The sequence below is a fragment of the Neolamprologus brichardi genome, chromosome 17 (assembly GCF_056152115.1).
Source record: "Neolamprologus brichardi isolate AB-2024 chromosome 17, ASM5615211v1, whole genome shotgun sequence".
Taxonomy (NCBI): domain Eukaryota; kingdom Metazoa; phylum Chordata; class Actinopteri; order Cichliformes; family Cichlidae; genus Neolamprologus; species Neolamprologus brichardi.
This window is the reverse complement of record NC_142120.1, coordinates 24944861-25185959: the sequence shown is the minus strand read 5'-3', so window position 1 is coordinate 25185959 and position 241099 is coordinate 24944861. Positions and strand designations below refer to the sequence as shown.

The 241099-nt window shown below is 39.1% G+C and overlaps 1 protein-coding gene across 3 annotated transcripts; it reads left to right on the top strand.

Annotated features, from left to right (window-relative positions):
• Positions 1–72735: 72735 nt before the first annotated feature.
• Positions 72736–240674, top strand: pik3r3b (phosphoinositide-3-kinase, regulatory subunit 3b (gamma)). 3 transcript variants are annotated; one of them, XM_087830272.1, is made up of 14 exons: positions 72736–73250; positions 122102–122176; positions 122965–123039; positions 146191–146322; positions 154074–154266; positions 155798–155883; positions 232512–232647; positions 233705–233803; positions 236093–236273; positions 236764–236889; positions 237006–237325; positions 237882–237956; positions 238091–238261; positions 239556–240674. In XM_087830272.1, exons 1-14 carry the CDS (start codon positions 72899–72901, stop codon positions 239752–239754), a joined length of 2220 nt encoding a protein of 739 aa, XP_087686398.1. In that variant the 5' UTR covers positions 72736–72898; the 3' UTR covers positions 239755–240674. The 3 variants fall into 3 exon arrangements, with proteins under 3 accessions (XP_087686398.1, XP_087686399.1, XP_087686400.1); XM_087830273.1 differs by lacking the exons at positions 72736–73250; positions 122102–122176; positions 122965–123039; ... (1 more) ...; positions 154074–154266; positions 155798–155883 and adding an exon at positions 223233–223764; XM_087830274.1 differs by lacking the exons at positions 72736–73250; positions 122102–122176; positions 122965–123039; ... (1 more) ...; positions 154074–154266; positions 155798–155883 and adding an exon at positions 226881–227036.
• The last annotated feature ends 425 nt before the right edge of the window (positions 240675–241099 follow it).

Below are 241099 nucleotides of genomic sequence, written 5' to 3'. Positions count from 1 at the left end.
CTAGAAATAAATTATTACACTAAATTGCAGGGCCATACCTATAATTTGTTGGCGAGACATAAAAATATGCTTTACCTGTAAGTTTTAGGGAAATGTATTTTTTGGCCCTGACGGTTTCATTGTATGTTGCAAAACAACATATTTGATTACAAAGATTAGTTAATAACTTTAATGTCAACCATGGAAATACTGGGAGAAGTATTTATGGTTGGTGTCTTTTACAGGAGTCACTTTGTGTTAAAGAGTGATTATCATTGTGGGAAAAAAATCCATAACAGCTCAGCAAAGGCTATCACAAAGACAGTATGAAAATTCTCAAGCTAAAATGCAAAACACTCACTGCACCTGACTGAACACCCATAGGCATCCTGATCACATCAGCAACATTACGTCAGTCGAATAATGACAGTGTAACATTCAGTCTAAAAAGCAGCACTGTTTGTTTATCAAACCATTATTGTTACAGTATTACATTTTAATGCCCTGAAAACCAGCCTCAGCCTGAAAGCATGTCTTCCCCTGGGGTTGATCTCAGCCATTCAGAAGAGGCTTGGTCATACGGGGGAGTAGAGGCGCTTAGTTCCTCACATGGAAATGAGCTAGGTGAGCTGATATGGGCAAACGACTCTAACCCCTTGAACATCTACAGAATAGCTAGCTGTTGTCTCTTAGCTGCCTTGAGCATGCATTGCTACACCACTGAATGAGGTGACTGGGGTCTGCACATCTGTGCTTCTCTAGAAAAAAGAAAGTTGGATGGATGCATGGATGACTCACCTAAAAGATGAAAACAAAAGAAAAGAATAATTTTGATGGAATATTGTTACAAATTTTGGCCTCCTACAAATAAACCTTTCTCAAAGCATATTCCTGTTATTATTATACATTTCTTGGCACACGCTATTTTTTAGAACTACCATGAGTGTGCTCCAACTTTTGACTGTTACTATGTTACTGCATTATTATATTACCATTTTTGATATGCACACTGACCATCCACAGGATTAAAATCTTGCACCTAATATTATGCCCCCCAAAACAGCTGTTAGGACTGTTAGGACATGAAGGCGGGATCTCTGAGCAGCTCCTGTAGTGTCTGAAACAGAGAAATTGGCAGCAGATCCATTAAATTCTAGGGTGGAGCCTCAGTGGATTGGGCTTGTTCAAGCACATGCCACAGATGCTTGATCGAATTGGGATCTGGGGAATTTCCCCGGCTGGGTCAATGCCTTGGGCTTTTTGTCATGTTACTCGAGCTGTTCTTCTGTGAAAGGCCCCTACTGCTGGAAAGCACTATTGCCATGGGATGGGGGGTGGGGGGTGGGGGTGGGGGGGGGTGCTTGTCTGCTGCAGTTATGTTGGGTGAGATATGTCAAGCTAAAATATAAATGAATTTAATCTGACACCGAATGAGTGATAAATCATCAAATGTCTCTGTGCTGTGTAGAAAAATCTCCAAGATCTTTTCCCCTTTCTAAAAGGAGGAAAATGTTTGTTCCAAAAAAGCGAGCATTGGCATTGTGAAGATGAAAAGTTTCCACCTGACAGTGATGATATGCTGTCAGTGTGTGTGGGCAGAAAGGGACTAACAGGCCCCCTTTCAGACAGTGTGAAATCTGGCCTTCAGAGTTCATGACCCTGCTGTAAACCACCAACACAGGGCCTCTTGATTTGTATTGGAGCAAATAGCCTCCGGTCATAGCGTGTGAATTACAAAAATCAGATGATGATGATGATAAGGGTGATGATTGTGATGTATACTAGCACCTATCCTGACCTCTCCTTCCTGCTACCCCAAGGCAGGCTGTGCTGTTAATCTCTGAACTCAGCAACAAAGAGGATGAAAATATGAGCCGATGAATCATCTCTGCAGCCCGGTGATGCCCTTTGTTCGCACAAATAACAATTGCAGGTTTCACTCATTATGAAAGGACTAATTATTTCCACATGCTAATGATATTGAGAGACTTTAAACAAGCACTCCAGTCACTCCATTATTGTTCATAATCTATTATGTCAGGATTACAGGCAGATTTTTTTTTCAAGAGGGGGACCGACCAGCACCAATTTAAACACAGTCAGTATAGCAAGTGATACCTCTGTGACCTCTATTGTGTCTCCTGGTCCTTAATTTATCTCCCTGTCTTACACACACATGCACACACACAAAAGCATTGCATATTAAATTCACAGCCATCCATTAGGCCATAGGCGGCCCATGCTCTATAAATCAAAACTAAAGGGCTGGCTAATTGACTCACACACAAAGGAACAGGATCGCTAGATCGGGAGATATACGAAGGGGGAGAAGGGATGAAGACGAAGGGATGAGGAGGAAAGGGTTAATAGAAAAGGAAATGTATTGGGGGGGGGGGGGGGGGGGGGAGACAGGGACAGAAATGAAGAGGAGTGGAGCAGCAAAATGCAGGAGTGTATTGCTGCCTTTGACCTGGGTGCCTCCTTTGTTCTATGACTGATGGTGTTCGCCAATGACACACATTGCTTATGAGCCCCCGTGGCCACAGAGTTGATCTCAGCACCTATAGGGCCATGGTGCAGCAGGGGTAATTCTCAAAGGGCCCTTAGCAGCACTGCTAATTAGTTAAAAGGGGTCATTTTTATGCAGTCTCTCTGTCTCTTTATCTTCAACTCTCATGCTCTCTCTGCCTCCCTCTATATTTCTCTCAGCTATCACTCCATTTCCCTCACACCCCTCTTGCACTTTGTCACTGCCACTATAATTGTATCTGGTCTAATAACTAGTGTGATTTAGGTCTAACATGCTGGTCGTTAGCTCTTGATTTGAGTTTAGAAACTTTAACTAATCTGTTGAATATAGGAACCAGAGTGACATTATTCTTTCTACAAGTAAGAACTCTATAATTAATGAATGGAGATTGAAAAGGCCCAGTGAGTTACAGGTCACCAGGGTCTGATGACTAATCCAGGACTTGAACTGGGCAGAATTATAATTATATCTGACTATAGTTGGAGAAATCTACTGTCCAAAAGATCATATTTCTCTGTAAAATTTTGAAATGTTAGTGATTTGTGATGTTTAACAAAATTATCAATGGTGGTGTTCTATAGACATTTAGGCCTAATATGTACAGTGCATACAGAAAGTATTCACAGCGCTTCATTTATTTCACATTTTATCATATTACAGCCTTTTTCCAAAAATGTCCAATATCATTTTTCACCACAAAATTCTGCACACAATATGCTATGAAGATAAAGTAGAGAACATTTTTGTGTATTTATTAAAAATAAAAAACAAAGTGTACATAAGTATTCACAACCTTTGTTCAATACTTCCACATGCTCTGTAGCATCTGACCTGGTGCTCTTATAGTGTACCTTTAATAAAATGCATTAAAGGTACACAACAGGGTTATTGACTGCACTTCTATATTGCAATCAAGTTACACAGTAACATATTTTCACAACTTTTCAAATCCTCAATTTTTGTTCACTTTGCTACATTTTCTACCCTTTTTACCATCTCTATATAAAGAAAAGTAAACAACTTTTTCAGAAGTTTTTCTATTTTTCTTTTCTAAAAGCATAGTTGAGCGTTTCAGATCCAGCTGCCCTCACATGACATCTAGAAGTTTGTCACTAGGCTTGACAAAAACCTTAGCACAGCATATAAAGATTTATTGTTCCACATTTCCTCAATTTTATCGAAATATTAAACTAGTCCAGCCTTGAATCTTTAGTCAGAACTGTAGCCTGTACAAGAAGGCTGGACTGCTGTCATGTCGGTTTTTTTGAAACAAGAAGTAACTTTTATTTAAATATGGTTACTTTAGGTTTAGTGCTTAGTTATCAGCTAACACAAACAAGCTCCACTTAAAACTGTATGAATGAACATTGCTAATTAGTGAAAATGAAGCATCTTGGTAATTTTCAAAAAAATATTACCAGATTAAGTATTTTAAGTTTTGATTTCAGGTAACTAATTGAATCATAAATGTTATGCTTTCATTTGTAAATCATTTGCATAAAGACAGTGTCAGACAGTGTGTCAGCCCCAGATTTGCTTTGTGGTCTCTTTATGCCACTCAACAAGTGATGATGATAAGAGATGATAAGATAGCCTTTATTTGTCAGTTGCAGTTGCCCACAACCGAGATGACAGACAGTGTTGGGAAGGTTACTTTTAAAATGTATTCCATTACAGAATACAGAATACATGCCTCAAAATGTATTCTGTAACGTATTCCGTTACGTTACTCAATGAGAGTAACGTATTCTGAATACTTTGGATTACTTAATATATTATCATGCTGTTTACAACTACATGAATGTACTATTGCTGTGATTTATTACTGTTACTGAAGGTTCGCGGCTCCGAACCATAGTAAAGGGACCTCTGGCTAATACAGTGGGTTCTGTGTCGGCTAGTAGCCGAAAAATAGCTTTACTTTGTTGTCTGTGTCAACTTTGCTAGCGAGAGACAGAGAGAGGCGTTGAAAGGCTGCTCCAACGGAACTTATTGTTTTTGGAGGAAAACACCGTGTACAGTCGAGTCTTAATAGCTTACTTACAACTGGGCTCGTCAGGCACTCTTCTTGGCTGCAGTGGTTATTATTATATTTACATGCTTCCAGCTCCCGTTTTTGCTCGATGACAGCTCGTACTTTTCCTTTTTCTCCCTCCCTCGCTCACAGACACATAACGGGTACAGCAGTCCATTCTCCCTGCCGCGGACTACGCTGCCTATGATGCTACATTCTTTAGAGCTATATCTGTAGCATTCTGCCTATTAGCTTAGCACAACAACAACAGGCGCTCTCTCACCCAGGAAACACGCAGAGAGAGAGCGTAACCCTGTAACCATGGCAACCGTAACGCTGCCGCCTGGAACAACAGAACATAGCTGTCAAACAAAACCCAAACAGTCCTGACCCGCCACAATATGAAACAGGGAAGTACCGCCGTGTAATCCATTTATTTCAACAAAGTAACTGTATTCTAAATACCACCTTTTTAAACGGTAACTGTAACGGAATACAGTTACTCATATTTTGTATTTTAGATACGTAACGGCGGTACATGTATTCCGTTACTCCCCAACACTGATGACAGACCTTGCCAACCGTACATACACACAAACATCACATTGGGGAGGCTAGGTAGCAAGGGGGAGAAAAAACATCGAAATGTGTAACACAAAAGGATAATACAGAAAAATTCCTCTGCACAGAAGCACATAAATGTCCACAGCACAACATTATGGAGCATGTGACAAGCAACTGGGGTGGGTAGGGGGTGAGGAGTAATCCCAAGCAAACACAGCAGCCATCCTGCCCTGCAGCTATTTTTCCAGCGCTGGGCCCAGACCCGCCGTGTTCTCCAGGAGGGAACAAGCATCGAAGGCGTTTGGGAAGTGAAACAATGCTAATCAGATAGGTTTGAGAGAGATACAGATCTTCTTATTGAGGCTACAAGATGCTTCAAAGAAGAAAACAAAAACAGATGACCACGTGGCACAGATGAAGCTAACACAGATAAACAGCATGCCAGATGTTTTAGAGATCTTTTGTATCCGTTTGCATTGTGCCTGCACCGCGCAGGTCATTCTGCTGCCCTCTGTGAAGGTCACATCTGCACACTCGTCTCTACTCAGTGCACACGTCCTGGGCCAATCGATGCATGAAGCCATTTCTGGGATGTTGAGCATGTAGCTCGTTGACTAATGACATAGCTCTATCACGCATGAGAGTAGCAAAAGGAGTTGCCATAGCAACAGAGTCTGTTTATCTAAACCCGCAAGATTAATAGCTTGAAAATGAGTCTTCTCTATAGGGGAATATTTTAAGAGTTGGTGGCATAGGGACAGTCGTGGCTCAAGAGTTGGCAGTTTGTCTTGTAATTGGAAGGTTGCCGGTTTGAGCCCCGGCTCGGTCAGTCTCGGTTGTTGTGTCCTTGGGCAAGACACTTCACCTACTGGTGATAGCCAGAGGGGCCGATGGCACGATATGGCAGCCTTGCTTCTTTCAGCCTTCCCCAGGGCAGCTGTGGCTACAACTGTAGCTTGCCTCCACCAGTGTGTGAATGTGAGAGTGAATGAATAGTGGAACTGGTCTCGAAAAGCGCTATATAAATGCAATCCATTATTATTATAGGTAAGAAGGTCCCAAGATGGCATTATCCTGACATTTTTAACCAAAGGGGCCACAACATGCTACACTTGTAGGACAAGTCAAACACTGGGAGCTAAAGATTTTATAAAGGGAAAGGTGCCGTCGAACAGTTTGGTAGTTCTACTGTTAAAGGAGGGAACAGGCTCAGGAATTCTAAAATTCTTTAGCCTTGTTGATGTCTCATGAGCCTCAGTAAAAATGGGACTAACTCTTTGTTTTGCTCTATTTCGTCAGATGCATATTGTATCAGACCTCATTATCCTCCGGTCAGTTTCTGACGATAACTCACTAACCTCACGCCCCTCTGTGGGTCTCTCCATGTGAACTGTGGTTTGTGCTTATTTTCTGTTTCTGGGATGTTCTTCCTTTCCTTTCTCCTTTTTTCTTGCTAAGATGTACCAATACACACAGTGTCTCTGCTTCATTCCCTCTTCTGTCATTTCCCACCTTTTGAAGGAGATTGATGGAGATATGGGAGGCTGTCATGCAGTAAATAGCATGGACATCGGCACCCCGCCATAAAATTGTAATAAAGCCCTCTTCGTCTCCTCTTAACACATTCCCTTTACTATAAGCTTCCAGTGTTCCTCTCCTTTTCCTCTCACACTGCCTCCTCACCTAAAAGTACAGACCATGGAGGGCAGCATCACCAAGCCTCCCTACCCTCCCTCAATCTCATGCATCAGCCAATCTGTTATCCCAAGCAAAAGATTTTCCACCAAATCACTCTTTTTTTTCCTCTTCCTCTACCTCATTTAATCTGCCTTCTTTGAACTCCTTCCTCTCCATTGCTTTGTCTTGTCTCCTGAATGCATTATTTCCCTGCATCATTTCATCAGGCATACAAACTGTTTCTTGGCAGCACCATGGACAATGAGTCCCCGTGGCTCGTGAAAGGTTAATGCTTTGTGGTGTGTGAATGTAAACTGTTTGGCTATTTTAAAGAGCTGTGAAAATGAATAACTCAACCATAGAATTTGATCTGCTGCTTTCCCTCTCTTCGTCCTCCAACTCTCATCTGCAGCACCCGTCATTTCCTTCAGTCATTCTAATTTTCCTTCATCTCTCGATCTTTGGTGCCCTTATTTTCTCTCTCCACACACACATTTTCTCATTCAATTTGGCATTCGCTGTGACTTTGTCCCATATAAGGGTAGGATTTTATGAAAACTGCTGCTCTATACTTTCATCAACATCCCTTTTACATCAAGGGACAACAATTTGAAATCACTTTGGTTGGTCTAAGCAGAGCAGAATGACTCGTATGTTCTTGCATGGATGTGATTAGTCTCAGCTTCAATATGCCTTGCTGCATGAAACAGTGACCTCTCAATTCTTTGAACAACAAATGCTGGCGTCTAGGGCTGAGGCATGTTTTGATTTTCCATCACATATGGAGGCAACTTAAACAACAAACCTGGTCATTCAACTTGTCCTCTCAAAATGCTGGACATTTTCAGATGCTGTGTTTTTTGTGAAGACAACAGTTGTGATTTCCAAAGTTAAACATCAGCTAAGAAAGAAAGAAAGAAAGAAAGAAAGAAAGAAAGAAAGAAAGAAAGAAAGACTACTTCTCTATACATGTCAAGATTAATAGAAAATCTGCCCCTTGTTAGATAAACATGTCTAATGTTATATTCAGTGAAATCACAAGAGTCGATGTGTTCTTTTTTATTTTATCATATAGATAGTAACTCTAATCCTACCCGTACTCTACCCACAGGCTTTTTCAGAAAAAAAATATGAATTATTTTTTAGCTTTGTCAGTTGAAATAACCTGCTTTATTTAACTCCCTGGTGTGTGTCTTCAAAAAAAGAAAAAAAGAAGTCAAAAGACTAGTTTATCCTGCCTGGTATAAGAGACTAGTTTATCCTGCCTGGTATGAGGGGCTAATGGGAGAACACCTGGTGGTCAGGTTTTAGGCCATGGACTGCAGTCAGTCGCAGCCCAAAGAGGTGACATGGACTCAGGAAGGAACCACCACCCACAGAAAGACCCGTAGGCGTCGGGTTGGGCTCATCTTAATGCAGCATAGAAAAAAGTACTTATATGAATGACTGAATGAGGCAAGTTGTATAAAAATGCTTTGAGTGCTGATTAACCATTTACAATATTAAGCACCTTGAGGTGACTGCTGTTATATAAATGGTAAATGGTAAATGGACTGGTTCTTATATAGAGCTTTTCTATTCTGTCCCAGCACTCAAAGCGCTTTATACAGCTAATTCATTCACCCAATTACATCCATTCACACAAGCACTTCTAAGCTTAAGTGCTAAGTATCTAACATTCATACACATTCACACTCCGATGGATGCATCGGAGAGCAACATGGGGTTAGTATCTTGCCCAAGGATATTTGGCATGCAGACTGGAGCAGCCAGGGAGTAACGGATCAACCACCGACCTTCTGGTTAGTGGCTGATCCGCTCTGCCACCCGAGATACAGCTCAGGGCTCAGGTGAACTGAACTGAATTGAATGAATTTCCACTATTGGATTGCAACAGCAGTGACAATTACCAGTCTTTCACTGATTAGGTGTTTTGGTGATAGTGGTGGACAGCACTATCATCAACATGTTAGTCAAAATTTCCCATAGGTAACTTGAGATGTCATAATTGGAAGTCCATAGCATATGATTTCCACCAGTTACCTCTTTGTTAAACCTTTCAGTCGGTGATAAAGACAAATTTTATCAGGACGGAAACGTTCCATTACAGGGGAAAGATACAGTAACACCCCCAACCCTCACTAATGGGACCCATGATAAACCACAAATACAATAACAGGATTTGGTCACCTGCTTGTAGGGGTCAAGGGGTCAAGCCTCCCCCTTTTCACTCTTCCCATATCACCCATCTTTGAAAGGGATAGAAAAGCAGAGTTATTCAGTCTCATTTGTCCAAGCAGCAGCAAAAGACAGAAAGGAGTAATGAAGTAAAAAGTTCAAGGAGAGAGACAACAAGCAGCAGAAGATAGGCTGCCTGAAAGATGTACTATGAGAGAAGTTAGGAAAGGAGCTTGTTACCAGCAATAGACAGATGTGTGTCAGAGAGGGCTGGGAGTGAGACATTTCATGGGTAAATGACAGGAGAAGGCAAAGAAAAGAAGAACAAAGAGGAGGACAAAGAGAAGGTGTGCGAGCACAGAGGGAGATAATGAATCCATCAAGGTCGGCTCATGTGATATGACGTATCAGAAAGAAATTGCCTCCTATGTCCTTCACTCATCTGTGATGGCACTGCAATGTTTTAATACCACACTTTTGGCACTTGAATACATATATCGGGTCTGATGAGAGCTATTCATTAAGAGGAGGGGGGCTTTTCATATGGGGTGCCACTACCTTGCAATCACCTCCACGGCATTCCCATTACCTCCAGTCTAATTGATGTTAGATTTATTAAAGTTAATGAGCCAACTGGCCATCTGTTGAGCAGCTGAGGCAGCACGAGGGACGACTGGCAATGTGAGGGCAGAAGACAGACGATGGAAAAGCTACAAGGGCAGATCTGGTTCGCATGGGGAAGGAGAGAAAACTGAGTGGAGACAGACAAAGAGCTTCACTGCCAACTCCTCCCTCCTCCCCTTCCTCTTCTGTCCTGTAATCAAAGACAAGCTCTCACATCAGTCTCTGTTTTTTCCATACTCCCATATGTCTTGCATCCGTTTTATGGGATTCATATTTAAACTATATGGCTCTCTATATATCCAGTACATATACATACATATACATACATATATATATATATATATATATATATATATATATATATATATATATATATATATACATACATATACATAAAAAACACCCAGCACGCCCCTGCGGGCGGTTTATCCTTCAAGCTCGGGTCCTCTACCAGAGGCCTGGGAGCTTGAGGGTCCTGCGCAGTATCTTAGCTGTTCCCAGGACTGTGCTCTTCTGGACAGAGATCTCCGATGTTATTCCCGGGATCTGCTGGAGCCACTCACCTAGCTTGGGAGTCACCGCACCTAGTGCTCCGATTACCACGGGGACCACCGTTACCCTCCACATCCTCTCGAGCTCTTCTCTGAGCCCTTGGTATGTGTGTGTGTATATATATATATATATATATATATATATATACAGTGGGGCAAAAAAGTATTTAGTCAGCCACCGATTGTGCAAGTTCCCCCACTTAAAATGATGACAGAGGTCAGTAATTTGCACCAGAGGTACACTTCAACTGTGAGAGACAGAATGTGAAAAAAAAATCCATGAATTCACATGGTAGGATTTGTAAAGAATTTATTCGTAAATCAGGGTGGAAAATAAGTATTTGGTCAATAACAAAAATACAACTCAATACTTTGTAACATAACCTTTGTTGGCAATAACAGAGGTCAAACGTTTACTATAGGTCTTTACCAGGTTTGCACACACAGTAGCTGGTATTTTGGCCCATTCCTCCATGCAGATCTTCTCAAGAGCAGTGATGTTTTGGGGCTGTCGCAGAGCAACACGGACTTTCAACTCCCGCCACAGATTTTCTATGGGGTTGAGGTCTGGAGACTGGCTAGGCCACTCCAGGACTTTCAAATGCTTCTTACGGAGCCACTCCTTTGTTGCCCGGGCGGTGTGTTTTGGATCATTGTCATGTTGGAAGACCCAGCCTCGTTTCATCTTCAAAGTTCTCACTGATGGAAGGAGGTTTTGGCTCAAAATCTTACGATACTTGGCCCCATTCATTCTGTCCTTAACACGGATCAGTCGTTCTGTCCCCTTGGCAGAAAAACAGCCCCATAGCATGATGTTTCCACCCCCATGCTTCACAGTAGGTATGGTGTTCTTGGGATGCAACTCAGTATTCTTCTTCCTCCAAACACGACGAGTTGAGTTTATACCAAAAAGTTCTACTTTGGTTTCATCTGACCACATGACATTCTCCCAATCCTCTGCTGTATCATCCATGTGCTCTCTGGCAAACTTCAGACGGGCCTGGACATGCACTGGCTTCAGCAGCGGAACACGTCTGGCACTGCGGGATTTGATTCCCTGCCGTTGTAGTGTGTTACTGATGGTGACCTTTGTTACTCTGGTCCCAGCTCTCTGCAGGTCATTCACCAGGTCCCCCCGTGTGGTTCTGGGATCTTTGCTCACCGTTCTCATGATCATTTTGACCCCACGGGATGAGATCTTGCGTGGAGCCCCAGATCGAGGGAGATTATCAGTGGTCTTGTATGTCTTCCATTTTCTGATGATTGCTCCCACGGTTGATTTTTTCACAGCAAGCTGCTTGCCTATTGTAGATTCACTCTTCCCAGTCTGGTGCAGGTCTACAATTCTTTTCCTGGTGTCTTTCGAAAGCTCTTTGGTCTTGGCCATGGCGGAGTTTGGAGTCTGACTGGTTGAGGCTGTGGACAGGTGTCTTTTATACAGATGATGAGGTCAAACATCATCATCTGTATAAAGTCCCCCACTCATACAGGTAACGAGTGGGGGACAGAAAAGCTTCTTACAGAAGACGTTACAGGTCTGTGAGAGCCAGGGATTTTCCTTGTTTGAGGTGACCAAATACTTATTTTCCACCCTGATTTACGAATAAATTCTTTACAAATCCTACCATGTGAATTCATGGATTTTTTTTTCACATTCTGTCTCTCACAGTTGAAGTGTACCTCTGGTGCAAATTACTGACCTCTGTCATCATTTTAAGTGGGGGAACTTGCACAATCGGTGGCTGACTAAATACTTTTTTGCCCCACTGTATATAAATATATATATATGGCATTTGATTAATGACCCTCAACTGACCCAATATGCCCAATGAATCTTAAATACATATACTTTGCAGACTTCTTTGAAATGGAGATAAAACTTTAATTTGTGATATCAGTGATGCTTGCTGGCCAGTATGTAGGAACTGCAAAAAGTAGGTATTTTGCAGCCCAGGGCACTGTGTTACATTGTGTTCACTGTGAATTAACAAATAAGTAACTGAAATAACTGAGACAACTTCTTTACACTAAAAGAATGGGGAACTCTCTTCATGACAACACAGACAGAGGTCGGTTCTTTGAAATGGCCGTTTATTACTTCGGCTTTCTCTCCTCCTTAGCTTCACCATTGCCAGTACGCCAATACGCCAATACGCTGTGAGAACTGGTTACGAGTGAACAGTACAATCCAATTAGCAAAGTTACAGTACACATATTAAGTCCAAACACAAATAAAAAAAATTCTCAAATGACAAATACCTCGTTGACTGCTTGTCCTGAAAATAAGTCCTTAAGTCCTTGTGTTACTAAAAGGTTTTCTTTTAGTAAACCTTTCGCTTAACACGCTTCATGAGAGACATCTGCTCCCTCACAGTCCATGAAAAGTCTCGTGTACTCTCGTTAAGGGTATTCTCACGAGACACTAGCTCTTACACTTTACACATGTACATTTCAAATAAAGACATTTTAACACAAACTATATATATTCATGAAATTGTTTAAGTAATTATAAATCAATCATGCACATCATAAACTCTACACAGAACATTTTTAACAGCATTTACAGGTTGATGAATGAACACCACCATTATTTTGGAAAATACATTTCAAAACCAAAGAGATTTTCTGAGATTTATTGAAAGAAATCTTTGCACCAGGATCAATAGCTTAACAGTCTTTGCACCAGCATTGATACCAAAAGGAAAAATAACAGCTCATTTATACTTATTGGTGAATAAAATCTTTGTCTATTCACACTGTGGGGAGATTTCTTCCCACTGCCACAGTCACCCGTCTGATAGCAAAGACACACAAAGTGCGCCATGACCTTGAACACAGCTTACAATTAGTTGACTTCTATGTTAGCACACACATTCTTTTCATACAAGGGAATAACTTTTTAGAAGAAAGTCATAGAGGTTGAAAGATGAAACACAAATATTCCACTAGTACATTACACTGCTGATGATTTTCCTTTGTTATCCTGCTGCAGCATTATGTGTCTCTGTGTGTTGCAGCCATAGTGTTTCCAGATTCGGCTAGCTAACAAGCCTTCCTCCACGCTTGTTTTAGAGATCATGAATTAAAAACTAAACAGGGGAGAGTCCAGAAACATATGGGTGACATTAGAGTGGCTACCTCTATTTTTTTTCCATTCTCTGGTTTTCCCTGTAATTTGTCACCATTTCTGCTTCAGTTCTCACTATGTCACAATCAGGTTTTTACTGCAAAGTTATCTCAAATCTTTTCACAAAAACAATGTTTTTGTTTAACTTTTAGTCAAAATCATTTTTAACATTTTAATTGTGGTATTTCATGGATCACAAGATTTTACACAAGGCAATTTGAACCAGGTGAGTGCAGCGTTGTTATTAGAATATAATTAGATCAACAAAGTTTCTAAATCATCTTGAAACATTAAAAAAAAAGAAAAAGGCGGGTTAATTCAGTTTTGTCCCCAGTCAGGCAAATATTAGCTGTGGAAAGCCTTCCGTTTAACTGTCACAGGTGTCTGCTGATTCAGCTAATCGATACTATGTGTTTTCTCCAAGAAGCAGATGCATCTGCCAACCTGCCAGGGTAGGACATAAATGCAGAAAAATTGCATGTTAAATTTAAATGCCAACAAAACATATGCCTCATTATAACTGCTCCAGTTTGGAGCCCAACTAGTCCCAAGGTAAGGAGCTAAACCAAGTGTATCATATGGCAGCAGCTGATCTCAGCTCTGTGGGTTTCATCATCAAGTCCACAGAATTAGTTGGTTTGCAGAACAAAGCACATCTGCTGAGCTGCTGTAGTGAGAGAATGAACTAGATTTCTATTGGCTCTGTGAGAAAAGAACCCTAAATTGTTTGAGCTAATTAAAAGTAGAAAAAGACATCCCCTCGTCACAGGATTCAAGCCCATGCAATACCTGAAGTCAACACTGGCTTTGAGTGTACTCCTAGTGCTGTTGTCAAGGCTGAATAAATTTAAAGGCTTGTATCTGGAAGGGCATCCAGTGTATAATCTGGGCGAAGTCAGGCATGTAGATCATACAGAATGACATTTCCATTCGTTGAGACCAGGGTTGAGTTCCATTCAGTTCAATTTTATTTATTTAGCACCAAATCACAACAACAGTTGCCTGAAAGCTGAAGGCTCTGCCTCCCACTTCTAAATACTCTAGGAACCACAAGTAAGCCTGCAGTCTGAGAGCAAAGTCCTCTAATGGGATTATATGGTATTATAAGGTCATTAAGATAAGATGGGGCCTAATTATTCAAGAACTTGTTTGTAAGGAGCAGGAATTTAAATTCAATTCTGGAATTAACAGGGAGCCGATGAAGAGAAGTGAATATAGGAGAAATATGCTCTCTCTTTCTATTCACTGTCAGCAGTGTTGGTCAAGTTACTTGAAAAAAGTAATCAGTAACTAACTACTGATTACTTCCCCCCAAAAGTAATCCCGTTACTTTACTGATTACTTATTTTCAAAAGTAATTAATTACTTAGTTACTTAGTTACTTTTTAAAAACACGAATTACAACCTGAATAGGTGATAAAGCGATAGATCTTTCAGCCCAATTCTACTTTTTCTGCATAATCCATCATACAAAATGTAATCAAATGGAAAAGTCTCTTTTAAAAACTTGTTTTATTCGTTTGAACCTTTTAACTTTATGCATCAAGCAAAAATTTAATTATATGCAACATTCACTGACTGGAAGAAATTTGTTTAATATTTAAACCTATTTTCTGCACATTCCAGCACATAAAATATTTTTTTTGTGTGTGTTTACACTCAGTCTTTCAAATAGATGCAAGTAAAACACAGCAGAAAATAAATAAAGTCAAGGACTAGCGGTCCTGTTGCTCTATTTTCACCTGTAAAGCAGGAGTAGGGTAGGCGGAGGTTTATTCTGGTGCAGGTGTGCCGCAGCGGTCAGTGGAAGAATCCGTGAGTTTCCCATTACATGGTAGCGCACTCGGTGCTTGTTTAGGGGTTTTTTTCGCTGTAAAAAATTTTCTTCCCACACAGTGAACAACGGACACTAATGTTTTTGTCACTTTTTATGGAATCAAACTCAAAGTAAGGTCAGTACTTGCACGCTTTAAACGCTGCACGCTCATACTCTCTCCCGCACTCGATATATTATCCATTGTTGATCTGCACACAGCTGTTGTCACGAACAAATCACGGTTTTAGTAACGCAGTAATGCAGCGTTCCTACGGGAAAGTAACGGTAATCTAATTACCGTTTTTGCAATAGTAATCCCTTACTTTACTCGTTACTTGGAAAAAGTAATCGGATTACAGTAACGCGTTACTGCCCATCTCTGCCTGTCAGTACTCTTGCTGCAGAAAAGGTGGGATAGTCAAGGAGATGAAAAAGTAAACCAAAGAGATCAAGCTGGAAAGGATGTGCTTTGAAGAGGATGATGAGTAGGAAGGTGGTTTGTCCAGATCACATACCTGTGAAGGAATGAAGATGTCTAAGAGAGAGGATAGAAGACCAGATTGTTTAAAACAATCTTGAGTCATACCATCAAGATATGGGAAAGAACTGTTAATGCTAAGTTAAGAAGAGAGCTGAGTATCAGTGAGTAGAAGTACTCCTACATGCTGAGAAAGAGCACTACAGATGTGATGTTTGCTTTGAGCATTAATGGAGATGTATAGAGAAGGTTAGAAGGAGTTACGCTGTGTTTTTGTGGATCTAGTGAAAGCATATGATAGGATGCCAAGAGAGAAACTGTGATGCTGCATGAGGAAGGAGTAGCAGAGAAGTATGTGAGGGTGGTGGAGGACATATATAATGACAGTGTGACAGTTGTAAGATGTGCAGTAGGAGTGACAGATGGGTTCAAAGTGAACCTCTTCCTGTTTGTGGTGGTGATAGACAGGTTGACCGACGAGGTCAGGCAGGAGTCCCTGTGAACCATGATGTTTACAGACTATATTGTTTTGCACTACATCCTAGTAAGAGCAGGGAGCAGGTGGAAGAGAGCCTGCAGGGATGGAGGTATTCTCTGAAGTGAAGAGGAATGAAAGTCAACAAGGTAAAGCACGACAGAATACATGTGTGAGTAAGAGGGAAAGGTGAATATGCAAAGCGTAGAGATAGTGAAGGTTGACAAGTTTAAAAAAAACAGGGTTCAACTATTCAAAAGTAGCGCAAGAGAGTGGAAATAAGTGCAGGCAGAGTGGAGTAGGCGGAGATAAGTGTCATGGGTGATTTGTGAAAGGAAAGGATTACAAGATGGAAGTGAGAACAGAGTGGCCGATTCACTTATTTGCAGCCATTGTGGAGAAGGCTGCTACACTATTACTGGCAGTTGGATACAATATTCTTAATTCTGGTGCTGCTACCAGCTATAGCCTCTGTTCCGGTAATTGTGATATGATTGTCATATTTTTCTGTTTTTACAGTTTTCTGTAAAAATAAATATGTTGCACAGGAGATGAGTTGGCCCATCAGTTCAGCGGTGTAACATATGTGTGATTTTCTTCTGTCACGGTCCTCAGCTACTGGTAAGTCCAGTTCAATATATGGTGGGTTTATTGAATTTAGGACACTACTACAGGATAGGATGTGCCACAGTCAACTTTTATCATGCATTATTCTTTTTCTTTCTTTTTTTGGTTTTAACAAATGCAATTATTAAAGGTATATTAATACTGGAGCCAATCTCCCTCAGTAGTGTATACTCAAACCTGTGTAATCTTTTCTGGTTGGTTTAAAAAGACTCATTATATTTCCTAGGGGTGACATTCTCCTAGGTGGTGTTGTCACATTTTAGTCATAACCCCTCAGACCACCTCGACACACAATCAAAACCACTGTTCCAGGAAGTTGATATCATTAAAATTCTAATTGTAAAAATACATTTTATGCACTTATCTTCATTCTGCCCCTTTGTCTTTTGATCACTGTGTATTAAATACATCTTGAAATTTTAAGCAGGGAACTGAATTTATTTAAGCAGGGTTTTCTCAGAATACACTTCATGCAGGGTTATTTAAAATGACATGGCCCTGAATTATTTATAACAGCAGCTGAGCACAGTGTAGTCAGCACAGGTTAATTTCCTCACAATTATTATCTCTTTTACTCCCAGGTTACACCAGACATCTGTAAAATGAATACCTGAAGTCATGTCCCCCCTTTGGGCTGCATTTTCAATGTCACCCTTTGATCCTCTTAAGGCTTACTGCATTCATGAATCTTGCTGCTGTAATGTAAAAACACACATATCTGCTAATAAATGCTAAATGATCAATTCTAAGTACACTATAAACCGAAAGGCTAAAATTACTTACATAAATTAAGTAATGAAAACTTAATTTTTCCTAATTTTTAAAAAAAAATTCCTAATAAGTCAAATAGCTTAAATTTATCTACCATTTTCTTCCATTTGAGTTCAACTTATTTTTGATAAACTTCAAGTATTTTGCATATTATATGTAACATACCTTCTACTTAAAAAAATACTATTTAAGTATCATGAATTTATGTCAATTATACTCAGTGTTGGGAAGGTTACTTTTAAAATGTATTCCATTACAGATTACAGAATACATGCCCCAAAATGTATTCTGTAACGTATTCCGTTACGTTACTCAATGAGAGTAACGTATTCTGAATACTTTGGATTACTTAATATATTATCATGCTGTTTACAACTACGTGAATGTACTATTTCTGTGATTTATTACTGTTACTGAAGGTCTGCGGCTCCGAACCGTAGTAAAGGGACCTCTGGCTAACACGGCAGGTTCTGTGTCGGGCTCATAGCCGAAAACTAGCTTTACTTTGTTGTCTGGGTCAACTTTGCTTGGGAGAGACAGAAAGAGGCGTTGAAAGGCTGCTCCAACGGAACTTATTGTTTTTGGAGGAAAACACGAACACGGTGTACAGTCGAGTCTTAATAACTTACTTACAACTGGGCTCGTCAGGCACTCTTCTTGGCTGCAGTGGTTATTATTATATTTACATGCTTCCAGCTCCCGTTTTTGCTCGATGACAGCTCGTACTTTTCCTTTTTCTCCCTCCTCTTGCTCACAGACACATAACGGGTATGGCAATCCATTCTTCCTGCAGCACGGACTACACTGCCTATGATGCTACATTCTTTAGAGCTATACCTGTAGCATTCTGACTATTAGCTTAGCACAACAACAACAACAAAAAGGTGCTCTCTCACCCAGGAAACAGGCAGAGAGAGAGCGTCACCCTGTAACCATGGCAACCGTAACGCTGCCGCCTGGAACGACAGAACATAGCTGTCAAACAAAACCGAAACAGGCCTGACCCGCCATAATATGAAACAGGGAAGTACTGCCTTGTAATCCATTTATTTCAACAAAGTAACTGTATTCTAAATACCACCTTTTTAAACGGTAACTGTAACGGAATACAGTTACTCATATTTTGTATTTTAAATACGTAACGGCAGTACATGTATTCCGTTACTCCCCAACACTGATTATACTGCAGACAATTGGAGGGTTGTGATTTCTTGGCTCCTTTTCCTGATGTTTTCTGTAATTTTTTTTTTTACTCCTGCCTTTCAGGTTAATCTTCAGCATCCTTGGTGTGAATCTGTGTACAGGGAGGGATAGTGGGTATAGTGGAAAATCTGAGGCCTTCCCACTCTATTGGCCACTTGGGTTTGGTGGCCTCAGAGTTGATTACTCTCTAGAACACAGATCATCTGTTTTTTCCATATGTAGTTCTCAAAACAATACAAAAATACAGAGATGTAACTAAAATAATAGCTTCTAAATATAACTCCAACACATCAAAAGTTGCTGGGTGATGCTTAAAGACATAAAAGTATGATGACTTGCAGAATCTACCAACTAGTGTAAACCACCTTTTTGATGAAGATGATGAATCACAAAGGCAATTTTTCATAAAAATCTTTGGGTTTGCAGTATAGTGTCACCCGTCAAACTGAAGAACAAACAATTACATTGTTTGTAGATGCTTCTAAATTACGCAAGTAATGACATTTCTGGAATGAGTGATATACACCAGATCCAGAAAACTGTCTCAGATTAAAAACAAAAAACAAAAACTGAAAGAGGGCTCCCAGCCACGTTATTGTCAGCTGCAGATAAAAGTGAAAAGCTCAGTTTTAGAAATAATTTCTTCATGTAAATTTCTATTCACCTGCAGAAAAAAAACTTTTAAAGTTTATGATGTTGTCTGTGCTGGAAAAACTCAAAGTGATTTTGCATTCGATCAAAGTCCCTTTGATAAAACCACATGCTGTTTTCAGTTGAAGCCTGCACATGTGGGGTGGTGGTGGTGTGTGTGTGTGTGTGTGTGTGGGGGGGGGGGGGTCATTTGCTCAGAGACAGAGGATTTTCCTAAGCCTTCCGTTGGGTCCTATAACCTGCTCTGAATCTCAGTAACCTCTCATCTGTCTTTAAAGTCTTGCCACGGATATACCTTTGTTTCCTGAGAGTGCAGCTGGTGAGATGCGTCTTCTTGTCTTTATGTAGATATCAGGGTTGGTCCCTCTAGACTAGTGAACATGAGGATAATATGAGGGGTTATGTTAGCTGAGCATGAGGTTGAGAAGGAGAAGAGAAGGACTGGAGATGATAGGCACTAACAAGGGACTACCCAGGGTCACCCTGATTTTATTAGGCAGCTTGAAATGGAATCAAGGTGGCAGGAGTCGCTATGTATGTTCAATAAACTTTAATGGCTCCTATGGACAGCAGAACAGTAGAAGCTCTGCCTGCCTACATTACTGTAGCTCCTATTACAGAAGCTTCCATAACTGCTAGGTTATGGGTAAGTTCTCTCATTCATCAGAGTCCATGAAATCTGTTTAAAATATTCCCAAGCCTAAAATGCAACAAAGACAAAAGATGATTACTCTTAAAATTTGGCAATCCATTATCATGGTGTCATAACCAGAGATAGGCAGTAATGTGTTACAAGTAACACGCTACTGTAATCTGATTACTTTTTTCAAGTAACGAGTAAAGTAAGGGATTATTGTTGCTAAAACGGTAATTAGACTACTGTTACTTTCCCATAAGCACGCTGCGTTACTAAAACCGTGATTTTTTTGCGAGAGTGTCTCATGACAATGATGTAAGCGAGTGCGACGTTCCTGGCAACAGCTGTGTGCAGATCAACAATGGATAATATATCGAGTGTGGGAGAGAGTATGAGTGTGCAGCATTTAAAGCTTGGAAGTACTGACCTTACTTTGAGTTTGATTCCGTAAAAAGTGACAAAAACATTAACGTCCACTGTTCCCTGTGTAACTGTCCCTGAGACAGTTAAAATAAAGTTGGTTATTTCATGTTTCTGTGATAGATTCATGCTTAATTTAGTTCATTTATTTACAAGATAAGATGATAAAAGTGTAACATTAATTAAAAAACATGTCTAAAATATGTGATTACAAAATATGTAAAGTTCTGTAAAGTTTGTATGAGGTAAAGTTTGTAATTGTCACATGACCAGAGTTTGGTTGAGAGCACAACCATGGCATCGTGGAGCTAGCATGGATACATGGCTACAGATGCATCTACAGCCTCAGCGTTAATGTTATTCTGCATGTGGTCCAAGAGGCGCACACGGTATGGTTTCATGTATATTGTTTGTATAATGTTGCATACGTGTTCTACACTGGTAATGAGAGGACATTTTTGTTATATCCATTATTGTGCATTTTTTCTGTTCTGCTTGCACAAGACTGTTTATGGACACTGATATGAGAGACTGATAAGCTCAAAACATTTATGTTGTAAACTTTGTGTTTCTTCAGTTTTCACGGTGTCTGAAGACAATAAGAGTGAGAGAGAAATAAATTTCCGAAGACATCAGTATGATGCGTGGCCATTCCTTGTTGGACCCCTGTAGTTACACCTTGCGTGGGAAGAAAACTTATTTTTACAGCGAAAAAACCCTTAACTTCCCCTAAACCCTTGCCTTGCTTCGTGAATTATCAACATTACACTTCAGACAACAAGAAGAAAAACACTTAGAATAATATGAAAACATGTTTTTAACAAAAGATGCTGACATATTACTAAAATTAACATCTGAAAATGTGCCGTGCATTATGAATGATGCATGCTGTTTGAAAAACCTTGCATCCGTCCATTGTACCAACCATTTCCTTTAGTACAAATCCTCTCAGCTCTTTTTTTAGTAACAAGGAAGAAATTATTTTCTTCCTTGTTACTAAAACCGATTCTAAAGTACAATTTCAATAGCCCAGAGGTACACAGCTGTTATACCATCTGATTAGATACCAGGTACAGTAACCACAGTTTTATCTGAAGTTAGAAGAAGGAAATTAGAGGTCTGCCAGGTTGTAATGTTTTTAAGACACTTATGCAGTTTAATCAAATTGGTGCGAGTTATCTGGCTTCATGGACAGGTAAAACATCATCTGCATTGTAATAAAAATATATGCTATGCCTTCCAATGATACGGTCTAGGGAAAGCATGTATATTGTAAATAGAATTGGTCCTAGCCCAGAGCCCTGTCAATTTTGGGGTAAAGAAAAAATGCCATGTCGATGCCAAGGTCACAGTGGAGTGTCCAAATCAATTGTTACATCTGAGGCATGTAGAAGAGCATCACTGATAACACATCATATTGAACCTTGAAGCTGATGGCCAACAACAGCAGAAGACCACACTCAGTGCACCTACTATCAGCTATAAACAGAAACTGAGGCTCATCAAAATTAGACAATGGAAGACTGTAAAAATCCTTTTCTGGTCTGATGAGTTTCAATTTCTGCTGAGACAATCAAATGCTAGGGTCAGAATTTATTTAAACAGCATGAGAGCTTTTTACATAAAATGAATAACCATGTTTATCCTTTTATAAGGACAGTGCAACCATGTTCTCGGGGCTGCTTTCAACATGATAGCATGCCAAGTTACAATATTCAAATCATGTCAAACGGCTTTCTTGAATATAAGTTCACTGTACTTACAGGACCTCCACAGTTACCAGATTATCAATCCAATAGGGAACTTATTGTCAAAGAATGGGAGAGTTGCATCATAGATATGCAGCCAACAAATCTGAAAAATCTGAAATTTTATATTCATTTACTGTCATACTCTATTACTTACTTACTCTATTACCCTGTGTTAAAAAAAAGAAAAAAGAAGAAGACTTGCTCCATGTTTAGTTTGTGGTGAAAGAAATCACAAGCAGAGCTATCGAGCACATTTGATTATCGTGACAATAATAGTGTCTCCCCCTTCTTGTGCACTGCCATTCCCCAGAACAGGGGTCTCCAACTCCAGTCTTCGAGAGCTACTGTCCTGCAGCTTTTAGATGCGTCCCTGTTCCAACACACCTGAATTAAATAAATGGCTTGTTCTTCTCTGTTGAGAAGACAAAAAGTTTTTTTTTTTTTTTGAAAACAACTTTTTTTTCTTTCTTTTTTTTTTTTAAATAAAGCTCTGACTTGTATTGTGAGTATGAGTATGTGGTCTGGGAGAGAGTCTGTAACTCTTTGTCTGCAATATACAGTATATAATGACCAATATTGGGCAATTAATTATATAGTTACTTCTTCAAAAAAGTAACTGAGTTTTGCAAACAAAGTTTTTTGCAGCTTTTTACCTAAAAATGCAGCCAAGGCGTTTTTTTAAAATAAACATTTCAAACTATTTACAGAACAATCAGCTGTTCTGCATCAAATCTGATGCCACACAAATTATTTGTGCCACTCCAAAAAATAATTTCGGTCCACTATGAGATAAAGGAGAACAACAGCCTGATACCTGCAGGCCTGACAACAGGAGATGTATCACTCCTGTTCTTCTCTTCTTCTTCTTTGTGTTTAACGGCGGTTGGCAACCAACGTAAAGGAGCATTGCCGCCTCCTACTCGAATGGCTTGTTACCAGGCCAAACATGAGGGCATGCTGAAGAGGTAATTCAACCATTTGATTCAGCTGTGTTGGAATAAGGATGCATCCAAAAGCTGCAGGATGGAGCTCTTGAGAACTGTTGAAGAACCTTGCCCTAGAGTGAAAAACTCTAGGGCAAGGTTCAAAACCATTCATCATGTTGATTGTGGTAGAGCTGCAGCATATCCCAGCTGTGATAGCTCAACACAGCAGGGTACACCCTGGACAGGTTGCCAATCTGTTGCAGGGCTAAAACACGCATATAAACAGCCTCACACCTGTGGTCAATTTAGAATCACCAATTACCTAACCCCATGCCCATACATGTCTTTAGGCTGTGTGAGGAAGCCGGAGTGCCCGGAAACTCCTCAACCCTGGGGAAAATATGTAAACTTCACACAGAAAGGCCCCTGATTGGCTTCAAACCAGTCTGGTGAGTTAATTTGTCTTAATTATTTTGCCATTATCTTCCACGTATCTGATTCAGGTCACAGTGAGGCTGAGTCTATCCCAGGTGGATGGGGCCATTTAAATTGAGTTCCTCTAACGACTTCCACTGGGAGGCAAGAGCATCTTTACAAAACTTCACGGCAGTTGTTCATCAGCAATGACCTGCATTCCCAAGAAATTAAGTTAATAAACAATAATTTTAATGATAACCAGAACTACAATGCAGATCAGTTAAATATTAAAGAATAGGATACATCTTCTCTAAACCACAAAGGTTTATAAATAATGAGATGCAGAAACATTTAACTAAATCAGAGAACACCTATTAAGTTATTTTTTTCTGAAGACAATATTATATATGGTGCAGTTCAATGTTCCCTCTAATTTTTCATGTGTCTGAGCAAAAACACAAACTCCCTGAGCGGTCCCTTGGACCACTGTGAGCAACAGCAGGCGTGTGCACTGTGGTCACGCCAGCATCGAATCCATCCAAGTTACATGGTTTATTAAAATAAGCAAATTACAGCATTTACATTTATGTTAGACTACTTTTAATTAACTGCTTTAGCCTACTTACAATGAAAATTTAAATAAATCTTGTTCATGACCTGTGTAGTATGTTAACACTATTGGAAGTAAAAATAACTTGAACTCCAATTTTGAAAACAACTTTTTTTTTTTTTCTTGTATTGTGAGTATGAGTCTGTGGTCTGGGAGAGAGTCTGTAACTCTTTGTCTGCAATATACAGTATATAATGACCAATATTGGGCAATTAATTATATAGTTACTTCTTCAAAAAAGTAACTGAGTTTTGCAAACAACAAAGTTTTTTGCAGCTTTTTACCTAAAAATGCAGCCAAGGCATTTTTTTTAAATAAACATTTCAAACTATTTACAGAACAATCAGCTGTTCTGCATCAAATCTGATGCCACACAAATTATTTGTGCCACTCCAAAAAATAATTTCGGTCCACTATGAGATAAAGGAGAACAACAGCCTGATACCTGCAGGCCTGACAACAGGAGATGTATCACTCCTGTAACACCTGTAACATTCATTGTTCTGACACACACAACAAAACTATTGACTACACTACACACTAACTACACAAGATTTGTGCTAAACGTGGCAAATCTCTCACATCTCAAAACTGCCATCACTCCTAAAACTCCTCCCTTCCTAAACAACTAAATGCCATGTTTTGATTGGTCGACATGGTACATTTTTCGACCAATAGGAAAGGGTGGGGGGTTTTTGGCGTCGTTTTTGCTCACAGGCGGAGAGTGCTTTTGAGCATTTTCCTTATAAAACGCAGTTTTTACCATTTCTTCCTGCAGTAAATATAAACAACGATAGTATTCAGGAAGAAAACCAAACATTGCATATTTTTATCATAACTCTGGTTTTACGTGGCCTATCAACACAATTTAAAAACTGGTATAAAGTCCACACTTTTTCCGTCAATTGTTCCGTCTGTCCTGCTCACATCTCCAGTGGTTGTACACGTTGTCATTAACGTGGCTTCGCCCCACATCAGCCACGCCGCTTTGTTAGCTAAAACACCGGTGTCGTCACATAAGGATGCTGTCATAGCCTGTCAACGACGTTGATTAGCTGAGTACATACGAATGTGAATCGCATCATCGGCTGGACTATGGGATAAGGTGGCATCATTCTAATCCCATACGGGAGCAGCCAGTCACTTACTGACTAACACTGCAAAACAGAATTGTTAAAGTTTTAATTTCAATTCAGGTTAGATTTTCTTTCTGTGCGCAACACAGATTTTCTGTGTGCAGAGACCGTGCCAGCAGTGCGCAATTGCGCACGCGCACAGCTTAGAGGGAACATTGCTGCAGTTTCTTTTCATAATATTCTATAGTTATATAGTTCAAGCCACCAAAGTAGTGGGTCCCAATACAGTATTGATATTTTCATCCAAACAGTGACATAGAATGATGAATAAAAATCAAGAGAATAGTCAATAGTAAAAATATCCACTGGCAACCCTCACAGTTCATAAATTGGATGATTGGTGTTGGAAGAAATTGCACCCGTGTAACCAGATAAGCCTGTGTAATTTCTTGTATTGTATTATATCATATTTTAAATGTAATATAAGATCATATCTGCCTCCCCTGTGCACACACAGGGAGATATTAAACGCCTTCACTGGTGTCTTCTCCCAGTTGTCTGATCTGCAGCAGGACTTCCACCTCGCTCAGCTTTGCCTCCAGGTTTTTGCGCTCACAAATGCACAACTTCAGCCCAATTTTGACTCAGAAATTACCATTGTTGTTTGGTCATAAAATTGCATCAGGTATAGTATTGTTTCCCTCACAGGCATGTGGACCCCAGTCCAGTTTTCTGTCATTATCCTGCAAAGACAACGTTTTTTACTGCCCACCTGTGTTGTGTATCTCTTGTTTATTCAGTGGGTGCCAGATTGGATGGGGGATTTCATTTGATGCAGAAACCTCAGTGGAGATAGAAAATGCCACTAAACTGCAGAGGGAGTAAATCAGGAAGACCGAGATGAAAGGAGAGTAGAAATAGAGAAAGGTAGCATCTGTTTGGCAGGTGGACCGTGGTTTGTCTCCTGAGAAAGAAACATGTGACATGGATAATAAATGTAAGCCTTCATATTGTTCTTTGTTTCAGCTGATATTGCCATGCAAACAAATTTAAACTGATCATATAGATAAAGTACCCACATCATATGACGTCACTGCCACAAAGGCAAAAACACTTAATTTAAAGTGGACCTGCTGTGCAGAAATAGAAAACACGGACCTCTGGATGCTGTTTGTTCAGAAGGAAAAGGTGAAAATGTGGATTCAATAACAGAAAAATGAAGACCTTATTTACAGTCACTTCCCTTTGGATTTATATTTATGATTTATTTTTTTTATTATTATTATGTGTAGTTGTGTTTTTAGATTGTTTGAGGGTATTTTTTGTTTGTTTCTCTGTTGGTTGTATTTGAGTGAGTAAGTTTTCATCTTATCCTGTCTCCCATGTGTTCCACATGTCTTGTTAAAGGCCTTTTATGTGTTTCAGAACCGGAACAACCACCCAACGTTTTCATACAAGATGATTTTAAACATCACCAGCGAAGGGCAGAATAATGAACAGCATCCAAGAGTGCATTCATAGACGGGCTGATAAATCAGATCTGTGATTATAACCAGATCTTCATTCACCCAAATACCAATTTACTTAAATTCTATAACTCTCAGTCTGAAGTTCAGTTTTTTCTTGATTGATTTAGTTACATTTTCTTTTTACTGTGGCGATGAACTGAGGCAGTATTTGGGCATTGCAATTTCTTTTCTAAGCTTTTCTATCCGAGTCCCCAAAATAGGCAAAAAATATTTTAAAAGGGTTTGAAGTTAACTGAACCTTACCACTACCTGTAACCCTAAATAGGTTGCCAATGACCTGGTGGATTACACGAGGTTAATTTTCAAACTCATCCTGTTTTCCCCTCTCAAAGATTTCTATCAGATTAAAGTAAACTCCTTTCTAACTTTGAGTTCAAGTGCTCAATTTATAAAAATGTTGATTCCCTACTTTTCAAAGTTTTCTTCAAAAACATATCCCCATTTATCAAAAATTGTTCTCACATTCCAAAATTCACTCATTCAGATTCTCAAATTAGTCCCCACAAAGGCACAGATGGACACATGGGTACATATAGCATACCTCTTCTCATCTGCATGCTGGTGAAACAATCGGTATGTTTCACCACAGACTCATTAACATGGATAGATTGTGAGCGTAAACAATTTGAATATGATTGTGAGATGTAAGGAGCCCCAGGGTGTGTGCAAGTGTGTTTGCTGATTGAGTTCTGGATGGTTGACCTATCAAGAGGATGTACCAGTTATACTGCTGTGCATGAGTGTGTGTGCGTGTGTGTGCGTGTGTTACTCACTGTTAATGCATACCACCAGAGACACCCCCTCCTGCCTCTCTGTCCCCTCTCAGAAATACAACCTGCCTATTTGCATGCTCACTGACTGTAAAATTGCCAAATCCTACTGAATAAACTCTTAACCAAACACATCTAATGACTTCATATTAGCATCTGAGTGTTGGGGCCCTTTTCATCTTCTGCACAGTTTAGTTTAGGGTTCTGGGGCTTCAGGAGGAAGTAAAGTGTGTATTTATGTTTATGTGCATGTATGTAATTATGAGACACAAAGAGAGAAAGACCTACAATAGGTGACAGATGGAGCTTTGTGTGTGGGTATGGCTTTGTTGTTGTGTGTTAATGTTTCATGCAGAGACATTTGGGATATTTTAAGAGCCTGAAGCAGGGAAGAAAATACTGTGAATCGCTTGCCCTCTCCAGAGTCCTTTTGCTTCTTTTGGTCTTGTTCTGATGGAAAATATTTATCTGATGCTTAAAAGCAGGTTTAACTGCAGTGCAGCAGCTCAAACACATAGACAGGTTCCCTTGAGCAGATTTGAATGGGGGTATATTTCTCCAAATTGTCTCTAGGGGGCACTATTAGTCATATTTTTCAGCACACAAAGGATTAAAAGCTCAGAGAGGTATAGTATAGCATCTATAGGATGCAGCGAGAGAACAAAAGAAAAGCAGAGCAGAGGCACTCATATTCTTTTCTTTCCTCTCAATCCACAGCATATTACATGTTTTTGTTGAACTTCCGTAAGACCTCAAAGTTCATTATCAAGGGTTGTCACACAAAAGAACAACCTTGTCCCTGTGCTTTATGTACAGAAATAGCATAAATGCTTTCAAAATATATATCGACATACTTCTACCATTCTCGGCTTCTTCTTTGGTCTTTTGGAATTTCTCTGCTCTTATGTGAATATTGTGGGTGGTTCACTTTGGAGACAGTAATTTGAAGTGGTTGAATTCCACTTTTTCTTGAAATATTATTTTTATGGTGTTTAAGAAATAAATCTGTGGGAAAACACAAGAAGAAAACCTACCTTGATGGTAAAAGAAGAGGAAAAAAGCATGCATTTAAAGAAACAGGATCTTCTTCCAGCATGTATTTGAGTGCTTGTGGTAGCAGGATAAAGAGCACTGCAGTGTTCTGAAATATCACTACAACTCTATTGCATTTGGTGACTGTGCTATTTAATTCTGTGGCAACACTTTCTTGTCACATACCCACCCAAGTGCTAACCCAGAGTCAACAGGTAGGTGGTAAAAACTGCTAAATTTCCTAAGTACCAATGAAAGTCATTATCCCCAGACACCAATGTAAAATAATTCACAGCATTAAAAAGTATAGACTGGATCAATACACTCTTTAATTATATGGATATAGGTAACATGCATGCCTTCTTAACAATTCTTTAAAGAAAAAAGCCACCTGGCTTCTTGAATGGGAGCATGGCTGCACTGATATATAGTTGTCCTCACACCTGTTTGACACAAGTATGAGCCTAAACAAGCTCATACTTGTGTGAGTGAGGTCATGTTATGTATCAGTCAATTCCTTCAAAAATGTTTCAGAAGGTAGCTATTTTTATGGTTTTATTACAAGAAGGTTTTTTTTTCTATGCAGTTGTGTCTGTGCATGTTCTCTCAGTGCATACATAGATTTTCTTATTAAGTGGTGATTACAATTGGATGAAAAGGAAAATGATTAAATCTGTTGTTTCAGCCTAAAATAGTGTTTGTGCAACATACTATACCCTAGAAATCTACTCCAATATGTTATTTAGGTACACTTGCAGTTATAACTATACAGTAGTCCTTACAATCTACACAAATGTACCTCAAGGGACAATTATTGCACCACAAGGTAATGTGTAATTTTTCAGGGGCCATAAAGCTACATGCATGGTACCAAATAGTTATAAGTACATATTTTCACAGTTTTTCCTACATTTTAACGTATACTATCAGGAGGCAATGTCTTATATGTCAATGCTTTTTAAGTCAACTGAAAAGAATTAAATGTAATTATTAAATAATTAAATAATATCTCTCTCTCTCTCTCTCTCTCTCTCTCTCTCTCTCTCTCTCTCTCTCTCTCTCTCAATTCATGCATTAATGGGTACTTCAATATGGTTTAGGTTTAGGACTTTTTCTTCCTGGAGCTGGCTTTGTGTACAGCCAAGGCCAGCATCGTACTGGACAAGGTTAAATCATGCAGTATTATTGTCATAAGTTCTTGCACTGCAACAACTTTGGATTCAAAAAAAGAAAAAATCATACCACAGCAGAAGCTGCAATCACACATGAACAGTTCCTTTACATGTCTGTCATTGACTTCAGCTGAAGCCTATAAGACTGTATAATAAGCAGGATCCTGAGCTTCTGCTTATCAGAGAATGCGGCATTAGTCACTTTCCTCCTCATCTGTCCTTTTCAACCAAAGCAAGGTCTTAACCATGCACTATGTTGTGATTGTATTCTAGAGTTGATTGGTGACTAGTTGTTGTCACATACATTATGAATATGTGTGTATATTATGGCAGACCAAAAGGTTGAAAAAACTGTTTGCATGTGCCAGATAAAGTTGTGAAGCTCACAAATCAGCCCTGGCTCTGCTGCCAGATGCATGAGAAGATAGCACTGCATCGGTGTAAACTCTCGGATGCATGTATAAATGCATGTATATACAGAATTTATGTTTTCATATTTATGCTTTCATTTTGAATAATACATCCAAGTGTAACAGTTAAATATTTTTATGATCTCAAATCTAGTTGATCTGTCAAACTCTGTGGAGCTGACACACTGCTGAGTACACAGGGATGTCATCTAGCGCTCTTTTTTTATTTCAAACAGTAAATCGTTCCATATCTTTAATGATAGCACTATATATTCAAGGAGTTTCTACATAGCTGGACTGACAACAAGATGTCTAGCAACACACAGAACAAAATATAGCACTTAGATTTCCTTTGACATTGTTAATCTAAGCCATTAAGAGGCAAAGAAACTCCTGTATGTTTGTGATAAATGCGAACAGTGCAATTTAATGCCAAAATGAAAACTAAAATTACCTTGTGATGTGAAATCTGCATAAACACAGCCTCTTAGTGCCTACTATTCCATCATATATGTGCAAATGTGTTTCTGATGTGGAGTTACATTGCATTTTTGTATTTCTGCTATTGGTTCATATATTGCTATTTTAGGGCCACTGTTCATATTAAAAAATGGAGACCTGGAAGGATTTCTGGCATGTGGCAGAATCTGAGGAGTAATGTAAGAGACGGCAAAGACAAAACTCAGAAACTTAAAAGAAAAAAGGTGAGAGCAAAAGGTAGAAAAAATATATTTTTTCTGAAAAAATAAATCACATAACTTATGTCTTCCCTCTAAAGTCCAACCAAAAGCTAGAATCATTAATTACATAGTTCCATATTCACAAGCTTCTATGATTTCACTTCCACAGAAACAAAGAAGTTGAATCAACTCCCTCCAGCTTTTTCTACCTTTCTGATTCTCTGTAACATTAAGAGACTTGAGTGTCTTTGATACTTTCATACTTTGAACAATTTTGACTGTAAAATTACAATTCTATTTTTCTACAATGATCACTATTATACAGTTTAGTCTATTGGGCGATCGTGGCTCAAGAGGTGGCAGTTGGAACCAGAAGGTTGCCGGTTCGAGTCCCGGCTCGGACAGTCTCGGCCGTTGTGTTCTTGGGCAAGACACTTCACCTACCGCCTACTGGTGATGGCCAGAGGGGCCGATGGCGCGATATGGCAGCCTCGCTTCTGTCAGTCTGCCCCAGGGCAGCTGTGGCTACAACTGTAGCTTGCCTCCACCAGTGTGTGAATGAGAGAGTGAATGAATAGTGGAATTGTAAAGCGTTTTGGGTGCCTTGAAAAGCGCTATATAAATGCAATCCATTATTATTATTATTATTATAACTCATCAAGAATTGACCGAGCCTTGCTTAAAACCCTCAAATTCTAGAGTGTTAACCTAAAGTGGTGCCTGCCACTTTGCATCACACCTTTGCAATACCCTTAGGTTTTTAACATAAAGGAAGCAATACCGGCTGATAAAAGCTTCAATAAAGCAGGAGTAAAACATTCTCATAAAAGTGCAATTAGCACTGAAATAGAACAGTTTGGTGGGCTTTTTCTTTTTAACTATTTACACACTGTATCAACACAACATTCAGATTCACATGTCACTGTGAAGAATGGACCCAACACAAACAGTCTTTCCATGCTCAAGCAGGTTTTATTTAACACTCAGCAGCTGATTCTGTTGCTTTGGTACAGAGCACTCAGGAAACAGGCACTCCTTAGCTGCTACAACCAACTCCTCCTCCAACTCCGCTGTCACTAAAAGCACAGAGAGAGGAAAAAGATCATTAGGCTGAGCACACGCACCTGCCTCTCTTGGCACACCTTCGCGTTGCCCTCACAGCTCCCTGTGCCCCCCCTCCCCTTGTAACGTCGGGTTGTGTTCAGTGGTTAAGAGGAGGAGGTAGAAACCTTAGCTGGATAATAGGAAGAATACACGATCACACTGGTACTGGGAATTCCACTGCGTATCCTTTAATGCACATTTTCTTCATCAACCATACAAAGCCCGATTGAACGGCAGCTGCTTATCAAACATGACAGACAGTGTTCATACAACCTGTAACGTTGCAAAGGTTTCTGGAGGGGTAAAACATATAAAGTCCGTCTTTCTCCATGTACTCACGTGCAAGCATGTTGTTCCCATAAATCACAGAGAGGGCAGTGGTGCACACTAATGACCTCATAACCCCTTGACTTATGTTACATTAAAGAGACACCACACCATTGTGACTGTTACACCCTGCAGCAGGACAGAGCGTGGGGTGTCATCACGAGGTCTACTAGGTAAATTAGAGTCTAACTTCCATGTTTTTCACTTTGTGAATGTTAGTACTTCCCTTTCAGCTGATTTCAAGACTGTATGTTGTTGTTTACCTGACCTCGCTGTAAATGAGATGGAGAGTTCTGTTTCAGAGCAAGTCATGGGCAAAATTATGCCTGATGTGTTGGAGTCCATTTATAATAAACCAAAGTGTGGTGTTTCTAAGCCAGGAGACAGTAATGGAGTTTTGTGCACAGCCTGATAATGAGACAGGTCGAAGAATATGAAGAGAAAGGTTGAGACATGGTTCTGCTGGAGGTTTCTGTTAGAATTGAGTTTTTCCTCCCTCCTCAACGGAACACAAGTGTTTGCTCATTGGGGTTTTTTTCATTGTTAAGATTTTCTCTGTTGTATTTTAGTAGTCACTTCACATCATAAATCTTGAGGCAACTGATCTTGTAATTTAGCACCATGTACATAAAATTAAATTGAAACTGGACTGAAATGGGTCAACAAAGAAACAGCAATGAAAAACAACAACTAACCAGACTCAACAGAGAAACAACAGCAACATTAATAAAAGTTAACATGAAAACATTCAGATGTTCCAGCAAGAAGGTCCTGAGTTCAAATCCAGCACCTGGTTTGAGGACTTATGGTGTGGAGTTTGCATGTTCTCCCAGTGTTTGCGTGGGTTTCTCACTAAGTACTCCAGCTTCCTCCCACAGTCCAAAGACATGCAATTTGTTGTAAAATGTATTCTGCAGCAGGACAACAACTCCAAACATACAGCCAAAGTCATTAAGAACCATCTTCAGTGTGAAGAAGAACAAGAATTACTGGAAGTGATGGTATGGCCCCCACAGAGCCCTGATCTCATCATCATCGAGTGTGTCTGGGATTAATGAAGAGACAGATGGATGTAAGGAAGCCTACATCCACAAAAGATCTGTTTGAAACAACCTACCAGCTGAGTTGATGCTGTTTTGAAGGCAAAGGGTGGTCACACCAAATATTGATTTGATTTAGATTTCCTTTTTGTTCATTCACTGAATTTTGTTGACTGATGAAAATAAATAATTAACACTTCCATTCTTGAAAGCATTCTTTCTTTATAGGATTTGTTCTCACCTGCCTAAAAATTTTCCACAGTATATATACTTTTTTTCTACAGCTGCGTGAAGGTGCGCGAAGGTAGAGAATGGGGCAGTAGCATTAAGAGATTTGATTGGGTGATCCAATGTAAATAAATACCTGGTATACCAGAATACCAGCCATGCCTTGCATACGACTGAAAAGCTTGTAGAACCACACTTCTGTATGTCTCACACTGTTTTAGAGGAGTGTTAACCCAATATACAACATTGCTTCAGTTCAGTGACAATTATAAGCATTCATTTATGCACAGCTCTCTTAAGGTCTCACCACAGCATTTTAAACCAGTTGAGATCTGGACTTCACTTCTTTTTCTAATAAAGTGATGGCTAAAATGTGACATGTAGTCTAAAGCACTTTGAGCTCTCAGTATGTCTGGAAAAGTGCTGTATAAATCTCAGTACTTTACACTGATTGATTGATCAACGGATGGAGAATTAATAAACTAAAGAAGAAAAGAAATTCGAACTTGAATTTGAGTTGAGTAAAGTTGCACCCAAATTCACCATATACCAGGATAGAGACAGACTGATAGAACAGATAGAAAAGCTTAAGCTAATGAAGGAGCAATTCCAATAATTCAGCAGGGCTTATAGCAAGATGATGTTACTTCTGAGATCCACATTGGATGTTCTAAACCCTTTGTGATGTTTGTGCATCCACCAAGAGCCAGCCAGAACCTGTAAAATCCTCTTGATAATAGTAAACTATTAATAAAAGAACACACTCCTTCGGCAAGTTTTTAATTGGCTGTGAAGCAGCTCCTCAAATTTACATGCAAATTACTACTTCAGTGAGGCGAAAAAAATATTCAGTGAGTTGATAAATATCACCTGTTCAAATGCAAAGGGGATTTTTCTCCTCAACGGAACACAAGTCAAATGGCGCGTTTATTCCTCCGTTTCCCAGTCTGACTGCCTGAAGCCAGCATTGTTAGCTGCTGTCATTGATAGTGGCTGTTGGTACCCACTGCTAGAGAGAAGAAGACCTGGGGTCATAGATGAATATTTAAAACTGCTCCCATATCAAATTAGATGTGACCTTGCAATACAAAAGACTTGTGCCTCGTTATTCTTAAAAAGAGCCTAATTTGCTTTCAAAGCTCCACTCTGTTATAAATATGCCTGGGAGGAATGAGAGTAAAAATGCCACCACAAAAGATTTTCTTTCTTTCTGTTTTCTTCTCTCGCTACATTCCACAATGCGCAGAAGTAGAACAAAAGAATATGAAGAGAATGCTGGAGACAAAAGACTGTTACGCTGTGTATGGGAAATGGTATTATTATTTCACAAACAACAAGCAGATTTAATCAACTGCTGCACTGAAATATTAAAGCATTATGGATTACTATTACTTCTACATACTGGCAATCATGTATGGCAATAGTACAGAAGAAAACCAAAATGCACCACTGAACGACACAGGAAATCCTTCCTGCCTCTGGCTATCTCTCTGTACAACTCCTCAATCTAATGCACAGTACACGCTGCAATAGTTACACCCTTTTGCACATGCTCTACAGTAAAGTAACAAATGACAAAGTTTTACAGGAGAGAATTAAATGTCAGTCATATATATTTGTATATATATTAGAGCTATTTCTTAGACTTGTAAAATTTGTATTGTTGTGTATAATTAGTTTAGTCTGTTACTGTTAAATTTTCTTGGAGCAGCTGTAACCCACATAATTTCCTTGGGGATCATTAAAGTATTCTGATTCTGAAAATGGGAGCCAATCTTTGCACATCTTGTTATATGCAAAATCGTTAAAGAAGCACCTTTAACCTCCTAGGACCCGCCGTCCACATATGTGGACATCACATTTTCGGCTGTCTAGGCCAAATACTAAATTTCGATCTACAAGGGCCTGATATCCACTTACGAGGACATTATGCTGCCACTGTTCTACCGAAATTTAAAGCAAATGTCCTCATATGTGGATCTCATTTTTCTCAGAAACAAAAATCACATAAATAAAAATCTCATTGCAAAGAGAAATTAAAAATGCATGCCATGAAATAGTTCGGGTCTTAGGATGTTAAGGCTCCTTGTACAAAACAAAGAGAAAGTTATGTGAGTAAAAGAGCGGTCTTTAATAAAACCTACTTCTTGGCCAGATTTTGCCAGGAGTGGCTGAGGTAAAATGAGGTTGCAGGATATAGCTGAGAAGTGTGCCTGTGTTGGTACACTTGTCAGTAAAAAGCAGAGATGCCTCAAGTTTTAAGCCTCATTAGTATCCATATGGATGAGGAATAAAAAATTCACCCACTTTTATGAAGGATCCAAAACGATGTTTTTTACCTGGCCCTTAAAAAGGAGGGATTATGTCTCAACAAGATAAACAACAACTTCTGGATGTGGTGGAGGGAGGCACTGGACCATGGACCCAACTAATGTGTAGAAGATTGCTCTGTGTGTGTTATAAAGGGTGTGAGGGTGATGCTTTTTTTACTTACTTTTTTTTTTACTTACTCTTTCCCTACATTTGTCTTCTTAACGGCCTTGCCTCAGGCCACGGTTGCAGAATAGATTGTACATTCTGACAGAATCCATTCTTTGTTGTATGTGTTTCACTATGTGGGTGTGCGAGTATAACGTACATTTGGGCTGTCTTCCTCCATCTTTACTGTTTGTGTATGTATATGCACACTTTATATGTGGATTTTAATACAGTCATGCCCTGTGGCAAGGTTTTATTTCGCTTGCCTTCACGGGCTCTCAAATAAACTTTGATGCTTTGTGTGTTTGTAAATGTGCATTATTTCTCTTGATAATGGTTTCATGGCTGTATCTAAACTCACAAGGCCTCACAATTACTTCTAGGCTCAACTACTGTAATTTATTATTATCAGGGTGTTCTAAAAACTCCCTGAAAAGCCTTCAGTTAAATCAAAATGCTGCAGCAAGAGTACTGACAGGGACTAGAAAGAGAGAGCACATTTATATTGGCTTCTTTTCATTGGCTCCCTGTTAAATCCAGAATTGAATTCAAAATCCTGCTTGTCACATACAAGGTCTTACATAATCAGGCCCCATCTTATCTTAATGACCTTATAGTACCATATCACCCCATTAGAGCACTTCTCTCTGGCACTGCAGGCTTACTTTTGGTCCTAGAGTATTTAATGGGAGGCAGAGACTTCCCAGTTTGGATTCGGGAGACAGACACCATCCCTACTTTTAAGATTAGGCTTAAATCAGGTGACCCTGAATCCTCCCTTACTTATGCAGCAATAGGTATAGGCTGCTGGGAGATTCCCACTGATGCACTGAGTATTTTTGTTTCAGTCACCTTTCTCGCTCACTATGTGTTAATAAACCTCTCTGCAGTGAGTCATACTTGTTATTAATCTCTGCCTCTCTGGTCAATCTCTGGTTCTACAGCATATCTTTTATCCTGTCTTCCTTCTCTGTCTCTCTATAATTAAAACTGAATTGAATTTTAGTACAAATCTACTTAATTCCACTTAGTTTGTGTGCATTTTTGAGTGAATAGTCGCCAATCAAAACAATAAAGTCAAAATGGCTCACATACATCTAAATCCTCAACTGAAATTAAAACTGACAAAGTTTCTGGGCCTGGAAAGTGAAGCCAATGTTAAAGTGCCTTAACCTTGCATCTTCTAATGGCCAGGAATTGGCAAGCTCTTTGACATAACATGATGTTCATTTAGTATATATGGTCCCAGTTAAGCAGTGTCCCCAGGTTTCTCTGTCAGAGCCGCATTCAGCCATCACCTCCAGTTTCACCAACACCAATAGACGGTAATGGCCAAAAGGATGTGGCTACATCCATAAACCAGGAGTCAAAATACAATTGTAAAACTGGTTTTGTAATTACAACCCACATTTTTGATTATATCAACTGTAATATCATTTTTAGATGTAACTTTTCTACAGAAACTACAAATAGCCAAGCAGCTGTTATATTTTGTCTGCAGTGTTTTAAGACAGTAATTTCTACGTTTCATCATTACTTCAAATGTTCATGAGCTCACAAAGCCCAATCAAACCATAATATTTTTTTGTCCGCGATGACCCCTGAGCTGTCATCGCAGTTCATAAGCTATAAGTCAACAGGCAGGAAACACCACCCTATAGCTACACAAATGCTTCTTCCTGCTTTTCTCTTTTCACTCCCCTTTCCTACTAATAGACAAGACTACATAAAACAATTAATGCTGGTTTAATCGGCATATCCAGTTTTTAAAATTTATTTCCTTTGTTTTGTTTTGATTTTCTTGGTGTTATTATTGTTGATTTTAGGTCACTCAAAAATGTTGCATAAAACTAAACTTACGGTTGAATGTTCTTCCTTTGACAACTCATCATTGTCATCATAGGTCAGACTTCTGCTTTGACAGTCCTATCTTGATGTTGAACCAATTCACAGTCCACAGCTCTATTAATGTCATAAAAAAATAAAATCTCCTCCTGTCACTCCCCTCCAGATTTTGTAGACTTTTCAATTGAAAACTGCCAAAAACTTCTCAATAATAGCAATAATATCTCAATAAAACTGAACTGAATTAATTTTCCTTGCAGATTTAACTTTGTGATCTAATGGGAGAAATGGCCAATTTCCAAATGAAGTGCACCTTTTAAACTATAGACTAAAACCATGATTAAGACAGGATGTGCCGAGTCTCTGGTTTTGATCATTAAATTGGATAAATAAGAAGCATTTGTTCAAGCATACAAATAACTTCAATTAGATACTCTTTTCCTCTGTTCTTCCAAAATGTCTTTGGTAGATCTCAGTGCTTAAAAAGCACATATTTGTACTTGCATGGATGATAGCATATTTGATAAGCACCATTTCATTACAAATAAAGAGCCACAGTTTTAAATTTGAGTCAGTCACATGCAAAGCCATTCTGATAGCTGAACCTCCACCAGCACCAAGTACAATTTCATATCAACATGGATGATGGTACATGTGATAAGCACTAGCATCATTTAGCAACAACTTAATTGAACTGTATCCTGAAAGCCCTCTGACCACAACTAACTCCTGACTGACAGCCTTACATGCTGTATGGGGTTTTTTCTTTGTGTGCATGTGTGTTGGTGTTCCTGTGCGGAGGTGAATGAGTATTTTCAGAAATCACCAAATGCTCATTAGCACCAATGCCCCAGGAGAGATCCACTCAGATAACTCACTCACCTCAGCTACTTTAAATAGACACACCACAGTGATACTGTCAGTCAGACTAAGCTCTGCTTTCAGAACGTGTGAGACAGAAAGAGAGTGGGATGGGTTGAGGGTTCAGGAACAAGTGATACGTAATAAGTAACAAGAAATTAGTGTAGCCTCAGAGGGCAAAAACAGGAAATTGGAGTGCTGAGGTAAAAATGATTAAGTCTTGACCTTGGCTTGAGGGGTAGAAAAGAGTCTTGATCTCATTTTAATTGTGTGTGTGTGTGTGTGTGTGTGTGTGTGTGTGTGTGTGTGGATACACAAGCTTCTTTATATTCATTGTGTGGATACAAATGTCTCTGATCAGTTGTGAGGAGCTTTCTTTGAACAGTCCTATAGACACTTGCTTGACACAGAGACAGTGCCTCATGGCCTTAAATTTGTCTTCCGTCTTCACTCCGGCACACACACAGACACACACACACACACACGCACACACACACACAAAGCATTTTAAATTCACAACGTATATCCTATGCTAAATGCAAGGAAATTGCCTTTTCTCGACCACCATTTTCAACCACCTGTCCTCCACTAAATATTATGTCTATCTTTGACAGACTCCCAGAGAATTACCGATGCAAAAATGCTTTTCCAGGTTTGTCTTGACCTTGCTCCAGTAGCCTTTTTAAGAGCATATTTAATAATCTGTTATAAATTCATTGTTGAATTTGACAGTTTTCCTTAAGACTCTAACTGTGAAATTTTAACATAAATACAAAACCAGAGACACTTCACAGAATTGTATACCTGATTTTTTAATATAGTTTATCGTCAACATTTAGTTCTAAAAAAAAATGTAAAAAAATTATTGGCCTTTTCTGGCTTTATTGGACATGTGTACAGGTGAAGAGTGACAGGAAAGCAAAGGGCCGCAGGGTTGACTCAAACCTGGGCAGTCCACTCTCAGGTGTATGGCATATGGGTGCCTGCTCATTTCACTGAGCTAAACCGGCACCCAGCATTTACGATTTTTAATAATTTCATAGAAATCATATAGTGCTGTGGAAATCATTTGCCTTCCACAGCACTATATTCTCCTGTGGGGAAGGAGGACCCAGGCGCGAAGCAGTGCGTTTATTTACTGTGCGAAAACAGACAATAAATCTCCGTCTTCTCCCTTCACTCCCGTGTCGTGTCTTCTCTGAAAAGTCTGTGTCTTTGTGCTCTCTGCTCCCGTGTCTCAGCACTCCCCGTGCTGGGTGCTGTCTGGCGTTACACACTTCTCCTGGGGAAACCATAGAAGCAGCCATTAGGACACTTTACAACTGCGGGCATACACACACTAACTTAACTGAACTGAAGGCTAATGTGGAGTCTCACGCAATGATCCCGCGTCGGTGGGATCATTGCGTGAGACTCACCACACCATTAAGTAGCTCCCTCCGCTGACGCTGATCCACTGCAGGTGTGTGGCATTCTCCTCGGGCGTGGCCAATCATCCACAGGCCTGACGATGCCTGTAGCCCGGCCTCCTGGCTACAGCCACAACCACGCACACACACACACACCTCCCTATACATATAATAAGTGGAACACCGAACGGTAGCATAGAATCACAAATACATATCACAATATAATTTATAACTGCTCAGGGACACTGGACCATGACAAAGTGGGTGACAAGGATAAAGATGTATTTATTTATACACTGTCACAGCTGCAGCAGCAGACTTGTAGAGTGTGTGAGGGAGGACCCAAATGCTATTTCTGCCTTGGATGTGAGTGAGCTTTATTTACACGGTGAGGATACAAACAGAAGTGGTGACGACATGTGCAGAACCTAAAGGAAACCTAAACTGGAGAAGCTAGTAAAACAGACTGGAAACCTTAAACCAGAGGAAACAGAGAGACTCAGGGAGACAACACAGACAGACCAGCGATGAGCACGAGAGGACACACACTATAAATACACAGAGGGAAACGAGGAAACTCCACACAGGAGGGAGACACGGCTGAACCTAATTAACATGACGAAACAAGGAGGATATGAAACTGAACACACTGACATCAGACACGGACCTTTAAAGTAAAACAGGAAATACACAGACTGGACTCAGAGACACGGTACAGACAAAGAACAGAGGAAACACAGAGGCAGGGATGACTAAACCCTTGACCGAGGAAGAACAGAACCCGAAACCAAAGAACTAGAAAACCACAACCAGAATACATAACAATAATAACGAACACAAAATGCTGGGTCAAATGACCCAGGACCATGACATATTCTTTCTCTCCAATTGATCCTTTTGAGTTAACTTAAATAATAACTTCCTCCAAACCATCAGTGTGTGTCTTGTCATTCTGCAAGGATACTAAAAGAAGTCCTACGATTAATTAATGCTTAATCTTAAATGTGATCAATCAATCTCTATTAATGAGCTATGTAAAACAGGCCTTTAAGGTGACAGTAAGTAATCTACTACTTATCCATCACTTGACCCAGCTGTCTTACCTAATTATAGCCCAATCTCCAACCTTATTGCAAAAATTCTTGAAAGAATAGTTGTAAAACAGCTAACAGATCATCTGCAGAGGAATGTTTTATTTGAAGACTTTGAAGAATTTTTTTTTACTCTGTGTTTCATTTCATCTGTGCAAACAATTGAAAAAGGCCTGGGTGCTTAGGAAAACCTAAATACACATGTGTAAACTGAATACTAGTTTTACTGCTATCATCATCATTAATATTATTATTATTATTATTATTATTATTATTATTATTATTATTAGTAGTAGTAGTAGTAGTAGTAGTTGTTGTAATACATTGGGTTGATATATCGTGTGTGTGTGTGTGTGTGTGTGTGTTCATAAATGAAATATTCTGACATCAGTGTCGTCACTCAAGCTGTTTTACTTTTGGTTTCCCCACTATTGTTTCAGTTTCCTCAGTCTGACTGTGTGCTGCTTCTTTGTCTTTCTCACTACAAAAACACATAATTATGCATAAGGACCTTATTCGAAAAGCAATTTAAGCCATATTTTATAAAGCTTTGAACTGGATGACCATCTTTGCTGTACCATGCACGTTCACTTGACAAGTGGTATTCCATAGTAAATGTAGCTATATCACCATATCATTTCTTTATCTCATTTATGCAAGTGAAAAATACATATCGATTTAGCCATCAACCCAACCACACTTTCACTTTTCTTCTCTCCACAACTGCAGTTTACTAATGCCATCTCCTCATTATCTTTCATCAGTGAGCCAAGCTGGTTGACATTTTGGGGATGGCCTTTGGAGTTCTCTTCTCCTCCACTGGCTCACTTTAAACACATACATCATATCAGTTTCAGCCTTTGCCCAGTCACACAAGATGCAATTATAGTTTCATTTGCTCAATTATTTACTTTATGTATGATAGATGAATCTTATAATTTATGTATAGGCTCAAACCAGAAATTTCTGCATTAAAAATGCAGTGAGTTAAACAACATTGTCAAGCTGTCTCTGTCATCCATCCTAACATCACATTTTTATTCATGAGGTGTGGCAGCTGAGTTTGAAAATGATTTATGAATTAGAGAGCGTGCATTTCAAGACCTTTTTGTTCATTTTAACACTTAAAAATTGCAATAAATGAAAGATATGGCTATATAAACAAAAATAAGTAATCGCCAAAAGATATGTAGATGCATGAAAAGCTGCATGAATAAAAGCTCAGAGATTGCTTGGCGTGTAACATGTGCATGGATGCGCATAAGAAGGCTCAGAATACTATCTCTACTTAGAGCTTAGTTATGTGGGCTTGATGAGTTCATTTGATGTGTGAAATGTGTGAGCGTAGTTCACATAAAAATCTCCTGCAGTTGCTCTTCATTCATAATTGGAGAAGAGTGAAACTCAAAGAGAGTACTTTCTGTTTGATTTAATTCCCGGAGAGGACAGTGTTTTACATAACCACACATGCAAGATTTGTGTGGAATGTTTCGAAATTGAAACTGGAGCTTTCCCAGCTTAGTAGCCATCTGACATGTCAAGTCATTTCCCTCTGTTGTTATTGTTAGCTTCTCTACAGTTCCACGGTATGCTATTAGAGCTACCAAGGAACACATGTAATGAATCCCTGACCCATACATCTTTTTCAGCCATTTCATTCTAACTGGTTCTAAAACATTAATGAGTTAAAATGGCCACAGACTCACCTAAACCCTTTAAAATTCATCTAAATCAAGAGGCTAAAAAGAGGTAATTTCTCGAGGTGAGAGTAAGGAGTAAGGATTTTCTTTATTACTAAATCATTTGACAAATTGAATGCATTTCTTAAGCATTGCTCTGCTAATACTCGACAATCACATGTATGTTCAGATCTCACAATGTTTTTAGATTTGAGAAATGTTTTATGTTTAAGTTTTGTTCCATGTTTTATTCCTCTGGAAAGTTAATATTTTCGCTGGTCACACTTTATAAGAATGTCACTCTATTAAGCATTAGTAAAGAATTGTATCGTATTGTTTGGTATTGTCTCTACAGGTTTGTGCTGTAGAGATTTGTGCTAGAATAATGATGAGTGAGGCTGGGTGGTTTTTTTTCTCCGTGTTTGTTATCTGATCTGCAAGCTGTGTTTATCCTTTGACACCCAGGCTTAAGGTGGAGTGTAGATCCTGATCAGAATGAATGAAGATAATTCCCTGAAGCAAATACATTTTCTTGGTGTTGGTGACCCTATACACAACATGAGAAAAATAAAACCTCTAAACACATTTTATCTAATGTTGTATATATAGATATATATGTTGTTATCATTTATTTTCTACCCTCATTATTCAAGTCTGATCTTCATTTGTATATTCAATTGTTAAGTCTTCAGTTATTGTTAATTTCAGTTACTGGGGCTGATGGGTTTTCTTTAGTTAGATCTCTTTTGTATGTCTATCTTCTGATCTGTCTATCATGTCTCCATTTGTGCTTTTGTCTTTCAGTGTTCCCCTGTGCAGTCCATCTGCCTTGCCGTATGTCAAGTAAATCTCTGCTGAGTTGTCTTCCCCTTTTATTGCTGTAATGGCAATTGTCTTTGCCCAAGCTGATAGTGACAAAACAGTACTTGTAGCATGTATGCCTTTAGGAACGTTCAGTTACAAAAATGCCAAAAAGTCTTCTTCACACACGGTGTGAGTTAATTACAAGGTTAATTATGGAGTTGCACAGGGTTCTGTCCTGGGGCCAATTCAATGTGCATGCTTCCCTAGGGCAGTATCTTTAAAAGGGATATGCATTTTCATTCCTGTGCAGAAAATACCTAACTTTATCTATCTATGAAGCCAGATGGCACACATCAAACTTTAGTTTAAGTCATAATTTAGGCATATAAGTTCTTTTAGTTGATTCAGTTGAGAGTTGCTTTCTTGACATCAAGTGCTACGTGTCTTCATATTGTTAATCTTCTTTTCCTCCCAAGAGTTGGCATTTTATGAGAAACAGGAACGACAGGAGGCTCACCCTTCCCACCCTGTTTGTTGAGAGTAGAACTTGCACATCTATGCGTCTAAACATACTGAACCAAGACATTACTTCTGATTACATTAATTTCAAACGTGTCCGCCTTCTACACAACTTAATACATTCTGACTGGATCTCATGTCTTCAGAACATTTTTAGCTTGTTGACATGTCAATACATTTCATCATTTTTTCCCCTCTTTCATTAGTATTTATTTAGTTATTGTCTTTTTTTAATTGTCAGTTGAATTTGTTCACCTGAACCTAGCATTTTCAGTGGGAGAAACATTTCGTCACTCATCCAAATGACTTCTTCAGTCTCACCTGACTGCAGGTTTCTCCAACCTAATAAGCACTACATTTGCATAATTACTGAAACTAGGACCACTAGACTTTGGTACTGTCAGCTTTGGCTGCAGTAATGGGGCAAATCTAGCGCTAAGTTGCTAACGGAGATTTGCTGTGTTAATGCGGTTATGGCGTTAACCTCATTTTAACGAGATTAACGCTGACAGGACTAATATAAAAATAACTGAATCAAGCTAAATATGGGCATTCTGTAATAAGGTGGTCAATCATGGAGGGGCTCACATGAGAGATATATTACCAATCACCTTCATGCGATTGCTTTTATGACTCACAGCCTTGGCCAGTCCCTTGAAATGTATACCGGAGAGACAGAATGCAGGAGAATAAAGCAGCATAGGCCTGAAGCCTCTCATTGAGATAATTGACTTGATTGGCTACAGATATGGAGCCACGTCCTCTACATGGCTGGGGTCTACCAGATGAGGGCTGTATCCCAATTCAGGGTCTGCAGCCTTAAAGGCTGCATTTTAAGGCCGATTACGTCACCGCGACGTGACGAAGGCCGTCCCAATTCGAAGGCTGCTCGAAATGTGGCCCTCAAATGCGTCCTTAATTTCCCTGAATTTTAAGGATGTGGCGGTGTAGACTTCGTGGCCCAACATATCCCAGAATGCATAGCGCGGCGGTGGGTGTGGATAATTTTGCCGAAAAAAAACAGCGAATGAGGGGCGCCCGAAGAGTAAACTTTAAGTAAGTACTGAATATTATGTCACTTATTTATGTGCAAATGTTTAATAACGAAGAACATTAAAACATTACTGTTGGCCACATGTCGGCAAAGTTATGTGACATTAGTGACGTTTGTACTAACTTGGTTTTAAAGCCTTTACTTCAAAATATACGCAGTTCAATAGCTGACCTTAATCTTACAGAGAATGATCAGAGCTCAAGAAACAAACAAACAAATGAACAAAAGATTTTCTCCTTCATTTCTGTCAAACAAAGCTGTATGAAATGTTTCCAGCTGTTAGTATCATGGTTGCTAGGCAACCTGGGCAGCGCAACGGAGGCTAGACGTCCCATTTCACAAGCCTCGCACTTCTGGCCTTAGCGGTCTTTAAGTATGCGGCCCTTGAGGATCGTTGAGGCTGCGTACTTTAAGGCTGCAGACCCTGAATTGGGAGACAGCCGAGGAAAGTTCTCAGGTGCAGCCTTTGCAAAGCTGCCCCTGATAAAACCCAGCACATAACAGCAGGGTATAAAATGCTAGCAGGCAGGGCTTATAGAAAGTCATAATCAAGTGGCTTGCAGTGTACACAGAAACATCTGTGCTGATTATAGCCTGAAAACCCTGCAGATTAATTAATTATGTGACATGAGCCAAGTTGTGAATAAAGGCATGGGTCATTATCACCAGATTTCAGGTGAAACCACTGTGGGATCTTGCCCCATCTCATTCTGTTACTAATTTTGGTCACCTGACGCAAGATGTGAGTGGGTGTTGAGGTGCCAGATAATGGATGGCGCAGTTGTCTGGGTTCTCCTGGATCCTTCTCCGTCTGCCTCTGGCTCCTGGGGAGTGTTATTGCTGCTCCCCCTCGTTATCAAGTACATTTGTGTACGATCAAGTACACACAAGAAGACTGTTGATTCATGTTTCTGTGCATTTATTAATTTTTGTGTTCCAGGTGTTTTATGTTTGCTTTTTCTGACAGGTGCAGAAGTTGGCAACACAGTTTGCTTTTCTAGTTGTGCTCATTTGTATGTATTATTGTAGGGTCTACCTTACAATGTAATGCGCCTTGAGGCGACTGTTGTTGTGATTTGGCGCTATATAAATTCAATTCAATTGAACTGAATTATCATTTTATTATATTTTTGTCATGGCTGGGGCAGCAGTCGTGTGGAGGTAGAAGGAGGATCCAAATAGCAGACAGCGGCAGAGGTGAGTGAGTTTATTTACAGTAAAAAATAACCAAGGCGAGGGCAGTACTGAACATAAACCTAAACTGGGAAAAACTAATAATAACAAAACACAAAACCATAACTCACGAAGGTACACAGGAAAGACACGGAGAAAGCAGGGCAGAGAAACACACAGTAATGCAGACGACATGGCAAGGCACACACTATAAATACACACAAGGTAATGAGGGAATGACACACAGGAGGGGAACACAGCTGAACCTAATTAGACACTAGTGATGGGATTTCCGGCTCTTTTTAGAGATCCGGCTCTTTCGGCTCGGCTCACTAAAAAGAGCCCGCTCTTCCGGCTCCGAACCGGCTCTTCAGGTTGTTTTGTTGCTTTAATTATTTAATCATTAACAATAATATAAATTTATGCAGAAAAGGAATTACTAATGTAAAAAAAGTGGTTTTATTTATATATGTTTATATATGGCCCCTAGAGACAAAGCACGTACAAACTCTAAAGCATATACAAACTCCAAAAAGTACGTACAAACTCCAAAACACATTTCTAGCGTTTACTGAACTTCCAAAGCAGAGCTACCCAGATCACTTAAATTACACAATTGAAAGCATGTGTATATTGTTTGTGTATTTATAGACAAGCACTCATATTTATTCAAATAATTAAAAAAAAAAGTTCATTTACCTGTTACTACCACACACCAAATCCGGTCGTTGGTACTTGCTGGCTTGTGTAGCCACTAGGTAACAAAAGCTCAACACTGCGCCCGAGCATCCTGGAGCACTTCTGTTGTCTTTTGTACTTGATTCTGAGTTTTTACGTGTTTTGGAGTTTGTACATGCTCAGGAATTTGTACGTGTTTTGGAGTTTGTACGTGCTTTGTCTCTAAGGGCCACCGTAAATATACTTTATTTATTCACTCCACATAAAATGTAATAAATAAATCATATAATACAAAAAACAACTATTTACATTTTAAACGTTTAACTATTTAAATTTTAAGCTTTTTCCTTTTAAACAAATTTAATGTGAAACAACACAAAACACTGCAAACCACAACACAATTAAATATAAATTAAAATATTAAAACAAAAAGAAGATGCACATTCTCTGTCATATGGGCCTGCATGATTTCTGAATCCTTTATCATCTGCAACTGAAAATAGTGGATGATTACTATACCTTTCTAATGTGACGTTGTTGTCCCTCGCTCACTTTCTCTCTGGCTCTGTTCCTGTGCTACTGCGAGTGTAACTAACGCCCCTCCCCCCTCTGCCCAGCGCAAAAAAAAGCGGAAAAAAGGGCGAGAGAGAGAGTGAGAGAAAGAAAAAAAAAACCTCACGGCTCCCAATAAGGAGCCGGCTCGCGTCGTTCACTTCAAAGATCCGGATCTAAGAGCCATTTCGTTCGCGAACGACCCATCACTATTAGACACAACAAGACACAAACCGAGACACAACCTTCAAAGTAAAACAGCAAACAGCCAGACTGTTTTACAACACAAACTCGGGGACACGAACAGAGCACAGAGGAAAGACACAGGTAGGGCTGATAAAACACTAAAGCACTAAACACAAGAACCAAACCCTAAGAACTAATACAAAATAAGAATTAATGAACACAAAACGCTGGGTCAACGAGCCAGGATCATGACAATTTTCCACTATTTTTTCTTTTCCCCCCGTCTGTCCTGCATTAGCCATTTACCACATATAATGTAACAACTGAAATAAAACAAATTTAAATGAATAATAGAATGGAATATCAGTTTATTGTTATTGTACATGTATAATAAAATTATGGTTGCTCCACACCAGCTCTGCAAGAATAAAATCTAAATAATCAGACAGCAGGAATAAATAAAAAATATGTGCATTCAAGTGGAATATATACAAACTAGAAGAATATATATAAAGGAAGAGAAAGGCACACAATAGAAAAGGCACAAATTGAAGAACAAAGTGTTTGGAAGTAGTGCAAGAAATAAACAGAAAAAAGATTCACATGAACAAGAGGAGCCTATAGAGATTTTATATATTTGTTCTTGGAAAAGCAAAATGTGTTTGGCACCACAATGCATTCAGATGACAATTGTAATTGCTAAAACTGACAGAAAGGACAGGATTTTAAAAAAAAAAAAAAGGAAAGGAAATATGCAACCGTGTGAGAACAATATAGGAGAAATATTTTTGTTAGAGACATATTTATATAATTGTTACAGTGTGTAGATCTTTGTGTCGAGCTGTTGCTAATATGTTGCTGATATTTGCTGTTATGTTGTCTGCTGCCGAGACTCAATATTAGGGTTTGTAGTTATATTGGGATGTTTCTCATCATATTCTTTGATGATAGTAAAGATTTTCTTTTTCTAGGATTTGATGACAAAGGATGCAGCTGGAAAGAAAAGTTATGATCTGATGTTTCTTCAAACTGTATTTCAAGCAGCTGGTAAATTGACTGCAATAACTGAGCTCTCAAAGTGCTGTATACAACTTGCCCCATTCACACAAGCACTTTTTTAATGCTTTTCCTAAACAAGTGCTTTCTATGAGATTTGGTGTGTGCTCATCTTTGAGTATTTGTGTAGGCATGTCTGTGTGTTAAAAGTGCATGTAAAGAGTGAGATTGTGTCGGTAAGCCTTTAGAGAACTATGTGAAGAAGAAAAACTATGAGGCAAATTTAATATATTGAATTTCATTCTACACCCATTTGGACAATAAGTTGTGTTGTTAGTCAGAGACCTCAGATACAGGTATGGCCAATCAACACAACTTAGCCAGTTTTGTGAAATTAGAAAAATGATTATTAATGGCTCTTTTTACTCAATATTGTCATTTTTGAATTAAAAAAAAATCTAATTTATAGTATATATGGTTTCATATAGACACTGACAGGGAAGACACAGTAATCAAAAATTATTTATTTATTTAGTGGCTTATATTTAATATTTAGATCGTATTTTGATTGATACTGCAGCAAATCTCCAGAAGAGTTGTACAGCATGTGTTGCTGTTTGAGGAAATACTCATGTCTATGTTTAATCACCACTGAGGATAGCTGATGATATCAGGTTAAGGTTGATAGGACATGAATTGAGTTCTGATGGCAAAGGAGATGCCTTTGACTTCTCCTCCACCAGTTTTTCAACCACTTTCCCCCTCTCCTATTCACTCTGGTTGATGTACAGCCATAGCCAAAATGTTTCCCTGTGGCATGAATGCCAAAATTGAATTTTCATTTCTGTGCCACTAAAGGTTTTTGAAACATATGAAATACTTGTGATTATTTGTTGCTATACAGATACAGTCTGTTGGAAGATATGAGATGTTTTAGGTGTAATTGGCTTGTATTTGGTAGACTTGGAATTACTAGTGTGGGCAGGAACCAAATACATTTGCTGCTCAGTTTAGAAGATCATAGCACCATTACATCTTACAATTTGTTCAAAAGACACCTTGGATTACAGTATGGTATGTATCATGACGGATTAGATGAGTTTTAAATGCCACTGTTAAAGTACACACACACACACACACACACACACAAATCCTATTTATATAAATTAATACCTTTGTAACATTTAGTGCTTTAGTCGTTTAATTTTCAAAATAAACACAAAAATGAGCACTTAGTAATCAGGATTAGTTGGGAACACTGCCATGGTTGCAATGACAAATTAGAGTATGAGGAAGAAATGTACTGATGTGTAGTGGAATTATTTTTTGATACACACAAAGCAGGTTTATCTATTTAGGTACGCTAGAAGGTGGAAAACATGTTCCATCCATTGTTGTCAGCCATGCATACAGTTACTTGGGGGGCATACAGACTACTCAGTACAATTCTGAGGTGCTGCAAACGTCAGAAAAATGGACTAGCCCACCACATAATTTTTTCACTTTTATTTTCAAAGTGTCTTTGAATTCAACTTTTGTAGGTTGATCATTTTCATTTTATTCAAACAATATGACATCCTTTTGTTCACACATTACCCTGTCCATATCAGTACAGATAGCCTGCATGATTTTTCCTATTGAGATCTGATGTGTTTTCAAAGTGTTCCTTTAATTTTTTTTCTATCTATCGATCTATCTATCTATACACACACACACACACATATATATATATATTAGGGGTGCAACGATACACAAAATTCACGGTTCGGTTCGATACTTTGGTGTCATGGTTCGATATTTTTTTGATACAAAAAAATGTTCATGCCTTTTTAATTTGTCATTTATTAAAATTATACATTTATATTTTAACTCAAAAGTACAGTTTTTAAATTTAATGTTGCTGAAACAACAAAGTAATAAAAAAATAAATCTATCTGATCGAGGAATCACTCATCTTTGGAAAAGAGAGTTTATTACAGAGAAATGGCTCTTTCCAAAATAAAAGCTATACTATACGCTTCTTCTGGGCTATATTCTCAGCAGCATATTAAACATATCAGGTCCCCATAAGGAGAATCATGTGCTAACGGCTGTCTAAATGACTCGGGTAAAGTTTGTAGCATGCGTGCTTGTTGTTTTTTTCTGCTTCCACTTGTCTTTGCACTAGGATGATGTCGCCATAAATGTGCAGTCATATTCGTTGTGTTCCCACTAGTGCTGTCAGCGTTAATCTCGCTGAAATGACGTTAACGCCACAACACGGCAAATGTCCATTAACAAGCTACCGCGGATCGCTCCGTGCGTGAGGCTGGACAGTGACAACACGTTAACGAGCAAACTGCGCTAACGCACTAGTTCCCACCAATGTAATTTAGCATTGCGTGGCACATCCGACATACTGTTTTACTTTTGTCCATGACGCGCTTACCTTCAGGGTTCTGCTTCACATGAAGACCAAAATAGTTCCAAACGCCAGATCTGAATGAGGGTGGGGGAGGTTCAATTTCGGGTAGCGTTGAGGCAGTTGCCATGTTGCAACGAGCTTAGCTTCTGTCTCGCTAGCTTGCGCTGCGCTCAGTGGATCTGCACTCGACAGTGCAGCCTAGGCGGATAAGTCGAACGCTTTTTCTTGGATAAAGTAAATCAGATTTCACCATTATTATTTCACCGGGTGTCCAAATTCAGAGGCTGCATCCACATGAGGACCCGGCCTTTGCGATCTAAGTGGGCCGGGTCCTCCGAAAGCCGGGTAGGCCGGAAGTGAGCGACTGTGAAATTGGACGGTCTAGCCTTCAGAATTACGTCATGAGCTCTCTTGGTGGAGTGAAACTCTGCCGTCTGCTCCTTGCTATCTAAAGTATAACCGGACGCTGGCGTAAATTCTTGACCATCTCACACTTCTGTTTAATCAGTTCTCTGTTTGACGTTTATTCAGCTGTGTGAAAACCCCGGAGGAACCCTCCCGAGGGATTAATAAAGTTTTATTTAATCTAATTGAATCTAATAACTTTAATCTCAGCCAAACTGATGTACTCACGAACAAATAAAACACTGAAAAAAGCCAAACAATAACATTTTTAGGTTATCTAAGTGCTTATCCCACATAACCTCTCCACTCTATTTTAAATTTGTCTTATGCTTTTATGATTGTGTAAACTGTTTGCTTTTATGTTGCTTTTATTATTCTACCTTGTACAGTGTCCTTGAGTGTTCTGAAAGGCGCTTTAAAATAAAATGTATTATTATTATTATTATTATTTTTATTATTATTATGTTTAACCTGAGTAGCAAAAGACAGCGGGGGTTTGAGAACGATGTGCCGGGAGTTTGCTGTTCTCGCCGGCTCAGATATTTGAAGTTTACACAGCTACATTCTTGCCTTAAAATATGTTAAACGTTTATTTTACAACTCAGAATGAGTAATAAGAGTAATATTAAAACTAAGTAGCTGCATCAGTAGTAGCCATTGTTGGAAACTGGAATTGGCTGGGCCGCGCTATGAGTTCTGGGATATTGTTTTTCAATTTTGTTGTTCAGGTGGAAAATCAGGAGAAATTTTGGAGAATGGTGGCTCCGGAAGATTTTCGGGAGGGGCACTGAAATTCAGGATTCTCACGGAAAAATCAGGAGGATTCACATGTATGCAACCTAGTCTTGCAGTCTTGGCTGATTGCTCGGTCTACCAGTAGCTGGTGTTTTGCGCCTCTAGCATTCTTGCACCTTCTTTGTCGCACCTTTCTGCAGCTGTGATAGTTGGCTAACCTCCCTCCGTGCTACCTTGATCTTGGCCTCTAGTCTTGTTCACTGCATATAACAAATAAACAAACAAAAAGGAAGAAAACATGCTCCAGTGGCTGAATCAAATTGTTAATTTATTGTTTGGGGAAAAAATCTGATGCATTTTCTCTCAGCGTTTCACCTCTGGGGTTCCACCTGTGATCTCTATTTTTTAATGTATTAGGGGGCTCTGCTTTCAACTAGAGAAAAACAACAACATGAAAATAAACATTTAGGTCAATGTTACCAGCTTTTTGTGTGTTAACGAGATTTATTGTTATTTACATCAACTCTAACACATTTCTTTTTATTTCAAGATTAATCTCTGTCTCTCTCCTCTTCTCTGTTCCTCTTGGTAAATTACTATATGAGCCAATTTCAGTCAGTGTTTAATTATTTTCACCCCCTCACCCTAATGTTCAGATGATGTTATCTCTTTGTTGGGTGTAAAGGAGTGTGTTATTCATCCATATAGGATTCATATAAAGAACTGAATGTATAAGTCTGATGGTGCATGAATAATGTAAAATTTACACATTCATTATTGATTGCATGTTGCATCATTTTAGGCTTAAAGGCAGGGAGGGGGCAGCTGAAATGGGAGGCTGGTGAAAGGACCATGCAGTCCAGTTTTATTACATGTTTTTTCATGTGCAGCCTACTCTTCTTTAATCAATCCCTCCATACTGAGCTCCACTTTCATTTGATCTTTTTCCCTTGACCTCCTACTGTGCTCTCGCCTTGCCTCTCCTCCCTCCTCTCTCCATCTATTCAGCCTTTCATTGCCTCATCTTTCTAGCCTTGCTCTATACCATCTAACTGGGTGAAGATGGAGGGGGTAAAGGGGAATGAGAGAAGCGATGGAGAATGTTTCTCAGTTGAGTGACTTGTCTGTCACATAAAATAGCTGAGATAAGTAGTGACCATATACACATATACGCAAACCCACAACAGCAGTAGTAGTAAACATTAGTTGGCTTGGTGTGTGTGTGTGTGTGTGTGTGTGTGTGTGTGTGAGAGAGAGAGAGAGAGAGCGTGTGTGAGAGAATATATTTTAAAATGAAAAGATGAGGTCTTTCTTTTACAGACAACAGACATTGTATTACAGGAGCCCCTGTTCATAATCAGAAGTGTTAACACTTACAGCCTAGCCAATTGTGTCTCATGCATAAGGTGTCTTAAAACCTGGTCCTTTATCGGGTCAAGGACCACCTTGCCAAACAAAAGAACCATCAGTATATTACTTATAATTTATGCACAGGTTCAGACAGTGGACTCTGGACTTTGTTGACTGGTGTCAGCGGAACCACCTGCTGATCAACGCCGGGAAAACGAAGGAGTTGGTGGTGGACTTCCGGAGACGCAGACCCACCACACAGACAACGGTGAACATCCAGGGAGTGGACATTGAGATAGTGGACTCTTATAGGTACCTGGGTGTTCACCTGAATAATAAACTGGACTGGAGCCACAACACTGATGCTCTTTACAGGAAGGGTCAGAGCAGACTCTACCTGCTGAGGCGGCTGAGGTCATTTGGAGTCCAGGGAGCGCTTTTAAAGACCTTTTATGACTCCGTGGTGGCATCTGTCATTTTTTACAGTGTGGTATGTTGGAGCAGCAGTTTATCGGCAGCTGAGAGGAAGAGGTTGGATAAACTCATCAGGAAGGCCAGCTCTGTTCTGGGATGCACCCTGGACCCAGTACAGGTGGTGGGAGACAAAAGGACTCTGGCCAAAATAACATCTCTGATGGACAGAGTCTCCCACCCCATGCATGTAGATGTTGCTGAACTGCAGAGCTCCTTCAGTGACAGACTGCTGCATCCTAGATGCATGAAGGAGCGTTTCCGCAGGTCCTTCCTCCCTGCAGCTGTCAGACTGTACAATCTGAACTGCTCCCAACAAACATAGATGTTTACATCAATTCTGTAACTGCAATAAGTTAGTTAATTAACCAATTCCCACTACAACCTGGTTTGCCTCTTACCTGTAATTATTTTTATTTAATTTAATAACTGTACAGTACTCTCTGTTTATAGTAACCATTGTCCTTAATGTAAATATGTAAGAAAAATTGTGTATGTTTCTGTTCTGTGTCCTGTGTACTGTTTGTTTGTATATTTGTCTTTTTGGCTGCTGTTACAACCAAATTTCCCCTTGTGGGACAATTAAAGGATTATTCTATTCTATTCTATTCTAGGTTCAGTGAGGAAGAAATGTCATCACTCATCTGCCTGTTTTCCTGAATGCTAGGCAGCTTTTTCCTTCTTTACATCACTACCACTTTCCAGTTTCAGTACTGACATCATTACCATAGTACAATCAGCTTCCTGCAAGCCTCCTTTGAGCCAATAAGCCTCCACTTTACTTGGTTTAAATCTGTGCTCTGTGTCATTCTGCCTTTTAGACTCTCATTTGTGATACCCCCCTCCTCCCCTTCATATCCACCTGAGTCAGAGCTCCCTCTAACCCTGGGTCTTCATCTTCACCAACACAAATGTCTGGACTCCACATGACTCTGTCCTAAATCCCCCAAGGCTGGGATTCCATTCTGCCATGATGGGTCATCAGAGTCTAATTGCCAAATACATTATTTCTCTATATAAATCATGTTCAAGTGACCTCTCTTTATTGGATTGTCTGACAGTCTCAAAGAAAAGGCATGAAGCTACACAACAGGCAGCACTGCATATTTTATTTGGCAAGATTTACATCAGAAGCCCTTCCAGACACAAACCAAAAGAAAATTTGTACCTTCTTGGAATTTAATCAGCTACCTTTCACTTGCTAAGTGACCATGTAAACCATTACACTATGGAGTAATTTAAATAAGATGTAAAAATCTTAAAAGTTCAGTCAGGTCACACAGATGTACCATAAACCTGGCTGAACTATCAGTCAGCTCGTACCTTTACATGCGTCCAGTTGCGAAACAGTTGCTGAACATCTGCCCGCCACACAGCCTTTCATGCTGTGTCTGACTAAACCAATATCAGCTGTCTTATCACTGTTCTCCCAGCCGCCCATTTTCCATTTATGTATTCACTTGAAAACGTTAGGAACCGAGCCAAACTGCCAAATATAAATGACTGAAAATATAAACATGATCTTTTTTTTTAAAAATCTTCTTTTGACTATAGTGTTCCTGGCAAAACTGCAGATGTCCCTTTATGTTCACTAGACAAGCACTACCAGCACAGCCTGGTAAAAATAAATACATTTTTTCTCTTCTTTTATAAATACCAATCCATTGTCGTAATTGTATATGTGACGAATAAAGCTTGTTTGTTTGTTTTTGTTTGTTTGTAGCCACATAATTTGGTAACATGCAGTACATAGATTGCAGCACTAGGGGATTGTCCAGCGACACTGAAAATGTGAGCCCTTTGTCACACAGTTCACAAAGATTTCATTCAGAACTTTAATGATTACATGGAGATCACATGGTTGAAATGAGCACAATCTCCTCTTAACATTTGACTTCAAGATCAGGACATGCCTACAAGAAACCTACTAGAAAGCAGCTGTTCAAGTTACTTATTTGATTTTCAAAATGGTGCTCAATGAACATTTTGTTCCATCAATCTCTTGCATATTATATTAAAAAGCCTTAATTTGCAAAATACAATAGTATAAAGCAATCCCACTGGGGGGAATGTAGACAAGGATTTTGTTAACTAATGATAAGGTACTCTAAATGGCAGCATGAAAGGTCAAAAACTTCATATTTATGGGTATTACCATGTAGGTCTATAGAGACTCGTGTGTTTCAAATGAGATTTAATTCATGCTTGACTTGTAATCTAAATGTCAAGCTCACATTTTACACTGCCATCCACTAGGCTGGAAACTCATGAATCGCTATTTCTTAACATCTACTGATGTATGCATTTTTAGACTAAGATCTGGGCCAGCCTTGATTTGAATTGACACGCTCCACATTTGAAGGGAGAGGGAAAAAGGCAGGGGGGAAAAGTGATGAGATATTCACTGAAAACCCCTTCACTTTTTTACCAGTTTTGGAGTCATGTGATTGAGTCCCGCACCTAACAATTCATGACAGTATCTAAGTTTCATGAGGTTGTTGGGGACTATTTGTAAATATAAAATAATAATTTCAAATCTTTTCCCAGAAAACCATGTAAGCAAGAGACAATCCACATGGACAGCAAAGGGAGAAAGCATTTTCTTAAATGCTGAGTCTAATTCAAGAGATGGAATTTTTTTTAAAGGGAAGATAACTGACTGACTAATAGTATTTTTATAAATGTGACAGTGAAGTATGTTGAAGTGAAATACATTGTGAAGTCAGTGCTGCTGCTGAACTTTAGGCTCACAGTCAGTTTTCATTTGAACAACCTCTGCTCTGCCATCATCACAGTGTCTGTCCCTGAAACACCCTGCAGGACACAGCTATTCATCGCAACTGACACAGACACATGCTCAGAGAGAGGGAGAGAGAGAAATGCACACAAAGACTTCAGTCTCTCAGTCACATGACTACCAGCCTGGTACGGGATCAGTCTGTTACCACAGCCTCTTCTTCAATCTCCTGTTCACTGGCAGCTTTATTTTCTTAGGCATGCTTGTTTTCTCAGTAGTTTTAGTGAACCTGAACATGTTTCTGTGTTTAAACAGTAGCAGCATGGCCTCATAGAAATATGTTTACCACTTTGTTCCAGACTGAATATTTCCACAACAACTGGACTGACTGCCTTACTAGTTTGTTTTAAGAAACATGTGTTTTCTTGATGATCAGTACCTTTCAAATCAATTCAGTTGTATTTATACAGCACCAAATCACAACAACAGTCGCCTCAAGGCTCTTTATATTGTAAGGTAGACCCTACAATAATACATACAGAGGAAAAAAAACAACAATCATATCGCCCCCGATGAGCAAGCACTTTGGCGACAGTGCGAAGGAAAAACTCCCTTCTAACAGGAAGAAACCTCCAGCAGAACCAAGCTCAAGGACGGGCGGCCGGTTGGGGTGAGAGAAAAGACATCCTGTGGAAGAGAGCCCAAGATTACTCTGGTGGACTCTGGAGCTCTTCTGTCTAGGGCCATCAGCTGAATTCACACTCATCCAGTGAAACGTTTCAGTACTTTCTTGATGCTTAATGATTGCAGATTTTACTTCAAGCATGCGTGGTCCCACGAAATGAAAGCTGTTGATTTTAATAAATCATGTTCAGGGTAGAAGTTAATCAGGGAATTGCTATGAAATTTCAAAAGCACTCAACTTTTAACACTACACTCTTTTGGCATGTTATGAACTACAACTTGATGATGCAGTGTGAGAATGTTGCAAATCTTGATATATTCTACTATTTAATTCCCTACATTATTTTTCCATGTTCCATGTTCACCTGGTCAGAAAGGTGTTCTTTCAGTTTTCAGGTTTCCTTGATTGATGTGACCCATCTAACAGACTGTTTCCACCACCAGGTTCAATTGTGAGCTCTGAGGAGGTTTTTCAAGTATAATTGGAGATTAAGTATTGGAATTTCAGGAGCGGGACCACGCCTCCAAACACTTAACTTCTTCACTTCTGTTTGGTACAAGGGCATCTGCTAGGCGCGGGTGCCGCCACCAGTCTCCTTCGAGGCCTTCCCCAAACCACAGCTCAATTCACGTCCAAGCCTTTCACCTATATGTACTAATCCACTAGCTGGGCCCACACCCTAATTTTATGTTTGACAGCGTTTTAGTAGGTAAAGGTGAATGGCTTGGACATTAATTGAGCTGCGGTTTGAGGAAAGCCTCGAATGGGACTGGCGGCGGCTCCCAGGCCTTGCAGATCCCCATGTACTAAATAGAAGTGAAGAAGTTAAAGAATTGAAAAGGGGAGGTAAGGTGGGGCACGTAAACGAGAATGAACAGCTTGTAGGGCTGGGGGAACCTGTATAGATGAGAACCAGAAAGAGCATGTATGGAGGCGTGGTCCCTCTCCTGAAATTCCAATATTTAATCTCCAAAACGCTGCCAAACATAAAATGAGGACTTGGGCCCAGCTAGTGAAAAATGCTTCTTGGATTAAACATTTACTCACAATATAAAGTCAAAACACCGAACAACACTTAATAAAAGGTACTGTAAGTTATCTGGACCCTGTGAGGCCCCTATGGAACGGACTTGCTATTGAAAATCTTTTGGATACCTAATAAGACTGGAATCGCAGGTGTGTGGAATCTGAGCTGTAGCTCTTTGTCATGTTGCTTAAACTGGTCATGAGCAGTTTTTGCAGAGTGGTGTGCTACACTGCACTGCTGGTAGAGTGCTTGCCTGACTAAAAATGGGTAAACTGTGGGTAACTTCGAGCTTCAATTCATGCTGACTTGAGAGACATCGGTTATAAAGTTTCTTTTAAAGCCATTAAGGGTATTTTATAATTAAGTATTTAAAACTGGTAGATTCTTCAATAACTGTGGCGGGGCGTGGTTTGTAGCGAGACTGTGGGGGAGGCTGACACACCTGAGCTCGATCAGCTCATCACACCTCCCCTATATTAAACATGCTGGGTCCTGAGGTTGATGTTGTTGTGTGTAGGACACAGCTGAAAATCTAATGCCATCTCTAAGAAGTCATCGTCTATCTTTCCATGTTAGCCCTGCGATGGACTAGAGACCTTTCCAGGGTGTTCCCTGTCCCATGCCTGTCTATGTCTTAAGTTGGAAGCAAGTAAGAAAATAGATGGATGTTCAGTGAGCGATATAGATGCACTTAACATGATATTGATGTGGATGCTTTTAATGCTGTATCAGGAACATCATTTATACAGGCTTAAGTGGTTCTGTTATTATTTTTTACTGTATGCTGTAACTTTACAGTTGTTGCCCAGATTAGCTCTCCCCCTGAAACTGAGATGCACTAACACCCCCCACTACATGTACTGGATATACATCTGTATATGTAAACACATCCTTTCATTATGACTATACAATATTAATTGATTCACAGTACTAAACAAAATATATAATCACACAACTGTCTGGAAGGATCTATGCAGCACTGCAGCTGCTGTGTTCTTTGCCATATTGAATGAAGATATGTAATGAAATCCAACACTGCAAATCAGTATCTTGTTTGAGAAGTTTGAAGTTTGCCTTCAAAGTAAAAAGGTTTTTGGAAGCGTGTTGATAAATTGGTTGGTAAATTTATGGAGAGCTTTATCGAATACATAAACCAAAAGCCTAAACATTTGACAAACTTCGTCTTTCCTCCGTATTTTTCCTCTTCTCAAATTTAGTGTCATTCTAATCTTTCCATTTATCTCAATTTAGTGTACCTAAGGCCATCTTCACTTTATTTATGGCTGTATTCACTGAAGTTATCACTCAGCTTCCTCACACAATAACACAAAAGGGGCAAACAGCAACATGTGGTCTCTGATTTAATTTCTGTGCAGTGTAATGTGATTTAAGAGCTTTTTGAGGTGATACTTCTAATGCAAATGAAACAATAAAGCACAGCATGCAGATACTGAATGAAGTAGAGTGTTTTCTTGCAATAATGTACCTCTGTGATGATTGCAGCATCACAGTGCAGTGATCCACTGATCCATAGTGATGTCACTCCTCATCTTTTTCTTTCGTCTGCAGGTTTAATTTTTCTTTTGCTAGGGAGATTTGTGGCACAGACTGGGGAAAGTGCTTGAATGATAAATGGGGGAGAGTAAAGGATAAAGAGAGAAAAAATATTCTGGAAAATATTAGGCCAGCCTCTGTACTCAGCAACACTGTACCAGCACTACACCTGTGCTCTATGACATCGACCTCCCTCTCCTCTCCTGGTTGTCCTGTCATTAATTTCTCATGACTCTCACATCCTAAAAGCATGTTGAACATGTAGTACATGTAGGCATTCCAGTGTCACCTCTCATTTCGTATTTTAAATCAAGGTTGGTGCCATTAAAAAGAAAGAACATTGTGAAATGTGGATGGTGTTTATGTACTAAATGTGCATTCCTTTCACTAATTGCATGGAATACATGGCTTTCTTCACCAAGCCCACGAGCACTTTTCAAGTTCCTTTAGCATTTTCCTGTCAGAGATAAGAGCATCAGCATTGCCGCTTCACTGCATACATCCTTGTTATCAGTCTGTTCCATATGTACGTGTGTATGCGTTTATTGTGCATCGCATGTGTCTTGAATGGAAAATATCTTTTGCTTTTACTGTGAAATATTCCTCACATCCAAATTCTTCTCCATAGGAGGATATATTTTGTGTCTGTGTATGTGTGTGTGATAGGAAGAGTTGCTGTCTCGTTAATTTGAAAATGCTAAATGATGAAAAAAAAAGATAAAAAATAAAGAAACAAAAACTGAGTGAAGAATAACTGAGGAAAGCTTAAATAAAGAAAGACAGATGGGAACGAGAGATGAGTAAAAACAGAGACAAGGTAACAAAGCAGCTTTTTTACATTTAAAAAAAGCTTCTCTCAGTATCCATGTGAGTCTGTTCTCAAACCACCACTCTCTCACTCAAATGAAAGAACTGGGCTCATTAGTTTTGCATTATGTTAATAATTTACTGGTTAATGTTTTTTGTTTTTGTTTTGTTGTAAAGTGGTCTTTCCTATTCTGAAAAGCATCTTAGAACAGCAAACCTTCTGGCATTATGAAGTGCATTTCCTTTCTCGTATCTATATATGTATATAATTATAAAGCAGTTAGGACTATGGTGTCGAGGAAGTCAAAGCCTAAGATGAGGAATACTGGAGGAGTATTTGTCATGCAGTCACCAGGGATTAGAGTCTCAAAAATTGGTCATAATGAGCATACATACAAGAATTTGTGTATGTGTGTTTCTTCTTTTCTTCTCTTGTGTCAGTTATTGTTTTGTTCTATAAAAATACTAATTTGATTTAAAAAAAAATCCTAGTTTAGTGGAGCTGTCCAAGATTTCCCTTTCATCCCATGATCCCTGTGATAGGCTGCAAGGATAAGTTGGATAAATTGGATGGTTGAAAATTGGATGGTAAAAAAAAGAGAGGGGGTAGGGGGGTGGGGGGGGGGGGTGTTACAAACAAATGTGTTACTACAAAATGTTAAAAACTAGGAATATAGATAAAGATATAAACAGATTACTGACTACAAACTTAAGATGAAACTATAAACTATAAACTAAAGGTAAGCCAACACTGAGACTGTCACGGGCTGCGACAGCAGACCGTGGAGTTGCAGTGAAAGTAGGGCCCAAACGCGAGACTTTTAGTGAAGGGCAGTGGATTTATTGACAGGGGGTGGAAATCACACAACTATATACAAAATCCAGGCACTGTGGTCCTGTGGCGATTCTCCCTGAATCCCACACAGTGCAGATGTCCGTGAAAGGTGAAAAGTGCCGACTCCAAAAAACTCCTATTCCCACACCGTGACTTCAAAACACACTCCGCTCCAGATTCCTGGTAACACAAACACATTAAGGTTAGCAGGAAATCTGTTATCTCGAAGGTTTATACAAAAGTCCAGCATCGGCCTCAGCTCAGCTGCAGTCTTAAATAACGCCCCCTTGATGAGCGTAATCTGCTGCAGCTGGCAGAGGAGGACGAGCGGCAGGTGTGGCTGTCTCTAGTGCAGAAACACTTCCGAGTCCGCAGTATCCTCAGCGAACCAAAACATCCGGAAGCTCACATGGAGAAACCAGGAGAAAAGAGGAGAGAAAACCAAAACACCACATGGAAAATATAAACATAAACATACACTAAAATATATGAGCCCTGGGTCCCTAGAACCAGGCCATGACAAAGACAAAGACTGAAAATACAGAAACCCAAACAAACCAGACACAGGTACACAACTGGAGAAACAGACATGGACGGACTTGGGCGGACTGAAGGTAAACAGACACAAAGATGCTGAAGACAGAACATGGAGATGAGACTAATTAACAAACTCAGAGGCACTGAAAAAATAATATACTCAGGATCTAGATCATAAATTATTTCATAATATTTATGTGAGTCTGTGTGTTAAGAAACCTTGGATTAAGCTGGACCACCTGGTCTGCACTCACAGCCTTCAGCAAAACTCACACACAATCCCACAAATTAAACCATGTAATCCTCGATGGTTCATCTCAAATTGAACCAAAGCTTAGCCTGAGGTTTGCTACTAAGCCCATTGTTTCTATATATTTACATTCTTCCTGCTCCTGCCTTTAACTTTCTGCAAATTCAATGCACGTGTTTGCTTGTGATAAGGAAACCAAACGTTCCCTGCAGCAATATGAGGAATAATTGGATTGACAAAGGAGTCTCCAAGCGTAGCAGAGGATGGATGTGCTGAGCAAATATGTGTGGTAAATGTTCCTGGCCTGCCAATGAGCTCTTGACCTGTATTGCTCACAGAAGCATATCCTAACATATGGCACAGAAAGGACTTGTATAAATTAGATATGTGTGCATGTGGCTTGAAGGGTCTGCCTGGAATTGCAGTGCCTGTTAAGGCATCTCATTACATTTACAAACGTGTGCTATGGCAAAGTCACAATGTGCGTTAACATTCACTTGTGAGGACACAATTCCAAATTCAGATCACAAGAATCACTGCAAGGGTCACGGCTAAGAAGCAAAGGCCACCTAACACATCAGTTGTCACACACACAATGAGTCTGTGTGAGTGAACTCTGACCCTGTCACATTGCTTTGGCAACAAAGGTTTAAACCCTGCTGCAGTTTTTACTAAGCTAATTGTTGAGGTACTCATTATGTTTTTGAGGCAGTGTTGATGAAGGAAGCAATGGAGCAGCGAAGTGATGTGAGTCACAACAACCTTTCACTAAAATTAGCATGATATCTTTTTCTGCCATGCAGTTGTGAAAACTGTTTTTCATTCTTTATCATTTTCTTTTTGACAGAGGATATCTCAGTATATTACAGTTTCTTTAACCAATATGAAACATCATATGCTGTAATATAGTGTCCCTTTATATAACATGTCATTTTTTTCTTTCCTTTTGCAATATTTTGTCCACGTCAACAAAATTAGTCTAGAAATTCTCTTACAAAGACTAATAAAAAAAAAGTCACACAAGTTTTAGATCATTAACCAAATTTTTATTTTAGACAAAGATAACCCAAATAAATACTAAATGTTGTTTTATATCCAAAAGCTGTCTCAACCTACCTGTCCCTGTGTGAAAAGGTAATTACACAATAATTAATTTAACTGGCATTGCCACAGCATCATATGTGACAGTGATAAATATGCAAAAAACTAACAGATTTTTACAGTACTTTTTGGGCAGGAGATATACTTATATTCACTGTTTGTGGAGCACTGAAAAAAGTGACCCTGACACCAGTCAGGATCTGTGGGTAGTGCCAGTTAATTTACTATAGACCAGAAGAAGAATTCTTATTTTATTTTTATGTCAGATTGCCTTCTTCAACACATGTTCAGTTAAATACTATTTCTGGAATTATGTCACAAATTCAGCAAAGGCTATTGTTCTGAACAAGCCATGCAATGTGAGAATTACTGAATGTCAGTACACTATATACTATATATGTCACACAGTGGAAAATTGTGTTTTTATATTTTGTTTAGTGTCGATTTTATTTGCATGTTTTTATTGTAATAGTGATATTGCATGTTTTTATTGATATTTTTATTGCATGATTTTATCCCCATATTTATAGTGCGTGTTTGGTGTTGTTGTGTAGTATTTTTTCCACTGTGTATTAAGCGGACAATTGTAGGCACCTGTGATGTGGGGGCGTTTCCCGAGGTGGCCTATCAGCCACCAAACGGACTTAAGGGAGATGGTGAGCACAAAGAGGAGAGAGGAGAGACACACGAGAAGCGAGGAGCAGGAAACAAAACGTGTGCAGCCCAGCACCTGTGAAGAAAGACCGGCCTGCCTGTGGGACGTCACGAGATATCCGACGATCGGCCAGCATAACCCGGCGATCCAGTCCAGACGAACGAAATAGCAACAGTGGGAGGCAACGCGTGAAATCCACAGTAGGGCAGGGGGACGCCTCTGCCTGCATTTGTGAGTATCGCTTTCCCACTGTTGGGCGCTAGGCGTAGCTTTGCCGGGGGAGGATAACAGCGGCTGCGCCGACAACGTTGCTGGCCCGTGTCTGTTGTTTCAGGGAGGGGCTGCGAGGGAAGCCGTGTGCAGGTGCGGAGAGCGGCTGGACTACACGGCCGCGTACCGTCAGGCGGAGATAGGAGCCTCCTCCCTGGTCGGCTGCTGGCGAGTTTTACCATCCCGGAAGAGGAGTTCCTCTCCTGTCTCTTCTCCATCTAAGGAACATTTGCCCGCATGTGTGTGGCTGGACAAGAGGGAATATAGGACTCTGGGGGGAAGTTTTTATCATACAAAAAAAACATTTATTTAGTTTTGGTTTTTAGTGTATAGTTATTCCTGCCGGCAGGGCTTTTAGCGGGTTGCGAACATTATTTTTATTGTGTAGCGAGGATTTTAGCCTGTATTTGGGGGTTCTGACTGTGTTTTACCCTAAAAATAAATGGTGTGTTTAAAGCTGGCTTAGCTTCTGTTCTCCGAGCGCTGACCCACTCACTCCCTTTTCCGCTTGTATATATACGGACGTGGTGGTTAAGATTTAGGTCCACCAGTTTAGCGGCTACATATACACTTCCAATCAAAAGTTTAACACCACTTGAAAAATGGCAAAAAAAAAAAAAAAAAATCCTATTTTGCATGGTTTGATTTTAAGACGGTCCTAAATAGAGCTTCAACATGCAACAAGAGGAAATGGGAGTGAGAGAAAACATTTTTTGAGCATGCAATTTTTTTTTATGTCTTCTACTCGCCACTGTGGAGGGGGCGCCATAATTGTCTGGGGTGCTTTTTCCTTCAATGGAACAATGGAGCATCAGGAGGTGCAGGGGCATCAAATGGCCACTGGCTATGTCCAGATGTTGCAGAGAGCATCACTCACGACTGAGGGCCCTCGTCCATGTGGTAACAACTGCGTTTTTCAATAGAACAACACTACAACACATAATGCCCACAGGACAAGGGACTTCTTCCAGGAGAATAACATCACTTGTCTGGACCATCCTGCGTGTTCCCCTGATCTGAATCCAATTGAGAACCTTTAGGGATGGATGGCAGGGGAAGTTTACAAAAATGGATAACAGTTCCAGACAGTAGATGCCCTTCATGTGGCCGTCTTCACCACTTGGAGAAATGTTTCCACTCACCTCATGGAAATGCTTGCATCAAGCATGCTGCAACAAATTTTTGAAGTGATCAACAATAATGTTGGAGCTACGTTGGAGTTGACTGTGCTGTGATTTTGATCTGGTCAGTTAAGCAGCAGAGGGGGTTGTTAATCAATTTTATCTGCTTTTGTGTTAAAGAAATTAACACTAGGTGCACTAAAGGGGCAACAACAAGACAACCCCAAAATAGGTTTTTATATGTGGAGGCCATAGATATTTTTTTCTCCTCCTCATCTTTTCAAAATACTTGTTCCCACTGGTTTTGCATTTGGCAAGGGTCCACGTCACTACTCATAGTATGAGGTGATACCCAGACCACACAAAACTTGCAACGCTAGTCCAACGCCTCCTGAATGGTACATTAACACCATGGCCAGAAGATTTTCTGTGTCTCCCAGTACAGTTTCAAGAGCATGGAGGAGATTCCAAGACATAGACAGTACGACTAGGAGAGTTGGACAGGGCTTTAGTAGATCCAAAAGCAGATACTGGTCCTGGTATCTGGACCAGTATCTGTTTTTTTATGTAAGGAAGAACAAAATAACCACTAGATACTGTAATTCAACAATTCCCACTTGACAGGATTTGGTTTTCTTTTACTCAATAATTAAATGTTGTAGCTCTGGTTTTCTTCAGCAAATAAATCATTTGTGTTGGTTTGTTCATAACCCTTCTAAAAAATGCCTCAGGGCGAAGGTGGTGCTGTGATTTTTCTCTAATGTTTATTTATTGTTTCAAATCAAAGAATTTTACAACATTACTGAGTCTGCTGTCCACCATCCAGATGTTGTATGACCACAGAAAGAGCCAGATGGTAAGGATAAATTGATCGGTCTAGTATTGTCATTAGCTCATCACCCTGATCTGCTTAGAAAAATTTAGGGGAGCTCAAACTGCAGTTATTTTGTAACTCATTTGGATGATTTGTTTTAAAGCCATAACATAATGCTTAGGATACTTCTGCCAAGCAATCCTCAGCAGATGGATAGTGGTGATTTTGATGTTGTTTACAGTTTTCTCAAAGAGCTCTTCAGCATAATTCACTTCTGCAGGTCTGGGTGCATTCTGTAAATCACATGGAGGTGGAGTCTCGAATAACAGTGCCAGAGAGGCGGGCTTGGGAGGAAATAAAGCTAAGTGTTCCATCTGCCCTGATTGCAAAATGAACCATACACCCACAATTTTTGAAGCATGCTGTTGTCTATCTCTCCACTCAGTAGTCAGAGTGTTTAATGATTTCCGGCCTACACATGGCAGAAGGCAAGTCTTCACATCACAAATGAAATTGTCAAAAGCAAGATATTTTCCGATTCTCTCGTTACATTGTCAACCTTGCTAAACAAGCATTGCATTACCCTCCAGCCTGCCCACTGAATAAGTTCTTAAACCTAGAAACATGTTTATCAAGGGTGAGAGATCATGGGTTTAACTCCATTTTTCAAGACCTTTGACTGCAATTACACTTTCCCTGTCTTTACACAGACTCAAAAACAAATTAATCACCAGACCAGTTAAAATAATCATCCTTCACTCAGTACAGCTCAGCCGCCAATGGGCAAAAATTACATAAGCATGTAATATCATGCTTATATAATCTGTCAAATTTAATCCAGGGCAACTAGCCACTATCTTCACTCGGGGAATCCGGCTTTGTTCTCATAAAGATTATCTTCCTACTGATTGGCTTGTGTGCATGAGAAAGAAGAAAAAGAAGAAGGGATACGCTTAACAGCCACAAAAAGACCCTCATCCAAGCACTGAGATATAAGAGATTAAATGCTTGTATAATCTTGGGTTTTTCTCTGTGAGGGTATTAATCAGTTCTGTCGTTTTCCATTTTTAGGTCTGAATAAATGTCACAAATATGAATGAGATGATGCCATAAAATGAGTTTTCATGTTTTTATGAGTTTTGAATTAAGTCTTGATAGTCATCTGTCAATATGATGCATGTAACCCATCTGAAGGTATAACAGACACATTTATGTATACATTGAGTGTGTGTGTATATGGAGAGACGAGAACTGTCAAGATAGACAACCACTTCTGTAGCCCTCCTCCGATCAGGCCTGTATATTAGAGTGACCAGAGAGAAGACACTCCTCAGTAAAAGGCAAAACGGCCCACCTGGAGTTTGTCAGCAGGGATTTTGCTGGAGATGCTTCAAGGACAGAAGAACCATGACAAAAGAAACCATGTGTAAACATTAGGGATTAGAATTCCATTAACAATAATGCTTATCATTTCAATACTCTTACTGATTGTCATTGGGTTCTCATTGGCTCCGTTTTGAGAGAATTTATTGCCAAGCAGCAATAAATAAATTACATTCATGCAAATTAATTGCATGCTGTGGGTCAAATGTTTTTGCATGTTTGTTGATATTTGTTGATATTTACCCTCTTATTTGTAAACAGTGTTGAAGTTGTTACTCAAAAAGTCATTATTGAACATATTACAGAGAACATTTTTCTCAAAAGTAATGCAGTACATTACTTAATTACTCACAGGAAAAGTAATTTGTTACACTACTCGTTAAATTACTTTTATGTTACTCTGTAAAATAGCTGAAACACTGTCTCATAACCACCTTTTAACAATACTCCACACACCAACACAAATCTCTAGTGAGGGCATGCATTTCAAAGGTCTTTCTCTTAGTAGAATACAAAGCTGACCATGCAAAGTAAAGTTGAAAACTACACTCCACACACACACACACACACACACCTACACACACACACACACACACACACACACACACACACACAAAGATTGCCACAGTAATTCTACTTGAACAGGTAGAATCTGCTTGTTACCTGTTGAAGTTCAGAGTCTGGCTGCTGGGCGGCAACTCAGCCACTCGGTATTTACTCGGCGTTCACTCTGGGTTCTTGGCTAGCTTAGTGTTAGCATGCTTTTTGGGCTGATGCTTGCAAAGACCCGAAGTTGTGTTAGCAGCATAATGCGATTGTTTCTGTCCTGGAAGCAGTTTTCCACTTTGCCATTTAACTCATCCTTTTGTGCAATACACATAAGGCTAACAATTCCAAGAAATTGGATTACTTGGTAGTCCAGTAGTCCGGTAGATTCCCATTCCTAGTGAACATGAGCCATCTTCTATTGGCCAAAGCTCATTTAAATTGTAATCACAGAGGAAAGGAAGCATAGAGGAGGAGATGTTATGGTATAGGAGTGGTCACTTAATTAGCATATACCTATGCAGCAACATTTCATTCCATCTTTCTACATGGCAATAAAACAAAAGCCACCTCCAGGGTTTTTAATGAATGTTATTGCCATATAATTCTGTTTGTCCTGGGGCTTTTTTTTTTTTTGTTTGCTCGCCAGCACTTTCTGCTTGGAACGCTTCATCCACTTTAGACAACAGTATACAGGAAAAACCATGGCGCAAATTATTTATTTCTCTAGTTTTACTTGGCATAGTTTCAAGTCCGCACTTTAGAGTTGAAGTGAAGACTCATTGCTGCTACATCATCTTAAATCTGTCACGGACACGCTGGCCTGTCTGACGACTCCAGAAGGTTAAAGATATAAAGACCTGGATAACCCCTGATTTCCTGTGTCTAAATTTAGATAAAACTGTGGTTATTATTTTTAGCCTTAAAAATCTTAGCAGTATGGTCTAACCAGATGCTTACTCAAGATTTTTTTAATATATATTTTTATATTGTATTTATATAGAGTCATTTTTGACCAGGATATGTACTTCAATGTGCATATTAAATAAATATGTAGTTTGGCTATGCCATGGAACAAGACTTTTGGACTGCCTCACATTCTCATTCTTATTCTGAATCTGGAAAACTATCAGGTGAATAAGTAGGGAAAGGCAGTGGTGCACTCACTGATTGGACACGGTGAGACATACTCGGTAGTGGAAGGAATACTTCAAGGATCTCCTTTACCCCACTGACAAGCATATCCTTGACCTGTCTTCCTCATCCACAATTGGCCGCCCCTCTCTGAGGCCAGATGCTTCTTCTTGTTAAAAGGGAGTTTTTCCTTCCCATTGTCATCAAAGTGCTTTTGCATATGGGGTCATCTGATCGTTGGGCTTTTCTCTGTATTATTGTAGGGTCTTTACCTTACAACATAAAGCAACTTGAGGCAACTGCTGTTATCATTTGCCTATATGGTTATATAAATAAGCCATATGTGAGTTAAAATGAATTTCCAAATCATGAGAACTGCCATTAAAAAAGCATGGTTTTCTCTGAATGATGAATATAATTAAATGATCATGCAACAAACCATGGCTGCCACATCTTTTCCGTTTTGTTTTTGTGTTCCTAATGTTTGTTTTCCTCTAAATGTATTTAAATATAGTTTTCAAAACTCTTTGAGATTGATTGGTCTGTTTATACAGCACATTTGTTTAGTGAAAGTTGTTAGTAGTTAAACAGAATGTGACATAGTAAGAAAAGGATTTTTTTTTTAAATCTTGAAGCCCAGATAAGAATCTCATAAAGCATTTGAATATATCCCATTGCCCCTGAACATCTCAAAGTATTCATTTAATGGAGTAACAGTTGAAACCAATCAGGGTTAATGATAGAGTTCTAATACTAATATGTTTATTAACTTACATTTACATTCTCCATCACACATGCCTCACACAACCAATATTTTGGCATGTTTCCTTCCTTCTTTATTACTGTGGGGCTTTTCCAGTATTACTGATGAAACTAAATAAAGTACACACACACACACACACACACACTGCTAAATAATTTTAAACCCTTATTTATTGTGCAGTGCTTGTGTTGTTACAGGCACTTATGCCACTGATTTCTCTGCAGAAGCTGTGCTGCTTTCAGACTGTGTTATGTATTTAAACCAGTAGCTGGTCATATGGGGCCAACACTACCCATTTCATGTAAATCAGTTTGAGAAATTAGCTAGACTGATAAATTCTGAGTTGACTTATCAAGCTGATAAGTGACAATGTGTCACACTGTGTGTGTGTGTGTGTGTGTGTGTGTGTGTGTGTGCGTGTGCGTGTGTTTGGGGTAAAAGGGAGCCACTGCTGAAGAAAAAGGCCCACCTATGGTATATGGTAAAAGCATAGAACTCTCAATACAAGTAATTTTGTTCATTTGCACTCTAAATATTAGGGGAGAGGGGCATGTTCCGCCTCATGGTTAAAGAATAGATTTACGGTACTTTATATCTCCTTTTAAACATTGTCTCAGAACGGGATAGAGGCAAGTAGAATATATCAAATGCACTATCCCATCCAAAACCAAACCCCAAGAACAAAGCAGGTAAAATGGCAAAACTAAACCAGTTTTTAAAATCAACCATACATATGTGCACATGTGTTTGCATGTGTGCATAACATACACATACACACACACACGCACTTTTCTATCGTCCTATTTTGCTGACCTCTGCAGGAATAATCTGTCCTCTTGCAGTATGGAGTGCTCTCCATCTCTACACTGGAAATGTGCGCACCTGATGACGCAGCAATCTCTGGCTCTCTGTTGCTGCGTCATTTGTGCATCAGACTACAAACAAAGCTGCGCTGCCGTTCTCCATCACGCATGCCTCTATCTTCTGTTCTACTTATTCATTCATTCCTAAAATGCGAACTCGGCATTCGGACACCTGCAGACTCGCACTGGAGGTCCCACAGTTGTTACATAATTCATGCTTTTTGGCATCTTCACAATTCCCATCTAATCTTAACTCTCAGTAACATTATAATGACAGACGCAAAAAAATAAAAATAAATAAAAAATAAAACCTATATGGGATTCATTATTTTGCTGCAGCTGCTGCGTCTGTGCGCCGCACCGACCCGTCCCGTCTCGGCCGCTCACTGGTATATTTTACAAGGCGGAGGAGGGCTTTACTGACATCAGCACTGCCGCTCTCTACGACACAGAGCAGGCTGCCTGTCTTCTAACCAGCCAACGCCATCAACTTATCCTCCAGTCGGGGCTTTGATTATTTGGGTCGCTCTGTGGGTTTTCAGGTACTGGCGAAGCTTAACAGTTCGCGCACCGAGCCATCAGTGGAAGGGGAGAGTTCCTCTGTGCAGTTTCAGTGGTGAGTTTGGGGCGTGTTTGTGGGAAGCCGACAGCAGGGCAGACTAGAGCATGGCGAACTTCATATTCGCCTAGTCATGCTTCTTGTAACTGGTAATATTTAGGGTCCATCAGCTTGCAAACAGAATGGTGTGAGATATGCGTTTTATTTAAAATATTATTACATTTTGATTATTTTTTATTTATTCAAACTGACCCTCAGGCAGATATTGTAATATTTTTTTTTATTATTTCTCTAGTGCAAAAAACATGCGTCATTATATTCTTGGTTTAAGATTCTAACAGGCTGGATTAAAGACAGTACATTTGTTGACAATCTAACTCCATTTTAAGTTTGTAGGAGTGTCAGTCTGCGTCAGATGGTTACGCAGACAAGAAAGTAGAGGCAGCAGGATCTTATATAGAAGAGTGCACACAGAGGCACTCTGTAAAGAAAGCCAAATTCTGCAGTGCAGTGGATTTCCTCAGGTGTGTGTGTATGTGTGTGAGTGTGTATATGTGTGTGGCTTCCAAGTAGACTGATTACCATCAGGAGAAAATATCTACACTCTGGGATTTCATCTAAAGGTCCGGCAAAAGTTGGACACCCTTCAGTTTCCAGACTGCCTGGTGTCCCGAAACAATCTTGTCTTTTGTCTTTTCAAATCACAGGCACTGTGTGTTGGGTAATCTGCCTTTTTGAATATTTGGATTGTAAAAGCACACAAGCCTCAGACTGGGTCCCTGTGACTGACAGGTGAATTACTGTGGATTTTTAAGGAACTGTGTGGATATCCAAATCAGGAAAGACCAGCCGACTGTTCAGTTCACCACAATTGAGGAAGTTTTGGATAAAGAACTTTGGACCTTTTCTTTAAGGGGTTATGGGTCCAATTGCACCTCAGGGATAGGATTTTTAACAGATGTATTTCAATTGGTTCATCTCAGTGAGCATGGCAGGTCAAATCTCAGGTGGCAGCCCATGATTCCCAGGTTTAGAGCGAGAACCAGTTTCACCTCAGGTATTCTGAATTAACTGAGTTTTCATTTAGTACTATTTAATTTCACTTTTAATACAAAAAATCTCAGGTGACATCAATAGGTTTAGCTTTGTACCTTCCTGTGAACTCTTGTTGCTATGGCATCTCACAGCTTCCAGTACCGGGCGCTTTTTGAATATGAGCGTGAGCATGGGGATGATATCAGTCTCCAGCCAGGCGACCTGCTCACTGTTCTGAAGGCCACACTGATGGCAGCAGTGGGGCTGGAGTACCAGGAGGGGGATGAGCGGAGTCCCAAAGGTTGGTTGCATGGGATTAATGAGAGGACCAAGGAGAAGGGAAACTTTCCAGGGACATTTGTAGAGTATGTTGGGGTGGTCACAGTTGGCCCTGCTGTGGATAAATCCTGGTCCCGACCTGTACCCCCAACTCCAGGGGGGCAACAGACAATGGTGGGACCTCAGCCTCCTGGAGGAACTGCTGCTTTTGGTAAGTTCAGTTTGAGTTTGCATCGATGACATCAACTTGATCCTTGGGTTTTCTGTTGAAATCTTTTTATTGGCTTATTAGTTGGAACGTAATATAACAGAGCTCAAGCAACAGAAGAAAACCAGACCACTTTCTCAGTTTTATTAACAAGGTTGCCAATGATAGCACCACACATGGGTAGTGTTTGGATTTGGTTGACACTACAAGACCCAAAAGGTGCTAACCAGGGGTGAAAGTGGAGAGAGTGATCATTTATAGAAAAACATCAAGAGGGTTTTTGTTTGCTGCAGCTTGGTATTGCTTTAGGAGAAAATGTGAAAACCAACGTATACTTTAAAACTCTACAGATATCGTTTATCCTGCTCATTCTTGTCCAGTTACAGCCTAGGTAGCATCTGCTTTTTTGTAGAATTCAACTGGCTAAATTGATAAAGATAAGTCAAACTCAAAGCCACAGGAACAGTACAGGCCAGCTGATTATAGCCTGTCTTGTTTTTGATTGAGTCATTTCAACCCTCTGCATCACTGGACCACACCAAATCCCACTTTAACCTGTAGCGCTAAATTGGCAATGAGGTTTTGGCAAACATTTTTAAAGAACAAATAAAGAAGAAAAATGTGGTACGAAATACTAGATGTTGGACTGGTAAAGTATGTTTGGCATACTGAAATTAGATGCCACAGTACAAACAAGACAAAATATACAAAATCAAATACTACTGCAGCCATCAAAGTCTTGTGTTAAAGTCCTTCAAAAAAATAAACCAAAAGAACATCTATTTAAAACTCTGCATAGATTGGAAGACAATTTACAGTTGGGGATGATCTGAAAGTAATGTTGATTAAAATGCCTATCCTTTGTTTGGACTCATGTTCTTGATAATCCCTTGAGTAGGGAAAACTGGGTAGTTTTAGGTTCCTCCTGGTTCAATTTGAGGCCAGAAAAGCAATTGAAGTACAAATTACTGAAACTGAAAAATTCAACCATCAAATGGGAAGGTTACTTTCAGTTTTCACATCTTGTGTTTCTAAGGCTCAGGGTGAGAGGTTGCTAGTGGGTCATATATGATTCTTGAACAGTTTTACAAAACACTAAAACTTTCGTCCAGATAATTATAGTTGCATGATGTTACTGATGTTATTTGTTACTACTGCAAGCATGCGTCCTGCATGCATGCACATATAAGAATCGTGTAAGACCTAAACATTTATCAGCAGTTTGCAAAAAAACAGTCATTTGTTAAGTGCTACTGTGTGTAAGCTTGCAAATCATTTGTTTGTAATGAACTGTAAAAATGGCATTGATCAAGTGTAGGTCCAGACTGCATAGTGCAGTGGTGTTAATAACCTCTATTATTTCACAATGCATTGGATATGAGCAGGAAAATATATTTTGTATTTTTGTTAGCAGTAACCTCATTTTCAACTAATTCTATATATTCATTCCATTAGACTGGGTTGCATTTGTTCAGATTTTTTGCTGAGCTTGGTCCTTCAGCTGTAGTCCAGCTAGACTTGTCTTAAACCTGTTCTGTGTAAATTCTACCAGACCCAAGTAGCTTCTCTTTCTCTGTCAGCTATGTCAATACTTGATAAAATGTGTTAGTCGTGATGGAATGCATTTTCTGGAAGCTAATATGATTTCATTGACGTTTTCTGCATCTTTTATTTTGTTAGATAACTGATTAATTCCTATGAACACATTTTGGACAGTTCTAACTGTTTTTAGTTTTCCATTAGTTGAGGCCTTATTTTAATGGTCATGCTATGTTATGCTACCTATGATTAATTATGATTACTTCTCCATCCTACATTCATCATTGAATACATGCACTACTTTGCATTTGGTGATTCATTCCCTGACTCTGATTCCAGATAGAAGACTGACTTAATACTTAGAACTAATGTGCGTGCTATGTGTATCCAGTGTAAGTGGATTTTTTTTTTGATGGTTTATTTAGGATTGAGCACAAACATGCAATAATGAGGACTACAGGGACTTGAGCCTAAAATCTGAAAAGCACTGGGAAACAGACCTGCCCTACATAAAAAAAGCTATTATGAGCCCTGCAGGCGTTGTTTTATAGAGGGTTGGGTGGTTAGCTCCATTTTAGTCATGGCTGTCTGATGCATAGTTTGTTCAGATCTGCTGTGTTTATGGCTTTTTATTTGCTAAACAGGTCAGATGCAAAACAATGGTTTCTCCTTGTCTTCCTCTGCTGACTCCTGGCTGCTTTTAATTGTCTGCTTGCTGATTCTTTTATGAGAATGGGTTCAGTTAGTCTTAAAAAAGTAACATTCATGTTGTTCTCGTCTTGAACAGTGTTGGGAGAAGGTTACTTTTAAAATGTATTCCATTACAGAATACATGCCCTAAAATGTATTCTGTAACGTATTCCGTTACGTTACTCAGTGAGAGTAACGTATTCTGAATACTTTGGATTACTTAACATATTATCATGCATTTTACAACTACGTGAATGTACTATTGCTGTGTGATTTATTACTATTACTGAAGGTCCGCGGCTCCGAACCGTAGTAAAGGGACCTCTGACTAATACGGCGGGGTCCGTGTCGGGCTCGTAGCCGAAAAATAGCTTTACTTTGTTGTCTGGGTCAACTCTGCTTGCAAGAGACAGAGAGAGGGGTTGAAAGGCTGCTCCAACGGAACTTATTGTTTTTGGAGGAAAACACGAACACGGTGTACAGTCGAGTCTTAATAGCTTACTTACAACTGGGCTCGTCAGGCACTCTTCTTGGCTGCAGTGGTTATTATTATATTTACATGCTTCCAGCTCCCGTTTTTGCTCGATGACAACTCGTACTTTTCTACTCTCCTTTTTCTCCCACCTCGCGCTCACAGACGCATAACGAGTATGGCAGTCCATTCTCCCTGCAGCACGGACTACACTGCCCATGATGCTACTTTCTGCATTCTGCCTATTAGCTTAGCACAACAACAACAACAACAAAAAGCAGAGCGAGAGCATCACCCTGTAACCGTGGCAACTGCAACGCTGCCGCCTGGAACAAAAGACCATAGCTGTCAAACAAAACCGAAACAGTCCTGACCCGCGACAATATGAAACAGGAAAGTACCGCCGTGTAATCCATTTATTTCAATAAAGTAACTGTATTCTAAATACCACCTTTTTAAACGGTACCTGTAACGGAATACAGTTACTCATATTTTGTATTTTAAATACGTAACGGCGGTACATGTATTCCGTTACTCCCCAACACTGGTCTTGAGTACCTGTAAATGTGTTGGTCATGTCCATCTACCCCTGCTCTTTACAATGATCATTGATGATGATATGGTGCCTGTAACATCCTTCAGCATTACCAGAATGGTGGTGGGTTAGTGAAGGTCTGGGGAGGAATATCCATGAGCACAGACCTTTACAGGCTAGACAGTGGCCCCCTGACCCTTGGGAATTGAGATGAAATTCTTGGACTCACTGTTAGACCCTACACTAGTGCACGGTGGTGTGTGACAGTGGTGAGAGTAAGGAGACACTTCCCGGAGGATGAAGGAATTGATACCATTGATTGCCCACCACCCCTTCACACACACACACACACACACCCACACACACACACACATAGACATACAAACACACGCAGACACAATTGCCTGACCTAAATCCAATAGAAGACCTCTAGGACATTATTTTTAGAACACAAGCAGTTTGCGGGGGGTGGGGGGTGGCTATACAAATATACAGTTTTGAGTTGATGCAATGAAATTTCGGCAAAAGAGACTAATCTGCTGCTTTATGTTTCTTCACTTTGATTTTTGGGGTGTTTCTGAATTCATCCCTCTGTATGTTGGTCATATTCTCATTCCCATCAAACATCCTTTTGTTCATAACATATTACCCAGTCCCTTATGAGTATAGATCTCCAGCATGATTTTTTTCCCATTAAGATCTGATGTCTTTTTAAGAGGTGTACATTTTCCATTTTTCCTGGAGGGGAGGGATGGGAACATTATTATGACAAATAGAGACAAGAGATAAGAAAAAAACATTGAGGTCATCAGAGCTCACTCTGGAGCTCACAGACGTAATGACATGCTGCACTCTCCTCTGCTGTGATAAGACAGCTCATGTCTTATCTGTAGATGAGCCCTATAGAATCCTACGCTCTGTTCCTCTCTTATGTAAATGAGGGATGCAGTTACATGCAAACTAGAAGATTAGACATCGTCAGTTTGATCAGAAGAATTTGGTCAAGTAGAGCAAATTTGACACAACACTCTCACACCCTCAGTTTCATCACCACAGCAAGATCTAAGAAAAACTTTGAAGGTTCATAGAGAGAAACACCCCCGCATAGCAAGCAGGTCTGGCCCGGATCTGCTATCAAGCCGGCACTGCTGGCTGACTTCTGGCACGATAAGACGTATGACATCCAGATATGGGCCAGGTCTGGCATAGATGCCACTGTCCATGCGATGACATGGCATATCTGGCCAGATTGTGGTTTGGTTTATGTGGCCCAGGTACATAGAAAACAAGTCTGGCCCGGATCTAGCATCAAGCTGGCACTTCTGACTGACTGGTGTCATGGCAGGGTGTATGTCAACCAGATGTGGGCCAGGTTTGGCAATGATGGCACTATTTATGTTCCTATTTTCCTACTTTAGTTAGAAGACCCAAATGCCATGTTACAATACTATACTACTATGGTAACCAACGTTTCAAATGCAGGTTTGACAGGTTTGTGAGTGTACACTTTATCCAAAACCTAGTGAGGGTTTACTCAAGTTTACCACTAAGTGGCTGTGGCTCAGGAGGTAGAGCAGGTCACCTGCTGATCAGAAGGTTAGTGGTGTGATCCCTGGCTCCACCTGTCTGCATGTCAAGTATGAATGTAATCAGGAAGCACTCAGTTTAGAGAAAGTGTGTGATTGGGGGAATGTGGCATATTGTATTGAGTAATCTGGGAGAGTACAAAAGCCCCATGCAAGAATCAGTTAATTCTCTGTCTGAGCAGAGTTTTGTCATCTTACTTTTGCACTATTATGCACGTATTCTTGTTACATGGATTGATTAAGGTACTCATTAGGCTGACATCTGGGGCCAGAGCTGAAACTGTTCTGGGCCAGCTCAGGGCCAGCAGTGTGTCTGCAACTGGCCCGTGGCTGCACACACCTTACACATGGCCCACATACCACAAACAATGACGGCCCTTTGGTGGCCCAGATCTGGTTTGCCAGATGTGGACCACACATGAGCCAGCACAAGGCCAGTTGCAGACACTTTGCTGGGACTTTATTTTCCTAGTACATTATCATTTGTAGTAGAGCACTGCATTCTCAAATTGCTGGTTTACTTGTGGTTCCTAGTGTATTTATTGTTGGAGTCTCTCTGTATTACTGTAGGGTGTTTACCTTAGAATATAAAGTGCCTTGAGTCAGTTGTTGTGATTTGGTTATATAAAGCAAGTTGATACCTATTGAATTGAAGTTTTGTATGCTGAAGCTGGCTGTTGTTCACAAAACTGGTTTCAGGAAGCACATTTCAACAAATCTTTTTAATAAGTATTTATTTTTACTGGCGAGAGAGCGAATTTATCTCAGCCTGTAACTCTTTGGTTTGAGAAAAAAAATACACCTTTTAAGCAACACAGTGATGCTTTGTTTGAATTTTTAATTTGTTGTAGAGCATTAGCTAGCTCCATCTCCATCCACCCATTGAATGGGATATGATGTAGTGCTGCATGCGAGTTGTGCTGAAATGATCAGCATCTTAACTCTTTGGGGAGTAGACAGTTTGAAAGTTACTATTGTCTTCTCCTTTGGCCCTTGGTCTGTATGTCAGAATGTGTAATGTCAGTGTGTATCAAGTCAGCCCTGTGGCTTCCTTTTCATCTTGTCTTTTGATTTTCTAAGTAGATATGTAGAAGGCATCAGGTGAGCCATCAGCTAATGTTGGCTGGGACTGAGATCATTTGATCTTCTGATATTGTGCAAATAGACAATCAGCACGAGAGTCCAGTCTTCCAGGAGGAAGGTTGATTATTATATGTGCTGCTCCTGAAATTGTTCAACCAATATTTATTTTCTTTTTTTTTTAGAGCAGAAGTACTGTGAGTACTTTAACTGTAGGTATTTTACTGAATGACAGAACAGTGCTAAAATTTAAAGCACACAGAACAGGAGCAGGCTGGCTCATAAAAAGTTGGCAAGAAAATGATTGGAGTGGAATGATGATGTAATTGATTTTGACAGTGTAAGAAAGAGGAAGTGATATAAAGAATAAGAACTAACAGCCTGATCATACAGGAAAAGCAAACAGTTGAGTGATTGCAGATTTTCTTCCTACAACTTACACATAAGCTTCATGAAGCTACACAGAAGCAGTCTGCAAAGCCCTACAATCACAGCAGATGGAGCTGCTCATGGCTCAGTGAGGCTAGGAAAACGGTGTCCCAGGAAAACTGTTGTCAAAAAGCTTTTATTTTACTCGGTATCTAATTGGGCTTAGAATTACTTTGTTTGCTCAATAATCTTCTCTTCCCCAAACAAAGAACCATGACAGACCAGAGGCTGAAAACATTTTAATTAATTCTGTTGATAAAATCTAAATGGTGTTTTCCATACTGCTAGGAATAAAAAGCAGTCAAATTCAAACATGCAGATATTTATGTATCCAGTGGTCATTTGCTAATGTGAATTACATTCAATCAGTTCATTAAAGAGGTATTTCTGAAATTGTTAATGATTTTTTTTTTTTGATAATCTAATAATACTAATAATTGTTTTTATTCATCTATAGCTTTATGGGTGGTTGTGTGGAAAGTTGTAGGTTCTTGGGTAGTATTTGATATTAGTCACGCTAAAATAAAGATGAAGCAGAGCTTGACCTCACAGCTGGGAAGAAATACATTTGTAATAATTATTGTGAAAGTAGAACAGTCAAAGCCTGTTTCACAGTGCCACACTGCTTCAATTAAGTCCATAGCTTCACCTCCTCAGCTCTGCTTTTCAGGCCTGAAACTGTTCAACTGGCCTTTTCTACTCTGGATTTCACTCTTTATCGGCCCTGATTAGTTCTCCATAATCTGGACTCTGTCAGCTACGTTTCCATTGCTGCTCAGACAAGGCAGAAATCTTCCTGGTTTTCCACGTATTCAGTCGCTAGTTGAATTGAATTGTATCTTTATTTTAAACATGTTAAAAAATCATCAGTCTGACCTGCTGTGCTCTGGTTCAAAATCCCATTTCATCCAGGCAGCAATTATTCATCTTTTATCTAACTACAGTCTTCAATATTTATTTATCAGCTAGCTATGGCATATGCTACAGCAGCCTTCATGTTAATATTAATTTTTGGCTCTCTTCCACAGGATGTCTTTTGTTCTCCCTTCCTCCCCTCACTCGAACCGGTCATGGCAGATGACCACCCCTTCCTGAGCCTAGTTTTTCTGGAGGTTTCTTCCTGTTAAAGGGGAGTTTTTCCTTCCCACAGTCGCCAAAGCGCTTTTACATAGGGAGTCATATAATTGTTGGGGTTTTCTCTGTTGTATTATTGTAGGCTCTACCTTACAATATAAAGCACCTTGAGGCAACTGTTGTTGTGATGAGGCACTGTACAAATAAAATAAAATTGAAAATAATAAAATGTTAAATTGTATGCAAACAATCCATTGGGGCCCTGTATTGAGTTTACATACGTAAAAGTGGTCAACTGTTTTTTTTTCTTTTGATCCCACACACCCCCAAATTTAGTATTTGATTAATAAGCCACTAAATGTATATGGTTTTAATTTACAGAGCTGCAGGATTTTTAAAATGCAAATGAAAATTTAAAATAAATAAATAAAAATGAACCCCTTGGTGCTTCTAGTGTTAATCTCTTAAATTTAAGTAATAGTGTTTTCTTTAAATGCTGAATTCAATGACTCGCATATACATCGTCTAATGAGAATGTATCAACTTTAGTTTTGCTGTCATTTTGGGGTTAATAGCTTTAATTACATTTTTACAAAGAAAAAATGCCTTTCCGGTTTTCTATACAGGGTCAGTTTTAGAGACTGTATTCCATGCTGTCATGAGCCAAACCTTCACCAGTAAATCTTGCTCCTCCCTGAACCATGTGCAGCGACTCATGACCAGATTTTATGTTTAAAACCCAATGAAGGCATGCAAATTGTTCTGACCTGCTTTCTCTCTTAAATCCTCCCCATTCTCAGCATGTTTATGGAAGCCTATAAAATCACACACAATTTTATGGCCTTCTCCTCCTTTCTGCATTTGAATACCCCCTAATTTTTGTCTTGATAAAATGGGGAACAGCTCATTTGACTGCTTCAATTTCAGTAACTGGAGGTGTTGTAAAAAATAATTTAAGCTGGGGCAGTAATGCATTTCAGCATTTGATGCATGGCATTAAAACAGCTCCAAGTTACAGCAGTAATATTAATGAGCAACTTCCAAAGGCTATTACAATGCATTATTCACACAGTGCATCTTTTCTTCATTTATTATTGATACTCAACGTTAGAATTTTATTAACATTCAGCAACAGAATATTTTAGAGCAGTCTGTGACTAATATCTGTTTTTCTACATTTGTCAGTGTGTATTGTTTATTTTGTCCTTTATTTTTCTTAAAACTTTAACAGTGAAAACAGTGAATATGAGTGTGAATGCTTGTCTGTCTCTGTTAGCCCTGCATCAGATTGGCAATCTGTCCATTGTGAACCCTGCCTCTCGCCCTAACGCTGAAAATGATTTCTTAGCAGTCATTTGTCAGCAGGCAGCAGCAGGACACCAAAAACTGCTCCCTGATCTTAAAGGTTAATGAGCAAAGTGAATACTTCACTCCCTCCTCACACTTCACTCCCATTAGTGAGATACAGAGTTAAATGGACAGTACAACAAAAAGCCTTAAACAGCAAAATACTAGCATGACCTTTATACTATATCAGTTCACTTTGCAGCATCCAAACTCAACTGTAATGCAATAAAGTTAATGAGTCACGCATTCAGTGGTTCATATCAGACAGTTAATCAGATCTAGACTTGTTTTGTTTTTTGTTTTCAAATGACAGTCACACTAGGAAAAACTGCAGTTGGAGACCAATCACCTCCACTCATGACCAAAATTACTACTATGACCTACAATGAACCTGAGATTTGGTTGCCTTTGAAATAGTTGCTCCAAAGATGTGGACTCGGCCTGCAACCACTAGCAGTCGGCTGCCATCTTCAAAGTCACTTTATGCCCATTAAGATGGACATAAACTGGCAACAACATGGAGTCAGTCTGCTATCAGTAATTTTCTAACTGAATGTTGTCAAGCTGCCAGTTACATGCATCTGTTTTGTGATAACACAGTGATTAACTGTGAAAGTCAACAAAAGTAAGGAATTTTCTTTCCACAAATAGTGACATACACTATACTGTCAAAAATATTCACTTATCTGGCTTCACATGAATATGAACTTAAGTCACATCCCATTCTTAAAGCATAGGGATATAACAGTACATACAACAGTAAGTGTACTTTTTACAAGGTTGGGGACACCTGCAATCAGCTGAGTCATGAAATGTTTCTCCCACTCAAAATGCTCCATCCAGATGAACAGAACCAACACTTTTGGGATTAAACTTCTAACAGTTACTGAGTCACCGCAAACAAAGGTGTTTGGGTTGTTCTATTTAAGCAACATGATAAATTGTCATGGTCCTGGGTCGGTGACCCAGCGCTTTCAGTTGATGATTATCACTTTCTAGTTTATTTCTGATCTTGTATTGGTTGTTGGTGTTTGGTTGTGTTTATCTTCCCTACCTGCGTCTCCCTCGGTGCTCTGTTCATGTCCCCGTGTTGTTATGTAAAACAGTCTGTGTGTTTCCTGTTTTACTTTGTAGGGTTGTGTCTCGTTATGTCCATTAGTTCCAGCTGTGTCCCCTCCTGTGTGCCATTTCCTGATTACCTAGTGTGTGTATTTATAGTGGGTGTCGGTCTGTGTTCGTTGTCGGCTCGTCTGTGTTTCATGGTGTCTGTTCCTCGTCTGTGTCTCTCTGCCTCCCACCCCATTTGTATGATCCAGTTTGTTATTCAGCTCCCCCAGTTTAGGTTTATGTTCTGTCCTGCCCTCAGTTCTGTTATTTGTACACTGTAAATTAAACCCTCACTCTTATCATCATATCGGCTGTCTGCATTTTGGGTCCTCCGTTTCCTCCACACCACACGGCTCACCCCGCCAGCCGTGACATAAATAGGGCACTTTTCAGAAGCAGTGAGATGTTACTTTTGAAACTGAGTCTTGTACATTTTGGAATTACACTTTTTTTTTGTAACTTTGGGTATTCTAAACAGATAAAATTCTAGAAAAAGTTGGATATGAAACCTCTTAGATCTAATTCTTTATTCATAGTTTTCATGTGACTTGAGAGGTACTGGGACATGCCCACATGGGCAGCCAAACAGTACTGCACTATCTACTCTACTCTCTGCAGTCCATCCTATGAATGCGCAAGTTAACAAAATCCAATATTTACCTTTGCTTTAAAGAGAAACTATTTCTTGTTCTCCATCTCCCACACCATTCAGATTGAAAATACATGTAGCTGTACCTTCAGTGCTGCCTTCAACCTGGCAGTAGTAAAAGGTGCTTAAGGTATTTAATTAAAGCTTCTGGAGGACAATATGGATCACAAGTCCCCAAATATTTATTTTTCATATTTTTCTTCATATCTTTGTTTTTCCTCAATGGATATATCTTGGGGGGGGGGGGGGTTAGATTTTATCTAATCTAAAATCTAACCCATGATTGGTCACCAATTGCCTAGTAGATATTCATACTTTAAAATCTTTTTTTTTTTCCTACACGCAGCACTGCCTCACTGTCCTCATTTATGCCCTGCACCAGCAGCATACACTTCTCTAATATTCATCACAAAAAATACAAATCTTTCTGACCTTTTCTATTTCTCCACCAAGACTCTCAAATCAGTCATTGCATCTGTAGTACTCTTTCTCAGCTGATTGTCACATGTCTTCTTAACCTACCTTCGACAACTATTTGTCATACTTTCATGGTATGGCTCATCAACTTTATCCCTTTGAAAGAGTCAAAAGCTTTACTTTCCACTTCCTCCATGTAAAGGGTAGGCTATAATTGGTGACATGTTGGGAGCCCATGGCACATCCATGTTTTTGTCTATAAAAACCCTCGTTGTATTTAAAATATGTTGTGGTAAGGCTGAGGTCCAACAGTGTGCAAATCTGATCAGGGGTACAGCTGCTTCTGTTTTCCAAGCTGTCTAGCTATAGTCATTTTCTGACCGTCTCTATGGATGAAACATTATGGTTTCATCCAGTGTAAGTTTCTGGACCAGGTTGGTGAAGATGTCTGTACTTACTACTTACTTACTATAGTTCTGCACATCACCCTTGTTCTTCAAAATCATTCCCAGTACACTTCTGCATTTCTCAGAGACCCTCTCACGCTCCAAAATTGTGTTAAACAGTCTGGTCAAAAAGTCCATTCTCCTTTCTCCTACACATCTCTATAACACCATATTTATGCAATCTGGATGACTGTAACACTTCCTCCAAACTAATGCTCTGCTCTTCCATTTTCCTTTCTCTCTCATTTTCATTATTCATCAGCTCCTCAAAGTACTCCTTCCACCTTTGCAAAACACTGCCTTCATTAGTTAGCACATTTCCATTTCTGTCATTAATCACCCTAACTTTTTTCTTTCTATTTTTTTCAACCAGCGGGAGTTGTCGTAACAGCAAAGATAGCTCCTAACTTCATATTTATTACTTTGTGTGATTCAACAAATTAGATGATCCATATCCAGAAAAATTCTATGTAGGCTTAAAATAAACAGTAGATATGCACAAATTTATTTGTGAACCATCTATACTAATGTTTCACACACAAATCTGGTCATAAATACTTTTAGCTTTTTTGAAATAAAAATTAGAAGACCTCAAATAATCTGTATGAACAAATTATTAGATAACAAATTATTAATAATAATTTAATCTTAAATGAAAGGCTTTCTACAGAGAGTGGAGAGTAACGTTCTGTAGAGACAGTCTAATGTTTTATTAATGAAAGAACTCACAGATGAGACATATTTACAGTCTAGGCACTAGTTTTAGTTATTCCACTTTCTTTCTTCTCCTGTGTTTCTGAGGAGTTTTTTCCCCCCACAGACTTGGTTTAACATCATTGGTTCTGTTGTACTCCAGGGTAAAGCTGAACTGCCCCTGAACTGCCCCTGCCTCATTATGCCAGCTTTGAAACACACACCCACACACACACACACACACACACACACACACACAATAATGCTTAGCTCATGTAGCCCATGTCTGTCTCTTTCATATCACTGCTCTTGTATTCCACCATTTTACCCTCGTCTTTACTACTTATTTTTTCTTGTGTTGGAGAGAGAAATGTGTCTGCCTGAGCAGATTCTCAGTATATTTTACTGATTTATGGTGAGATGTCCAAAAGTTTCTGGCAAGTTCTTTTATCTGGCCAATACACATTTTTTATACAGTTGTGCCCGTGAATGATGATCTTTGCGACTGACAAGCGTGAGCGTGAATGTACCAAATTTGATGTGAATCTCATTGACTCTCCTATTTTTTATTATTGAACAAATGAACATGATGCCACAGGGGAAGCAAAACTAAACACACTGAAAATGGAAACACGAGACCTGTCAAAATAAAACAGGAAACATAATGAAACAAAGACTGTGACAACAGCTTGACAATATGACATAGAAAACACAGACATGAAACACATAAGACTAAATTCAAACTCAAATTTAAATTTTATTTGTCACATACACAGTACAACATTTAGTAAAAGGCTTGTGTCCGAGCTGTGGACAGGCTGCAGACGTATCCGCGTCATTCCAGGCCTTGGTTTTAGCATGGAGGGTCTAGCCAGGACCCTGGGGAGACCGAATGATACACAAGGAGAGGGACATGGAAATGAGGCACAAACATAACTAAAAATCAGACATAGAGGACAAGAGACTTACACAGGAAACAGAAAATAACACATAAAAAGGGAGCATGGATGAAACTTTAAACAAAACCCAAGTAAGATATATTAATAATAACACTAGAACTTACCATTACTCTAATGCATCATAAGAAGTCAGACATACGAAATGAACTCAAAATGCTATTGTGTGTATGACCCATTTTTCCATCTGCTGCAAAATTTGGTTAAAGTGGTCATCTATCTCAAAATGGATCTCCTGAGTGTCAGTTAATCTGATTGAATAATTAGACAGATATATTAAAAAAATACTAAATTGACAAATGTACGTGGATTAACATTAATATGTGCACATTTGCCTGGCAAGAGCTCTAGGTTAGAATTTCCCCAAAAATCAAGATCTCTACTGTGAGTCCAGAGATATTCAGTGGTATTCTGCCCCTGACTGACAGAGCGATTGCCTTGTCTTTGTTGGCTTTCTGCTCCTTACTTGCACTGTTGCACACGTCCATTATTTCTTATTTTGAGCAGTCTGAGCCCATTTCTCACTTTTCCTCACTCATTACCTCCATCTTTCTGTGCACCTGTCTCTTTTATTCTTCCCTCCTCTGCTCCAGTATTCAGTTCTGCTGTGCTTTCTGTCTTTAACCCAGTTTTGTTGTTTTTCATCATTTAGCCTCGACCTTCCTCTCTGTCACTCTGTCTACTCATTTTCTCTTTACACAGGAAAATCATAAAAAATAGCATACAGTGCTCTCCACCTGTTATATAGATAACATTTAAAATCACAAGATGCTTTTTTGGTTAGATACATGTTTGTTGCATGGGGTCTCTTTTTCTATATTTGGTTGCATTCATTTGTGAATTTGTCACCCTGCATTTGAAGAGCCATGCGTCTTGGGCTGTGTGCCTGCTCACTGAGTACATGAGAAATTCAATTACATGCCGTTTCAGAACACACAAACACACACATACACACACAAACACACACACATACAGAGTATAAACACTTTAAAGCTCTTTGGTTCACCTCCTTCTAGTTGAACTGTCCTTCCATCACTTACTTTTCTCGTTTAATAAAACACCATTCCACTATAGCACTGCCTCTAAAGGAATCACTCTCTTTTGTATCCTTTTCTTCTTCAATTCTCCCTTGCCCTCTTATCTAATCTTACCTCCAAGTTGTTTTCTCTGTGGGAAATTTTGTTATATATCCCACATATTATATGTCTTTAGAGTATTTCGAAAGCCCCCTATGCTCACTTTTTCCTCTCTTCCTTCCAATGCTGCTGTTACTCATGATTGTATTTCTCATTTTCCCCTGTATCCAATTGTAGAAATAATAACCAGACTTGACTTGCTTTAAGAACGGAAAAAGGCAGCAGCAATAAATAAATAAAAACGCTTTGAACCCCATGAGAGCAGTGTCTTTTTGTCTCCCTCACTCGCATATCATTCATTCCGCTTCCCGAATTGTAAATCTTTCCGTAAATCCGTCTTTCAGTGTTTTTGATCTGTGGGTAATTCCAAAATGAATGCTTGAGTGATTTTTTTTTATCATGACCTTCATGGATATGGGTGGAAACCATTACACTTCCATTCCAGTGAGAGGCTTGATGACAGTGCTGATAGCCCCGTGCTCATGGCAGACAGCAAATCTCTTCAAATTCAGAGTCAGTTAAGGGTGATGTTTCGCTCAAAAGAGTCCAGAAACGCAGCTTAAACTCTAAAATCTTGACAGCAGAGAGACAAAGAAAATGAGAAAGACATTAGAAAGGGATTGACATGAGAGAAGATCTTCATGGACTAAAAATGCTCAACTCCTGCTCTCCACAACAGGGCCCATCACTATCAAATACTAAAGTAAGTAAGCGGGAGATGACAGGAGCGTGACGAGGACAGAGGAACTATCGCCTGCTGCAATCACTGTCACAGTGAGAGTCAGGAATAAAGAATAAAAGTGTCAGAGCCCACTAGATGCGGGGTTAAAATTGCTGTCTTTAAACAGTCACAGAGTGTCAGAGTAGAATTTGTCTTCTAAAGGCCTTTTTTTCACTTCTTTTCTAGCTTCTGTCTTTTACTTCACAGTCTCAAAGTTGTGGAAATAACCACAATAAATTATAGTGTTTTAGGAGTAATTAGTATTCTTTTACTTTATTCTTTTTATGTAATAGATGCTTCTTTTTAATACAGATTTATATTTTGGATATTATTTTTACCTTAATGTACTAAATATATTCTGTTATTAAATTCTGTTGTCACCTCAAGTGATTCTCTTAGGAAAGACGTGTGGTTGTCTCAGCATGTTTGTTTTGTGTTTATTATTATTTTCAGAAATAACATGAACAAAAAAGTGAAACTCGAGTAGCTGAATGTTTTGTCAGAAACTGTTAACACAACTTGCATCCATGCATTTTCTTTGTTTACTGCCTGCACACCATGGATCGATTGCCAGTCACTACCAATACAAGTTACACTTTCAAGGTACACACAGTGAGCCCACAGGTACAGAGAGAACAGACAAATTTCTATAAACCATTCAGAACACAGTTTGTTTCCTTGGACTCTTTAGACAAAGAAATCTGCCAGTACCACTTGGCCAAATTCAGCATTAAAAAACAAGCAGGGCCCAACCAGACCAGGAGCTTGTCAAACTGGTGCATTGAAAAAGCAAACTGGTAGACTTCATTCATCTTGTGTTAGTCTACACAGAACTTTATAGACTAATGTCTGTGAAGGTTCTCAGTCATCCAGGTCATTGTAGTCTAAGGAGCTTGGAAAGAAAAGCGTCTGGACTTCTTTAAGTTGCTTGAAGACGTTTCGTGTCTCATCTAAGAAGCTTCTTCAGTTCTAAGGTCAAATGGTGGAGAGTGCCAGATTTAAGCCCTCTGGGAGTGCTCCACAGAGGGACAATGCCCCCCTAATGATCCTCTACCTTATCACACAAGTCAAGATAGACTAATCTTCAGACTAATCTGTCTTCATGTCTAGAACTAGTGAGACTGGTCTATTACTCCAATCTCCAGTATAGCAACCAATTTGTTCTGAATCACTTTTTTGTCTTCAGGTAACCTGTAGGGCTGTGAATACACCGTCACACCTGGGAAAGTTTCAGTGTGGTGGTCATAGAGGGTGGTATGACCTGACAGTGAAGAGAGCAAACTGCTCTCTGGGCTGGCGTTTCATGGCCACCTAAAAGGAGTGAGGCGGAGATATCAAAAATGTTTTGAATTTGGCACATCAGGCCTCAACCTATCTCCCTCTTTCACCAAGTTCACCAAAGAAACCTCTTTTACCTCGCTTCATGTCTTCAGGAGGTTGAGATGGTTTGTGTAGCAATTCAATTCAATTTTATTTATTTAGTGCCAAATCACAACAGCAGTCGCCTCAAGGTGCTTTATATTGTACAGTAGATACAGAGAAAAACCCAACAATCATATGACCCCCTATAAGGAAGCACTTTGGCGACAATGGGAAGGAAAAAATTCCTTTTAACAGGAAGACCCTTTCGGCAGAACCAGGCTTAGGGAGGGGTGGGGCCATCTGCTGCGACCGATTGGGGTGAGAGAAGGAAAACAGGATGAAAGACATGCTGTGGAAGAGAGACAGCACCACATCATAATCCACATTTCCCACTTACCATACAACCACAAAGAGTCCTTGCCATTTGATGACTTTGAGTTAGAAGAAGGAAGTATTACAAGTCCTTTGGCTCCTGGTGTGAATTGTCTGTGTCTAACCCCTCTGTTAGGCACTGCTGATGTTCCAGGGCCTGGAGCAAATTCTCCTTTGATGATTTTACCATTGTGTGAAATTTTGTGCTCTGGTCCAGTACGCACTGAATATTGTTTTTACCTGGACTTGGACCTTCCTCCCAGCTTTTTTAAAGCACATCCCTCTTATGGTTTCCTGCCAGACAGCACTTTGAAGGGAGGAAGCCCAGGACAATCTGTCCCCAGAATTAGAGGGTGGGCCAGGAGGGAGCTAACCACAGCCTCAGTTCTATCCCTCTTGCCCTCGTGTTTAATTTCTCCTGGCATTGCAGGTTATTTGTGAGCATCACTACTTTTACATATTTAATGTGAACCCATTGTTTACAACAATGGCCCAGGTTGAACAAGGTTCTGTTGAACTAGGTTTGCATGGAATCCGAGTCCACCATAGCCTGGTGTGTTGCCAAAGTTTGTCCATCTTGGGACTGCCAGCCATCTTTAGGAAGCCTGAAAATCTGCCTGCCCCCATTGGATGCTCCAGCCTGGGGTTGTGGAAGTGGTGACAATAGGGGAGTGACCTATCCTTTTGGGCTTTCCCTGACAATAGATGAAGCAGATGCAGGTCTATGTCCTCAAACATGTCAAGAATAACTGGGGATTGTCCACCTGTGTCATTTTCTGCAGTGTAATCTTTGTGGCCAGGGAAATTAAATGTGAAAGGGCTGCAGCATCAGACCAGTTCAGTACGTCCTTTAACACCTGCGTGGTGTGCTTGGACCAAGTCAGTAGAGTCCAGCTGTTGCCAGTAAGGTTACACGGGGTTCTTTTTATGTACTTCTGAACTGCAAGCTTCATGGTTTTCGTGCAGTATGAAGTAAATCATGTTCACTTATAGTGGCTTTTAGCTTAGAAGACTGTCCTAAATACATAACTACAAGGACTTGAGAATGACTCAACAATGAACTATAGCTTCATCTTACTTTACATTAAGGACTTTTGGCTATTTTTGCAATGTAACTCACTGAAGAATAATATCTCTTCATGCCTGTGATGCTGCTTGAAAAGTTATGTAATATCTTTCCCATTCTTTTCTCTATCCTAAAAGCTCTCTTCATGTAATCTCTTCCTCTCCAACACACACACACACAGACAGACAAACAAACGCTTTGTCAGTGCAGCTTTGGTGGCTGAAAGCTTTTCTTTGAATCTTGCTGCACCAGTAGCGCATTTTCCCTCTCAAAGAAGAACGTGGCTGCCACAAAAGATCAAACACATTGGCTCCTTCCTGCAACACTGGCAAGAAGCCAGTGGTGGGTGGTGGTGTGGTGGGGGTTTTAGAGGACGCGAAACAGCCTGGTAGTATCCAGGCATAAGACTGGTATAAAAATGTGTGTCTGTGCAGTGTTGAGCTTTAAGCCTGCAGGAGAGAATGCCACAATGATTAGGATTGCAGTTTAAATTTAGAAATGTAGAAATGGGGAACCTGCTCCCTGGTGGATTTCTGGTTTGTAGTTTTTTCATTCGGCTGAAATCAAAGCAGATAACTTCCAAAAATGGTACAGAGGGGCTGTGGCCCAGTTTCAGGGATTTAATCACAGACACAGCTATGCATGATGCTGAATTCAACACAGGGATTTGGGGGTGGGTTGGAAGAAGAATTATTGAAGTCTGGGAGCAATGAAAGTGAGAAAAAAAAATCAAAGACAAACTCAAGTGTGAGAAACCAGGGCAAAGCAACACAGAATCTTAATTGTCACAGTTAGTACTATCCCCACTTGTCTTCTTTGGATATGCTTTGCTGGGCTTTAGAATTGGGGAACCTATACATAACCTTGTCTTTACTGTCTTTTATTTAGTTTTACTTTCCCCCTTTCTTAATAATAATCCATTACTTTAATTTATATTGTAAAAGGTAAAAACTCTCCAATAATACAGAGAAAACAGAGACAACCCCAACGATCAGATGACCCCCTATGAGCAAGACAGTGGGAAGGAAAAGTTCCCTTTTAACAGGAAGAAACCTCTGTGATCAGAGTTATTTTCTAATAGTTTTTTTATTTTTCATTTAATTCTAATTTTAGTTTGTTGTCAGTTTATTTTCTTTAAGTTACCCAGACAATAGTTAAAAACAGTTACAAATTTTCAGTCTTGTTTTAATGTCAGTTTTAGTTTTGTTTAGTTTAGTTTTGTTTTGTTTTTTTTTCATTGTTACCATATGGAGAGCTTATGCCATGTGTGAAGGTTTGGGAAAATTAGTACAGGTATAAACAATAAAAACAAACACTTTTTGACATACTTTTTGAAAGCAGTTGACTCGTAGTCCTGTAGACATTCAGAGTCTCAGGCAGTTGTGGCAGTTGTCATTGTCACAGAGCAACAAACATGCATACATAGATACACAGGCAACACCTGAAGTTAGTAATTCCCATCTGTTCATTGTGATAGTATGGTATTAGCACAGAGCTAAACCTTAGAAAATCTTGGTTTATCGCATCCCACATTATCCTCAAGTACACACACATGTGTGGACAGACACAGCAGTCACTGCAATTGTCTTCAGTGGAGGTAAGATCTGGGGGTGGGGGATCAAGCCAGCTCAGTGGTTTATGTTTCTAACCACATAACATAGATATCAATAAATACTGGATGCTAATAAATAACATTAAAAAAAGGAAAGTAATAAAGGCTGTTGTAAAATCACGGCACTCATCAAAATAGCAAAACAAACACACAAAAACGTTTTCTTCTACTATATTTGGCAGATATTTCTCATGTAAAGCATACCAATGAAAAAAGGAGGATTATATCCTCAAATCCAAAATACAATTATAATTTGCAATATTTTTACAGGAAATCTTATATATCGATACTAATACTTTTAGTCTTGGAAAATACATCCATTCACCAAAAGCAAATGATGCAGAAAAATATTTTAGTCTACAACCAAATTGTGATTATATCGCTGCAAAGACTCAACATTCTCAACATCGAGCAGCTGTTGCAGCAATGTTCACTAACAATGGAGGCATTAAATCAGTCAGCACAGGATTGTGTTTTTGTGTTCATCGGGAATTGCCAGAAGGAGACGGTGAATGAGTTAAGCATTTCAAAAGTAAACTAATCTGTTTTTTTATTAGCCAGGCACAACGTTAAGGTGAAGATAATTTCACTATCATTTCTTGAACCCCCCTCAATTAATTAGTTACCTTCCCCTCTTTTTAAATTTTCTAATCCAATAAATGTTTGCAGTCCGTAGTTTTGCTCAGTGATGGCAGAAGCATTTAATCACACACACAGACACAGAGCTCAAAGGTGACATGTTATTGTCCAGTTTTCTGTTTAATGCAGCTTAGCTCAGATCAGCTTTCTGCTGTTGCTTTTTAAATTGGATTAATGATTGAAAGAAGTTCTATTTATAAAAACTGCTGATGCAGGTCATGGGCTGACAGTGCAATGCTCAAATCCTACATTCCCACCTTCCCTGGAGTATGTCACAGTCTGATGGCTTCCTATGCAGGTGGGGGTAGCACTGATTAGATACCATTAAGGTAACTACAGCTAACATCTATTGACCGCAGGCCAACTGTAATGCTAGGTTTTCTCCTCTATTTACCGGTATGTGTGTGTGTGTTTGTATGATAGATGGGGGAATTAAATGTCTTCACATAGCCATATTGTTGGGACCCACCTCCATGTTTTGGTTTTGCTATAAAGACGCCAACTAAGGTTCAGACAAACTTTAAGATGTTTTGTAGCTAAATTTAGTCAGTTGATTTAAATACACCACAATATATATCGGTCTGACAAAGACAAATCAGGAGATTATTATTATCATTATTATTATATTTCTTTAACTAATTTATTAATTAATTGTAACGCCAGGCTACACCTATTTTTCAACGTCTGCTCAATGTCTAGTGTCAACGTCCATAGGACCTCCGTGTACGGGCTATTTATAGTCTAAATGTGGTTGTTGTGGACGTCTTTTCAAAGTCAAACTTACACTCATTTTAGATGTCGTCTTTATAATGCTTTTACATCTATAGGCTCTGTAATCCCATGTTTTCAGAGGGTGGAGGGCGCATGTTTTGTTTACAGAAACAGTTATGTGTTAAAGAATAATGCACCCAGTCCAAACTTCAAATGTTGAACATTACATTCAAAGAGAAGAATATGATGAGAGAAATAACAACTTAGTGACACACTCCAGGGCCTGATCAACCCTGGCAGGGCCTCCTTGGATGAGGGTGTCTAGTGATAATGGTGATGAATCCAAGGTCCACTACTGACGATGTGTCCCAAATTTTAAAATGATAATCTAGATCAGATCTCTAATCCCTAAACCTAACCAAGGAAGGAAAATGGAAGATTAGCCTGGGTAAAAGACCAAAAGTTGAGGCACACAACAATGTGTGCTGCTGGCAATATTTCTGGGCTGCCTTTCCTCATAACAGCCATCCCTCAAGAGTCTCTCCATCTAAAGCAATGCATTATCAGGGACTGTAACATCTAGTCCTTTTTACTGAATTGGATTGACGTCTAGGTTGCGTCATGGTTGGACATCCAAATTGTGGACTAAGTTTGGACATCATGTAGGTGTCCAGAATTGGTCATGGACCACCTGACCCAATATAGATATGATCTGCATGTCTATCCGACATCCATTGTTTAGTGGGTATTCTCTTCGACATTACACACTGTCTGAATCAAACTGTGTGATTTGCCTTCAGTTGATAGATAAAATCAGGCCTGATTCTGAGTTATCTACATCAGCGTGGAACACATTTGCATAATATACACATTGTGAAGCTTGTTGCTCTTTTTAGTTACTTTCCTTAAGGCCAAGTCTAAAAGGCCAAATCTAAAAGACTTGGCCTTGAATGAAGTACACAAATGCTGTATTTTTGGCAGGAAGTTTAAACACCAGTTTTCATACACTCCTGGCATCTAAGGAACTGATGATCTAGTTGATTAGTATTAGATTTGATGGCAACAACCTTACAATAACTGCACATTCCTTGGTGATGGCTTCTTAATAGGGTTATTTGGCTAATTAGTTTTGAACATTTGCCAAGGTTTCACAATAATCTCAAAACAGCAGTAGAACTACTTTTGACTGTCCTTTGCCACAACACATATCTCTGCATGTTTTGATTTTTACACCAGATGTCCTTCCTGATATAACCCCAAAGAGAGTTTTGTCTCCTGCTGGAATCTGAAACTAATATAATGTGCTTTTATGTTGCCATGTGTTCTATAGTTGCACTTCATTAACAAAATGTGATTTTTTTTCTTTTTTTTAAATTAATTTATTTTTTGATGGCATCTCAAAGCAAGAATGTGCTTGATTCAAATCCACCATCTGGCACAGCTCTTTCTGTGTGGAGTTTGTATTTTCTCTGTGGGTACTGTGGCTTCCTCCCACAGTCCAAAGACACAGTAAGTCGGCTTAGATTAACTCATAAATTGCCCAAAGGTGGGAGTGTAATAGGTTGTCCATCTCTCTGTGTTAGCCTTGTGGTAGACTTGTGAGCTATACAAGGTGTATCCCATCTATTCCCCTATACCTGTTGGGATAGCCTCCACTCCCTTTTTATTCTTAGACAATGAAAATTCCTGGTTCCTGGAATAGGACTTTCTTGCTGAGCCTAGACCCAAGCAGCTTAGCTGCTTACCAGAAGAGCTTGAATAGAAAACAACTGAACTTCCTTAAGTTTTTTAAACATATTTCATGTATCATCCAGGAGGCTTCTTCAGTTCTAAAATCAAAAAGTAGAGAACACCAGTTTATTAAAACATATAGTCAAGATTGTCCCTTAGTGACACTTAATCATGTCCATCATCACATGAGCCAAATGCAAAATGCATTCTTGGATTTGTGACTTCAGCTCGTTGTTGCTCCTTCCAAGTTGGAAAGCACCAAAATCTTACTTTCGTGGCTCAAGAGTTGGGAGTTTGCCTTGTAACCGGAAGGTTGCCGGTTCGAGCCCCGGCTTGGACAGTCTTGGTTGTTGTGTCTTGGGCAAGACGCTTCACCCATTGCCTACTGGTGGTGGTCAGAGGGCCCGGTGGCGCCAGTGTCTGGCAGCCTCGCCTCTGTCAGTGCACCCCAGGGTGGCTGTGGTTACAATGTAGCTTGCCATCACCAGTGTGTGTGAATGGGGGGATGACTGGATGTGTAAAGCTCTTTGGGGTCCTTAGGGACTAGTAAAGCGCTACACAAATACAGGCCATTTACTGTTTACTTCATTGAGTAAAGCTTCTATCACAGCCATATGTAGAGTTGTGTAATATTACAACACAGCACATCACCATTATGATGAGTTTAATGTCCACAGTTTGACTTCCAAACCATATTTTTCCATATATTACTCTACATTATCAGCTCTTACTTGCATGAACAGCATTCTCATAATGCATGGCACTGGTGATGTCATGATCTCAAGCTGTATATAGTTAACTGCATTTTTTAACTGAACTAACTTTGAACAAAAATCTGCTGTTGTCACATCTCTCTCTCTTGTTATTAAACCAGGTCTTTCTTATTAATATTCAGGAATGAATCAGTATGTCTCCTAAATGATTCTTCATCTTTGCTGTTATTTTCTGACATTTATAAGATGTGATGAGGGTATACCATGTGCAGTGTTGGGGAGTAACGGAATACATGTACTGCCGTTACATATTTAAAATACAAAATATGAGTAACTGTATTCCATTACAGTTACCGTTTAAAAAGGTGGTATTCAGAATACAGTTACTTTGTTGAAATAAATGGATTACATGTTATTTCCAGTTTCATATGTTAGGCTATGCCCTATTTTTGGTAATTCCACACCGGTGGAAACCCAAACAAAACATGCATTAAGAGGCTCTAATGCCTGTGTCTCAATCTCGCGCCCCATGTCACCTCTACTTGCGGCATAATGACGTGAAGAAATATCTTTTTAATTATTCAAAAAATGATTTAATATGAAGGCAATAGGCAGAGTGTTACAGGTATAGCCCTGAAGAATGTAGCCTCATGGGCAGTGCAGTCCGTGCTGCTATGTTATGTGTCTGTGAGCGAGGGAAGGAGAAAAAGGAGAGTCTAAAAGTACAAGTTGTCATCGAGCAGAAACGGGAGATGGAAGCATGTAAATATAATAATAACCATGCAGCCGAAAAGAGTGCCTGACGAGCCCAGCTGTAAGTAAGCTATTAAGACTCGACTGTACACTGTGTTCCTGTTTTCCTCCGAAACAATAAGTTCTTTGGAGCAGCCTTTCAACGCCTCTCTCTGTCTCTCGCTAGCAAAGTCGACCCAGAGAACAAAGTAAAGCTAGTGTTCAGCTACAAGCCCGACACAGAATCCGACGTATTAGCCAGAGGTCCCTTTACTACGGTTCGGAGCCGCGGACCTGTTTTATACACGCATGGAATAGTTTTCTATACGAGGTCGCTGCAAAAAGTGCAGCTTTACCTAATGTCCACCCTGTTACTCATTTTATATTAAGATTTAAAAATCTAGTTGCTATTGGTATGGCGAGTAACCTTCAGTAATAGTAATAAATCACACAGCAATAGTACATTCATGTCGTTGTAAAAAGCATGATAATGTATTAAGTAATCCAAAGTATTCAGAATACATTACTCTCATTGAGTAATGTAACGGAATACGTTACAAAATACATTTTGGGGCATGTATTCTGTAATCTGTAGTGGAATACATTTTAAAAATAACCTTCCCAACACTGACCATGTGACGGCATATGGTGTTTATGTGATTTTCCTTTAGGTGGGAGGGTTTGTTGTTTGGTTGTTTTTTTCTTTATTCTGAAAGGGCAGCAGTGTTTCTTGATATCTTATCAGTCAGCAGTGTTGGGGAGTAACGGAATACATGTACCGCCGTTACGTATTTAAAATACAAAATATGAGTAACTGTATTCCGTTACAGTTACCGTTTAAAAAGGTGGTATTTAGAATACAGTTACTTTGTTGAAATAAATGGATTACACTGCGGTACTTCCGTGTTTCATATTGTCGCGGGTCAGGACTGTTTGGGTTTTGTTTGACAGCTACGTTCTGTTGTTCCAGGCGGCAGCGTTACGGTTGCCATGGTTACAGGGTGACACTCTCTCTCTCTGCGTGTTTCCTGGGTGAGAGAGCGCCTGTTGTTGTGCTAAGCTAATAGGCAGAATGCTACCGGCATAACTCTAAAGAATGTAGCCTCATAGGCAGTGTAGTCCGTGCTGCAGGGAGAATGGACTGCCATACACGTTATGTGTCTGTGAGCGAGGGCGGGAGAAAAAGGAAAAGTACGAGCTGTCATCGAGCAGAAACGGGAGCTGGAAGCATGTAAATATAATAATAACCACTGCAGCCAAGAAGAGTGCCTGACGAGCGCAGTTGTAAGTAAGCTATTAAGACTCGACTGTACACCGTGTTCGTGTTTTCCTCCAAAAACAATAAGTTCTGTTGGAGCAGCTTTTCAACGCCTCTCTCTGTCTCTGGCTAGCAAAGTTGACCCAGACAACAAAGTAAAGCTAGTTTTCAGAGCCGACACGAACTGACTATTAGCCAGAGGTCCCTTTACTACGGTTCAGAGCCGCGGACCTTCAGTAACAGTAATAAATCACAGCAATAGTACATTCATGTAGTTGTAAACAGCATGATAATATATTAAGTAATCCAAAGTATTCAGAATACGTTACTCTCATTGAGTAACGTAACGGAATACGTTACAGAATACATTTTGGGGCGTGTATTCTGTAATCTGTAATGGAATACATTTTAAAAGTAACCTTCCCAACACTGTCAGTCAGTCAGCATGTGTCATGCTTTCATATATTGGAATTCACAGTATTTCCAAATAGATAAGCAATGCAGTTTGAGCTATTGGTTTATCTCACATAGGTAACCCTGTCTGAGACACACACACGCACACACATACACACACACACACACACATGCAGTATAGAGCATGAATGTCAAATTACTGTTAAGTGTTTCCTGAAAAATACCTTGTGAATTTATTTGCCTGTGGTAGCACTTAACGTTCCCCGCATTACATGTATGTTTATGAATATGTGGGCGTGTTTCTATATATTTAATTTATATGTAAATAAGGAACGGCATCTGCAGTGGGCACACACATTCATTGCAGAGATGTCTGCTAGCATGCGATGTCTCAGTGGGTTTGACGTCACGGAAAAAGATTTGTGTGTGTGTGTGTGTGTGTGTGTGTGTGTGTGTGTGTGCGTCTGCGCGCTACACAGAGATAGAGGACAGGGCAAATGCATTTGTGTTCACCAAGTCCAATTAATGTTATCAGTTATGCAGCACAGTCTTAACAAAAGGAACTGCTCTGGAATATTTAACCCTCTCAGGCTCAAATTAAGTTTTTGTTGCTAATGCACAAAAGAATACCTGCAGTGGTACTGCTGAGTAAAAAAAACTCATGTATGTGGGGTAATCAGGTTGTTAGCTTTTAACTGTTGCAAATCTGCAACGCCTACCTTGAGAGGGTTAACAAGCTGGTTGACTAATGCCTATGTGTACTGAGACTTGTGCTTTATTGCAAAACCGGACAATGGCTGTTTTTAGTTGATCTTTTTGGCTGATATTGGCCTACAACGGATATAGTTCTCAAAGGCCAGAGTTAGCTGTTTAGCAGTGTCCTATCAGATTAGGACCAAAAGGTTTTGCGGATCAGCCCGTGTTTCCATCATTTCCAAACAATACTGTTAGGTGTAAAGACACCTACATTATAAATCACATTTATTGATATTCGTACACATGCATGTGATCTGTATGAGATTCTACTGTATGTATGAATTAGATATACAGTAAGCCACTATTTGGAAGCACAAACATGCAGGTCTCCATAGACAGTGCTGTCTGTGCATTTTTGATCATGCAAATATCCGTGTAAGTGTCATAAGTAGTTGCATGTATATTGATGCATACATTATGTGTGGGGAGGCTAGTTGGTGGGTCTGTGCGCATTTATCTTTTCCCCACTGCCAGAGGCAACCCAGAGATAAAGCTCTAACTCGAGTGCTTTGATAAGGTTTAAACAGAAATTATGACTAATATCAGGAGTGCACTTCCTTCTGAGCCTTCACCATTGAGTATGGCATGGGAGGAAAATATGAAGCTGGGAGTAACAGCTATATAAAATAACAATTAAAAACATTTTTTCCTTACTTATTCAAAATATTGTCTGAGCTTATTTGTTTGCTTGTTTTAATTAAATTAATTAATTAACTGGATGGCTGAAAAAACTTCTTGGAATTCTTGGGATCTGGAAATATCTTCATAACAATGTTGTGTTTCTTAAATTGCTCCTCAGTTTTCTATATACATATCAAAAAGAAACATCTCATTATCAAAGAGCTTTAAGCCCACAGCTGTTCACCAGGGAGTTTCACATGGTTCCTTCTCTGTCCATTAACTTTTTAAAGAGTTTAAATCACACACTCTGCATATCTTCAATTATATTAAAGAGCTAATTACATTTTCCCTCTAACTTTGTTTAAGGAGAACCTTGAAATCCTGCCCAAAAAGGTTTTAGTATTAGCAATCCCACTGCAAGTTGATTATTGGTTTTATTATTCTAATCCACCCAGCCACAGGGGATCACAAGGCAAGTGTCATCATAATACAGTAAATTTTCAGGTCCCGGAATAGCAATGACCTCCTCCAGTTTTATTGGCCAGCTGAGAGCTGGTGGAAATTGCTAGTGCTGGTTGAAGAGAAAGGAAGAGGAGAGGGGGCAGACGTGTTAGGAGGCAGTATGAGACAAAGAAAAGCAAAAGTGTGGACATTTTAAGGAGTTTGGCTCGCCTCTTCAGTTCCAGTTGAAAGAAGCTCTAAATACTTCTTAACAAGACATTTTGACAATTTCATGATCCCAATTTTGTGGGAACAGTTTGGGGATACCCCTTCCCTGTTCCAACACGACTACCAGTGCACAAAGGAAGCTCCATAAATGCATAGATGAGCAAGTTTGGTGAACTTAACTGACCTGCACAGAGTCTTGACCTCAACTGGTCAGAGTACCTCTGGGATGAATTAGAGTGGGGTGCCAATTAGATTGCAAGTCAAGCCATCTCGTCCAACATCAGTGTCTGACCTCACAAATGTGCTTCTGCAAGAATGATCAAAATTTCCAATAAACACAATCCTGAACCATTTGAAAAGCCATCCCAGAAGAGCTGAAGCTTTTAGAGCTGCAAAGGTTGAGCTGACATCATATAAAACCCTATGGATTAATAATAAAATGTCACTCAAGTTAATATGCGTCTGTGTGAGCAAATATTTAGCTGTTTTCTTTCCTGCTTGTCTCAGATCCCATAATATATAACATTGAAATGTCTGTCAAAATGATGCAAATAATGAATTTCAAAAGTAGCATCAGTCTCTGATTCTTCCAGTATATAACACTCACTTGAATAAATACCCAACATTAGATGGAATGCAGAAAAACAATGGCGGGTGCATTTGTGGATGTGACGCAGTTGCTGTGTGACTTAAATACTCGGTAAAGATGGGTCAACTCTGTAGGAAAAGACCATATATATGTAAACCAGCAATATTACTGCTGCATTTTCTAGCCACCACTGTGCCATCCTACACAAATGTCACACATTTTAAGTATGATAGGTAGTAAATAATGTCTTTAGTGCAAGAATGATAGTAGACACATATTTTACATATATTAGAATATGAACAAAAATCACCATTAAAGGTTTTTTTTAAGAAAGACTGGTTGAGCAAATATGTTTTATAGTTTCTGTGCTTCTGTGTCTGACCCTCATAGATACAGAAACTCTCCCTCCACCAACACTTTGATCTCACTGTGCAGCATTGTGCTCTGACTCTTAGTCTAACTCTCCCTAACAGTTCTCACTAAGGTAGAGGCAACTTGTCTTAGTCAGAGGTGCCTGCCACCACCTACTCCTGGCCTCCTTATTGCTGTCTCGGAAAAGACGGGCTCCTTTCTGATAAAGTTCATCCATTTTTCATGTTGCTCGCTTCCTGCCTATGTCGCATGCATGCTTCCCGACACATTGGCTAACCATTATGAATATTAGATGTCTGGGGTCTTGTGCTTCCAGAAACATTACCAGACTTGGGCCAACATACAGTGATTCGATTTAAGTTGAACATATATCAGAGGAAAAATGTAGTGAAGATAATCAGTTAGCACAGTGGTTCCCAAACTTTTTTTGCTAGGCCCCCCTTTGTTTTACAAGAAAAATGTTCGCCCCCCCCTCTCTCTCTCTCTCTCGCGCACGCACAACCACATCCTCCGACCACACCCACCCATATTTTGCTCGATTGCGGTTTCTTTCACACCTCAAACATTTAGTAAACAATTAAGCAAATACAAGTAACCTGCAATAAATTACAGGTAGTAAGAAAGTAAACTACTAACTCTTTTATGCTACGTCCGCACCTACACGGGTATGTTTGAAAACGCAGCTGTGTCGTCCACACGTAAACGGCGTTTCAAATCACTGAAAACTGAGATTTTTTAAAACTCCTTTTTTTCTGTTTACGTGTGGACGAGGAATACAGAGTTTGTCAAGCAACCACAAAGGTATGTGCCTTTTTTCACATCACGCTGTGCGCCACGTTATTGTTTACATGAGATGAATTGCAGAATGGCAGATAGAGACAAAATACTGTTAATCTGACAATCTTCAGGTTTTACACGCTTACATATACACACGCAGTTACTGTCCTTCCATTTAGAAAGGCACAGGCGTCACGGTGTGATTATTTTACTGTATGTGTAATAATATTCAACATTGCTATCAATGCATTTTTCAAAAAATGTCTCTCTGTGCAAAATGGGTTTAAAAACATAAACAACTGTAGGATACTGTTTGTCCGTGATTTGAACAGCCCAGCGCTGCTCCCGACGCAGGGAAAACCAATTCTGCAGGGGAGACTTACCTCGGCACTTGTGCAGGTGAAGCCAAAGGGAAGATTTGCTTCACCATATTTTCTAGTCTTTGGCTTAGAATGAAGTTGGTTTGGAAACATATTCAGCGATGTTTCATCTCCTGCTTTGCATTTCTGTGGGCGCCCTGTGCTAGCAGTGTCCAAGCGTTTTGTTTTTTCTTCCCCCCCTTTTCATATCGCGCCCCCCTGCAATGGCTCTGCGCCCCTCCTGGGGGGCGGGCCCCACACTTTGGGAAGGTCTGAGTTAGCATATTGTTGAATATAGAGCATGTTATAGATTTTCTTTAACATGAATTAAAGCCTAAGTAAATTCAACATGTGTTTGGCTTGTTTAAGTAACCTTTTGACTCAAATAGAAAAACAATGCATTAGTTAATTTTTAAAGCTTGACAGATGATTCACTTCCTGATCTATTTTCTTGTAACTAATATATTGTGAACCTTCCTTTGTCATAACATGCCGAGTCATGAACTCTTGTAGCTAAATAATTTGAAACAGTAGCGCTTTGGTGAGAATTATATGCAAATACAAAAACTGTTATGGTTTTTGGAGACAGACAAAGAGATGAAGAATTCACTTAATTAACATAAACATTCAAATTAGCTATGGTAAGTATGCCACTTTAGAAGAATACTAACATGGTGATTTGCACTGTACTCAGACGTCTATGCTTTGGTTGCGTGCACTGGACACTGGGCCTCAAGTGTTTCTTAATCTGTGTGTAATTCATGTGTACAAACACATTCATGCACAAATCTGTGATTTATCAATATTTATTTAAAAAATGCATTTAAAGAAATAAAAGTACTAAATCGAAAGGTGCAGGTTTTAACCGCTATCCATCCTCCGCTTATCTGAGGCCAGGTTGTGGGGGCAGCCTCATAATCTGAGAAGTCCAGACCTCCCCCTCTCCAGCTACCTCCTCATCTTATCCAGGGGAACACCGGGGCATTCCAAGGTCAGCTGAGAGATATAATCTCTCCAGCGTGTCCTGGGTCTGCCCTGCAGCCTCCTCTCAGTAAGACATGCCAGGATCACCTCACCCAGGAAGCAAAACCCCAACTTGCTCCTTTTGATGTGGAATAGTAGCGGCTCTACTCTGAGTTACTCTCAACTCTTTGCCCTATTTCTAAGGGAGAGGCCAGCCACTCTTTGGAGAGCTTATTTCCACCACTATTTTTAAATAGTTCTCACTCATGGAAGCACTTTGGAATGCTGCACCTCTTCCTTGTTGGATGTCAGACAATTGTATTCATTTTTCTACACTCAGACTTTCTCCTTTTCGCTTGCCTTTGCAGTGCAGGTTTCTTTATTACAGTATTGTCACCAATTTCTCTACTTTAGCTGGAGATAAATGCATTTCCTATAGAGAAAAATGGGGGTGTGGCACGTAGATCTTATGGCTTAGGCTCGTACACACATTTCATGAATCCAATGGGAATCCTGTGCAAAAACTCAGTTTTTGAGCAGGTTAAGAACATTAGTAAATGTGGCCCATTGGTCCAGAAGTCTTGTAGTTTGTTAAGATTCTACTTTGTAACTAAAGTCAGGCTGCAGTGTACTTTTTTCATAAAGAAAAGGATAGCAAGCCATATTTTTTTCAGTCATTTTCTAATTGTGATGTGACGAAGAGCAATATGTTAACAGAACCCTGTAGAGACTAAAATGCATTAATACATGGAAATGCTCTAGACCAGCAAACTGCCAGAATCTCTGCTTTAATGGGTTTGCTGATGATCTATTAATTAAGTGCACTTGATTAGCAGCTATTTTCTCTCTTAATTCCCATAGAAGCTGAAACGATGCACGTAATTTTTTACAGGATTGCATAGATTCATGTGAACACATTCCCTTTCATGTGGCTGTATATTCATGTCATCAGAGTATGTTTTTGAAGTTGTTGGACCCTTAGTTGATATATTTGTAGAAATGACATGGCAGGTGAGGAGGAAACATGGGATGGGGCATTTTATATATCATGCACATGTTTTTAACTATTTCTAGCCTCTTGCAGGTGCAGTACCTTGTTATCATTCATAGTAGTCAGTGATTAACTGACTGAGGACTAAATCATCATAGGTGGCAACCCTAACTCTATGTTTTCAAGAACGGCAAAATTTTATTCTTTGTTGCCTGTTAGATAAACATCAGAATTACATATTATGATTACTTAGTGTTAGAGTCAAAGGTTTAAGGTCAATATTTGCTCGATGTGGTAAACTTTGTTAAACTCTACAGAGTACTGAATTTAATTTATAACTGAACACTGACTAAAAATTAAAGCAACATAATAACAAAAACAATGTGAACTTCAGTTCAATTAAGTTTTATTTATATAGCAATAATCACAACAGTAGTCACCCCAAGGTGCTCTATTTTGTAAGGTAAAGACCCTCCAATAATACATAATGTGAAAAATGTGATGACGTAAGTGAAAAGGGCAAATGTTAAACATCTGTCATAGGTGACAGCTGAGAGGACTAACCTCTTAAAGTCCATCACTGATCATCATTGAAGTCTATTCATTCATAAAATGTTCTTCTTCAACTGTTGTTTATTGGGTGGACAACATTGGGTGTGTGTGTGTTCGATGGACACTGACCCCAGAATTGCAAAGGATGCCCTCCATCAGTTCATAAGAAAGCCATATGTTGTGTGCCTCTGTGTGCTGGTGTGATTGTGGTCTTCCTGTGTGTACAGAGGCTTCCCAGGAACCCAGAGGTGCTCAGGGTTAATGGATGGACCCCCATGCTTCCATGCTTCCTGCTGACAGCAAGTTAATAACCATAGAATCACAGTCACAAACACACAGTTATACATAGGCAGGTAAGTGGGTAGGTAGGCTGGAGGATAGTGGGACACTGTGGTTGCTGATGGGAGAGAGAAATCAAGTAAAAGGAAGGGAGAGTGGTGAGTGACAGTGGTAGCAACACTATTGTTGTTACTCTTTTTGACTCCATTACCATATATGTCAATGTAGGTAGGCAATGGAACTTGGCTGAATTATGAACATGAAATACTCAATTGAATTGCATTTATTCCATTATATGCTACATTTACTGCAAGTTTTGTAAATCGCGTGATTTTGGTGCATAACATGATGCAAGTTCAGGATTTTCTTACACTAAATAATGACTAATACTGCAGATGACTAATACTTGATCATTGGTGCATTAAGTAGATATTTCGTTTTTGAATTTATTATCAGGATATTGCATTTTTATAGCATGGGGAATATGCAATAATATATGATAAATTATATAATATCAAAACCAATGATAGATAACTAGGGGGACAAAGCCACCTGGATCTCACCCATTGGTTTCTGGACTCAGATCTTGAAAACTGACCATTGCAGCAGACTATGAGTATAATACAATTCAACCGCTGCCATTAGTTTTTTGGAGAGCGACGTGACATACCAGGACTAGAGGATGAAGGCTTAAGTTATCAGCTTACACAAGTTTGTTTAGCAAACTGCATCCATAAACTGTATGGATACAAATTCATGCAGAACTATAGACTGATAAAAACAAAAAAAACCACTCCCAAAACTGAAGCAAAACTTGAGTACAAGACCTCTGAAGTGTATCAGAAGCTACAGAGTTGAACAGATGTCTGACAGAAAGATTGGTGCTAATGGTTTTAATTATCAGACATCACCCCATTGACACAGACACTCAAACACCCATTCTCGTAAGACAGAGACATTTCAATGGTGTGCTGTAATCTGTTTCTCCGTGTCTTTCTTCCTCTCTTTCACTTAAATGTCATTTGCACTATGTCAGCATTAAAATCAGTTCTTAGGGAATGTGACATTAGTGATGATAAATGAGTTACATGTATCATTAATCACTCAGCTGAAAGGTGTGAAGGGAGACTGAGAAAGAGGCAGGGAGAAAGATGAACGAGAGCGACAGTACTTTCTTGTGTTCCTTTGTCCTAGGTTTGATTTTCAAGCCAGGGTGGGGATGATTTACGCTTGGACATACTGAAAAACCTACAATCAAAGTGACAAAGTCAAATTAGTGTGAAGCTTCCAGCACCCAGGGAATAATTGCATTCAATCATGAATTCCATTGTGTTGTCTGTTGAAAATCACTGGCAGTAATTATGCTCTCAGCATCAGCACACTGAGCCAATTAGTGAGCTGGAAGTCATTTCAGCATCAACGGCCTACATTTGCGTCTACATCTGCCTTTGGCTTATACTACATTGCGTCTTGCTGCTGGGTGTCTTTGATGGAGTGGTTAGCATATTTATCTCTGATTGCTCAGATACTCAGCAAAACCGTATTAACTACAGAGCTTTATGTCATGACTACAGTTACAGTTTGTCTGCTTATATCTTTTTTTTTGTCTGCTTATATCAAGAATTTATATTGTGATTAAAATACTCTCAAAAATCACGTGTTTGGATGGACATCATGATTGTGCTCTTTAGTGATGGTCATCTTGTCATTTTACATCACGTTTACTGTCTAAGGACAGCGCTACCTAGCAGTCTCTGCTTATGAGAGTGATTGATAGGGCTTAAAAAAAAATCTAAAAAAAATGCCCTTTCGTGTTGGTGGAATCAAAAATGATATGGCAACATGACATTTGGTTGTTTAAGACAAGGGGGACGTTTTAGGAGTGACCGCGAGAGAGAGAAAGAGAGAGAGAGAGAGAGAGTTTTGAGATGTGAGAGATTTGTGACGTTTAGCATGTTTGAAGTGTGTAGTTAATGTGTTGTCTTGTGTAGTTAGTGTGTAGTGTTGTGGACAGTGTTGTGTTGTGTGTCAGAACAATGAGGCGACTGCTGTCTCCAGTTAGAAACAGGTCTGATACACCTGCTGCTGTCAGACCTGCAGGGATCAGGCTGTGATGTTCTCCTTTATAGTGGACAGAAATATTTGGAGTGGCACAAATAATTTGTGTGGCATCTTATTGAATGCAGAACAGCTGATTGTTCTGTAAATAGTTTGAAATGGTTATAAAAAAATCAAGGTAAAAGGTAAATGGCTGCAAATAACTTTGTTTGCAAAACTTGTGCATATGACTTTAAAATTGACAATTTATATTTGCCTTTAAAGTTATGAAATATGATTCATTAAACATGTTTGTGGTTGTTACAGTAAAAAATATTACTTTTTTTATTCAGATTTTATGTTTTCTGTCTGATTTTAGATCAATTGTGTTAATACAGTATGTCAAAATAAAAACATAACTTTAAATCCAGACACGTGAGGTTGTGCTGAAAAGAATGATACCAAACAAGGCAAATAAACAGTTTTTAAAGGTAAAATGTGGAGGGAAAATCATAAGTAGTTAAAAATGGCCAATTACACCCTGGACCCCAGAGGGTTAAACGTTTTTTAAAGTAACGCAATAGTTACTTTTCAAGTAATGAATTACTTTTAGAATCTTGTAACTCAGTTACTAACTCAGTTACTTTTTTGAAGAAGTAACTAGTAACTAGTAGTATCTGATTTTTGATTCTTTGAGTTAATAACTACTTATCTGAAACTGTAAAGATCCATTCATACACAGTCAGAAGGGGGTTGGAACCTCTACTGGAACCAGTTTGGTCATCTGGTGTCGCTGCAATGATCATTGTTCTCATTTTTACCCTATTGCCCCATGACAGCACGGTCAAACCTTCCTATTGTAAGTCCACCTCTGTTTGTTTCTACAATGACTCTACACAGAGAAAAAAGCAGCATCATACAGGAATAAGCAGTTTTCATATGTACAGGGTTATTTTTGCTTTTTTCCCTTTTCTTTCTTTCTTTTTAAATCTCAAGCAGATTAATAGAGGTGCTGTGTGCTAGGAGAAAAAAAATATCACATTAAGTGTCTGAAATCTATGTGAGGTAACAAGTAATTGGTACAGTACGGGGTAATGTAGGGAATGAAGATAGAAAGAGGAATGGGAAAACCGAAGGCAGGGATAAGAAGGAGAGTCAGAAGCAAAAAGAGATGGAGATGAAAATAAAAAGAAGTGATAACAGAAGTCTTTCAGCCATATTTGAATTCTAAATACGATGACTCAGCTGTGCTGCTCATCATGTAGTAGGGGGTTGACGGTGACCACAGACATACATTGGCACAGACCTAAACCTATCTGACACCTAATTAGCTCATTCTTCCACAGGGACTGTGTGTGTATAAAATGAAAAACATAATAAATACCACATACAGTATGTCACCCAGGTGTGCTTTAGAACAGTTCCCTGTTAAACCTTTATTGATTTACCTTTTCAAAGCTTGCGTCCAGATTTTATGGCATGAGTGCAGGAGGATTACATAAACATCATGTTATATCAGAGTAATAATGTGACTATTGATCCCTGAAGGAAAATGCTATTTCCACTCAGTCTCCTATAGTGAGAACATGAGATTGGCTCGAAGGTCATACTGTTGTCAGTTGAAGATATTCAGTGATAAATTTAGTTTGTCATAGATACATACATACAAAATCATTTATACATCTGTGAAATTCTGTTAAAGTACAATTCAACATATGTAAAACTGAAATTGTTCAGTGAAAAATGTAATAAATAAGTGAAAACTGCTACTCTTTATAAAAGAAATGCTCCTTTCCCAAAGATGCAGGAGTCTATTACAGCTTCATGGTCACCAGTTTGTCGCTGACTTGCCTTATATACACCTTCCCTTCAAATCAATTTTTCAATTTCATTTTATTTATATAGTGCCAAATCACCAGGGAAGAAGACCTTACATTAAGTTCCAACTCCAACCAGTTAAGAGTTTCAGCAGGGTTCTTGTGGACTCCTCCAGGCTGAGCTGTGGATTCTTTTTTCAGGCTTCTTCTAGCTGGCCAATGGGCCAGTAAATGAAAGTAAGAAAAACATGTAGATGAAGGAAACGTGTCATTGTCCTCTCAGCGGGGAAGCAGCAAACAGCTAAATGAGGAACTGAGCTAAGCGGTGTTATATTTATCGCTTATATTAGATATTCATAAATGCTTGCAGGCATATAGTATGATCAAGAACGATACCATTAAGAAAAAAGTAACCATTTCAAAACTTGCTTCAAAATGCTGATGGCTCAACTAGTGCCCTTTTACACCTAATTGGAAAATTTACTGAACACTGCCTTATTATTTAAGTTGCTTTAGTCTACCCACAATGTATACCTGCAAGCCACTTTAGATGACAGAATGACACTGCTCACATCCACAGGGTACAAGGGCTCACTTAGATTCTGACAGATGTCCCAACAAAACCTAAAACCTTTAAGTTTTTAGGTTTTTCTTTAAGTGACCTTTCAGCATAGCAGAGTCAAGACGGGGTAAGCTGCTCTCCACCTCAGGTGCCACAGTATGAGGGACAGAAACCATTGGTATGTGGACCTAAAGGGTGAGTTTTCCATGGGCAGTAGTCCCAACACGGTAAATGCTTGACACACAGTATATAATACATTACACTGTAATACCCAACACTGTTCACAGGGCATCAGTCTCCATCTTTCCCAGCTGTCACTTCTCCCAGCAGATCACTTCACCAGGTAATTTTACCACTGTAGTTGCAACTGAATGTAATTACCCCTTCAGTGTAGATTAGAGCACATGATCCCTCTCCCTCCAGCCACCACTAACCTTGAAGATCAGAAATATGCTCAGAGTGCCTCCTGGCACTCCAGGTCTCATTAGCTAATTGAAATGGCCCTGCCTAGGAGGGGAGCAATATGTTGGCTTAACAAGAAAGCCATTTAGGAGTGATCTGAAGACAGTGACCATCACTCAGAGGAACTAAGCTGAATGTATAAGACTTTTGTCTCTGGAAACATATTGCAGATGCAGCTGATGGTATTCATCTACCATTCATATACCACTACCGACACATTCAAAGTTTTAGCAATTTTAAAGTGATGGTGGACTGTTGTTTCTCTTTACTTAGAATTCAAGAAAAGAAGGCCAGAAATTCCACAAATGAACCCTTACAAGACACACCTGTGAAGTGAAAACCATTTTAGGTGAGAGAAGGCAAAAGGTTTGCAGCACTGTCAAAAAAGCAAAAAGGGTGGCTACTTTCAGGAATCTAAAACATAAGATGGCAGCACGGTGGCACAGTGGTTAGCACCACAAACCATTTTTAAATTGTATCTTTAGTAGTGTTGAGGATCTTGTCAAAATTGATGTAATTTTGAAACCAAAAAAGTGCATTCAGATTTTGGTACATTTTGCAATATTATCAAGAATGCATCTGATTGGCCACAGCTTCATTTTCCAGCATGACAACAACCCAGTCACACTGTCAATTGTATTTTATTATGCACTGGTTCTTATAGTGCTTTTCGACTCTGAGCACTTTCTACAACTTGCCTCATTCACCAAAGCTCTTTTTTCCTAGATTAGTGTTTTATATCTAACATTCACACGCCATTGGATGCATCTGTGAACAACTTGGGGTTAGTATCTTACCCAAGGATAACTAGCATGCAGACTGGAGTAGCTAGGGCTAGTACCACCAACGTTATGGTTACTATTTGACCGGCCCGACCTACAGCCACCTGTAAAGTGTGTACACAGTCAATAAACAAATTAAGACAAGAGAAAAAGATTCTTGTAAAAGTAACAGAAGTATTAATTTTGTATTAATACAGACTAAACTCTTTAGTTTTCATCTTTCCATCCATTTTCTTCTGCTTTCCTGGGACTGGATCATGGATGCAGCAGCCTAAGCAAGGACACCTAGGTCACTCTCCCCAGCCACCTCCTCAGCTTATCTGGGGGAACACCGAGGGCTTCCCAAACCAGCCAAGAGATGTAACCTCTCCAGCATGCCCTGGGTCTGCCCCAGAGCATAAATTAACGAGCCAAGCAACCAGGCTATGTAAAAATACATCACACAAAACAAAGATTGAAAAAACAGCCGACGAGACTTCAAAGGAATTGCCACAGTGATTACAAGTAGAAATGGAGCCTACAATGCTACAACCTTGACTCGCTATCATTCCTTTTGTTACCTTTTCATTTCAGTGTCTGGCTGTTGGGCTTGGTATACACACAGCTTTAACACCACTCTGGGTTATTGTCTAGTTTTGTGCTAGCATGCTGTCTGTGCAGATGCTTGCAAAGAGCCAAATTTGTGTTAGCAGTATCGATAGAGTTTACATTTTACCATTGTGCTCTTGTCCTTTCAGCAATAAAACAAAAATGTAGAACTTATATTTTCTTCTGTAATTATCTGAGCAGGTTTTCGTTTTGGTCTTACAATCGTGTGTTCAGTTATTCAAATGCTAAAATACATCTTTCCTGTAAGCCAGCCTTGCATCATATCATCACATACAAGCGACTTTGCATCAGTGCTTCTTTCATCAAAAATAGTTAAAGCAGCTCAAACACATGGACCGGTACTTTGCTGTGTGCATGCAGTTTTCTCTCCTAAGTCCTTCTTCTTCAAGATATTTGGTTGTGATATGAAAAATATCACAACCAATGTTGTTTTTTCTAGAAATTCTTTGGAAAATAGGAAGTTTTTGCTAGTGGACCACAAAACCACGAAAATGCACAATGGCCAAGAGTTGAGCATGTCCACTAATATCCAAAGACTCATCAATTTATGTGAGAGAGGGATGTTTTAAGTTTCATCAGGGCCAAGCACTTCATTTAGAATAGGTTTGGAAGCAGCTAGTATTAATGTCTCTGCCACAGTGTGGGATTTTTGGACTTGGCTATAAGTTCTGCTACTAAATAGTCAGCTTTGAGAGCTCTTTCAGACACCTTTTGTATTTTTTCATTAAAGTTACCTGGTCCGTGTTCTTGTTCTGAACTGAGAGATGTTTTGTTTGGACATGGTATTTAAGTTGGCTTGGGACAGTGGCACTGTTGAAGAGATTTTTCCACCCACCACACCAACATGACACAGTTGATGTAATCGGATCGCCAGTGAAAGTGCATCCATATGAAAGATATCTTTTGCTGTAGTTCCTCATGCTCACCTTTTTTTATTTCTTTTGATCAGCATTCATAGGCTCTTCTGGATTAGAATTTTGTCCAGTGCCTATTTCAGAGTCTGTATTTTTTTCTTTTTAAATATTGCATGTGGTTGCGGACCCACAAGCAGACTCAATGGACATCGGAAAACAGAGGACTGTCATGAACAGGCTAAAGTGGAACATAGGGTGGATGCGCAAGGATGCCAGGAGCTTGAGTCTAACTGCTGAGGGACTGATGATCGCCTCGACTTCATAGGGTCGAATAAAGTGGGGAGCGAACTTGCGTGGAAGGGCCTTCAGAGCAATCTCTAGCTGCCAGCCATACCTTTTGCCTGCTTTTGTAGGAGTACTTATCACCATCAAGTGCAGGATCTACCAAGGAGATCCTCTCTCCCCACTGCTGTTCTGCATAGGCCTGAGCCCCCTCAGTGAGATCATTGACAAGACTGGCTACAGATACCGACTATGGAATGGAGCAGTTGTCAGCCACCTCATGTACATGGATGACATCAAGCTGTATGCCAAGAGTGAACGAGACATTGATTCACTGATCCACACCACCGGGATATACAGCAATGACATCGGAATGTCATTCGGACTGGAGAAGTGTAATCAGATGATAACGCAGAGAGGGAAGGTAGTCAGCACTGAGGGGATTGCAATACCACAGTCAGTACCACAGTCCAGGATGAGGCAGTGAACATCCATGAATACGTTAGGAAGATTGCCCCAACCGACCGCATTCTCAGTGAATACCTCAGGCAACAGAAACCCAAGAAGGAGGAGGAAGAGGAGGAACCATCATAGCAGGACAGGCCCCTGCACGGTATGTAGCACCTGCAAATAGAGGAGGTGGCTGGACAAAGCTGGGCTGAAAGACAGGACAGAGGCACTAATCATGGCAGCACAGGAACAAGCTCTAAGCACAAGATCAATAGAGGTTGGGGTCTATCTGACCAGGCTAGATCCCAGGTGCAGACTGTGTAAAGATGCCCTTGAGACAATCCAGCACATAACAGAGGGTGCAAATGCTAGCAGGCAGGGCATACATGGAACACCATAACTAAGTGGCCTACATAGTATACAGAAAGATCTGTGCCGAATACGGCCTGGTTAAGCATGAGGAATAATCACAAGGAACGAGGAACATGGAGGCCTAGTTACCACCAGAAGGTAGCTGACTAACTGGCGAAAAGTGAAGGACTGTACTGGTCTTAGTGGCTAAGTTGATTAGCCGCGTATGGATTACAGGTGAGGAACCCACAAGGGCGGACACAGGACAACACAGTTTCCAGATGGAAAATCACCAGACACTCGCTCAGACCATGACAGTCACTGCTACCTGTTATGCTTATCACTAATTCTAATGTTTTAACCAGGTCATATTGTGGTAACCATTACCACCTACTGACATAAGAGAAAGTACTCTACTGATCGTTGCATTAAAAGTATCATGTTCAATTTGAAGTTACTCTTCAAGGCCAGTTAAGTGAAATGAAATAATTTCTCACAACACACTAGTGTTCCGCAGTCTTATGTATTGCCAGGTCAAGTATTTGAGTATTTACTTTAAGGAAAAGAGGAGAAGAGAGGCTAAAGTCATAGTTAGAAACTAGGAAACGTATGTGCAATACTATAGGTGGCTGTAGCGCAGTGGTTTGAGCAAGTCATCTACTAATCAGCAGATTCCTGACCGCTCTTGTCTGCATGCCAACATATTCTTGGGCAAAATACAAAACCCTGAGTTACTCTCTGTTGAGTTGTTCTTCACTGGAATGTGAATGTTGGGTCTATAAGAACCAGTCAATTTTACAATTTACTGAGGGTTTAAATATACAAGAGCAAAAGTGTGCCAGTGTTTTCCTGATGTCATCACTTTGGCCTGCAGTAATGTGATAACATACCCACCCCCCACCGCACGCAGAGTGTTCATTGATCTAAGTGTGGGAGAGATTATATTCCTAAGGGAATACAGATGGAAAAATGGATCAATACAGGCCGTAATACACGATTCAGTGTGCACTCGGGTGGATCTGTGTAGATTTGGGCTTAGAAATGTACCTCTGTTTCCAAGAACTAAATACACCACATTTAAGAAAACAACAGTATCCATTCAGCCATCTTTGCTTAGCCTCTCGATTTTCCTGAATTTAAAGCAACTAAACGAGTGACCAATAAGGATTTTAGCCAGTTGTATCATGAGCGTTTGTTAGCTAAGCAAAGCTTTGGATTTGGTTCCAAGTGTTGAATTTGGTTCGCTTGGACCATTTTCTGTTCTGTGACTGTAATTTGTGTTTTTGAAGATCAAAACCTTTTTTTTATTCAGAAGATATCAGTGAATGCTGTTTTGTTAATGCCACTAATAATAAAACTAATTTGTTTATAATATGTCCTTTGGTAATGGAGCTTGATGCTCCACGGTAAGGCATTAGTGAGAGACAGATTTTTCAGTGTGAAAACTTCCTGTTGCAAAAGTAGCGATTTTACTCCAAACCATGATTCAAAAACAATTTTCTTAAACCTCATAGTAGATATGTGTGACTAAATCTTACTAGCAACTTCAAAGATCCCAACAGAACACAGACTATTGATAATTTCTGCAAACCTGTGGCATGTCCACACAATTATCATTAAAAATGGATGTTTTTTTCTGAAAAAAAAAAAAAGCACAGTGTGATGGTGGCAACATGCTACTAACCTGATGATGAGAAACAGGGGGTGGCGGATTTTTCAAAGATGATAAATGAGAGGAAGGAGAGAGACAAGGTTGAGGAGGATGGATTAAAGGAGATTCTCTGTGGGTCCTCTGTTCAGTGTAAGATATCATATTTAGCTCACTTTTAATCAAACCAATTACCAGTGGAATATTAGCATTCTATAGTTTTGCATTTTGCAGAAGAAATATTAATGGAAAAACAGATTAAATAGCAGAGGGATTTAATTAGTGATCTTTTCAGCATTATGCACACCAAAACAACTCTAACTCAAGGATACTCAGTTTTGAACTTTCATTATGCAAAAATCTAAAGTCTACAAGGAAAAAGATTTATAAACAATGCTGCTATTTACCATTTGCTGCATATGTAAGCAAGCTTTTAATGGTCTGAATAGAAAAGCATTATATAAGAACCATTGTTTTAATGTGCTAAACACAGACACCTAGACCATCTTTTCCTATATAGAAACTTTAATTATGACAAAACAGTTTTGTCTGATTAATTATCTGCATGTCCAACTTGCCATTCATGGCACTCTAAAATGATTTTATCCAAGTGCCTGCTGGATTGGGAAATCCACGGGGGAAATACAGCACAATTACAGTCTCGCAGTTTAAAAGAAGCTTCCTCTCATCTGGTCATTCGCACACACATATTTAACACATTTTATAAATGTCTGTGTAAATGAGTTCAGTTTAAAATGTGTGTCACTATGCCTCACACCTTGTGGATGTCAGTGAGACGCCCCTAATTTTCAAAATTTGATGTCCTTAAATGAGACTGGGTTGGAACATGTCAACTTTATGTGAAGAGAAACAGCAGACAAGACACAAAGACTTGTGGTAGCAGGAAACTTCATTTAAATTAGGTAGGAATAGGTGAAAAAAATATGTATAAAGTACCACAGTGCTCGTTTTCCAATTCATTCCAGGCCAGCTGTTAATGTGTCTTTATCGATTATCCAACCGTTTCCGAAACATCACATCATGATTTCATGTTTTTTATTGAAATTAAATTCAATATTTGAAACTATAGTACACTTTCATGTTAATAGTTTACAGACAACAGAGGAAAGATAACGTCTCCAGCCAAATGTGGATGTAAGTTATGCTTAGGAGGACTAAAATGGACTGGGAATGTTGCCTGGAGGGAAATACTGAATGTAACTGTGTTTGTTTTTATAAACACTTCGGTGTGGGCAATGATGACAACAACAACAAAAAAAATACAGACTTGATATTTAAGTTTCTACAAATACGTTTTGTTCAAATGAATTGAAACCACGGCTGCCTTGAGGGGAAGTAGATACATCATGAAGGAAGGATTTAATAACTGGTAAACACAGTGGCTTGTCTGCATTCTTTTAGCATTTCTTTACCATGTGGCTTCTTATAGTCTAGTATTTTTCTGGAATTTATGACACTGATTCCCCAGACGTTTAGCATAGAATGATATCTATAGCCTCCATTTATTACATTTCATAAATCAAAGTTCTGGAAACTGAAACAGCATCAGCACATTACAGTATGAATAAGTCCTCGGGCAAAAATTGTATATGCAGACCAGAAGACAGATTCAGATTTAATGTGCATTTAAGATACATATCAATGTAAATGTGACAATGTTAAACATCCTGTGGATGTGGTCATAATGCAAGACAAATAGCTTTGTTTGCGTGGGAGACATCATTTAGCATTTAGCTTTGTGTCTGTTTGTGCATGTATGAATTGAAATCAATGTTTGGTTTATCCCTACACAGCTTTACTCTGAAAGTTACATTTTTAAGCAAGTGCAATGGCTATGTTTGCTAGATAAGTGTATCTGTATGCATTTATGCTAATGTATGCATATGCATAAATGTTTTTCTGAGTATGCTCATATAATAAGTCATCATACGCTAACCTCATAGCATTTTTAGCTGAGTCCCCGGGGTGGGGGGAGGTTTCCTCTGACTAACATGCTGCCATGGTGGATTGGTCAGGAGGAGACAGAGGATGAATTTTTCACTTTGCTTAGCTGTTAATATTGCTAAAGACAAGTCCCTTTCCTGTGTACCATTTAAGATTCAGCACATGTGAGGAGATGCATTGAATATTATCAGTGGCTATTGTCATAATTTGTGATTCCATAGCCTTCCCCACTACTCCTTAATGTCAAGATGCTATGTGTCTGTGGTATTTGTCACTCTATAAGTGCTTCTTTCTTGCATCTTGTCTTTAGTTTTGCTTTCTATTTGTCATTTTCCCTGATTGCATTCACCTGTGCCTCATTTTCCCAGCTGTGTTCATTAAACGGATTGCTGTGTGAGTATAAATATTTCTTTGTTGCATTATCTGTTATCCTTTACAGCGTGTTTCCTTTTTTATGGTCTCCTGCATTCTGCTGGATTTTCCACATGCTGTGTCATTATTTCTGTACACATGCTGTGTAGATCACATATTGCACATTATAGTTTGCCTCATCTCATGTGAGTTTTACCTGAAGACTTACATTAAACTTGTCTTCCTGAGATGAAACAAAACAGCTTTTCCAAACCAAATGTGGCTTCCCTCTGCTGTAGCTCCGATTAAAGGAACAGGACTGTCCAGTCAGGTCTGGAGTCAGCTGCCCCCTGGTGTCACTGTATATTATTGCAGAACTGAACACAGCACCTCCATCTGAGAGGGACAAAGATCTGAGATGTTGCACAGGGACTTAGGATGAAAACGTAAACATATTGGTGTGTGAACATCAAATATGAGTGAATTTCATACTCATCGTGCAAGTGTTTGACCTAAACATGATTTATTATACATCAAGAGAGCCAATCCTGGTATATGAGTTATCAGAAGCTCCCACAGGCACAGAGCAGCTTCTCTGATATATAAGCATCTTGCTCTATAACTCCACTCTCTTATCTTGATCAGTTTTTCCATCTGTACGTGTGTGTGTCTGTGTGTGTGTGTGTGTGTGGTGGTGGTGGTGGTGGTGGTGGGAGGGGGCATACTAAATTTGAATGGAAACGCGAAATAGAGATTCTGGTCCTACTTCATAATGCCAGCTTCACCGATCAATAAATCATTTTCAGACACTGCTGATTGGGACCACAGCTGTTGGTAGCTCTGAGGGTATGACCACATATGTATGTGTGTACCATAGTATCAGATTTATGCAGTATAGTACAGTGGAAAATGTTTAAATTTGTGTGTGTGTGTGTGTGTGTGTGTGTGTGTGTGTGTGTGTGTGTGTGTGTGTGTGTGTCCTTCCATCTGTCTTTCTGTCTCATTGTACTATGTGCATACTATACTGGTGCATACAGTCACGTTAATCTTCTCTTGGGGTTCATCTCTATCTGTTTATCTGACTTTCAACTGTGTCTCTGTGTGTCTGTAGGTTTGTGTATGTCTTTGTTTGTAGCACCCTACCCTCTGTCTAATGGGGGCTGGGGGTGGGGTGGGGTGATCTGCTGCAGAGCTGAAGGAATGGAGTCAGCTTCACTGTTCTCCTCTCTTCTCCTTTTGTCTTTATTTTCATCCACCAGTCTCTTCTTCTTTGTCCTTTTCTTTCATCATTTTCTTCTGTTCTTCTTCCTTTCTTCTTTTTTCTACTCTTTTGTGTTTTCATTTGTCCATTTACTTTTCAGTTCTTCACTTTTTCCTTTCTTGTTTGTCCTCTTCTGATTTTTCCTCTCATCTCTCACTATCCCCTGCGTGTAATATCCACTCTGATCTGTCCTCTTGTCTTTATTATATTCTATCTTTTTGTCCTCTTTGCTTTTGTCCTAATGTTTGTTATTTAATCCCTGATTCTTCTCTTCTTGGAGTTGCCCTCTTTTGTTTTTTGCTCTTTTTATCCATGTTGAATTCAGTTTTTTCAATGCTCTTCTTTTTCACTTTCCCCTCATCCTCCTATTGAGACCCCTCTTACCTTCTTCTTACTTCTACTTTCTCCTGCTTTCTCCCTTCTTCTCCTCTTTTCCATCTCGCTCTGATTTTTCTCTTTACTCATGCTCTTTACATATCTCCTCTTCTTTTTTTAACCTCTGTTATCACTTGTCTTTTCTCTCCTCTCTTCTATTGTCCTCTCCTCTCCTCTCCTGTCCTCTGGCTGAGCTATTGTCTTTGTAATACATTTCGACAGTGACATTAATGAAAGTACTGTGCATTTAACGACCAATATCTCTGGAAATTCCTCAGCATTCTTTGTCATTGCTCACACTGACAGCCACACATGCATACACATCTGAAATAATACACTCAAATGGCTGCTCACATAAACATAAACAGTGCAGAAAATACCAGGTCTGTAAACGTGTAAACATGGTGACTAAGTGTCTGTTAAGTTTTTAAATATGATTTTTTTGTGCAAGTGTGTTTGACATCATTAAAAGACAAGTGCCATTTAATTCAGCGTGACTAATACTTGGCTGTGTGTGTGCTATGATAGGACACAAGTGTGACCATCACAACAAAGGAGGGTGGGAACTGCTAAGCTAAAACGATATGGTGAGAAAGAGTATGTGGGCAGAAGAGAGCAACTAGGCATGAATTGATAGGTGAAGGAAAACTTTATTAAGAGGATGAAATAGAGGGAGTGATAGGGACAAGTTGAGGAGCAGCTTGAGAAAGAAAGTGAGAGGGCACAAAAAAAACAAAGTAAAGATGGAATAAAGGAGAAAAGACATTAACAGAATATTAGCAGTGTTGTGGTAGAGATGAGCCATGGGATGACCCTGACTTCATTAGCTACACATTAAAATATTAAATATAGAGAAAATACAATAAAACACAAAGTTACCATCATTTTATAAAATCTGCATGATCCTGTCATTTGGAATGCTTCAGTGACCTATATTTAAATTTCAAGTAATGAAATAACAGACTATATCTGTATGCTATAAGTTCTAATTCCACTTTTATTACCCTTAATAAATAAAAGGTTTCTTTCTAAACCCATTAGTTGGTAGCTTCCTAAAAACTAACATTATGTTGTACTCAGGAAGGCTCAAAACTCGTGACTAAGACCAACAACTCATCAGGGATCTGTTTACTGAGATCAAAGAAGCTGAAATAGGTTTGTTCAGCCATGCATGTTGACTTCTGTAAACCATTAGAGGAGCCCCCCACTAGCCATTAGAAAGACTGCAGGCTTAAGGAAAGTCTACATTGGCTGCACTTTTCACACCCAGAAGCTCCCTCCATCTTTTCTATACACAGCATGGAGGAAACCAAAGCTTCCTTTCTTGTGCGGTCAAGGTGAAATATTTGTAGAAACCGCGTCATTAACAAAGATCTGGTGAATCACCAATAAAAACTCACCAAACTGGTGAATAAAAACAATACAAAGGGAGCTTGGAGCCATTAAGATTTTTTTTAAATGTATTGTACCCATGTACAGTATACTACAGCATACTCCCAAAAGAATTCATGCAAGCTGCTATTATTAACTATAGTTTTATTTTCAAGTTAGGTGATCTCTGTGGGAATAAGTGTTTGAAAAAAAATGGACTGGTGTTTCCAACACTCACAGTGGATGCACTAGGGAACACTTGAGGTTCAGTACCTTGCACAAAAATACTCTGACACACGCACAGAAGACTTGATGCATTAATCATCCGATTTGTAGGTGGACTGCTCTACCAGCACATCCCTGGATGCCCCAAATGTTGCCAATAATTTTAAAAGAATGTTCAGTTAGTTGAAAGATTTATTGGCTGCATAATAATGGATAGTATAAGAGCAGCTCCTTAAAGCTAACTTGTTCATAATCTGCTTTAGAGTACCAACACATCTTTAGTGTTTTAATTCTACTTCACCAAGATCTCAGTAAGAAGCCCTGTTTATAGACGATACCATGTTTTCTTGCTCTTTCATCAGTAATGTTAGTCATCTTTTTCATGCATATGTGCAGCATGATAAACCAACCTTTTAAAAATGTTCAGAGGTTGTCTGTACAGTGCATGCATACGCTCTGCTGTAGCTATTTATGCTGTTGTTGCACATTGATATATTCATGTGTCATGTTTAGTTTTCTTTAGTGTTTTGTATGCTAGCACTAAAAGACTACAACTTAACATGTATGTATTTATGTGCCTAAAGAAGCTGCTATTTTTCTGTGTGTGTGTATGTGTCACACGGTGGCATGTGAAGTTTTGACCCAAGTACGAACTCATCACTGACATTTACAAGGCCTTTATGCTGCTGTCTGTGTTTGTTTCTCTGTTATGTGTGTGTGTACACATTCCCTGGAGGGCACACACATGAAAGCACACATACGCACTTGGATCCATCAGTCTAGATGGGTGGATTGCAGAAATTGAAAAGAAAAACCATGCCTCTTGCTGTCGGGCTCAACAAGTCTTCAGAAATGTTGGTTGTAGTCTTATAACAATGTTTTTCTCTTTTTTCAGTTTTTTGGCAGTAGTAAATTATTTTCCAAATTATAATCACTATGCAAATGAAATCAAAATTAGAACTAAAATTATCCTTATGTTGATGTCTGATTGTTTCAAGGCAAGAACAATGATAAAGGCTTTTATATCTCTGTCTCAGGTGTGGAGGCAGAACTTCTTTCTGAAGCAGCACCTGTGATTGTTTGGAGACTCATCGAGACCATCGAGAAACATGGTGAGAAAAAAAGCAACATCATTGTGTACTAAGTATATTTATTACCAGGTAACTACACACATTGGCATCATTATTTTGAAGCCAAACAACCGTAACCATATATATATATATATATATATATATATATATATATATATATATAATGGTAATTGCTCTTTCTTGGTAATTATATATATTAAATAAAGAAGAAAATACAATAAGTCTCATTTTTACAGAGGAGTTCACATTTTGCAAAATGTACACCTAACTAAGACTCACTGCTGCACAAATTCATAACTCAGCATGTGACCACTGAGTACATTTCTGCATGCGTACATTTCTGCTTCTGGGCTACAAATCCAACATGATGATTAGCGAGCTTTAAATATGCTCCAAGCCCTATTTTCAAATGTTGCACAGAGCCAGGCTGGTTTTACTTTTCATGAGTCTAACCATGTCCTGACTCCTGCTCTGTGGTTAGAGATGTGAGATTAATCTCCATCTTTTCATTCCGTCACTTATTTAAAAATAAATCCACCTTCTCCCACATGAGAAATAATAAATACATGTGGTATGGTTCTGTCTTCTGAGGGCAGCAGGTGAAGAATTTTATAATTCAACAGGGCTGCATGAAAAATATAACACAATTCACCACATTTAGCCTGGAGCCTGAATAGCAGACTTGATCATTTGTATATTATAATGTATATCACTGTTTCTTAGCCCAGAGGAACATCATATTTTCTGTCTGACACAGTCATTTCTCGACTGACTTCGTTCCTCTTCTTCCTCTTGTGTGTGCTATCCAGGTCTTAATGATTCTCTGTACCAAGCCCCACCAGCATCCAGTGGACCTGTAGAGCTCCGCCAGTCTCTAGAATCAGGTACGGACCCCTTCAAAATAAGTTAAATGTTAGAGCAAAAATAAAGTATAATAATGTATTCAGTAAATATTTACTGAAAGCTTTTTTTATGACTAGAAACGTTTGAGGTTCCAGTTCAATCAAACGTCCAAGATAAGGCGGTAATGAGCTGAGTCTCAGCCTCTGAATGTGACCGATTTGTCTGAGTATTTAAGGAAAATATTGCTTGGCCATTCATATCTAAATGATAGAAATATTTTAAATCATATCACAATGAAAGTGATCATTCTCTTTACATCTCAGTGTCATGAGCTGTGTACAGGCAGACACTTTGAGCAGGCAGGCAGGCAGGGCAGACAGCATGAGGGAGACCACAACACAGATCGAAGAAAACACAGGGCTTAAATACACAGAGGGAGCAATCAGGGAATAGGAGACAGGAGAGAAACACAGCTGGGACAAATCAGGGCTAAGACATGGGAAGCAAAACCAAACACATTAACATGAGACACGAACCTTTAAAGTAAAACAGGAAACATAACACAGAGACATGGACTTGACAAGGGGACACAGCTGACAGGGGAGACAGAGAAACTATGGAACACAGAGACATAAACTATAAGACAGAGAACTCTAAGAAACCAAAAAACTAGAAATGATAAATAATATCAAAATCAAAGTTCAATAATAATGTAAAACTGAAAACCCCTAACACTCAGAACCTGCAAAGATTCTCATATTGCCTCTTTGCATCCTCTCACTTACTCCCATCTTTGGCCAAAATTAACTATTGTCTCTGGGAATGGGCTTGACTACCAGTATGTCAGTGTCGAGTTGACAATTGCTGATCATATTTGGTGATGTGATGTGTGGTGATCGCCAGCTGGCACCAGAAACATGTTACCAAACAGCTGATTAGTATGAGGTTGACATGAAAAAGGTTATTGTAACCAGTGTGTCAAAGGTAGCCCTTAAAACATTTTCCATTATTTTAAAAAGGGACAGTGGTCTTGATAAAAGTATCACTAAGTATCCGTATCAATAATGTTACAACCCGTCTAGGACCAGGCAATAACATGAGTGAGGCACTCGCTCCCCCCCCCCCCCCCCCCCCCCCCCCCCCCACAAGACCCAAGCAGCCACAGGAAACAAATCTGTTCTTTATAATGCCATTTATTTATAAAGTGAAAAAGAGGAACAACAAAAACGGGAGTGTCAACACTTCAGGGTGAGCCAAGGCCAAAATAATAAACAAAAAGAAATCTACACAAATCCCGCACCCCTGACCTTACCAAAACAAAGTCAAAAATAAAGATAGAGTCTGACCTCCTTAACTAATTCAAAACAGGAGAAAACGGGTGATCAAAAGAAACGGCTGCTCACCCCTACCCACTCCACTTCCACAACTTTCAAGCTGCAATGCAGCCAGCGGCTGCCACAGTTACACTGCTGGGTCATGAGGAGAAATGCGAGGACCTCTCCTGCCTTAGCACTCCAGCCTCCTTTTAATGGGCGGGTCCTCCAGCTGGAACCAGTCACGTCGGGGCGGTGTATCTACGCACCAATCGGAGCAGGGCACAGCTGAATTAACATAAAAAGATACATCACCTGCTGCACTCCCTGTCTGTCATGGAAACTTGTCAGCACACTGTAAACCTGAAGAAGTTAGCAAAACTTAAAAAAAAATAATAATAAAGTTAATAAATGTAAAAGTTCAAGCATACAAATCTCACCTTTGTGTTCTTTTTTAATTAAGCAAAAGTCAAACAGGACCTTTGATAAATCAAAACTGTAAAAAGTCAAAAGTGCCTCATTCAGCCATTTACACTAGCACCGCAGTGGTTTCTATCTTATATTCACACATCGGTGAACACATCGGAGAGCAACTTGGGTTTCAGTATCTTGCCCAAGGATACTTGACCAACCGAATTAGTTGATGACCTGCTCTGAGTATGGTCTTTTATAACATCAAACACAAAGGAGCTATTCATTTATTTATTTCGTAGAAGGAAAATCTGCCCTTTACACTTGATAGCATTTAGTACTATTTTAACATTGCTGATGATTGTGGATATTTCTTAAGAGTTCCTAATAGAAAAAAAATGACCAGACGTTTCTTGCCTTTGTTCACAGCAACAACAACATCTTTGATTTCAAGGAAAATTTCATGAAAGATGTTCACACATTAAATATTCTGTTGTTTCTAAACTGAGGGAAATGAAATAATTGAATTATCGATAACTGGGGATCCTCCAAGCGCTTCTATCACAGACCTAATGGTTGGTAAAAAGATACCTATTTTATCTTTTAAGTACCTTATTGTGCCTTTAGGGGTACAAAAGCCTGTCTCGTGGGTTGTATCTTTTAAAGTATTGATGTTGTGTCCTTAGGCTGGAGTCTAATCTAGCTGTCATAGAAAGAAGACAGGGTACACCCTGGATACACTCTGACATTATTAAGTCATTAATTAATTTATCATGCAGTTATTAAACATGGGAGGAAATCCATGCAGATACAGGGAGAAGATGTGAAGTCCACACAGGAACGTGGCAGCCAAACAGGAGAATTAAATCAAATTAAATAAGGGACTCTGACCCGAAGGATGGAGAGCCAGTCCAGACCACCTGTACAGGGGTATCTGGGATCTAACAAAGTGCAAACCAGAAAATATCCTGGGCATGTACAAACTGTGGCACAGTGGTTCAGTAGTTAGCACTCCTGTCTCACAGGAAGAAGGCTCTTGGTTCCAATCACAGCAGGGGCCTTTTTAAATGGAGTACATGCCCTTGCATGGGTTTCTTCCAGATGGTCCCTTTGCTTGAAATGCATAAAATAATGTTAAAATAGTGTGCTTTTTACTGCTTGACAATATATTGTATATCTACCATTCTGTATACATAAATAGCTGGTGTTCCAGTAATTATTCTTATTGGTTAGATTTCTCTATATTGTAACAGTATGGGCAAAAACTGTTTTTTAAACTCTATCACTATTACCAGTTCTTTCAGGTCAGATAATTATTGAATTATTGATTTACAGGCACCTCTTTTGTTTCACTTAACACTGACTTCACACAGGTCCCTTTTCTCTTCTTGTTCCACACCTCGTAGCAATAACTGCACAAATATGGTTGCTCTATTCAGAATTGTCCTGAATGCATTCAAACTGGTACACGTACAATGTCATGAAAAAGCATTTTGCCCCTTCCAGATTTCTTTGGTTTTTACATATTTGTCACACTTTCAGGTCATCAAACAAATTTTTATTGTTACACAAATATAACTTAAGTAAATATAAAATGCAATTTATTATGGGTAAAAAAGCTATCCAAATCTATCTGCCCCCCTTCCCAGCATTGGCATGTGTACCAAAATTACTCCAGAGTAGAAACACAACTAATCCAGGAGATCAAAAGAGAGGAAGAGACTGAGCAAAAATGTGATCCATCTCTGACTTCTGTGGCAAAAACCTATGCTGAGCAAAAAAAGAACATAAAGGCTCTTATTGGGTTTAGATTAGATTAGATAAAACTTTATTAATCCCTCGGGTAGGTTCCTCTGGGAAATTTGTTTTTCCAAAAAGCACAGCACCGACAGAAGTTACAGAGTTAAGAATATTATATATATATATATATATACACACATATATAAATACAAAGACATATATAGATAAAATATACAAAGGGATAAATAGAATAAATAGGAATAAAAATAAAAATAAAAATAAAAATAAAAAATACAAGTGAATTGCACATTTCAAGTATGAAGTCTATTGCACTGCTGATTATTAACAAAAAGTATTGCACAAAAGGTATTGCACAGTGAAGAGAAGAGGCACTACAGCTTAGTTGTTCCCCCCTCCTTTGTCCTCCTGTTTCCCCTCCCTCTCCCCTCCAGAGAGGAGTTAAACAGTTGATGGCATGTGGGACAAAGGAGTTTTTAAGTCTGTTGGTTCTTGTCTTTGGGAGAAGCAACCTGTCACTGAACAGACTCCTCTGGTTGTTTATGGCCGTGTGCAGAGGATGCCCAGCATCGTCCATAATGTCCAGCAGTTTCTTTAGTGTCCTTTTCTCTGCCACTGTCACCAGAGTGTCCAGCTTCATGCCGACCACAGAGCCAGCCTTCCTGATTAGTTTAGGGGCAAGTGCCTGCTAACAATAGCTCAGTAGAGCAGATCATCTACTAGTTGGAAGGTTGGTGGTTTGATCACTGGCTGCTGTAGTCTGTATGCCAACATATCCTTGCTGAACCCCAAGTAGCTGCCCTATTTGTTCATCAGAGTGTGAATGTTAGATAGAAAAAGCATAGAAAAAAGTGCTTGTGTGAATGAGGGATGTTGTATAAAGTGCTTTGACTGCTTAAGTAGAGTAGAAGAGTACAAAATAAAAACCATCCCATCCTACACAGCGGCCATGGAGGTTTGCAAAGTTCTATTCTTTTGATAAATGAAATCATCATTTTAAAAATATGTTTTATTTACCGAGGTTACCTTCATCTAACATAAAAATGTGTTTGATGTCATGTAAGTGTGTGCAAAATGTGCTAAAATATGCCACAAATGCTTTTTCACTGTACTGTATATGTAACTGTCTAAAAGCTATTCAGTTAGCAGACAAATAAGATTACAAGTGAAGCTTTCTTGTGTACTAAAATAGCAACATGAAACACTTGTTTTAGCTTGTGCACTCAATTGAAACTGAAATTATGTTTCTTATCTTTTCAAACAAAGTGACTCTTGCTAAAATTAAATGGGCTCTTCCTTTTGCTGTGTTGGTTAATTTTTAATCATCTGCAAGCAACACGTGGATCATCAGAAAACACAGCTCCAAAACCAGGTAAAGTCGATAGTCAGGAAAAAAGACAAAAGTTGGCCAAATTGTAGTATTTGAAGTTCAGTTTTGGCACCACCAGGGAGTGCTCTGGCTCTGTACTTTAATTTTGGGGGAAAGGGGAGGGGAGCTCACAAAATTACACTCTCAGTTGGAGCATGGTAAGCAGGTAGCTGGCCAGGAGGATATGAGACATTTATTCTTAGTTTTTGTTATTTATGCTTATGATAGTGGGTCAAAAACAGATATTTCATTAGTTCTTACCAGTATGGTGTGATGTTATATAAAGCTTATATAAAACTGAACTTTGCCCTAACATATGTCCACTCTCTGGCACATTTACATGGAATTATTATTGTTAAAATATTATTTTTATTATAATAACAAGAAGAATATTAAGATAATGGTTAATCGAGTGCACTCCCTCTAATTTTATATGTTAGTAATATAATTTACAAAGTAAATCTTGAATGAAGATAATTCTAAAACTATTTTAAAATGTATACATGGCATTTTATGGAATGATGCAGAACTAATTTCGGTGTTTCAGCAGTTATGCTACCTGGAATCCTAAGAGGTTAGCACTAATGATGCCACGTCACCATTATGTATTTTTCATCATTTATGTTATATGTTATTGTCGTTCTAAGTCTTAAAAGAAATACTAAACACACACACACACACACAGCTATAAACATAGGCTTAGGTAATACATCACACTTTCAAAAGGTTTTAAAAGACTGAAGACATTGGATGCTGAGCCACACAACATAGCAAATGGACTGATTCTTATATAGTACTTTTGTTATTTATCCGAGAACTCAAAACACTTTACACAGCTTGCCAGATACATGTGTATAGATACATGCGCACACACCTGAAACCTGACCCTTTTTAGACCATTATCATTGGGCCAAGATATGCACATATTATTAAATTAAAGGAGCTGACATATAGGCAGAGAAATATATAACAAAGCCCTGACATGCACACCCAGATATATGTTAAAGCATAAAGGGGCTGAATGACAGAAATTGCATGCACTCTATAACTGTGTTCTGTATGATATGTGATCTAACAGAGGTGGACAGAGTTTATGGAATATAAATATATCAAAAGGTAACTTGTGGGGAGATTTGTGTTGACGTCTGAGTATGAGGTCATGTGAATAGTTATAAAGGAAGGGTTTGGATGGAATACTGAAGGGCACGTAGGGGTGGTATATATGAGAAACAATGGAGAGAGAGTGGGAGGGAAACAAGAAAGGAAACACTGTCTTCCTCCGTGCCTCAGCATCACACACAGGAATATTTTTCTCTTTCAATTATGGTTTTGAATTACACACTCAGAAGAAATACAAGGCAAAGATAAAGAAATATGTAATGAATGAGTGTTTTTCTTTAAGTATAGACTGTGTATAAGCAATCACTGTGGCTGATGTAATATCACCTGTTGGCTTGTGGAATCCACAGGGCTGGCCTGTACAACAAAGATTTGTTCCGCAGTTCTGTGAAGTAGGGTCCAAAAAGCAGAAACTACAATACCATTTTGAACATTCAAGGCATAGAAAAGAGCTAAGTTATGAAAAAATCTCATTATTAGCCTAAACCCACCAACTGCATGTCTTTGGACTGTGGAGAAAACTATCAGAGAGAACCCATCCAGACATGGGGAGAGCATGCAAACTACATACAGAAAGGCCTTGGCCAGATGGTGGATTGAAACCCAGGACCTTTTTACTATGAGGCAACAATGCTAACCTCTGCAACACCCTGCTGCCCTATTTAAAAAAAATAACATTTGACAAATAATAGGCCCGTTCCTCTCAATCACGCCCCTCCAGGTCTCACTGTTGTTGCCCAATGAGCGTTGAAGTCTCGGTCGGTCCGCCAGGGCCTCAGCTCCTGGCCGCAGCCTGGCACACATTGCACCCGACCCCTACTGCCTGTGGGGCCTGGCGCCTCCTGCAAGTGGTGGGCCTATCGCTACAAAGACAAAGGTTAACCAGGAAATATGCAAGTCTTGAAGGTTATATCCAAATCCTCTATCCATGTTTGTATACTGTGTATGGTAGTACATATATATACTGCAATAGACTTAGATTGCCATGATGCACTGAGTGTTTCTCCTTCTCTCACTTGTTTTCACTGACCATGTGCTTATACACTCAATTTAATATGAGTTATTATTAATCTCTGGCTCCCTTCCAGAGTGTGTCTTTGTCCTGTCTACCTCTTCTCATCCCCAACTGGTTGCAGCAGTTTCCTGACCCTCGTGCTATTTATGCATATATATAGATATATAGATTCATTCACTGTCACCAAAGTACTTGGGGGGGGGGGGGGGGGGGGGGGGTCATCTGATTGTTGCGGCTTCTCTGAATTATTTTAGGGTCTTTAATTTAGAACATTAAGTGGCTTTAGGAGACTTTTGTTCTGATTTGGCACTATAAAAACTAAACTGAATTGAATAACTGATAATAGTAAATAAAACCTTTGTTGGAACGGTGTTCTGATCAGTACGTTGCAGAGGCAGTGAAACATCAGTCTGCAGGAAGTATATCCAAGCTGCTGAAGTACTCTACCTTCTCTGTTCTGCATTTGTGTTGCATGTTATGGAATAATATTATGTAACAGGAAGTTGTATGTTATACAGAAATTCTCACATTATTTCACAGCCTCAGATCCTGCCAACTGACATGATTGGCTGTGTGTGCTTTATTTGGTATGTTGCACGTGTGCAGTATTTTCTTAGAGGAGTCAAAGTGAGCGTATAAGTGTCTGAGTTACTCTGAAAGGGTTTAGGAACATTACCTCATCAAATTGACCTGTGATTGGTACATGGCCTGAGAGTTGCCATGGTAACAGCTAGCCTTTTTTAGCAGACTGGTTCTGCCGTGCCCACACAGCGCTCAGTGAGTTGGCCCAGTAACACTGTGTGTGTGCTGGAACTTCTGTATCTGTGAGTACCAGCATGTGTTTCACACCTGAAGAGTGACAACATCTATCTATCTATCTATCTATATCTCTCTATCTATCTATCTCTCTATCTATCTATCTCTATCTATCTCTATCTATCGTCTGCGTACAGTGGTCGTCTCTCCACGCGTGTTCATTAAAATCATCGTTTGACCTAACCCTCCTGGATCAGTGTTGTTTCTGTGTCCCTTCTCAATATTTGAACCCGCAACACTATCTAGAGAGAGAGAGAGAGAGAGAGAGAGAGAGACTCCAGTAGCCTGCCAATGCCACCCTGGCAAATGGTACACACCAAGAGTGATGCTTGGTTGTTGGTGTACCCTGCAGTTTATTTCCTACTGCAGCTAAAACAACTTGTTTGAGATAGTGGATCAACTGAGGATTTCACTAAAGGCTATTATAAGCGGTGCAAAAGTACTTTAGAGTTTAAGAATGTTCTTTCTGTGAAAAGTATAAAAGTAGTAGTGTTTTTTTGAAAAAGGACAAGATTTTATTACAATGGCAAGCATCTTTATTTTGTATGTGTACTAGTATCTCTGGTGTGAGGCCTCTGGGTATGTGTGTTTTATGCTTTTAACTGAGTTTGAAGTAGTTGCTTATGATGATTACATGGAAGTGCTCAGATATATGCAAACACACAAACACTGTGCAATGGCACAGAGTGGGCAGTGTCTGTTTTGGAAATGATGACTCATGTTCACTTAAACTGTTACAGAATATTCTGCTACACAGAATATAAAACAGTGTGCATGGAAGCATAGAGAGACACTGCAGATAGATGAGGACATACTACTTTGTTATCTTTGCTCACATTTTCCCATCAAATTATTTGGTTGCCTCTCACAGCAACAAGCAATCTACAACACTGGAACCCTTAAATAATATTATTTCTTTTTGCATTTTTTTAGTGCTCTTCAGTCTCTCTCTGTCTTCCCTTTTGAACGTTTATGTCCTTTTTTATTCGCTCATTCATCGCCATTCCTTTTCTTCTCCCTTGTGCTTCAGTGACAGTGGCTGCTGAGTTCAGCAAAACAGAAATTAAAATTGCTCCCCTACTCCATCTCTCCATCTTTTTCTTTCATCTGCATCCTTCTATTCTTTCTGTCTCTGCTACCAGTTGTCTCCCAGTCTCTATCCTGCTATTGGTTGGAAGTGATGTCATCATCTTCCTCTGGGGTCCGTCAGTAACCTATTGGAATCCAGTAATTTTACAGTCAGCAGCTGCACATACTCGTAAACAGCTGATCAGACATTCGTTCACAGTGGATGTGTGGTGGAAACAGTCAGTCAGTTTGTCGTAAAGCATTTGGCAAAAATTGATAAAATGGTTCTTTGTCTCCAAATACAGCAAGTATTTTTAAGAACTTGCTAGAGGAACATTTTATTCCACTAACACTAATTGCATTATATATTTATTATTTTTCACCCAAGAGGGAAAACAAAGTGTAGAAATATACATTCATATTTTCTTGCAGGTGTATTACTGACACTATCTTACAGCGGAAGAAATGTAAGAAATATTGTGTTCTTGAGAAATAAAGAGCCTAGAGGTGTGGTGTGCTTTTGTAGGAAAGAAAAACCTTTCAGAGACATCTAGTTACCCTTCATTCTGTCATTAACCATACCCCTCATTCCCATCTTAAAAGGTATTATTGATTGGCCCACCAAAACAAACAGAATTTATAGAGTAATTTCTCTTGTCACTTCATCTCATGGTGATCTCTGAGCTGATCTCTATGTTCCAACCATTGACTGTATAAAGGTGTTTTACACTCATTGGTTGTAACCAGCTGTGGCTAATGCCATGACACCTCTGAAAAAGAGATACTGAAGGCTAGACCTTTAGTATTAAAAAATAATGAAAAGGATTTTCATGTGATTAAATTGTTTTATTTTAGCATTATGCAATTCTGTTATTCAAATTTAATGTACTTGAGTTGGACCAACGTAATTAAATAATGATGAATCAACTTATTTACTCCAGTTGAGTCCAACTTAATTTAGCTGAGTTGACCCAACCCATGCAAATGAAGTTAGTCCAACACAAATACTTAATGCTAATAGAAAGTAATAGATTAATGTTAAAATCCTTCCCATTATTATTTTACATTCATTTGAAGAGTTATTTTTGGAGTGTCCAATAAAATCTAGAGTCTGTTTAACATAAAACTTGAATGGCTTTATAACAACTTTCACGTAGCTGTCACTCCATCCAACTTTATCAGAGTTGCAGGGGGGCTAAAATATAACAACCATCCAATTTCATCTTTTTGAGTGTTCCAGGAGAGATGGAAATTGCAATGCTGTATGTTTTCACAGACAATCAAAACAATTGTGTTTGCGTAATTTGCAAAGTAAGAAAAAAAGGAATTGAATGTCAAGAGACACTATCAGACAAAACATGCTAATTCATATCTCCTATCAGAGAGCAACCATGCTGAAAAACCTTTCACAGAGAGTGTTTATCAAAGACTGTGTTATGAAATATGTGAATGAAAAGTACATTTATTTTGTTCAGGCTTGAACACACCTAATCACCATAATAATACAAACGGTTGTATTATTAAATATAAAATGTTTTTTTTTTTAAAAAAAACCCAAACCCCCACAATTGTTATGTTTCAAAAAAGGAATGAATGATTATTGGCCCCTGAATGATTTTCCATTAATAAAACTGGCACACTTGAAAAAAAGTCTGGATACCCCTGACATAAGCCTTGATGGCCGATTTCCCAAACTTTAACCTTTATTGGCACCATATACTAATACTGTAGAAATTAGTTAGTTTCTAAATATAAATCTTTAGTGGTAGAAAATCAGAGAAAGGTAAAATTCATATTATAATTTATATTGATAGTTATCAACCTGAACAGACTTTGACTGATAGAAGATTTTAGGGCTGATGCTGATACCAAAAACTCTGATATTGCTATGGCAGCCAGTTTTCTTTATACATGTATATTTATTTCAGGAATATGTTTTGCAAACTGTTTAGCAACTTACTGTAGACAGTGACCCTTCTCCACTGTCTGCTCAGCTGTTATGCTATTCTGCTACATGTGCTGCAGACTGTGCTTTGCTTGATATACTAGTGTCATGCATCAATATCTACTATTTTTGAAAAAATGCATCCATGTCCTCTGTACTGAAATCTTTTCATGTTTTCCAGTGTAACCAGTGGGGCTTTTGGGGAGCTGACACTCACAGGGGATTGATGTTTTTGTCAGTGTTAGCTAAAATCATACTGAAATGTATCCTTCTCAGCAAATATAAATCCTAAACCAAAATGCTGCATAGCAGTTATGAGGGGATTTTTACAGTTCTGAAAAGTTAATTGGATCAATCTGTGTTTCAGCGATGGACTGTTAAGCAGCTGTCAAATCATTTTAGCAAATAGTCTACAAAGAGTTGGCACAAATTAGACTGACCATAGATGTGGCTTTCTGACCGTGTACTCCTATGGGAGAGCTTGTTCTTGGAACCACTTTTTTTTTTTTGCTCTTCTCATACTGCAGATTCCAATGCAAAGGGCACATTGTATTTTTTCCCCAGACTGCCACTGGCAATCACATTAATGTTAGTAAAGGAAAATGTGCAATAGGCAAAGTAAACTGTGTTAATGAAAAAATTCTGAAAGTGAGATGAGTAGAGTCCAGAACCAAATCATTGTAACTGTGGTAAAAGCTTAAGCATTTACTGAAACGTTGAATATTTCAAGTACTTTCCGAGTTTTCCCATGGTGGAATACCCTATTAGCCATATATAACATCATTTAACATCATATAAGGTAATCAGAAAACTGATCTGGATGTGATAATTATGTCCATTGTAAATAGACTTTTTTTTTTTTTTAACTCAGTATGCTGAAATGATGAAGGGGTAATGCTTCTCTTCTCTTCTGCTCACTTCTTTTCTCAGATGCTTATCTCTACCATATGTTGCCCTGTAACATGAATGACTAAAGAGATACCTGTGGCTCCACCGTCTGTTGGAAACACTTACACATACAGATTTCAGTTTTCTGATCTCGGATGTTTTGGGGCAAATTAAAACCTTAAATTCTTTGCAATCTTTTTCTAAACAATTCTGAACAATTCTGTAATCACAAGAGTGCTCTTGCCGTGTTCAGGCAGGTATCAAAATAACCACCACAACTGTTCTGTATGCCAGTGTGATAGTTTTTCTACTTCTCTCTTTCTCGCTCATCCCTGTGTTTTATTCTCTGTGTCCTCCTGTTCCATCTATCTGAGCTCATGTTGTGATATCAGAGTGTGTGTGAGCAGAATTCCAAGGACACATGGGTTGACACAGAGGTGTGCCAGTTCATAGACACGCATTCAAGGAAATTGGTAGACTTGGGGACCTAGCGGTAGTCATGGGAACTATATGATTATAAGCAAAAACACGAATTAAAATGGTTTAGACTAACATTATCACCCGAGGCACCAAACACACAACCATGTAACATACTGAAAGGGTTCCACCCAGACTGCAATCCTAAATTGGATGAGCAGAAGAAAATGGATGCATTGCTCACTGGATCATAGGGATGGGTATTGATAAGATTTTCACGATTCCGATTCCATTTTCGATTCTGTTTAACGATTCGATTCTTTATTGATTCTCTTATCGATTCTTATTTTTAAAGAAGGAGAACACTAAAGTCGATTAGCTTAGAACTTTGTTTTATATCTTCTCTTTGAACAAGATAGAAATTTAGGAGTAACATGGCCTTACAAACCCAACAGTGAGATCTTAAGAGATCCACAGCCTACGGCTCTTCAATGGGGTGTCACAGGGTCCCCAGGGAAGAAAATTGTAAATGTAAAATAATACAATAAATATTCTCCTGTAGCAATAACAAAGTGTAACATAAATTATTCTGTAGCAATTACACAAGAATATCCAGTAATGTCCCTGCCTACAATTAAACACATTCACTTACCAAAGTGAAATCGAGGGCATCTGCTGTGGCAAATGGGTGCAAGCCTTTTACCACAAACTTAGTCACTGCTCAGTGATATTCGTCTATCCTGGCCTGAAAGGAGACCCTACCGGTAGACTGCAGCGAGAACTGCCAGCATCTGAGCCAACCAGACTCTGTCTGTCTTTCTCATCATGGTCACCTAAATGCACAGTAATGGCAGGTTTTGTAATAAGGCAGATCGCGCTAACATAATATGCACTGTTAGTTGATTATTTACCTGCCGCATTAACGGGAGAGGACGTGCAAACGTTGCCGCTGATGCTGGGTTAAGATTCACGAGTCCGGAGCGGAATTAAAAACATGACATTTATTTAAGGTCATCGCGTGTTTTGTGAGCAAATGCTTTTGCATATTCATAGTGTTTCCTCCCTTAAATGAAATATCTACTTTGCAAGTATTGCAAGTTGCCCTGTTGTTATCCGTTCTCTCATTAATTGTCCAGTGTTACCATAGCTTTTTTTTTTCAGTTCTCTGTTTATATAGAATAAAATATATATATTTTCACAAATTTAAGAACAACACAACCCAATATATGCTATTAAATAAACTAATGTTTATTTTGTGTCATATCAACACTATTTCACACCATAAAACTGTAGACGGCTGGCTGTATTTGTTTAAAATGGATGGCCAAAAAGTTGAATATAGGAGGAATACGAGACAATAGTAAGAATAACAGTGACATAAGTTGTCTGCTTTAGGATGTTCCACCAACATTTGAGTTTAATGCTTCAGACTTGGAGTGTGAACATCTTGACATATTTCCTCACATTTGGTCTTGTTTTTCACAACAGCAGCAGAGCTTTTTGACTGCAGATGTTTACATCTGTAGCTGCATCTGGTTGTGGTGGATACTGTGGCTTCAAAGCTACAAGGTTCTTTGTTCCAACCTTCTAGTTGATTGTGGTCGTTGACCACAACCAAACAGATTGTTTGCGACATGCAGACTACACACGATATAAGACCTATGTCATTGACCTGGAGGGTTTACACTTATAGGTCAGTGATATGGGTATTATGGTAATTGGTGATTCTAATGGAGTTGAGGAAGACTGCGATACTGTGCGATATTTTTTTATGTTGATGATCAGTTTTGATTTTATGTCCATGTTCATTTTTTATATGCCACATTTATAACTGGAGTATATAAGGAATTGATAAATCAGGTAACCGGAGCAGTAGGTGCGATAAGTCACAAACTAGGCAAGTGGCTCCAGCAGATCCCAGGAGCATCATTGGAGATCTCTGTCCAGATGAGTGCATATATATTTGTGTGTGTGTGTGTGTGTGTGTGTGTGTGTGTGTGTGTGTACATATATAAGCATATGTACCATGTGCGGAAGGTAGGAAGCACATGGTAAACTTGTACTCTAAATAAAAAGCACTTTTTACTTGAATACAAATTACTTTGAGGAGGAAACATTTAGTTTATAGGCTATAAAGGCAAATATACATTAAAAAACAAAAAGTCATGGATCTTTTTATGTACATAAACCCAAGTGATATGCAAGTCCATTAAAATAAGCAATAAAGTTTAAAGCAGGAATATTTCAGCAGCAGCAGTTACAGTCTCTTTAATGGCTTTTTTAAATATTCAGTTTTTCCGCAGTGATCTTGCAGTACTTTCATGTATTTAGTGGCATTAAATCTGTCATCTGAAAATTTAACTTGTAAAAACATACAATGCAATACACTTTATAACAAATACAACTCATAATATAGAGATATTACTTTCTGTAGTACATACAGTACCAGCTTTCCAGACTCAATTTCTTTAACTAGCAAGCTGGGAACATTGTTGAATTTCTTCTAAAAGAAATTCATTCCATAGCTCTTTAACTCCTGGAAGTTACACTGTAAGCATCAGGGCAGTTTAGGCCTCCAGAACATCCTGGGGCATAAATAAGATCTGGGTCCGTGTAGATCGCTCTCACTTTTTGTGTCACAGAAAATGCAACATTAATATTTCCCCACAGCCAACAAATCCACTGAACAGACAAAAACCAGCTACAATGTTAACTGCTCCCACAAACCAGTCAGTGGTTGTAGACATGGTTTGTGCCTGGTATGTTTATGCTATAGAGGTCGGTTGATAGTTGTCACACATGCACTGGATGAAATTATGCCTCATTACCACGCACTGGATATACTGCTGCCAAAAGCTTTCAGGGATACATACAGTGTATATTAATGGGTTACTGAACATAGTGCCTTACAGATGTATGTTTGTGTATTATTTGCTGACTATATATGTTAAAGCTCTTTTTTCACTGTGCACCAAAGCATTAAGTGGAGCAGAACAGTCTATTAGTCTACTAGAAAACCTAACTATTGGTCGTCAAACTAACACTTTGTTATTCTTCACTCCACTCTAAAACCAAGACTCTCTTCTGTAATCAATGAAACTGGCTACATAGGTGCTTTCTGCCATAAACAAACCAACAAATCAGTCAGATGAACAAAAAACTACAAGATGAAAATATTAACGAATATAAAAGCTAGAACATATTTTCTTCATGTCAGATACAAAAATTAAAGAGAAATATATTACACACAATGTGTAATATGTATAGCTATTGCATCCACATAGACAATATAATTTAATATAACATATAATAATATAATATAACGGTGATGAGTGAGTGGTGATAAGCAGTGTTGGGACTAACGCGTTATTAAGTAACGCGTTACAGTAACTACGTTATTATTGCGGTAACGAGCACGGTAACTAGTTATTATGCCAAAATCAGGAACGCGTTAGTCGTTACTGGGATTTAGATAGGGTCGTTACTCGTTACTTCGTGTGGCGGCTATCGCGGAGCTTCCACAGATTCTGTAACATTAGCAAGTGGTGGAGGCCAGCAGGTGGATGAGAGAAAGGGGACGCAGAAGGAAAAGAGACCCGAGGCGGCCGCCGGTCCAAGTGTGAACTGAACTTCAGGTAAGAAGTTATGACCTGCAGTCTATCTGGGTCAGATATAAACCAAGTTTAGGTGGAGTTTATTTTCGTTATTCTGACTTTTTCCGTACTGCGTACTAGCTAGCATGACGGAGTTTCTATACAGCTGGGTGGGTGCTATGAAGTTAATGTTGAACTTTATTTTGTTCATAAGTTATTAGAGTTGCCAACCGTCCCGTCTGGTATTCAGAGAAAATATTACGCGTTTCTTATTGAGGTGAAAAGGAACAGTTTGTCCCGTAATTCAGCTACAATGAAAAAAGACACAAAGCTGGAGTTATTCTGTGTCTTTGCTGCACAGCTGCCTCTTCTTCTTTCATTCTCCCCCCTCCCTCTCCCGTTTCTACTTCAATCATGAAAACTGATCAATGATCAGCTGATCGGCTTTTCTCTCTTGTTTGTTTATCGCCCACTTTGCGCCAGAAAGAGGAAACCAGCCGATGTCGCGTTAAACAACAACAGCACGTTTAAGCTTGATCAGCTGTTGTTAGAATTGATTTAATATTAATTTCTAGTATCAGCTGATGTTTGCTGGAGCCACAGCTGCAAAAAAACTGCTGGTCATGATATCGGTTTGGTTATCTGGTGAGAAGGAAACATGAAGATGAAACCAGGAGATGTCCTTACTGAATCATCAGAGCTGAACAGGTGATGGAGAAACAGGTTTACCTTTTAGGTGACATAAATGAGTTGAAGGGAAGTTATGAACTGTTTCTGAGAGACAAATAACCCCAGGATCCTTTTTAGGTAGCTGACAGCTGGTAACTGTGCAGGTCGGATCTAGCAAAGTTTTGCCATGGGGCCAGGTTGGGCATTAACAGGGAGAGGTGGGCACAAAGAAATAATTTTCTTTCTTATTCTCATTTAAAATGTCTAGATTTTAAAAAATAATTATCTGAATCTTACAACAAACGATTGATAGATTGATACATATATACCATCAGAACAGTGTACATCACTGTCACAACAGCGCTTGTTTTCATTCAAAGACTTTATGATTTTTCCTATAATGGTGGGCTGGTCTCTAGTCAAAATGCCCGGGAAGATTTTTTGTCCCAGTCCAGCCCTGTATGCAGCTCATCTGCAGTCTGGTGTTGCCTACATCTTCCTATTCAGAAGGCAGAATTTCCGAGTTCTGAGTACAATCAAAGCACCACGACTGCAGTTTTTGTGTTGGATGTAAAAGGCGCACATGACGCTGTGACGTAGGCTAGAATCATGGCAGCAGTCAATGACGGTCCAGGCGTGGGATTTCTCTCGTGGAAATATGCACATTATCTTTTCCTTTCTATTGGTAGGTGGCACAGTGCACTTGTGGCAAGTAAGCAAGCTAGAAGACTGTAAAAGTTATGGAAGCAACACATTAACAAGAGAATTCTGAGTAAAACCAAAGTTACTTTCCATAGTAACTAGTTTGAAAGTAACGAGTAACTTGAAGTAACTGAGTTACTTTTGATAGAAGTAACTAGTAATGTAACTAAGTTACTATTTTAAAGTAACTTACCCAACACTGGTGATAAGTAATATTGTAAGGAAAATATATTGTGATTTTCTGGTATATATTTCCACCATATAAGTGTTAGTAACCAGAAAAAAAATAATTTATATGTTGAATTTTTTTAGTTTTAAAATATTGCATGATCATGTTTAAGGAAACGTCTAGGAACAAAAAAATGTTAAACTCATTAGATTCTGTAGGTGTGTACATGGTGGAATTGGCCCTTATGGTAAGTGCCTTCTTAGTTTAGGATTACTGTTGTTCATTTATTTGCTTATTGAACTAGATTTGTTTTCCAGGCATTTTAACTTAAGGAAACATTTTAAGTTTTTACTGCACAGCAGTGTTTTTTTTATTCGTGTGTTATCCATCCATCCATCCATTCGCTTCCGCTTATCCTTTTCAGGGTTGCGGGGGGCGCTGGAGCCTATCCCAGCTGTCATAGGGCGAGAGGCGGGGTACACCCTGGACAGGTCGCCAGTCTGTCGCAGAGCCAACACACAGAGACAGACAACCATTCGCACTCACTTTCACTCGCACATTCACACCTAGTGACAATTTGGATTATCCAATTAACCTATCCCCACAAGCTGCATGTCTTTGGACAGTGGGAGGAAGCCGGAGTACCCGGAGGGAACCCACGCAAACACGGGGAGAACATGCAAACTCCACACAGAAAGACCCCGGCCTGATGGTGGAATTGAACTCAGGACCTTCTTGCTGTGCGGCAACAGTGCTAACCACTGTGCCTTCGTGTGTTATGCTCAGTTAATTATTGTTTAAGATTTGTGATGATGATTAGTGGTGAAAAAGCTGAGTTACTGAGATTGAGGGTCCTGACACATCTAATCCTCTGCACTGGTATCAAGCGACAATTCTGCAAATACTGCTCTTCTAGCATTTCTCTGTCTCCAGGCTTGGTGGGGTTGTTCTCATATTGTTTACCTGCCACCAAGAGTATACCTTGGATGGGTTCAATGGAGAACATTTTGTTTATTCGCCTGGCTTCTATCTCTCTATAAGCGACTCACCAAGGCTGTAAGTCTTTGCTTTTTAGGCACCCCTTTCTTTAGCACACCTTTCTGCAGCTTGATAGTTGGCTAACTTCCTTCTGCGCTGTCTTGATCTTGGCCTGTAGTCCCCTTCTCCATGGAAGGTATACTGGTCCTTGTAGCTGTTCATCTTATAGCCAAGCTTCTCTGTGATCACTGCTGCTGTGGTATAGATCAGCTGGTTTCCGTGACGGTCCCAGTAGTTATTGTCCATAATGCTGCATTTGCCTTTTCTAGTAGACCTCTTTTCTGTTTATTGTTGTTTTTTGTTTCTTTGTTTTCTTTGTTTATTTTTTTACCACTACTGAGATATCTTCATAGAGTATATTTTCTGTAGTTGTACCACCTGCTTCATACAAACAGGTCATACAAGCAAGAAGACAGTGGACAAAATGTGCACGTTGCAATAGGTGCGAGTCCGCTGCTTGCTTGAAATTCAAACCAAAAACCTACGTCTAAGCTTGAGGAGTTGATACTGCTAGAAACTCACTAGAAAGATAGTTGGATAATTCTGCGACTGCTACAGCATTGAACCAGGTAGTACAGGAAAACAAGATGGGGCAAGCTAGCTTCTTTTTCAAAAGCTGGCTTATATAGCTTTCAAAATCTTCAAAATAAAAGAAAGGGGATTGTTCACTAGTAACATATGACAGATGATTTTGCTCTCTTTGATCAATAAAATCAATTAAATAAAATTTAAAATAAAAATGCTAAAAAAGAGCTTTCAACTATACCCAGAGGCACATGTAGCCTCCTTACCTGCTTACCTTCGTAACTATAGGGAATAGGATACATATTGTCATATTATCTCTGAAACTGATACATTAACTTGTGTAAATAGTGTAATCTGTATCAGTTATATTAGGTGTGACTGTTGCAATGGTAATCTGTAAATATTTGAATGCTTTGCCACATTTCTAGTTTCTCAAGAACTGTACTGTTTTGAGTGGCAGCCCTCTTTCATAATGGCATTGACTTAAATGAGAATCTTTTTTGCACTTCAATTGTTTGACAGCTAATTCTACCTTGCTTTGTCTCTAAGTCTCTGCTCTTACACCACAGTGCCTTCTATCTCTCATTCTGACACATTCACACTCCGATCAGTATATCCAGTTAGTAGATGATCTGCTGTACTTCCTGAGCTACAGCCACCAAATGAATACTTTTCTTGTGCATGACATTAAAGCAAAGCTTTACCTAATTAACTTATACTGCTGTAAGCTTGCATGAGTCTGAGATTGTTTTTGGCCTTCAAATTTCCTTTGACTCTGCTGCAAGTTCAGAGTGTATTTTTGTTCTCTGTCAGTTCTAAATGTTACGACTTTGGACATCAAGTTCTCCCTTTATGTCTATATACAGCTTCTGTACCTATACGTACTGATTCCAGCTTACATAAAATTCCCTAAGTGTTCTGTTTTCAAACATCTTGCTGTTCTGACCTCAAGAATAATCTGGAAAACTTAAACAAGCCTTGAAGTTTATCCTGTTTGGTTTCTGTAAAGGACTCTGCAGCACTCAGCAAGTTCACTTCACCTTTATTTGTGTACCACCAAACAAACACATCTCCTCTCAAGGTGAAATGTTTTATAGTTAAATAAAACTAAACTAAAAAATATAAAAACATATTTAAGTCAAATTTTCTTTTAAAAAATCCCTTATTTTTGTGTTTTAATTGATGTGTTTCGTGAGACTTTGAATGTCTTTAAACTAATAAAAACTGGACTAAACCTTAAGATTTTCAAACAGTAAAAACTGAACTGAAACAGGAAAACTCACTCAGGGAATTAAATGAAACTAAACTAAAGTCTGGTTATTTCTGGTATTTCTGCGTTTGGTATTCAAACCCAGATCTGGATCATCAGACTAATTAGTGTGGATGCTGATTAGGCATCCACAGTATTGTTCTTCTATTCTTTCTTCTATTTTATTATTATTCAAAGGAGCTTGCAAAGAAAAGCGTCTGGACTTCTTTAAGTTGCTTGAAGACGTTTCACCTCTCATCCGAGAAGCTTCTTCAGTTCTAAGGTCAAATGGTGGGGAGTCCCAGATTTAAACCTAGTGGGAGTGTCCCCCCACAGAGGGACAAAAGGACCCCCTGATGATCCTCTAATCGCCTGAGCCAAGGTGTGAAACTGGGTGTGGGTCCCAATCAGCCAGGGTTTCGGGTGAGCTCATTGTGAAACCTGTATTTTTCATCTCATTCAACATTTTTAACTTAACACGCAGCAATTATTTCATTTCAGCTCAAAACATTCAGCTATCAGCATCCACACTGCAGTTCCTTCAGAAAATGCATTTTCTAGTTTGTATCTGCTGTTGCTTTGTTCTTTGTGTAAATGCATGTATATAATTTCTTCTGCCTTAATATATGTTGTAACTTCAGGTCTTGTTGTGTAGCTTTAATAAAAATCAGTTCACCTGACCTAAAAATAGTGTGAATATATAGTATTATTCATAAACATCTTACATTTCACCTACTCCAATCAAGTCAGTCAACCAACCCTACCAAATAGATCCTCTATACATACATATGTATATATATATATATATATATATATATATATATATATATATATGTATATATAGAGTAATAGCTAAACACTGCACTTGACTATTAACCCCCCTCTCCTCATTTCAGTCATTCATTAATTAATCTGTCCATTTATCTGTCCTTTTGTTCATTTGCCTAGCCAATGACTGATCCATAGCGAGGGTCAGACCTTGATAAATTGATGGAGTGATCAGATGTAAAGAGGAAATTTGTGTGTGTTTGTGTGTATGTGTCAGCTTAAATCCAGAAATAGCTGAAATGTTCTTGACATTTGATTCGTTTTTAATGATTTAACAATTTAATTTCTTCACTGACCAACCAGACAGATAACTGCATCGCTAAAATTCTAGTTTGAAGTTGTTCAATTAGAATTTCATCAGTTAGTACTTCTGTGGTGTTTCATATAAATCTGCCTTGTTCGAAATCTGTTACATATTTTGAGTTTGTGACACAAATTCATTACAAAAACCATTCTTTTACAGACTGATTATGCTTCACCTAAATCAGTTCAGACCTGGAGCGCTGTCAGGTAATGCTAATGCTTATTAGCGAGCTTGATTAGCATTGGACAGTTATAATGTAATGAACCTTTTCTAGTCTAACTTGACCACTCTAAGCACTTTCAAGTACAGACCACACAACAATACTTTACCTGATATAATTCAATTCAAAACAGTTTCACTTATATACCACCAAATTACAACAGTTGCCTTAAGATGCTTTAAGAAAAAAATACTTCTTAGAGTAAAATACTTTATGCTTTCACAAGCCACCCCCACTCTCTCTCTCTGACACACACACACACACACACAAGAAAAACTGTGTTAGTATCTTCCTGTGGGCTTGGCTTTCATGGCGACACCGAATTTAAGCTGTCTCGGCACTGAGATGATCAAATTCCCTAGACAAATCACTACACAATAACGCAAGTCCCAGCACATTAATGTGAAGAGGTCATCCGTAGATATTAATGGCCTGCTGGTTTACTGGTCTGTGAATGGTTAAGTTTATTCAGGCATTATTTAGGGAATGAAATCAATGGCTTTTAACAAGCATTTTAACTCTAGAGAGGCTGATGCATACAGGGGAAAAGGTGGTTTGGGTGACACTGAGATGAGAAAAACAAGAAGGGAAAGGAAATGAAAAAAGGCTAAAAGAAAAGCAAACGAGGCTGATACAGGAATTTTTTAAAAAGACAAACAGAAGAAAGGTCAAGAAGGAAGAAGTCGAAAGGGAGCTGGGGGGGAGGGGGGTTAAATGGGGAAGGATGAATGGAGGTAGAAAAGAGGAGGAAGGTTGGGGTGAAAGATGGAGGACAGCAAAATCATCCTCTGACGCCATGTGGTTTGTCCTTTGCTAATCTGCTGAAGTACTCACGTAAGCACAAAGCAGGGTCATAACGGGGGTGTTATCAATTATTTTGTCTAGAGGAAGATAGATTTGTAAATTCTTGTGGACTGGACAGTTGTGTTTTTTTATTGTTATCTATGGGTAACTAAAGTGCTTTCTCGCTTTCCCAGAAGCAACTGACCATGAGAGTTGATAAACCCTGATCAAGCAGATCACCAATCTCGCACTTTGCTAATATGGCATTTTGACCAAAACTAAAAGTCCATTACTCTGCACTGCCACGTTTCACTTTCCAATTTAATCCATCTGAACGAGGATGCAGAACTACATATGAGTTTGAATATCCTACTCATTGGTTTCTACACCATTTTTTATGCCTTTGCCTTATTCTTGGTCCCCTGCTACTTCAAATGGCAATAGATCTACTATGATGGTGATGACCTGGATAAATTCGCTAAATAAATATGACTTTTGCAGAAAAAAATGAACAAATCAGTGTCCAAAACCTATCACGTGACATGTGTTTTATTAAAATTCCACAAGAGTAACAATGTGAGCTATTGTGAACCATGGACATTTATTATGTAGGGGGAATTTGGTGCTTAGATTTTAAAATGACATTATGATAATCCAATAATAAGAGCATTTTTTTTTGCATGATTCCTTATCTGTGAGTTACTTCCCACATCTAGGTTGATTTTTATTCCAGCCAGTGTCTTTTAGCAAGCAATTAACGTGAAGGTTTTCCTACCCTGATCCCCCTCACACATTTTTGTGACTTTTCTGTATCCTTTTTCTCCTCAAGTAGCGAATGCTAACAACACTCACGTTCACAAAGATGGTCTGGTCTCTGGTCCTGCACCCTCAGTGACCTTGTTCTTTATTCCATCCATGCTTGGATCTGAGGTCATGAACACAGTAGCGCTTCTTGCTTCTCTGGGCTATGTCTGTTTTTTCTTGTCTTCCCAGATCTGCTCTCTGTGAATTTGAACCGATATGATGTGGTTGCTCTGACTGATGCTCTAAAAGGTTTCCTGCAGGACCTGCCTGCCCCCATCATACCTGCCACCATCTACAGTGAGCTGGTCTATACTGCTCAAGGTACAGTGTGCTACACCAGTACAAACAACAGGTGCTCCGAGGTATGCAGATACTTTTGGGTTTAGACTGTTTTGAGCACTATGGACTGTGTTTCTAAGGCCTTATTAAATTGGACAGCAATTTTATTGCTTGTGCCTTTCAAGCCCCCAGTGGTAGTAGTCTTTGTATGTTTAAAAAGACATTCTGTGGATGCCTGTTCATAAACATCTGCTAACCATATTGTCATTGCTAAAAGAATCAAAGACAAATGGATTTAATTCATTCTTTGCCTATTATCCTATCTAGTCTATGGTTTTCAGTTTCTAAGACACATTCTGATGCAACCTCTATCCTGCATGGAAACAATTATGACATCCATCTGCCTATAATTCAGTTTCTGCCACTGTACCAAGGTACTTGTTTTGACCAGAGAGAAGATGTCAAGGTTTTGAGCATGTTTGCTGTATCGTCACACCCGCCAGAATTTTGCCATAGATAAAAACAAGAAGAATATAATCCTCTGTCACAAACTGTACTGAATTATGGTCTGGTCTCATACTCTGTCTCTGTCCCTCTTTCTTTCTTTCATTTTTCATTTTCCATACACCTGACCTTCTTGCCCCCCCCCCCCCCCCCCCCCCCCTTTTACCTGCTGTCCACTCCACCCAGCAGGTCCTCTTCTCCCTGGCTTTTAGGGACTCTTGAAACTCTAATCCATTTGTCATCAAGCCTCCCTTGATATCCTACTTTTTTTTGCTTTATGTGTGCACTGTGCATGGTGGAAATAAAAGACCTGTCAGAGACAGACTCACATTAACAGTGTCCGGCAGCCTCGCCTCTGTTTGTCTGCCCCAGGGCAGCTGTGGCTGCAATGTAGCTCCACCCATCACCAGTGTGTGAATTGGTGGATGACTGAATGTAGTGTAAAGCGCTTTGGGGTCCATAGGGACTCAGTAAAGCGCATAAAAATTTGCTTATTTTCCATTACCAGATGTCATCCTCAAAATATCTATAATTGATAATGAGAGAACAGTAAATCAGTCAAGTATTCACTCTGCATTGTATATTGCAGGTTTTTATACTCACATACATAGAATTAGTAAAAAGCCTTATTGTTCTGTCTTCATCTGTTGCTTGAAATTTGTTGATGTTGTAACACTTAAAATCCCCTCTCGTTAAATACTTTTCCTCTGGCTGTTCTTTTCTCCGGGAGTCATTTTCTCATCTGATCTGAATCCTTTTTTCCAGTCAGTGGCACATCATGGGAAATCCCCCTACATTATTAGAAACAAAGATAAAATGTTTGGAAAACTGAAGGGATTTTTTCAGAAACCTTCTGTACTCTATATGAAGCAACCAGTGGGATGTGTTTTTTATTTTTTGCCAAAACTATGTATTTAAGAAATTAAAATTTCTCTGAGATTGCCTGAGTAAGATCTGTGTAAGATGTAACATGACTGTTTAATCTAATCTATAATGCTTTTGTACATCACCTCAAACTTTATTTGAGCCTTAGATTAGTCCAGTCATATTTCTATTTTTCCGAAAAATAACCTGTCATGAGAAGATGGTAATCCTGTAATCCTTCTCTCATTTGTTCCTGCAACATCCTGATCACAGTTGACCTTTTGTTATCATGCCTGAGCCACTTTTCTTTCATGGCAACCGAAAGATCTAAGAAGTTGCTTTCTCATGTGTACAAATGCCCCTTAGTCCCTTAAAGTAACAATCTCTGCAGAGCTAAAGTCATTAGATTTGTATCTGAACACTTGTATTTTTTTTTTACCTCAGAAGTTTCCCATTCTACTTAAATATGTGGTCTGTGAATCACTTATCTTAATTCTTTAATCAGAGGGCTCTTTTTTCCTCCAGCTTGTGTCTTCCTTATCCTTTCCCAGTCCTTCCCCCAGCGTTATTTTTTATGCTTCCAAGACTCATTCATTGCTTTTGTCAGCATTAGTTAACCTTAATGCTCTCACAGAGGTTATTATCTATGAGGATAAAGGCCAGCTGCCTGAGTCAGCCTGATCACTGTCCATCTGGACCTAAAAGTGTGAGAGGGAAAAAAAGAAACGGCTTTTCAGTTGGAAGGGTTGATGCATTCAAGGGCATTAATGTGCTGTTGTAACAGGCTCCAGCCTTCTGGCGTCATTATGTTCCCATTGAGACATGAGAGCATCAATGAGGGTCACCACTGATGTTGGCTGATTAGGCATAGGTCTCAATTTACATTCCAGTTCATCTTAAAGGTGTAAAATAGATTCAAGCTACATCCATACTGGAAGCAATCAGCAGCAATGTGGTAACCAGAAACTCTAAAAATTAAATGAGATTCTACAGATCCTTAGGTTCTTTTTGAACTCTATTTACCCTTACAGTGTTTCAAGTCCTTTGTCTACACACACACACTAAATCAGTCAAAACTGCAATTTAGACTGAAATAAAAATGCATCTTATCTCCATGAAAACCCAGGAGATAAGAGGCATTTTTATCTCCAACTATAGATAATGCTGGTCTGGTCCTAACCACCATCATGTCAGCATGTCTCACACACACTCTTTGGCACACCAAGGAGTCTAATGTCCAGTTGTCCAGTCTCTCAGAGCCCCAGGGGGTCAAATAGGCAACCCAAGTTCTCGCTTCAGCCTTGACCTCCATTGATTAGTTGGGTCAACAATAATCAATAACGACAGACGGGAGGGGGGCTGAATGTGCCAGTTGTCTGTGATCAGTAGAGATCACACAGAGCTAGGGCTGACCTAGGTAACATGACCTTCATTTAAACAAACCAAACACACATATATACACCACAAGTGTCCCCTGAACCCCCATGAGCCACCACCCTGGGCAGGAAAACACACTCAATGTTTGTATGTTTTAAATGTATTTTTACATTTTATACAAATGTCTCAGTTTTAAACTTCAGTTTTACAGCACCAGGCTTTAAATTTAATTAAATTCTATAAAAACCTCTCCTCAGTAGCTTACATTGTTTCATTGTAACAGAATCCTTACTGGAGTCAAAAAAACATAGTTACATTCACTGAAAATGATACATGGATGTACTGGAAATTATACAAAGGTATTTCACACATTGCAACATTTTTATCTGCCTCTTTCTGGCCTACTAAATATGTGTAAATGTGTAAAATGTCACACTATTCTGAGATGTTGAGAGGAAAAAAAGCAGACATAACACTTTAGGATGAATTTAGAGTATATTCCAGTTAATTTTACAAGCTCAGGTGTGAATTTAAAATGAGACTTTATTATTAAAAGGAATCAAATAAACTGAATCAGTAAAAAACAAACAAAATGAAACAAAAAAAATTAAACTCCATGAGCAGAGAAATAGACTCAGCCATAGATAAAATTGAAAAAAAAGACACGTTGTGTGGAGTGCAGATTTAGGAGTCTGTTTGTCCATGGAAGATCAGCACTCTCCCACTGTGTCCTCCAGTCATAAACCCAACACACAGCAGTCTCGGGCACAGATGTTTTTTTTTTATTTGCAGCTTCTTAGCCATGACAAAGGGCCTGTGCTGAGAGAGCTTGTCAATATGTCTGGTCCTTCTTGAACACAGCCCATTGTCTGAACCCTGGCTAGTACAAGAAAGGAATTGGTATATACCCTGCACAGCCTCCCATGGTGTCATTTTTATAACCATCCATTTATAGAGGCCATGTGATTTTCTCCTTACTATATATTAGGCTAGCTTACACGTTACCGGCTGTTGGACTAGGACTGAATGCAAATAACGATATCCTGCCAAGGCTTTACATCTCCTCAAAGTCAGCAAGCAGTTAGCTACATGCTTAAATTGATATTGATGGTGCTGCTTCTCGCCCAGCAGCACATCTATACTTCTGTTTAAAAGGAAAGCTGGAATGTTTCTAATGTGAAAAATGTTTGTGCATGTGCCATCCAGGGTGTCTGCTGAGCTGCACAGCATATCCTAGAATGCTCAATTTTCACAATACTTTGTCTGATCACCACTGGCATTGAGTAACAGCAGGTTTGAAGTACTTCTGTAAAACATTTCGTTTAAACGTAACGTGATGCTGGAACAGGAAGAAACCACTTGCCTATGAGACTTACCTTAGATAAAGGGCCAGTGATCAGCCCTCTATCTGTAATCTTTAAATGAAAATCAAATGTGACACATCACTGAGTCTAAAACAACAAGGAAAAGTGTCAGATGTCTTAACCTAGCCTTATACTTGAACAAATGTCCCTGCAGCAGATCCAGTGACCAAAAGACTCTGAATGTTTCTGTCAACATAATAATAATGGATTGCATTTATATAGCGCTTTTCTAGGCACCCAAAGCACTTTACAATTCCACTATTCATTCACTCTCACACACTGGTGGAGGCAAGTTACAGTTATAGCCACAGCTACCCTGGGGCAGGTTGACAGAAGCGAGGATGCCATATCGCACCATCGGCCCCTCTGGCCGTCACCAGTAGGCGGTAGGGTAAAGTGTCTTGCACAAGGACACAACGACCAGGACAGAGAGAGCAGGGGGATTGAACCGGCAACCTTCTGGTTACAGATGAGCGTCCCAATCCTCTGAGCCACGGTCAAATATGAGTTTGTAAGGCTGTATTACAAACTCAGATTCACCATCCAAAGTAGTGGCTGGTGAACCACTGCTTAGTATGAGCACAGTATGAGAACCTTCCAGTCATGTGACTGTGACTGGCGACCTGTCTCAGGTGTAGACTGTCTCTTGACTTTTGATAGATTGAATTAATATGACCTTTACCAACCTTTATTTAAGGAGATTAGATTGGAAATGTGGGTTGTGGTCTTATTTGCAAGAGTCCTTCCTGCAAATAAAGATATGACATGCACAGGGTCAATTAATCAAATTGAATTTGTCTGCAATTATGACTTCCATACAGACTAGGTGACATTTTATCAGTAGGGCTGAGTGTAGCTAAGCTTGTAGAGCAGAGTAGTTACTAATCAGAAGGTTGGTGGTTCAATCCCTAGCTGCTCTATTCTACATAGCAAATATATCCTTGGGCAAGGTTGCTCTCTGACTCATCCATCAGAGTGTCAATGTTAAATAGACAACATGTATGTGGGGAACAGTTAAATTGTTTTTGTCTGCACTAGTTGGTGCATACTTCTTGCAGACATATTTCTTGTATTGTGCACAGGTCATGCTAGCCTTTAAAACATTCTTGGTGGGAATGCTCCAGAAAAATCCTCCTTCAACTCAGCTTTCTCCTGTTCCAGTCCTTTTTAAATTTCATACCATATATAACAAATGCATTGTATGCACTCACTGTCCACCCCTCCCTTTGTCTCATAGTCCAGGACCATTTGTGTTTTTTTGTCTTCCCTGGTGCTTAGAGCAGCATCTTTGTGTATTGTGCTGTGCAGCAGGAGATTTTTCCTTGTCTTGGAGCAATAGGAAACCAGAGTTGCTTTTTCAGTAAAGGCAAAAACTGAAAATGGTACGTTCGTGTTCTTGACAGCAAGAAGTTCAGAAGGAAGCTCAGGCTTGTTCTTTCTCCCTGTCTCCAACATGGTGACCTCCCTATTGAGCAATTCCTCACCCAAGGCATAAGATGTGAAAAAAAATATCACATGTGATATTATGTCCATGCAGTCCTTCGGCCATGTCAACCACCACTCTTTTGCCCTGAGTTTGCTTCACCAGTGGACTTGCCTGTGTAAACTTGCATATTCCAGGCAAAGCTGGACTGTGCATCACATGCTGCCCATATTTTGATGGCATTGTGGTGGGGCATGGTCTGTGGTTCCGCTGCAGGGGAGGCAGACGCACCTGAGTGGCATCCGCAATCATGCCTCGCCAGATTTAAGGCTGAACTAGGTCCTGCAGTGTTGTGGTTGTGGAAGTGTTCAGCCGCGAGCTGAAAAGCTGCAGCTGTGTGTGTGTGAGATCAGCAACCGAATAAAGTATGCTGAAATGTGGACAGGTCTGCCGTGTGTTCGTTACAAACATATTTTCCAGGTTTGCTTGCCATATATTGCTGAAATAGACAGCAGCCACAAAATGCAACCAAGCACTCATCAACAGTCACATGGGGACCTGGATTGTACAGCAGGGGTAAACACTGTACCCACCTTTCAGTCTCAGCATTCCAAAGGCTTGCTGTTGCTTCAACGTTTGACTTGTAAACTCTTGCCAAAATGAGCAGCCCAATGTTGGCTTTCAAGTCAGTTACACCCAAGTCTTTCCAGCTGTCCCCATACACATGTCCCCTCTAAATTTGTCATCCGAAGTACAATATTTTCAATCGATGGTGTCATGAAGAGCTCAAATGATGGCTCGATGTCCTCAACATGGCTGACTGCGTATCTGGTGAGGCCTGGAACCATTTTGATAATATTATCAGTACTAAGTCTACCCTGTTGTTGGAGTTGGGAAAGGGACCATGTTATTTTTCCATTTTTGGAAGGGATTCTGTCTGCTGGTGGTTGAGAGACAGCAGGAGGGTTAACACTCAGTCTCATCAGATGAGAATTCCTCAAAACCAAGGTCCTCCTCAACACAATACTCTGTCTCTGACACATTCTCCTCCATGGCACTTTCTCTGTCAAAGAGTTGGGCCAAAAACTCATTGACAGTAACGTTTTCCCAAAGGACATTTTTAGAGAGCATACAGATTGCAGAGTACACAGTGCACCAATGATTTAGATAGAAGGCAGTCATGAAAGCTTTTATATGTTTGCTCCTCCCTTATTTTGCATGAGCTGTCATGTCCTTGCAGGAGATTCCCACCCACCACCACACAAGAAATATCAGTTGTAATTCAGCAGGTGTGAGGATAGTAGGTTACACACACAGAAAGGCGTGCTTTACAAAGCTAAAACAACTCGGCGTAAAACTGACCCCAGAGGAGTGTCGATGTATGCAAAATGTGTACAGCCCAAATTTCATCATAAAAATGTTATGCTTACTTAGTTGCCCCATCACATAAGGAAAAGTCAAGAAATAGGAAGCCAAAACAAAAAAGTTAACTATTAATTTTTGAATGATGATCATTGAATGGGGTCATTGTGACCCCATGCAATGCTTTACATTTAGCTGTGAATAGTTCCAGTGCAAGCTAAAGCAGAGACAAGATTTTGAGACCACCCAAGTGGAAACCTTCTGCCATTTGGTTACGTTATGAACAGAATCAGTGACAAAGCGCATGGTTGAATGCTGTCAAAGCTCTGCCGGAGGTGGGAGTTGAAGATATGACGGACTAGGCCTCTGCCAGGCATTCCCAGGGCACCCTCACTAGATTTAGGCACACCAGGACAGTCCATTCAGACAATGAACATTCAGTGTCATTAACTAAATAAAAGCAGGAAAACTGAAGCAGTCGCTTTTATCTATTCTTGGTAATTATAAGGCTCAGAAGGTAGAGCTTGTTATCCACTGATCAAAAGGTTGGTGACTCCTCGAGTCATCATGTTGCAGTGTTTGGGGCAAGCCCAGAATTGCCCCAGCCAAGCTCTTTACATGAGTGTTTAAGCCCTGTAGTGTTTCTTTGACATTGTTGGTGAATATGTATTGTAATATGAAACATTGTGGTCTATAAAAATAAGAATTCACTGCAGTCTATTTACAAGAAAGGCAAGACCTGATGCTACAGTATATCTGTTATAGTTAAAATATAGTGTAAATACTATGTATTGTCTACTGCCAAAATGAACATAGGCTGAAAAAGGACATTTGATGAATCATTGTTATACCTAGTTTAATGCTCCAAAGAATTCAGGTGTTCTGTCCTTTTTTTTCAGAGAGTCAGAGTGTGGAGGAGTGTGGGGATAGGCTGAAAAGGATCCTTGAGTCTCCCAGCATCCCTCAAGTCAACCACCAGCTCCTGGTCCACCTCACTGGACACCTGAATCGAATCAGCCAGCAGAGTCAAGCCTCCCCCCGACTGCTAGGACAGGCCTTCACTGACATTATCTTCAAGCACCTTTCTCTTAGGTACAGATATAAAAACTATCAGCACCTTGAATATCCAAATATCCATGCAAATTTTTTGGAGGAAACACTTGATTTCATGTGAATTTTCTTTTCTTTTTTTACTGCAGTGAATTTATTTGATGCTTATGATGCACTGAGCCGCATATCCTTTGATTGATTTCAAGTTATGTCTGTGGCTGTTAACTTAACTATAATATAAGAGCCCGTGAAGGACAGGAAAGCAATGCTGTTGTCTCTGCCCTATATCATCATTGATAATGACCTGTACCTTAACTCTATGAAAACTAAAAAGCACTGTAGTAAACGGATAGATAGGCAGACAGACAAGTAGAAATATTGTTTTTCATTCTCCATTAAGAAATGTTTTTGCTGTTTATTAAACAGGTAATTGAATTGACACAGAGGAAAGAGATAGTATATTAGGCTTTGGAGACTCAGACAAAAATATGAGAAACATTTATTTATTTTGGTCTTCACACATCAAGAAAAATACTAAATGATGCCTTACCTCATATTTTCTTTAGTATCTAGCACTTTTTGGTAAGGCTCAGACAAGAAAAGATGTGTAATTGTTTAAATGCTTACAGACTGCAGAACAATTTAGGATTAATCAGAGATTCCATACACATGAAACGAGCTATTATGGCATCTGGTGCAAATAACATGGCACAATGTGAAATACCACCCCACTCTTTTTCCACCCGTTGCTCAAGTCAAAGGTAAACTTGCCTGACCATGCTACACAAACAACCCTCATTTCTGACTCACTGACTCACTGACTGCCCGCCCCAAATCCAGTACATCTCCACAGTACACAGTGCCAGGAGAAGAAATTCCTTGGTAAATTCTGGAAAAACAGTCACAGACGAACGTAAGCAGGTCACAGATGAACAAAACAATTTCGGAAGCCTTGTTAAATGCCATTCTCCCGGCTCTCTCTCGCCAGGATGTTGATTTTAAAGCTGAGCCAAATATCACACTTGGTTTTCTGTTAGCAAGAGCATTTTTTTTATATAAAAGTATCAGCTGTTTTAGTTGGATGAAGGTAATCTTGTCACGTTTTTATTTGAGCTTGGCTAATACAAATAATCTTGGCCCAAACAAATCTCTTCTGCTTGTTGCTTTTCCTTAGTAGTGGTTTCTTAGCAGCTATTTGACCATGAAGGCCAGATCTGCGCAGTCCCCTCTGAACAGTTGATGTATAGGTGTGTCGTGGCACTTGATGGTTTTTGAGACAGCACTTGGGGACAAATTCAAAGTTTTAGCAATTTTCCAGACTGACTGACCTTCAGTTCTTAAAGTAATGATAGACTGCCATTTCTCTTTACTTAGCTGGTTGGTTCTTGTCATAATATGAATTCTAACAGCTGTCAAATAGGGCTGTCAGCTGTGTATCAACCTGACTTCTACACAGCACAATTGAAATTGTACCTGAAAGTACATCATGAACTATATTTACTTTTTTATGCAAAACCTAGTTCAATGGTGTCCCTTACTACAATTTGTTTTCACTTTGGTGCTTTGTTTACAGTGCAGATGTAAATCCAGAGCATCACATCAGGATTTTGGAGGCGCTCATCACAACTGCAGGTCGAATGGAGATGCAAGCAGCACCAGGTAGGAAAATAACTATAGAGATGCACAAAATATTATTTTTCTTTTGCTTGAACAATACATTCACTGCACTGATGCATTCTTTCAATATTTTATTTAATAATTTAAAAATGTTCTGACACATGTATAATTGAATTATAAATAAATTTAATTATAAAGGAGCAATAATAGCTTATCAGCAGTTTTGCTGTTCAGGGACAAAGCTTTTTTGTTATTTTTGTTATTTGCCAAGAGAAAAAAGTTTACCTTCCCATATTTGAAAAAAGTATCTTGAATTAATTGTGATTAACCACATTTTTTAAAAGCTGATAGTGACATATTAGATGGAATTACTACAATCAAATTCTAACCTATAAAAATGCCTCATTGCTGTCACATTGATGCACTCCATTTGGAGTCCATTCATATATTCAGTCAACATTTGAATTGTTGGCCCAAGGATAAAGAACATTAGCTTTGGGGTCTGCCATTCAATTATTCAGTTTTGGCAGTTGATAGCGTTCCTCTGCACTTTCTTTGAGGTCTTCAGTCATTTTACAAGGTGGATGTTTTGCTTTTTCATTGGCAGGGCAAGGTGATATCATATCTGACAGAGCATCTCTTTGTTTGATGTGTACAAAGAAAAAAATAGACAGAGAGAGGTAGGCTGAAACAGGGAGCTCAGACTCATGTGTGAGCATTTTTCTCACCCATTACCTCCACTAGTAGCCTTCAAATAGCATCTTCAAATAGCATGGAGGTCAAAGGTTAGCACTGTGCCTGTTGGCTGTGTGTTAAGACCTCTACGTAGCTGTGTGTGTAGGTGTGTGTGTGTGTGGCACCTGTCTCAGGAGAGCTGCACTCTAAGTCTGTTTTTTAAAATGAAGTCTGAATTCACTGAATTCATGACTGTGTGTCTCTGCTACCTGAGTACTGTGGCTCACCATCTCTGCTCAGTGTGACTGGTATCTGTACATGTGGGTTTATCCTACAGTTGCATGTGAAACCTTAGTCTCGTCCAGCTTGTGTGTCGGTTAGCATGCTAAAATAATGTGAGGGAGAAAAAAAGGGAGAATTGTAAACACCCATATAAAGCCATTCACATTCTGGCCCTCTCTCTGTGCTTTTGTTATGAGACATTTTGCTTCTCAGGCATGCCCACAACTTGGCAAGAATGTAATATACACAAAACACACTTTAAATGCACACACATGTTCTCTGTGTGGGCTGTCTGTGGTCATTTATTTGGCTGGTTATGCATCCCATCTGGGTTTGAAATTGACTCTTTGGAGAGTTTATCACAGCGATAGCTGGTGTTACCATGGTGCTTCCTTTGGTCCCATTTAAAGGAAAATTCTGGTTTATTGGATGTTGGGTGTTGGCCATCATGTTTCCACCTTAAGTTGGGTGCACGTTATGGGATGCATAGGTTCAGTGTTGCCTGTTATATTAGTCTCAGATGCAAAGATAGCAGGGGCCAACATTAGTGTTACTGTAATCCGATTACTTTTTTCAAGTAACGAGTAAAGTAAGGGATTACTATTGCAAAAACGGTAATTAGATTATAATTTACTTTCCGGTAGGAACGCTGCGTTACTGCGTTACTAAAACCGTTAGTTTTTTGCGAGAATGTCTCTTGACAGTGACGTAAGCAAGTGCGATGTTCGTGACAACAGCTGTGTGCAGATCAACAATGGATAATATATCGAGTGTGGGAGAGAGTATGAGCATGCAGCGTTTAAAGCGTGCAAGTACTGACCTTACTTTGAGTTTATTCCATAAAAAGTGACAAAAACATTAGTGTCCGTTGCGCGTGGGAAGAAAACTTCTTTTTACAGCGAAAAAAACCCCTAAACTTCCAAGCAAACACCGAGTGCGCTACCACGTAATGGGAAACTCATAGAGAAACTCGCAGATTCTTCAACTGACCGCTGCGGCACACCTGCACCAGGGCAAACCTCAGCCTACCCCACTCCTGCTTTACAGGTGAAAATAGAGCAACAGGACCGCTAGTCTTTGATTTTCTTTATTTTCTGCTGTGTTTCACTTGCATTTATTTGAAAGACTGAGTGTAAACACAAAAAAATATTTTATTTTATGTGCTGGAATGTGCAGAAAATAGGTTTAAATATTAAACAAATTTCTCCCAGTCAGTGAATGTTGCATATAATTTAATTTTTGCTTGATGCATAAAGTTAAAAGATTAAAACTAATAAAACAAGATTTAAAAAAGGGACTTTTTCATTTGATTACATTTTGTATGATGGATTATGCAGAAAAAGTAGAATTGGGCTGAAAGATCTATTGCTTTATCACCTATTCAGGTTGTAAATTGTGTTTTTAAAAAGTAACTAAGTAACTAAGTAATTAATTACTTTTGAAAAAAGTAAGTAAGTAAAGTAAGTAAAGTTTATTTATTAAGCGCTTTTCATAGACAGGTAGTCACAAAGCGCTGCACACAGAATAAACAGTATGATAAATAGCAAAACGCACAATATACACAATATAGAGTTTAAATGTAAATTAAAATATAAAAATGTAAAAAGCATTGGTCAACAGAAAGCTTGTTTAAACAGTAAAGTTTTTAACTGTTTTTTAAAGGATTCCACAGAGTCAACCAAACGTAGTTGTAGAGGTAAACTGTTCCACAGCCTTGGTGCCACCAGAGATGGGCAGTAACGCGTTACTTGTAACTTTCCCGTAGGAACGCTGCGTTACTGCGTTACTAAAACCGTGATTTTCTTGCGAGAATGTCTCATGACAGTGACGTAAGCGAGTGTGATGTTCGTGACAACAGCTGTGTGCAGATCAACAATGGATAATATATCGAGTGCGAGAGAGAGTATGAGCGTGCAGCGTTTAAAGCGTGGAAGTACTGACCTTACTTTGAGTTTGATTCCGTAAAAAGTGACAAAAACATTAGTGTCCGCTGTGCGTGGGAAGAAAACTTCTTTTTACAGCGAAAAAAACCCCTAAACTTCCAAGCAAGCACCGAGTAGCAACGACGTAATGAGAAACTCACAGAGAAACTGCGGTATCCTTCCACTGACCGCTGCGGCACACCTGCACCAGGATAAACCTCCGCCTACTCTACTCCTGCTTTACAGGTGAAAATAGAGCAAAAGGACCGCTAGTCTTTGACTTTATTTATTTTCTGCTGTGTTTTACTTTCCAGCACATAAAAAAATTATATATATATATATATATATATATATATATATATATATATATATATTTTTTTTTTTTTTTTTTTTTTTTAATATATATATTTTTATGTGCTGGAATGTGCAGAAAATAGGTTTAAATGTTAAACTAATTTCTTCAAGTCAGAGAATGGTGCATATAATTAAAATTTTGCTTCATGCATAAAGTTAAAAGATTAAAACTAACAAAACAAGTTTTAAAAAGAGACTTTTCCATTTGATTACGTTTTGTATGATGGATTATGTAGAAAAAGTAGAATTGGGCTGAAAGATCTATCGCTTTATCACCTATTCAGGTTGTAAATCATGTTTTTAAAAAGTAACTAAGTAACTAAGTAACTAAGTAATTAATTACTTTTGAAAATAAGTAATCAGTAAAGTAACGGGATTACTTTTTTGGGGAAGTAATCAGTAATTAATTACTGATTACTTTTTTCAAGTAACTTGACCAACACTGGGTGCCACAGACTGAAAGGCTCTGTCCCCTTTTGTCTTCAGACGTGTTCTGGGAGCAACCAACAAACTCTGAGTCTGTGAGCGGAGACGGCGAGCAGTAGTGTATTTTGTAAGAAGCTTGGATAAATAATCTGGGGCTTGGCCATTTAGTGCTCTGTACGTTAAAACAATCATTTTAAAACGAATTCTAAAATCTATTGGGAGCCAATGTAAAGAACATAAAATAGGAGTGATGTGAGCTTGCTTGCTAGAGCGAGTTAGTAGTCTAGCTGCTGCGTTTTGTATAGCTTGGAGGCGAGAAAGATATGATTTATCCAAGCAGGTAAACAGGGAATTACTATAATCTAAACGCGATGACACAAATGCATGGACAATTTTTTCCAGTTCAGCTGAGGAGACCATATGTCGCAGTTTAGAAATATTCCTTAAATGAAAGAAACAGGAACGAGACAGAGATTTTACATGTGAGTCAAGGCCCAAAGAAGAGTCAAATATTACTCCAAGATTTCGAATATTTGGCTTAGCAGAAGAACAGAAAGGGGCAAGAACCTGACTGATTTTAGAATATAGATCAGGAGGAGCTATGATCATGGTCTCTGTCTTGTTCATGTTTAAAACAAGGTAATTGTTAGAAAGCCAATCAGAGATTTCAGTTAAACCCTGGACTAGGGTGGACAGCCTATCCAGCTGATGAGGCTTAAAGGACATATACAGCTGAATGTCATCGGCATAGAAATGATAAGACAGGTCACTAAAAGACTGAATAATGCCAGCTAAAGGGAGCATGTAAAAAGAAAATAATAATGGACCCAAAACTGAACCTTGTGGAACCCCGCAGGTTAGGGCAGCAGTGTTAGAGGAGAACCTATCAGTCCTAACAGAAAAAGTCCTGTCTGATAAGTAGGAAGAAAACCAGTCTAAGGCGGTGCCAGATATACCAGCCAGAACCTTCAGCCTGTTGAGTAGGATTTTGTGGTCGATGGTATCGAAGGCTGTGCTAAGATCTAGCAAAATGATCACGGAACAATTTCCTGCATCAGATGCCGTTAGTAGATCATTATAGACCCTTAAGAGAGCGGTCTGCGTAGAGTGCTGCTTTTGAAAGCCAGACTGAAAAGGGTCAAAAATCTGCAATCGGCATAGTAAGGACCTGAACTGATTTTCTACAATCTTTTCTAGTAATTTACTTATAAATGGCAATCTTGAAATAGGACGATAACTTCTAGGGGAGGTAGGATCTAGATTCTGTTTTTTTAACAGAGGGGTTACCTCAGCATGTTTAAAATAGGACAGGACACAGCCTTGCCTCAGTGAGTTGTTGATGATTGATAGTAATGTGGGACCAATGCTGGTGAGAGTCCCAGACAGGACAGAGGGAGGTAATATATCTAAGGAGCATGATGAGGATTTCATTTTACCTATTACTGCAATTAAGTCATTGAGTGTGATTGGAGAAAAAGAAGTAAATGACCCGGGACAACAAGGGGCATCTTCATAAGGGGAGGCACTTGAGGAGATTTTGGATCTCAAGTCCATCACCTTATTTACAAAGTAATTGAGGAAAGTGCTACAGTCTTCGTCAGAAAGTAACACAGCATGCTGAGTTGGAGGAGAAACAATACTGTTGATAGTATCAAATAGAATTCTTGGGTTATTTTTATGACGATTTATGAGATTATTGAAGTAAGAGGATCTGGCCTCTTTAACTGACTCATTATATAAGTGAAGAAGTTCTTTGAAGTGTTCCCGATGGACAACCAGCCCAGTGGACTTCCAGAGACGCTCTGCTTTTCGACAGGAGCGTCAAAGACCACGGGTTTGATTATTTAACCATGGTGTGCAGGAACTAACAGTGCAATGACTAGTTTTGAAAGGAGCAACCTGATTAAGAATGGCAAGACAGTGTTCATTAAAAGAATTAATAAGGATGTCAACCTCGTCAGAAGAAGGTTTAAAATTAAAAAGAGAAGAAAACTTTAAAATGACAGAGTCATCAATACAGCGCCTGCGCCTAATAAAACTTCATTAATCAGTAAAGTAATGGGATTACTTTTTGGGGGAAGTAATCAGTAATTAGTTACTTTTTTCAAGTAACTTGACCAACACTGTTCAGCACAGACAAACAAGGTAATATTAGAATCACCAAGTGCCATGACCCTTCTGTGTGATTTTTTGCTGCACTGTGACATTTGGAGTGGGTTTAAAATTGATTTGCTTGGAGCATAACAAGTTATGATAGTATGAGGATACAATTTTGCCTGTGTATACAATTTGAGACACACTATCCCAGCTCTCTGTCTATATAATAAATCAATGTATTGTTAAGGGGTCAGATTGAATTTATATTTATATATTTTTTCAGTTAAATATATATGGAATCACCCTATATACTGCTTTACCTGTTTAACAGATATCATCAACTTATGGATTACAATAAGTTAGACAATTCTTTGCCATATGTCAACGATGCAAAAGGTAATGGTGGGGATGCTGTAACTACCCCTAAACCTGGTGCTCCAGTCTGTATGCCAAATATCCTTGGGCAAGATTCTAACCCCAAGTTGTTCATGGCTCAAGAGTTGGGAGTTCACCTTGTAATCGAAAGATTGCCGGTTCGAGCCCCGGCTTGGACAGTCTCGGTCGTTGTGCAAGACACTTCATCCGTTGCCTACTGGTGGAAGTCAGAGGGCTCGGTGGCACCAGTGTCCGGCAGCCTCGCCTCTGTCAGTGTGCCCCAGGGTGGCTGTGGCTACAATGTAGCTTGCCATCACCAGTGTGTGAATGGGTGGATGACTGGTTGCGTGAAGCGCTTTGGGGTCCTTAGGGACTAGCAAAGCGCTATACAAATACAGGCCATTTACCATTTACCACTCCAATGCATCAGCTGCCATATGTATGTGTGTGAATCTGTAGAAAAAGTGTTTGTGTGAATGGGTGAATGGGGCAAGTTGTATAAAGTACTTTGAGTGCTCAGGTAGAGTAAAATAAAAACGCAGTATAAGAACCAGTCCATTTACCATTCGCCAATTACCATTTAAACCATTGTTGGGTGCTCTTTCATTGGTGAGAGCGCTGGTATAGACGTACAATTGGAAATAAACAGGTGTCTCTCTCACTGTCATCATCCACTGTATTTGTAAAGATGAATGCAGACCAGCACAGTCTGTGGCTCACAGTTAGCATTATGGTGAATTAATGGTACTAAATTCATTTGACTGCAACATTTTTAGCTAATAATTTAGCCACTTTGAACCTGTTAAGCAGACCTAATTTTGTCAAAGTTGTTACAAAAGCTGTCAGGCTGCTCTTTTGTGGAACCAGGTCACAGTTTCTATGCAGACATGTTCTAATTTTAAAATGTAAAACTTACAGCTTATACTTAAAGCTTATAGTTAGGTGTGTAATAGGTACAGTAATACAATAATAAGAATGTGAAGCACCCATTATTTATATTTCTATAGGCTCTGACTCTCGTATGACTTCCAATTGAACACTGTTCACTCTCCAGGAGATTATATACCACTGCTTCATGCCATCCTGAGTCTTCTCTCTTCCATAGTTTGTGTTCTCTCCTTTCTATGCTCTGATTTTCTCTATTTTTTCTCCTCATCTCCCAGATGGGGGAGCCTTGAATGTTCTGTCAGAGACGTCTTTGTGTTAAAAAGGAGTTTTTCTTTCCCACCATTGCCTAGTGTTTGCTCATAGGAGACTCACTGATTGTTGGGCTTTCTCCGGGATACTTTAGGTAGGTTTTTACCTTGCAGTAAAAAGCACACTGTTGTTGGGATTTTGCACTTTTGCATACAAACTGTGTAGTAAGATACTTAAATTTATGTGAGCACTAGTTTGGTGCAGACTTTCCTGAGAGTTCTATTTGGACTCTGCATATAGGAAGCTAAGGAACTTTGAAACATGGTGCTCTTTGGCTGCTAATATGTGAACAATAAACCTAGTAATTCTCTCTGTGTATAGACACACACACTGTATGTGAGCATACATACATACATTTACAGTTCCCTGTAAAATCATGTAGTGACTGTGACCCACAAGGAGGAAAGTGCAAGCTTAACATCCAACATAATCCTGCTGTACAGGGTCAGCTGCAGGGCACACAGACACACACATACTGCAGACACACAAACCTAAATACAAACACATGCTAGTGTGATGAATTTCTGTAGGCCATCATGGTTGTATAATGTGATTAAGGTCAAGCGAATGCTCAGCTTTTAGCTGCTGTATTTATTAGTATTTTGCATGTTTCTGTTTGTGGGTCTGTGTCCAGCTCAGTAGCACACAATTACATGGCTTGACTAATGACACACACACACACACATAGACAGTTAAAGTCATCCATCCAGTCCGTCCATTTTTTTTTTCATTTTGCTGTCATGACAAGTTTATTTAATATGAAGTTTGGATGATGAGGTTACGATGAGACTCAATTTGTAAAATTTTGTAACCCAGTCAGTTATTAAAGCATGCATTGAGGACTTGTTAGGGTTTCTCATAGGTTATGTTTCTATTTGTGCTGATAACGCCTTATTTTTTAACTGCTTTGTGACAAATAAATAATAATCAGTGTAATCAGCTACCAGTCTAGTAGGTCATTTGTCCAGTGATAGACTGCAACTCCAGTGTGTACATCACTTTGCAGGTGATAGTTTATCACTAGTTAACATTCTAGGCTCCACTTGGATAGCTAACCAGTATATTAGCTTCTATCACCGAAAGGTTAGTATAAATTTAGCTAATACACCTGGTTAACTGGGCCACAGTGTTATTAATTACATGAATGATGACATTTTTTTACTGTTTACCTCTGTAGTTAGAAATTATGTTACTCTAAACTGTAAATAAATAGAAAGTAGCTATCCATCATGTATTTATTGCATTGTTTTATTTCAGCAGGTTTGCTTTCTTCACCATTGCACCATAAATATGGTATACATGTTATTGTCTGTGTCATGCTGTCTGTGTGTTGATGTCATGTTGTCAGTATTTTATGTTGTCTACTCTGTTATGTACACTAAGTGCAAAGCAATAGCTGGAGCCCAGGTCCTTGTATGTGTACACATACTTGGTCAATAAAGCCGAATCTGATTCTAAACAAACATTCTGTAATTGTTCTTCAGTCATCAGAGTTATTAAAAATGTACCTTTGACCCCAATATTTCATTCAGGCTTCCCTCAGAGTATAGTCAGTTATATTTAAAAGTTAATATTCAGGGATGTCCTCTTCCCGACAGCACAGCACTGTCCCTCAGCCCTGTACAGTTTTATCCTTAGGCTCTTCTAGAAGATTATCTTATAATGCCCATCATCCAGCACACTGCTCCCTGGTTGAGTCGTTTTATGATGTATTCTGGAAGGAAGCTCACCCATGGTTAATGTCCATATTTTGCTGTAATGTGCTCATGTAAAGCTTGAATTAACATCAAGTAGCCCCTGGCTACCATGTTTATCCCTTCATATGTAATTTTAAGGATTATGAGATCGTGGAAACTACAGTTCCTGTCATGTACCACACTTCACTTATTCTGTTCACTTTCTTCTCTCTTTTTCCATTGTCTTGTAATAGTATGTTTCATTCCTGGTCTTGAAAAGAAAAAAAAATCAGGTGACTTTGCACAGTTTTGAGCTTTGTAACCACTCGTCTTTTACAGTGTTTTGCACTCGTCCTCGTAAACATGTGGTTCAGCTCCATTAGAAAAGCTCATAATGGCTCTTCCCTAGTGTTAACTTTTCTTTCTGAAAAAGATAACTTGGTAATACTAATGAGATACTTGTAACATCTTGTAATATGATATCACACTCGTTTTTTTTTTCATTGTGTAAATTTGTGTTTCCATGTTAAATGCAAATAAAACTGAAAAAATTAATCAATGATGTTTTGTTACACATTAGAAACAATGGTCTTGTGTGATGTTTTTTTTAATTTACTGGATCCACTGATTGATTAAATGAAGATTTTTTTAACTTAACATTTAACTTAATTTGCATTAAGTGCTAGGTTACATACACTACAATCCTTTCTTCATTAACAAATATTTGACGGTTTAGTGAGAAACAGTTTTATACAGTACAGTTAAACATACATATTACCAATGCAATGTCTAATTTAATGGTTTCCTAACTTTACTATTTACATCATAACTACTAATGAAACTGGATGTTGTATTTATACAGTTAGTTGTACAGTTACTGTATGCTGATTCTCATGTAGGTTCTTCTGTTATTTGGGTAAATGCTTAGATTTTTAAAGATACTTTTCAATGTATCTTATTGTTTGGTTAAAAGAACTCCAACATCAAGGTACTCTACCCAGTAGAGCAGGGGTGGGCAATTCCAGGCCTCGAGGGCCGGTGTCCTGCAGGTTTTAGATCTCACCTTGGGTCAACACACCTGAATCACATGATTAATTCGTTACCAGGCCTCTGGAGAACTTCAGGACATGCTGAGGAGCTAATTTAGCCATTTAAATCAGCTGTGTTGGTTCAAGGACACATCTAAAACCTGCAGGGACACCGGCCCTTGAGGCCTGGAGTTGCCCACCCCTGCAGTAGAGAATTAAAGAGTAATATGGAAGACCCCTAAAAATGTCCAAGAATTAGCAGTAATTGTATGACACAGTTTATGGTCAAATTATTTTATTCTTCTCATAATCCATCAATAATGCATTGGACTTCTGACCTAAAGTTCTAATGATGCACATGACTACATGGTAAAATAAAAATGAAACATCTGATTCTCCCATGTAGCAATTAAAAAAGGCTTGTTTTTATCTCAGCTGGGGGAGACGGCATGTGATTGCACTCACTCAGAGACATGTGCATGTGATGGACTGTGCCAGCTACCCTTCAAGCACGCATGTAGTTTCTACCAGCTGTGTGTGACATATTGGCTGCGCTGAAGGGCAAATGTGATGTAAAGAATATGAGACGGGGATGGATGGGTAAGCTGAAGCCAGCCGTGAATACCAATGTGCTTCTTCTCATCTATGTCTCTGTCTGCCACCACCTGTACTATCACACTGTCTTTCGAGCACTCTTTGTTCCCCTTCTGTTCTTTCTCGCTGACATCACCTGAAGGAGCCCGAGGCAGATTGAGCAACAGTGTTATCAATTCTCTAAAATATGATTCAAGCACTGATGGATCACTCTGTGTCAAATTAAGCTGGAAAAACACTTTCTGTAAAATAGCAGCTGAATATCTAAACATTTTAACAGTTCTGTAGGGGTGGAGTGGGGGGGGCGCTAACAGGCTAACAGTGCCATATATTGGTGGCTAAAAATCCAGGCATGCCAGACATTAAAGCTGCTCATCTGGTAACAACACGCTTCCACCTCTAATGAAAAAAAAGGTAGAGTACACCCGTCAGCAGTCAAATGATTTTATTTAAACAAATAAGGTCAAGGTTGTTTTTGTTGTCTTTTCTTTTAAATACTACTAAGGAAAAATAAGACTTGGATAGAAGAAACAGAAGAATTCCCAAATACTGGATACAATGAAAAAAAAAACAATATTTCAATATTCAATATACATAAGAGACAACTATGAGAAACCATGTGCAGTATATTGATTGTACTGTATTTATTCTTATGTCTTTAACATGATTTCAGCAAAGAAATCATCATCACCAGTGGCACTATACTCACTCGGTCTTGAAGGCCTTTGTCATCTATGTAAATGCAGCCTAAGTCCTTTGTCCTTTCTATGCTTCAGTCACACTCTGAGAGCAACTTGGAGTTAGTATTTTGCCCAAGAATATTTGGCATGCATACTGGAGCAGCCAGAGATCGAATCATATAGTTCACGCACCAGTTGATCTGGAGCCCACAGTCCTGATCTCAGCATCACAGTCAGACTGGGAACTACAGAACAGCAGTAACAAATACTCTATTCGTTAGTAGGTGCTGTTTTAATGGTGGTCTCATGGAATTCATTGATTTATACAATTTCCACAACATCCACACTTACTTTCAAAAACATGTATAAATACAACCTTGAGGTTTTTTTCTCCATTTTTTTCTGTTGTTTGTTTCTTAGTATTCCACACAGGACATTTTTTGGAGGTTGCTTTTTTTTAGCCTCGAGCACCTAGCCTGCTGTGGTTCATGTGGTTTACAGAGTAGGCGATGGTAGTAGTTATGGTAAGAAACTTTAACACCTAATCTGTTGTAAGGCACCATCCTAGCCTGCGGTGCACCACTTGTTCAACCACACCAAAAGTTACAGAGTCCCATTATGACGCTCTATCAAACCCCTTATATAACTTGAAGGTCAAGGGCACTTTAAATGAAATCTGTGAAACCTGCCTAATATTATAAGGCCTGGGATGGATAAAAGTGGGAGCGAATGAGAAAGATTCATTTCTCTCATTGGCTCCCTATAAAGAAACAATCTCTACTTGTCCTTTTATGCTGGGAGGTTTATGGGTAACCAGGGAGTTGTAATTGGTGGCAGACAGCGCTTTAAGGCAGCAGAACCACAGGTGACAATAATCTGATGGATCTCATGGCACACATATAGAGCCACACATGTGTATTTGAGATTCACATGTACACAGCCAGACCATATGGCTTTATGTGCTTGTGGTGCCTTAGAGGGATTAAGTGTAACGACTTTTGTATTGTCAGTGGAATGCTAAAAAAAATATGTCTCTAATTTTCTTTGTCTCAGACAAAGTCTTACGCATTGGTGATAAAAAAAAAAATGGAACATCGTCTCTAGGAACTGGTTTGTGCCAACATACAACACCAGTACAGCTTCAATCAGCTGTATTTATCAAGCATTTCATATACAAGTCTGTGGCACTTTTTAAAATTCTTCATTCTGCATTTTGTGGAGATTCAAACTAAATTCTGTCACAGATACAAATTTTGGTGACTGTCAAGTTAAATATGGACGTACGTTGAGCATGACACATGAAAGAAATGCAAACAGAGAACATAACATCACATTTGCAGGGTGATGATAAACATGAAAATCACTTGGGAAATATTTTCTTTAACAGATAGATGACATGCAGATGTTAATATTTCTGTGATGATGTGTGTGAAGTTTCATTCAGACTGACCCGCGTGTGAAAAAACACATAAAGCATTTTAATCATTATACATTGTTATAGTGAAGCAGGGACACAGCAGATGTCATTATTTCTCCTAAAATATTCTTTTCCTTCACATGTATGTATTCTTATACAACTGGGTAAATACATAATTTTAAATATGAGAATTGTTTGTAATACTTGGATGAAAATGCTTTGCAATAAGTGACAGCATGAAGCGACGACCAAAGGCTGTGCTTCTTCTGCTTAGATGCTTTGTTAGGGGCATTACAGCCCAGTTGCTGTTTATTTGTGGTCTTTCTGCACTTAGGGTGTGAAAAGCATGCTCTGCTGGAGTGAGCTCACTGATTGATTTAACCACTGAAGAATATCCCATTTCTTTGCCTTGAGACTCTTGGGTTGCTTTTGCAGCTTGCTTTGGGTCATTATCCATTTGCACTGTGTATAGTATATATGTATAGTCTTGTACACTTCCAACTTCATTCTGCTTCTTCTACCAGCAGTCACATCATCAGTAATCACATGTGGCCCAGTTCAACTTGGAGCCATACATGCCCGATAACACTGAGTGAATGTTTTTGGCTAGATGATGCTTCAGAACTACTGCTCCACACTCTCCTCCCATTCTGGTACAAGAAAATCTTGGTTTTATCCATCCAAAGAATTTTAAATGTTTTGTGCTATAGTCTAATCAGGCTTTCCTGTTGTTAAATAGAATTAAAAAATTCTGTATTTACATCGATGAAGGTTTATTTTGATTGTAGACCTTGACAATAAGCACCTGCCTCCCAGCCTGTTCTTGACATGGTTAGATATTTTAAGAGTTTTTGTCCTTACCAGTTTAAACAATTCTATTGTCCATTTGAGTTGTATTTTTTGGCGTTTGGGTGTTGTTGTTGATATTGTTGATAACTTCTAACTGGTTTTTTGGCACTCGTATTCATATTTATAGTTAAAAGCTATATAAAATACAGATTTATTACTGCAAATCAACTTCTGTCTACTTCATTTGTCATTAAATAACCAATATACAACCTGCATGCCAATATACAACAAGACAACCATGTCTTGTCACAAAACTGCTTGTCAGTCAGTCAACTGTCCAATTAATTTCGAGTGTCTGTATTAAAATTCCTTAATGTAATTCCTAGTTAATGGAAACATTTGGTAAAATTAATTTAAAAAAGGTTCAAATTTGCATTTCAATCACATTCTGATTAATTTAAAATCTACTGTGGTGGTGTATGGTGGCAAAACTGTAATTCGGGTGGAATTTGGCAAAGATTATGGTTTTGGACAAATGCAGGAATTCTGATAATAAACAAGTATTATCTATGACTGAAAAAAAATCTTGTGCTATTGGACCTCAGAATAGAAATGTAAAAAAAGACATCAGCTTTGACACAGTACCATTGTTGAAGATGTCCTTTTTCAACAAAATACAGCCTTTTAAAGTAGCAACCCCTTTACAAATACACTGGACCTGTGCCGCATGCATTGTGCTACATTCCTGTTTATTAAAGCATATTTGCAGATAAATAGGGTTTTTGTTTATCTCCATGTATTCATTTGAAGCAAAGTCCTCCACAATTTCGAGATCCCTCTATATTTTCCCTGCAGTGTTATTGCCGCTTTTAAAAATAATCATGCAAGAGGGTAACTAATAATGTTTTGACCAGTATGTTTATCATTTGTCTGCCTTCATTATCCTTATTGGTCTGTGATTTAGTATTGATACATATGCTGACTCACTATTTTTGTGAATGTGTAAGTTGACTTTGAACAATTCACCTTACCAACAGCGGCATTCTTTTACTTTATCTTTATATATTCATTATGCTGCAGTTTGTGATATGTTTTCAGGTAGTTGACTAAGTTAACGTCTTTGTTACACAGAAACAATTCTACAGCACAATGTACAATGATCCACTTTGAGAAATAAGTGTTTCACCTTCTGCTGTGCCGTTTGATTTTTGTTTTGACAGTCTTATCTGTGGTATATCGCTGCTGTCAAGTGCAATGAAACTTCACACTGCATGGTGCAGAGAACAGCTGTTATTGGCATACGCAGGTATGTCATTAGGTGCTCATTTACGGATCACTTGATTTGCTTTGCGCTACTAATATTAATTGAAAATGGTCTCAGTTATCACTTAAATTAAAGTGAATTCCTTGTACTGACCTAAAATCAATGTCATTTAAAGGACATCTTAAAGAGACACATTTCTAGATCCAGAAAGTCCACATGTTGTTCCCTTATTGATTACTTATTCACAGCATCATCATGGTATGGAAGCTCTGTCAGTGAATAGTTTGAAGTATTTAAAAAAGCAAAGGTTCTGTATCCCTTTAGCAAGATATAGTAAAGAACACTACAAATACAAAAGGCTCTGATACCAGGTTACCGTGCGTGCAGGGTATAGCAGTGTACAGTGGTCAGTTTGCAGATTGTGTCTACCCCTATACTCCTCCAGTGCCCTTGGAATAATAGTCTCTAATGTCACATTCCAGAGCCAGGGTTTGTCAGTTCTGAGCTGAAAGAGGATCTGATCCCACCACAGATACAAAGTGCCAGTTCTAAAATAAGAAAACTGGAATCTTACTTTCACGTGATTACTCAGAACTGTGTTTGTGTTGCTGAAGAAATTCATCAAGAATCGTCAAGAATTGACTTCTGGCATTTACAACAAACAAAGGTAAAAGCAGTTTTGTTGTGAATCTGCACGGCAGCCTCAACTTTTTAGTGGAACTTCGGTTCTTGCAAGTGAGATAAAAAGTGGGTAGCTTAAAAGTCCCAGCTAAGATGGAGGAAATGCAGCATGTAATGCATGTAATGCATCATTAACTCAAGTCATAATACCAGGATTTGTGTACATGTGTGCATGTGATAGAGAAAGGTTCTGTCAAGTACTGTATGATGGGTGCGATGGAGTGTTTTTCTGTTATAATGCTGTGAATTTGTTTTCAGTTGCAGAGCTGAGAGTCTGTAAATCACTATTTTCTGTTTATGTCTTCAGTTTTTCTGCAGCACGAATGTTTTTTACGTTGTTTGTTAGAAACAAAAGCTGTATGGGAACTAGGACAAATTTCTATTTCAATTCCATTCTGAATGCGTCTCTGTTAAAATGTTTAAATCTGCTGAAATGCATCGTCCTGCTGTAACATGGTCAGTGTTTGTATCCAGCAGGCTGCTCTGACCTCATTGTTGGCATTGACTCAGACCCTGCAGCTAATGACAGATGTCCTCTATTTCGCCTCTTTTTGTCTTTCTGTTTCTGTTTCTTTTCTTTCTTCATCCAACTTGCTTTCTTTTATTTTCTATCGCTCTCTTTGTCCTCCTACCTGATTTTTTGCACACTTCAGCATCTTCAGTCAAATGTAAATGCAAATCTTCTATCCATTCCTCCTGTCACTCTCATTCCTTCTTGTCATGTGAGGATGAATGATGGCTCAAATGAGACTCAATCAGGCATTCAACGAAAGGCTCACCTTTAATGAAAGTCAGTCAAAAAAAATCCAGAAAAGAAAAGAAAAAAAAAAACAACAGCATATAAAACAACAGAATCTAATTCCCAGCAAAAAACACAAAGAATAGAAGACGGCACTACAAAGAAATTAGGCAAACTGAGGCTTTCAATACATAGACACATTGAAGGCTCATGGGAAATGATACGGCTGGGGAACTAAACACACCTGAACTACAGCTAGGTAGCAAGACAAGGGAAGTAAAATAAATGACCCAGAACCATGAAACATTGTTTCATATTTTCTGTAGCACTGTCAATTGTCTTCTAAATATGACTATTTGATGTGCAACTAAAACTAAAATTCTCAGAAGACCTGGATAAATGTGGCTATCCCAGCTGGACAAAGCTGAAAATCTGGAAAGGTGCCAGAAGACTGCTCCAGGTGATCTGGGAGAGAAGGACAAGCGCTGCCAGTGCAAAAACCTGTGATGATCTCTTATGTGTCAGGATTATCAGATCACCTGAGATGCATTTTTTTTCAAAACACCATATCTCTGTCTTTCAAACCCCAAAACAACACCTACTACACCACAAATTGGTCCATCCCAATGATTGGGTCTCCTGGCACAACCATAGTAATATAGTGTATGTGGTTAAGTGCTAAGTGCTATGTTGTTAGGTCAGGATTCCACAGTCTAGTCATACCTGCAGGCCATTGTCCATTCATTCAGTGATGAGGATGTGTACATCCTGGACAGGGAGGAACATTAATGTGAACAGGGAGTCAAGGAGGATATTTATGAGAAAGGGAAACGGCCATCTGTTAGCTGAGGAGGCGGCCTTAGAATATATATTTCACCAAATTACAATGCTGCAATTGCAGCTATTCCCCAACTGTCTGTGAATGGTACTCATGGCCAATAAAACCAACAAGATAAGCTCAAAACACATATCATATACATATAGTAGTGTGCTTAAAGACAAAACTACAGGAATTATCTATACAATTATACTCTGATCATCTTTGTGGAGTTAAGAGGATACAAATATGGTTTTCCTTGTCCGGGAGGTTGTTAATCCCTATTTACTTAGGTGAATAAAAACTAAGTAATATGCAAAAAAGGCAATGACAAGAATCAGGCTGGTAATGGTTCCAATCCTGCCTGCTGGATAGCTTTGGAAAATATGAAAGAGGGTAAAAATCATTAGACTGATTAGACTGAAAAGTCTTTATCATACTGATAAAGACTTCTCCCATAGCCATTCATACTACACTATATAATACGTTAAGTAATAGATCAACAATTAAATGAGAGAAACAATTAAAGATCAAAGTATTAAGCTGGTAAAGGCTTTAATGCAAATTGTTTTGCTTTTCTGACATGTGATCAGCACATGTCATTACCTGGCATTCAGTCAGTTGTACTGCAACTTCTTTATTAAGCACCTGAGACAGGCTGATTTATCCAGGGCTCAACGTTGCTTCCAAGGACCTCTGATTAAATTAGCTTCCCAATGAGCTCAGTGAGCACACTTTAATTCCAGACTAATTTCATTAGCTTCAGTCTAGCTACCCGCTTCCCGACCTAAAGAAATTCCCACTGATGTCCAATCAAACACACAGACATGCTTTTTAATAAAAGTTGCCCACTTTTGCCCTGTGGGCAAATGCAGCTTTTATTAAAATAGTCAAAAAGTTGGAGAGGTTCCTGTCAACAGTATTGATTCTAGTGTTCTTCCTTGTATATATCCTTGAGGGTAGCATTCTTGCTCTGACTGCTGACTTCAGGCTGTAGTTTGGGTCAACACTGAGCCCCACTGTATTGAGAATGCAGGTGTAGGTGCAATATGTGAATCCTTCTATGCACAGAACAATGTGGGTTAAAAGGATATTAAATAAGTTGATTCTGCAAAACAAGAGTGAGTCAGTGATAGTATTTTTTAAACTGATTTTATACAATGGATGTTCAGCTAAAAAAAAAAAATAGATACAAATAATTACATGTTATGGTCCACATTTTTCGGCTAGCTAAATAATGTTTTCGATATATTTGTATGGTGTTATTAATATTTTGGCAAACTTCAAACTAAATCTAGCATAAAAGACAAACACTTTCTGAATTTTGCTCAGATGGATGATATTTTGAATATATGCAGTGTTTCTTTTTGAACTAGAATGTTTTCTTCACACCAAAACTGCTGGATGTTGTTATATGCTATATCTTTTTTTCAGAAAGAAAAAAACTAATGCAATGTAATTCATTACCAAAGAGCTCATTGTTCAAAGCAATAATAGGCAAAAAAAAAAGCCTATTATGTTATGCTAAAAGGTTTTCATAGTTTTGGAGGTTTACACACAACAAGCAATTAATCTGTGGAAATAAATACTGCATGTAAAGTAGCTCAAGGCTGTTTACAGGCAGAGAGGCATGCAGAATCGATTCTGGAGTAGACTTACTGACAAAATGAGAGATATAAGAACTGGTTTCTTCCAGTGAAGTTGCAATGATGTTTGTTGCCAATGTTTGATACACACCACAAAGACAGAGCAACATTATTTTATTCCCTCTGACATTGTTTAAAATTAACATAACACAGTATTTATTTATGTATTTTGTGGCCTATTATAGTAGGGACTAAAGAAAAGAACATTTCAATTTTGACTTCCTGTCTTAAGATACAAGAAAGATTAGATAGAGGCCATTTGTAATGTTAATAAATTCTTGACCAGCCTATTCAAAAAATGTTTACACACCTGATAAGGATACTTTAAATGGGAAGCAACCAAATACAAGTAAAAGTAAGAATTTTAGACGTAGGTGAAAAGCATGAAAACTGGATTGGTAGGGGTACGTCCACTGTCCCCTCTATCCTATGCTTGACCCAAGCAAAAACCAACCAAGCAACAACCTTCAGGGCTTAGAAATAACATAAGACTCAGTCCTTACAGAAGTTCATGTTTACAACCTGGTACAAAAATGGTGCAGTTGTCTATGGATAGTTTCCCCCTTTATAAGAAGTATATGATGTTAGAATTAACTGGATAGTTTTGAGGCTTAAAGTTAGGGGTGTTGGTGTCCTGACTGACAACACACTGTAGCCATTAGCTGACCTTTGCTAATGTGAGTTACTGAAATGGATCTCTCCATTGTTTTTGGTGCCTTTTGGAGTAAGTTAATGTCAAATGCAATCAATAATAATTTGACTTACTGTGCAGTACAGGTTGTTCCAAAGGTTTGGGCTACAGTTTTCATGAGTTAAATTCTAGCATTTAGAATATACACACTCATTGACGTGTCATATGGCAAATGATCTCTCTCTCTCGTGAAGGATGGGTTTTTTGGTTTTGGGTTGTTTTTTTTTTGCTCTTCCAAATCTTAAATGCTCTTTTGTGGTTCAAAGAAAAAAAGAAGAATGCTAAATGCCAGAATGCTAAATTTGAGGCTTCATAATGTGCCATCGAGAAACCAATGGAATTCTTAATGTGGCTTAAACTTTTTTTTTTAATTTATTTATTTTATATATACAGTGTAAAGTTTAAATTCACCTTTCCTTTGGTATAAAACTACATAAACACCTGTTTTATGTTTTATGGCTACATCTAGGGTCATACATACATTTAGATAGACACCTACCAATGTACTCCAAACTGTGGTCATTTGTGCCAAAGTAAATGTCATCAGGGCTACACCGTGTAACAGAAAAATACACAAATGGCAGTTACCCAAGGTCATATCTTTTGCAGAAAAGGGGTTTCTTTTTGGCTGACAACAGAACCTGTAGTAAATCTGTCGAAAACTCTGAGTGTATGACACGTCTCCAGGTCATCTGATAATACAATTAAATGTGTGCCTATTGGTTTAAAAGTAACAAAAGGACAACTGCCAAAGAGGCTTTTGAATATCAGGAAAAGTTCTAAAGTTTTTAGCCAAGTCACAACTTTTGCATGTCAATAACAGTGAGGTTGATGAGGTCACTACGCAAAGAAAGCTAAGTTTCTTTCTTCCACTCTTTCAGACGAGCTGTAAAGATTCACAGGGTCATCGTTCTAGTTTCAGTGTTCAGACAGCATTTATGTATTATTTAAACCTGGTACCCAAACTGTATCTGTATTCATTATTCAGAAAGAGGAGTGAAGGCATAAAAAGACGAGTTTGAATGTGAAGCAGGTCTCACTTTAGGACATGAGCACTAGGGCTCCTCCCAAGCCAAAACTTTGCTCTCTTGTCTTGGCATTTGCTTTGTTGACTCTTTCAGCATCAATACCCGCTATTGAATTGTACTTGAGTCAAAAGTTGAAGAACTTTTCTATTGATTCAAGATGAGCAGTGAATGAGCCAGCTGCAGCTGAGTCTCTGAGGTTGTCTGCTTTCATCTCAGAGATGAGCAGTGAAACTGTTTAATAAGTGATGAAGCAGCCGCTGGCTGTGGCTAGGTCTCCTTATAGAAATAAGCATCTTCATTTGTAGATGCACAGCAAGGTGTTCATTAGGGCAGAACTTTTTGAATACATGTGTACATCTCAGCAAGTTTTTGTTAAATGTTAAGATCAGCAGAAGTGGCCTTTACTTTAGGGATCAAAAATATGTAACAATGTGGTGAATGCATTAAGTGAAATGGAATGCCAGAGGCTTAAAATAAGATGAGACAACATGCAATTTTTCACCATATGATTAAAATGGCAGGTTTTGTGTTGGTAATGAAGCAGGAATGCTAGCTGTCTTACTGAGGTATTGACTCTCAGGAGACAGTGAATCTGTCAATGAGGATACTCGCTGTTGATCGCAGACTGGCTCACATGACTATTTATTAGGATTCGGGACTTTGAAAACAAAAGTCAAACTATGTATCCTGACTTTTTCTTTTTAATCAAATGGAGCAAAGCCTGAAAGCTTCTTTGGACGGGAAGCTCATACCTCTCCTCACATCCTGTTTCATGCACTAAGTTGCAGAATTCTCCATCTCTCCCTCATCAGTGCAGTTGCTCTTTTATCTCCATTCACAACCTCAGCAGCCACCTGTAGGCTTAGGGTGGATGTTTATGCATCCCTCCTCAATGCATATGTTTAAGATATCTGCAGGGAGCGATTCAATATTCTGCTTCCACCATAAATGTTTTCAAATGTGAGCTGTCTGAGTCATTCAGTGTACAAAAACTTTCTTACACAGAGATATTATGACTAACAACCAAGTTAAACCTGTTACATCATATGTTGTGGAATGTTTAATGTTTGGATAGTATGTATATGTATGTTTACCAGCAGTCTTCACTGCATTTATTAGCACATGCAGCATATTTTGGGACGTCATCAACACTTGTAAATCAGTGGAACATTTTGAAACCCCTGGCAGAAATATGAGTCATGTAACTTATGTACACCTGGACCATTCATGAAAAAACTCAGATGTACTGTTACAGTCCATGAATTTTACAATCTTTGATAGCATATTGGATCGAAACACTTGTACTGCATCTTACTTGAAAAGGTAATCCTATACTGACATTGTTACCTGCTATTCTGGCGCAGGGTGATAGTGCTGGAAAATAGCAGAGATGAGGACCAAGCTAAAAATGTTGACGATAATAATAATGTGACAAAACAATAAATTAGACACCAAGATTAATTGTGAAGATGACAGTGATAATGTTACATTGAAGATGATAATACAGTATGGTAATTGTGATGATTTAGTGGCTGTGATGACACTGTTTATGATTTTGTTGTTCAAGGTGATAATGTTTATGAAGCTGACAATGCTGATAATAAAAGCTGTCATAATGATAATGATGACTATAATTACAACCAAAGATGATGGAGATGTGATAATGATTCCTCCAAATCTGATGGCAAAAGTGGTCCTTATGCCAGTTTAGAAAATGTTAATGATGATAATAACGAGGAAGGTACTCATGAGGAGCTTAGTGGTTGGCTATGTTTTTTCAGTTCTAAATGAATTATCATTTCTTGTCATAACTGTCACGGTCTGTGTCGGCAGGCCGTGGGGAGGTGGGGAAATAGGACCCAAACGCCGGACTCTTCAGTGCAAACAGTGTTTATTTACAAGGTGGTGAAGCAAGCAACAATAAATCCCCTAGTGTCCCAGACTCCCGTGTCGTGTCTTCTTCCCAAAAGTCCCAGTGTAGTGCTCTCTGCTCCAGTGTCTCCTCTGCTCCAGAGTCTCTGCACTCCCCGTGCTCACTGCTCTGTCTCGTCCCACATTCCTCCTGAAGGAAAACAATAGAGGCAGCCGTTAACACACCTTATCCCAGCAGGCATACACTCACAGACTTTCCGACTATGCTAGAAGACTGACGTGAAGTCAAACGCAATAATCCAACATCGGTGGAAGCTCCATCACTCTTCTAAATAGCTCCCCCGACGAGCCCAGATGATGAGCAGGTGTGTGGCAAGGACTTCGGGTGTGGCCAGTCCTCAAGCCAGGCCACGCCCCCAGGGCTGAAGGTGCCTGTAACTTGGCCACAGAAAAAAAGGCAACACACACACATACCTGCTTACATACAGATGCGAACAGAGGCAGTGCAGACAACACACCAAATGATGATAATAATAATAGTAATAATAATAATAATAATAATTATTATTATTATTATTATTATTATTATAACGATCATAGTCCCCACTGCTCACGGACCCCGAGTCCCCAGAGCCGGGTCCGTGACAATAACTGACAGCAGTCCTGTGTTCAAATATGATTAATTACTCATAATGAGGACCAGGAGAGGGCAATTATGGAGTGATAAAATAAGAGCTTAGTTTTGATTAAAAGGGTTAATTATCATGACCTGCCTATGCCATGCTGTTTGTATGTGTGTCCTATTAAGTGCATATTTTCTTATTAGAGGTCTGCCACCACCTTTTCCTTAATGTCAATTATGTGACTGACTTTTTAAATGTCACTTAGAAATGTCACATCTTAAAATAATCAAATGAAGGCTCACCTGGCTCTGCTCTGTCCTCTATAATTAAAAAAAGCTGTGAAAAACAATCAAAAGCAGCAGTGTGTACTTCTCACTATAGCAAATTAGTTTTTTATTATTGTTACTTTATTATTTATTATATTACCTCAGTTTTAACGAAAAGCTAAAAACTAAAGACACATTATACCCGAAATGAGATACAACATCAAATATGCAATATGTACAAGGCAAAAATTCCAACTGCCACAACATCAGTAAGTAAGAATGTAATTCCAACAAAGATCAGAATCATCATGGATTCAAGTCTGGGATGTGACCTTCACCCAGGAAACTAAGGGTTGCGTACTGTGTGAGACTGGTTATTCTTTGATTACATTTAGAAAATTAATCTTCTTAGTTACTTTAGGTAAAGGCCATGGTTAGGGTTAAGCTACAGCCTTTCACAACTTTACTTCCAACATTGTAGAAAGCTAAAATCCATCTATCCATCAATTTTCTTCTGCTTATCCAAAGTAGGGTCGTAGGCTGGAGCCTGACCTATCTGTCGGGGCAAGAGGTAGAGTACAATCTAGAAAGGTCGCTAATAGATTGCAGGACTAACGCTGAGAGACAGAAAACCATTTCTGCACACATTTACATCTTCAAACAATTATAAAAATAATCTTATTTATGTTTTACTATGTACTACTATGTTTTGGGGCAGTGGAAGTTAGAGTACCCAGAGAGTGAGAGTACCTGGTACCCAGGGAAAAAGTCCACATCGTACAGTGCACCCTATATGAAAAACTAAATGCAATGTATACATAACTGTATACATATCTGCACAGTACATATAATTTTCTCTTTATGCTCTAAATGGAAAATACTCCGTATGTCTCTTTCCATCTATCTATTCTTACCCCTGTCCTGTATGTTCCACCACTATACTAGTGATAAATAGTGACTACAGTGGCTAACCAGTGCTGCAAAAATCAAGTGCAAAATTTAAAAAATGTGGAATCACAACAATATCACAACAGATATTATGTTTAGTCTTCCTGGGAAAAGAATAAACTTTAATGATACACAGTGAAAAATTGGTCTGGATCTTAAAATATTAGGGTTTCTGTGAATCTGTTGAAAGTAAAGTCTTCGCATACTGTTTACTGAAATCACGTGATTTCTACAAACAGGTATTTGCTCAAAGGAAACTGGACTGCTTGCAGTTTAACAACATCATAAATGGCATCTGGCATCTCATATCTATTATTCTAAATGGATGCCCATTAATACATATACACAGTAGCTAAGAGAACACACAACAGATTCTAATGTGTGTGTACTGTATTGAGCTGTATTGAGCCTAATGAATAATCGATTTGCCATTTTGTATAATGCAGCATAATCTAATAACAAAAGCTTCTCTTATAACATTATTACGGCATTCAAGTGTTATGCTTTGTTGAACGTCATGAGGCAGGAGTACTGTATCTGTCTGAAGTAGAAGAACCTACATGGGGTGGCTGTAGCTCAGGAGGTAGCGCAGGTCATCTACTAATTGGAAGGCAGGTGGTTCGATCACTGGCTGTTCTAGATGTCAGTCTGCATGCCCAAGTATCCTTCGGCAAGATACTAAACCTCACATTGCTCTATGATGCTTCTATTGGAGTATAAATTTGTGTGAATGTTGGAAACCACTTAGTCATGAGGGAGGGAAAGTGTTTGTATAATTGAATGAGTGAATGAGGCATGTTGTATAAAGTGCTTTGAGTGCTCAATTACAGTCTCCATGTTTCTGAAAGTTTGTGTTTTTGTACTAATTAGCTGATTCGTTTGGCACTAATGAGCTTAAAGGAAAACACTTTGCACTCCTAAATAATTTTTTAATGCAATTTGCATTTTTCTGCTAAGATCTAGGTGTGTGATAGCAAGTAAATCATAAAGTACTTAGAACCTAGAGATATATAATAATTGCTGGATTTAGTAAAAGGCAAATGTTCTAGTAAGGTAAAATAACTCTGGACAAAGACTATGCATATGGATAACCTATTCCATTAACCTTTTAACATTTACCAGCTCTCTACACACTGTATCTGGGTTATAATTAATAATTGACTAAAATTAATAATTAAACTAAAATTTGTATTTTATATCTATCAGATTAAGTTTTATATCTTAGGGTTTTAAAATTAGGCTTTTCTGTTAATAAAATTACTGGACGACTTCTGGTTTAGTGAACATGGGGTGAAAACGGGTTTTCTCAGTCCCCTTGTTGATCTCACAGACACCTGCTTTACGCACTTCCTTTCTCGGCTCCTGTTTTTTGGTGCAGTTTATTATTTATTTAGTTGATTATTTAAGCAAAATGGAAAATACCCCCTTAATACCAGGCTTGGGGTGATTTCTCTGTGTCACCATCAGTGTTGGTCAAGTTACTTGAAAAAAGTAATTAATTACTAATTACTGATTACTTCTCCAAAAAAAGTTACAGTTACTTTACTGATTACTTATTTTCAAAAGTAAATAGTTACCTTAATACTTAGTTACTTAGTTACTTTTTAAAAGCATGATACACAACCTGAATACGTAATAAAGCAATAGACCTTTTCAGCCCAATTCTATTTTTTCATTGCATCAAGCAAAAATGTAATTATATGCACCAGTCTTTGACTTGAAGAAAAAGGGGTTAAACTACATCACAGACAGGATTTGTTCACACCTGCATTTTGCAGTGTGTTTCTCTAAATATCCTCAACTGTAATGATCAAGAACACTTGATCAGATTTCAGCTCTGTGTTCAGGCTTGCTCAGCAACTAAATATGTATGAACATTAAAGCTGATTTTTCATTTGCTTGCAGTGGGCCTTGGTAGTCTGTGCTGCTTATATCAATGAGTGAGCAGTACAGCTGCTTGACATGCAGGAGACAGTGCCATGCTCTGTGCAGCAGCTACAACTCAGATTATCGCTAATTGCAACCAGAAGAGCCAGAATGAATTTAAATTTTCATTTGCATGCAGTCCACATCTAAATGTTTCACCCCAGTCACAGTGCTTTAATGTGTGGTCTGAAGCTGGAGGAATTTGATTTTAATAACTAAACAGCCTCATTGCACAAACAAACAAAATGAGTCTCAAATCATTGTGGAACGTGAAATTAGATGATGATCTTAACTATGTGCTGCCATCACTTAAACATAACCACATATTTCAAATTGGCTTATAAACCATCCCCTGTTTAAAAAAAGGTTTCGTGAACACTGATTTTAACTGAGGCAATTGAGTCCTGCAGCTCTTTGGATGTTGTTCTGGGATCTTTTGTGAGCTCTTGGATGAGTCATCGCTGCACTCTTGGGGTAATTTTGGTTGTCCGGCCACTCCTGGGATGGTTCACCACTGGTCTATGTTTTCACCATTTGTGGATGATGGCTCTCGCCTTGGTTCGCAGGTTTCCCACATCTTTAGGAAAGCCTTTAGAACCTTTTCCATACTGAGAGAAACTTTGTTTCTCATTTGTTCCTGAATTTTCTCTAAATCGTGGAATAATGTCTGGCTTTTGAGGATCTTTTGGTCTGCTTCATTTTGTTAAGTGATTCCTCGACTGAGAACAGGTGTAGCAGTAATCAGGCCTGGTTGTGACTAGAGGAATTGAACTTAGCTTTCACAAAATTGTGATACACCACAGTTAATTTATGTTATCACCGGGGGCAATCACTTTTTCACGTGGAGCCATGTAGGTTTGCATTTTTCCCCCCTTAATAATAAACACCGGGTACTTTCTTACAGTTAGTGCGGTTAGGTTATTGGTTATTCTAAATTATGTGTGAGTGTAGGTTTGAATTATTACCCATTAACTCAGAATTGGATAGATGGGTGGATAAATATTATAAAAGGAAAAAGTTTAAGTTCCAACACATTTGCAACCTATTCTCCTCCATAGAAGTTTGGCAGCTAAGTAACTCTGCAAGGCTTGCATAATTAACTGAACCATATCAGTCTTTTTAAATGAGTTGTATGGGAAAGTAGGATTTGTTTTTGGTGGATAACTACCTGGAAAAGATTATATAAAATTAGGGTAAACTAGTAAACTGTCTGTCTTATTCTAAGATGTCTAACAAAAACTACATGAGTCATACATGACTGTCAAACTTTGGTCTTTGTTAATTCAGTATTCTGGTTTTCTGAGGGAACAGTTACAATCCTGCACTCCGAATGTTTGCCTTACTTTATTTGTGTCATGATGTCAGGTTTTGGACCCACCATTTTCAGTTTGGGACTTTCAGTTTCTGTTATTCTGTTTGACTTGATTTGTTGTAGTTTCAGTTTCAGTTTTGAGTTTATCTGATATTATAATTTTGCTTAGATTGTGTTTCCATTAGTATTTGGTATATCTAGTTTTTCTGTAGATTACCAATGTGTGTTTTCTCTCTGTTCTTAATATCATGATTATCTAGTTGATGTGCTTGACTTTTGTTGATTTGTATTAATTCCTTTATGTCACCATTCCTTGTCGAGTCACCATCTTTGTGATTCTGTGTTTTGCTGCTTCCTGATTTATTTTGTTAGTCTTTGCCCTGTGTTTGTTGTTTAGTTTTGTTTCCATCTCCCTGATTACCTCATGTGTGTATTTTTAAGCAATCAGTTTTCTTTTATTCTATGCCAGTGTGATCACGCTGTATAATCCTGGTTGGTTTGTTTAATTCAGTTTTCTCTGTCATCTCGAATGACAATTTGTCTCACACATAACATGATCATTTATCAGAATAACCATTTTGTTTAACTTCAATATGTAGTTAACGTCGTTTAAACAAATACCAACCAAAACAATAAAATTAAATTCATAAAATTAACTATAGTAACTTGCTATGCTGTAGTCAAAGTTTTAAAACATTTTCATTATACAGTATTGGTCCAACTGTGTGTGAATGTTGCCTTTGTGAGCACTGGCGGCACTATGGGTCACAACCAATGGAAGTACCAGTTCTGTAACACATGTCCAACCCCTCTTCACTCAGGCCAGCAGGCAAAAAAGATCCTTTCAGAGAAGCAGCATTGTTGATGTCGGACTCTTTCAGTCTGCCCTCTGGCTGACACCCACACACCAGCATGTCCCCTTTCATCCTGTAACCATGAATATGCAAGATTTGTATTATTTATTGAGTGGAATTGTTCATGAACCTGATTCTTTTCCTTCCCTGCTTTATGTCTTTTTTTTGTCTCTTTTGTAAAAAGGAAATCTGCCAGTACAGTTTTCCCCACACACAAATGCATTTCTGCATTGGGAAACCCGGCTTTTTTTCCCATCAGGATCATGAGGTCTGATGCTGATCTATGATTATCCCCAAAGATTGTCTTCTTCTTCTGTGAGGCCATTTTCCCTGGAATTTTCCCCTGGAAAAAAAAATGTGGATTAATTGTCATGTTCTGTCAGGTAGTCACACTGTCATGATGTTCTGATGGCAAAGGCAAAAAAAAAAACATTCCGTTTTTGAGTGTGGTTGGGTTGTTGAACTGCATAAGCAGGGTCTCTCGCAGTGTACCATGGCTGCTGAGGTGAGATGCAGTAAGACAGTTCTGCTGCCCTCAGTTGAATGTATGGCTATTCAACCTATGCAGCAAGCTAAACATAAGAGGAGATGGTTCCAGGAACGACAGGACGCATTGCTTTGTCTTTGTGTCTTTTCCTCTTTTAATTTGTAAGACTGTGAACATACAGTGAAATAATACGTAAGCATCAGTATCGACATATTTTGTAAACAAAAACAGAAGTTAGCAACGTAGCTTTCCTTATGCTTTACATTCACCATAAACATCTTTCCTTATACGTTCAAATACCCTTTTACGTAACAGGAAAGTAACTTACAGAAAATAAAACTACACATTGATTACTTACAGATTATGGCTCAACAAACTCCCCAACGATGTAAACTGGGCTTAAAATTGTGCAGCTTGTTTTCTGCTCCAGGCATTTTCTCACACTGCCTGCATGATCTTTTCCTGCTGCTTACAACACATCACCAAAGGGGGCCGTGTAGTGCACACAAAATAACTAAAGAAGAAGCCACAAACTGAATCAGAATCAGAATACTTTATTAATCCCGAAGGAAATTAGGGTTACAGCAGGCAGCACGCTAATGGCGCATGCGTACTTACAAAGGAACCTTCTGACCAAACTAAACACAAACAACACATTGGGAAGACATGTCAGAGAGGTAGGCTGATAGGGGAAAAAAACAACGAAAATACATAACATGAGGTGAGAGGAGGAGAAAAAACTCCACTCAGACTGAGCTCCTAGTGGGAGAACAGTTTGATAACAGAAAAAAACACCTCAGCACAAAAAGCACATGACTATCAATACACCATAAAACACAAGACAGGCAACAGGGGCGGGTAAAGGGTAAGAGAGAGCCGGTGTAGACAGCGCATCTGGTCCTGCAGCATGTCTGCGCTGGTCCATCTTCCCCGGGAGGGGACAAGCATCAAAGGCATTTGGAAAGGGAGGGGGGATGAGTGTGTATCAGTGTATGTGTGTGTGTGTGTGTGTGTGTGTCCAGAGTCCAGCTGAGACAGTGTCCTTCGCCCTGCCAGGCTAAGTAAACAGTCTACCAGCCAACCCAGGTGGCCTTGAGTGGGAAGGAACAGTCTAAACACAGTCGGTATCAGGGAGTTTTTGTTCGGCTCCAGCCTTGAGCCCACAGCTGGCGCCGAAGGGGTAGCCGCAATAAATGGTGATTTTTGTTTTATGCGAGCAACTCATGAGAATTTCAGAGCTGTTCTTTAACACTCCGACACTGGCCTCTCAATCTCCCGTTGGAGAGTCGCGGGAGATTGAGAGGCTTCTCCAAGGTCTTAACCATGCTACACTCAATGAGCCCATTCGGAGAAGTCGCGCCTCGTCCCATCAATTCAATCCCAGCAGGCAGCCTTGGGGGGGTTTGAACAGCTGGTTCCACTTTCTTAATTCTCCGATAAGCCAGGGCCAAGCCAGCTCCGATCAGCAAGAACCCTGTTATCATGGTTTGGAATAGGTAGATATCTTCAGCATCCTCGATCGACAGTCCCGCCAGGCACACGACCCTCCATGTCTGCCACCCGTCCATCGTGTATCCGGCAGGGAAAGTACCTCCAGGGCACTCGGACTCTCCCGAGCCCAGGCTTCTCGTTGAGAAAAGGGTGTCAATAGCATTCAGAGACCAGCTGAACAAATCCATAATTCTCTTTTAGGTTTAGAAACAGACTGTGAGAGAGTGTTCCAGAGAAAGTAATACACACGAGACAAGACAAGGACACAAGAGGCTAAGCAGGGAAGATAAGGGGAAGGAGGAGAGGAGAGGAGAAAAGTGCGAAAGTGCTAAAGAAAGAAGGGGTAATACTGCCCACTATTGGGAAACCTGAGAAATGCGCCAGCCAAAGAAACCCAATAAAGCAGCAACAGAGGGGCAGAATAACAGTTTTTTAGAATTTCTTACATGATCCTGAGGATTATGGAGCAAAAAAGTCAAGTGGAAGACCCCCAAAAATTTCACCAGCACTGATCCAGAGGATCCATTTGGCTGTCTGTCAAGACACTGGACTATCCTCCACCCAAATTAAGGCAGTTACTGGTGCCGACTGCAGCCCCATAACTATCAGACGGCATCTGAGACTGAAGGGCTTCAAAAACAAACAAGCATCTTCAAAGGCCTCGACTCCTTGAACGTCACAGAACTTTGCAAGAGAGCACCAAACATGGGACATTGAAACGTGGAAGAAAGTTTATTTCCCCGATGAGAAAAAAATTCACCTTGATGGTCCTGATGGTTTCCAACGTTACTGGCATGACAAGCAGATGTTTTCTATGCGCCACAGTGGAGGGGACGCCATAATGGTCTGGGGGGCTTTTTCCTTCAATGGAACAATGAAGCTTCAGGAGATGCAGGGGCATCAAACGGCCACTTGCAGAGAGGATCACTCATGACTGAGGGCCCTCATCTGTGTGGTAATGTCTGGGTTTTTCAACAGGACAATGCTACAGTACACAATGTTCGCAGGACAAGGGACTTCTTCCAGGAGAATAACATCACTATTTTGGACCAAAAGGGGTCTGGAGGTGTAGTCCAAAACTTTTGATCTGCTGTAAAACAGCCTGTTTGAGTTAAGCTTAATTTTCAATAATGCATGCTCCAAAAAATGTTTTGTCTCACTACCATTTCTTCGTCTTTCATTTTTTGAAGCTCTACTTGGAACCTTGTAAAAACCCAACCATGCTTTACCATCCTCCACCTCTCCAGAATCTCTTCCACCTGCTCCCTACTTTTACTATGGCTCACAATATTGTATGCAAAACTCATATTCCACAAAGACTCCTGCCTGACCTCATCTGTCAACCTGTCTATCACTATTGCAAGCAATGGTGTAATCCCTCCCCTACCATGAACCCATCTGTCGCTCCTATCACAAACCTCGCCACTGTTTCACTGTCCTTGTATATGTTCTGTGCAATCCTCACATACTTCTCTGCAACTCCTGACTTCTTCGTGCAGTGCCACAGTATCTCTCTTGGCACCTTATTATATGGTTTCTCTAGATCCACATCCACAAAGACACAGTTCAGTTCTTTCTGGTCTTTATATTTCTCCATCAACACTCTCAAAAGAAACATTGCATTGATAGTGCATGCAATGTGCATGAATCCATACTGTTGCTCACCGATCATCACCTCTCTTCTTTATTTAGCTTCCACAAAATTTCACATACAGTGGCTTTATGGCATATCCCTCTGTACTTACTACAGTTTTGCAAATGACCCTTGTTTTTGAAAGTCTCTACACTTGTCCATTCCTCAGGCATCCTGTCACACTCCACTATTGTGTTAAAGAGTCTTATCAAAAAGTCTCCTTCTCTTTCCTAGACATGTCCATACCTTCAGAGGTATGGTACATAAAGGTACCAACTGCCTTTCCATTCTTCATCCTGTCCTCACTTCCTCCTAACTAATGCTCCGGATTTCCTTATCTACTAACTGTCCTCCATCCCTCTCTCTCATTTTCTTCATCCATCAGCTCCTCAGAGTAGGGTAGACTGGGGTTGTTTGTATACTCCTGGATTGCAAGGGGTACAATCTTTGTGAGATATGGAAGCCATACTTCATTGGTCTGGTTATTAGTGTGTGGCTCAATACAAACCATGCTGCCAACAAAGAAACAAAAAATATCTCTGTCTTTACATACCCAGCTGCATAAATATTTTGTCTTTTGCACTTCACTTGCTAGTGCATTTTCATCTTTATCCTTAATTATCCTAACTTACTGCACATCATTTCCAGCTTGAGCTCTCTTGATCAGCTTGCCTACTCAATCAATACACATCCTCTTCTCTGTCCACCCTCATACACAATTCACTATAAGCCTTTTTCTTCGGTTTTTCCACCTCTTTGCTGCACACCTAGCCTTCCTGTCTACTTTCTTCTTTATCTTTCACCATTTAATGTTTGCACATGCCTTCACTTCCTCCTGTTGATGTCCGAAGCATCCCAAAGACTACCACCAAGTGCTGCTTTGCTACATTCTCTAGAGCCACCTTGCAAGCACCTATCTTTCAGATTGCCTCTTTTGTATAAGATGTAGTCCACATATGTGCTCATTCCTCCATTCTCACCCTATGTTCTTTCTCCTTCTTGAAGTGTGTTTACCACAGCCATTTTCATCCTTTTCGCAAAATGCACTACCATCTGCTCTTGTGTATATCTCTCCTTAATGTATGGCATTATGTCTAACTACTATCACGTGATCACCTTTGTTCAATTCAATTCAATTCAATTTTATTTATCCATCCATCCATCCATCCATTTTCTTCCGTTTATCCGGGGCTGGGATGCGGGGGCAGCAGCCCAAGCAGAGAAGCCCAGACCTCCACCTCCCCAGCCACCTCCTCCAGCTTATCCGGAGGAACACCAAGGTGTTCCCAGGCCAGCTGAGAGATATAATCTCTCCAGTGTGTCCTGGGTCTCCTCCCGGTGGGACATGCCCGGAAAACCTCGCCTAGGAGGCGCCCAGGAGGCATCCTTGTCAGATACCCGAAAAACCTCAACTGGCTCCTTTTGATGTGGAGGAGCAGCGGCTCTACTCTGAGCCCCTCCCGAATTGGCCAACTTCTCACCCTATCTCTAAGGGAGAGGCCATCCACCCTTCAGAGGAAGCCCATTTCCACCGCTTGTATTCGCGATCTCGTTGTTTTGGTTACTACCCACAGCTCGTGACCATAGGTGAGGGTAGGGGTGTAGATCAAGTTTATTTATTTAGTGCCAAATCACAGCAGAAATTGCCTCAAGGCACTTCTTTCTCTTCATCATATCAGCCAACTCTTTTCGTTTACTAGTCATAGTCCCTGTTTTTAAATCTTTACTCTGTTACAGTTTTAACTTCTCTGCTGACAGTTTTACTGCAACTGACAGCTCATTAAATTAAGGTAAATACAACTATGTTGCTATATATACAAAGGCACAGTTCTATACAATAGCAAACATCATTCTGTAACTCCTACTGTTAATGCGTTAGCTGGACTAATATTTAGCACATGTAATGTGTTAGAAGCTCTTTGTTAGCTTGTTAGCAATTCTACTAACCAATTGCTCCAATAGTCATCGATAGATCTGATAACTAGTTAGAACGCCACCAAACTCTTGTTTTAGGTAATGTTAGTGCTCAGATAAACCACAGAGGCTCTGAACTTATGTTATATTCAGCCCTATAGAAAGTTCTATATCTAATATATATATATACATATACACATATATATTTATATATATACATACATATATATATTACTGGTGGATCTAAATGTATCTAAATTACTTTACCTGTTGTGGCCCTTTATCTAAACATGCAAATTAAGACTTTTTAAATTATATCATGCTTTTTTCTACTTTTTTTCTACTTTCCACTTATCTTATTCAATAACAAAGAGAGAAGAGTCATCAGCCTATCCTGAACCAAAACCTAAATATGAAGTTTATCCTTCGATCCTGAAGTAAACAAAGTGCAAATACATCAATGAAAAGTTGATTACAAATGATGATGCATAACTGTTCATCATATGACAATATCAATTATTTTGTCAATGAAAAAAACAATCACTGGTAAAACTTTTGGTATTTTACCTTACTGACATATATATATATATATATATATATATGTATATATAAGTATAAAACAGCTTTGGAGTTCTAGCTAATCTTAGAGCTTTGACCTGATTCTAAACTAAACTGGTCAATTCCTGATTATTCTCCAATGTTGAAGTAGTTCTTCAAAAACATTCCACATAATTTACTGAGATGAAATAGATCATGAATATGAGATAAAGATGGTGACATATCATTGGTTGTATGTAAAGTATGCAGTATGTAAACTAGTGTAGTATCACACATTCAACACAATAACCACCACACCCGCTCGAGGCAACAGGGTCTCCTTCGAGCGATGAACTAAGGCACGCAATCCATAATGGACATGTCATTTTCCATCCTAGCAAAGTGTTGGGTCATGTCACACAGTCCCCCGAGCCACCACCATCCACACAAACACACACGCACGCATACAGTAATCCCCTGTATTGCAGCCCTGTTGCGTGATAGAACCTGACAAGTTCCAACTCTCTCGCTACAGTAATTCACTTATTCCAGGAAAAGCAAGTATGTGTTTGTGAATAAAACACTGAATAAAAGAGCACTTTGGTGTTGCTTATGCATCATGGATCTGATGCTCCGTAGACTGGCTCTCTCGCGCACTTTCCACTTTCATCCTCGATGCCTCATGCAGCATCTCTTGTAGCTTTTCTTACACATTTTTCTTACTTCCTTCATCTGAGCCAATGGATGCTCCGAAATCTCCCTTCAGAGCTCCCAGGGGGCTAGGAAGGAAAACTCTTTAAGAACTCCAACAGAGAAAAATTGAGGTTGATTTAGCGTTCATGTGTATGTCAGTTTGTGTGAAAAACAGAACACAAACACACAGACACACAAAGGGTGGACTGGGATTGCGTGCCCTCTCCATCTCCCAGTCACGCTAACTGTCCCTCTCGTCCTCTTCTCAACATGTCAGGTGGAGGAATCAGCGAATGCAGCAATGGCTCTTGACATCACTCTTTGCATGCCACAGGATGTAAATTGATAGGATCTGCTTGGGTGCACAGCAGCATAAACCGCTAGTAAACAAAAAACCAAGAAGACAGGTCAACAAATCCAAGCTCAGCTTTCTGCTAAAGGCATCATCTTTCTATGCTTTCTTTAATGAAAAAATGCCAGGCCAGACACAAGAAAGAAGCTCAGTCACTGACCCTGAAATTTTATTGTAAGTACAAACTGAGGAAAAGGTATGATTGTTGCCTCAAAACATTGGCCTCTAGATTCATGTTTTTCTCTGTCAGGACATCTTGTGTATTTGTAATCAGATATTTTACTCATTACTCATATTTTACTTTCATAAAATAAACATTTAAATTGGAGCTTTTTCTAGTATATTGCATTATGTTGCTTGATTAAAATGATTTGAGTTAATTTGACTACCTTGTGGCCCCAAATGTTCCTTAAGAAGTATTACCAAATAAGCAAATATTCTGGGCATTTTCCATTTTCTTGTACCTACACAGATGCTTCCTAGAGCTTTAATCCAATAATACACGCTCTCTCACACACACACACACACAGACAATTACTTGAATTAATATACCTGCTTCTCTCTTTGTGGACTTATGTTTCCTCTGAATTGCTCTGATCTAATACACTTTAACCTAAGCTCAGTTTCATAATGTCGCCTAAGCTCCCACAGTGCTGCATGTACTCCCGGTTTTACTTGAACTCTTATGCACTTTAAATTACTAAAAGCATTAGCTAAATGGGATGGGAATGGTATGTCTGCTATGTTTTCTGGCCCTATAAGCTTTGCAGGCTTTCAGCTGTGTCAGCTGTCTGCACTTGTGTAATTGTGTGTGTATGTGTTTGCTTCTGTTTAGATTTATTGCATACAGTATGTTTTAAAGTTCATCATTGCGGGTGAGTGTAAACAGCTGGAGTGCAAGAAGAGATCAGAGAGATGAGTGTGGCCTTATAGTTACTATGTATGGGTGTGCCATGATAAGCCAATTAAAGATCCACACTAAGGCTTGAATCGAACAGTCCGTCACAGTCCCCATATGCCAGCACTTAAAAGATTTCTGTGATTGAAGTGGCAGCCAGTGAGTGTAGAAATTATTAATGTTTAACTATATGTTCACCTCAATTTCCTCACCCACATTAGACATTCTCATTGTTCTTATACACACTGCTATTCTTTGTGATCTTTCTACTACACTACAGTGGACAATCTTGGTCGTTGTTTCCTTGGGCAAGACACTTCATCCGTTGCCTACTGGTGGTGGTCAGAGGGCCCGGTTGCGCCAGTGTCCGGCAGCCTCGCCTCTGTCAGTGCGCCCCAGGGTGGCTGTGGCTACAATGTAGCTTGCCATCACCAGTGTGTGAATGTGTGTGTGAATGGGTGGATGACTGGTTGTGTAAAGCGCTTTGGGGTCCTTAGGGACTAGAAAAGCGCTATACAAATACAGGCCATTTACCATTTTACCATTTACCATTTACACTACCAATTAAAATACCAAGTATTTAGTGTGTATCAAGTATTTCAAGTATGTTTCAAGTATTTGTTTCAAGTAAACCAGAGGTTTGCATACTTTAAGTCTGCAAACTTACACTGCTCATCCAAATTTTCCTTTCAAGCACATCCCAAGGATGCTCTACCAAACTGAGATCTGGTGACTGTGGAGGCCACTGAAGTACAGAGTTTGGCTAACAGGTGTGACCCCCAGTGTGATCTTCTGTTGCTGTAACCCATATGGTTCAAGGTCAGATGCGTTGTGTTTCAAAGATGCTCTACTGCATCGCTTGTTTGTAATGAGTCGTTATTTGGTTCCCTGTTGCCTTCATATCAGCTCGAAGTAATCTGGCCATTCTTCTCTGACATTAGCAAGGTATTTTCATCCACAGAACTGCTGCTCCCTTGATATTTTCTCATTCCAGACAATGTAAACCCTAGAGATGGTTGAGGATGTCTGTGTAGGTTCTCAGTCATTTAGGTCATCATAGTCTAAAGAGCTCGGAAAGAAAGTGACTGGACTTTAAGTTTCTTGAAGATGTTTCACCTCTCATCGAAGAAGCTTTTTCAGTTCGAATACCAAATGGAGCAGACTCCCTTAAACTCTACTGGGGTTGTCCCTTAAGAGGGTTGCTGACCCACTATTAATCATGTGACTCATCACATGAGCCAAGGTGTGAAAAAAAGGCATGTGTCATTATCACCAGAGGTTTTGGGTGAAACAATTGTGAGACCTTGCCTCACCCTATCATGTAACCTATTAAGATTACATGATGTTTATGCTCCTTTTTGAGCATAAATATTGTGTAGACATAGAGATATTCATGAAAACTTGATGTTTTGAAGTTTTTCTTTTTGCCTGTTGTTTTAGTTATATTCACATGTTCGAAATAAAAACTATTTTAAAACAGAAGGATTTTGTCAAAGCTATCAAGAAAAACTGTAATTGTCTATCTACAGTTGAAATTAATGAAAATGATGGTGGAGTGTTGGCAAAACCAAAGTAAAAAGTTTATCCACAATGCGAATATGCAAACTATCAGAAAAAAGGTCCTGGCTCCATATTTCATATTTTCAAGCCTGGATGCTCTTTGCATCCTTCCTGCCTTCTGTGCCTCTCGTCCATTGTGACTCAAGGTTTTTATCTTCTTCTTCTCTTGTTTTTTTTCCTCCTCGACTTTTTAAATGTTTTTTTTTTCTTTCTTTCTAAGTGTTTCCTTACTGGCGTGCTTTTTCTCCTACTTTATACCTTCTTTTTTAACCTTTGTTTTTTCTTTGCGTTCACATGAGCCATCCGCTGCAGACCTTTGGTTTGGTTTGGCTGCAGATCACAATCTCAGTTTAGGTTGGATTTTTTTTTTCTTTTGGTCTTTTTATAGATAATTTGGTCTGTCTTTGAGGCAGACAGGGTAATGACTCTCTCTAACAGGGCTTAGTTCAGCTGCCCACATATTGCCATCTGGCCTTTGTCTAATCTGTGCACCACTGCCAGGCTAGATCCCCTGGCTACGATCAGCAAGGGGTTAACCTACAAAGAGAAAGGTCTGGGGAGTTGAGGGGTAAATACGAGAGAAAAAGATGAAGAAGAAATATCAGGGAAAAAAAGAGAGAGAAGCAAAGGGTTGGAGCTGTCATCTAGTCAGACAGATCCACATCACTGTGGAAGTAAGTCATCTGGATGAAGAGGCTACAGTTAATAACCATTCAGCATTGACCCCGAGCAGAGGTAATGATGCACCAATACACGCAAAGCAAATTAGCTGTAGAGGACAAGAAGGACAAAAGGGTATGAAGAGGTATAAAAAGAAAAGAGAAAAGAAGAAACAGTATTGCTGTTCAACTTTAATGCTACAGAGGTAATGATACATTTAGTTGGGCCTCAGCTAACAATTTAGAAGAGAGAATTAAAGAATAGCTAATGGAAGAAAAAGTGGATGTAAAATGAAGGAAATAAATAATAAAAGGAAAAGAATACACAAAAACAATGGAATAACAAATAAAAGCAAGGGGGTAAAGGAAATAATGGAGCAAAGAAAAATAAAAAAAAAAGTTCGTCTTCTCCTTTTTAGAGAGCATCTTTGGGTGATGGCCTTGACCTTTTGCTGCAATGCTAAATGAAGACTATCCCACATAAAGAAGGAAAGAAAGGACAGTTGTGTTGATGAAATGCAAGGAAAGAAGTGTAGCAATGAGCAAGTGTTTTCACTGTAATGATGAGGTTGAACTTTACCCTCTGCAAAAGTAATGATACCACTCTGTCTTAGCTACCTTATTAGCCACTGTACTAGCTAGCAAAATATAAGCCAGTAGGGAGTCATCTGGTCTGGAAACATGAATCTTATACATGTGTGGAGGGAAAGGACAAAGTAGGAGTGAGGGTTGTTAGATTGAATGCCCATTATTTTTGTCATGGTGGCCCTAGGTCTTCATACTACAAGGTCAAGCTCTCATTCTAATGATATGTGTGCATGTATGTGTACGCTCCATATCTTGAAAACACTGTTAGCAGGTCAGAGATGTGATTTTCTATGCAGAAATTAATAACACATTTACAACTACAACTACATTCCAAATCGCCAATAATCTTGTGTGCATTAATAACGATAACTTAAGATGAATTTATTGTTATTAATGGCCTATATACCAGAGACTTATGGTGGCAGTAATTAGCCACTACTCAAAATGCCCTTACAGATCCAGCCAATCACAATTGTCACTTTTAGCCAGAGGTCAGCCGGCTGACTGTTAGCTGTTAGCTGACAGCTAACAGCTAGCTGTTAGCGTGCAAAGTCAGAATCATGTTCTTGATCTCTCATTTTAACACCAGTGAGCCTGCAGTGTTGAGGAAGAATGGTTGTCATCTAAGTGGAGGTCATTAGTTGTTTCAGCTTCCTAAGAAAGAAACCAAGCTTAAGTCTTCTCATTTTTTAACAGTCTGCTAATTTTTTTGTTATTAATACACTACAATGAGGTAGAACAGTGGTGTGGTGATTACCACTGTTGAGGATCAAGAGGATCCTGGGTTTGACTGCACCAGCTGGCAGTACGCTTCTGAGTAGAGCCTGCAGGATCTCCCTATACATGTGTGAGTTCCCCCCAATACCACCTTTTTTTCTCTGCACATTGATGCTTTGTTATTTGTAGTAGATGTCATACCTTTCTATAGCCCTGATTCCTAAAATATGAATTTTATGTCTGTATTTTCATGTGTTGAGTTTTAACACCAAGAAGTAGAACTAATTGAAGCAATTAGGAGCAAAGAGTTATCTTTATATCCTCCATTAACTGGGTAATCTTCTGCAATCAATACTTCTCCTATTGACGTTTCAGGCTTCTCCTTTGGCAATGAGTCCTGTGCATTTGATTAAGATCCAGTTGAAACACACAACAACACAAACTGAAAATCCAAGGTTCCCACAGGTATTTCATGGGAACAGGTAATAGGCTTTGGTCCCCCTCACGTCTTCCCCTATAAGTGAATATAAATATCTACGATTCTGATGACAAATTACATGCTTGGGGTTCATAATTAAACAGACAGGACATTTTTTGACAACTTAGCTCAAACATATCCTTAATCGTAATCAATCTTGTTTTTTTTTGTTTTTGTTGTTTGTTTTAAACATCTTATTTCTTTCAGTTTGGCTTGTATATTTATCCACTTATGGAGCACCAACAAGGATGGACTGGGCATACAGTCATGTGGTATAAGGTCACGTGATCAGAGTCAAACCTGAGCTATTTTTGTTACTAAAAAGGAAGAGTATAAAATCTGGGGTGGTGTTTTAAATTTCTCCTCATTCAGTGTTACAAACAACCGCTATGAAGGACATATTTATTTATATAATTTAGGCAGTTTATTGTCATGGTTCAATTACAGTAATATGTTACATTAATGACCACATGACCTCACTTTGCTCCATTGGTGGGTAAACATGCTGGATGCATATTGTTTTTAAATTTTTCTTCTTACTTCCATAAGCGAATATATATTAACTGTCACCTGCAATAGAATTCGTCACCCTATAATGCCCTTTGTATCATATTTGACACATGAGTTTCTGAGACCTCGATCTCATCAACATGATCAATACTTGCCATATTTTTTTTTGTCTAAAATTAACATTGTTGTTAACAAAAAGTTACCAAAAACGCCCAATGTATCGAATGTGACACAAAAATATATAATAAGATTATATCATACACAACATGATATAGCAAAAAAACCAACAAAACAAAATATGGATTTTGTTATAAGGGTTAATAAACATCTCAGTTCCAAAAAATCTGAATTTTCTGGCTATTTTTCAGATGGGGTGAGTCTTTCAGGGTTCATAACCCTCATGAAGGGCACATGCTGAAACATGCTGGGAGATTTTTCTTACCAAAGAAAGTACATATATCCAGGTTCTCCAGAGCTTTGAAATGTAAAATTGAATTCACACTAGCATCCTCTGTACTGAGAATATGTATGTGGAACTTTTGACCCTTTCAGTTTGTATTGACCAGTTTCTCTGGAGACAATAGAAAACTCCTCTACCTCAGAGTCAATTTGTCCTTACCACCATCTTTTTCTTTCTCTAATAGGATTTCCATCCGTTAGATCTTTTCTCATTGACCTCCATGCATGGTAAGAAGGAAGAGATGAGCTGAGGTGTATTGGTGTGGGGAGGTGATAGGCAATCAATAGACTTGTAAAATGGACAATCAGGTAGTGATGCAGTTCGTTATAGGCCCGATTGCCAGCTGGAAGACCTAAAGGTGGGAATATTAGCATTGTCTGTCTGTATGTGTGTCTGTCTATCTTAGCTAAGTGTCTCTAATTAAAATATCTTCTTCTATGTATCCTGATAAGATGTATGCCTTCTTTGTGTCTAAGTAATTTGATATTTTCCACTGAGTAGCAGGATTGTCAGTGAATCCTAAAAGGAAAATTTCACCGAAAAAAGAAAATTAAAGGAGATAAATGTCTAAGCAGAAAAGCTAACTGATAAACGATCTTATTTTAGACATTAATTTTACTCTGCTACGTGGGATAATTAGGCCAAAATTTAAAAGAAAATACAAAAAGAAATGAGTAAAACAGACATTTTAAATTCTATCTATCTAAAACAACTTATTCACCCAGTATGTACTTTCATCTTCATCGTTGCTATTGTTTTAGTCATTAGTCAGTCGTGCTTTTCTGAATTTATCTTCACACAGAAACTGTCATCATCAGTAAGACTTTGTGTTCTTTGATGTTGTGGTTGGTTTCTTCAGGTGACGTTAACCTTGTCAGTTTGCTTATACTGTGAAGGAGAAAGATTAAATTTACAGCATTAATTTTGTTAATTGTTTTCAGTGGTTTTTGGTGATTTTTCTTTAGCTATTATTGAACTGAAAATCAGAATAATTGACATTATCATCTCTGACATGTACTTGAGGTATCGGTTCTATTCTAATGCTGTTTTCCAACCTGTGTCAGGCAATTAACCACTTAACATCCACCAGGTCACCAGTGACCCACCATGTAGCTCCCACCACGATGTCCATAATCCATCTTTATAGAATTTCCATCATTTCAGCAAGCACCTGTGGAAAAGCTTAAAAGTAATACTAATGTCAGTGCACAATAGCACCACTGAAAGGGAACACTTTCTACTTTTTGACCTCCAACCGATCAGAATATATAATTTTATTTTGTTTTAATTGTTCTCCCAAGACTCTCCCAAGGAATCAGAGACCCCAAAAAAGGTTATGTGGTCACAAGGTAAAAGGTTAAGGTTACAATTAAGAAAAAGGAAAGTAGCAACTCAACAAAAACATTGAAATCTTGATAAAAGGTGAAAAGCCATTGTTGAAAAACATTCAGATAAAAAGATTTTTGTTGGTATGGCTGGAAGTGAAAATACCAAGTGAATTGAATCCCAAAACCTTTCTGTGAGGTAGTACAGTAGGGTTAACCACAGTTGTTGTTTTTTTTGACCATGCAGAGGCCAATACAAATATGCGTCAGACAATGAGACAATAATCCTATTAAAACTCTTATTAAAGATGTAGTGTGGCTGGCTGATCAAAACTATTTTACAGACAAATAAAATATCAAGATGTTAAATATATTAAATATTTTGAAACAAATGAAAGACACATGCTTGAATTTTATTTGAGTTTGCTTTGTGACTGGATTTGACCCTTTGTTTTTTGAATGCATTTCCACTTCTTGATCTCTGCAGGGTCTCTGTTGCACAGCATTCCCACTCACATTCCTCCTTTGGCACATCAAAATCAAACCTGCCTTTGTTTTTTCTAGGCAGGATTGCAAAGACTAATCTTGGTAATCGAATTGCAGCCCACCGAGCTCTGAATGTGTTTGTGCCCTTGTAGAGTGGAGTATTCAGATTTACATTATTGACCTCCACAATGTCTCCCTGGGAGAGTGCAGAAGGATGCACTGACGGAAATTACAGAGGCTGTTATACTGACAGTAGACAAGTGTGCATATCAGTCTACACAGATATGCAGACAGAAACCAAAACACATTGCACAGAAACACAGAAAAGACACGACAGACCTTCAAACAACTACATTTTTGGAATCTATACTCCTTTAGATTCACAGGCTACCACTGCCAATGCTGCTATTTAACTGAAGTCAATACATTTTCAGCTCGCCAATGGTAATGCCAAAATGTACATATATAACATGCATAAATCTTTTTCAACACTGATATTAATTGTAGCCTCTGTTACAACAGGTAAAAAAAATATCCCCACACTGAATAGTTTACAAGGATATTATGAATTTGTGTCTGATGAAAAACAAAAGTCAGTATAAAAGAGCATTTAAAAATAATGTAAGGATCAATCTTATATATAGCAGAAAGACATTCAGGAATCTACACAGAATTAAAGCATCAGTTGTTCGCCTCATGTTTACAACATGCTGTTAAGTAGTAAAAACCTGAGGTGTTTGTGTTACTGCGTGCAATACAATATTCACAACGACTAATATTTGACTGTTTTGTGATAGTTTTACCTTTTTATCTTCACATCTTAATAAATGCATATATTTAACTAGTATTACTTGCTTTATCAGTCACAGTTTCTACATTTAAAGTCCTTGCTCTCACCTCTGCCAAGAGTAGCATCATTTCTACTGGCACCCTGTTGGCCAACAGGTGATCATTATTAACCTGGGCCTCGAGTGATCAATAATGGAAATGTAATTCTTTACAGCATGCATTTTGCTTGAATTGGCTAACATAACATGCTCCCATCCAGGTGACATCTTTTTCAGAACAATCAAAGCAGCACAATACTAAGTACTAATACTGCATCTATTGCAAAAACATGGCTTAGCAACGGAAGAGTCTAGGTCCTTAACTAGCCTGCCTGCATCCAGTCCTTTCCTGCTGCTAGTAGGTTTTCCCTGACTGTCCTCCAGTCATTCCTGGATGCCACTGCAGTTCACAGTCACAGTAATCAATGGTTCATTGCTGTTTGCGGCTTGTCCTGAGATCCTTAATTTCTCCACTTCAGATCATTTCTTCTGAGTCACAGCCAGAAGCGCCCTTTCTTGAGTGATCCTTGAGTGTCTTTTTTTGCTCGGACCCAGGGACTCTGAGAGGTTTCGGTAGCTGTGGCGTGGATTCTCTAACAAAGTCTATCCATCTGACTTCAACAGGATAGATTTGTGCCTTCCACCCTGCTTCAGCACATGTTACAGTGGGCTCTCTGTACTTCTTTAACTCTCAAAGACTGCTGCTGTTGTTTTTTTTTCATGGAATTGCTATAATCATTCCATTGGCTGAGGTGGACCACAGGACAATATCTGGCCTTAGAGAAGTTGTAGTTATTTCTACATGTCAATCAACACATCAGAGGCATTACAAAAGGCCATTTCAAAATTAAACCCTAATATGCATGTCCTCTAAATAATATTCTGCTTTATGTATATTTTTACTTCACTTGGACTAAGAAATACAAAAAAAACAACTTAAGAAGTTAGACTGAGATGTGCTTGACAGCTATGAGACTCACAGCAAACCATTTAACAGCCTATTTTAGCCTCGTGCAGGAAGAGTTATGTGACAACACTTACTGCACTGAAAGGCAAATTATCCCAGTGCTCTATCATTGAAAATTTTCTTTCCAAGTCAACTCCACAATCTGAAAGACTATAACTATATAAAAAATACAATTTGTGAAAAATTATCTATTATCAACTAAATTGACAAGTTATTTAATATAAGAGACATGAAAAACGTATTTTAAATGTAAGTTTTATTACAATGCTTTAAAACCAAGGTGCCTTTCCAATTATGGAGTGAAACTTTGGAAGGCTTTACACTGCACCATGAACATTAGACAATTTAAATCAATGTACATAAAGAAAATCCTTTCACAATATGAGTCAGATGAGCTGTATTTTGAATCATTTGTAAATAAAATAGCCATTTCAGCAGCTCCATTTGAGTCGTCATCTAAATCTACTTAGTATTTAAAAAAGGCCCTTTTACAATATTAAGCACTTGTTCGGGAAATAAATTTTCTATGGTCTGCTTGGGTTCTTATATTTAAGAGGTCACATCCTTAATTAAAAATGCTAAGTACCAATCCTTCATTTTCTTTGTACATCCCAGCCTGCCCCACAGCCAACCTTTAAAACCTCACTCTCCAGTAAAGCTTCAGTGTGGATCTTTGGACCACTCTCTGTCACCAGCCTATTGTTAGTAGTGGTGCTCACCCCTATACACCCCCAATCCCTCCACACAGAGACTTTAGGAGGCTTCCCATGGACAAAGAGGGCACAAGGTCAAGACACAGACAGACATAAATCTGTGGCCTCACCATCCATCCCTAATCCCCCTAACGCCATTGTCACCTCACTCCCCCATGCTGCCTGCAACACACACACTTACACACCCAGTAGACCCTCTCCATCTGGATGTAAATAATGATGATATTGTGGTGGTGAATGGTGCTCTGTGTCCAGGCGATAAGCCCAATATAGTCAGAGCAGCACGGGGGTGTGTGGGTGATAGTTGGTAAGCAATGACACAGATAAAGAATAATGCCCTGTGTATGTGCTTGTGTGTTTGAGTCAATCTCTTAATTATTAATGCCTGAGCCCTTACCATTTTCCTCATCCATCTCTTCTTAGTCAGTTCCCCCTCCCTCAGACAGACCCCCAACTCCCCCTTAGCTAACGCTTTGCCTCATTCTCTATATTTCTTTTGTTCTGTTTCCTCTGTCACCTGATGTTGCATATGCTCAGGGGTTCCCATTGTTCTTTATTACCCCTCCTCCGCTTTGTCATTAATTATCCTCACACCACCACAATTGGTTATTTAGCTTCATTTCAATATTGTTTTTCATGATGTCCACAATTAAGTTATTGATAATAACACTGGTAATGGTAAACGGACTGCTATTTATATAGTGCCTATTTAATCAATTTAAGCTCTCAAAGCTTTCTTACTGTTACCTTTACCTAATCACAGTGACCTCACCCCTGGTGATGCCCAGATCGTCCCCCTCGTCTACAGACTCTGCTTCCTCTACAGAAGACACTCTGTAAAATGATGGAGGTATTCCAATTTTTCTTTCCATCACTTGATAATATCCTCAGTTAAAGTCAGCAGCCTCCCACCCAGACTATACACCTTATACACCATGTGGGTAGAGCACCACTTTGTCCTCTGACGGTTTGTCAGAATCGCTAACCAGTTATTAGGTTTACAGGACAATTCCTTTTCCACACAGGGCCAGACAGGTTTCAGTAACTTTTTTCATATAGTAAAATCAATTCTGTATTTAAAAACAAAGAAATCCAGAAATGAGCAAAAAAAAAAATTTTCTAGGCAGAGCTGACAGCTGATAACATGAGGAAATGGCAGTTGGCTCCATTGGCAGGTTAATGCCTATGGAATCATGATCAAATCACTTCAATAAATTCCAACCCTCAACTACAGTCACAAAGTCTTTTGGTGACTTAAAGAACTAGGCTGCATATAGAAGCAGCCGAAATAAGTTTTCTTCATGGGTGACTGGGCTAAGATGTGTTGAGGAGTTTAGACAGCTAGATGGATTCAGACTTTTAATTACATTAAAAAAAAACCTTTGGCTACAAAAAATGTCCAGTTGCATAGGATTCACTGGGAAAATAGCCCTCAGTTTCTTTAATCTGATCATTCACTAGTTTCAGGTTTTACTAAATATAACTAAAGACCGTATAAAAGATGGATGTACATTTAAGAGCTAAAAAGTGAAGCAATAGCGCCAGTCCATTTTACCTGTATGCTTCTATAGGCCACCAGAGAGCAATACCTATGGTTGCAAAAAGACTTCCAATCATGTGAAACAGTTTCCTGCTCAGTCCATGGTCTGAGTCATTCTTTACATGTTATTCTCAGGGGTTGAAGTGGGATTTAGTAGATGGGAGAACTCTAACATCAAGTATAGCGTGGGAAAAATAATTACTTAACAGTAACTCCCATAACAATTTGTATTGTGAATTGTTGCTAGGTTTCAAAACTGGTGATTTTGATTTTTGTGAAGGAGACACTTTCATGCCAAGTGACACCACTGACTAGCCAGTCGCTTGAATGCAGTCTGATGATGTCACGTTTTTGGATCGCCTCAGATCATCTGGAACGCCAGTTGAGTACTAAAAGTGTACCTGGTATCAGTTACTACTATCTAATGGAAAACCCTAAAAACTTGAGTCGGCACTAGTGGAAAAGGGCTATTAGATGGTTCTGGTACCATCTAATCTGGCATTCACATTCTTCAGTGCAACCAATTGTTTGCATCTTCTAAATTATTTGCATATACATTCACAAAGGTGTAAGTTTATTATAGACTTTTGCCTACTTGAAAGTGTCCTTGACTTGGTTAGAAGTTGTGAACAGGTTTTTGTGGACCAAGGAAAGATTTCTGCGACCAGGTTTCATGGCCAGGTCAGTCCTGTTCAATCATTACTTTGAGCCTCTGAAAATGAGTGACTGTGTATATAAAAGTTGTTGTAATTGACCTGTTAAAAACCTTGAATTAAAGTCTGTACTAACCACTTTTTGATTATTTCATATAAAATCCACTGTGCTAATGTATAGAGGTCAAATTACAACAATTGTATCATTGTGCAAATACATACAAAATTGATTTTAAGTATGTTTGAGAGCTTCCATGATTTTTCAAGGTTATTTTTATACTAAAGGGACAGTTCTTCTGAATACACAGATGCCTCAATAAGCCATATACATGTCACCATGGCACCATGCATGTCCCACCAATTGACAGTTGCATCGCTGCCCAGGGGCAGAGCTTTAATGCTACATTTCCATCACTGGGAGAGATTTGCAAATACGTAATAAAGAAAAAGAAAATCCCATGAAGGAAATTATAATCTGAATATTTGTGTCCCAACCACCAAAATTACCTCCCATCCAGTCTACACACAGACACACAGAGTGGCAAAGCCTGATTATTACATGTTACAGCTGACCTCTTTTTTTTGCACAATCTGCTCACAGAGAGCACTAAAGCACCACTTTAATCATCAGCACACAAACACTAAAAATGACCAAGCGAATGAACAACACATTTTGTTAATTTTGTGCAGGAATAAATGAGAATAAAAGAGACGTTTACCTCCGACTGCAACACAAGCCGCACCTCTCCACCTTGAAGACTTTTATTTGACTTCAGAAGTTTTCTGATTTTTCTGGGTATTTTCGCATTGTTGCACTTGCAGAAGTGCAACAATGGGAGGTTGCTACAGTTTGAAATAACATATATGCTAACATGTATGCCATTTCCATCTTAGTTTGCCATTGAAGAAGTCCAGTTGTGAATATTGGGAAGCTAGTGACACATCATGCAACAACTACAGGTTGTTTTTAATAGTCTTAATGGTTTGCTGTCATCTTACTCAACTGAACTTTAAAACAACTTACTTTTTTACATAAAGGTTGCCCAGTCTCTCAGTCATTTTAAAAGATTGTTAAAAACACCGTCGTTTTCTCACTTGCTTTCAGTTTTAGTTCAGCAACATGGTCTGGCTTTTGTTATGCAAATAGAGTTATTTACTTTGTTTCATTTTATGATTCTTAGTGTATATTTCTTGTTGTTTTGATGACTGTTGTATAGAGTGTGTGTATTGTATAACCTCCATAGCACTTTAGTGTACAGGTGACTTGACTACCAAGTTTGGCACTGTTTTTTTGTTGTGTTTTTTTAACCTTTCTAACGAGAGGGTAGTTGAAGAGAAAGCTGAGAGGGAGCTCAGGGGAAGGACAGACAGCAAATGGACCAGAGTAGATTTGATCCCAGGCCCTCTGCAATAACCTTAGAGCAGATAGCCTGTTGAATTTCTTGAGATAAAACAGCCTAACATACATACCAACACATACATGCATACTTTGTTGACATTAGTGATTAGTTGGCTCAATTTTTAAGCTACTGTTAGTTGGAGGTACCCAATTTGCTTTTGTCATAAAATATTTATAGTTTGGGGGTTTTTTTTAATTCTTTGCATTTTTTTAACGAAATGTTTAACATGTTTTTGCAGTTATAATATACATCTTAAACTATATTAATTTATACTTTTATTAATACATTTATACATTTTTCTGTGTCTACTTTGTCTCCTTATTGATATTTAGATAATGAGACTCAGGTAACAGCTAGCGTAGTGTAGAAAGATAAAATGTGTCTTCCCTGTATGTGCGAGATACACACTTACAGAAACTGTCTTCTAGGTCACTGAAGTTCATCTACAAACACTTTATTTTATCTGCAAAGTTGTGCAATTTGTGTTTTCATTCAACCGATAATTTAAAAAGTGGCCCTTAAGAGAGATGTATATTTCATAGTAAACAAATTTAAAGTTGATCAAAAGTTATATTATGTTAGCATTTTTTAATACAGGTTCAAGGCTTTATGCTGTCTAACATCATATTAAATAAGGTGCTTTTCAAGGTGCGTTCTTGTGGTAATTAGATTTCTCTGGTGGAGTTAAACTGATTTCAAATCCATGATAAGGTTCTAATGCAAAACAATGAAATTAGACCACCTGGTGTTTACTCCATACATAAATAAAATTTGTTTTCCAGCTAAGCTGCAGTATGCAATGTTCCACTGAAAACCAGGTCTCCTTATGCACAGTTGGAGCATCATTATTAATTGAAAATTGGCTGTAAACATTTGAAAGCAAAAGCTGTTTTATTTCCAAGAGCATAAACCTTTACCTTAGACTGATTTTTAGGGGTAAGAAAATCCTCCATCCATTCTCTTCTGTCAGGGTCGCGGGGGGCTGGGGCATATCCCAGCTACCATAGGGCAAGATGCAGGGTACACCCTGGACAGGTGGCCAGTCAGGCAGACTAATCACTGTAGAAGGAAGCTGGAATGCCCGGAGAGAACCCACACAAACATGTGGAGAACATCCAAACTCCACCATCCAGACTATAAAAGTATTTTATGTTTTGATGTCTAAACATAAGCAACAAGAAAATGAAACTGTTTATTTTTTATTGGCTTTGCAAATATCACAAAAGGGAAATGAAACCTCCTTCTCCTGGCTGAGAAACGTGCCTTGTCTTATCCCTTCAACATCCTAATATGGACAAAATAAAGAAGACAAAGATCATGATACTGATGCTAAATGTGTGGCTGTTGTCAGTGTCCTTTAACCAATACATATGTTATTGTATTCATTTACAAACCCATCACCATTTTTGAGGTGTATTAACAATTGTATTTTGTTTTTGTTTTTTTATTTAAATTTTATGCCAACAATGTTTTACTGAGTTAAAATAAATTCAACGGCGCAGAAGACCCTGCAGAAAAAAAAGAGATCTTTACCAAAAGGTCTTAATCAGACAGAGTGAGAAGACACTTAAAATCTCATTAGACTTAAATGCTCACTGAAGGAGCTCTCATTACTCCAACTCACTGTGTTTGTGAATTTGTTTGTGTTTGGTGTTCACATTCATTGCTTAATGGACAAGATAGCCTATTAAATGTTCATTAAACTGAAGCTTGATTACCTCTGCTGTCGTCCCATGATGAACTCTTCTCTGTCTCTGTTGTCTGGACTGAACCAGGGTGAAAATCAGGTAAGCTGATGTACAAATTACCTTCCTTCATGCACCACCCAGGATACGATTTCCTTACCTGGCTTCACTTAACCTAACATCAGCAATCAACCTAAGCAGTCATGCAAAAGTAAACTTTTTAAGTCAACCTGGGGATGATGTTTCCGAATCTACACTATATTGCCAAAAGTATTCAGTCACCCAAAATCACCAAATTCAGACATTCCAATCACTTTCATGACCACTGGTGTATAAAATGAAGCACCTAGGGATGCAAACTGCTTCTACAAACACTTGTCTAAAACTGAGTCTCTAAGGAACTCAGTGAATTTCACCCGTACTGTAATAGGATGTACACCGCCGGTATAAAAACTCCAGTCATAAAATTTCCTTGCTACTTAATATTCCACAATCAACTAGTCTGGGTTTAGCGGTTGCCAGAATGGTACTTCTGCATTGTTCGAAGTGTAAAGTCTGGTGGAGGGGGATTGTGGTGTGGGGTTGTTTTTCATGAGTTGGGCACACCACCTAGTTTTAATGAAAGGAAGTCTTAATGCTTTAGCATACCAAGATATTTTGTAAAAAATAATGCTCCCAACTTTGTGGAAACAGTCGGTAGATGACTCCTTTCTATTCCAGCATGACTGCACACTAGTGCACAAAGAAAGGTCCATAAAGACATGGATGAGCAAGTATGATGTGGAAGAACTTGACTAGACTGCGCAGAGTCCTGACCTCAACCCAATGGAACACCTATTCTGGTGTGTGTGAAGGCAGAATACTTTTGGTAATATAGTGTATGTACATGTAAAGGCATGGAGGTCTCAAAATAAAGCATTTTGCTAATGATAAATGACTAGGGAAGGAAAATGACTATTGTGGACCAGTGTGTCTGACTATTTTACTGGCATTGTGTAATATCTTGCAACCCTCTGTAACTTAAGACGAGTATTTTAACTTAATGTTGTTAAAACATTTTCTCTCAATTTCATTTGAGGTATTTTTTACTCAAATCCATATTTTATGTGTTAAAAACGCCTCAGATGAAGCTCAGAAAACTACTAAGTGAGCATAGATTATTTTTGACACCATTACAGTTGAAAACATACATCCTAATTTATTGTTACAAGGAATCTCAGTTCTCTATGACTCAGTTCAATTTAGTTTTATTCATATAGCGCCAAATCTACAGTCGCTTTAAGGCGTGTTTTATATAACAAGTAAATACAGTAATGAAGAGAAAATCACAACAATCAGATTAGAAGGCATCATCAGTTATTCAGTATCAAGAGCCAAAAACACACACTCACACATCTGCTGACAGTGCACAAGTTGTCAGAAATAACCCTCGTGTTGTGTTCCAGTCAAATTTCACTGATTTAAAAGTTTTATCTCTGAAAAATGTAATTAATTAAAAATGTAATTAATTAATTAGACTGACCTAAGATTACATGACTTTGTCTACAAAAAGGATTACAACACACAAAAAAATGTAAATGTTGTGGGTTTTATTGAATATTTGTACACTCTGAGTGTTTCCGGTCAACAATGACGGATTGTTAGAAATTAATGGACGAGATAACAATTAGTGTAAATAACTGAATTCAGGTACATCCCCACTGGTCAGATGGACATATGTGCACACGCAAGAATGGATGCATGTGCACCCACATATGTGCACATACACACATATAGACACCTTGGGTTCCCTGGAAACCACTGCAGAAGTCTATGCCCACTAGATGCTGTCTTCTATAAGAACAACTCCTGTATTGGCAGTTCTCATATACAGTTGCAACATTGTTTCGATAGCATTGAACTTTTCTCGTACCCTTAGTGTATAATGCTTTTTTGAGGCCTTGCTCACTTGTACTGTGTGGCTGCATCATGACAGAACAATATACCCTAAACGAGGCTCTTGAATCCACATTTGATCACCACATTAGTGAGGAGCAGAGAAGCCAGGAAACTGACAGTGAGGATGAATTAGAAGAGAAAGAATCAGTAGCTGAAGACTGCGAGGAATATAATCCAGACCACGAAATGACTGATGAGGATGGATCCAGAGATGAAGAGGATGGCCACGCTAAGCCTGCTGTCACATTCAAGTCAAAGAATGGGAACTTATCCCCACCTGAGACTCAAGGTTTTCAGCTGAAAATGTCATAAGAATGACCACAAAATCAAAAACTATTGGCCAATATTCTTGAAAAAAAACCAAGCAAACTTTGTGGCTCTGAAATCATCATCTTCTGTCCGTTAAGACGGACAGAAGATGATGATTTACTCTTTTTGTCAGGAGATGTTAGAAGCCAGTGTAGTTTTGGGATCATTTCTTCCATACAGAATTATATCATATTGCTGGTCAAAAGTGGCCGAGAACACAATAGGCACTTTATGTGTATATATAAATGTTTTAAATAGTTACAAAGGAAATGTTCTTGGTAACATTGAACCAAACTAGTCTTTGATAAACAGTATACTACGTTTCAGCTGATTATTTCTTATAGTCAAAAAAATTCAGTTTTTTAGAACTCAAATTCAAGGCCTATAAGCCCAGATCAGTGAGACATGCAGGTCATTAAATACAAGTTCAAAGACTGTAATATTGTAACATAACAAGTAGTGATAGTATAGCTATAAGTATAGTTTTTATGGTGAGTCTTAATGGAACAATCTTTTTTCTGGAAACACAAAATTCGTTAATACAAAATTAATACAACATGAATGTTGTTTTACATTATACCTTGTACAAATTTGTTATCACTAGCTGCTGTTGCCTGTAACGAACTCCTGCTAACGCTTAAGTGGCTACTGGACAGGCAGGTATGCTGCTCCATGCAGTCTCAAATTGTGATTACGTAAAAATAGCTTAGCTTTTTTATGGTGCTCAAATTTTAATTGGAATTTCTTTCTTTCCAAGCTTTTCAAGCTTCTTCAAACCAGTGCATTTACCACTGTCATTGTGATATTTAGAGGCTCTGTTACCCATTGTTACCCATTACTTACATTTTTTCCCAGGTAGAGTATTATAGGAGAATCATGAATTATTAGCCTGTTGTTACCTGTTGTTTTATATTCAATGCAAACAACTACAAACTGTTTATATAGATTGTAAAGCAGAGAACTTGTGAGCATTTGACAATTTAATGACAGCCTTTTATGGTTCGCTTTTTAAATAGCTGGGCAAGCAGGATTAATTGGGACTATGTCATCTCTCTCAGTGAGAATGATGAAAGTTCAAATACGAACTTCTATTAAAAGGTAACAGCAGGAACTTCAAGCAGTGCATTTCAAAAGAAATGAATATATGATCTTAGAAATATAGATTTCACTTACTCTAAATTAGAGATGGCACAATACCACTTTTTTATGTCCGATACCGATACCGATATCATAAATTTGGATATCTGCCGATACCGATATGAATCCGATATAGTGTGTTTTTTAATCCATAAAACGTTTTTTTAATATCTTGCTGCATTTTGTATAAGTTTATACTCAAGTTTAAATAAATAACAACACTAAAGCTATTCTGTTATACCTGTATGTAAAAAATACACTGCACCCAAAATATTTCATAGTTCAGCAATACTGATCAATCTAATAAACTTAAACCTGCTCCATCCTCCCTATTCTGGTATTTTAAAGAGTACTTAGCAGAAATATCAAGCAACCTAACTAATAGGGTTGCAAACTCCCAGCAAAAAAAAAATAGGGAACCACCCCCCACCCTCCAGCTCATGATGCTTAATCGATGTAATCAAATTTAATTTGATGCAGGGGGAAAAATGCACAGAAATAAATTATTTTTCAAGAATAATTAAATAGATTCAACATCTTTCTTCAACAGAACTGCAGACTGCACAGATAGTACCTTCCCAAAATAAAAAGTACTATAGCTTACAAGGGTATATTAGACTTAACAGTTACTATATACAGTAATGGACTTCTATATATTTTACATCAGATTAAAACTTTGGGTGTAAGATTCAGAAAATTATTTATTAAAAGCTAGATATTTTAAATGAGAATAAGAAAGAAAAGTATGTCTTTGTGCCCCCTTTTCCCTGTTCATGCCCTATCGGCCCCCCTGGCTAAACTTTGCTAGATCCGCTCCTGCACAGTTACAGCCGTCCGCTGCTTAGAAAAAGATCCTGATGTAGAAAGTTATATTAAATAAATTCTAACAACAGCTTATCAAGCTGAATAGTGCTGCTGTTGTTCAGCCGCTGGTTTCCTCTTTCTGGTGAGAAGTGAGACAAAAACTAAGAAGAGAGACGGACTCGTGACAGAAAAGCCGATCAGCTGATCATTGATCAGTTTCACGATTGAAGTAGCAGCAGGAGAGAGAGAGAGAGAGAGGCAGTCGCTCCATATATCTGTTGTTAAGCTTAAGGTGGGAATGCTTTACAAACATTCAGAGATGAACTTACACACTTGCTTTACTTCTCTCTGGGAAAACTTCCTCGGAGATGAAATGCTGGTTTGCTAGCAGCCGCTCTATCACATGACGCATACTGCTGCAACGTGCTACGGTTATGAGCCAAGTTACGCTGTGTAGCAAGTTTTGTGAGGTGCTTTTTTGATATTTAATGGATCGGATTACATTTTTTATTTCTCGCCGATATCCGATCCAGGAATTTGGGTCAGTATCGGACCGATACCGATACGTAATATCGGATCGGTCCATCTCTACTCTAAATACAAGAAGCTGCCACCTAAAGTAAAACAAAAATAATTGCATATCAGTGTCCTCAAAAAATCTGAATGATATTCTGGACTGTCTCAAAATCAACCTGGCCAGTAAGACAGCACAACATGAGACTTGAGATGGCAAAGGCCTTGGTTATTTGGTAACGATGACTGGGGAGAGAAAAACAATTCTAGCACTTGACATCATTCATTCAGAATGATTAAAATGTTAAAAGTGAGTGAAATCCATATGTAGAAAATGCTGCAATGGACTGAACGATTCCGTACATTTAACTATGCAGACAAAGCACACCTTCTGCTGTTTGGCTAACTTACACTCAACTTAAAGTGCAAAACTACTGACTTTAAATGAACTAGAAGGAGGTGAAGATTGGTAACAACACAGGGCAGTGCTTCTCACAGCAAAGGTGGGGAAAATGTTTGCACTCCCTGGTGCATGTCTCCACGTGAAGTGTTTACGCATACACTAGTGCAAAATCACTAAAGTATGAAACGTATAATAGAACTGGGACACAGTACAAATGTTTCCTGCTTTTCTTAGAGTATCAGCACTGTTGATATTCACACTCATAATGCCTGTTAATGATCTTCAACACCCACTGTTCAGCACTTCCAGCTCTGAGCTTGTTGGCATTGTCACTGAATCCACTGCAGGACCTTAATGTTTGCCCCCACATGCTCCTCTTCAAGTCTTCCTCTTATTCCTTTACAGCAAATCCTTCATTTCTGACCAGTGGGTGTTGGAATTCTTCTCATGTCAGGCAGCGTGGGTCAGCTTGGCTCGCTCTAGCGTGTTTCATTTAGGTTAATGTAATCTGTGGGTGTCAGGGAAATGCTGTAAATGTGCATGTGTGCTTTATGATCCTCCACCTTTGTCTCCAGCAGCAGGCAGAGTGTGGCAAACAAAGAAGCTGCCTGTCCCTTTCAGCTGTCTGGGTGAATCTGTTTGTACACCTGACACAGATTTCCCCTCATTACCCCAGCGTACACACAAACATCTTTTCAGTGCTCCAGGGGGTCACTGCTGGTGATTCTCTCACTGTCAGTTCAAATGACCTGCTATTTTGCTTTTACACCTCCAGTTTATGAGACCTCGGCAGCAACACTATTTAACTGTGCCACTTCTGTCATACACTGGTTTTTAAAGGGTCTCTGCACTTTATGTTTTGGGAAAGGATATGTTTTATCTGTTCTGCATGCAAAGCAAGTGCTATAACAAGAGCCATACACAAATGAGGTAGAGACAGATGAGAGTGAGAGTCACAGAAGAGGTCTGGGTGTAGCACCCAAAGATGGGAGGTTGTCCTTGTGACTGTTTTAGAACTCAGATAAGGAGTATTTGCTCTCTGCTGTAATCTCGGCGAGGACTGCTCTATTGGTTTGAGTTCTGGTGACTGTGAAGGCTATTTGACTACAGTGAACTCAGTCGTGTTTAACAAACCACTTTGAGGTCGTTTGAGTTTTGTGACACTTCATGTTGCTACAGAAGCAGAAGTAGCCATCACAAGATTGGTACAAAGTGGTAATTGTCAACAACATTTAGGTAGCGTGTGGCATTTATTTGAATGATTCTTACCTTGGAATTAAAGACCCTAAGTAAATATCCTATAAGTAAATATATAACATAAGTAAATATCTATAACGATGAACTTGTCTATTAAAATTTGATGGGATGTGTGTGAGGTCCAAATGACTTAGACTCAGGTGGAGCGCAAGATCTATCCAGAGGAGAACTTTGTTATTACAAACTATTCTACCATGTAAACCTGAAATCTTTGTCTAACAGCTCATCTTTGTGATGTGTAGAAGAGCTCCAAACATTACTTCACAGAAGATACTGAGCCACTGGTGTGTTAAGGAAGATACTGTTGTGTCAAATGTGTAATCGCTGTTGTTGTTTTTTTCTGCTGTGTGTGGCCACAGGTACATGCTAAAGTCTAAGACAATACATTCACTTAAATAGCTGCAGTTTTATGGGTATTGCAAAATGGAATGTATGGCTGTGATAGAGAGAAGTTAAAATAAACTACATGAAAATGACTCTCTGTGCACTGCTGAGAAAAGACCCTGACAGACGTTGTAATTATGATACAGTCTTCATATAGACTTGAAACTGGCATGCAACTTGATGTCATCCATGTTTTGGCGATGGCTGATGGCCATTCCATTCCTGAATGTAAATTCATGTCTGCTCTTTGTGATGACCTGGCTAAGGGGGTTGAGTTTTTGAGACCTACATCATGAGTGCATTTTTCCTCCCCCAGTAACATAAAGAAATTGCACAATACATTTTTAAGCAATAAGCTGAAAAAAATATGATACAAATTAAAATTCATATATGTAAATTAATATTTATTTTTTTTTAAATTGCCAAAAGGTTCAACAGGCATTCCATTTTCATAACTTTGAATTTTCTGCAAATTAATTCATGGTTGAGGCTTTAAAAGGTTAAGAAAATTGATGAATGGATAAAGTGGAAAAATATATTTTAGCAGCTGAGGTTAATTTCTATGTTGGGAGTGTATTTAAGTAACTTTAGTCATGATTTGGTTATGATACTTTTCTAAATCATCAGACTGGTGCTTCTTGAACTGACTGGTATCTTTATAGCGAGGTCTGCCTGCCTCTGCTGGACCACTTGATGGTCAGGCAGCCTGCCTGCTTGACTCTCTGCTTAGCTGTCTACCTGCCTGTCCTGCTGTAAGTCTGTCTGTCGGCAGAACTGTCTGACTACGACATGAATAATGCTGAGCCAAGCTGCCCTGCTGCCTTGACAACCAATGGAGAGTGGGGAGAAGACAAGAAGAAGGGGGTCTGTGTGGGTAGAGAGCAAATATAGAAGGGAGAGGGGGGCTGTGACGGTGTGTGTGGGCACGAGACGGGGGCCGGGCATATGCTGGAGGGATCTGATCAAGTAAAGAGAAAGCAATAGAAATATTTGAAGAAAAGCAAGAAAATGAGCTGCAAAGCAAAAACTAACAAACGGTTGAAAAAGGAGAATAAGACTGAGAAACAAGTAAGAAAGGTACCTCAGCACTTTTGGATGCAGCCTACAGGAGCAGATGCAGCCTGTTTCACACTGTCACCAGAGTGTTGCATCATGGGATCAGGACCATGGGGACATTTACACTGTGGGATGACATCACCCGTTGCCGAGTCAGACCTCGTCTGCTTGGCTCTGTCTGACTACCCTAAAAGATGCTGCTTCTTTCAGTTTTTGCTCTCCTCTATCAGACGGTCTGCCTTTCGGTCTGACCGCCCATCGCAAAGGAAGTGAAAAGACAAAGAGCCAGATCGACAGATGAACAGAGCGCCATACAGGGAGAGAGGGAAAAAGACGCAGATGCTAGTGGAGGGTTTCGGCCTTGTCTGCCAGCATGATATAGCAATCTGAAAAAGGAACAAGGGAGGAGGAAGGGTGGAAAGATTTGGGTTTAGTTCAGTCAAAAAGTGTGTATTAGTGTGTGTGTGTCTGCCATCTATGTCCTACCTTCCCTTTTCTTCCTGATCTGCTATTTCTCTTGGCACACAAAAAATAGATACCAAGCAAGAAGAGTATTGTACCGTCATCTCCATTTTTACTAAAATAGCATCCGTCATGTATTTTTTAAACATGCAAAATCGACACCAGAGGGTGACAATCGTCCTTCTTAACTTGGTTATTTCTATGTATGTGGTTACATTCTTATGGCTTTTGTCTTTTCTAATCTTGCCTTCACCTGATCCTGTTACTGATGCACTCAGTGCTATAATCACTCATTGCATTATATTATATAGAGCCTCTGTCCAAAGCAGCTCTACCTCTCAGTTCTGTGCTATAAATGTGTTTTATTTATTGAATTTAAGCCAAGCAAATCAACATGATGTTCAGTCAGAAAGGCTTCTTAAATTTCCAAATCAACTGCTCCCCCATGATATTATGAACCTGTAATTATTCAACACCGCTTTTAAAATCCCTGGATAGGTGTTAATATAATTTTAGCCACTTGAATTGAGAAAATAATCAGGTATCATCATCTGTGCTCATGTGGCATTTATCATTTCCAGTCTTTTGTTTACGCAATCCACTAGTTTTGCTTCCCACCCTTAATTTCCCATGTGAATATTCCAGAAATTCTATCAGTGCACCATGCTTATTTAAATACATCACACAACTTTATGCTAAACTGATTTCATTGTTTTTTATTTAGCTTACACACAGCCATATTTCTGCTGAATATGTAATGACTGCACAAATACAATTTCAAATGAACAAATATTAATATCAATATAAATCTGGCCTGTGCTGGAATTGGCAATTATTCATTTCTATTGTTTCTATAGTCCTTTTACCTTCATTCTATTGTGTTTATCCTAAAATTCAGAATATTCTAATATTCATTTTCCTGATTAGCTCCAGTTTAACTACTATGGAGGATTTATCTACTGTAGGCTAAATAAAAGCAGAGTTATGATTTGTAGCCAGAGCCTGTTACTCAACCCTACTTGGATAACAAGCTAAAGATTTCAAAGGTTTGGAACTAACAACATAATTTCAAAGTTACCAAGGGTTTAAGACTTAAGCCACCTTAGACGTGTTAAAAACTGCCATTCTTCTAATTCAATTCAATTCAATTTTATTTATATAGCGCCAAATCACAACAAATGTCGCCTCAAGGCGCTTCATAGATACAGAGAAAAGCCCAACAATCATATGACCCCCTATGAGCAAGCACTTTGGCGACAGTGGGAAGGAAAAACTCCCTTTTAACAGGAAGAAACCTCCGGCAGAACCAGGCTCAGGGAGGGGCGGCCATCTGCTGCGACCGGTTGGGGTGAGAGAAGGAAGACAGGATAAAAGACATGCTGTGGAAGAGAGACAGAGATTAATAACAGATATGATTCAATACAGAGAGGTCTGTTAACACATAGTGAGTGAGAAAGGTGACTGGAAAGGAAAAACTCAATGCATCATGGGAATCCCCCGGCAGCCTACATCTATTGCAGCATAACTAAGGGAGGATTCAGGGTCACCTGGTCCAGCCCTAACTATATGCTTTATCAAAAAGGAAAGTTTTAAGCCTAATCTTAAAAGTAGAGATAGTGTCTGTCTCCCGAATCCAAACTGGAAGCTGGTTCCACAGAAGAGGGGCCTGAAAACTGAAGGCTCTCCCTCCCATTCTACTTTTAAATACTCTGGGAACAACAAGTAGGCCTGCAGAGTGGGAGCGAAGTGCTCTAATAGGGTGATATGGTACTACAAGGTCATTAAGATAAGATGGGGCCTGATTATTTAAGACCTTGTATGTGAGGAGCAGGATTTTGAATTCAATTCTGGATTTAACAGGAAGCCAATGAAGGGAAGCCAAAACAGGAGAAATATGCTCTCTCTTTCTAGTCCCTGTCAGTACTCTTGCTGCAGCATTTTGGATCAACTGAAGGCTTTTCAGTGAGTTTTTTGGACATCCTGATAATAATGAATTGCAGTAGTCCAGCCTGGAAGTAATAAATGCATGAACTAGTTTTTCAGCATCACTCTGAGACAGGATATTTCTAATTTTAGAGATGTTGCGCAAATGGAAGAACGCAGTCTTACATATTTGTTTAATATGTGCGTTGAAGGACATATCCTGGTCAAAAATGACTCCAAGGTTCCTCACAGTGTTACTGGAGGCCAAGGTAATGCCATCCAGAGTAAGAATCTGGTTAGATACCATATTTCTAAGCTTTTCAGCCTAATGGCTACAAACAATAAAATAAACTTTCATCATTCATACAAAAATCTATATGTGTGTTTAGTCAGGCTGCCAGGTTTCATCTGAGCTAATAATGGTACTGAACTATGTTAAAGTGGGGTTAGCGGCTCAGCAAAGTGCACACTTTTTTAAAAACTGCACTGAAACAAACTTGTTCCCCCCATATTATAGTCATAATCCTTCAGACTTCTCTGACATCATTTGGCACCTGAATACTTTTTTCAGTGTTTTTTGCTTTAAATGATGGACACATGGTCTCAGTAGGGTGTTGTCAATAACTGATGAAAATCAGGCTAATTGCTACTGCTACTGCTACTTCTGCAGGACTGAGTTCACACAGGTGGAGCAATGCTTTGATTTTGCGATACAGGCTCAGTTGATGCCGGCAAAGGGAGTCAATCCTCTCTAAATAGTAATGACTTCACTGGTTCATTGGTGAATGAGACAGGAAATAACTGAGCTGGAAAGTCTGGAACAGGGAAACCAAGCTTGAGTTGGAGTTCACATGACTCACAGCACACAGCTTACTAAGACCAAGACAGTCGATGTAAATCCAATGTGCAAGATCCTTCAAAGCCCTGATCAAACCAGTATCTGTGATGTTAACTACAGCACGGTGTCTAGTCAATGGTGTTTAAGCTTGGTCTTTCCCCTGGAGATGCTTGTTCACTTAGAAGAAATGTACTTAGCTGGGGTCTCCTGAACTTCTTTTGTTCTAGATACATAACTTATCTGGGAATCTGCTTTTCTCAACTGGGAACTGCATAAATGTTTCTAAAATGAGTTCTCGTGTGTTAACTGGTAATGCATTCTAGACTTTACAGGACTTTTTATAAAAGTTCTTTTTTCTTCTGGTCGACCTGGTTTGCTGAAAAAGAATGTTTCTCAAAATAGGGCCTGAATTTAAACATTATAAGATTATAGAAATGTATAGAACTGGACTTTTTGCCATTAAAAAGCAGCTGAATTATTTTGGCTGAAAAATCATATAGATATTAAAGTTTTAGAAAGTGATTTTTTTTTTATAATAAGGTAGATTCTTTAATGTCTTAGGACCTGGCGTTCACATATGTGGACATCACATTTTGGGTTGTCTAGACCAAAATACAAAATTTCGCTCTACAAGGGCCTGATAGCCACATACATGGACATTATACAGGGATATTATACTGCCACTGATCTATCGAAGTTTAAAACGAACGTCCTCATATGTGGATCTCATTTTTGTCAAAAGCAAAAATCAGGTAAAAAACTAAAAATCAGGTAATTCTTTGTTTTTACATTCATGAGGTCCAAATCAGCCCAAATAGCAAAGAGAAATTAAGAATGCATGCCATGAAAGACTTCGGGTCTTGGGAGGTTAAATCTATAAAGGCAGCTTATGTAGAGGATTTAAAAGAATCGTCTTCAGTTTGCAAATTAAAAATTTGGTACAAATGTTTGTTGTAGCCAAAGGTAAACAACATTGTGATCTTACAGCCTTTCCATTTTTATAAATGTGATGTCTTAGGAACATCTAGAGGGAATTTCATCAAATCTGGTGCAAATTTGCACATGAATGTAAAGATGATGAGAAGACGACAACATTTTGGCAGATGTCAAAGGTTTAGGTCATTGGCGTCACAGACAACCCTTTTTTGAGCCATAACTCAAGAATTCATTATGTACTTGAGCCAAGACACTATATTCAAAAGAAGAATGCTATTTACATCTGCAGACATTTATATTTGGTGGCATAGATTTGTTCTTCTTCTGACATCTTCAGCCTTCCATATTCATACATGGAGAATGGAAGATAATGAGAACATCTGTAAGACCCATAACACCAGGCATCGATGACAGAAGATATGAAACAAAAAAGCTGGACACAAAGGATCTTTCCTTTTGGGACCTGTGATGGAGATGGGTTACAAATCAGTTTTCAGATGCACAGCAAGAAAAAAAAAACTGTATGAGCATCTTACATAATTTGCCAAATGTATACAGAGGATATCAGCTGAGCCGTCAGCTTATGTGGACTGCCAATGAGATCAGTTGATCTGCCAGGATTAGAGCTGGACTTGACTCGATTAATGTCAGAATTTTACTTAAATTACTAATAGAATGACACTTTACAGCTGTATTGTAAATGTTGCCATATTTTCAGAAAACCCAGTGTTGAAAAAGTAAGGGAACAAAAGGATTACAGCTTAGTTACGTTGTGCATTCTAATGATAGTTGTTGCAGTGATGTGGGGGATGACACACTGTGTGCGTCTTCCCTGCGCCCTCAGAAAAGGCTTATGCATAATATATACAAAAGTGTCGTGCCATATTACGCAACCACCATGTGTGTGCATGTGTGTGTGTTTGTGTAAAAGTGTGTGTGCTCTCACAGACCCCACTCAGCCAACATCTATGTTTAGCAATCTATTCATGTCTACAGTTAAATTGTGCTTTCCACTCTAGTTATTACAGTGTCAGACAAAATGTGAAAGCACCAATAGCCATGGATGATAAGCACAGAAATAAAGCAAGTAGTCAGCAAATTGTCAGACACACACATTAATAAACTACATATGACAATGCCTAAATCCCAACAAAATATTTTAGGCACATGGACCAATGCCCCAATCTTTCTCTCCTGTCTTGTCTCTTAATTTCTTTATTTCTTGCTTCAGTTGCTTTGCACTGAAACCTGGCAGATTAGATCTCATCCATCTTTGTCTCAGGTTGCTGCTACAGTTTCTATCTTGACAGCAAATGTGCACGTTGCTACCTTTTCCTTTAAAAGAAAAAAAAAGTCTAACCATGTGCTCAGTCTGTGATAGATTGTACAGTAGTGGTACTCTGACACCAGGAAACGTGTCAGGGAGGTATACAATACTGTTCTGTCTCTTTCTAAATCGGTACACACACAATCTCACACAGAAGACCAATTAAATCTGTAAAACACAAGACTGAACACTGCACATTTACAGCACAAGCAAGCAGAAAAAAACAGTTCGAATCCACCACCATCCTCCACCGTCTGGGGAGCACAGCTGGACATAATCACAGACAGACGAGACAGGGGAAGTGAAACTGAATATGATGAGACTGAAACTAAGACACATAAAGCCAAAGAGCTTGGAAAGAAAAGTGTCTGGACTTCTTTAAGTTTCTTGAAGATGTTTCACCTTTAAGAAAAGCTACTTAGACTACAATGACCTGGATGACTGAGAAATAATATTGAATTTCGTGCTTTGCCAAAGTAATGTTGGACTCTGACTGTCCATATTTTGTTGTGTTTCATGAGTACTATCCCATTGGTAGTGGCAACTGTTTCTCACTCTCACAGCTAGGGAGAACAAGAGACAGCTCAACTAAATCAGAGAAAAAAGAGACAAGGGAAGTCCACAGATTCAATAACACAGGATCAAACAAATCAGGACTGTTGCAGATGCAGATCATTTGCTCTGTGCTTTTTTGTGTGTGTGCTGGACACAGAGTGATTTAAGAGTAAACCATTGAAGCTTTCTATTCATGTTAACACTTAAGAATGAAGATATGATATTGTCTGACATATCAGTCCTTCCTTCATTTTTATTTTTTGTCTTTTTAACAAGATAGTAGAGAAAGGCAGTGGAAAATACTGCAAAACTAAAGGTTAAAGTAAGCGTTTTCAAAATCAGCAATTCTTTCAATCATCAGCCATTAATGGGTTTTTACATTGTCAGCCAAGCTTAAAAATGTTTTCTGTTACTTTGGGAATTTGTTTTCATTTTTGCATCTGATTGCAAATGTTCTTGAACAAGTGCCTGAAAACATAACTGTATATGTTTTATGTATATGGAGCCATCGGAGGGGTATGCTATGCAAATAGGCCACTTGGTGCCCCTGCGATTGGTGGTTGGGAAATTAAATGGGGAGCTGCGTGCTGATGGTTGGGGACAGTGCAACCATCAGCACACATCTCCCATCATCGTCCTCCCTTCCTGTCCTTCGTCCCGCTTCGTTTCTCCTTTGTTTGGCGAGAGGCAGTTTTAGTTCCTGTATCATTAATAGTGATCCATCTGCCAGGCTGTAAACACACACACACAGTACAGAGAAGAACATTGTGCTGTGTGTATCCAGCATAAGTCATCTGTAACACAACCACCCACCCATACACACACACACACACACACACACACACACACAAACACACATTAATGATATATATGTGCGTACTGCATTAAAGAGAATCCATTCAATTCCCTCAATTCACACAAGGTCCCTTCATCCTCCTTCATTTCTACCTCTCTTGTGATGGACAGATGAGACAGACAAGTTTATGGAAAGATAGATGACTGGGTCAATGATAGTAGATGGGAGTTGCTTGCCTCGTCAAGTAGGACACTGGGCCAAACAAAGCAGCTGTCATTCCTGGCAGAGATTACTGTTGGGATGATGGGGGTCTGGATCATAATAATGGTCACCCATCATGGTGTTAATAAAATTATAAACAAAAAAATGGAAACAAAGTTCTAAGAAAAATATGTGATTTTTTCAATGAAAGGACTTTGGGCAATAGGTCAGCATCAGATGGTACTAGTCAAGGAATATGTCCATTTAGGTTCTGCTATAAAGCTCTATTACGTGATAGCCTAATGGTGTGATTAGACCGAAAGAAAATGTTGTTTTCTCACAACACATAGCTAAGTAAGTCATACAAAATCTGTGCAGACACTGACTGACATAAAAAAGGAAGTCTTCTGTCCTGTTTTCTGCATATGGTCTCTCTGTTCTTCTCTTTTGTGTCTTCTTTCCCTCCTCTTTTGGGATTTCTGTGGTTCTCTCTGATATCACATTTGCTTTATATTGAGACAGAAAAAAAAGAGAGAGTGTGAATATTTGAATGAATCAAAACTTTTACTTAACTCCAGCTATTGGAACTATACTGGAATGAAGTAGTTCTCCATTTCTATGTTGGGTAATATTTTTGAGCTGCAAGTGTTCCAGAAACACTCTATCACCTGTACATGCACATATAATGAGGGGTAAAACTTCACTAATGTTTGGTCTAAACACAGCATTAATACTCTGTTTCGCTTTCAGAGACCCCTTTCCCACAACATATCGCCATTCATTGTTAATATAAAGATGCCAAGCACTTTTAGAATCTTAAAATATGAACAAAAGGATCCCTAGAGATTGTGCTTGAACTAATAATCATGGAAATCCATACTATCCTTCTTGGTGGGTGTGTGTTTTGGTGTGTGTGTGTGTGTGTGTGGTAATGTAATTATTACAGGCCTCATGTATGTTTGCATATCTCTAGCATTCCCTAATTCATGTTTAAGCTTCCATATTAACTGTAACTGTACTTACCTCACCATAGGAGGTTTGCTTCACATTGCAAATAGCAGTTAAACAGGCAAGTTAAACAAGCCCAGTGATCAAATAAACTAAAGCTCTGTTAGTATTAGGTAACAGTTAGGAAAATATGTAATAGCGTATATTTATTATTTACTGGATTACTAATTTGACATATGTTTTTAAAAATCCTAATTTTCCTGTTTCTAGTTAATTTGCAGAAATTAATAAAGCAAGCACTGGCTCTCAGTCCTTGTTTGACTGGTAGTTATCATGCAGCATGTTATGTCATACCAAACAGCTGTCGGTGCTGTATGTGTTTTAGCGGCAACAGAAGCTGGTAACATGTAGTCACACAGACTCAGGCGAAGGTTAGAAACCTAGTTGAAAATCACCGTATTTGTAACTTACTCTTCATAGGCTGAGGTAATTTTCCTACTGGCTTTGAAATTCGGCTTCTGAGCTTGCGCAGAGCGCTTTGTCAGCGGCGTATAGAGGACAGAAACGGGCTAACCACTCTTCGAGTGATAAAGGGACGATTAATTATTCGTCAAATCGGCAGGGACGATCAAAAAATTGGATTTCCTACATGGATTAGATAATGGCAATGAATAAATGAGGGATATTATTATCTGTAACATTAAAGAGCTGTTTATTTACTCTAAGTTTTATGTGAATATTTGGTGATATTTTTGTCCTCCCCTGCATGTCGTGTAGGAGTGGGTTTTCCCAGCCGTTGTCTGGCTCTGCCTCCGCCAGCCTCCTCCTGTCAGTGCGTTTCTTAAAATGAAACTAGCGAGACGGTGGCACCTGCGGAGGAGAGGCAGAGGGGGTTGTATGTAGAGCTGGCATCTACTTACCCACCGTTTAAAGGAAGTCTTTATGTGCATATATATGTAGACAGATAGATGCACACACATACATACAGGAGCCTTCATGAAGTTCCCCGAGTTGTTAACAATATTAACATGTCCGAGGGAGCAGTCGCAGCCCGGTGCTTGCTGTATACGTTTCGTCTATTCATTTAAACCTGAAGCAGGAATTCAGATAGAAGACTTAGAAGTAAACAGATAGATTAACATAGAGGCATATGACAGGAGCACACGATGGTTGTTTCTTTTTTTCTTTTTTAAGTACGCCGGTCATTTTTACTTTGTTTAATAGCGTTTTTCTAATACAAAGACTGCCTGGTTAAGCTACAAGAAAGCAATGTATAACACAGTCTGGACGACCAAAAAAGCCGGCGAGGAAGAAGACTGGAGGGACGTGATGATGCCCTACTCCACAGAGCTGATATTTTATCTGGAAATGGACCAACCACCAGGTAAGCTTCAGGCCGGTGATAGCGGGGAAATGGCTAGTTGGACTGGAGTTAATTAGCTGGAGTAATGTGTGTTTAGGAGCTGTGTGCTTTGGTGTCTGGTGAAATTTGCAGAGAAGCTTTCAGATTTCACGTTTTGCTCCAGTTCGTACCGGTCACGCAGTTATGGCTTTGTTTTATTAGGACTTCGCGGGCTTCTGGGCAGTCGTGACGTTTTAGGCACACTCGCTACATTTCTGACGGCGTACATAAACTTAGCGCTGTCTGTAGCTGAGAAGCAGGTAATTCGGGGACGAAGGAAATAAAATGGCAGTTTACAGCAGCAGTGACAGCGCTTTAAACGCCTTGGACTCTTTGTTTCTCGCTGTCCGGTGCACTCGCCACAGCTGTTCTTTTGTACATTAAGATACAGATTTGCGTGATGACACAGTAGCTGCAGTCTCACTGTGGAGACAATAAGTCCCGTGTAGTCCGTACACTGAAGCATCCCCACTTCTTCTCTGCGTCTGATGGCTTTGCAAGAGGCCTATGAGATAATAGAATAGGAGCCAAGGTGACTGTATCTGCTGCTTAACCCATTTTAATTTAACCTTTGGAGAATTTGGCTTATGAGACCACCGGGTAAATGTTGTACCATCCCGAGATTTGGTATTATTCCGCACTTGAAGTTTGCATTAAACCATTCCGACTGAATCATTCCGAAATCAGCTGTGCCGTGAGCGGTGAAGGGGGAGAGGGGGGATGGGACAAGCAAGAAACCAAGAAAATGAATAAAACCTGGAATAAAACCGTCCTGAATATCTCCGAATAATAACGCTCTTCACTTGGACACATATAGAAGTCTTTGTGCCCATTTCTAGCCAACTGTCACCCACAATTGAATAAGTTTCATTCATTCATTCCTCTGCAATTGTGCCAGTGTCATTCGACTCGCTCCTCTTCCTCCCTGCTTTTCTCCCCTCCTCAATGGATCATGGCGCAGATGTGGGACGTTGTGTTGTTTCCAGGAGGCGCTGTTGAATTGCCTTGTAGCTCTTTCGTTTTTTTTTTCCTCTCCTTTCTTTTCCCTCCATGTATCTATTAAGATGGACTATACTCCGCAGCAACCTCACAGTGCCATGTTGTGTCTATCTGTAGCATGCTGCAGAGTATTTGGGCTTAGAGCTCACTAGCATTTTACCACGGGATGCTTGAATATGCAACATATTTTAAGCTTGTGCTGGGTAAAAGTATTGTTTCAGCTACGTTTTCCCTTTAGACCTTGTATTTTGAAGTGCAGTCGACAATCTTTTGTTGCTGCTGCTCAGTGCATTAGGGATGCAGATGCAAAATTCTGGCCATTCAATGGTGATTCACGCATTTAACTGGCCACTGGACCTTGGCTTTTATCGTGCCTAGTGCCATTTCTTTAGGGGTTTGTCATGGCACAAAAAATAACAGATTTTTGCTTTGCTCAGCAGACTGTTTCTATCTGACAAAATGTAGTGAACAAGAATGTTTTGGACCATAACAAACATTGTGTTGGCAATGTGAAACCTTCAGAACAGCATTTGTATATATGAGTGTTTTTATAGACTGATTTGGTGTTTATAGAGGACAAATAATCCTCTGTTCGTATGCGAGTAGCTTCACTGTTTCTGTTGGTTTTAGGTTGTACAGTACTCAGATTCTTACAGCTCTTTTGTCCAAATGAGCGCATCCTGTCATTAGCTAAACCTCTAAGTCTTTCTCACTCCCAACTCATATTTGTTTTGCTGTGTGCAGATTGCATGCGTGTCTTTGTCTTAACACACCTGATGTGTAATCAGATGACAGACATGCCCACAGATGTTCATTACATATGTATGTTTATTACACTGGAATTGAAATGTGAAAGCCTCACTGATATCCTCAGTGTGTGTACAGTAGTACTTGTGGTGTGATTAGCACAGGTGGAGTGTCACTGCCACCCCCAGGGGAGGGCAAGGCCTCCGTATCCACTGGCAACTTGGTGTGTGTGAAGCGACACTCTGTGGATGTGGGGTGAATGATGAGTCTCGTGTTTCAATGGAAAATCACCGGGACATTGTTGCCAAAGGACCATACCAGAGTGCTTTTTGCATGTCTAGGTTCATTTGCAGTACAATGCAGTGTTATACATTCCAGCTCCTCTTTCTTCCCCGTAGTTTTTATTCATGTGTACACAGAATAAAAGAAAAAGACCCCTTTGCCAAGACGACAAATCGCATTATTTTTATTCATATTGTTCCTTTTCTTTATTTGTGCAGTCTGGATGCTTCCTTGCACGTGTTAAAAACAAGTTCTTCCTCCCCACTTTTACCAAGTGCTGCTCATAGGGGATTGTCTGATTGTTGTTCTCACTCTGATATTGTGGCCTCTTTACCTCATATAAAGCATAATTAGATTTCTGTCAGCTGGTGCTGTATAAATAAAATTTAATTTGTTTTGTGTTGAAATGTGAGTCAGTGGAAAGATGCAAAATTATTTTTCAAGTAAATAAATTGCAGCGTTGTCATAAAACTAAACGTCAGTATGAGGACCTATTCTGTGATAGGACAGAGATGTCTTCTGCTAATTTTCCACCAGTGTAACTTTCCAAGCATAGCCCAGTAGAATGTGTAGAGATGTAGAATGTCCAGCACCTATGGTTTTGTCTGCATTTTAAGCCTTTTTTGAAACTAATTCTGGTTGGAGAAGCTGGAAGCTCATTCTGGTTCCAGCTTTTCCCAGTAGGAGAAGCTGGAACAAGAATCAGTTTTCAACAAGGCTTGAATTTACTGGAAGGTTGGTTAAGTTTTGTTTTGTTTTTATTCTTAGTTTAGGGTTGGTGAATGAATATACAAATTCAGTTGGCAGTCACAGTAGAAACTTGTTGATTTAGAGGTGCTGCATTGTTGTGTGTAAGATTGCGTGGTGTGATGGACTTGATCTACCACAAGCCTACTCAACCTTCCTCCCTGCCTCCCTCATTTCTTTCTTTCTTTGAGCTTTGCACGCCTTCCCTCAGGGCTGTCCTCTGATTGGATGAGGGGGCGTGCCTCCATGCAGGGATTAGCTGGGGCATCTTCTGTCTTTTAGAATGAGCTGTACTCGCTCTCTTCTTCAGTCTGACGGAGAGGAGAACAGGAGGAGGAGGAGGTGGTGGTGGTAGAGGAGGGAGGAGAGAGAGTGTGTGCAAGTAAGACGAGGAGAGTGAGTGACAGAAAAAAGGGAGGAGGGAAACAGCTGAGAGAAAACTGGAAACATGCATCTAACAGAGAGTGTGATGGAGAACGGTAAGAGAGGGAATGAGATTTCTTGTTTTCATGTATTTCACTTTTTAGTCTCTTCAGCCTTCTTAGTTTTGCTTTTTTAAATGTAACCTTAGCTTTCTTTGTATCCATGTCTACTGATTTGCATTTTTATGCTGCCCTTTCTTTAGTGTTTTTCAGCTTTTCCCCTACACACAGAGCTCCTCCTTCTCTTTTATTGCTCCTGCAGCACCCATCACTTGCAGAGGATGTGAGCGAGCACTGGCATTCATTCATTATTTTGCTCTGTGTGCATTTGTATTTTAAAACTGGGTCACAATCAGTCGTCCAAATGAAAGTCCAACAACAGAATGTCACTTAAAGCAGATTTTTTTTTTTCCTGTGGTTCTTTAAAAAGTTATAATATTTTAATATTTAGAAACAGCTTTATCAAATTTAAATTTCTGTCAATCTGTCAACTTAAATGTTAATCAGTTTTACTACATCAGAAATCTGGATCCTCTTTAGATAGTCTGAAAGACCCCATTCATCTAACAGATGCGTACACTCACACTTACCTCATCCAGATGTAGAGCTGTGAAAATAAAGCAGATTGCTTCAGAACAACACATTCATGCTTCCTGCTTTGGAGTTTTTAACTGTAGGCTGTGCATTAATTCCATTGTCGTGTATGAATTCCTGTGTCGGTACACATCTTTCAAACCTCAATTTTGCTGCTCTGTTTCCCTGATCAGCTGGCGTGTGCACTCCTGAACATGTCCCAAGACCCATGTTCTCTGAGTTCTCTTTGTCTCAAGTGAATTTATCATGTGTCTGTCCACTCTGACAGTTATTGTTTAGGAGAGCTGCAGGCTTCTGTCAGCATGCATAATGACAACTGATATGGAAGTGTCTGTGCATATGTGAATGTGTGAGCACTGGTCCTTTGTTTGGTGAGGGGGAGGCTGCACCTACGGTCCCCTTTGTTCACCGTCCCTCTGGCTTCCTCTCAGGGACCTATGCAGTAGTTGTGACTAAGGGCTCAGCAGTTTCCGTTATATTGGTCATATTTTTTTAAGTCATGTTTTTTGCAGTTTTGAATGTTTTCCAAATATGTCCGTGTGGTTAAGACTGTTCTCCGATTATTATCATTCTTGTTTATTTAGGACATAAGATCACATTTCCCACAAATTCTGATCATTGTCAGAAGGTTTGGATTTTCTACAGGTCTCTGGTCTTAATTGTTCTTATAGAACTTTGCAATCTGGAGCTTGTGTACTGCTTATTTTCTGTTGAGTCCATTGTCATAAGAAACTACCAGATACAGTATTGGAGTGATGAGAGACTTAAAGGTGCAGAATTTTTTTTAGTCATTAATTTGGTAGAAATGCATTTTGTAGTTGGTGTATTAAGACAGAAATTCGATTATCTCATTATAACTTCAGTGTTTGAGGTGTTCAAGTAACATATGCAAAGTGGACACACGTAATGGAGTCAAGAAAAGACTCATTTTATTGGTAATGAGATTGCCTAACTGCAGCTGTGGTGATCCTTCTGTGCTTTTTACATGCTACCCTCTGTGTGGTCCACAACTGCAAGCACACATAGACTCTGATTTTCATGCTTTTTAAAATCAGTTACTTTTTTTCTGTTTTTGCAAACTATTTCACTTGTGCATGTGTTTTTCAACGTAAACATAACATGAATTTCTACCCCATCTATCCTTGGAAGTGCACACGTGTAGCATTAGTCTGTAAAGTGCTGACTGTGGGGAACAGTGCAGCTGCAGGACGACAGTTTTGGCAACACTAACCGACTGCCATGGTGACATGAGAGAGAGGAGGGAGAAGAGTTGAATAGTCAGTGAGAAGGGAACAAAGAACAGGAGAGGAAGAGAGGCTACCAGTCTCTATTTAAGTGGTCTTACAATAAAGAGTGAAGAAAAAGTTTGTAGGATGTAAACTGTTCCTACTTTTTTTTTGTTCTTTGAAATGTAGTGTGTTAGTTTATTGGCATCCAAGCATTTGCCCAGATGAGCACAAGCTGTCACTTGCCCTCTTTGTCCCCCCCACACACTTTGTAGTGAATTCTCACTACTATCATGTGACAATTAAAATATAACGTCAAAGTATTGTTTTCATTGTTTCATTGGTGGCTGTGGCTTTTCTTTCTTTTTTTTTGCACTAGCCAGTTAGATATACTAGCATGTCTGTAATTAGCATCAAATCAATTATTGTGCATTTTGCTTGCTCTGCTCCCCCCAGTGGGCAAATGTTGTAGGTTTAAGTCCTCATAGTACTGGGAAAAATGTCTTCTTTTTTTTTTCCATAGAAGATATGAATTAAACACATTAGTCACCCCCGACCTAGTGGTGAGTGATATACCCTCAAAATGATATCACAATATTTCAAGAAAATTTGTGATGAACAATAGTTCTAATAATATTGAAAAAATGCTGAACAACGATTGTTGCAGCATTTATAAGCCCAAGTAAATTCAGAACATACCCAATGGTTCTTTTCCAGTGAGCTACTGTCATTGATGTAATACCTAATTTGAAGTGTGATTGTAGTCCTGCAATGTGCCAGCAGCAACCTTATTGTGGATTAGTAGTGACACAGCACCAGTCGAACCTAAGGACAAAAGTTACCTATGTAGTATTTAGCATAAACATTTTAACTATAGATTGCTTAAAAATAACAGAAATAACTTAACAATGTAACCATTTGCTGTTGTGAGTGTTAGCATTCAACGGACAGTGAGTGGTGATGTGCACGTGCACACAGAAGTCCAGGTTTTATTCAGCCCTTCCTCACATTCAAGCGTCTGTTTCTGCTGTCCGTGCGTGCGTGTCTTGAGGTAATTTGTGAGGCCACAGTGTTCCTAAATGCTGCTGACTCTGGCACGTGAGCACTCTGCAGGAGGAGCCCACTCCATTTCAGTACATTCATCAGGTTACTTTCTGTTTTTAAATGACACCTCCCACATCAGTACTCCGTTGAGAGCGAGAGAGAGATAGTACACTGCTGGTCCTTAAATTGTGTCCAGATGTGCTTGGATACTTGGAAACTTTTGCATGTGTTTGTTTGTTTTTTGTATTATGTGTCATAGTCAGGTTAACTCTGTTTAGCACGCAGCATGGCACCAAACAGGTTTTTTAGAATATGTGCTGGTTTATAACATCAGTGTTCAAAAACAAAAAGCTCTGAAACTACCATCAATCCCGTTTGACTGACTGGTCAGTGTATGAGTAGACTGTCATACTGTTTTACTTGACTTGAGGTGAAATGTTTTCTATATAATACATTTTTTCACACTTAGCAATCAAATAGAGATTTGAATCCCAGTCTTGCATAGAAGTTTCATGATAGCCCCATAAATTGCAACACAGAAGTTGAAGCAGACTCAGTAATGTTAACCTTTATTTCATGCATTCAGTCTTTGTTTATTTTTTTGTTAGACTGCATAGTATTTCACAAAATCAGTTAAATATATTGACTTTTCTTCAGTTTGTATTTCCATTTGATACTTACATTTGTTTAATGACTAAACCTTGTGAAACATTATAGATTGATCCCGTTGACCAAAGGCACTCCTGTTATGTTAGTTTTACTCAAACTGAACTAAGCTCTTTAAGTGACGTAAAAGTGAACATTTATGGGGGTGGCTGTAGCTCCTGAGGCAGAGCAGGCCATCTGCTGATCGAAAGGTTGGTGATTCGATCCCTGGCTCCCCCAGTCTGTATATGTTGGGCAAGACACTAACCCCAAGTTGGTCTCCAATGCATCCATCAGAGTATGAATGTGCGTGAATGGGTGATTGCGACATGTTGTATAAAAGGCTTTGAGAGCTCTGGGAAAGTAGAAAAGTAAAAAATGTATAAGAATCAGTCCATTTATAAAGAAGCACTTAATAACAGGACAACAACCTATTTTTATAGCAAAACCTTTAAGTTATGGGTTTATACAGCTTGATCTTCATAACCGTTGAAAACCAAAACACAATGGGAAGAATGCAAGTCAGAGTTTCTGTTAGAGTTCTCAGTCAAATTTAACATTCTTATGATGCAATGACAATGGCTACAAACAAACGAGCGGAAGGTCCAGAGTTCCCCATTACAAACCTAACAGGAGAATGAATTTAATGACAGGAGAAGATATGAAAACATGAGGGTTTCCACATTTAACAAACCTCAGCATTCCTGCTGAGCCCCGGGAACACTCACGTGAAAGTTGACCTGCGTGTGTGGTTTCTGACATAAGGCATAATTACTATGATATATGGGCTCTTCACTTGTGATTAATAACCATACAGTCACCAGCTGCACTGCTACAGTGTTTATGTGGTGTGGTTATGAGTACAGTTCCTGTGGATCATCTACATAAAAAGAATGTGTGCATATTAAGGATTTAATCGAAAATTTGATGTGAATCTGGTGACTTTTGAACGTGGCGATGTAGGAATTTCAAATTGATACCATTGGTGGATCTTCTACAAATATCAGCTGAGTTTGAATCTCACAGGTCAAGTTTTTGGAAAATCTTATGAATGCAATAACTCGAACACAGTGATGTCAGATTCTGAAATTGATACAATAGGTGTGTCTACTAGGGCTACGTTCACACTGCAGGTCTTAATGCTCAATTTCGATTTTTGGATCAAATCCGATTTTTCTGTCTGCTTGTTCACACTACAAATAAAATGTGACAGCAAACGCGCTCTAGTATGAACCCTCAAAGCGCCCCGGCCCGCATGCGCAAAAGAAGACGTCACACACAACGCGCTCTGTTTAGACCCAGACCAAACAGTATTGTTTGACTGATGGCCCTTAATATAAAGACTTCGGACTTTACGTTTCCCAATTTTGCTTTAAGTTATTTTGTTATTTTGTTATTTATTATTAATTATTTGGCCTAATAATTATCCTTATTGCTGTTTTAGAGGAGCGGTGCTTCAAAGGACAATTGGAAATGTCTGTCAGAATCTGCAGATTATACAGTACAAATAAAATGTTCACGTTTCTCCAACGTTGTCTTTCCAACAGTTTCACTAACATCTACACTGTATGGCCAGGAAGTGTTCACGATGTCTTCTCCGGCGCTGATAATTGGCGTCTGTCTTGTGTCAGTGACGTAAAAGACGGATTTAATGCGACATAACCGTTCAAACAGCAGTCGCTTTCTAAAACATCAGATATGTATCTGATTCAGTACTACATACGAAAGTGACCCAGATCGGATTTGAAAATATCGGACTTGTGCCGTTCACACTGTCATACCATGATCGGATATGGGTCACATAGGGTCAAAAAAAGTCGGATTTGATGCGATTTTGCCTGCAGTGTGAACGTAGCCTAGAAGGCTGCAAGGTACCATACATTTTTGTGTATGGTTGTGCAAAGTAGTATTTCTAAATACCATCAGCTGTAGACTGATGGTACTGTGTGCAAATATCATGTACATATGAACTGTTATACACACAGTAATTGTAATACTTGTTTGTTTTTGGTTTTTTTCCTAGCCCTTCCTCCAAAGCCAACCAAGCCTCAGCAGCCCTCCTCGGTCGCAATGGCAGGGGGCAGCAGCAATGTCGCCAAGGATGGAGGAGCGGGAGGCTCCTTACAAGAGGCCGAATGGTACTGGGGTGACATATCCAGGTAGCAAACACTGTGTTACTGACAGAAAAATCAGTGAGAGCTTAACAGTGACATTGTTAGGTTACATGAAATGCAGACGTGGGAGGCTTGGCCCCTCCCCCAGCAACACAAGACCTGCACTGACAGAAACTAAAGGCATGTTCTATGTGCAGACATGGTCAGCACATTTTAGACATCTTAAAAAAGCAAATATGGGTATTATCAGTGCTTTACCTGTTGTCAAACCACAAAATAATAGGAGTTCTAGTTGTGCCACAGCTGGTCAGTTGTCTGACATTGATGTTTGTTTGGTTCTAAGCTACCAACATGTTTCAGAGTCTCAAAATGACCAGTAACACTTATTTTTCATTAGGGTAAATATTATATTTGTCATTGTTGTCTGGTGGCTTTGAAATGAGCATTTCCTGTTTAGCATGTTGTTTAGCATCAATTGAATCTTAACTCAGAGTATCAGGTTATTATTCTTTGTTAGATATCACAGCACTGTCTGTCCATCTATGCTGCAGGAGAACTTTGACAGTGAGCTTAAAGTCTATAGCGACAATAGGGCAGTGCTCCACCAGAGTTTTTTTATATGCTTTATGTTATACACCATCATATTAGTAAACTATATAGTGTAATTCTATGTTTCTTTGGTTTGTTTGTTTGTTTTATATGTCAATATATTTTGAAACTTTGATATACTCTGACCACCAGAGATAACTGACAAGTTTATTTCTCAGCTCGGTAAATTGTCTTTACTGTTAAGGTCACTGCTTTACTTTAAGTGCAGGTTAGCTGTTCCACAAACAGTGATAACCACACCTACAGTGCAGACAGTCAGTCTGCCACTCACGTACTTATCCTCAGCTGAGACACTGCTGGCTAGGATCACCCCTCCCTGCACTGCTAATTGACGGATTGTTTACTTTGAGGTGTGTGGTTATAAAGAAAGTTCTACTCGCCTGCCACTGATGATTGAAGGCAGACTTTTCCAAATGAACACCATCTGTGCATGGATCACTCAACCAAGTCAAACACCCTTTTTTTTCTTCCTCTGTTTCTCTTTTGTCTTCAGGGAGGAGGTGAATGATAAGCTCAGAGACATGCCTGATGGGACTTTCCTGGTTCGGGACGCGTCTACTAAGATGCAAGGCGACTACACGCTAACGCTAAGGTAAGGCCACTGCACACAGACCTTTATGTCTATATCAGAGCATCTGAATGATGTGTTTTAAACCACACAAGGATTTCTACAAACTTGAGAGTAGTGCAGCACTTCTGATCCACTTTAATGCTGTTATCCTTTAGTTAACTGCAAGAATGTAGACTTGAGGTGGTTCCTATAAGTGCTTTGTAGATAATAAAGAATAATAGAGTGTTGCCTGCCTTCTGGACATATTTTAAACTCGTATTGCCATAGTCGGAGCATGCTGCTGTCATTATTATTTTGTTTTTTGTTGTGTTCTAGCATTGCATAGTAATAGTGGACAATTTTAGGTTTGTTTGGGTTTTTTGTTTTTTTTTTGGGGGGGGGGGGGGGGGGGGTCATATACTGTTCAAAAAATGAAGGGAACACTCTTTAATCAGAGTATAAGGTCAAGGCAGTTAAGCTTCTGGGAATTTGATTTGGTCATTTAAGTAGCAGAGGGGGTTGTTTGTCAATTTCAGCTGCTTTGATTTGAATGAAATTAACTACAGGGGCACTAGAGGGGCAACAATGAGAAAATGCCCAAAAAGAAGAATGGTTTTATAGGCATATTTTCCCACCTCATCTTTTCTAATCGTTGTTTTTGTTTGGCTAGTGTCAGTGTGACTACTGGTAGCATGAGATGATACCAAGTCCCCTATAGAGGGTTAAGGTTAGAGTCCAACTCCTCCAGGATGACACATCAATGTGTACAATTGCTAGGTTTGCTGTCTCTCCCAACATCTCAAGAGCATGGAGGACATTAGTGTGAATGTTTCTGGCCAAACATTCAGAAATGGACTTCACTGCTTGGCACCGTGGAGTCTGAGCTGGGCTTTTCATAGATAAGAGCAGGTTCACCCTGAGTGACTGTAACATCAGCATGACTAGTTTAGTGGTGGGTCAGTCTGAAGAGCCAAACCTAAGGAGAGATTGACAGACCTCCACTGGGTGGGCAACAGCACACTGAGTGCCGTTTGGCATCAGGATGAAGTCCTCGGACCACTTGTCCAAGCCCCCAGGACCCTATGCTGGTACAGTGGGTCCTGGGATCCTCCTGGTGCTGGACAATGCCCAGCCTCATGTGGCAAGAGCTTGGTGGCAATTCCTGAAGGATATCATTCAATTCAGTTTTAGTTATATAGGACGAAACCACAACAGTAGCCACCTGAAGTCATTTTATAGGATGAAGGAATTGATACCATAGTCATGCTTGCCTGACCTAAATCCAGCGTGGCTGGGTTGCACCTCAGACTGTCCAGGAGCTTAATGATGCCCTGCTCCAGATCTGGGAGGAGAGTTCCCATCCAACACCATCTGTCAACTCATTTCGGAGCATGCCCCGATGTTATCAGGCATGCATACAAGCACGTGGAAGCCATAAAAACTGGGTATCATTTTTAGTTGCTGCAAAAAAACTGACTTGCTGACTGCGTTATTTTGTTACTTTCATCCTCTGAAAGCTGAGAATTTTCATTTTCATCAAAGTGCATGGTATCCTTTTGTTCCCAGCAGATTACCCAGCCTATAACAGTATAGAAATTAGCATTTTTTTCCCCCCACTGAGATCTGATGTGTTTTGATGGAATAGAATACATGCTTAAAATAAATTATTTTCTACCTCTGTGTATTTTTTGTTTTGTTTTGTTTTGTTTCACTGTGTGTCCCTTGATAACTCAGACTGAACGTAATCTTAATGACTAGTTCATCTTTTGACTTTCAGACAGAAATGAATAAAACCTGTTAATAATGTCAACTGACAGCAGAACAATTCAGTACACTACCATAGGATAAGTATGTTTGTTTAGGAAATACATTTTTAACTTGAATTATTTAGTATAATTCTCTGTTTAGACTTTGTATGATTATTTCTTTTCAAACCTGGTGACATATTTTAGCCTTGTTTCAGTTCTACCTTCTTTCTGCTTTTTTTTTGTTTGTTTGTTTGTTTGTTTGTTTTTGTTAGGGGCAGGGTGGCAGGAAATATGAAGCCATTCTCTGATGCATAGTTTAGCAAAGAGTGTTTGGTGGCTAAGATGTGATTTATTTATCTTTTCTTCTTCTTCATTAACCTGACACGGGCAGGTCAGGAAAAACCAAAGATCCCGCCTTGGAGTCATACCATGCCCAGGTGTTATAGAAGCTATGGTGTATAAATATTTGTACACCACATCTTCAAATGTTTGAAGACGTGTATATAAATTGACAACCTGTCTGTTGTTTATTAGAATGCACTGCCTGTCTCTTTAAGCCTTTGTTTGTTTTTCTGTTATTCAGGAAAGGGGGCAATAACAAGCTGATAAAGATCTACCACAGAGATGGGAAGTACGGCTTCTCTGACCCCCTGACTTTTAGCTCAGTGGTGGAGCTCATCAGCCATTACAGACATGAGTCACTGGCTCAATACAACACCAAGCTGGATGTCAAGCTCATGTACCCCATCTCCCGCTTCCAGCAGGTACACTCCCTCCTCATAATCTTTTGATAGTTTTTCTAACAGTATCCTCTTGAACACCACCAACAAGCTTCCCTCTATACCCAATGACTGGCTCTTAGTGTTTCCACTGTAAACTGCAGCAGCAGCTACATGATACCTGCTCGCTGAAATGTTGCCCTTTCGGCTGGCTCCTATGACATACTCAATTGCATGCATCAGTGATGAAAGGGCAGGTTTAGCCAGTCATTACTCAGAACCATGCAAGATTAGCCAGAATGCACAGCTGGGCTTACACCTGGGGCATTGTGGGTGGTTTATTAACGAGCCTGTACAGGAGTCACCCTCAGTAAGGAAAACGGGGCTAATGGGAATAAGTGTGTGTGCATGCATTTTTGTTTTTTCTTTTGGCCTTTTATTACAAATGGCTTTTGATTTTATTCTCCAGCTTTTTCCTTGTCAGTTTCTGAAAGTCACTCTGTCTCTAATGCTCCTTTCTCCAACTGACTCTCAGGACCAGCTGGTGAAGGAGGACAACATCGATGCAGTGGGGAAGAAGTTGCAGGAATACCACAATCAGTACCAGGAGAAAAGCAAAGAATATGACAGACTATATGAAGAGTACACCAAGACATCACAGGTATATTCATACTCATGTCTAACAAATGCGTTGCTTTTTTTGCATGTCTGTTTTTTGTTTGTTTGTTTGTTTTTTGGGGCTTTTTTTGTGTGTCAACTATTCATCTTGTCCTGCAGGAGATCCAGATGAAGCGAACAGCTATTGAAGCCTTCAATGAAACCATCAAGATTTTCGAGGAGCAATGCCACACGCAGGAGCGCTACAGCAAGGACTACATTGAGCGTTTTAGGCGTGAGAGCAATGATAAAGAGATTGAGCGCATCATGATGAACTATGAAAAGCTTAAATCTCGCCTCGGAGAGATCCACGACAGCAAGGTGCGGCTGGAGCAGGACCTAAAGACGCAAGCCATGGACAACCGGGAGACAGACAAAAAGATGAACAGCCTAAAGCCTGATCTCATACAGCTCCGCAAAATCAGGGATCAGTATCTAGTGTAAGCATACAAAGACGAGAGAAAAACACGAGCAATGGCATTAGTACAGAAAGCAGGTCAAAGCAGGTCAGCATTAAAAACCTACTGACCTGGAACAGGATCCTGGTTTTCATGTGTTTATATTGTTCATGCTGTACATCTGTGGGGTAGCTACACACACTTGAAAGTCAAATGGGGAGTTAGTAGATGTGGTCAAAAAAAACCTCAAACATTAGTGGAATCATTTCCGATGAAATAATTGTTTTTTATTGATTGTCATATGGACATCAAAGAAAATCTGACTCATCATAGTTCTAGAGCCAAAAGCACATCAAGTGGCTCAATCAGAAACTTGCTTTAGTTTAGGGAAGGTCCAGTTCAACTCGATATCAGAGCGCCTGCTTTATTTCCAGGAACAAGTTAAGCAGTGTTTCAGCAGATCATCCCAAATTATTCTGTGAGGACATTTGCCAATTTCAGTCTTGTGCCGGTTCACTCTAACATAAACAAATTTCAAAGTTTCAAACCGATTCCTAGCAGTAACAATGCTTCTCTCTCTCTCTCTACTTCTCTTTAGCTGGCTCAATCATAAAGGAGTTCGTCAGAAACGAATTAATGATTGGCTGGGAATCAAGAACGAGAACACAGACGAGTGAGTCTCTACTTGCTTTGCTGCAACCCAAACACTGTTACTTTACTTACTTAGAGCAACTGTTAATTTAAATAGCAGAAATATTATTTCTTTGGTGCAATTTCTCAATGTATTGCATATGTATGTGGTTGCAGAGGTTACTTTGTGAGTGAGGAAGATGAGAACTTGCCTCACTATGATGAGAAGAACTGGTTTGTGGGGGATCTGAACAGGACACAGGCAGAGGAGCTGCTCCTGGGGAAGCCAGATGGAGCTTTTCTTATCCGAGAAAGCAGCAAAAAAGGGTGCTATGCCTGCTCTGTAGTGTGAGTACATGCAACACATGACTGAAGTGATGTGCGTCTTACTTTACATACCCATACTTTATGAAGTCAAGAGTGACATTTTTGTCCTCCTTGTTTGTACACAAGGACAAAATGTTGGGACACCTTTCAAAATATTGCATATCGAGACAAACACCAGTGCCAACAACAACATTAGGCATTTGTATTATATACATAAAAAGTTGTTAAAATAGAATCGAAGTTACAATAAAGCTACAACTTTTAATTTTATTTACTCTCAGGCTTTTCAATAGCACCATGCTTTTGCAGTACATCTTTAAGACACGAAATATTTGAATGCTTCAGAAAAGAAGCTGATTATTTTATTGAAGATGATGATAGGGCGTTTTTAAGTCTGCGGCACACTGTGATTCACAGTGTGCGTTTGAGGGAACCGAAAAAACATTTTTGGACACAAAACTGTGGTAGAGGTGGGCGATATGAGGAAAATGTAATGCACAATATTTTTTAGCTATATCGCGATACACGATATACATTGTGATATGTCTTGACCCCCATTGGTACTGTGGGCAAAGTGTGCCGCGTAGAAAATCTTCCAGTTCAGACAGGGGGTTAATGATGCATTCACAGCATGTGGGAGGGAAAAAAACTCAGTGATTTACATGCTGATTGCTTTCTATTTCCATGGCAACCTATAGTCGATGGTTACAATAAAGCCACTTATATGTCCATGTCTATATATTTAGACTGAACCCAATAACATGGTAGCTTTGTAAAAGTCAGTTTAAAAGCATGCTATAACAAGATAATAGAAGAGCCAGAGGCAGGAGGATGTTAAAGTACAAAATATGTTTTAAAATGCAGAGATTTGATCTTCTAAAGTAGTGTTGTTGTTAGCTGTTGTCTTCCCCCAACCCAAACTTTTGTTAGATACTGAGTGAACTCTGAGAGCAGGAAGGTTTGATTCCAAAATGTTTATTTTTCTTAACGTCAGTATTGAATAAGATGCTTCCTCTTGGGAAGTAGTAGTTTGAGAGAATTAATGAAAAAGGTCATTTTTCACGGAACCAACAAGTCCACTGACTCAAAACTCTTAAATCACTACACTAAATTAACATTTGAAAAAATACTGAATGTAACCAAAATAATAAAACTGATATGATTTCCATTTTTTTTTTTATCCCTGGGAGTTTACTTTAGTAGTAGAACAAAGCTAGCTGGAAGAAACCGAAAATGCAGAAAGAAAGCATTGAATGACAAATTTTTAACCTTAAAACAGTCTTAACTAAAGTACCTCTCCTGTGTGTCTCCTAAGTGTGGAAGGGGAGGTGAAGCACTGTGTCATCTACAGTACACCCCGCGGCTTTGGCTTTGCTGAGCCATACAACCTCTACAGCAGCCTGAAGGACCTGGTGCTCCACTACCACCAGACTTCCCTGGTGCAGCACAATGACTCACTCAATGTGCGCCTTGCCTACCCTGTCTACGCACAGATGCCCTCTGGACGAAGATGAACCCCAACCAACGATGCTAAACAACTACCCCCAGAAGGACAACACATTTTACCGTCTTCAGGATAAAGGAGAAAAGGGAATGTTATGAAGCTTAATGGGTGGTGGTGGTATTGGTTGAATTACAAAACAACCCTGTGTCCAGACCTGATGAACATCGATACAATTTTAACATTTGCTGCAACACACACATCAGCCACCTTGGAGTTATATATTTTTACAAGAACAATTTTGGAGGGCATTCTTTCTAAAGACTGCTTGATTTGCACAAGGAAGTTTTAAATGTTTGTGAATGTGAAAACAAAAGTGACCGAAGGAAGGAAATGGAGTAGGAGACGTCAGAGTTTCAGGTTGATCCCGCTGCTACCTAAACTCCAGCTCAGACTTTATACCAGAAACTCTAAAGTACAAGAATGACAACAAAACATTCCCATCAGACTTTTTCTGTGTTCCCATCATTTTTTCCTCCCTTTTCTTTTCATCAGATGGTGTAACTTTGAAATATATTTTTGGAGATTTTTTTTTTTAAGAGGTTTCCTTTTTGTTTTCACTTACTTTGAAATGATGTCAAGTGTCTGTTCTCTGTCCCTCTCCATACAAAAAGATAAAACGATGTAGCATAAAAGACAAAGCACTAGGTGTTATAGAGAGAGTAGACTGCTGCTGCTGAGGGATCTGGGGGGAGGGAGGTGCACAAGTGACACAGAAGTTTTTTGTTTTGTTTTATTTTTTGTCTCAAAGACTGAAGCCTTGCTTGTATGAACTAATTATTTTGTTTTTATTGTTGTTTTTTTTAACATTGCTTTTTATTATAGTCCTGTGAAAAAGTATTTATACCACCCTTTTTTGGGGGGGGCAACATGTCACACGTCACACTTAAATGTTTCAGATTATCAAACAAATATTACTAAATATCCAAGTAAGAGCAAAATGAAGTTCATTTATTAAAGGAAAACAATTATAACCTACATGTCTCTATGTAAAAGAGAAAAGGAATTGCCCTCCACCCTTGATAATTCATGAGTTTACTGCCAGATATGGAAGTTGTGAATTAAAGTATATTAGAAAAAATAAAAGCAAGACATCATGCTACGATCTAAAGGAATTTGAACAGATGAAAAACAAAGTCATTGACGTCTGTCTGTCTGGAAACGGCTACAAAGATATTTCTAAGGGAATCCAGCGAACCATGGCGAAAGGTTGGAATAGTGAACCTTCTCGTGAGTAGCCATCCTGCCAAAATTACTCCAAGAGCACATCAACGACTTATTCAGGGGTTCATAAAAAAATTGCATGTAAAGAACTACAGACGTCACTTGCCTCAGTTCAGGTCAGTATGCATGATTCA

Excerpts from the sequence above, each read along its gene's own strand:
- pik3r3b (XM_087830272.1), top strand. The coding sequence starts at position 72,899 with ATGGCATCTCACAGCTTCCAGTACCGGGCGCTTTTTGAATATGAGCGT. Across the intron at positions 122,177-122,964 it reads CGAGACCATCGAGAAACATG|GTCTTAATGATTCTCTGTAC; the intron begins GTGAGAAAAAAA and ends TGTGCTATCCAG. Across the intron at positions 154,267-155,797 it reads TTCAAGCACCTTTCTCTTAG|TGCAGATGTAAATCCAGAGC; the intron begins GTACAGATATAA and ends CTTTGTTTACAG.